Raw genomic sequence first — 245,587 nt, 5'->3', positions numbered from 1 at the left:
GAAGACCAGATTGGTTTCCTTTGAGTGCATATGGTAACACTCAATGAAGATTGGAGGAATGGAAATCAACTTGTAAGAATTTGCACTGGAGGAGAGTTCTCTCCCCTCCCAGTCTCACCAGTGGGCTCTAGCTGCACACCTTAGGCTGCTGCACGGTGCCCGAGGTGGTTGGAGTGCCCAGCCCTAGCCTCCTCACTGGCTTATTTCAGAATGGACATGACTGTCATGAAAAACATAGGGAAGCCCTGCATTATGGAAATCATTTCACAAATAATCTCAGTTTACAATAGGTTTTCCCTTCATTTTTTCCTGCATTTCTTTTTACATTCCCTAGCATATTTATACTACAATTAAATTGCAAGACTGTCAACATGAGTCCATTACACATCTACTGTGCAAAGTAAGACCCTCAGGTGTGAGGTATGAGTGTCTTCAAGAGAATTAAATTCACATTAATTATGTACATGTTTTTTCATTGCATTAGAAAATTTCTGAGAACACTTTGCTTATTCAGTCATCTTTGTAAACACCCTACTGCTCCTTGAAAGTGTAGGTTCCTTACTCTACGTATCAGCAGGTGACCCAGAGAACATCAAGACAGAGAATCAAAGGGATTTAAATTTTTTTCCTCTCACGATAAACACAATTCTCGAAGACTTGCCCTTCCTCATCAACATTGCTGTACCTCTCACCGCACCTCCCTAACATTCCTCCATCTTTTCTGCTGGTGCCTAAAAGTCATTAAACAATAGCTAAAGCCTTTCCACAAAATATAGAGAAGTGCTGAAATGAAATATATATCCAACTTTTAAGAATAAGCAAATTTTATAGAGAACATACAACATAATTACTTGCACCAAGAATTTTTTCTAAAAGACCTCTTTCTTCAACAGATCTCTTAAATGTTTTTGATAACTGAAGACCTGGTACATCATGAGCATGCAAATGCTTGAAAGGCCTGCCTCTGAACTTGTATAAAGAGACACTAGAGACCAACAAATATAAGGTTTTTTTCTGTAGAGTTACTGCCTGAGTTATGCTTATAACTCTTCAAATAGATGACCATCCCAGCAATGTTTGCATTCCAGAGGAGCCAGCAAATAGAAGAATCCATCCAATAGAGAGTAGGGCAATTACCCCATAACAAAATTATTTTTGTTTAAATTTATATGACCCCCCCAAACCATTTAACTACATACAAGTACTCATTTGTAATGTATGCTGACATAATTCACAAAGGTCTTCAAATAAACATCTGTACTAAAATTATTATCCAAAAGGCATACTCATTTTTTTTTTAAACCTCTGGATTGTTTTATTCACATGGCTTGACCAAGACACAGGCACTGGTGTGATGAGATGGGCGCGAAGCCTCTGGCTGGCCCTGGCCCATCGCCCCCTCTGGGCCCTCCTGGGCTTAGTGCTAGTTATCTGTCTCACTCCCCACACGGGGAAGGCAGGGACAGGAAGGCAGCCCGGGAGGCTCCCTCAGCCCTGGGAGCTTCAGACTGAGGCAGCCGAGTCCCATCCTCCCTAGTGGAGCCTGAAGGCCCTGTCTCGGAAAAACCCACTCTGGGCAGCCGGACCCTGAACCCCAGCTCCTCCTGGTCCCCGCCCCTACTCCTGGCCTTGGGGCTCCGGGGCTCTCTGGGAAAGCGCAACTTGGGCGACCTCTCCTCCAGGGCATCCTGAGTTTTCTGGCTCTTGGTCTCCCTCGATCCCCTCCCTGGCCACAGGCCGGGGCAGCATTTGCGCCCAGCGTCCCCCTCGCCCTCGGCCACGTGGTTCTCGGCGTGGCTGCCCGCGGCGGGCAGCAAGAACCCCTTATCGGGCAGTGACAGGCAAAGTCCCGCTCAGCTGGGTGAAGCTGGATCTCGGCCCCCCTCCCCCGGCCCCAGGGTGCGCATCTTCAGCCTCCGCCCACCTCGTCGGTGGCTGTTGTCGGTGCCTGGCGGCTCAGCCTCACGTCCAGCTCATGCTGGGGCACCGTCCCGGCGGGGGTCATGAGGGAACCCTCGCCCACCAATAGCCCGCCCCCTGCCCCCTGGACTCCCGGTAGAGACTAGGTTACCTGAAGCAACGGGACCTGAAAGCCTGCTGTGTCCTCTGCTGAAGGGGCTGCCCTCGGGTTTGCTGCCGCAGACTGGCACCCTGCCCCACCTCCCCAAAGCCAGTCAGCTCTATCTGGGGCAGGGAGATGGCCCAAGGGGTCATCCCTGGCACCTCCTCCTGGCCCTTAGTGCCCACCTGCCAGTGGGGGAGGGGGGTGGCTGCAGGCGGGACAGCTGCACCCCACTGAAGGCCACCAACCCCTCTGCCTGCCCTTCCTCAGGGGAGCCCAGTGTGACCAGCATCTCAAGGATCTTGAACTGGCCGTCCACCTACTCTGGCTTTTCCCCTAAGCTAATGTGCCGGCTCTGGACTCTAATTCTTATTCATATATCAAACTTCTAATCAGTTTTAGAGGAAATATCTTCATAAGATATTTCATAAGAAGATATTTCTTCAAAAGAAAAATGACTTCTGAGCTGTTACACAGGGGCAAGTCTAACTGTTCTAAAAGATTTGTTCATGTAGGTTTAAAGCAACTGTGGTCATGATCTCATGACTTACTCATCATAAAGTTATGCACTGATTTAATTTCCATGAAACAGGCCTGCTGGGCATTCCTAATGTATTTAGATAAGCTTATTTCATGCAGACAGGATTTGCTATCAGTCAAAGAGGCAGATATCATTGACCTTACAAATTAGAAGGAAGGGTGAAGGAAGGAATGTGCTTAGAGTTGGCTTAAAAATCAGTCCAGTCCCCCTTAAGGGATTTTAGCCTTACAAAATAACTGAATTATTGGCAAAGAACAACCATTTTGATAGCTGTGGCAATTTCCGCAAGATAATTCTGCAATATGAAACACTAAATAAAATGCCTATCAAATCCTGTTTTAAAAATATTTAAATTTGAATCTACATAAATTAACAAAGCAATTTTGCCATTTTCAAAAAAAAGGGAAAAGGTATTTTCTGTAATTTAGATTTGGCAAATTTGGCATGCACTTGAGAAAATAATTCTGAAACAGAAGGTTAAAAAGAAATCGACAATTCCAAAGAGGAAATATAGATGGCTAAAAAGTAATGAAAATATGCTCCACTCACTAGCTGTTAGGGAAATGCAAATCAAAACCACAATGAGATATCATCTCACACCTACTAGAATGAGTTCTAAACAAACAGGAAACTACAAGTGTTGAAGAGGATGTGGAGAAATTGGAATGCTTATTCACTGCTGGTGGGAATGTGAAATGGTAGAGCCTCTGTGGAAGATGGTTTGGAGGTTCCTCAGGAAGCTAAGTATAGAGCTGCCTTACGCTCCTGCAATCCCACTACTTGGGATTTACCCAGAAGATCTGAAACAGGGATGCGAATAGATATTTGCACCCCAATGTTCATAGAAGCATTATTCACAATTGCCAAAAAATAGAAATAAGCCAAGTGTATATCCGCAGAAGAATGGATTAACAAAATGTGATATATACATACAGTGGAACATTACTCAGGAGAAAGCAGCAAAGTCTGGAAGCACAGGACAATATGGATGACCCTTGAGGATATTATGTTAAGGGAAATAAATGAGACACAAAAGGATATATACTGTAAGATCCTCTGATATGAACTAATTATGATATGGAAACTCTTAGACACAAAATCTAGATTCCCAGGATATAGAATGAGGCAAAAGAAAGGGGAGCGGTGGCTTAATACGTGCAGAATGTTTACCTAGGCTGAACTTAAAAGTTTGGAAAGGGACAGAGGTGACAGTAGCACATTATTGTGAGACAAATTAACAGTGCTGAATAGTGTGTGTGGGTGGTGGAAATGGGAAGTTTAGCATCATATATGTCACCAGAAGGAAAGCTGGAGGTTAAAACCTGGGAATGTATAGCACAGTGAATCTCGTGGTGGACAATGTAACTGTACAAATATAAAAAAAAGTTCTTTCATGAACTAGAACAAATGTATGGCATTATTATAAGGAGATAATAATAAGGAGTAGATGGGGAAAATGTACCTATTGCACACAATGGACTCTAGTTAACAGTAATATTTTAATATACTTTCATCTAACAGTAACAAATATACTTCACCAATACAATGGGTCAATGAGGAGGGGATAAGGGGTATGGGATGATTTGGGTTTCCATTTTTATCTTTATTTCTTTTCAGGAGTAATGAAAATGTTCTAAAATTGATCATGATGCATGCACAATTATGTGATGACATGGGGACCAGTGACGTACTTCGGATGGTTTGTATGGTGTGTGACTTCATCTCAATAAAATTGTATTTTTAGTTCGATTTCCAGAGCCTGCACATGCAAAGAAAAGAAATTGTATTTTTAAAAAGTGATAAGCAATTTGAAAAAGCAGAATGAGATCTAAAGAAAATTGTTCATTTACTTGCAACACCTAAAATTTTCTGTAAAGGATAATAATTTCTAGAACTCCAGTTAATAGCATGAATTATCTGTTCACATGGGCCTGTTCTTATTTAAATAAATGCAGAATTTGGTCAAATTCGTTTCTCCTTGCCTTCAAAGAATTCATCTATATTGGTTTGATAAGCTGCTTAATACAGACACTGCAATATACAAAAAAGATAAAACAACCTTGAGCTGAAGTTTTTCAACTTTGCTTTCCAGAACCAAATGCATTAATTTGAACAGAGTAGGCACTCAATAAATACTTGTTAGTTTGATTTATAGCAAATACTTCTTCAGACATGGAGTTTCTAAAAGCAACACACAAAAAATATAAATTGACAAGGTAAATATTAGGAGCTCTTCCAGGTTCACCAGTAACCAACCTACAAGTCCCTAAACACTACATGGACCAAACAAAAATATTTATACCATCAGTTTGCAAATCCTAAAGTAGGCCATCTGATAACTTTAAAAGTTGAAGAATGTGAGGCACCTTTAGTTTTTCTCTTATTTTGAGGGTATATAGTAGTTATAAATCAGTGATTTGAAACCTAAGTCCAAAAGGTTATTTATCTATATCCTTGGCATCTACTATAAACTGGTTATAAAACTGCTAAACCTTCACCAGACAACATGATTCAACCACAGACCTTACATTGTGAGCCAAAAGGCCTGCGTTTCCCCTCTTGGCTGTTTGATTTTGGAAAAATATCATGGGAATGCTCAGACCTCATTTTAATCATACATATAATGGGGTGATATCATCCAGTGGGTTTTTAAGCATTATTCTGTGCTTCTCTTAATGACAGAAGTTACACACCCTGAGATTGGCCCTTTGAGAGCCTGATGGGTAGAGATTATTAAATGAACTTGATGTACTAAACTATCAAAGCATCAACTGAGAGACTGTGCAGCATCAAAGCAGAACAAATGTCAATTTCTTATTTTAAAAGGCAGGTTATTAGCTTAGCCATTATTCCAGGTCAGTCATGTCTTTTATCATTGCCTGAGAGCCTAACGATCTGGGAAAAATGGGGAAAAAAAATAAAAACGTATGAAGTTCCATTGCTTTTTGGGCTTACTTGTATATGCCCTTATCCCTGTGTCCCTCAAATGGGAGTGGGGGGTAGGGGACAACCACTGGACACATACTTCCTAGTAACTTGGATGCAAAGCAACTGCTTTCTCTATTCTTTGCAAGGATTATCCACAAGGAATACCAAGGCTGGTCAGAAAAATATTCCTTATTGGTTAATTTAGCTTGATTGACACTGTGATCTTGAATTAAGTCATGACCAAACTGGCCCTGATTTCATCATTTGCAAAAGCCCTATTTATTTACTTATTTATTTAGCTTAACAATGGGGATTTATTGGCTCATAGTTTCAGAGGCCAGAAGTCTACATCAAGGCACTGACTGGAAGGTAGCCTTAGATTGCTAAGGTCTCTGATGCCTTTACAAAGTCTAAGATTTGTCTCCACCAAAGCTGAGGAGACCTATCTCACACTACGTACAAAAATTAACTCAAAGTTGACCAATCACCTAAATATAAGAGCTAAAACTATAAAACCCTTCACAGAAAACATAGAGGAATATCTTCAGGGCCTTGGATTAGGCAGTGGATTCTTAGACTTCACACCAAAAGGACAGACAACAAAAGAAAAAAAAATAGATAAATTGAACCATATCAAACTTTAAAACTTGTTCATCAGTGGACACAATCAAGAAAGTGAAAAGATAACCAAGAAAATGGGAGAAAATATTTGGAAACCATATGTCTGATAAGGGCTTCATATCCAGAATACAAAAAGACAACTAAACAACCCAATATAAAAATAAGCAGGAACTTGAATAGACATTTCTCCAAAGATATGCCTAAGGCCAATAAGCACCAGAAAATAAACTCAATTAGCCATTAGGGAAATACAAATAAAAAACACAATGAAATGCAAACTTGCCCCCACTAGAATGCCTAATACTTAAAAAAAAAAAAACAAAAAAAAAACAGAAAATCCCAAGGACTAGCAAGGATGTGGAGAATTAAAAAACTTGGCATGTTGTTGGCAGGAAAGTAAAACAGTGCAGCTGCTATGGAAAATAGTTTGGCAATTCCTCAAAGAGTTAAACATGGAACCAACATATACCAGCAATACCACTCAGCTGCAGAAAGGATTGTAATTTTGATACCTGCCATTACATGGATGAATTTTGAAGACATCAGGTTGAGTGAAATAAGTCAGACACAAAGGGACAGATGCTGCATGATTCTGTTTATATGAAATAACTGGAGTATGTGAATGCATAGAGACAGAAAGTTGAGTACAGGTTACAAGCAGCGAGGGGCAGGGGGAATGGGAAATTAATGCATAATGAGGAGAGGGTTTCTCTGGGGTGCCAGGACATTTTTAGGAATGGATGGTGTTGAGGGTGGCACAAAATTGTAAATTGATTAATTCCACTGAATGGAGTGTTTGGGAATAGAGGAGATGGGACTATCTGTGTTGTATATGTGTTTTCACAGTTGAAGAAAGAGAAGCTAAAGAGACAATAACAATTAAATGCAATATATGATCCTGGACAGAATCTAATACTGGAGGAAAGGCTCCAAAGGAAATTATTGGGACATATGAAACAAATTGGAATATAGAATATAATTTTGATATCAATGTTAAATTTCTTGACTGACAACTATACTTAGGGTAGTTACTATGGGAATACCCATTTTGTAGGCAATGTACATGGAAGTATGTGTTCAAGGAGCATGATGTCTACACCCTACTCTCAAGTGTTTAGAAAATAGGCAGATGAATGGATGGATAGATAGAATGATATGGCAAATGTGGCAAAATGTTAAAATTGGTGGCTCTGGGTATCGGGTGAGGAGAATGTTGAAGTTCTTTCTCTGTATGGCTACCCTGTAAGTATGAAATTATTTCGAAAGTAAAAGTTTAAAGGAAAATACAAACAAAGAAAGGAACTAATACAAGAACATAACACAGACTTGAACCATACCCGTATTTTTATGAGGAATGATTCCCACACCCCTTTGTTTCACTGGATTTTTTTTTTTTTTCACTTTTCAAACAATCCCATACTGTCTTAACTCTGGGCCTTTGGATATGCTGTTTGCCATTTCCCAAATCTTTACCTTTCTAACTGTCACTTATTCTTTGAGCCCCACCTTCATCACCATTTCCTCATAGACGTCTTCTCTGAAAACACAGACTTGATTCATTCTCCCTGCTGTGCATTCCCTTTATCCTATCACTCATCACATTTATAATCACTTATTTTCTCTATTTCTGGACTGTCTATAGCTCCATGATGGCAGGACACAGGCATGTCTTGTTTACTGTTCTCTCTCTGGCACATAGGGGGCCTAGCTCTTAATAGGTTAACAATTGATTAGTGAAAGTGAATCAAAGATTGATCACTAAGAATGTTACATTAGGAACTTCATATTTCAAGATAAACCTAAATTTCAGTGCAGCCACTCTGAGACAGAAGATCAGTAAAGTCTCAAAGCAGCATCAAACCTCATTTTCCCATATTCCTTTATTCTTCTTTCCAAACCAGAACTGTTAAATGTAGCGAATAGAGATCAATGGCTTCTTTCTCCCGATCTGCTCTCAGGGTTAATTAGCAGTGAAATGGTCAAAAGGCAGCAGAAACAAAGAAGAAATTAGTAAAGCTTTGACACAATCTGTTAGCCACTTATTCCTAACTCAGGGTAGACTAAGGAGAAAATATTCAAAAGATAACAAGAGCTTACATTATATTATTTCTGCTCTGAAATTTCCTTTGACTAATCATGTTAAATAAAGTAAAATAAAATAAAAGGCTCTTTAAAGCATGTTGGCCCACATTCTACCTTAAAAATAAAAAGTGGTAAGAATTTATATTTTAGGAAGAGTAAAGGTTTTGCATTTTATCTCTGCCTCTGTGTGTACTTCCAAGGGGTTGTGTGGATATGAATTTTGCCTTCACTCATGCATGTAACTGCATGTATGTTTAGTCAACAGTAAATCTCAGGACTGTAAACAAGGGCATGGGGTACAGAAGAAATGACAAATGCTTACAAGTAGTTAGTCTCCTCTGGTGCTGATGATCTTCCTGGGGGAAATATTTCTGACCTGTACAGAGTGTGGACAAGAATGCAGAAGGTCAGAACATTGCAGCTACATTCATAATTGGACAGGTTGACTTGCAAATCCTACTGTGCTAATATTTATGATTTTAATGCATTCTTGTATTCTCTTATCAAAAAGGGAGAGAGATTTAATGAATATGAATTAGGCTGTGGAGAAGAAATGTGGAGGTCTATAGTTATTACCTTTTGGTAATTTAGCTAAGAAATCCACTCACCAGTTGATAAGACAGAATGCCATTTAGCTTTCTAGGAAAAAATGAACGGACATCTCAAAATCCTGCCTGCATTCTCCATTAGAAAACTTAGCACCTATAACCGTCAGTATAGTAATTTCCTTGTCAAGCATTTAATTGTTTACAAAGCAGTATCTTGCATCTAACCTCTGTACAGATCTGCAGAACTTTGGCTTGCTCATCCAGACTCAGCTCAAATGGTGCTTTTCAAAAAAGCTTTCCTGCATTCCCTCGGTTATTAGGAATTGATCCCTCTTCCCCCTTCCAGCCCTTTTGGAGGTTTTCAGCTTTGTCTCTCTGGGAACAGGTTCTGCATATACAGTGGGGATTTCATATGGGATCAGTCCTTCCAATTCTGTTTCTTTATCAGGAGGTTCATCTACCTAATGGTATAAGCCACATTCTCTAATATGACCTTTATCAGAAATAAATTAAACACTTTTTCTGTCATTTGTTTTACTCCCTTGTCTTATTTCCCACTGCTTCAGAGAAGAAGAGGGTGATTTAACCAGCCTCTTACAGGCCCCGACAGTTTTTCAACCCGCCTCTTACAGGCCCCGACAGTTTTTCAACCCGTCCCTGCCTGTACCTTCAGTGTCACTCACTCTCCCTCATGGCCTCTGGACAGCCGCCAGAGGCAACGACCACGATCAGAACTCGAAGCACCCTCCTCCTTCAAATCCTTGTCTGAGGTTCCCTCTGCCTTGTAGGTGCTTATCCACAATTCTGAATTTATGTTCTCCCCTCAAATAAGGCCTGAGACAAGGACTTGGGTGTATGTAGTTTCTTAGGGAGGTGATCCCCTGGAGGGAGAGTGAGGGACTTGGGAGAGAAGAAGAGAGGAAGAACCAATAGAAGGGTATGTTGTCAAGTTCAAACCAAAGGCAACAAGGCTCCCTCCTGTCCCCAACATATCTGAGGATCCTATAAAACTGTCCACTGGAGGACTGGCCAGAGAAGTATTTACTGGTGTATTCCTATTGTTTAGGGTTGCATGAACTTCTGGGATGCTCATCCATGCTTGAAGAATGAGCTTCCTGGGGTCTGTGGAATTGGAGCCTCTCCAGGGTGGAAAGTTACAGACCAGCAGCGCAGGCCTGAGGGAAGACCTTTCCAGCCCGAGATGAGTTGGATCCTACGTGGAACTGTGCATAGTTTGATTAAGTCACCAGAGGCATATGATAAACATTGCTTTCACAATTCATATTGCCTAGATTCCCAGCCTCATCCTACTACTTCTCTTTCCCACATGATAGGTAACTTGTATTAAAGTGTGTGCAGGTCCCCAAATGCAAGATTCCATTTCATACAGCATGCTTTTACACATGCCCATCTCATACTCACTCCTGCTCATCTTTGAAAGCGCTGCTCAAATGTCACTATATAAGTTCATCTCTCCTCCTCTGTATTATTTCACTATACTGTACTTATACCTGCTATTTAGCACATAATATTATCTTGCCCATCATAATGGCATACCCCTCCTCAAATTAGCCACTGTCTTGATTCGTATCACTGTAGGTTATTTTTGCTTTTTTTTTTTCAAATTTTATATTAACAGAATTATGCAATTTGCATTCATTTCTGTCTGACTTTTTTCATTCAGTACTTTATTTGTGATATTTATCTACGTACCCATTTATAGATTTCTCCCACTCAATTCTGTAGAGTATGCCATCATAATAATATATCACAATTTGTTTTTGTTTTCCTTTCTCTTTTGATAGACTTTGGGATTATTTTCAGCTTTGGGATATCAAGCTTTATGATTATTATCACAGATAATGGCAATAACATTGTGATAAATAATGGCTTTTGATGCACAGATGTATCCATTTCTATTGGATATATACTTAGGAATTCTTGCTTTAAAGTTTATTTGGTTTGAAATTAGCATAACTAAGCTAGGCTTCTTTTGTTTAGTGTTCTCATGGTGAATCTTTTCACATCCTTTACTTTCAATCTTTCTCATCCATATATTTTAAGCAACATTTGGTAGCAACATTTACTTGGGCTTATATTTCTGTTTCTCCAGGAACAGACTCTTGAATAATCAAGGGGGAAGCCTTCCAGGGCGGGTGCTGCTTTTGGATCAATATATCTAATTCTAAGTTTGAATGCTTAGAATTCAAATGCCAAGTCAATATGCCAAGTCACATTCTCCAGTGTGACTGATAGCTTTATCGGTAATAAGGGTGCATTTAGGGTTGCCAGATAAAACACAGAGCGTTTGGTAACACTTGAATTTCAGTTAAATAATGAATTTACAGAGGAAATACACGAAAATATTATGGTTTATCAGAAATTAAAATTTGAGTATCCTGTAATTTTTTCCCTAAATCTGGCAACCTTAAGTGTATTCAGTCTGACAATCAAAATTTAAGTATTTTGTCCATTAACATAATACTATTTGGTTTTTTATTTGCTCCACTCACTATACTGTTTATTTCTCCTTTCTTGACTTGTTTTGGATTAATCAATTATTATTTTTATGATTTCTTAATAAAATGACCAGTCTATTAGCTTCTTAGTTACAAATTATTTTACAACTTTTAGTGTTTATGACATGTTATGATATGTATCCTTGACTTATAAGATTCTAGAGAAATAAGTACTTATACCACATTTCAGGCAATGCCAGGACCATAGAATATTTTAATTCTGAACTTCTGTGATTTTGCTTTAATTCTACATATATGTAAAACTCCGTAAGAGACTGTAATTAAGTTTTTGCAGTAAATACTAATTTTTATTTACCTACATATTTACATTTTTCGTTATTCTTCATTCCCTCCTGGACTTGTTTCCATCTGGGATGATTTTCTTTAGCCTTAAGATCTTTATTTTTTTTTCTCTTAGTGAGAGTCTGCTGGTACCAAATTCTCTGCTTTTGTTCGTCTGGAAATTCTTTAGTTTGCATTTGTAGAGGATATTTTCTCCATGCAAAAAAATCATACATTTACTTGAATTTTTTGTTCTACACCTTTTGTCATATCACTGTCTTCTTTCACTTTTAAAAAAGTAACGATTTATTTTTTTATCCATAAAATTAATGTACCTCTCTCTTCCCACTAGCTGCTTTTAATTCTTTTTGTCTTTTGTGTTCATCAATTTTAATCTAATTTACCAAGGTTTTCTTTGTATTTATTTAATTATGAGTCCACAGAGCTTTTCCAAATTGTAGACTATTTTTTTTTATCCATCTTGAAAAATTCTCACCCTTTATTATTTTAAATGTTACTTCTGCACCATCCTCTCTGTTTTTCTCCTTTGGAACTTCATTTACTTACATGCCCCATAAATTCTTATACTATTTTTTAGTATTCCACATCCATTTTTCTCTATAAGGTTCAGCTAGATACTTTCTGCTGATCTATTTTTCATGTCATGACTCTCCTCAAGTCCAATCTCCTGTCAAAGCTATCTGTCAAAATCCCAATTTTGAATATTTTCTTTCTTATAATTTCCATTTTATTAGATTTTATAAATTCTGGTTCCCTAAGTGAAATTGCCCATCATACTATCCATTTTTTGAAGGATATAAATCACAGTAAATAAAAGTTTATGTCTGATAACTTCAATAATTTGGGACACTGATGGATCTGTTTCCGTTTTTTATTTAGTTTCTCATGCCGTTTCTCGGTTTGCCTGGTGATTTTTTTATTTAATGACTGAAAAACTGTAGAGTCTCTGAAAAATACTGTTCATTTGGTTTTTTTGTCTGTTTCTCCACAGAGAATTTGCCTTACTTTCTGACAAACTATCTGTCTATATTGGACGGATCTCCTTAATCTTGTCAGGGATGGAAATGATTTAGAGCACGGTGCACTAATTTGTGTTTAGGTTAGTCTTATCTATACACACTTAGGGTGCAGCTTTTCAGGGCCTCCAGATAGGACCATGAAACATTTATTACGTTCCCTTCTCTACTCAATGAGCTTGCTAATATCTTGACTGGATTCTTTGTTTCTAAGCAGCTATTCTTTGTCTTCTGTCTTATACTCTCCCAGCCCCCAAGCCAAGAATCATCAAATGCCCCAAATCAAAAAAATCGGAACAGAACTATAGAGTTTGTCTCAATGACCATTGCTTCTCTGCAAAACTTGGCCCTCTTCAGTTCTCAGCTTTAGGTGTCATTTCCCCTAGGACCCTTTCCCTGATCCTCCAAGATAGTGTGACTGATTGTATGTTCCCACGTTTTCCTGGACTGAACATTCCTATCAAATTGCCTTTGAACAAGTTTCTTCTCCTTCTCCTCTTCCTCTTTTTTCTCCTGGTTAACTCCCCTCATTCTTCATGTCTCACGTCAGACATCATCTCCTCCAGGACACTTTCCTTAATCCTCCAAAGCTGGGACATGTGTCCTTTGTGTGTTCTCCTCGAGAGTCCTGAGCTGAGTACTCTTATCCGTGCTGTGCTTGGGACACTCACGGTTTTCCATTTTCATGTTTGTTTCCCTCATCAGACAGGGAGCTTCCTGAGGACAGGGGCTACAACTCTGTGTTGATTATCCCCAGCCATCACAAGGCCTGGAACACATTCAGTGCTCAATAAATGCATCTTCAGCAAAATTGAGTCTTGAGTGGGCAGAAACTATAGAAACAGTCCAGAGCCATATGCATAAAATTAACTCCAAGGAAATTAAAAAAAAAAACTTCATCCTTTCTTACTAATTTTTTCAAGATTCAGCAGAAATTTCACACTGTTCTGATCCCTTCTAGATACAATTAGTGTTGTAGATAGTTTCAGAGAGGTTTTTATATATTTTTTCTCTCTCTCATATTGTTTTAGTTTGCTTGGCTGCTCAAGCAAATACCATGCAATGGGTTGGTTTAAACAGTGGGAATTTATTAGCTTACAGTTTTAAGTCTAAGAGAAAGTCCAACATCAAGGTATCAAGGTGATGCTTTCTTCCTGAAGACTGGTGTCCTGGGGCTGGCTGCCTGTGATCCTTGGTTCCTGGCTCCTTTGTCACATGGTAATTCACATGACAGCCTTTCCTGGCCTCACCCCTCTCTTCTGGGTTCCACTGAATTTCACCTTCTTGCTTCCCATGGCTTTCTCTCTTCTGTGTGACTGAATTTCATTCTGCATATAAAGGACTCCAGTATTAGGATTAAGACCCAACCTGATTGTGGTGGGCCAGACTTTAACTGAAGTAACCTCATCAAAAGGTCCTACTTAAAATAAGTTCACACCTACAGGAATGTATTAAGTTTAAGAACATTTTTTGAGGGAGGTGATTACAGTTCCAAACCACCACACATATGATGGAAAGCATTCCTTCAATCTTGACGTAAAGCAGTAAGTCAGTAAAAAGATACTATTTTGGAGCAACATAGCATTATAGGTTAAAGAAAAATAGCTCTGAAAGCCTCAAGCTCCTTTCAGTGGCTAATGTTTCCTCTGCCCTCTCGTTAAAATAAAGTACAGGGTAAAGACCTTAGTCTATCAGCTACTAGCCAATACCCACTTTGATAACACTGTTATCTGCTCTGCTTTATACATTATTTCCTTTTTTTTTTCCATGTCCATGGCTGCAATATGAAGGACCATTTTAGCGACTTAAGCAAATTTGTGTTCACTGTCTTATAATGTCATTGCTTTGGTTACTAGAGATTTATAATCTCTCAAGAAACCATCTTCTCAGAACATTACAATATTTTTCCTCCTATTAAATATTGCATCTACAATACCCTATATTCTGTCAAATATTGGGAAAAAAACCAATGTGTAAGTATGGTATATAGGTTTATTCTATTCAGCCTTGAAAGGAGAAAGCAGGGTTGTAATGAAGTTACAAGAAAACATATTTCATACCAGTTTAAGGAATATGTTTTAAAATTTGGAATAGAAGAAAAAATGTGAAAATACAGAGAAGCTTAACCTAGGAGATAGTGAGTCATCTCTTCTGGGACCCTTTTAACAGCAAAGGTGGTTGACCCTGGAGGATGTCCTAGGATTTTGGATTGGTGTTTTTATAAGATAACATTAAAGTTTTATCCCAAAGTTGTTTTTAATCGTTCCATCAAGCTATGTGTCTAACATAATGTTTTTAAAATATAAAAATAAATATGTAAGATACTATCAGGTACTAATAAGTATCATGAAGAAGAAAATAAACAATGTCACAACAGAAAGCTTTGAGTGCTTCCTTTAGACATGGCAGTCAAGAATTCAGCTGAAATCTGAAGACAAAAGGTCAACTTAAAAGATCTAGGAGAACATTGCCTGAAGAGGAAACAGCTAAAAAGTAAAAAAGAACCTGAGCCAGGAAACTTTGTCTTGATAGAAGATCAGACAACCCTGGTGAGCAAAGGCAGGAGAGGTGGAGAAAGAAGGCAGGTTCTCTTACTACCTACACTTTTGTGAAATTCATCAAAGGTAGCAGGCCTGTTGATCTGTTCAGGAAAATATGAGGCGGCACTCTTCATTTCTCCCATTTTCTCCTTCACCAAACCGCCTCTCCCGGGTTTGATTGTGTGCATGGGTTCTGCCAGCTCTCTGAAGTTGCTTAGTTTAGTTTCTCACTGCAGCCAATTCATGAAACTACCAGATGCTATAGCCATACAGTGCCCTACGGCAGTGTGGAGGAAAATGTCCCTCCCTTACTGTGATGCATTCTATTAAGGTGTGCTACATTCCTGTTATCTCTAAGTGTTATAGGAATCAATAAGTATTTATTTAGTGCCTAATATAAAAGGTGAAAAGCCAGAACACACAAATACAACATGGGAGCCGAACAAGAGGCAAATCTCAAGGAACACGCACCCGGTTGCCATCAGAATCACGGATGCTTCTGCTGATTGTTATACAATTAAAATGGTTATTTCTGCCTAATTCTTCCTTCGGAATGATTTTCCTTGGATTGCTACTAAACTACCCCTTGCAACTAGGCTCTGGTGGCTCAATCCATCTGCTGACCAGGTATACTCAGATTGTTCGAGCTCAGTGGGCATATTATGGCATTCCCTTACCTTATTCTGTTTCTTAGGTCTCGGACATGCTGTTTGCCAAATATTAAACTTAACAAAAACATGACAATGTTCTAAAACCGATTAGGGCGATAGTTGCACAATTCTATAAATTACTAAAATCAATGAATTACACTTACAAATGGGTGGATTTTATCTATAGACAAATCATACCTCAATAAAACTATTCAAAAAATCTGGAACGAACAACTGCAACAAAACACTTAGCATGACTCATAAGGACCAATATTTTAAGATAGAGTAAGCTAATGGCATTCCTTTATTTTTGTACCTGAATTCTCAATTACTTTAGATGATATAAACCACCACTAGGTTTATAAATTATGCTTACTGCTTAGTGCTCCCTAACCACTTCCATAGTACTTTCTACAAAGGACTTTTGGTTAACAAATTTCTGAAAGATACAGTGGCTCCCCAAAGCCCCCTCTTTAGACCATTACCCTTATAATTGGATACCTGTAGAATGAATTCACTGGAAGTCTGCACAAGGAAGCACTGGCCAAGGTTTTCAGGCAGAATCCTGGCAAAGAGAGCCATATTCTGGGCCACTTTCAGAAGCAGAAGGGATCAGATAGGAAATAAAGCAACGTTCACAGGGAAATTGACAAACATTTATTAAGCTCAGAAAATATGGTAAAAAAAAGAAATGTCTGTGGAAATAATAAGTTGGTTGGATTGCCGATTGTTCCATGGTGGACATCCCTGGTGATTATTTTTCCTGTGTTGATAAACATATCAAGCTACCCCAAGGGATTTCACAATTCTTTGTAATTCTTTAGTACTTTTCCATGTTTCTAAACAATTTAGAGAAATGCATATATATTTTGAAAATAAGGCAATAAAAGAAATAAAGTTAAAATAATAAAATGAAATAATAAAAATATCAGAGATTTAAATTTTTTCATATATTTTCCTATATGTTCAAATGAACTTTCAATCAGTTTTGCCTGCTATTCCTTTTTGGCAAATGTTTTCATAAAATTTTTAATCTGATAACTTGCTTGAATAAATGAATGGAAGCATGAAAGAACATTACTTTAATAGGCATATGGCCTGTTTTTAAGGCAATTAGACTCATTTCAATATATTAGTTCTTCCATGACTATTAAAAGTCTCATTAACATGCTGTTCAATATTATATGAAACTACATCCCCACTGTTCTAGATATTTGTGTTGCAAGGTAGCTACAGTAGAAAATAACCATGTCTGGAAGTGTTCCACATTAAATGTGAATGGCCCACTGAAATCCCAATACAAAAAAGAATTTAGATTCTTTTTTATTTTTTCCCTCAGATTCTGAGATTAATAACAAGCCTACAGGGTATTTACTGGAGATTAAAATCTAATAGGAATTTCTGGCCAAATCAGCTTCAGATCATTTACTTCACCCTAGGATGTAGTCCAAAAACTGTTTTCCATATTTTTTGTAGACATTTTGTCTTTCCATTGCCAAGACTTCTTTTTTTAAGCATAGATCTGATCAAACTGTCGGAATGATTCCTACTGATGTTTTGTTTACTCTTCACTTTAGTTAACATTTGTCATTCATCAAATGTGACCTCCACATGTTATTATATTTGGTGGGTTTTTGTGAGCACAATTCTCCACCTCCTCAAAACAAACTACTGCCAGTTCGTGTCTGGCCTGCCAACTTTCTGTAGTATAATGCCAATTGGATTATGTCATTTCTCTGCTAAAAATCCTTCAATAATTCCTCATAGCTTTAAGGAAAAAAAAAGTCCTTTGCTTGGCATACAGGTCTGTTAACTTGCTTCATTCTTGCCTGCTACTTCAGGCTCATTTCCCCCACACACCCTTTTTTCTTCATTTGGAAATTTCCATAGTTCCCTGGGACATCAGGTCTTCAGGCTGCACTTTGCTCACTGTAGAATTTTCATCCTTCACCCTTCCTTATCTAATCAGCTCTTACTCATTAGAAAGGCTGTTTTCCTGTATATTCTTAATCATAGTATTTATGAGTATTGTCATTGTTGAGATAGTGGTTGTTCCCTTCTGATAAAACGTCTGCTTCTTGAGAGAAAATACCAACTATTATTTGTCCTTAAACCCCAGACTTAGCGTATTTGCTCATAATTGAACACTGAATGGATGTTTATCAAATAAATGAAAAAGGAATATTTGTTGTGCCTGACTCAATTAGTCAAACAACTACAGTCTATCAACTCCTTCATTGGATGAAAATTCTAGCAATCAACCTAGAGTCTTAGAAAATTATTCTAATGGCATCGATTAAATCTGCATTTTTCCATATGCCTTATTGCTGTGGCCATTCTCACCCCAGTAAAACATAACAAATCCCCTTCCTCTCACTTCTCCCTTTTTTATGAAGCTCCCATCTTGGTTTCTAGACTCAATGTTCAAATCATAGAATCCTTGAGTCAGTTATAACTTGCTAGGGAGTCATGTATTAACCCAATATTTAATTGTATTATTTATTGAATACTAAGAATATTTTGATGCATCATCTTACAATGCCAGGTCAGTTTTATCTGTGCTTCAATATCTGATTGATCTAAACTTCTTTCATTTAAAAAGGCAAATTTTAGTTTGAAATACTAAACATATTCAGTATGAAAAAACATGATTGAATGGGAAGCCACTCATAAAAACAATCTCCCCAGAATTTGCCTTGCTAGTCTTGACTTTTAATTGCCTTAGTCAACTCCGCTTTCTCATACATTTTGATTGGAGGTTGATTTGTTGAAAATCCAGATGATTTATTTGCCTCACCCTAGCAATGCTCCAGGAACGATGACTTAAAATAGAGTTCAGGTATTTTCTAAGGCTTCCCTCTGGAGAGAGGTTTTCTGGAAACTTCAGGTTAGAACAAGGTCGGTTCTTGCCTTTGTCCAACTCAAGGAAATAATCACTTGCTCTGTGAACTGTAACTACGTGCTTGATCTAGAAACCCAGAAATCATTCTTTCTCTCCTCCCACATCCTGCCATTCAATCTGTCCTGTCTGTTCTCTCATTTAAGTACCACTCTAATCTACCAATTCAATTTCAGCTGCCACTATCCTACATGAATCTATTACTATCCGTGACTTAAATTACTATAGCAGCCACCTAATTTGCTTCACTTCTTTAGTCTCAATTGCTGCAAACCATTCTCTAAACCAGGGGCAAGGATCTTCAATCCGATGATTTTGCTCTCTCTCTCCCCATTGCCCTCCGGACAAAATCTGCATTTGTTATCATGGTCTACACAAACACATCTCCAGCTTTCAAACACACACATACACACCCCGCTCTGTCTGCTAGGATCCACTTAATTTTTCAGTTCCTTAAATGTGCCAAATTCGTGTCTCTTGCCCCTTTGCCTGGCCACTTGTTTTTCAAATATCATTTGCTCTAGGGAATCTCCCTAGCCCCACCCACCTTCCGTGTTAGGTCCTTTAGAAACACCCTGTCACACTGTATTGGAATAGCCTCTTTTTTTTTTTAAAGCACTGTGTCACAGAGTCCTTTCAGGGGCTGATTCTGACCAGTTGTTCAATAACCATTTAGGGAAGAAGCAAACGAACAATTCCATGAATAAAATGAGATTCCAAACAGATGGCAACAAGGTTCAGAATCCATATTGGCTGGTTGATTTGTCATAATGAGGCATACTTTCCCTTTTAGTGCCCTGAGTTTATTTGGAACGGTTAAATGTATCTCCTCTCTAGGCATGCGGCACTGGCTTCTCCTCTGCACATGCAGGGGACCCACTCATAAATAACTATGGAGGAAGTGCTCAACAGGAGCCTTCTGCTAACATTTGGCATCCATCCTTCTGAAAAGAATTCTGCTTTGAACAGTTTTAGTTTATAATTTCATTTACTGAGAGCTTCACATTTATCATGAGGTCTCCGCTCTGGAAGGGTTCCAAACATGATAATCTATCTAATAATGCCCTGATCCAGAAGTCAGTGCTATACGGATTTCTGGGTTAAATTCACTAAGTCCTGGACCATCTCAATATACTAACAATAAATGAAATAAAAGAAAAGTAACTGACATTTTCAATGTAACAGAGAAAGTCGATTCAACAAAGGTGAACAAGTTACTCCCCTGAAAGGACTGAAAGAAGAAAATGTTTTATGTTCTCTCCTGTACCACCAAGGACTCTGCCTCATGTGTGGTAGTTACTCAACAATGTCTTACTGAATCATGAATATTTTTCCTCAGAACCCCTGTGTGCTGGTCTGAATCTGTGGTGGACCCCAGAAAAGCCATGCCCTTTGATCCTCGTTCAATATTGCTGGGTGGGAGCATTTTTTTTTTATTTTTTTTATTTTTTTTTTATTTTTTATTAATTAAAAAAAGAATTAACAAAACAATTAGAAATCATTCCAATCTACATGTACAATCAGTAATTCTTAATAACATCACACAGTTGCATATTCATCATTTCTTAGTACATTTGCATCGATTTAGAAAAAGAAATAAAAAGACAACAGAATAAGAATTAAAACAATAATAGAAAGAAAAAAAAAAACAAAAAAAACAAAAACAAAAAACCTATACCTCACATGCAGCTTCATTCAGTGTTTTAACATAATTGCATTACAATTGGGTAGTATTGTGCTGTCCATTTCTGAGTTTTTATATCCAGTCCCGTTGTACAGTCTGTATCCCTTCATCTCCAATTATCCCTTCTCTTTTTTTTTTTTTTTTAATTAACGGAAAAAAAGAAATTAACCCAACATTTAGAGATCATACCATTCTACACATGCAATCATTAATTCTTAACATCATCACATAGATGCATGATCATCATTTCTTAGTACATTTGCATTGGTTTAGAAGAACTAGCAACATAACCGAAAAAGATATAGAATGTTAATATAGAGAAAAAAATAAAAGTAATAATAGTAAAATCAAAACAAAACAAAACAAAACAAAACAAAAACCTATAGCTCAGATGCAGCTTCATTCAGTGTTTTAACATGATTACTTTACAATTAGGTATTATTGTGCTGTCCATTTTTTAGTTTTTGTATCTAGTCCTGTTGCACAGTCTGTATCCCTTCAGCTTCAATTACCCATTGTCTTACCCTGTTTCTAACTCCTGCTGAACTCTGTTACCAATGACATATTTCAAGTTTATTCTCGAATGTCCGTTCACATCAGTGGGACCATACAGTATTTGTCCTTTAGTTTTTGGCTGGATTCACTCAGCATAATATTCTCTAGGTCCATCCATGTTATTACATGGTTCATAAGTTTATCTTGTCTTAAAGCTGCATAATATTCCATCGTATGTATATACCACAGTTTGTTTAGCCACTCTTCTGTTGATGGAGATTTTGGCTGTTTCCATCTCTTTGCAATTGTAAATAACGCTGCTATAAACATTGGTGTGCAAATGTCCGTTTGTGTCTTTGCCCTTAAGTCCTTTGAGTAGATACCTAGCAATGGTATTGCTGGGTCGTATGGCAATTCTATATTCAGCTTTTTGAGGAACCGCCAAACTGCCTTCCACAGTGGTTGCACCCTTTGACATTCCCACCAACAGTGGATAAGTGTGCCTCTTTCTCCGCATCCTCTCCAGCACTTGTCATTTTCTGTTTTGTTGATAATGGCCATTCTGGTGGGTGTGAGATGATATCTCATTGTGGTTTTGATTTGCATTTCTCTAATGGCCAGGGACATTGAGCATCTCTTCATGTGCCTCCTGCCATCCGTATTCCTCTTCTGAGAGGTGTCTGTTCAAGTCTTTTTCCCATTTTGTAATTGGGTTGGCTGTCTTTTTGTTGTTGAGATGAACAATCTCTTTATAAATTCTGGATACTAGACCTTTATCTGATATATCATTTCCAAATATTGTCTCCCATTGTGAAGGCTGTCTTTCTACTTTCTTGATGAAGTTCTTTGATGCACAAAAGTGTTTAATTTTGAGGAGTTCCCATTTTTTTATTTCCTTCTTCAGTGCTCTTGCTTTAGGTTTAAGGTCCATAAAACCGCCTCCAGTTGTAAGATCCATAAGATATCTCCCAACATTTTCCTCTAACTGTTTTATGGTCTTAGACCTAATGTTTAGATCTTTGATCCATTTTGAGTTCACTTTTGTATAGGGTGTGAGAGATGGGTCTTCTTTCATTCTTTTGCATATGGATATCCAGTTCTCTAGGCACCATTTATTGAAGAACTGCTCTGTCCCATTTTTTGATAAATATATATTTCCCAGACACTTATGCTTAATGTTCCTAAAAGCATTGCAATGGAATCCCATTCTTTTAACCTTGTCTTGCATAATCCAGTTAGAAAGAAGAGATAAATAATCTAAAACCACAACTATGCAGGTATCAGTGTCAACAGCACTGTGTGTGTTCTGTTGGCTCCACTATTTATTTAATCCTATTGGGTCAGTTAGATAGGTAATGGGGCATTTCCTATTTAACCCTATGGAAAGGATCACTTCTTGCCCTCCTAACTTCCAAGACTTTTGTCCCAAAGGATGCCATCCATTCACTTAAAAAAAGTTAATGACAACCTACTATATGAATGAAACTGTACAAGGCAATGCAGATTAAGCAGTTAATAGGAAGTAAAAAACAAACCCAAACAAAGCATGTTTCTCTCCTAATGGAATTTACTTCCTAATGAGAATGCCCGAGAACAAGAATTAAATTCATAAAACTGGCCCCAGCCTCATCCAGTTTCAAAATATCAATGCACATAGTCATTATTATTTGGATAATGAGAATTTCATAAATGATGGAATTAGATAATTCATAGGGGGTGGGGTAAGAGCAACCTCTGACTAATTTACTTCCCTTAACATCTTTTATTTGAGTCTACAGATTCTAAACATAAAAGGGGGTTATTATTTTTGGCAGGATTATAGAATATTATAGCTGTATTAGCATTTTAACAAAAGTTTTTGCAGTTTCTTTTCCCTTTAAGTCGATTAATGGTTTATAGTTCATTTTCCTAACTATAGGAAGATTTATATACATGAAGAGAAATGGCCCTTTTCAACCAGTCCCCAACACCCAGCAAGGCTTAGGTAATTGATATTAAGGCACTCTTGCCCTACCAAATCTCTTGGGTGAATAAAACTAGGACACATCTAACTCAGGTGAATGAGAAAAATCTTTAAAGATCTAGGTATTGATATTTTTATGTTTGGGAGTGTTATGTGCACAGGCAGTGAATAAACATACGCTCAACTAAATACTATTTTATTGCTAAACAAATGTTTTTTTTCCTTCCTTCATCACTGCAATAGGAGATAGTATCTATCTTGCACTCTGTATATTTATGAGAACTACTGAAAAATCAGCAGCTCGCTGGGACACCCACGTGGATAATTAGGATCACTCGATTCCCTGTGCTTTGTGTTATGAATGCACGCAATAGCTCCCAGGCTGTATTGTAATGGATATAAAACTGCCCCCCCCCCCAGGCTGTACTGTAATGGATATAGAACTGCACTCTTCCTCTGAGCTGACCTCCTTGTAGAATCTGAAAATATGCAGCTTTTAAGGGACTGGTATAGTGAAAAAGATACATAACATTCCTAATAAAATTCATCTCTTGCCATTTACTCATTTATGCCTGCATGCATGCAATACATATTTCTTGAGTGCCCATGTAGGGAAACAAGTGACAATATAAGGAAATCTCCCAGATTCCCTAAAATAATCAAACCCAGGTCTTCCCTTTCCTTTAGGAATGGATCTTTAACTAGTTGTCACTTTCCACACTGATCTTAGGATTTCCTTACAGACAAATTGCAAGGCACTGAGAATGCATCAGACTCTACAAAGATAAGCCATGTATAATGCATCAGAGACTACAAAGATAACATGTATACATGTATACACACGTATAACCCTGCCCTCAGGGATTTACATTCCAGAGGGAGACAGAGAGGAGAGAACGGATACTTTTCAGGAAAGTATGGCATGTGTTATAAATGGATATTCACATGAGGATTATTAGAGCACAGACAGGCAGGTCAAGGAAGGCTTCTGAGAAATAGAGGGACACTAAAGCTATTTCTTAAAACACATAGGAAGAAGTTAAACAAATGAGGAAGGTACAAAAGGAGGAGGATGTGGACATTTTAGACAAAGAAAATAGGGGTGCAAAGGCACGGAGACATGAAACCCTGCTGCATTCAGGGAAATATAAGAATTTAGGAATGAATAGAATAAAGGCGTAAATAAGTATATTAAAGGAAACGGGAGTAAGTCTAGAGAGGAAAAGAGCAGAAAGATCATGAAAAACCCTTCATATTAAATTGAGAAAATAAAATTTGTCCTTGAACCATTGTGGGAGGACTAGTAAGGATTTTGAGCAGGTGAGTACAAGGATCAACTGTGTACATGAGATATTTTCTTTTACTAACTGTAGACAGTGCAGAGTCAAGTGGGATGAGCCTAGAGGCTGAGAGAGAGTTTTGTGGGGGGGTGTGGGGCGAGTGTGGAAGGTGATTGCAATCATCTAAGCAAGAGGTGATGAGAGCCTGAAGATGTGACGAGATTAATGATTGTTGGAAGGGGGAAGACAGAATAGTTTTGAAAGCAATCAGGAGGGACTTTGTGACTGATTGGATTGGAAGATGGGTTAGGAGGAAGCATATAAAATGCACCCCAGGTTTTGGTTGGGGGACCGGGTAGATTCTGATGCTTGGCAAAAGAACAGAGAACAAACAGAGTGAGTCTCTTATTGCCACATTTGAAATGCCTATGGTACCTCAATGTACAGTGTTCAGTGAGCCATTCAGATAAAAGATCTTTATCCAAAGAGGAAGTTCTGGACTAGAGCAGACTATAACAATATGTAAGGCTTTCCAGGGTATCGTTAGCAGCCTTCACTGTCTGAAGAGGCTTATAAATGTACAATTTTAAAAAGTGAGCAAATGTGGTGTCCTATCAACATTATCGTACAGTAGCTCCAGACTTACTGAATCAAATTAAATTTAAAGTATTGATATAACTTTTTGAATTCTGAAATGTGAATATCTTTAAAACTTTTACACAGGACAACACTTTAATACCCCAAGCTCACATTCTAAAACAGGCTGTACTAGAGTACAACACACCAGGGTAAACCAAGCTGCCATTTTTCCTTCTTTATAATTTTATCAAGTAACAGGTGGGGAGGAGCCACAGTTTTAGAATTATCAATGGTTCTTTCAGAACACAAATGGCACAAGTGTCATGCTAGGGACTTTATATTTTAGGCAGGTGATAGAGAACCATTGAAAGAATGCATAAGGGAAATAACATTACCAGATCTAAAATTTTATAAGATTAATGCTAGCAAAGGTGGGAATGAAGACAAGTAATAAGGAAAGATTACAGTCAGAAGAGAAAGTTGGGAACTTATTTCAATAATTCTGATGAGAGTTTGGATCAGGCACTCATAATAGAAGAGCAAATAACAAAAAATTCCAGGAGCTGGCAATAATAATAATAGAGTGGTGTAGTGAAGAGCTAGTTTTTAATGAGCACTTACCATGTGAAAGGTACTTTTCTCACCCTTGCATGTATTAATTCATTTAATTCTCACAACCATCATATGAAATAGGTATTACTATTGTTTTTCCCATTTTACACATGAAGAAACCGAAGTATGAAATGACTGACACACTAAGTTTACAACCATTAGCAAGTTACGGAGCTGGGATTCAAAATTAGATACTGTGATTCTAGAGTTTGCTTTTAACCATTGTGTCTCAAGTTCATCCTGGCTAAAAAGATTCCATATTTATACACCATTCTGAAGGAACAGCACTTCTGCTGTTTTCAGGGGAAACAGAAACTATTCATTTAGTGTGTCAATAAAGATAATGAAAAAGAAGAGTCAAAATAGTTGTCTGTCTTCACATTTGAAATTTTACTAGACTATCAACACCATTGTATCCAGGACAATAGCACTGGACAAGAAGATAGGAGACATCTCAGCTTCAGCTCTGCCCTCCTCTAGCTGAAAGACCAGGCTGTTGCTTGGTCTTGCACTCCTAATATATCAAATGAAAGGGTCAGACTAAATAACCTTCAATGTCTCTTCCAAGTCTAGCATTTTATAGTTCTCAATGTCAGCCAAGTGGGTGCTACAAAACAGATATTGGTTTGGCCGTGGGCACAGAAGTCCTTGAATAATACATTCCTCTGCAGCTCATGCGAAGCCTTGGCAGTGATAACGTGCTTGGCAAATGGTAGCTTGTACCGAACGCTCGGGGTGAATGCCTCTGCTCTTGCTAAGATTTAATTGCTTCACTCTGTGGCCACCTTCCTCTCAAGCTATTGGACTAGTTTGCTTGGGCTGCAGCTTCTAATGAAGAAATGAAATTTGAAAGGTCAGGATTAGTCTCTACCAAAATATGCCTCACTGAGGCAACTCATAAGCCATTCCAAGGCCAAAGAGAATGGAGAGCTAGAGGTCAGGATCTAAGTGAGCTATCTGGAAGCAAACACTGGAAAGTGGCAGAAGCACTGTTTATTTTCTCTTTGAAGTTTTTGAATTCCTTTTTTATTTGAATAAATCAGATGATTTGTTTGATCCGGATAATTTTCAAGTGAACAGTAAATTTGTACTTCCTGTCTCCAATTCCTCAAGTCCCACTCCTCAGGGATAACCACTATTTATAATTTCTTTCATATCATTCCACAAATTTTTATTATTCTACAAGCATTTATGATAGTCTTGCCTTCTACAGAAACACATAAAATTATATTATACATGTTTTTCTAAAGCTTTTTCTCATATTTTTCCTTATCTGCACATATAAATAAGCTTTATTAATTTGTTTGTTTTCCTATTGGCTGCTGATGAATCATAATTCATTTGCCTGTACCATATTTTCAGGGCTATTTGGCTATAAAATAATTTAATAAACAGTCTCCTATTTGTTTCAGTTTTTTTACCATTACAAATAATGCTTTAATGAAGCTAATTTCCACAACTGGGTTTCCAAACCCAGGATAAATTTTTAGAAATTTATGGAGGTATTGTTAATTTGAAGAGCTCTTTGCACATGAAGAAAATTAGTACTTTGTCTACAAGTATAGCACAATTTTCATAAATATTTAATTTCATCCTATTTTTTTAATTTGGGGTTCGTCTATTTAGGACTTTAAACTGTAAATGCAGTAAAAGTTATTATTCCTTTATGGATTTCATTTCTTTATTTCACATAAAAGGCCTTTATCTACTCAAAGATTTGTGCCTTTGTTTTTTTTCCAGTACTTTCATTTTATTTTTTAACATTTAAATATTTGGTCCATGTATAATTTATTTTGATGTAATAGATGACAAGGGAAACCAGGTTTATTATTCCTTTGTAGCTAGCTCTTTATCCCAACAATGTTTGTTGAAAACTTCATCTTTTATCACAGACATATATATGCTAAATTCCATATATATTTGGGTATGTTTCTTTTTATTTAATCTCTGTGTTCTCCTATATTAATACCATCTTCTTTAATTGAAGTGGCATTTAAATATGCTCAAAGATCCTGCAGGATTTCACGCTCCCCTTATTTCGTATTCTCTTTTGAGGCTGAGCCAACAGGGGAAAGATAAACTGGTTTTTCACTTGTTTGAGACTACTGATTGGCAGGTTGAACCTACAGGCAAATCCAGACATATCTCTATACATGTCAGCAAAATAGCAAATTTGACCCTTTTTCAATGCCTGTATATAATCCCAGGTTGCATTTAGTCTCTAGTGTTTTTATATTATATAGTAGATGGAAGTGGCCAATATGTGGCCTATGGATCACTCTGTGATTTTTCATGTTTTTGTAATCCCTAGAGTTTATATCAAAGCTCTTTTTAACTTTAGTCTCCTACACTCTTGAATGAATTCAGTGAGTGAAATACAGGAAGACCTGCATCGTCCTTGGTCAGACCTCATACTGATACAAACCTCAGGTCCTACATACTCCTGTATACAGAATCTGCTTCCATGGGAACAATACATACATGTAAAAGTTCAGATAATTCAGTTTTGTTTTTTAATAAGTCCTGGTAAATCTTTTAACTAAGATTAACTTGTAAGAGTTTGTTATCTACATTTTGTGTCACATCTACCATACCCACTAGTTTGCATTTGGAATGTCATTCATTGGGATGTTTTCTTTTTGTATTTGGTTAGCCCTACAAAATATTCAAATTTCTTTTTAAATTTGCTTTGGGGACTCTGACCTTGGTGGCAAGCAAGACGGGAGATACAAAACTGAATATTTTAATCTTTCAAAAACAACACTATCAATCATTCTGTTTTATTAATTTAGCTCCTAATAATAGGATTTTCTTTATGCTATAAAATGTAGGCACATACGCAGAGAGAACTATTAGGTTGTCAATACCAAGGGATTAAAAGTTTTATTAGCATAGTAGATGAATCCAAACCTAGCATAGACTCTGCTACACCTCTACAATTACCTGGTACACTTTGGAAATAAAGAAATGGGAATGCAATCAATGTGATTATATTGCCAAGCTCTGGAGGAGATATTTCAGAGTTAATGTAGAACATATTTGGAAAAGATTAAATATAAAATGTCCAGGTTCTATAAAGAAAGGTTATTTTGAAAAATTACTTGAAATAAGTAGTTAACAAATTCCAAATACTTCTAGAAAATAGATGTTATCATAGGGTCACTTGAGCCCATATCAGAGACTATCTGATAAAGAGATGCTTCTGAGTGCTAACCAGGGAACTAGAGAGTGTATCTACAGTCCTGCCCTACCGCCTCTGGCATTCTCCTAATGAGCTCTACATGCACTACACTACTTAATTGAGAAATGGAATTTAGAGCTGACTCTTGTCAAAGTATAGAGACCTGCCATCTAGGTAAAATGAAAAAAATGTTTAAGGGGAATGGGAACCATAAACTGGAAGCAATGGGGAATCAAAAATTTTTTAAAGTTGTACAGAGAGAAAATTAGACTATGAAGAGTTGGAGACTCGATCTATAGTTTGGACCTTATTAGATGAATTTTGGTTTCTTAAATTTCTTCCTATGTATTCCATTTTACTGTACATGTTGGATGTATGTGATGGAGGAGAGATAATTGTAGTATCACAGAATTCAGGTTGGTGCAGAGATTAGTAATATTTGGACAAGGACTGAAGTGTGGGGAATTGAGGCAGAAACTGGCGGAGAAATCAAATAGAAGTCTGGGTGACTCCTCTATGCAAATGCCCCCAAATGAGGGAGAATCTCTATATAAACCATCAGAATGGAAAGCAAGGAAACTAAACAAGATGAAAAATGGAAGTGGAGTATTGGTGACAGAATATGCATACATTCTTAAACCCATGAGTGGCTGTCATGGCTTTTTATAAAGGAAATGCTAAATACATGGATACTTTCCTGGTACTTAAATGTCAGATTTCTACTCTTCCACTCTGCTATCTACCAACACACATTCTATCTATCCTTTATGGTTTGATTTTAATTATGTCTCCTCAATGAAGTCTTCCTTAACAATATGTCAGTAATTTTCAATGATGGCTGCACACAGAATCAGTGGGGGATGTTGATTGTTTTTATTTTGTTTTGACACCAATGTCCATACCTGACCCCAGACAAATTATTATTCGGGCTCTCAGAAAGTGGTATCTGGGCATCTAGGCTGTTGGGGAGTGAAGTCAGACCTCTCTGATCTCATAGTTCTTCAAATTCCTCCAGACCGAGATTATACACTATATCCTAATGTACACATTTTCTTGATGTTTACTTTAATAATTATGTAGTTTTCTCATACTATTAAATTGTAATTTCATCTGCTCTGAGTCAGGTTTTTCCTCTTTTCATTTTCTTTAAAATAATAGGGTGTAAGATTGGGAACAATTAACACTAATTAACTGTCTGAAGGACTATGTGGTCCAAGAAACTATCAGCCCATATTTGAAGATCTTGGTTAGAGTGCATTTTTGAATCATACACCCTTAGAGTTTAAATAGTCTTAAATATGTGACAGAGATGCCTATTTGGATCCTAGCAGTCTTTCTCTCATTTTGCTATGGTAATAGAACCTCTGATTTTCAGCTGAGAACTCAGTTCCCCCTAGAAAAAGATTACATTTTCCTTGCTTTCATTGGAGCCGTGTATAAGCACGTGAGCAAGATCTGGTAAAAGGTATAAAGGCAGAAATGTTATGACATGTGTCCTTAAAAGACTGTAAGCATTGTTATCTCTGCCTCTTTTTTTTTAAATCCTCCTATATTTTTCTGTCTGGAATAAAGAGACACGAGTAAGAAGCTAAACTTAGAAGTACAATTTTATAGTAAAATGTCCCTAACATTGTAAAGAACTAAACCAACAGTAGACTGATTTCCAGGTCTTTTATTGAAGAGAGAAACAGATTTATCTCCTATTTAATTCTTTGTTATTTTAAAAAAATTTTATTTGTGATTCATAACATCTTAATTCTAAATAAAACAAATGTATGTCAAAGTGGGGTACTGTACACTACAGAACCTAAAATATTTGTCAGATATGAAGTGGTAAATGCATACAACATCACAGTCTGGAAAGCTAGTGATCTTTATGTTATGGCAAAGTAAAAATACAGTTAAACATTCCCATTGATGTCTTGAGATGACAGTATTATGAGAAATAATAGGAAAAATTCAATATTTCATCTGTGTTAGATGCTTCTTTCTACTTTCAACTTAACAAAGAAGAAATTATCACTGCTACAAACACATACTTCATATCTATGACACGCATTTAAGTTAATGGGGAATATGTAATTTGGGACTTTGTACAATTAAAAAATCCAATTGCCGTGTATTGCCAAAGTGAAGCAGTTGCAAGTGATGCCAGCAAATGCCTTGCTAAGTGATAGACTGTGACTGTTTTTTAAAGTAACTTACTTTAAGAATATTCTGCCCAAAATAGAAGAAACAAAAGGCAGATTAAAAATTTTGCCTTCCCTCCTAAACCTATTGTTTTAGATGGTCTTAAGATAGCCTTAAATATGGTCATTTACTTCCCTCTTCCCCAGTCTCACCTAGCTAATGTCCCTCCTAGGCCTGCTCATTTCTGTCCTCCTCTTGCTATTGATCAGCCTTTGCATTTAACTTCTTACCAAGTTGCATCTTCCAGATTAGAAACCTTTCACAATAAACTTTTCCTTACCAGAGGCTATACTCCTGTTCCCTGAGCTCGACCAGCCACCATCAATAGCATCACAGAGACTTCTGTATGCCCACAAGTAGGGCCTGCCACCCACAGACAGCTTGAAGCAACTACAGAAGATGGACCATTGGCCAAAAGCCCCTAAAATAAAGGGGCATTAGAAGTCTCTGAGGAAGAAACGATGCAGGGTTAGAATAGAGCGGTGGCTGACTAAGCAAATGCAAACTCCAAAGTGTTCGGGCCTCACGGAGAAAGACATCTCTGAGAAGAGCAACAAACAGCACCTAGGGGCCAAATGACCCCCACCTGAGTGAGTCATCTATGAGACGGGTGCAGCCAAATGACCCCCCCAAATGCACTATCTACCACCAGGCACCACCCTGGAAAAAAGGCAGGAGAGGAGGAAGAGCCCCGAACAAAGAAGGGGTAGGAAGAGTAAATTAAGTTAATCTATAAAAGCAAATGGCCTCACACTGCCTCTCGCCTCTTACCTTTCTCACCTCTGTCTTTGCAAGAGTGTCTGTGTGTCATCTCACATGTGTACCTCTTAAATTTTCTATTTGATTCCTCTAAATAAAGAAAAAAGTTGCCTTAATTTAACTGAGACAGAAGGGAATGGGTAGTTGCCAAGGGTCAATAAGCAGAAGGCCAGAGTTTTAAGCCTAAAGAAATGATGTCTAATCAGATGTAGAGACACTTGGGTTTGGTGATAAACACATGAAATTTACCAGAAGACACTTACTATGATTTTGATGTAATTATTTTGCTAACGAAACCAAAGTTTGGACTGGAATAGCCTGCCTAATCGCTAAAGTAATCCCTTAATTCTCAAACTTCTAAGGGCACTGGATCCCAAAAAGTGTGCAATTCCCAAGAAAGGCATCCACAAAGGACAATGGACAAAGAAGAAAATTCCAGAAGTAGAACCAGGGACAGTGGAGGTCAATGAACAAGGGATTTCTTCCCACAGCACAGAACCAGAAGCTACCAGATGGACTTTCTAAGAAATTTACTTGATTATCAAAGAAGGGATCCTTTATGATGCCTGCCCCTAGAAAGCTGATGATATCGATTAAGGACTGATGACTCTGTACTTTTCCTACTCTCCTCTTTTCTATATGGGAATTTTTATTGCACATTTTTGTTCTAAATGTGCCTTTATACAGTAGATTAAATGAGGTCATTTGAAATAACTTTTAATTGTGGGATATCAGACCAGAAACAGGTCCTGATTTAAACTGTATTTTGAATAAAGATTACATTTCTTAGTCTCTCTTGTGGCTCTATGCTGCCATGGTGCAGAAATGTTATAGGGAAACTTTTGGGAACCTTCCTTAATAAACAAAGCACATCTTCACTTAATCTATTTTTCTTTATTCATTTCTCCATCCTGCTTTCTGGATTACTGAAGTTGCTATCTTGGGCTATAAATCAAGTCGCAAGTCTATGCACAGAACTTTAAAGAGATTAAGTATAACGGGTCCTTGAGACCATAATCTTCTTTGGATTGACTTTGGGATGTTTATGCAAGATTAAAAAAAAAAAAAACTTTACTCTTGCTTAAACTGCTGTTATGTGGATGTGCTGTCAACAACAGTGGGATCAAATGCTAATTAGTAGATGAGGCATCCAGTTCAATCCTACACAGACCACTAGAAGTTTAACTTCATAAGGGAAAGGACTTTGACTCATGAATGCATTTATCCCCCACACTTATCCAGCACTCAATACACTTGATTGAATGTATAAATGAATGCATAAATTCATAAGAAGACTTCATACCTAATGCAGGAATCCCTTCTATGCTATCTATAACAAGGAGTAGCCCAGAAAGTCATACATTGCCCATCATCATAAGCCTGATATAATTTAGTAGTCTCCACACTGCTGCCAAGGTGATTCCCCTTAAAAGGCAGTGCCTAGTCATGAACTCAGCACTCCAGGTGTGGTTAAACTAAGGAAGTTTACAGTGACTCTACCACATTGCTGTTGACCTGGATTCCACATTCATAGTAGCACATTTTAATAGAATGTGAGGTTTTCCAGATAGTGACCAAGCCTTTCTTTCATCCTAGACAGGAGAAGCTTTCAAATTTTAGAAAGAATTAAGTTGCATAATATGTTTATTCAAAATGCAGATTTTTTAGCCTCCAGTCTCAGATACTCTGATTCAGCTGATTTGGTATGCCCTCCAGTATTTAGCTTTTTAACTGCAAGCCAAATAACATCCATCTGATGGATGTTATTTGGGGATGACTCTTAAAATTCTATATAGAGTAATTCAATGGAGAATGAACGTTTAAAATACAGAATATTCTAAATCTTTTGGTAGGCTAAAAAGTAAGGAGTTGTGCTTTCTGAGCTTCTTCAATCTTGCATGATTTGCTTCTAGCTGTGGGGTTACATGATGTTCTTCTGGAAAATTTAACATTTCTTTATAGCAACGCCTATTCTTTTTTATCTCTTGGTCATTAAAATAGAAGGAGCAGAATTCAATGGTTATAACTATTTAAACAAGATTCTCTAGTTTAAAACCTGGCCTTGCCCATACCTATCTCTGTCATGCTGGCCATGTTTTTAACTTTTCTGTGCTTTAGTTTTTTTTATGTAGAATATGGTAATGATTGTAGTACCTATTTCATAGCACTGTAATGGAAAGCAAATGTGCTTGTATCTATAAAACACTCATAGTGATGTGTGTTATATGGAACATGTAGGTAATAAATAAGTACATAAATAAAGGCATAAAAGAAAAGTTCTTCAAATTCTTTTGCATCAAACCCAAACTTTTAGGCAATCAGAAAGGACTTACTTAATAGGTAATATTTCACATAGTTCTATTAACTCAGTTGCATAAAACTTTGATGAATTTGGGCCTTTACTCCCATACTTGTAGTGTACTAATTTTAAACCCACTATCTGATTTTTCGGGGCCATAGCATGTATCAACTGGCTTAGCAATAGCTCACAGAATTGGATATCCAATGATATAAGAACTCTGTAATCAATACATACAAAGAAAGCCTTGAGCATCATTGGAGAAGATATCCCTTTGCTACTGACTGGTACTGCTATCAAGCAATTAGAGTAATCAATCGTATCTATTTTTTCTCCCAACTAAAACATTCAGTAGGACTATTCTTAAGTGCTCAGCTTGGCAAATTTCAATTCTATCTCCTTGTTAGTTCTGGATTTATTCTCCAATGAAGAAGTTAATACACAGTGGGGTAGACCCCACTGAAAGCCAGGAAAAATAGAAGGATAATGATATGAGAGAAAAAGAAGAGGGGAAGAAGAAAGAGAAGTACAATAAAAGGCAGCTATTTGTAATATCACAGATTCACATAATCAGATCTTGAATTACCCTTAGTTGTTTAACTGTAGATTATTCGGCTGTGAATAATTGGATAAGTCAATAAGACATGACTACACAGATATGTAATTTTATGTGTAGATAACACAAAGCAATCTACAAAGCAAATACAGATACTCGACTTTATATGTATAATTGTGAGAAAGCATTGAGTTAAGGAAGCACCCTGGAATGGAGGCACAGAATAGAATGTCCTGTATTCTTAAATTTGTTCAATCTAGCTACTTCATTCCTACAGGAGAAATGTCCTGAAATGTAGTGAGTTAATGGATGATCCATAAAACCCTGTAAAATAGATTCTTAACCCAAACCCACATTCATGAAATGGGCTTTATAGAGTGAGTATATGTATACAAACGTGGTGAATGTGTTCATAGATGCATTGCACAAATTGAGAGGTTGCTAGACCCTCATCAGGCTCTCAAAGTGGTCTATAATGCAAAAAGTATTTAAGAACCACTGCAAGATTGCTGCCAACCATCTCCATCAGCCTCCCCAGCAACATACACACATGGTCCTGCTGTCCCATTAAAAAGGACCATCAAAAGTTCTGCTTAAACACAAATGATGGGAAATAACAGACCCATCAGATTACTCCTCTCGGGAATTTCAAGGCAGAAGAAATAATTACAAACTCCTGCTGCTGACATCCCCAAATGCTGTCCTTGATCTAGAAAAAGCTGTCAATCGGGACTTGGGAGGCTTGACCAGGGGACACAGTTGGCATCCTTAGATATTCTCTAGATTTCTATCTACCTTGCCAATGTTGCTTGCTATGATAACCCCTGCTACATAGTATTTGTGCCTTGGAACCAGGAGAGTCCAATGCCTCAGCTTTCCTGACAATCCTGGGGAGGTTCCTCCTATGTAAAATTTATGCAAGCCTGAAAACCTAAGGGAGCAAACAGATACAATTCTTTTTCATTCAACTTAGCAAATTGTTCCCACTATTATGACTTTCACTGCCCTTTGTTTCTAACTGTTCTCACAACCCCTCAGCTTCAATCTTTATTAAGAAAGTCTAGCATTTGATGATTGTTATTTCTGGATTCTCAGATACAAAGATTTCATAAGAGTGTTTTGGGAAAAGGAAAACCACTACATTAAATATACATTGATTCTTAGATTCAGGCGAATTTCAGGCATGTTTTTAAAAGTTTATGTCTTAGAATGAAGAAAATAAGTTGGTGTTATTTACAATGTAGGGAGAAAAGGTGGGATTTAAGCAGAAATGGCCAAATCTGGCTGGCAGCAGAGTCCTAGGAAATGTCATATAGGGCATTTGGCAGCTATAGCAAGGTAAAAAGCAGAACAAGTGGGGGAAAAAAAAACACTACAAGAAAGAGACCGGAAAGATGTACACAATGTGTGGTATCATTTTCTCATGAAGACTGTGATTGAAAGACACATTTAAGCTGCTATAGGCCTCAGACATTGCTGCAATGACAAGGTGTTAGCTTTCTCATTTGTTGTTATTCACAAATGGCAGCTTATTCACCTGATGGTAAAACTTTAGAAGTTTTAAATAATACTCTCTTAGTTTTCTGTGGTAGATGTAATAATTGTCCCCCACTGATGCCCATATCCCAATACCCAAAAACCATAAGAATATTAAATATTACCTTATTCAAAATGGCCTTTTAATAGGAAATTGCAGAAGTGATTAATTTAAAGTTCTTGAGATGGGAAGAGTAAACTAAATTATCCAGCTGGGACCAATGTAATCACAAGGGCCTTTAGAAGGAGAGAGAGCAGAGGGGTCAGAGAGAGAAGGCAATGTGATGACTGAAGAAGAGGTCAAAGAGAGACTTGAAAATAATATGGTACTAGATTTTTAAATGCTGGAAGGGTCCACGAGCCAAGGAATGCAGGTGGCCTTGAGAAGCTGGTAAAAGCTAGGAAGTATATTCTCCCTTATAGCCTGTAGAAGGAACACAGCTTTGCTGACACAATGGTTTTAGCCTCTTAAGACCCATTTTGGACTTCTGTCCTTCAGAACTGTAAGATTAATAAATGTGTTACTTCAAGTCAGTAAGTTTGTGATAATTTACTACAGCAACAATAGGAAACAATGCATCTTCCTATATAGTTCCAATAATACTTAAACTTTTCCATCATATTTCCTCCAAATATTTCAGCTGAGGAGCTCTGTTTAATATTTAATACCCAAAATATTTCTATAAAAGTTAAAATTAAAAGACTTTCTTGAAGTGTACACACATTCTACAGGGGAGAAGACTGATCTTGAGTCCCCTATTCAGGTAAAAGTGCTTATTTTATTTTCCCTGCTTATTATACCTTTAAAACCAATTTCTGATTTTGAAGAGATAATACATTTTACATTTTCTTTTTAGGATGGTCTGCTTTCCCTTTAAATTATCTTCTTCTAGCATATCAAATTTGATTTCTCTCCACACGGTCCCCCCTGGATATCTGGGCATATCTGAATAACTGTTTTCTGATCATGGCTGTATATCCCTAAGCAACTTATTTAACCTGTCTAAACTCGGTTGACCACATCAAAAATTGCAAGACACATCTCTTTGATCTTATTTGTGCCAGGGGTCAATGTTGCATTTTGTATAACACTATAGGGATATAATTAAAACTTGTGGTAATCAGGAAGACTATTTTGTGGGATTGACAATAAAGTTAGGTAACTAATTGCCAGCTGAAGGAACTTTAGCATTCTATTGTCCATATGAGCAAAAATAGGAAGTTCAAATAGAAAATAGAAGTTACATTATCTTCAATCTAAAATGCATTAGAAAATCTGATCTTCTTAGACCACAAGTGAGCAACAGGAAATGTTTTTTTTTTTGTTTTTTTTTTTTAACTTTGAGTCTACTGTCAGTTTAGGTAGAATATCTTGATTGTCAAAATAATTGAATTTGTTTCCACTGAATGTCATTGACCTCTTCCTGTAAAATTAATGCTAGAAATTAAACTATTCCTGTCCATTGTCTTTTTCAGCAATTTCTGTCTAGAACATTGCATATTATCCTATGGATTTTGTGCTGATTTCTTCCTTAGTTTGCTTTTGTTTTGTTTATTTTGCTTTGTTTTGCTTTGCTTCTTCTGGAAAATTTTACCTATATCTTTATGTTTACTAGGTTTAATAAATAGGCTGCCTCTAAGAAGAGAGTTCTGGAAAGCTTTAAGGAGTGCTTTTAGCTAGACTGCCTCAGCTTCAATAAGCAACTATAGCCTTCAGTGGTGTTAAGACCATTTAGGAGGAATAGTTCCAAAAAGTTTATAATACTTTCAAATGAGATATGCTAATGACAATTGCTACCCCTTTCCAAGACTGATAAAGTGATTCTTTGCAGGATTCTAAATGCTAGCATCGAATAAGCACTTCATAATAAAAAGAATATAGCATGAGATAAATAAAAGCTACATCTGCTATAGTCACATTAATGTTTTGAAAGCATGACAGGTTTCATTCTGAGATGAATTGTCATCAAAGGAAGTTGGCTCTGGTTTATTACAATATTCTTTCATTTTCTAGACCACTCATTGCTATAAAAAACAAACCAACTATGAGGGACCCCATGATCAACCATGTGCTTTCTGGACAAAAGTTATGCTTCCACACAAGGAAATTGGCAGCTGAAGAGAGGCATGGTTGGACAGGTTAGAAAGTGCAGGAAAAAAAGGGGGACATTTTAGAGTCATCTCAGATACTCTCCTAGGGCCCACTGGATCCAGTACCTGCGTGGATACCTGGTCCTATGTTGGCTAGGAAACACTGACAACCCAAATATCAATGAAGAGCCTTAATATATAAACCCAATCAACAACAAAATCATACATGAGAGAGAAACTGACCTTCAGAATAGACCCATCTAGATAATCAGATGACCAGATATCAACAAAAAATCACAAGATATACTAACATTCAGGAAAATATGGTCCAGTCAAAGGGACAAATTAAAAAGTTACAGGAGACAAAGAATTTGGAACAACTAACCAAAGACATTCAAACCAATCTCCTAAACAAATTCAATGAGATGGCTAAAGAGATTAAGGATAGTAAGAAGACAATGGGCGAGCATAGAGAAGAATTTGAAAGAATACACAGAAAAACAAAATTATATGAAAAAGACACTATAGACTAAAGTAAAACATACTTAGAGAAACAACTGCACATTTGAAGAGGCAAAAGAAGGGGTCAGTGAGCTACAAGACAGCATATACAAATTCAAATAGACAAAAGAACCCAGAGAAAATAATGGAAAAATTTGAGCAATGTGTCAGGGAAATGATTGACAAAAAGTGCACAAACATATGCATCATGGATATCCCAGAAAGAGAAGAGAAGGTAAAGGGCCAGGAAGAATATTGGAGGAAATAATGGCTGAAAATTTACCAATCTTGTAAGTCATAAATATGCAAATCCAAGAAGCCCAATGTTCAAAACAGAATAAATCTGAACAGACCCACTCCAAGACACATACTAATAAGACTGTCAAATGCAAAAGAGAAAGAATATTCTGAAAGCAGTGAAAGAAAGCAATTCACCAAATACAAGGAAAGCCAAATAAGACAAAGTGCTGATTTCTCAAAAGAAACCATGGAGATGAAAAGGCAGTAGTACAAGATATTTAAGATATGGAAAGAGAAAATTTTCCAGCCATGAATTCTTTACCCAGCAAAACTATTTTTCAAAAATGAGGGAAAGTTTAAGGTATTCTCAGATAAACAGAAATTGAGAGACTTTGTTAGCAAGAGACCTGTTCTATAAGAAATACTAAAAGGTGTTCTAAAGGCTGAAAGGAAAAGACAGGAAAGAGAGGCTTGGAGGAGAGTGTAGAAATGAAGATTATCAGAAAGGGTAACTAAAGGGTAAAAAGAAAGATTAAAAATATGTACAACCTATAAAAGCTTTACAGCAACAACACTGAATGTTAATGAATTAAACTTCTCAATTAAAAGACAGATATGTAGAATGGATAAAGAAATATGATCCATCTCTATGCTGTTTACAAGAAACTTATTTTAGACCTAAAGATACAAGAAGTTTGAAAGTGAAAGGATAGAAAAAGGTATTGCACAGAAGCAATAACAACAACAAAATCAAATTAGTCCACTAATCACAAAAAATATCAAAGTAGACTTTAAATGCAAAATGTTATAAGAGACAAAGAAAACACTATATATTAATAAAAAGGGCACTTCACCAAGAAGAAATAACAATATAAATATCTATGAACCTAATCAATGTGCCCCAAAGTATAAGAGGGAAACGCCACAAAACTGAAGGGAGTAATAGACCTCTTTATAAAATAGTGGAGATCAATGAGACCAACACATTACACTCTTCAATGACAGAATGTCCTCAAACAGAGGATCAATAAGGAAACAAAAAAACCTAAGTAATATGATAAATGAACTAGACCTAACATACATACAACACTGCACTCCAAAACAGCAGTATGTCAATTATTCTTAAGTGGTCATGGAACATTATCCAGGATAGAGCACATGCTGGGGCACAAAATAAGCCTTAATAAATTTAAAAAGATTGAAATTATTCAAAGCACTTTCTCTGATCATAATGGAGTGAAGCTGGAAATCAATAACAGCTGGAGAACTGAAGTATTCACACTTATGGAGGTTAAACAGTACAATCTTAAACAATCAGTAGATCAAAGAAGAAATTTCAAGAGAGCAAGACAAATGAACACAAAAACACAACATACCTAAACCTATGGATGCAGTGAAAGCAGGGTTGATATTAAAATGTATAGTCCTAAATGTTTCCACTAAAAAGGAAGAAAGAGCTAAAATCAACACCCTAACTGAACACCTTATGAAACTTGACAAATAACAGAAAACTAATCCCAAAACAAGCAGAGGGAAAGAAATAGCAAAGATAAGAGCATAAATAAAATGAAATTAGGAACAAAAAGACAATAATTATAACAATAAAATCACAAGTTGGCACTTAAGAAGATAAATAAAATTGACAAACCCTTAGCTAGACTAAGACAAAAGAGAGAAGATACAAAAAATAGAAAATCAGAAGTCTGTGTGTGTGTATGTGGGGGGGGGGGGGGGGGTGGAGAGGCATATTGCCACAGATCCTGGTAGAAAGTTTTTAAAAATCATAGGAGGATTCCATGAACAGTGTACACCAACAAAGTAGACAACTAAAATGAGATGGACAGATTTCTAGAAACACACAAACAACCTATACTGACTTGAAAAGAAATAAAAGACTTCAACAAACAAATCACAAATAAATAGAATGAATCAGTCATCAAAAACCTCCCAAGAAAGAAAAGCTCAGGACCAGATGGCTTCACAGGATAATTCTACCAATAATTCCAAGAAGACTTAATACCAATCCTGCTCAAACTCTTCCAAAACATTGAAGATGAGGGAAAGCTATTAAACCAACATCATCCTAATAACAAAGGCTGATAAAGATACTATAAGAAAAGAAAATTACAACCCAATCTAATTAAAATATATGTAAAATCCTCAAAAAAAAATACTTGCAAATCGAATCCCAAAACACCATGATCAAGTGGGTTTTATTCCAGATATGCAAGGGTGATTCAGCACAAGAAAATAAATTAATATAATAGGCCATATTAACAAATCAAAAGGGAAAAGCCATATGATCATCTCAATTGACATAGAAAAGGTGTTTAATGAAATTTAATATCCTTTCTTGATAACTAGATTTCAAAAGATAGGAATAGAAGGAAACTTCCTCAACACATAAGGGGAATATATGAAAGAACCCACAGCTAACATCATACCCAATGGTGAAAAACTGAAAGTTTTCCCTCTAAAATCAGGAAGATGCCCACTGTCACCACTGCTGTTCAACATTGTGCTAGAAGTTTTAGCAGGAGCAATTAGGCAAGAAAAAGAAATAAAAGGCATCCAAATTGGAAAGCAAGAAGTAAAACTTTCACTATTTGCAAATGACATGGTCCTACATTTAGAATGCCCTTAAAAATGATGAAAGCTACAGAAGTTAAGTTCCACAAAGTGGCATGATTTAGTTCAACCCACAAAAACTCAGCAGTGTTTCTAAACATTAATAGAACACTCTCTGAGGAGAAAATCAAGAAAAAAATTCCATTTATAATACCAACTAAAAGAATCATATATCTAGGAATAAATTTAACCAAGAATATAAAGGACCTATATTCAGTAACCTATAAAACCTTGCTAAAAGATATAAAAGAAGACCTAAATAAATGGAATGACAGAATGAAAACATTCATGGATTGGAAGGCTAGATGTCATTAATACGTCAATTCTACCTAAGTTGATCTGCAGATTCAATGCAATAACAACAAAAATTCCAAAAGTCTCCTTTGCAGAAATGGAAAAGCTAATTATTAAATTTCTTTGGAAGGGAAGGGGACTCAAGTAGCCAAAAACATCTTGAAAAATAAGAATGAAATTGGAGGACTCATAATTCCAAACTTTAAAGCATATTATAAAGCTTCAATGATCAAAACAGCATGGTATTGTCATAAAGATTGATATATTAATTAATGTACTTGAATTGAGAGTTCAGAAATAGACCCTAAGATCTATGGTCAATTGATTTTTATTTTATTTTGTATTTTACTTGGGGGGGGGTTGCTTGGGCCAGGAATTGAACCTGGGTCTCCCACATGGCAGGTGAGCATTTACCACTGAACCACCCATGTACCTCTACAATGGTGAGTTGATTTTAGACAAGGCTCCTAAGCCCACTCAACTGGGATGGAGCAATCTCTTCTATAAATGGGGCTGTGAGAACTGGATATCCAGATTAAAAGAATGAAAGGGGACTCCGATCTGATACCTTATACAAAAATTAATTCAAAATAGATAAAAAAAAAATCTGAATATAAGAGTCAGTACCATAAAACTAGAAGAAAATACAGGGAAAAATCTTGGAGATCTAGTCATAGGAGGTAGTTTCCTAGATTTTACAAGGAATCATAAGCAATTAAAGAAAAACAATAGATAAATGTGACCTCTTTAAAATAGAATATTTCTGTACTTTCAAGGACTTTATCAAAAGGGTGAAAAGGCATCTGGCATGATTGGAGAAAATATTTGGAAACCATATATCTGATAAGGATTTGATATCCAGAATAAGCAAATTCTATGACTCAACACTAACAAGACAAACAACCCAATTAAGAATTGGGCAAAGACTGGATGTTTTCCCAATGAGGAATACAAATACTAAAAGATGCTCATCTTCAGTAGCTATTAGGCAAATGCAAATCAAAATCACAATGAGATATCAGTTCACACCTAGTAGAATGGCTGATATTAAACAAACAGGAAACTATAAGGGTTGGTGAGGATGGAACCCTTACTCACTACTGGTGGGAATGTAAAATAGTACATGTGCTGTGGAAGTACTTTGGTGGTTCCTCAGAAAGCTAAGAACAGAGCTACCATGTGATCTGACAATCCTGCTGTTAGGTATATATCCAGGAGAACTGAAAGCAGGGACGTGAACAGACATTTGCACACTGATGTTCATAGTGGCATTATTCACAATTGCCAAAAGATGGAACCAACCCAAGTGTCCATCAACTGATGAATGGATAAACAAAATGTGGTATGTACAAATGATGGAATATTATTCATCACTAAGAAGGAATGAAGTCCCGAAGCACATGAGACTATAGATGAACCTGAAGACATTATGTTGAGTGAAATAAGTCAGACACAAAAGGACAAACATGGTGTGATCTCACTAATATGAACTTACTATAATATGTAAACCTATAAAATCTAGAATATAAGTTACTAGGAGATTGAAAGAGGCTAGAGAACGTGGAGTGGATGCTTAATATGCACAAAATTTTAAATTAAGTTGCATTTAAATCATTGGAAATGGACAGAGGTGATGGTAGAACATTACAATGAGGGTAATTAATAGCACTGAATTATGTGTGTGATTGCAGTTGAAATGGGAAATTTAGAGTCATGTATATTACTAGAAGGAATGCTAGACACTAAAACATGGGTCTGTAAGACACAGTGAATCTCATGGAGGATGATGACTGTGACTGACAATACAAATATAAATAAGCTCTTTCATTAATGAGAACACATGTGTGTCACTATTAAGGAGTTGACATTCAGGTTGTACATTGGGAAACATACCTATTTCAGGCTATAGGCTATAGTTAACAGTAATATTCTAATGGTCGTTTATCAACAGTAACAAGTGTACCACACACCAGGCTAGAGGTCAGTAATACAGAGGCATAAGGAGTATGAAATGTTTTGGGGTTTTATTTTTATTTTTGGAGGATGACAATGTTCTAAAATTGATTGTGGAGATGAATACACAACTATGTGATGACATTGTGAGCTACTGATTATATACTTTGGATGGATTTTATGGTGTGTGAATATATGTCAATAAATTGCATTGAGGGTGCTGGGGTGGTTCAGTGGTAGAATGAATGCTCACCTTCCATGCAGGAGACCCGGGTTCGACTCCTGGGTCATGCACTGCACTGCCCCCAAAAAACTGCATTGAAAAAAATGTTGAACCAGATTATGCCAATCTATTTTAGTTCATAGGAATATACAAGATAAAATAAGTGAATTCTTGGCTAAAAAAACAAAAAAAATTAACCTATTAAAAATAAGAAAGTCCTTTAATATAGCTGAAACATTGCCCCTGGATAATAGTGGTACTTACATATTTGTTTACTTTCCTTGACTATTGTTACTTACTACATAGAACATTATATTCTTTTTTCTTTGTTTTTATTTTATATATATCCTTTGATTTTTTCCTACTACGTTTGAAAAATTAGCTATATCATGCAGTATTCTTTATCTATCTCAGTTTATGAGAAAGACTGGAAACAACCGAAATGACAATAGGGAGTTGGTTGGATAACTTTGGACACAGAAATATAATAAATAGCCTTAACCCCCTAAAGTAATAGATTAATAACATAGAAATGTCTATGTTAATTATTTAGTGGGCAGAGGAGGTTAAATATGTTAAACGGTTACCATTCTTTTCCTGCATTGTACTGCTATAAAAATTCCTCCTACAGATGTCAAAATATTCTATACTCCTACAGAAAAAATGCTGAATTCTAAAAATAAAATGCATTAGGAAAATACACTGTCAAACTCAGTAGAAAGAAAAGAGATTTTCTAGCTGTTATAAATGCAGGGGGAACATAAAGAGAACTTTCTGCTGATGCTGAAGTAGCCCAGAGGTATGGGGGCTGGGTGAGGTTGATGGATTGGGGTGTTATTTCTCATGATGGAACAGGGACTGAGGTTTTCACCGTACATGATGTGGTTAGTTGGAAAAGGGCCCTCTGCAAAGAAAAAAAAAGGATATACTATTGGCTATAATTTATATGGAAATTGGGCTAGAAAACCACAAATCTAGGGAAACATCAAGAAACATGCCAACTACCCAGAGCCATTCATGGAAAAAAAGTATCATGTTGGGGAAATGAAAACCCCAATCCCATATTAGTCCGTGGGGTCTGAATGTTCACCACCATGAGGTAAGAAATCCAACGTTAATAAATTAACATTGATGTCAGCAGGAGCTAAAGGCCACAAGACGTGAGACTTCCACAAAGAAAGCCTTGTTGAAAATAAGAAAATTTAACATTTTCATATTATTCATGAGAATTAATCACAATGTAAAAGTCAACATATACACATATACAACAAATGTGAAAATTAATAGCTGAATAAATAGAGATAAACCATATAAACACTGGTGTAAACTATTAAAGTTCAAAATTATGAAATATATAAAGAATGAAAAACCAAAATGAGGACATGGGAAAGTTTTTTCAAAGTACCATACATTTGGAAGAGAGCGAAATCTAATTTACTAGAATGACAAATATATCTATTAAAATTCAGAACACAATGGAAAGGTTAAATGGAAGATTAAATCCAACTAAAGAGGGAGAGCAAACTGGGCAAAGAGATACAGCGATTTACACAAAATGAAGTCTAGAGACAGGGTAGCATCAGGTACTTTCAGAACCATGTGAGGAGAGGATTCTAAAATGCAGGGTTTTTTCTAAACAACTCATTACTACTGATTTATAATTTAATTCTATTATAGCCAGACAACATATCATGCATGATTATTGGCTTTTAGCTATACCTCTATATGTTTAATATTACTGGCTGCTCCATTGGTAACAATATTCTGGCCTCATTTTTTTTTTCTTTTTCTGATGAGAAGTAACCTGTCACTCATATTTATGATGTGTGGATTTTTTTCTGGCTACTCTCAGTATGTCCTATCTTTGATTTCGATAACCTCATGATGATGGGCTTAGTTTATTATTTTTTGTTTTGCTTTTGCTTTTAGACTGCTTGGGCTTTGCTGAGCTTCTTTAATATTTGTTTAGATTTTTCATGCAATTATTTCTTCTAGTATTACCTTCTGACAGTTCTCTTTTACGTCTGACCCCCAGTTATTTGACTATTTGATATTATCCTATAGGTCACTGAAATCCTGTTAATTTCCCTTCAAATTTTTCCTCAATCCTGAAGATGTAATATTTTCAATTCTCTATTATCAAATTCACTGATACTTCTAGTTTCTCCAATGACTGTTCAGCCATACAGCTAATTTTATCTCAGTTATATTAAACATTTCAGTTCTAGAATTTCATTTAATTGAGTATTTTTTTCAACTCTTTTACTTTCAACTTATTTGTATTTGTGGATCAAGATGAGTCTCTATGGAAATAGCATATAGTTGAGTCATAGTTTATTTATTCTGTCAATCTCTTATTCATTTTACCTTTTGATTGGAGCATTTAATCCATTTACATTTAAGGTCATTACTGATGAAGCAAGACTGATTTCTGCCATTGTTAGTTATTTGTAAGCTCTACCTTTTTTTGTCCCTCGTTTCCTCCATTACTGCCTTCCTTTTTGCTTAGATGGTTTTTTTTTTAAAGAATCATTCTGTATCACATTGCATTTCATATTATGTACTTTAAGATATTTTCTTTATGGAGTCCATGGGAATTACATTTAACATTGTAAATCAATCATAATTTAGTTTATATTGCTAGCAACCTAACTTCAGTAGCCTATATATGTATTCTGTTCCTACATCCTCCTATCCTTCTTCATGTGATTCTCATGACAAGTTAAATCTTTATTCACTGCATTCTCAGAAAGAAGAATTGTGCTTGTTTTTAATGCATTGAAATTTTAAGCCTATGAAGTAAAAGACAGCATTAAAAAATGAAAAAAATCAATAATATTGGCATTTATATTTACTCAATAAAATGGAGGCTTTATATCTTCATATAGCTTTGAATTATCATCTGGTGTCCTTTCCATTCAATGTGAAGGACTACCTTTAGTATTTCTTGGAAGGCATGCCTAGTGATAATGAACTCTCTGGGCTTTTCTTTATCCAGAAATATCTTAATTTCTTCTTTACTTTTGAAGGACATCCTTGCTAGGTACATTATTTTTGGATATTTTTTCTTTCCACATTTGACAGATGTCCTCTCACTGCTTTCTGGCCTCCAGGGATTCTAATAAGAAAGTGGATGCTAGTCTGAGGATCTCCTGCACGTGATGTGTCGCCTCTCTCTTGCTCTCTTCAAGATTATGTCTTTGTCCTTGGCCTATAGTTTGACTATAACGTGTCTTGGTATAGCTCCCCTTAGGTTTATTCTGCTTCCTGTTCATTGACCTTCTTGGATTTATGTATTCATATCTTCATCAGACTTGAAAAGTCATTTACTATTTCTTTTTTGATTTTTAAAATTCTGTTACCATATAGGCCATCAAATATTTTCTTTTTTAATCACACACATACACACATATATATATTTGTGTTGTTAATTGTTTTCACAATGTTGAGCTACCATCACCACCATCCATTACTTAAACATTTTGATCATTATGAAAAGGAACACTTTATATTTTAAGTTAATTACTTCCCATTCCCTATCCCCATCCTGTCCCTTGGGAACCTATATTGTAGACTCTGACTCTCTGAGTTTGCTTATTCTAATTGTTTCAAATAAGTGAGATCATACAACACATGTTCTTTTTTGTCTGGCTTATTTTACTCAACATGACATCTATAAGGCTCATCCAAATTGTTGCATTATCAGGACTTCATTTTTATGTCTAAGTAATATTCCACTGCAGGTAAATACCACATTTTATTTATCCATTTATCATTTGCTGGACACTAGGGTTGCTTCCATCTTTTGGGAATTGTGAATAATTCCCGAATACTGAATATTGGTGTGCAAATACTTTTTGAGTCCCTGCTTTCAAGTCTTTGGGATATATACTGAGAAGTGGGATTGCCTGGTCATATGCTAGTTCTATTCTTAGCTTTCCAAAGAGCCAGCAAACTATCTTGCACAGTGGCTGCACCATTGCACACTGTCATCAGAAATGAGTATTCTTATTTTTCTGCAACCTCGTCAAAACTTACTTTCTATTTTTAAAAAAGCAGTCATTCTTATAAGTGGGAAATATGATCTCATTGTGTTTATTTTTTATTTTTGGTGGGTGCATGGTCTGGGAATCAAACCCGGGTCTCCAGCATGGAAGCTGAACATTCTACTACTGAACCACTCGTGGATCCTCATTGTGGTTGTGATTTGCATTTCCCCAATGGCTAATGATATTGAGCAGCTTTTCATGTACTTTCTAGCAGCGTGTATATCTTCTTTGGAGAGATGTCTATTCAAGTATTTTGCCCATTTTTAAATTGGGTTGTTTTTATGTTAAGTTGAAGGATTTCTTTATATACTCTGGGTTAAATCTTTAACAGATATGTGGTTTCCAAATATTTTCTCCCACTGTATAAGTTGTCTTTTTGCCTTTAAGATAAACCTTGGTCAATTTTTGACAGCTTATTTTTTGAGTCCTAGTCATAATCTCCTGTTTATTCATCATCCAGTAATTTTTATTGTATTGTGAGTATATGTCATAGAGGCTGAATTAAATTAATTTCCTTTGAAGACCTTTGTTTTAATTATAGCTGGAAGTTAATGTGGCTAGACTTAAATTCTTCCCTGTGTTTTTCTTTCTATTGTTTGGACAGCATTTGAAATCTCTACTGGATTCTTTCAGCATCCCACTTTTGTTTTCACTGGGCCTCCAGGAGCCTCTTCTGTGCATGCATAGGTCAGTGGCCATCCTAGTATTCGGCTAGTGTTTATACATATGTTTGGCAATTCATTTACTCTCTTTCTGCCTTTTATTCTGGAATTTCTCCCTGAATTTTCAAGCTACTTTGCTATCCCAAAACTTTGCCTTCTGATGCTTCATTTAAGGCAGATTCTGGATTCCTGCCTTCTGTGCTATGCCTTAGAAACACATATCTCACTGGTACCTTCAAAACTACTTGGTTATCTCTTAAACTCAGATGTCTAGATTTCATAATTCTTGTCTGCAGTAGAGATCATCTGACCAAGTTAATCCTTTGTTATTTGAAGTTGGCACCTCTACCTTGATAATCTGGTCCATTTCACAGGACTATTGTTTTTGACAGGATGATTTGCTATTATGATACTATAGTAGCAACTATAAATTTGCAAAAAAAAACCAAGGTGTTATTATGGTTAAATGATAGTAGCACATTTCAAATTTTTATATCCTAAAAAATTCTTTTAGGGAAGTAATTTCAGGTACATTACATCAGGTTTTGTAAATAGTGGGGTGAGTTGAGTCATAGCATTACCTTCAGAATTTGGCTAGGTCTTATTCATCATGTGCCCCAACCAAAGAGCTGAGCTCCAGAATTTTATTGATTCCCAAGTTAGGACTGTCAGTTTGATCAAATGCTTTCAGGAATTCAAGGCTCAGTTGTATTCTGAGTGAGCAAGGGCATAGGAGGAAACGTCCTGAAATGAGGATTCTAAACACGTTTTCTGTAGACACTTGAAACCCCTGGTGGTTTGTTTACCAAGCTGACATCAATTTGTAAACCAGGCAAGATCTACAATAAATCATAGGTCATCTCACCTCAAACATTCCTCTGCCCTTTTACTCAGACTTGGTTGGATACCCAAACCAATCAACCATTGAAAGCCAGAGTGAGCACAATAAAAAGTCAAACTTTTTGTAACCTGAGGCATTTATTTTTAGTGATTATTTGCACCTAGCATAACACACACCTCTGTGAAAGAAATAAATCCTGCTGCTGCTGCAACCAGTTAGCTATGATACTTGTCAAAGGTCACAGCAGCATGCAGAGAGATTTCTTTATTTCTTACTGTATTATGAAGGAATGTAGACCTCACATTCCTCAAAAGATGTTACTTTAAAGATTAAGAAGCTGCATTTTTCATCCTCAAACTTTAATATAATGCAGGAAAATATATTTAGAAAATTTTTCTGTTTATAGAATCCAACACACATACACATAATCAAAGCATAAAGTCAATGGCATTTCCTCTAATGTGACAACTCTATGTTGCATAAATTACTTGAGGGAAAAATTCCAAGTCTATGAATAGCAAAATAGACTTGCATCTCCCTTTTTTCTTAGTCAGAATCTTTTGAACAAAGGAGCAGCAAATGGTAAGCCCTGTGAAAATAAGGAACCTTATACTCTCTCTAAATTCATTTACAATTGGAAGAATTGCATGATATGTAGAGGGAAAGGAAATTATTAAACTCCAAAGAAAGTATTTTCTGAATACATTCCATGAAACTCAAAATTGCTTAATTATAAATTATGAAAATAACTATAATACTAAACACATAACCATATTCCTCTGTAGTATTCTTCTATATCTAACAACGTAATAGAGCTAATGGTCATGTACTTTAAATTGAAACAAAGCTTTATTGATTGGTATTGTTGAAAACAGCTACCTGTTATAGAGCTCAGCACTAATTTATCTACATTCTCTCTAATCATCACAACCTTGTAAGCAACACACCATCATTACCATTTTACAGAGAGGAAAGTGAGGCTTCTTCAATGTCATTAGTTAATGTCATAATATATCAAGAACTGTCACATACAGGAAGCAGAAAACATAACTGTTTCAGGAAAGTTCAACAGAATAAGGTGCATGGAAAATTGTTGGAAGGGTAGAGAAATGCAAGTCTGGGTTTTTCCAAGGACACTAGTAGCTGTAAATGTGATTTACAGGTGAGGAAGCTATGCTTCGTCCTTCTACTACTACTGCTGATGACATCATAACTGCCTCACATCCAGCCAGAGACGGATGTAGTCACATATACACGTGCATATATGCTATCAGAATATTCTTGTTAGCTGTTACAGCCACAATAAAATGATCGTCATCTCCTTTCCATTTTCCAAATTTTGAGTGAGTAAATCTCATTAGAAAAATCAAAAGCACCTCCAGAATTCTAGCTCTAAAGGAAAAATACTTTGTATCCTATCAGTCCCTGTAATACAGAAGAGAACATAGTAAAGAGTAAGACTAGATGTCAAGTAATACAATCAGCCCTGTTGTTTGCTCAGCATTCACACAAGTGCTTACCAATATAGCTCCTGAAACTAACAATGACAAAAGATAGATGAATCTTATTTAACATATTTTAACTCTCCCAGTATTTCACACTGTCCCCACAAGGGAGAAACAAAAATTCTGTCACTTTATCAGTCTTGTAGTGATGTTCATTCTTATTCAAGCTCGGTCGTAACTGCACTTTGATGTCTTATAATCTTAGGACTAAAATTAAAATTTACCATTACTTTGCATAAAATAGTAAGAAACATGGAGAGGAGAGAAAGAGGGATTATGTACATAAAACAAAAAAAAAATTGTAAGTAGTTCTTATAATTGTTCTGCCAATGGGCACTGAAGGAAACCAAACTACCCAAAACAGAGAACATAATGTGGTTTAGATAAAGAGCTCTTAATATCTGCAATTCTTGACCTTGGAAACACCCAAGTTAGCTGTCTTATATCTTTGGAAGCCAAATATTAGAGAAAGAGAGGGAGATAGAGCCCAGATCTACTCTGGAAGACAGTCCAGGCCGTAACCTCAGGGTACTTATCATATAGCAACAGGAATTGGGCCAATGCACCCTTATTCAGCTGGCAGGTCCAAAAGGACAGGAGGCCAAAACTCTATATCCTCAATTCTTCTCGAATCCAAAGGCTCCCTTCCTTTAGGGAGGAATGAATTGGAAAGGATGTTGTAAACTCTTCCTACTGAGTCCAAGGGTGGAAGTTCCTACTTTGGAAGACAAAAAAAAAAAAAGGAATGAGTGCCAAATGAGGAAAGATATTTCTTGTACATCAAGTGTGAAAGCAAAAATTCTCATATACAAAGTTTTAGGACACATTATCTGTTAATATCAGGAATATTATTAATAATAAGCTAAAGGAATAAAAGTAAGACTTTATGAAATAGCTTTCCTAACTAATAAAGGAAAGTCAAATAATTATTTACCTAGTGTCAAAACCATAGCTTGAATGCTATATCATTAATCAAATTTAGCCAGGTAAGACTGAAAGACTGATAATGGTATTTCATAGGAAATGGTGCATTTTTATGGCCCAGATTTCTATAAGATTTTGTTTTATAAATAACTTTGCTAAACATGTGTATGGCTTTAAAATACACTGTTGGAATAGGACTCTTTTCCCTTACACTTCTTTTTAAATTCTTTGTATCTCTGAACTAATGTTTTAAAAATCATTCTCAGTGTTCAGTTTTATCATATAAGCCTCTAAATTGGTATACTAGTTGGAATCCTACCTTTCACAATGCCTGGGTAAATAACCTTTTATTTTTGTTTTTATTTTTCTTTTGGTTTTGTTTGGTAAAGCAACTAGGTGGAGGACTCTGTCTCTAGTTTCAGCCAAGATGTTATTAGCCGGCATTAAAGCTCATGTGTACATATGAAACTAATAGAAACAAAAAGATAAGAAAGAGAGACCATAAGGATTATCATTTCTGCCTTATGAAAATGGGAATTATAATTTTTTGCCTTTGTTTATTATTTAACAGAAGATACTGTTTGTTGTCTTTTCCATTGACTTCACTAATGTTTTGTTAAAGTTCTGCTAAAAGTTGCACATGCTCCCAGCTTTGTCATAGGGCATTGAGGTGAGTGAGCAGTGTCCACTTCCCCTTTGCCTGTACCCGCTGCCCCCAGAAGCCAGGCACCCACCTGAGCAACGTCTGAAGTCCTGTGGCTGCCAGAGGCAACCAGGGGTAGAGGACATCATGTAGTGATTTTATAAAATGTGGTTTAGGGAGTAAAACATAGATAAGCTTGTTCTTATATACACTCATAAAACACTTGTTGAGTTATTTCTTATTACAGGTACTATTATTGCATCTGAAGATATGTGGGAAACAGAATAGAAAAAATTTCCTGCCCTCATAAGGCTAATATGTTCCAGTTGAACGAGTGGGGCAGAGAATAAACAATAGTATTTCAGTATTTCAGGTGGCAGCTGTGGGGAAGGCGAGCAGACAAGGGGATAAGAAGTGCGGAGGAGTCCAGGTGTGACATGCGGACACAGTGGACTCATCTTTCAGAGAAGGAACAACGGGAGCTCGCTGTGCCACAGACCCTGAGAGAATACGCCTGGAGTGAGAAACAGCAAGGAGTGCAGTGCGACGAGAATAGAGAAAGTAAGACAGTATGAGAGGTCAAATAGGGAACAGGGGGTCAGATCTGGTTGGGTCTTACAGCCACTGTGAGGACTTTGGCTTTTCCCTGAGATGCAGGACCATTAGAAGCTTGAGAGCCAAAGAGCCGCAAAGGCCACATCTGATGTCTCTTTCTGTTTGCTGTGCTGTAGGAGGGTGAAGACAAAAGTAGCGAGTGAAGGCAGTAGTATAATAACAGGTAAGAATTGATGGTGGTTTGAACCATGATGATAGCTGTACCAGAAAAGAAAGATTCGGAAGTGTGAACTGGCTGTGGGGTGCAGAGAACATGTTGGGCCCCGCACAGAGGCCTGTGGTTCAGGCTGTAAGGAGGCTCCAGCCCGCCTGTGCTCCCCTGTCCTCGCTCTAGGCCATGCCTGGGGCTCTGGAAGCTCAGAGGAAGGGTCTGCTTTTAAAATATGAACCCCAGAAGAAGTGCCATTTCTAAACTGGACAAAGGTGTACTGCCTACTAGCAGTGTCCCTGTGAGAGGAAGGGAATTCAAGATAAAGATGTGAGGATAGAGTTGCCTTTAACTGAGAGGGGAGAAGCCTCGAGAAGAAACAGGCTATCCTGATAGAGCTGGCATCAGGATCAAGATGTAATTTTGCAATTTTTACAGTCAGACAAAGCCATCAAAGTGAATCCCTGTGGGGCGATCCAAGTTACCTATTTCATCTTGAGTGAGCTTTTGACAGTTTGTGTCCATCAAGATATTTGTCCTTTAAATCTAGGTTTTCAAACTTAATGCTATAAAATTACTCATAATATTTTCTTTTAAACCCCTAAAGAATCTGTAGCAATGTGACCTCTGTTATTCCTAATATTTGTAGTCTGTATCCTCTTTTTCTGTATCTCTTAAGTAAGAAATTTATCAATTTTATCACTCAAGTTTAAATGAACTAGCATTTAGTATACATGATTTTTCTCTACTGTTTTCTGTATTTCATGATTTATGCTCTGATTTTTATTATTTTTCCATTTTCTGCTTAGGTTTAATTTGCTTTTGTTGGTCTAGTTTTTTAAAGTGGAATTTGCAGTCATTGATTGGAGACTATTCTCATCAAATATAGTCATTTAGTGCTTTAAATTGATCTCTAAAGACTCCTTCAGGAGCATTCCACAAATTTTGATATATTGTGTTTTTATTTTCATTCAATTAAAAATACTTTCTAATTCCCTTCTTAATCTCTTCTCTGGCCTATACATTATACCGAAGTGTGCTATTAAGTTTCTAAATAACCTGAGGGATTTTTTCAGGTATCCTATGTTCTTGAACTCTAATTTAATGATTGCAATCAAAGATCATGCTTTGTATGGCTTAAATTTCTTTAAATTTATTAAGACTTGTTTTGTGGCCCAGAATAGAATCTACCCTGATAAATGTCTCATGTGCACTTGAATGTCTATTTGATCTTGGTTGTATGGAGGGTTTAATAAATGTCACTTAGGGAGAGTTCCAGGAAGATGGCCGAATAGGGTAGATTGAGTTTAGCCCTGTTCCAAGGAAAAGCTAGAGAAGGGACAGGAGGGCTACTGAGATGGCAATTCAAGAGGCAACTGACCTGGGAGATCCTTCTGCATTACATAGGGTGGCCCTGGTTGCAGAGGCTGTGGAGCTGAGAAGTAGAAAACTGGAGCCTAATGCGGAAGAAGCACAGAGCCCACAGGAGTGCATGGACCGGACAGGGATTTGGAATTAAGCCAAGCCACGTTCCTTGAACACTCTACCCTCACCAGCGCAGTCACATGACTTGCAACTCACACCACACCCCACGTACCTGAACCCCATCACCTTCCCCCAACTCCCCCTGCTCCAAGTGCCCCCGCCCCAATAAAAGCCCTGCGTGAGTAGCTGCCACACACCCCTACTCCAAGTACAGCCCAACCCATCATTTCTGCACCCCTCCTGAGCACTAACTCTACCTCCCTGCTCCCTGCATAAAGGCTGCAGGTGTTTATCTCCATACACAGGCTACACCTGCCCCTCGCCCATAGTGTCACACAGCCTTACCCCGCCCCCCCCCCCCCCCCCCCCGAGCTCTGTTTATCAGTTTATGACACTCTTAGACCTGCATATCTGCTCAGTCCCAGTCACACCCCTCAGTTCTGGGAACATCAGTTTATGGCACCTAGACCCACACATGTGCATAGCTCTTAGTTATGCTTCCCAGCTCTGAGAAAGCTCTGATCTGCACAACCAGGTCACATCCACCCCCAGCCCAGGAAGGTATGATGACAACCTGCTGCCATAGCTCTGTGCATGCACACAAAGGGCCCTGTGCCCTAGACCAGTGCACAACAGGGTTATGCCCCCCAGACCTGAGCACCTGCACAGCTACATCCTCCCTGGCCACTGGGCACCCATGTTCACAAACACCAGTGCAACATCACCAACCTACACCTATCCCTTCCCCCACAATGCATCACCACACTGTTGTGCATCCTGCTACACACCCACCCTGCAAGCACAAGGATTTAGACTACTGAAGGAAATCAATTCCCAAAGTAAATCAATCAAGATACTTACATGCAACAGGAACAAGAAAAGATTACTAAGCATATCATGATGCAGACAGATATAGCCCAGCCTAACAACCAAAATAAAACACCAGAGACACAGATGCTGGAACAACTAATCAAAGATGTTTATATAACTCTATTTAATAAAATAAATGAGATGGCACATGACATAAAGGAGATCAAGAAGACAGCAGAAGATCATAAAGATGAATTTGAAAGGATACATAGGAAAATAGCAGATATCACAGAGATTAAAGACTCTATTGACCAGGCAGTGTGACGGTAGCTGTTCTAGTTTGCTAGCTACTGGAATGTAATATACCATAAATGGAATGGCTTTTAAAAAGGCAAATTTAATAAGTTGCTAGTTTACAGTTCTAAGGCCAAGAAAATGTCCCAATTAAAACAAGTCTATAGAAATGTCCAGTCAAAGGCATCCAGGGAAAGATACCTTGGTTCAAGAAGGCCGATGAAGTTCAGGGTTCTCTCTCATCTGGAAAGGCACATGGTGAACACGGTCAGGGTTCCTCTCTCATCTGGAAGGGCACATGGCAAACACGGCATCATCTGCTAGCGTCTTCTCCTGGCTTCCTGTTTCCTGAAACTCCCCGGGAGGCATTTTCCTTCTTCATCTCCAAAGGTCACTGGCTGGTGGACTCTGCTTCTTCTCGTGGCTATGTTGTTTTGCTCTCTCTGAATCTGTCATTCTCCAAAATATTTCCTTTTTTATAGGACTCCAATAAACCAATCAAGACCCACCCAAATGGGTGGAGACATGTCATCCCTTAATCCAGTTTAACAACCACTCTTGACTAAATCACATCATCCAGGGAGATGATCTGATTACAGTTTCAAACATATGAAATGATATTTTGTAAAACATGGCTTTTCTTAGGGGGCATACTTCCTTTCACACCAGCACAGTGGCTCAGGGGCAGAATTCTCACTTGCCACACAGGAGACCCAGGTTTGATTCCTGGTACCTGCCCATGCAATAAATAAATAAATAAATACTGAAAAGACCCTATTGACCAAATAAAAAAACATACTTGAGGCAAACAAAAGCATATTTGAAAAGACAGAAGAAAGAATAAGTGATACAGAGGACAGGATAACTGATTTCGAATACTCAAAACAGCAAATGGCAAAAAAAGATGGAAAAATTTGAATTGGATCTCAGGGAAATGATAGACAAAACAAAGTGTACAAAAATAAGAATCACTGGTGTCCCAGGAGAACAGAGGAGTAAAGGGCTAGGAAGAGTAGTTGAGGATATAATAGGGGAAAATTCCAAGCCCTTATAAAGGACATAAAAATATAAGTCAAAGAAGTCCAACAAACTCCAACCAGAATAAATCCAAATAGGCCTTCCCTAAGACACATACTATTCAATCTGTCAAATGTTGAAGAGAAGCAGACAATTCTGAAAGTGGCAGGAGAAAAAAAAAAACTACTACATACAAGGGAAACCACATAAGACTGAGTTCAGACTGCTCAACTGGCACCATGGAGGTGAGAAGGCAGTGGTATGACATATTTAAGATTCCGAAAGAGAAAGACTTCCAGCCAAGAATTCTGTACCCAGCCAAATTGTCCTTCAAAACTGAAGGAGAGATTAAAATTTTTACAGACAAACAAATCCTCAAAGAATTTGTTAACAAGAGACCAGCCCTATAAGGAATACTAAAGAGAGCTCTGCCGCTTGAGGGAAAAAAAAAGGTAGTAGAGGGAGGTCTGGAGGAGGACACAGAATAGAAGAGTACCAGTAAGGGTAACTTAAAGGGTAAAAACATAAAGAGGGAAAAGAATATATAGATCTGACAAATAAAATAAAAAAGATAAAATGGTGGATTCAAGAAATGCCTTTTCAGTAATAACTTTGAAAGTTAATGGACTAAACTTACCAATTAAAAGATACATATTGGCAGAATAAATTAAGAAATATAATCCAGCAATATGCTGCTTATAAGAGACTCATCTTAGACTCAAGAATACAAATACATTGAAAGTGGAAGGATGGAAAAAGATTTTCCACGCAAGTACTAATCAAAAGAAAGGAGTAGCTATACCAATATTGAACAAAATCAACATTAAATGTAAAGACATCATAAGAGGCAAAGAAGGATACTATATATTAATTAAAGGGGAAATTCAACAAGAAGATATAACAATCATAAATGTGTATGCTCCCAATCAAGGAGCTCCAAGATACATGAGACAGACATTGGTAAAACTGAAGGGAGCAATAGCTGTTTCAACAATAATAGTAGGAGACTTCAATACAACACTCTCTTCTATAGATAGGACAACCAGACAGAAGATCAATAAGAAAAGAGGAAAGGTAAACACCTTGATAAAAGAATTTGATCTAACAGACATATATAGGCCATTGCACCCCAAAGCACAAGGATATACATTCTTCTCTAGTGCTCATGGAACATTCTCCAGGATAGATCACATGCTGGGGCACAAAACAGGTCTTTATAAATTTATAACATTGAAATTATTCAAAGCACTTTCTCTGATCCCAATGGAATGAAGCTGGATCTCAGTAATGACCAAAGAATGAGAACATTCACAAATATATGGAGATTAAATAATCCTTAAACAACCAATGGGTCAAAGAAGAAATTGCTAGAGAAATCAGTAGTTACCTGGAGATGAATGAAAATGAGAATACAACTTCTCAGAACTTATGGGATGTGGCAAAGGCTGTGCTAAGAGGAAAATTTACTGCCCTAAATGCTTACATTAAAAAACAAGAAAGGGTGAAAATTGAGGACTTAACTGCTCACCTGGAGGAACTTGAGAAAGAACACCAAACTAACCCAAATAGAAGAAAAGAAATAACAAAAATTAAAGCAGAGTTAAATGAATGGGAGAATAAAAGAATAGAAAGAATCAATAAAACCAAAAATTGGCTCTTTGAGAAAACTCAATAAAATTGATGGGCAACTAGCAAGACTGACAAAGAAAAAAGAGAGAGGAAGCAAATAAACAAAATCAGAGATGAGATGGGGTATGTTATAACAGACCTTGAAGAAATAAAAGAAATTGTAAGAGAATACTATGAACAACTATATGTCAACAATTTAGATAACTTAGATGAAATGGACAAATTCCTGGAAACACACAAACAAGCCACACTGACTCAGGAAGAAATAGAAGATCTCAACAAACCAGTCACAAGTAAAGAGATTCAATCAGTCATCAAAAATCTTCCTATAAAGAAAAGCCTAGGACCAGATGGCTTCACAGGGGAATTTTATCAAACATTCCAAAAAGAACTAATATCAACCCTGCTCAAACTTTTTCCAAAAAATTGAGGAAAAAGGAACTCTACTTAACTATTTTACATAGCTAATATCATTTTAATACTAGAACCATGTAAAGATGCTATTCAAAAAGGAGAACTACAGGCCAATCTCCCTAATGAAAACAAATGCAAAAATTCTCAACAAAATACTAGCATATCGAATCCAACAACACATTAAAAGAATTATACACCATGACCAAGTGGGGTTTATACCAGGAATGCAAGGATGGTTCAACACAAGAAAATCAATTAATATAATACAGCACATTAACAAATTGAAAGAGAAAAATCACATAATTATCTTGATCGGTGCTGAAAAAGTATTTGACAAAATTCAACATCCTTTTCTGACAAAAACACTCAAAAAGAAAGCAATCAAAGGTAACTACCTCAATATGATAAAGGGAATATATGAAAAACTGATAGCCAGCATTGTACTCAATGGAGAAAGACCGAAAGCCTTCCCCCCAAGATCAGGTACAAGACAAGAATGCCCACTGTCACCTATATTATTCAACATTGTGCTAGAAGTTTACGCTAGAGCAATCAGGCAGGGCAAAGAAATCAAAGGCATCCAAATTGGAAAGGAAGGAGTAAAACTTTCATTATTTGCAGATGACATGATACAATACTTGGAAGATCTTGAGAAATCTACACCAAAGTTGCTTGAGCTAATAAATTCAGCACAGTGGCAGGATAAAAAAATTAATGTGCAAAAATCAGAAACATTTCTACACATAAGCAATCACCTAACTGAGGATTTAGTTAAGGAAAGAATTCCATTCAAAATGGCAACTAAAAGAATCAAGTACTTAGTAATGAACTTAACTAGGGATGTAAAGGACTTGTACACAGAAAACTACATAACATTGCTAAAAGAAATCAAAGAAGATCTAAATAGATGGAAAAACATTCCCTGCTCATGGATAGGAAGGCTAAATATAGTTAAGACAGCAATTCTACCCAAATTGATCTACAGATTCAACACAGTACCAATCAAGATTCTAACAACCTACTTTGAAGAAGTGGAAAAGCTAGTTACCAAATTCATGTGGAAGGGAAAGAGACCCCAAATACCTAGAAGCATCCTAAAAAAGAAGAACGAAGTGGGAGGATTAACACTCCCTGACTAAAACTTACTATAAAGCCACAGTGGTCAAAACAGCATGGTACTGGCACAAAGATAGAAGCATTGCCCAATGGAATCAAATTGAGAGTGCAGAAATAGACCAACAAATCTATGGTCAACTGATTTTTGACAAGGCCCCCCATTCTAGTTTGGTAGCTGCTGGAATGCAATATACCAGAAATGGAATGGTTTTTAAAAAGGAGAATTTAATAAGTTGCTAGTTTACAGTTCTAAGGCCAAGAAAACATCCCAATTAAAGCAAGTCTATAGAAATGTCCAGTCTAAGGCATCCAGGAAAAGATACCTTGGTTCAAGAAGGCCAGTGAAGTTCAGGGTTTCTCTCTCAAGTGAGAAGGCACATGGTGAACACAGTTATGATTTCACTCTTGGCTGGAAGGGCACATGGCAAGCATGGCATCATCTGTTAGCTTTCTCTCCTGGCTTCCTATTTCATGAAGTTCCCCAGGAGGGATTTTCCTTCTTCATCTCCAAAGGTTGCTGGATGGTTCTCTCTGCTTCTCATGGCTATGTTGTTCTTCTCTGCCTTTTCTGAATCTCCTTCATTCTCCAAAATGTTTCCTGTTTTATAGGACTCCAGAAACTTGTTAAGACCCACCCAAATGGGTGGAGACATGTCATCACCTAATCCAGTTTTTACAATCACTCTTGATTAAATCACATCTCCAGGGAGATTATCTGATTACAGTTTCAAACATACAATTGAAGAGGGATTATTCTGCCTTTATGAAATGGCATTTTGATTAAAGCATGGCTTTTCTAGGGTCCACAGATCCTTTCAAACCAGCACACCCCAAATCCTCTGAACTGGGACAAAATAGTCTTTTCAATAAATGGACATGGAAGAACTGGCTCTCAATAGCCAAAAGAATGAAAGAGGACCCCTATCTTAGACCTTATACAAAAATTAACTCAAAGTGGATCAAACACCTAAATATAAGAACTAGCACCATAAAGCTTCTAGAAGAAAATATAGGGAAACATCTTCAAGACCTAGTAATAAGAGGTAGCTTCTAAACTTTACACCCAAAGCACAAGCAAAAAAAGAAAAACTATTTAAATGGGAACAGCTCAAAAGACTTTGTTAAAAAGGTGAAGAGGAAGCCAATTCAATGGGAGAAAATATTTGGATATCGCATATTGGACAAAGGTTTGATATCTTGAATATAGAAAGAAATCATACAACTCAACAAGAAAAGAACGAACAACCCAATTATAAAATGGTCTAAGGATATGAATAGGCATTTTTTTAAAGAGCAAATACAGATGGCTCAAAAGGACATGAAGAGATGCTCATTTTCATTAGCCATAGGGGAAATGAAGATCAAGACTACAATGAGATATCACCTCCCACCTATGAGAATGGCTTCTGTCAAACAAACAGGAAAGTATAAATGTTGGAGAGGATGTTGGGAAATTGGGACACTTATGCATTGCTGCTGGGAATGTATAATAGTGCAGCCATTATGGAAGTCTGTTTGGTGGTTCCTTAGGAAACTAAATATTGAGATGCCCTATGACCCAGCAATAGCACTACTTGGTATATACCCAGAAGAGCTGAAAGCAATGATGCAAGTAGACATCTGCACACTGATGTTCATAGCAGCATTATTCACACACACCAAAAGATGGAAACAAACCAAATGCCCATCAGCAGATGAGTGGATTAGTAAAATGTGGTACATACATATGAGAAAATATTATGTAGCAGTAAGACAAAATGACATCCTGAAGCACATGACAAGATGGATGAGCCTTGAGGACATAATACTGAGTGAAATAAGCCAGACACCGAAGGATAGATACTGTATGATTCCACTTTTATGACCATGGAAAAGGTAAAATCAGAAGCTCATAACACAGAATATATGGGATTTAGAGATGTATAGAAACTAGAGATGGGTGAACAGTTAGCTTATGAGATTGAACTCTAGTGTAACAGAATAGATAGGAGTGAAGGCAACTCTCTAGTGGATATAGAAGTAATATTACCATATTGAAGATGAACAAGCTTGAAAGGGGTTGTATAGACCTATGTGTCCCATTGATTAACACTAGAAATATAAATTAATTCTTGCAAGAATTACTTCAAAGGTATGTTTCATATAAAAAGAGTGTTTAAGTCCAGGGTCTGGGGGAAAATTGCATGCCATGGGCTATGCTTAAGAAGAAAACATCGACAGTACCACAGCAACAACAGAGGTGAATAATGGTGGGGGTGGGGGATAAGGATTAAGAGGAAGTTTAGACTTCCTATTTGGCGAGGGTGTGTTTACTGATTTTCTTTCTCTTGGGAACAATGAAATTATCTAAAATTGAGAGTGTTGATGGACTGCGGACTTTGTGCACCATACATGATTCCTGATGAATGCAGGTGGCTGCATGAAGCACTGATGGAGGATTAGTGAGCAATGATATATACTCATGAACAAATGTTGTGCTGCTACAAAAAAGGAAAGAAGTTGTGAGGCATGCAACATGTGAATGAATGTGTGGAACATTTGGTGAGGTAAAAGAAGCCAGAAACAAAAGAACAATTATGGTATGGTCTCCTTTAGAAAATGCTTACAAGAAAACAGGTGCCTAGATTGTAAGCTTTTATAGCAGACACATTTAGTCCAGAGTGGTAATTATTATTTCTGGATTTAATGAGGCTGGTGTGTATATACAACCTGATATTTAGAGATAAGAACAAAGCTGATCAGGTTGGGGTTAAAGTAATTCAGAACACAGGGTTAAGTTAGACAATGTCTATATTTTAGAACCACATATATTCTTTGAGACCAAGGAAGAAATGTTTATTTGGTCTGGAACTGAAAGTTTCTGTAGCACATAATCTAACTCAACCTATCTATACACCTCTTTTGAACACTTGAAACACAAGAAGCCCAGAATAAGAAAGAGGTTCTTTAATCCTGTATAGCTTAATGTAATGCCTGGATACATCCTAGAGTATATTAAGCAGATAATCAAAAAGTATTGGCAAAGTCCCTTGAGGGACAGTAGAAAAAATATGGTGCTACTAAACTTTGCCATCAGGAAATCCCCTGACACTAAGTCAAAATTTGGGGACACCCAAATCAATAGGCCATACCCTTGATCTTGAGGCTTACTCTTGTGAGGCTTATGTGGGTAGTGGAGAAGCTTAGCCTACCTATAGGTATGCCTAAGAGTTACTTCTGGAGGACCTCTTCTGTTGCTCAGATGTGTCCTTGCTCTCTCTAAGCCCAACTCTGCAAGTGAAATCATTGCCCTCCCCCCTATATCGGACATAACATTCAAGGGTGAAAGTCTCCCTGGTGACTTGGGAGATGACTCCCAGGGATGAATCTGGCTTCTGGCACCATGGGATGAAAATCCATTCTGACCAAAAGGGGGAAAAGAGGTATAACTAATAAAGAATCCGCGGCAGAGAGAGCTTAAATAGAGTTGAGAGGCTACTCTGGAAGTTGCTCTTACACAAGCTCCAGTCAGACATTGCTACCTATCATAACCTGCCAACCCCCAACCAGGACAATTCCAGCCAATCCTAAAGAACACCTAGGGCAATATATAAGATTCCATGAACTAGAGTAACTTTTCAGAAACCTACAACCTCAGATGGGTCCCTGGACCAGATAAGTCCTGAAACCTAGAGGGCCCAGCCCCTCCAGAATATCAGATAGTTCCATCTCCCTTCCCCATATTAGTAATAGACCCTTTCAACATGAAAAAGTTAGAATGGCCATAGCCCAAACACCCCTAAAGAGAAGGATAGAAAGATGAAAGGTGATGGTGGAATTATACAGAGAACATAGGATTTAACAAATGAATATGATTGCTTTATCATTAAATTGATATCTTTTAGTTTCCAGTATTTTAGACAGCTAAAAGTAAAAACCTAAAATTGTGGCATTGTAATCCATGTCAAACTCCGAAATATGTTCTAGAACTAATTTTGGTGCTGTGTTTTGAAATTTATTGCTTTTTTGTATATATGTTATTTTTCACAAAAAAGAAAAAAAGTTGATTGTGGTGATAAAAAAATATTTAAGCCTTCTAGCCTCCTATATTCTGGAACAGCTAGAAGGAAAAATCTGAGAGGATCATATGTTAGCCCATGACAAACTCTGGGATCTGTCCTGTAACTACTTGCTGAAGAGAGCTTTGAAAACTATGGCTCTTTTATTTCCTTGCTTTGTATATATGTTATATTATGCAATAAAAAAGTTAAAAAAAAAAGGTGTACAGACGTACAAAAATGTTAATTAGGGCTAACTGCTTAAGGCTGTTTTTCAAATCTATAGGCTCACTTATTTTCTTTCTACTTGCTTAATTTCTGAGACAGGAGGTTCTCAACTCTCCACCTATAATTGTAGATTTATTTTTTAATTTTATCAGTTTTACTTCATGCATGTTGAAGCTCTATTATTAGATACATAATTGATTATGAATGGGTTACCCTTTCATTATGAAATGAACTTTATTCCTAGTAATATTCTTTGCTCTGAAATCTACTTTATTAATACAGCAACATCAGCTTTTTAATTAGTATTTGCATCTTTTTTCCATTCTTTTAATTTTAACTTGTTTCATTATGATTATATTAGTTTTCTTCTAAGCAGCAGTTTTTTGATCTTTCCTTTTAATCTGTTTTGATCTTCTTTGACTTTTAATTGAAGTGCTCAGTTCGTTTACAATTTAAGTGATTATTGACATGGTTAGGTTTAAGTTTACCATTACTTTGTTTTCAGTTTGTTCTATCTTATTCTACCTTCTTTGGGATTAAGTTTTTAAATAATTACATTGGAATATTTGCTACGATTCTATTCTATTTCTTTTATGTACTTTACGTATCTCTTTTGTAGGCTTTTTAGTTATAAATCTTTATAATTTTGGTGATTGTTTTAGGTTTAAGATACACTTTTATTACAGTCTACATTTCAGCAATATTATTCCACTTTACATGGAGTGTAACAGTATATTTTCATTTCTCTACTTTCTTGACTTTTTTCTATTTTCACACACAGTTTCTATATATGCTATAAACATCACTCTTCAATGTTACTTTTGAATTGTCAATTATCTTTTGAGGGGTTGTAAAGAAGTATCGCATTTTTCTTCATGTAGCTATCATTTCCAGTGCTGTATATACCTTCATGTATACACATATTTCCATCCAGTTCTATTTTCCTCTGCCCAAAATATATCTTTTAACATTTCTTGTAGCGCACTTTTGCTGGTGATGAATTCTTTCACCTTTCATACGTTTGAAAATGTCTTTATTTTATCTTTATTGTTGAAAGGTTTTTTGTTGAGCATAGACTTCTAAAATTGCTGGGTTTCTTTTTTTTCTTCAAGTACTTTAAAGATGCTGCCCCACTGTCTTCTCACATGAATTCTTTCTGTCAAGAAACTTGTCATTGTTATTTTTCTTTTTCTGTATATAAGAAGTCTTTTTGCCCTGGCTTCTTTTAGTATTTCTCTTTATCACTGCTAATAGACAATTTGATTATGACATGCCTCAATGAAGGTTTTTTATTTTTTTTAATGCTGTATGGTGGGGTCACATTTCATTCTCTTTCCATGTGAGTATCCCGTTATTAAAGCCCTATTTGTTGAATTTTTGCTTGTTTGTTTGATTTTTGGGAGGTGTATAGGCTGGGAATTGAACCTGGGTCTCCTGCATGGCAGGCGAGAATTCTACCACTGAACTACCCTCGCACCCCTCAGTGAAGTTTTATTCGTGTTTCTTGTTCTTAAAATTTGTTGGCATACCTTAAATTGAGTTTATAGTGCTCATCAATTTGAAAAAACTTTCATCATTGCATCTCTGAATAATTCACCTGTCCCCATCCCTCACTCATTCTGGGATGTAGGAACATGTACATTAGAATGAAGTTGTAATAGTTTGCCAAAGACCTGTATATTTTAATATGTATATTTTCTTCCCTTGCTTCATTTTGGCGAGTTTCTATTGCTATGACTTTAAATTTCCTAGTCTTTTCTTAATGTTCAAGCTATCCTTAACCCAATACAGTGTAATCTTTTTTTGTCTCAAACACTGTAATTTTCACCTCTAGAAATTCAATTTGTGTCTTTTTAAAAAAATATCTAGTATGTCTGTTCTTAGCGTGTACAAGTCTCTTGCTTTCTGAAAATACGTAACACATTTATAACAACAGTTTTATAGTCTTATATTTCCTAACCTTTGGACCCAGTCTATTTAAAGAAACAACCTATATTGCTGAATACTGAAAGACCATGTGGGAGAGGGAAAGCAGCAGGTCAGCCACCAGCTGTCATATCACTGAATTTGAGACAGGAGACAGGGGAGTGAAAGTTGGATGTTCTCCCGCCCCACCTAAGCACACAGCTGAAAGTATCTTCAGTTGTAATTAGCAGAATTGACTGGCTAAGCACATAGAAATATGAGAAATAGCAGTTCTTGATTTTTGGTGTTTTGGGGGGTTTTAATTAAAAAAAAAATTACATAAGTTATAACCTTACAAAAAGATCATGCAGAAAATATAGAGTTTCCATACATATGCCCCATTTTTAATACTTTGCATTAGTATGGTACTTTTGTTATAATTAATGAGTGAACATTATTATTTGCCATGTTACCAATTTCTTGTTTTAAGACACTACTTTTTGGAATAGTTTGTTTTGCATCAGTGACTAACTGAAATATTGCTGTTAGCATAATTTATTTTATGTCTTAGGCTTATATGATGAAAATGTTCACAGTTATCTTCCTATGCAATCATATAAATATGCACCTACCCAATCAATATTTTTGATACAATATTACACATCTAATTTTCACTTCTTCACTGTGAGAAAGCAAAGAGATTTGTTCTCGTAGCAAAATGTTATGCTTCTTTTCTATTTAGATGCACTTGCACGATATAATTATTTCTGAAATAGAACTCTAAGTCAAAAGACTGATCTAGGGTAGGAATTTTTAGATCTTGGTTAAATTTAACTGCCTAGAATTTTTACTCAATGCTGTGCTTGGGAAAGAAACCTATTTCTTCTCAATTGTTTATAGCAATTTTAATGTCTAAAATATATTGGAAATGCTTAGTGTAGTTTTAAAAAACCACATAATTCTCTACTTCTAAAACAGTTTTGAAACCCTTAAACCATTACTTCTTTTACCAGGCCTGAAATGAAGAAAGAAGCTGACCAAGTCTCAATTACAATGTATTCATTCACCAGTGAACATTTATGGAAGTGCCTCTTATGTGCCAGGAATTGGTTTTTCTCTGAGTATAGAGGAGCAAATAAAACATAAAAACAACATATAATATCTGTCCTCATAAAACTTAATATCTGAGGGAGCAACAAATACGAAATTAAAATGAATTTTGGTAAATGTGGCAACACGATGAAAATTCAGGGTATTACAATATTTAATGGTAGGGGAAATCCAATTCTGTCTAGAGGTGTCAAAGAAATTTTTCCTGGAGTTAATATATGACACTAGTCTGTATTTTTGCAAACAAAGAAAAGATACCTCCTCGGGCAATGAATTAGGAGAAGGTATCCCTGACAATGCATCCAAAGATGTGGGTACCTACGTTGGAGATTGGACACTACTTTGTGTTGAGAAGTAGTTGTTCTTCTTCTAGGGCACTGAATTTGGCTATTTCAGGTTGCATTTGCTGCAATCTTGGTGGAAGTAATAAAATCTAAGGTGAGACTTCAAAGTTACATAAGATTATGCCTTGCAAATGAGGGGTTATGTGAGAAGTGTATGTATTTCAAAGTCCCTGAGACAGTAAAAACAAACAAGATCAAGAACACAGTGATAGAAATCAACTTTACAAAGGAGGAGGGACTCTTCTTCCTTTATAACAGGAAGAGAGTGAGAAATGATGGGTCCTTGTAGATGATATGCTAGAGGTTTGGACATAGGAAGTTGTGATGGTTCTCCTTGGCTAACATTTATTTTCTCTATAAAGTAGGAAATTAGGGGGTCCAGATTTGAAGGAAATCTGAGTTGAGTACAGTAGCTCTGAAATCGTTACCATAGAGTATAGGAAGGAAAACTGGTAATAATGGTCAAAGAATTGCTCAGCAGTAGTGAGGTTCCTGAATGATGATGGAAACATGTATTTATAGAGTTACATTCAAATTGACCCTATAAATTGCACAATTGCAGTCATGCAATTCTTCTATAGCTACGGTCAGTAATCTGCATGTGAGCATGTTCAATTTAATTAAAACCTGTTATTCTACAAATGAATCTACACCCCCAAATATTCTCACAAAAATATGCTATTCTTACTCCCTTCTCCCTTTCCCCAGGAGTACAAGCTGATGCACTCTTGGGTACTCTGACTTTTTCACTTCTTTCTTGTGACATCCCATCTGCATCTTTCATGATATCTTTCTTAGAAACCAATCCCACTTCTTACCATCAGCTTCAGCACCTTTCATATCTACATTGACAATATCTCTAACACCTGGCCTCACTAAGATTAATCATCTCTACTCTTCAGTATTCATTTGGAAGCTTTATGGCCTGGAATTGTGGCATTTGGGTGTAACAGTGGATTTCTTATTTATTTTAAATGGGCTATATATGAGCAGAGGATGGTAGAGAAAAGATGCTTTCAGTACTTGCTTGTTATTTCAGGAAAAAAAAATTATATTCTGAAGCCATGTACTTCGCACCCAGTTATTCACATTTTGTTACAAATAAAAAGAAATATGAATTTTAGAGATAATGGAGATCAATTTCTTTACACAGTTCAAAATATGAAATATTGTAAATTGATGCCTCTCATCAAGAAACTGTTCTTGTACTGATGAGACATTCTTATATTCCCCGTCAATTTCTTCATGTACTGCTTTAGCTTTATCAAATCTTTTATCTGACTAGTACCAAACACATTCTGCAGCAACAGAGGGGCTGTGGCTGTCCCCACACAATTTCAAAGCTTATTTCAATGAAATAAACCCCACATGCCAAGCAACTACAACACCCCTCAAACAGTTCCAGTGTTTCTACAGCTTTACCTTCATTCTAAGCAACTTTCCAAGCTATTGACCAGAAGTGAGGTGGCACAGAGAAAGCAGGAAGTGAGGTGGCACAGAGAAAGCAGGAAGCAACAATAGAGTTTCAAACAAAACAAAATAAAATGAAACAAAACACAGAGATGGTTGGCTAGCTTAATAGCTAAATGGATGGATGGGTAGGTTGATTGGCAAATTAGAGAGAAAGATAGACAGTTAGATAGACAGAAACATGACAGGTAGAGAAATTGAGACAGACTGGAGAAAATTTTACTCACATCTCTCCTTGGAGAGAGGTCATTGAATATTTTTGAATGAAAAAGTTATTATGCCTTTTGGTCAGAGTGAGTTACTTATCCCCAAATATCCATTTTCCCTTTTATTGCTAATAGAACTCTCAGATTTTAACTGGCCTCATGGCTATCCAGAATAATAATGATATTTTCTAGGTTCCCTTGAAACTATTTTATGCCAAGTGAGAAATATGACAAACAAATTAAGCAGAACTAGTATTTGTAATATTTTGGAAACAACCTCAAAGAGAGTTAGGTCATCCCTTTATTTTGACTTTTTTTTTCATTCTGCTAACAGAATGTGATACAGATGTGATATCTGGAGCCTGTGCAGCCATATTGACATATAAGATGGGAGCCATGTGCTAGGGATGGCAGAGGAATATGTTTTGGAAGTCAGGGTTCCTGTCACTATGGAGTACCATATTAATCTGGACAGAAATAAGAGAGTCTTCTTATGTGGGAATGACAATAAATTTATATCTTGTTTATGATTCTGCTGCTGTCAGTGGGTTCTCTATTACTGGCATCATAATAAAAGCCTAACTAATATTGTGAGTCATTAAGAATATGCTCAAATATAAAATATGATCAGTAAACTGACTTAGAGTATGGGTTTCTGATTCCTGGAATACTATTCTTAAAAGTACATGGTGGCCACAGTGAGGTGCCATTTGCACCCACTAGAAAGGCTACTGTTAAAAAAAAACAAACATAAAATAACAAGTGTTGGAGAGGAATGTAGACAAATAGTAAACCTTTTTCACTGTTGATGTAAAGAATGTAGAATGGTGCAGCTGCTGTGGAAAACAATTTGGCAGTTTCTCATAAAGCCAAGGATAGAATTACCATATGGCCCAGCAATCCCACTACTAGGCATATACCCCAAAGAACTGAAAGCAGGTACTCAAACAGATATTTGCACTCTGTTGTTTGTGGCAGCATTATTTACAACTGCTAAAAGTTGCAGACAATCCAATGACCCACTGACAAAGGAAAAGATAAACAAAATGTGCTGTGCTAGTCTGATAGTGTTGTGTACCCCAGAAAAGCCTTTATTGAATTGAATTCTTTAATTCTGATTCGAGATTGTAGGGTGGAAAACTTTGATTAGATTGTTTCCAGGGAGACAGACCCACTCAATTGTGGGTGTGACCTCTTGATTAGATTATTCCCATGGAGACATGACACACTCAATTGTGGGGGGGGGGTCTTGAGTAGCTTATTGGAGTTCTTTAAAGGGGGACATTTTGGAGAAAACACAGTTGCTTCAGAGCCAACAGAGACAGTGACATTTGAAGATGCTTGGCATGCCCACAGAGAGAGCAGATACCCAGACACAGATGTTTGGAGATGCAGAGCCCAGCAGACATTGCCATGTGCCTTCCCATGAGATGCTAAGCAAACCAGAACCCAGAGTTGTGTTCCAGAGGAGCTAACTTAAGGCCCACAGATACTTAGAGAGGAAACCACTGGCATCAGAAGCTGGAAGCAATGGATCTGGGAATAAGGACCAGCAGATGCCAGCCATGTGCTTTCCCATATGACAGACATCAGCCTTCCTTGACTCAGGGTGCTTTTCTCTGGGTGCCATAGTTTGGATATTTTTTTATGTACTTAGAACTGCAAACTATAACCTAATAAATTTCCTTTTAAAAAGCCATTCCTTTTCTGGTATATTACATTCCAGCAGCATTTAACAAACCAATACATGTGGTACATACGTACAGTGGAATATTATTCAGCTATAAAAAGGAATGAACTTCTGATGCATGCAACAGCACAGATGGACCTTGAAGACATTGTGTTGAGTGAAATAAGCCAGATAGAAAAGGGTAAATATCATATGGTCTCACTGATATGAAATAATTAGGATAAACAAATTTGTAGAACTAGAAACTAGAATACATGTTTACAGGGGCCTGGGTGAGGATGGTGAATGGGGAGTTAATGGTTAATTGGTCTGAATTTCTTCTGTTTGTGGTGACAAAAAAGTTTTGGTAAAGTGGTATGAATATAATTAACACCACTGAATTATGTATCAGAAAGTGGATACAATGGGAAATTTTAGGTTGTACATACTATGATAAAAAAAATAACTATTCAACACAAAGGGTGAATGCTAATGTAAACTATGGACTATAGTTAATAGTATAACTATAATATTGTTTAATCAAGTGCAACAAAAGTACCACAATAATGCAAAATATTAATAATAGGGAAAACTGTATGGGAGGGCAGTATATGGGGAGAACTACTTTCTGCATGATTTATTTTGACCTTCAATCTACAACTGCTCTAATAAAAAAAAACTCAATTTTTTTTTAAAAGTACATGGAGATGTGTCTGTAAGTTTTGGGGGCAGAAGCAAAGCTTTGGGAGATTTGGATTTCTTTGCCTAGTAGAGGAGAGATACACTATTTCTTGGAGCAAATCAGGAAAAGTGAAAAAGTGAATGAAGGAATGGAATAACAAATGGGAGGGAGAGAGAGGAAAAACACACACAAATCCAAAGAAATTCCCATATATCTGGGCAAATTAAACAAATTTGGGAAATAGAATTGTATAATAAAGAATTTTAATATGTTTTTTTGGCTTTCCTTTAAATCTTGCTCAGTATTTCTCTTAATCTGGAAAGTGTAAACAGCTTACTAAAATACTACAAGTGTGTATGTACATAAGTTTTTTTTTGCTGTTATTGAAACCGTGGTGATTCAGGGCAAAAAGGAATTTATATGTAAAGATATAGGAAACAAGGATTTAGTTGAGTCACTAATACCTGAGATACTCTTCATTTTCTTCTCCTTCTTATGCTACTTATCTATGAAGTCCTTGAGTGGAGGACATAGAACTTCTTTAATCTATTTACATACCACATATAAAACAATGAATATAGCTAGAGAAGTCCAAAGACTAGTATGCAATGGGGAAAGACATGAGGAAAATCCACAAAGGAGACAGAGCAGGTATGGTCAGTCTGGTATAAGGAGAACCAAGAGAAACTGGTGTTCCAGAAGCAAAGTAAAAAAAGCATTTTACAGGAAAAAGTGGCTATTTGGAAGAAATGTTAGTAATATGGCAAGTAAGATAAACTGACTATAATTTGGCAAGTTGGAGGTCATTGGTGACCCTCACAAGCACAGTTTCAATGAAATGGTAAATAGTTTGGCTGGATGGCAAGAAAAATGAGAAAACAGGAATGAACAATGATGAAGAAAGACACTGTCTCTTAGCCACTAATTGTAATTATATTAAAAATCTTTATTAGACAATTCTATTTTCCAAAGGGGCTTTGCTTTAAATGGGAGCATAGGAATTGTACTATAGCATTGTAGCAAAATATGATATCAGTGGCTAAGAGATTTCAAATAGAGTTGAGAGGCTATCCTGGAAGCTACCCTTATGCACGTTTCAGCTAGATATTGCTATTTACCATGTTTGCTAAACCCCACCCAAAACCATTCCTGCCAACCCTAAAGAACACCTAGAGCTCTATCTGAGATTCTACGAAAGTTCCATGTACTATGATTACTTTCCAGAAATCCACAACCTTCAGATGGGTTCCTAGGCCAGATAAATCCTGAAATCCTGAGAGCCAGCCTCTCTAAAACATCAACTAGTTCCATCCCCCATCCTGTATTATTGATAGCCATTTCCAACACAAAATTAGAATGGGCATAGTCCAAATACCACTAAAGATTGGGAGAAGGATCAAAGGAGAAGGAAGAGTTGTAATAGAGAAAATAAGATGTAACGAATGAGTATGATTGCTGAATCATTATACTGATAGTTCTTTTAGTCTCCGGTATCTTAAAGTAGCTAGAAGGAAAAACCCAAAATTGTAGAACTGTAACCCATACCAAACTCTGAAATTTGTTCTATAACTACTTGTTACAATGTATTTTGAAATTTATTCCATTTTTGTATATATGTTATATTTCACAATAAAAAATAAAAAAAAGAAATTGGATTATAGCTAGAAGGGAATGTGAGATCAAGAGACTATTTGAATTTTGAGAAGGAAGAATATAGAGTCTTTAATGTTAATATGAATAATCGAATGGAGAGGGAGAAATTGATGAGTAGGAGAAAAATAGAGACTTGCATTAGCAAATCTTGAGTTTGGAGTGTGATCCAGTACACAAGTTGAGAACTCGGTTGTAATAGAGGTATGGGTCATTTTTCCATAGTAACAGGAGGAAATAAAGAGTTTAAGGTTTATTTGACAGTAATAGCAAGAAAGTAGCACTCATTATACTTAAAATTATTTGCTTGATGTTTCAGTTAAGGACTGTCTCCTTCAGTAGATTGCAAGCTTTCTTTAGGTTAGAGAAACGTAAGCCTAATTCATCACCATTGCTATCAGCATAAAGAGCAATAACCAATCTCAATAAATGCTAATGATGGATAACTGGTTGAGTTGTCTTTTGTACACATGTACCTATACACACACACACGCACACCATTTCATATTGTATTGTGCTTCTACCCAATTAGGATGTGAACAATAAGTATTATGGATCATCATTCTAGGGATGCTGTAATTCTAGGCTATCATAATTCTAAATATTCCATGGAATAGTCATTATATATGAGCAAGATAAGACTTTCTGATTCCATGTCATACTCCAAACCCCTTTTGGAAAAATAAGCCACAAATACCTACTTCCAAATTTGTGCCACCTGAATTCACTTCCTTGCTACAGTAGATTAAACCTACAGGAAGATAGCTGAGGTCATTAAAATGGTCCACTATGAGAGCTCTTTCCAAAAGAAAGCATCTGTACTGAACAGAAGCATTTGGAGGTTGTTCTCTGAAGCATGAGTGAAAGATATAGACAGAGTAAGGCAAAGGCTCAAGTACAGAGTAGGCATCAAGAAAAACCTATGAGGCAGATAGTGGTGTAGGATAAAATAGAGGGGACTAGAAGCAAAGACAGAGAACACCTGAATTCTCATTTATGTTGGTGGCAAAAGAGTAAGGAGCCAGAGAAATCTGAGTTTGAGTTTACTAGGTTTGGAATGTTGCTGCATTCACTACTATAATCTGAGTGATGTTTCAATGTTTCATGATGCCTGGATGTGTAGCCCCTGTGCCTATTCCTTGTTCTTCCTTCCACAATAATACCCTCAGAATTAAGTTAATAAGAGAATGGCTGTGTTTGTGGAATCTCCAAAGTGCTAGTATACTTACTTACACCAAGTTTTGCTCGTTATGCTATCATATCTCTGGTTATATTAAGCTTTATGTTTTTCCTATGAATGTCCATACTAATGTCAAATGAATCAAACTGCAAACTTTGTGACGACAGAGCCAATATCTGGTTGATCTGAAACATATGATATATAATGATACAGCTATATGGTTATCAGTTTATTCAATACTGTGGTATTTTAATTATTTGAAATAATTTGTTTTGCTTCTGGGATAGCCATTACTCAATGGACAGATCCATTTGAATAACATACTTCAATTTTAAAAGTAGCAATTATTTCAATTAGATATTAAATAATTTTTAACTAAAATTTTCTTTACTTATGAAATCGTATTTCTACTCCTGACTGCTTACAAGAGCCCAAGAGATTAATTACTCCCCAACATGCCCCTTTTTTCTTTGCAGCTTCTTGATCTATGTCTATCTACTTTAATTTTATCCAGCTGAGATCAGACAGAGCTTGCTGCTTTGAGCTCTCACCCCCTGCAGGATAACTATATCCTGACTCTCCCAGAGAGCTCCCTTTATGCCTGCATTACTACTTGCTTTTAAGCGTCTTTCTCAAATTTGGGATTTTATTTCAATTTAGTTATAAAGGCCTTGTTAGTCCTCTGTGGGTTCTTTCCAGAAACCAGGCTTCTCTTCTTCCTCTTTTGATCTTTTTTAAGGTCAAATGGGTACAGAAGAGTAGGGTTTAAAACAAAAATTAATAATGGCTTCAATGCAAACAACTTTTTGATATTGATGATCTTAACACTTCTCTGCCAAGCAGATGGGAAGCACAACTGTGATGGCTTGTGTCCTATGGAGCACTAGAATCATCCTGCATGTCTGTTTCTAGATCATTTAAGGCAACAAGGAAAATCTTTCTACAATATCTTGTGGATTTACTTAAAACATATTATGTACTTCCTTTCGGGGGTATGTATTTTAAGAAGGGGTGACAAGTGAAAGGTAATAATTGTCTGATGGGACATTCAACTTTTGTGTCAAATAAGAAGGAATGAAATGTGATGCCTGTTTCACTTTCATTTAATTCTGCAGACTCTGGCTAGAAGGGAATGGCCTAACATCGTTAGCTACCTTGACTCAACCTCCTACAAGGCATATATTTCTATGGGTGAGCCCAAACAAGTTTCCACAATCAGGCATGGTAGGCAGAATGATGATCCCCTCAAAGATGTCTGCATCCTAAACCTTGGAAACTGTAAACATGTTAGATTAAATGGCAAGGGGGAATTGAGGTTGCAGATGGATTAAGTTTGCTAATTACCTGATCTTAAAATAAGAAGGTTATCATGCATCATCCAGGTGGGCCCAGTGGACCTAATGTTATCACAAAGGTCCTTAAAAGTGGAAGAGAGAAGCAGAAGAGAGGGTCAGACAAAAAAAAGAATTTAATGAACAAAGCAGGATCAGAGAAATGCTACATTTCTGGCTTTGAAGATGGAAGGCAAGCCACTAGATGAGGAACATGGGGGCTTTACAAACTGAGAAAGTTAGCAAACAGATTCTCCCCCTGAGCCTCCAGAAGGAGTACAGCCCTGATAAAACTTAGGGCGTGACCCGGTGAGACCTGTGTTGAACTTCTAACCTATAGAACTGTAAGATAATGCATTTGTGTTAAGCCACTTAGTTTATGATAATTTGCTATATCTGTAAATAGGAAACTAATAAACCAACTATAACAGTAAGGTAATAATGCTTTGTTGCTAGAGATTTTCTATGCTGTGTTGACTTGCTATCTTCCTCTTAGTGGTCATTTAAATACTTTAGTTCAAAAAATTCAAGACTAGCCATCAGCAAAGGGTGGTTTTTGGCTGTAAGTACAAAGGCACAAAGAAATGTGAAAGATTCGATACACCACTGCAATGTAAAAAGAACATGCTGCCATGTACAATTACTAAGTGAATACTGAGCCCTCCAACTACACCAACTTATCAGGTTTATGTCAACTTAGTCTTCACACAGTTTTTTGACTGCATAAAACTATTTTCATTTTTTTACAAAAGAAACCCCACTATTTAGAGAGAAATATTTATGATTTGAAGGTTTTCACTGTCTATGAAGCATTCTTCTCATTGAATTCTAGTCTTGAACTGATCTCAAGTTCATTTCCCTTGAGCAGTGATTCTGCCTGCCTGAGCATCTTCTCATTCAGTCTCTTTGTGATTTCTTTGGATGCAAGGCCCCTTTCTTTTAATTCATTCCTAGACTTTGTTTCAAAATTATTCTACTTACAAAAGAAAATATATCTATTTTAAACTGTTAAATAATGAAACAAACACTTATTGACAACCCCCTGTCAGATGCTGTATTAAGTTGTGAAGAACCCAGAAGAAATACGGCATGCGAAATACCGTCAAGGAGCTCACAAAAAAAATTGTGTGTGTGCTAACTGGATCTTGCACAAAGTGTTCTAAAAGAATAGAGATCAAATTGGAAGGAGAGTAAGAGTTAGTTCTTTAGGTGGACAAAGGGAAAGGGCATTCAAAAGCTGAATAAAGCATATATTCAAAGGTATAGAGGCTTGAGAGATAACAGAAGGTTTGAGGATACATATGTAGCAGTAGGAAATGCGGTGGAAGGGGAGAGGAAAACACTGAAAAGGATTCTGCAAACCTTTAAGCTCTTTGTTAGCTTAAAAATCCTGTGAAGTATTTCTCCCTTTGAAATTCTACCGACCACAGATTTTCCACCCTTATGTTCAAAATCTAGGTTAACTGGAGACATTTACAGATCTGGCACTAATTTCTAAAATCAATGAAATGAACCATTACGTTGAAACCATTCTATTTGTGCATCTTACTTGAAGATCTACTACTTTTTCAGAGAAATCACCCTGCAAGATGATTCGGGTTATTTAAAATGCAGGCACTCATTACTGTGTCCCTAGAAATTAAGCAAGGTACTGAACATCTAGACATTAAATAGGTTAGTGAATGTCTAATAACCTTTTATGAGGACCCATAGTAGAAAATAATTCCCTTTCAATTCTTCTATGAAAAGATAGTTTTTACCTCAGCAGAGAAAGTGGAATCTATTAGTAACAAGTTTATTAAGAATAATCTCTGCCTCCAAATGATCTCAGAGATCAGGGAGGGGGGGAGCTGGACTTGGACATTTGTTAAGATCTTTTTGCACTCTGAATCTGTGCTATGTTTAAAAGAATTTTCTTAATTGACTCAGCCTTCTCTGAAAAGGATAGGGCTCCAAAGTGTTAAGAAAATTCAGAGATGAAAATTTAAGTTGCTATTGAAAATTTTTGATAACGCGCCGCTATTGGTTGACCATGTGCTAGGTATCAGATAGTGTTTGGTGGTTTGCCATACATCCCATCATCTAAACCTCACTACAACTTAATCAATGAGCTGTTATTCTTCCAATTTTTAGATGAATAAACCTAGACAAAATACATATATGGTTATAAAAAGAATCAACGTTGACCTTTTGTGCAATTTCAAAGTTCTTCCTACCACAACACAGTGACTTATTTTGATTAGTTTTACAAATACTGTTTTTCATCAACTAATAGTAATTTAGCAAGGAAAAATGATTGCCCTAAGGGTACTATGTTATAAGAACTCTTTAGAAATCCAGGAAGATGAAAGCGTCACTAGAGAGAAATAATGATACTGCTGCAATGAAGACCCAGTGTAACACTGCATACAAGTGTGAGCCAACGTACATTCCATCATTTTGTTGCATTGATTCTACTAGGCTTTTAAAAGATAGTGATTGACAAATATTAGACACCTATTAGACAATGATACGAATGATACTGAGAAACATGTGCTGTCCTGTGACTCAGACTAAATGAGGATCCAACAAGTACTTAGGAAGAGCCTATGTGTTCAGCACTATTTACCATGTATAGTAAATTAAAGAAATTAAAACATGCATATTCCAAAGTTAATAGAGTAGAAATGATTGTGGATTGATTTGGGGATGGAGTGAAATGTACCTGGTAAAAGCAGAGGATACATGCTGAAGAGATTGATTTTAGGTTATGAAGCATTTTGAAAGCCAGGTGTGATAGACCATAGACATATATGACATAAATTATTGATCAAAGCAGTGACATGATGAATCTGGTAGCAGCATTTAGGATAATCCATACCAGGGAGAGACTAGCATCAGACCCTACAGCAAGGAGGCTCTAATCTCTAGACCCTAGCCCTCTCTGTTCTGTGTCATCTCATCCCAAAGATCTCAACCTTAGTTTTAATCTCTCTTACTTTTCTTATTCTTAATATTTTTTCTTATTCTTAAATACAACACAATTTGACTTTGTATTTGCCATTCAGCAGTTTACAATGTATTTCACATTCTTTTTCTCTCTTGAGGCCCCAAACAAGTCTGTAAGTAGAGAAAGAAATTATTCTCATATCCATTGTAAACATTAGGTAATAGAGACTCCAAGATATCAAGGGGTGAATTCAGGATAAGAATACTCTCTTTTGCCTTTTCATTTATCACCTGACAGAATCTTCAGGATAGCAATCACTTTGGAAATGAAGATAAGTCAGTCACATCTCTTGGCTGTAAAGGGAGCTCCCTGCTCTTTGTAAGTTATCTAGCTGTAGGACTTGCAGTTTCAAATGTATTTTTATCAAGAATAACATACATTTCCATTGGTTTGAAAAATCTACTTGTTCTATTTCTTGCATTCAAGGACTGATGGGGTTTAAAATTTTTAAAATAGTTTTTAATGATTTTTAAAATTATAGTTAACTAACGTTCAATAATGCATCCTTAGGAAATCTGAATTCTATTTTCCTCATTTACAATTGAAGACACAAAACAAAAGCCATTCTGTGAGCTCACACATAGATGGTTTCCTTGGTAACATGTATGTGAAAGACTGTAAGATCTCCCCATTTTCCATTCCAGCTTTCACAACGGCTGTTCAAATTGCTAATATGGGTGTGCCTGGATGACAGCAAGCCATTTGTGTGTAAGTGCTTAAAAGAGACAGGGTGAGAGTGGGGGCAACAGTGTTTTGCCAAAAGCAAGTTTATAAAAGAAATAATCTTTTAACACTGAGTATGAAGGGGAAAAACATGAAGCCAAGGGATTTATTCTGAGTTCTTGTGACTATCACTCAAGGAACACTTAAATGAATCTAACAATATATAAGAGAAAATTATAGTTTCTAAAGTGAAGATCACAACCCAAATCTATGCATTCATGTTCTATAATTTGTCATAGTAAAGAATAAATGTGTTCTGGGGCTGTCCCAGAAGTGAAAATATTCTTCAGAAGTTTATGAAACTATTTTTTTTCCAATTGTGGGTTTAAAAACTCACACTGTATTAATAATAGCTCATACTCACTGTATCTTTACTATATTTCACCAGAGCTTTAAGTGCATTATTTTAATTAATACCACATGAGATGGCACACTAATCTCCCCAGGAAGATGGCCCATTTGTCATTTAGAATAACTGAGAGGATAAGGAAATAGTCCAAGGTCACCCAGCCAGGGTGCGGGGGTGGCAGGATTTGAACCCGGTGTTCTCACTCCACAGCCACTATTAGCTAGGAAGCAATTGTGCCGCCCCAAAGCAAATCAGCCACAGCTGTGACTACGGTGGTGCCGGCTGAGGAGGAATGCAGTGACCTTCAGCCCCTTGAGATCTTTGTCTGGTTCACTGGTGATGGGCATTCTCTAAGCTCTTACCAAATATTTGAACAAATGGAACCAAAGCTGTAACATGACTGTGGAATCACAGCATCATAATTAAACATGCTCTTAGTGGTAAGCTAGAGAAGACAGCAGACAAATGCAGATTATCAAGGCAAGAATAAAACAAATTTGTTGAGGCTTTTCAAAGGACAATTGGGCAAGAGAGAGTAGAACATATTTTTTTTGACAGAGGGGAAAAAAAAGGTTCAGGGAAATTAGACGGGACAGAGAACACAAGCTGGAAGTTTCTAGATATGAGCAGGGAACCCACTACTTTAGTCCGGTTTTGAGAACAGGGATAAAGATGCTACCAAACCTAATTAGTTCCCCTTTTCAAATGTATATATGGGTATTTCTCAGCTAACATACTTGAGCATTCCTAAGAAAAACAATTCACAGACACATATTGTGTAAAATCACGCACTACATAACAGGCCACTCAAAACATACGCAACTGTAACCAATGAACTAACCAGAATATTAACTATCCCAGTGTAAATATGAGACCAGTTAAGAGGATGCTTAATAAGGCCACTTTTTAAATTCTTAACACATACAAAAATACTATAGCAAATACAGGACTTTGAGGAGAACAGCTCCTGGCCAAAATCCTACGTGTAATTTTCCAGGCCTGACCAACAGGCAGTTACAAAGACTTTACCTGACAGACCGCAGGAAGGAAGCTGCCATTTCCACACCAGATCCGGGGCACTGCCGGTGCATTGCAGTCTCTGAAGACAGTTGCTGTCAAGAATTCAAGACGCTGGTTAGCCATGCTCTTAGCCACATGGGTGTACCTAACCCCAGGTCTTGGTCACGGGGGCGGTGGAAGGAGGGGGAGGGATCTTCTCCACCCAGCACTTTTCCACTCCTAGCCACGCCCACACCCCGTGCTGGCCCGTAAATACAGGAGCATTTTGTTCAGGGCTCGCTCACTCAGCAGTGTTGCCCTAATGCATCTCACCGTCGTCCCGTGACACCGTTCTATGGCGGAAAACAGTACAGGGCCAGGCCAGGGCTTTTCAGTGTGTTAACTTCTCGCTTTTTCCACGGCAGTGAGTAATTAAAGGCTTCACAGTTAACTTCCATTTGGGCTACCTTGGACATCTAGCAGCTGAGCTCTCTCTCCTCTGGTCAGCTCAACCCAACTCAGCTCTTGACAAGCTTCACCTGGAAAAACTAAGTGAACTTTTATTTTATTTCCCCTTCCATCAAGAAGACAGTGGAAGTTTACATGAGTCAGGATTGCTGCTGGTGAGTTGTAAAACTAAGGGCAGAAAGCACAAAGATTGGGGATGGAACAATTTGCCAAACTGAGCCAGGAGGAAGGATGTGGAGGGAACGAATTTTGCCACCGGCACCTTTCAACTGTGTTAATGTACTTTGCGTTCAGCTGCTATTACTTAGTGCAAAGCATTAACACACTCGTGAAAATCACACGTGAACCAGCAGTTGTCTGTGAAAAACTGATATATCCCTTTTACTAAGTGCATATGTGCCATTTCGTGCGGATAATAGACATATGCTTAACTATTTCTGTAATGTTTGTATTTATTTTAAAAATCTGCACAAAGTGTTCAGTAAAGCAAACCTGGTGGTAGTTACACATTTCTTCTTCATTTTTTCTGTAATTTGGAATATTTCATAAGATTTTAAAAGTAAATATAAATTTAAAAGTAGATATAAATGAAGACAGTATCATTCTATTGGAAAGATACATATAAGTCAATATATATCCCTTTCTGACTTAAGTCAGAGCATCCTTGCCACCATCATTATAAAGATGTTGCAGATTTAGTCAAACAATAGCTACATATTTAAAAAAATGTAGCTCTTTTGCTTCTTTAAAATTTCCCTGACCTTCCTATGAGCCCCTCCCACCTACTGGGTAGAGGCAAATACAGACACGCACACACATACATCATTTCACACGTGTACACAGACAACTAAACTTAGTCAAATCGGATTTATAATTAAATGCAATCGAATGATTTATATAAACTATAAACTCCTTGATTTAACTGAATCTTTTTTGAAACAAAAAAGTTCTCTCTGATAGAGAACTCCTCTTCTCCCCCTGTTCCTCTTCAAAATGGCAGTGGGCTGCGGAGGGGAGAGAAACGGCTGATTCCAAGGCCCTTGGAAGATGCTTTGGTCTTGGGCTGAAATTTGGCTGAGGTCTTATTGGCATCTTCCAAGCTATAATTGGCTTGATCAAACATGGAGGTGCTCTCTTTGCATGCCTGTGGCTGGCAAAACTATGACACATTTTTTTTTTTTTTCCGTCTCAGCCAGGACTCAAGAGATGACCCTCCTGACTCCCTGGTCTCTCTTTCTGCCGCCCTACAGATCACTCTGAGTGCCTTCCACATAACTGATCCAGCCCCTGGTCTGAAGTATCAGTGCCGTAACCTCAATGTTATAATCCTGTGTCTCCCTGTACTGCGAACTCCATGGCAGGCAGGCTGGTCCTCAGCTCAATACGCAGGCTTGCTGGAAATGGAGAAAGTCTCCATAGTGAGAGAGACACTCCCCCTGCTTCAACCCTCCTGAAGTTGCCTCACGCTGACTGAGGACTATTCTGTACAGAGGTTTCCCCCACAGTCCTGTGTTGGAATCCAGGAAAGGCAACCCTCCCTGGTCATCTCCCTAACCGGCTGAGCACACCACCACCTCTGCAACAGAAATCTGCAGAGAGGTAATGGGACCCTGGTTTATCTACCTCTTTTCTCATCTTCTCACAAATCACTAAACCAGGAATTATGATGCATTTTTTCTTTTACTTTCTGTTTGGCCAGGACCTTTCTCCACATTATATACCTTGTTGAGATTATCGTAATTCCCTCCTCCCTCCCTTGAAATTTTGATGAGAGAGGAGCTCAAAACCTGCTCATGGACAAGGGAATATAATATTGCATATATATATTTAAAATATCTTATAGTTTTCACCTTCTTTGTATCCATCTATGTTTTTGTTTGAAGAAAGGTTGGTTCTGCAGTTAGAAAATTTAATACGTAGAAGTGGATGGAATTAGGGAGTTTTAAGATAGAGCTAAAAAATGTGGACCAAAATGATTTTTAGCAACACAAGCTCTAATTCATTGTAGCCTTGTGGAGATACAGATGAACAATTCAGACATGGGTTGTCTGGAGCTACAATTTAAATTCTGCAAAGAGAAACATAAATTTGCTAATATCATGAAATATTGTCTGAGGTACTGATGTCCAAAAAGATTCTCAGGGTGATATGTTTGAGACCTGATGGCAGTGGAAGGTGTGACAAAGAGAACAAATGGTAAATATTGTGTAATTAAAGGCTTAGGGCAAGGATTTTGAGATAGAGAAATTCATTTAGCTCTGCTAAACAGTAAATCATCATATTCATTCTAGCATCTATAAATAATGAATACTCGCTTAGGGAGGACAGCCAATTCCAAGCTGTATATTTCACTTTGTGAGCACCTAGAAAACAAGGTATGAATGCCTTTAAAAAAAAAAAAGAAAAAAAGCCAGAAATCCTGTTTTATAACCAGGGCTTTTCCCTCTTCATAGACAGGGAGCGTGTGCTGCATGGGGGTGATAACATTGTTAAAGGACAACAAAGCAACAGCAGAACCTCTCTATTTTTATTTTGTTTCTACTTTTTTTTTTCTAGCAAAGAGGTTAGAATAGAATGGAAAGAATGTAACAGAATTTAAAGAATAGAACAATACGAAAGAACAGAAATGAATGTCCAAGTTAGCTATGGAGTCAAGAGAGAATCTGCTTTAAATAAATTAAAATGTCTGGGTGGTAATAGACAATAACCTAAGGTGCCGAACGAATTCACGAAACGGATAGTTCAGAATTATGCAGCAAGTTGGGAAATCATAAGGAATGAAAAGGGTACCAGAAAACAGTAAATTAGGAGGCAAATTAATTGTCAAAGCCAAGAAAATGCTTGATGTCTAGCACAAAGTAATTGCAGAATGGATGATAAAAGTCATGACTTGGACTTCCAGTTTGAATATGGTGACAAAAAGCCAGCCTTTTATCCTTCTCTTCCTGGAACTTATCCATAAGTAACAAGGAGAAAGGAAACAAAAATACAAAATATACTTTTTGACAAAACTAGGAGTCACCTAAAACTCAAGATTCTCAAATAACTCTGAAGATGCTTCATAGAGTGGAGATGGAACAGATGGGAACATGAGAGAAAGTGGAGGAAAAAAGACCCCACTGGGAAACTTGATAGTGGCTATAGATTTCAGAAACATACTATTGTTAGTGGAGGAAAAGAGGACTAAATGTATTATATGTGTTTTAGTTACAAAGGTAAACATAGAACAAAAATTAAAATCTTCTTAAGATAGAACAACCACGAAAGTAAATTGAGACTTCTTGGAAGATGGCAGAATAGGAGAGGCAGCACTCACTTCTCCACCATGGAATAAGTAGAGAAAAGGCAAAAAAAAAAAAAAAAAAAGACTTGGGCAGCAGTTCCAAGGTATGAGCAGCCAGAGAGGACATCAACATTATATAGGGAGGACCTGGATGAAAAAGTAGAGAAATTGTGACTGAAAGGATGGGGTGAGTTTATTTGATTGTGACCACTTCTGGGGACAGCTGCTCTGTGCTGACTGGAGTAGGTGAGGGAGGCATTGCGTTCTCCTTCATTCCCATCTCCGCCACCATCTCAGTCCCACAGCCTGCGGTTATTCCACTTGGAAGCCTAGGAATCACCAGACGTAGCCTGCCCTCAAGCGGATTCCCCACCAAGGTGTTCAGTGCTCACACTTCACCCCTGGGTGCATGGAGACCTGCTGAACTGACTGGATTTTCACCTGGTTTGGACCCTGCCCAGTGGGCAGCCTCAGTTGGGGAAAAGCAGGATTGAGGGAAGAGATGGCCCAAGAGCACCATCTGCTGGAAAGACAGGGAACGTGCACTCTAGCAAATGCTGTTCATCTACAGATGTCCAAATCGAACTGCAGCTCCTCCAGGAGGCCTTGGCTTTCGTCTGGCTGGGAATTACTGATAAAGCATGTGCCACAGATGATTGTCAATGCAAACCCAAGCAACTATTAAAATCTTAGGTGAGCAAGGGAAATCAACTTTCAAAATAATTTTATCAAGGTATTCAAATGCCAAGAAATCAACAGAAAATTAAAAAGCACTAAAGGTGCAAGAAGATATGGCCTACCCAAGTGACAAAATTAAAAAGCCAGAGGAGACACAGAATTTGGAAAGTGACAAAATTAAAAAGCCAGAGGAGACACAGAATTTGGAACAACTAATCAAAGAAGTACAAACAGATCTCTGAAATATCTTCAATGAGTTGGCTAAAGACATAAAGGATATCAAAAAGACACTAGAACAGCCTAAAGAAGAATTTGAGAGAGTAAATAGAAAAATAGCAGATTTTATGGAAATGAAAGACACTGTTATCAAATTTAAAATATACCAGAGACACACAACAACAGATTGAGGAGGCAGAAGAAAGAAAAAGTGAATTAGAGGGTGGGGCAATTGAAGGAGAATGAGAAAAGAACAAATGGTGAAAAGATGGAAAACTTTGAACTGGATCTCAGGGAAATGATGGACAACATGAAATACACAAATATAAGAATCATTAGTGTCCCAGAAGGAGAAGAGTAAAGGGCTAAGAATAGTATTGGAAGAGATAACTGGGGAAAACTTCCCAACCCTTATAAAAGACATAAATAGTCAAATCAAAGAAGCCCAGTGAACTCCAAATAGAATAAATCCAAATAGCCCTACTCCAAGATATATACTAATTAGATTTTAAATGCTGAAGAGAAGGGAAAAGTCCTGAAAGCAGCAAGAGAAAAGTGATTCATCACATACAAGGGTAGCCACATAAGACTAAGCATTGATTACTCAATGGCACCATGGAGGCAAGAAGGCAGTGGTATGACACGTTACACATTTAATATCTGAAAGAGAAAAATTATCAGTCAAGAATTCTTTATCCAACGAAGCTGTCCTTCAAAAGTGAGGAAGAGTTTAAAATTTTCAATGACAAACAAGTCCTGAGAGAACTTATCAACAAGAGACCTGTACTGCAAGAAAGAATAAATGCAGTTCTGTTGGCTGAAAAAAAAGGAAAGAGAAGCCTGGAGAAGGGCACAGAATTGAAGAGTATTATAAGGGTAACTTAAAGGATAAAGAGAGAGAGAGAAAAAATAGATCTGAAATATAAAAACTAAAGGATAAGATGGATGGTTCATATATTGCCCTTATAGCAGTAACTTTGAATGTGAATGAATTAAGCTCCTCAATTAAAAGATACAGACTGGCAGAATGGATTAAAAAGTATGATCCATCTATATGGTGTTTACAAGAGACTCATCTTAGACCCAAGGATAAAACAGATTGAAAGTGACAGGATGGAAAACAATATTTCAGACAAGCTGTAAAAAGAAAGAAGGTATAGCTATACTAACATTAGACAAAATAGACTTTAAATGCAAAGATGTCATAAGAGACAAGGAAAGACCCTATATATTAATAAATGGGTCAATTCACCAGGAAGAAATAACAATCATAAATATATAAGTACCCAATCAAGGAGCTCCAAAGTACATGAGGCAAACATTAGCAAATCTGAATGGAGAAACAGATGTTTCTACAATAATAGTGGGACACTTCAATACCCCATTCCCTTCTATAGCTAGAACAACCAGACAGGAGATCAATAAGGAAAAAGAGAACGTAAACAATGTGATCAACAAATTAGACCTAACAGACAAATATAGATCATTGCATCCCAAAACACCAGAATATATATTCTCTCTAGTGCTCATGGAACATTCTCCAGGATAGACCATAGGCTGTGGCACAAAACAGGTCTCAATAACTTTTAAAAGATTGAAATTATTCTAAGCACTTTCTCTGACCATAATGGAATGTAGCTGGAAATCAATAACCACCAGAGAAACAGAACTTACACAAACGTATGGAGGTTAAACCGCACACTCTCTCTTTTTTTTTCACATGGGCAGGCACCAGGAATCGAACCTGGGTCCTCTGGCATTGCAGGCAAGATTCCTGCCTGCTCAGCCACCGTGGCCCACCCAAACCACACACCCTTAAACGACCAGTAGGTCAAAGAATAAATTGCAAGAGAAGCGAGTAAATACCTACAGACAAATAATAATGAGAATAAAACATATAAATACATATGGGATGCAGCGAAAGTGTTGTTGGGATGGAAATTGACACTCTAAATGCATACGTTAAAAAGGAATAAACAGCTAAAACCTACTGAACAAATGAAGAACCTAGAGAGAGACCAGAAAGCTAATCCTAAAGCAAGCAGAAGAAAAGAAACAACAAAAATTAAAGCAGAAATAAATGAATTGAAGAAAAAACAATAGACAGTATCAATAAAACCAAGGGCTGGATCTTTGAGAAGATCAACAAGATTGACAGACCCTTAGCTAGACTGACAAATTAAAAAAGAGAGAAGATGCAAATAAACAAAATCAGAAACGAGAGGGGGGTCATTACCATGGGTCCTGAAGAAATAATAATAATAAAAATTATTATTATACTATGAATAACTCTATGCCAACAAACAAGACAACTTAGAGAAAATGGACAATTTCCTAAAACACATGAACAACCTGTAATGACTTGAAAAGAAATAGAAAACCTCACCAAACCAATCACAAGTAATGAGATTTGATCAGTCATCAAAAATCTTCCTACAAAGAAAAGCCCAGGACCGGATGGCTTCACAGGGGAATCTTACCAAACATTCCAAAAAAAAAAAAAAAAAAAAAAAAAAACACTATTCCTGCTAAAACTCTTTCAAAACAATGAAGAAAATGGAACACTACCTAACTCATTTTATGAAGCTAACATCACTCTAATACCAAAACTAGATGAAGATACTACAAGAAAGAAAGACTACAGACCAATCTTCCTTATGAATATAGATGCAAAAATTTTCAATAAAATACTTGCAAATAGAATCCAAAGGCATGCCAAAGAATTATACAACATGACCAGGTGGGGTGGTTCAACATCAGAAAATCAATCACTGTATTACAACACATTAAAAAATTGAAAGGGGAAAAAAAATCACATGGTTATCTTGTTTGAGGCTGAAAAAACAATCAACAAAATTCAGTATCCTTTTCTGATAAAAACACTTCAAAAGGTGGGAATCAAAGGAAATTTCTTTAATATGATAAAGGGCATATATTAAGAGCCCACAGCTAACATCATACGCAGTGATGAGAGACTGAAATCTTTCCCCCTAAGATCAGGAATGAGATAAGGATGCCCACTGTCATCACTGTTATTCAAAATTGTGCGAGAAGTTCTAGGTACAGCAATTAGACAAGAAAAAGAAATAAAAGGCATTCAAATTAGAAAGGAAGAAGTAAAACTTCATTATTTGTAGATGACCTGATTCTATATTTGGAAAATCCTGAGAAATCCATGACAAAGTTACTTGAGCTGGTAAACAAATTCAGTAAGCAGTGGAATACAAGATTACTATACAGAAATAAGTAATGCTTCCATACACAAGTAATGACCTAATGGAAGAGGTAATTAAGAAAAAAATTCTATTCATGATAGCAAGTAAAAGAATTAAATATCTAGGAATAAACTTAAGCAAGGATGTAATGGATATACTATACAGAAAACTATGGAACTTTGCTATAAGAAATTAAAGAAGACCTAAATAGGTGGAAAGAGATTATATATTTATGGATAGGAAGGTTAAATATTATTAAGATAACCAAATTTATCTACACATTTGTGCTGGTTTGAAGAATTATGGGACCTAGAAAAAGCCATGTTTTATCCCTAACCATCACGTGGAGGCAGTCTTTTCTTTTAATCCCTATTTAGCACTTTAGGTTGGAGAGTTGCTTAGATTCTCTCCATGGAGATGTGACTCACCCAGTTGTGGGTATTAATTAGAGGGAGTTGTGACTTCACCCATGCCATGTGGATCTTGATTAGTTTACTGGAATCCTTTAAAAGAGGAAGCATTTTGGAGAGTCCCTTTTTAGAATGATGAGAGAGCCACAAGAGCTATAGAGTTCACCAGCCAGCAACCTTTGGAGATGAAGAAAGAAAATGCCTCCCAAGGAGCTTCATGAAACAAGAAGCCTGGAGAGAAAGCTAGCAGATGTCTCCATGGTCACCATGTGCCCCTCCAGTTGAGAGCGCAACCCTGAACTTGATCGGCCTTTCTTGAGTGAAGGAAACCTCTTGTTGGTGCCTTAATTTGGACATTTTTATAGGCTTGCTTTAGTTTGGACATTTTCATAGCCATAGAAGTGTAAACTTGCAACTTAATAAATTTCCCCTTTTAAAAGCCAATATACCATTTCTGGTATATTGCATTCTGGCAGCTAGCAAACTGGAACAACATTCAACACAACAGCAATAAAAATTCCAACAGTCTACTTTGCAGACTTGGAAAAGCTAGTTATCAAATTTATTTGGAAGGTAAAAGGCATCAAGTTGCCAAAACATCCTAATAAAGAAGAATGAAGTGGAAGGACTTTCATATCCTTACTTTAAAGCTTACTATAAAGGCAAAATTTTCAAAACAGCATGGTGTTGGTACAATGATAAACATTGATCAATGGAATCAAATTGAGAGTTCAGTAGATCCCCAGATCTATGGTCAATTGATTTGTGTCAAGGTTCCCAAATCCACTGAACTGGAACAAGATAGTCTTTCCAATAAATGGGGCTGGGAGAACTGAATATCCAAAGCGAATGGAATGAAGGAGGACCCCTCCTTCATACTCTATACAAAAATTACCTCAAATGGATCAAAGACCTAAATATAAAGAGCAAGTACTATAAAACTGCTAGAAGAAAATATAGGGAAACATCTTCAAAACCTAGTAATAGGAGGTAGTTTCTTAGGCCTTACACCCAAAGCATAAGCAATGAAAGAAAAAACAAATGGGAATTCCTCAAAATCAAATGCTTCTCTGCCTCAAAGGACTTTGTCAAAAAAGTGAAGAGGAAGCCAACTCAATAGGGGAGAAATATTTGGAAACCATATATCTGATATATATTTGATATTGTTTATATAAATGAATCCTACAATTCATCTACAAAAGAACAAACGAACAACCCAATTATAAAATGGGCAAAAGATATGAATACACAATTTTCTGAACAGGAAATACAAATGGCTGAAAAAGCACATGAAAAGATGTTCATTTTCATTAGCTATTAAGGGAAATGCAAATCAAAACCACAACGGATATCACCTCACACCTGTTAGAATGGTTCCCATTAAATAAACAGAAAACTACAAAGGTTGGAGAGAATCTAGAGACATTGAAACACTTACTCACTGCTGGTGGAAGCAGCCACCAGTTTCTGTATAATGGTGGCTTTATTTATGTATATAATGGTACAGCCACTGTGGAAGACTATTTGGTAGTTCCTTAGAAAACTAAATATCAAATTGTCCTATGACCCAGCAATACCATCGTCGGTGTATACTCAGAAGAGCTGAAAGCAGTGACAGACATTTGCACACTGATGTTCATCGTGGCATTATTCACAATTGCTAAAAGATGGAAACAGTTCAAATACCCATCAACTGTGGACGGTAGTGGATAAACAGAATGTAGCATATATATATGGTGGAATATTATGCAGCAGTAAGTAGGAATGAGATCCTGAAGCATGCACAACATGAATACATCTTTAGGACATAATGCTGAGTGAAATAAGCCTGACATGAAAGGATAGATACTGTATCATTTCACTAATATGAATCACCTAGAAAATGTAAACTGAGAGTCTTAAAATGTAGAATATAGGGGACCTAGAGATAGATAGAAGCTAGGAAAGGGGGAGTGGCTACCTAGCATGTACAGACTTATTAATGAGGTTGAACTTAAATGTATGGGAATGGATACAGGTGATGGTAGTTAGTGGAATTATAGTAATGGTGCGTATTGAAGGTGAATATGATCGAAAGGGGTTGTTTAAAGTCATATATCTCACTGATCAGCAATACAAATATAAATATGTTCTTGGATAACACTTGTACAAAGAGTTAATAATAGAGTGGTATATTGGAAAAGCTACTATTGCATGTTATGGACTATATTTAACAGGAATATCTCACTAGTACCACAACAATACTAGGCATAAATAATTGTGGGGGCATAAGAGTTAGATGGTCTTTTGGGTTCTCTTTTTGGTGAGGGTGTGTCTATCTGTCATTTTTCTCTTTGGAGTAATGAAAATTGTCTAAAATTGAGAGAAAGATGATTGAACAACTAAGTGAGGATACTATGAGACATTCATTATTTATTTTGGTTAGAATATATGCTATGTTGAATATATCTCAGCAAAATCTTCAGATTCAAAATAAATAAATAAACAAAGATTCAAGTGCTAGAGAAAATGTGGAGAGAGAGGTATACTTTTCAATGTTGGTAGGGTAGCAGGATAGTGCAGCCCCTCTGGAGAGTAATGTTGTAGATTCACAGGAGGCTAGATATAGGGTCACCATATGATTAGGAAATCCCATTACTAAGAATATGCTTGGAAGAACTGAAAGCAAAGGCTTGAATAGACAATTGCACACTGATGTTTATGGCAGCATTATTCACGATAGCCAATGGATGGAGGTAGCTGAAGCATACATTAGCTGAAGAGCAGAAGGGCAAACTATGGTATATACATATGATGGGGTATTGCATGGCTACAGAAAGGAATGAAGTCATGAGGTGGGCAAGGAAGTGAATGAACCCTGAGGACATTATGTTGAGCAAAATAAGCCAGAAACAAAAGGATAAATATTCTATGATCTCATTTAGAAAATACTTATAAAAAACTTAGGGCCTAGGTTGTAAGCCCTGACAGCAGTTACATTTATTCCGGAGTTTTAAGTGTTATTTATAAATTATAACTTGGTGTTTCCCTGGAACTTTATGCAGTATTTCCCTGGAATTTTGCATACTTGCATGACACCTAAGACTCCGAGTTAGAGTTCTGCAGTGTGAAAGTCAGCATTACCCCATATAGTAACTATTAAAGAAGCCAAAAAAGAGATTAGGCTTCAATTAGAGATAAGAATGAGGCCAATCTTATTGGGACTAAGGTAGATCAGAATACAGGCTAAAGGATGATTTTGTCTGTATTTTAAACTTCACCTTCTGTGTGAGATCCGAGGAAGAGATGTTTATTTTGTTCAAAATTTAAATTTTCGGTAGTGCACAATCTAACTTAACCTGTCTGGGCAGTTCATTTAAACAACCTAATTACATGGAACCTAGAATAGGGAATGAGATCTTGTAATTCTGTATATTGTAGTGTAATACCATGATACAATCGAGAGTATGTTGGGCAGATAATAAAAAAGAATTTGCAAAATCCTTTTGTGGCATATTTCTCAGGGACTGGAGCCTAGCCATGCTTAAAATTTTTTAATCCTTCTCTCCCTCTCTACATTCACTCTCTGCCCTCCGTACCTGTAACCCCCCTCTCTGTTCCCCCCTTCCCCCTCTTGTTGTAAACCGCCCATTTCCGTAGCTCACCACTAAACTGCAAGCCTTCCTGTTATTCTCTTCACTCCTCTATACCTAACCTAAGCCCTCAACCTAGCAACTGCCTCCTGCCTTGTGTGATTGGCTGTCCCTTCCTGACGTGTGCGCCCAAGACTCCACCCCTCCCCGAGAGTACTTAAGCCCCACGCTTACCCCGCTCTGGGTCGTCCGAGCCCCGGGGTCTTCGGACCCCAGACGTCTCACTCCTCAGGTTCCCGGGTGGCCCATCCCAGAGTGTAACAATAAAAGCTTAAAACCCGCATCTGGCCTGAGTGACGACTTCTCGCGACCGCCGGCTGGGGAAAGCGCCGGCTTCAGCTTACCCAGGTTAATTCCCTGCGAGCTCGCCCCAAACCCACCCAGTGTACCGGTCGCGCGGCCCGGCTGAAGCTATCAGCGGCACCTTTGAGGGACTAGAGAAAAAATATGGAACTATTAAACTTCCACACCTGCAGAATTTCTGATATTCTCTTAAGCATTAGGGACTCTAAAATTCATAAACCCAAGTTCTCAATTTTGAGGCTTGTTCTTATGAATCTTATTTCTATAACAGGCAACCAAGCCTACTTATAATTCTGCCTGAGTCACTTACAGAAAGCCTCTTTTGTTGCTTAGATGTGGCTCCTCTCTCTCTCTCTCTCTGAGCCCAACTTTACAAATAAGCTCAGTATCTCTCCCCCTCACCCCCCAATACATGGGATATGACTTCTAGGGGTATAAATCTCCCTGGCAATGTGGTATGTGATTCCCAGTGATAAGCCTGGCCTTGGTATAGTGGGATTGGCAATGGCCTCTTGACCAAATGGGGAAAAGAAATGTAGCAAAATAAGGTTTCAGTGGCTGGGAGATTTCAGATAGTGCTGAGAGGCTATTCTGGACGTTACTCTTATGCAAACTTCTGCTAAGTATTACAAATTCCCATGGTATGCCAAGCCCGAACCAACAGACTCCTGAAAACTGTGAATAATACCCAGAACTTTATCTGAGATACTATAAAAGTTTCACTTACTTTCCCAGAGCTGGCCCATGCCAAAAAAAAAGTTTCATTTACAAATAAAGTTTCACTTAAAAATGAAGAATTTACTTTTAGAAATTTAAAACCTTCAGATTTTTCCTATGCCAGATAATCCCTGAAAACCAGGGTACCAGTCTCTCCAAGAACATCATGCACCACCTCCCAACCCATATATCAACACCGCTTTTCAATGTGAAGAAGTTAGAATGGTCATTACCCAAAGATACCTAAAGACTGGGAGAAGGATCAAATGAGAGGGAGGAGTTATAACAAGGAAGATAGGATTTAACAAATGATTCTGACTACTGAATCATTATATTGATATTTCTTTTTGGTCTGTAGTGTACTAGAACAGCTAGAAGGAAATACCTGAAATTGTGGAACTGTAACCCATACCATAGTAAGAAATTTGCTCTATAAACTGCTTATTAAACTGAACTATGCAACTCATCACTTTTCTACATATGTTATATTTCACAATAAAAAATGTTAAAAGTAAGGTGAACACAGTAAAGGATTATATTTAGTCCATAGAACATACTTTTTTATTGTGACATATATATACAAAAAAGCAATAAATTTCCAAGTATATTTTAACAAGTGATTATAGAACAGATTTTAAAGTTTGGTATGGGTCACAATTCTGTGATTTTTTTTTTTTTGTTTTTCTTCTAGCTGCTCCAAGACACTGGAGAACCACATAAATATCAATATAATGATTCAGCAGTCATACTCATTTGTTAAATCCTATCTTCTCTGTCCTGTTATACTTCTCCTCTTTAAATAAATGTATACATAAAAGCAATGAATTTCAAAGTACAGCACAACAATTTGTTGTAGAATAGATTTCAGAGTTTGGCATGGGTCACAATTCCACCGTTTCAGGTTTTTATTTCTAGCTGCTCTAAGGTATTGGAGGTTAAAAGAAATATCAGTTCAATGATTCAGCACTCATAATCATTTGTTAAACCCAACCTTCTTTGCGTAACTCCACCATCACCTTTGATCTTTCTTCCACTCTTTAGGGATATTTGGGCTACGCCCATTCTAACTTTTTCACATTGGAAGGGACTGTCAATGATATGGGATAAGGGGATGGAACTAGTTGATGTTCTGGAGAGGCAGACCCCTCTGCATTTCAGGACTTCTCTGGTCCAGGGACTCATCTGGAAGTTGTAGGTCTGGGGGAGTTACCCTAGTGCATGGGACCATTGTAAAATCTTATATAATGCCCTAGGTATTCTTTGGGATTGGTAGGAATGGCTTTGGTTGGGGTTTGGCAAGTTATGATAGGTAGCATGCATAAGAGTAACCATCAGAGTAGCCTCTTGACTCTATTTGAACTCTCTCAGCCACTGATACCTTATTTGTTACATTTCTTTCCCCACTTTTGGTTAGGATGGAATTGTTGATCCCACGGTGCCAGGACCAGGCTCATCACTGGGGGTCATCTCCCATGCCACCAGGGAGACTTTCATTCCTGGATATCAATATACAGCACATTTTTAAATGTCGCAATGGCATATTTAAAAGCACAACAATGTTGACAAACATTAGGAATGTACTAATTGTCACTGAATTATTCAATTTAAAATGGTTAATTTTATGTTATGTGAAATTCACCTCAATTAAAAAAAATACAAAACAAAATGAAGATCAAACATTTGTGTCATATTATTTATAAATAGGCTGAGCTTGCCTATTAAAAGAAAAACAAAGCTGAATAGATAACAAAACAAACTCAATCTAATGAATAAAAAGATATTCCAAATCTCAGAAATATTAAAGTTGAAAAGGATTGACATTAGAAAGTAATACTAGAAAAGTAAAACCAAAAAAAGCAAGAATTATGTACTTCATGTCAAAAAAAAGTCTAATTTAGATCAAAATGCATTAAAGAGACCAAGTAGAGAACTTTATAATGTAAAAAGGAAAGATATGAAAGTTATTACATACTTTCCCCAAATAGCATGCTGTCAATGTTCATAAAGGTAAAACCTCCTAAGAGCAAGGATAAACAGACAAAAGTACATTAGTAACAGGAATTCTGGCTCATCTCTCTTCATAACAGTCTGGGTGGAAAAAATTTGAATACACATACACATGATTTAAGTTGCATAAATAAAAGAGTAAATACAATCGATGTACATTGAAACTGGAATTCTGAAAAGAGAGAATACATCTTCTTTTCAAGCATCTGTATAATATTTGCTAAAATGACTATGCATAGAAAACTTTAGTAAATGCTAAAAAGTATTAGTATAGATTATATTCTCTTCTCATAGTACAATTTGCAATTAATTTTAAATGTAGAAAACAAATCTGAAAGTATTTTTAAAAAATTTCTGTAAGCAAATATTTATTCAAAGAGGAAATCTAACCCGACAATTTAGAAAACTATAATAGTGAAAATATCACATATCTAACACAAAAGAATCTACCTATAAAGGGTGTGCTCAAAGGAAAATATGTAGCTTTAAATATTTCATTTAAATGACGCTTTAGGGCAGTGCAACTGTGGCTCAGTGGCAGAATTCTCACCTACCATGCTGGAGACCCAGATTCAGATTCCTGGTGCCTGCCCATGTGAAAAAAAAAATAAAAATAATAATAATAATAAATGAAGCTTTAAATAATTACAAGAAAGAAAGAGTAAATAAGTGAATTATGTGTTCAACTTAAGAAAGGGGAAAATGATTAAAGGAAACAAAGAAAAACCATAAAATTAAAGCATAAATTGATAAATAACAAAAGAGAAAATTAAATCAATGAATAAATCCAAAAGTCTCTTAACACAACAGAAATGAAGTGAAACAATAAATAAATTAATCCACTTATTAAATGAAAAAATAAAAATTCACAAAAGAAATATAAGCAATTTAATAACCATAGGAAATTGAAAGAGTCAAAAGAGCCTCATATGCTCACTGTATACAAGTGAATTTTTTTTTTTAAATTTTTTTTATTAATCAAAAAAAAGAAAAGAAATTAACGCAACATTTAGAAATCATTCCATTCTACAAATGCACTCAGTAATTCTTAGTATCATCACATAGATGTATGATCATCATTTCTTAGTACATTTGCATCGCTTTAGGAAAAGAACTAGCAAAACAGCAGAAAAAGATATAGAATGTTAATATAGAGAAGAGAATTAAAATAATAATACTAATAAAATACATATATATATATATATAAAAAGGAAAAAGAAAAAAACAAAAACAAAAGATACCAACACACAAACAAACAAAAAACCATATTTCAGGTGCAGCTTCATTCAGTGTTCCAACCTAGTTACATTACACCTAGGTATTATTGTGCTGTCCATTTTTGAGTTTTTGTATCTAGTCCTGTTGCACAGTCTGTATCCCTTCAGCTCCAATTACCCATTATCTTACCCTGTTTCTAACTCCTGCTGGTCTCTGTTACCAATGATATATTCCAAGCTGATTCTCGAATGTCGGTTCACATCAGTGGGACCTTACAGTATTTGTCCTTTAGTTTTGGGCTAGACTCACTCAGCATAATGTTCTCTAGGTCCATCCATGTTACTACATGCTTCATAAGTTTAGTCTGTCTTAAAGCTGCATAATATTCCATCGTAGGTATACGCCACAGTTTGTTTAGCCACTCGTCTGTTGATGAACATTTTGGCTGTTTCCATCTCTTTGCAATTGTAGATAATGCTGCTATAAACACTGGTGTGCAAATGTCCGTCTGTGTCTTTGCCCTTAAGTCCTTTGAGTAGATACCTAGCAGTGGTATTGCTGGGTCGTAATCCATTCTGCCATTCTACGTCTTTTGATTGGGAAATTCAGTCCATTAACTTTTAGTATTATTACTGTTTGGATAATATTTTCCTCTACCATTTTGCCTTTTGTATTATATATATCATATCTGATTTTCCTTCTTTCTACACTTTACTCCACACCTCTCTTTTCTGTCTTTTCGTATCTGACTTTAGTGCTCCCTTTAGTATTTCTTGCAGAGCTGGTCTCTTGGTCACAAATTCTCTCAGTGACTTTTTGTCTATAAATGTTTTAATTTCTCCTTCATTTTTGAAGGACAATTTTGCTGGATATAGGAGTCTTGGTTGGCAGTTTTTCTCTTTTAGTAATTTAAATATATCATCCCACTGTCTTCTAGCTTCCATGGTTTCTGCTGAGAAATCTACACATAGTCTTATTGGGTTTCCCTTGTATGTGACAGATTGTTTTTCTCTTGCTGCTTTCAAGATCCTCTCTTTCTCTTTGACCTCTAACATTCTAACTAGTAAGTGTCTTGGAGAACGCCTATTTGGGTCTATTCTCTTTGGGGTGCGCTGCACTTCTTGGATCTGCAAATTTAGGTCTTTCATAAGAGTTGGGAAATTTTCAGTGATAATTTCTTCCATTAGTTTTTCTCCTCCTTTTCCCTTCTCTTCTCCTTCTGGGACACCCACAACACGTATATTTGTGCGCTTCATATTGTCATTCAGTTCCCTGATCCCCTGCTCAATTTTTCCATTCTTTTCCCTATACTTTCAGTTTCTTTTTGGAATTCAGATGTTCCATCCTCCAGTTCACTAATTGTAGCTTCTGTCTCTTTAGATCTACCATTGTAGGTAGCCATTGTTTTTTCCATTTTTTCTTCTTTGTCCTTCACTCCCATAAGTTATGTGATTTGTTTTTTCAGATTTTCTATTCCTTCTTTTTGTTCAGCCCATGTCTTCTTCATGTCCTCCCTCAATTTATTGATTTGGTTTTTGAAGACTTCTTCCATTTCTGTTCGTATATTCAGCATTAGTTGTCTCAGCTCCTGTATCTCACTTGAACTATTGGTTTGTTCCTTTGACTGGGCCATATCTTCAATTTTCCGAGCGTCATCCATTATTTTCTGCTGGTGTCTGGGCATTTGGTCAGATTTCCCTGGGTGTGGGACCCAGCTGGTTGAAAGGTTTTTCTGTGAAATCTCTGGGCTGTTTTTCTTTTCCTGCCCAGTAGGTGGCGCTCGTGGCGCTCGTCTGTCTGCACGGCAGTCTGCCCGGGAAACCGCGCGTGAAGGCGGGGGTCGCTGGCCGCCGGGGCTTGGGAGAGTGCCGGTCCTAATTGCCCAGCTGGCCCGAAACGCCAAGCGTGACGGGAGGGCCCCGCTATCCAACGTTCCCAGTCAGACCAGGGAGCCACGTGCATGGAGGGGACCCCTGTCGCCAGCCGCCCCGGCCGGGAAAACGCGCGCCCCTCGAGTATCTCACCGCAGCAGATTTTCCCTGCCCGTTCAGCCGTTCCAGAATGGGGTACGCTGTCTTTTTGGTCTCTGTCGTGACTCCAGGAGCTGTTTCGTATTGTTTCTGTTTCTTTAGTTGCTTTTCTGGAGGAGGAACTAAGACCCGCGCGTCTTACTAAGCCGCCATCTTCTCCGGAAGTTCGCAAGTGAATTTTAAAGACAGGAAGAGGTGGCAAAATTCAAATGAAAAACAAAGTCCAAAGATGATTATATTACTATAAATGGAGAAATTTGCCAAAATGCCACATCCTGTGCCCTTACAAAAAGCACCAGGCCCACATTGTTTCACAGCAATACCAAACTGTTGAAAACAAATAATGTCAAAGCCATTTAGAATCAACTCAAACATAGGAAGAAAAAATACTCCAAATTATTTTCACAAAGCCAAATAACTTGGATATCAAAGCCTAAAAGAAATTGAACAAAAAGAAAAACTAATAATCCCACTTGTAAATACAAGTACTAAAATCTTAAATAAAATATCAGTGAACTAAACCCATGTTCTATAGATGCTGAAAATGCATTAAAATCAACATACATTTAAAAAATTTAATAAAAGAGTAATAAGGTTACTTAACATGATAAAATATAGTTAGATCAAAAGCTAGCATCATTCTTAATGGGGAAATATTAAAAGCATTCCAAATATCAGGGACAGCGACAGGACATTTTTTTATCACCAGTGCTACTTATTGTTCTTGAGATACTAATCAAAGTAATTAGAAAATAAAAGTAAATTACTGGTATAATATTTAGACTAAAGAATATAATATTACTAATCTGCAACTGATATATTTATATTATAGGAAACCCACAAGGGAATAAAAACAGTTGCAATTATTTTGCCAAAACACAAAAGAATTACAAAACTGTATAAGACTTAAGTAGAGTGAAGAATAAAATATGAATGAATGAATCATTAGTTCACATATTTGCAAATAATAGTTAGAAGACAAGAGTTCACATACAATAGCAACTAATCATAAAACACTAGGAAATAAACAGAAAAGGAATATGAGTGATTTACATATGCAAATTAACTTCCTGTGTAACCCAACAGAAGACTTGAACAAATGGGGAAAAGCATCCACTTTTTTGGATAGGCAGATGCACATTCTAAACTTTCTAAAGTGCATAATTTCTAAATTTAATTCTATAGTGTACTTTAGTTTAAAGTGTACAATTTTCATTTTACAAAAGGTTGCTACTGGAACCTTCTGAATTTCCAACTTAGCAGATCAAACAGAACCCAAATCATAATGGGCAGTTCTGAATCCATGGTCATTTGGCGACTCATAGTGAAGTATTCCATCATTGCCAAGGCTCAATACCAAGTCAGGAGGTATTTTTCAAATGGTATATAATTCTCTTTTGCAAATGGCATGACCTTGCTGTAAGATTCCAGGAGCCAGCATTGTCATTTTCCCATTAGGGCCTTTCCATAAACAGATCACAACATTTTTTCTCACCACTCCAACATGAGAGAGTCTACCAGACTGTATGGCCCAAGTGGCAGAACTGCATGTACCATGGTCTGGACTTGCAGAATGCTTTCCTATTCTGGATCTCACTAAAACTGTCAGTCCTCCATGACAAGAGATATTTGGGCCAGGTATTCTTAGGTACCTTCCTAGGTGTAGATATGTTGCTTCCAGAACCCCGAAAGGTCCACCACTAGTGTGTGTTCATTTTTATGGTAGAGAAAGCAAGATGTATTAATTTTTATCTTACTTTGGAGGGGATAATCTCGTATGCTCCTGACTACAGGAACCCTAAAAATCTTTACTGAACTGGTAATTCCCAGAATCTTTGTAGGGTTTATGTCCCATCTGTTGGAGTGCATGTATTTTACCAGGACCAAAATCATACTAGCCGTCTCTTGCTTGCCCTGTTTAATCAGTGTGATATCATCAATGTAATGTATTAAAGGATATTCAATGGGATGTCCAGATAGCTATATCTACAGCCATAACATCCATCTTGTTTCTGTAGGGTCCAGACAGATTAATTCAACAGAGATATAACATGGGTCACAACTTACGTATCTTTATGTTCTTAATGGTGGCACTAATATTTACCACCCCTACCCCCATGCAATGTGATAAATTGTTTTTAATTTACTATTTAGGCTGGAGGGAGTGAGGAGAATTGTAAGAACATCTGCTTGGTCTTCCCCACTATGATGTCTCTTTTAACTCTGGTCCAGGACCCAATGTAGAAGTTACTCCAAATCTCTAATAAATCAATCCCAATTTTAGATTCAGAAACTGGAAAGATGACCACTGTGTGGACTTACTATGAACTGATTATATATGACCATAAATTTGCCTTGGAACTCCAGATACCATTGCCAATTCAGGCCTCCAGATACCATTGCCAATCCAATAGTCCTCTAAATGTCTGGATATTCCCCTTTCTCCACTGTATAGTTACCCAAGTAAATGGCTGTGGTCCCTTTGAACCAGGGTAATAATCATGACCATATATACTTGCCAAAGTGTTGCAGGTTCCTTCCTCATAAAGACCTAGATATCTCTTCAGTTAACAAGTTCTGGATCTGAAAATGGAGTTCATGTCCTGGAACTGGGCAAATTAATGTGACTTTTTTTCACGGCAAACATCCTCAGCTACCTTTTTCTGTTGGTAGATGCTAATCAGTGTCTTATGGGCTGCTTTTGCTTTGTTTACCAACTTCATGACTCCTTGGCTACCACTCCTACTTTTCTGGCCATTAAGGTAATTGTGGAATACTGTCTTCTGGAGGATGAGTGTTGCTACCTGGCCTCGGTTAACCTGGGGTCCTATTATGTCCGTGAATATTAATGAGCGCTGTCACACCTCCTCCCTGGCTTGCAGAGGACAGCCACCACTGAACTTCTGAGTGATGCTGTTGTTGGTTAAAACAGTGCATTCCTGACGTCCTTGGAGGATGGCATGGGCCCTCTCATGGAGCATAATCCTCTGAAGGTCTTCTGGTTTCCCATAATATATTCATGTCAGCATGCTCACTGCTTTCAGCTTCTTTATTCCTTCTTGTATCAACAAAAGCAATGCAGGAATTTCCATTTTACTCAGCTTAGGCCATGTTTTTCTTTGGGCTTCAGAGTCACCTTGTCAGGGTCCTGAATCCTATGCACTGAGTAAGTGACCCCAAGTCAATGAATTATTGTTTATCTGGACTAGTGATGATCGAGTACCCTCAAAATCCAAACCTAGCATTTTTGAACACCCCTGGATCCTGCCGTTAATGCTAGCTAAAGCTTGCATATCTTTTGATGCATAATCTTTTTCCTTCCTAATTAGGTCCAGCACACACTCATCTGGGTTATGCTGAGAATTATCCTTATAGCCCTGAAAGTCAGGGAACAAGGAGGCTTAAATTTTTGGAGGAGGTTTGGCAACTTTTACCTTATGAAGGACAAACTCTGTAGCATCTTCCAGTATGGAGAAAGGCTCGCTTTCACTAAGGGGGTTGATCATCTCTGCAAATCCAGTGAGTTTTGCACAACCAACATCAGAGGCCTTCATCAATATTCCCAAATCCCTATTTTAGGACCTCAGATCAGGACTCTAACAGATCTGTCTTGGCTGAGATGTCTCTGGAGCCCTATGTCTCTATCAAATCTCAAGGTTGCTCCTCAGCTCTATTTCCTCATTCATATTTGTAGTGTTCCCCTCCACTGGGTTATTATCCCAGGTCACTTTCTATGAAATATTCAGCAGTTGGGCTGCTATCCTGTGTCAGGGACCAGCCATGCCCCATATACCTCTCAGTTTGGCTTTGTCTTTGCTCACTGGATATGAGTGAGTCAATCTTCAAACCTCACCTTGGTGCCTGATTTCTTTTCTTTTTTTTTTTTAGCATGGGCAAGCTCCAGGAATCTATTTTAACTTTTTATTTTAAAATACTGCTAAACTTAAAGTTGTATGAATAGTATGAAAACTTTTGTATATGTTTTACACAGATTTGTCAATTTTTAGCATTTTTGCTATGATTGCTTTAGCTATCTAGCTGTCTATCTATATCTATCCATCCATCCTATACTATAGAACAGATAAGCTTCTTAATATCGAGATACATTTCTGAACCCTTTGAAAATCAATTGATTCCATCATGCTTCTAACTCTGTAATATTTCACTGTGTATTTGCTAAGAGCAAGAATAGTTACTAATTTCAGAAAATTTATCATTGGTTATAATACTATTGTCAAATCTGTAGTCCATATTCCAATTTTGTCAGATGTCCCGATAATGTTCTTCTAGGCAAGCTTTTTGTCTTGAATGTATTCAAGACAAATGTATTGACATTTTTGAAGAATACAGGCCAGTTATTTCATAGAATGGCCCTCGATTTGGGTTTCTCATGACTAGACTTACGTTATGCAGTTAGGGCTAGAATAATGCATAAATGATGCTGTACCTTTCTCAGGATACATACCTTGAGACACAGGGTATCTGTTAGCTGTAATTTATTTTGTTAATTTTGATCACTTATAAATGATGTTTTCTAATTTCCCCACTGTATGGTTATAGTTTTGCATTTAATAATAAATAATTTGTGGGGAGATACTTTGGGACTAGCCAGATAACCCATTTCTGGTCAAACTTCCCCCATTCCCTAAATTTAGCTTTCATTGATGATTCTTGCCCGGATCAATTTTCTAACTCTATCATTCCTTCTATATTTTTTAATAAGCATTCTGTTGTATAAGGAAGAGCTTTCTCTTCTCCCTATTTATATATCTATTTATTACCATTCAAAATTGCTTGTTATTCAACTGGTTATAATGTTTATAGTTCCTATTTATTTTCATGCTCAAATTGTCCCAGATTTGGCTGGCAAGAGTCCTTTCAAACAGACTTCAATATCCTTTAAATGTTCATGCCTTTTATTTTTTTTTACCAGTTTCTTAGATTCTGGCACAAGATATTCCAGGCTTATCTTATATTTTCTCAACCTCTGCCTTGGAATTGGCTGATTTTCCAACAAGTCCTGATTCCTTTTAGTGGGATACAGCATTTAAAAATAATATCTGGAATGTTATTGCTTCTAGACCCTGTCAGCAGACAGAGTTAGAAATCTCTCTCTCTCTCTCTCTCTGTGTGTGTGTGTATGTATTAGAAATCATGAGTTAACACTGTGCCTCCAATTCCAGTCCAGCCCTTAAGGGTACTTGCCTGCCTTTGTCTGTTCTATATATATATATATCTTTTTTTCTTTTTAAATATTTTTACTGAGAAATCTCCACACACATAAATTCCAACCATATTATATAATCAGTGGTTCACAATATAATCAAATAGTTGTGTATTGTTCACCATGATCATTTTGAGAACATTTGCATCACTCCAGAAAAAGAAATTAAAGGAAAAAAAAAAGAACTCATACATCACATACCCCTTACCCATCCCTCTCACTGACACACAGTATTTCAATCTATGTAATTTTTACCCTTTATCTCCCTTTATTATGTATTTATTTTTTGCATGGGCAGGCACTGAGAATCGAACCCAGATCTCTGGCATGCTAGGCGAGACCTCTACCTGTTGAGCCACCATGGCCTGCCCTATTATTTATTTTTTATCTCTCTCTCTTTTTTTTTTTACTCATCTGTCCATACCCTGGATAAAAGGATCATCAGACACAAGGTTTTCACAATCACATAGTCACATAATCACATTGTAAAAGCTATATAGTTATACAGTCCTCTTCAAGAATCAAGGCTACTGGAACACAGTTCAACAGATTCAGGTACTTCCCTCTAGCCACTCCAATACACCATAACCTAAAAAGGGATATCTATATAATGGATAAGAATAACCTCCAGAATAACCTCTGTACTCGGTTTGGAATCACTCAGCCACTTAGACTTTATTTTGTCTCCTTTTTCTCTTCCACCATTTGGTCAAGAAGGCTTTCTCATTCTCATGATGCTGGGTCCCAGCTCATCCCCTGGAGTCCTGTCCCACATTGCCAGGGAGGTTTACACCCTGGAAGTCATGTCACACATAGAGGGTAGGGCTGTGAGTTCACCTGCCAAGTGGGCTTAGAGAGAGAGAGAGGCCACATCTGAGCAACAAAAGGGTTCTCTGAGGGTGACTCTTAGACATAATTATCAGTAGGCTTAGCTCCTTCTTTGCAGGAATAAGCTTCATAGGGATGAGCCCCAAGATTGAAGATTCAGCCTATTGAATTGGTCGTCTCCACTAATGCCTAATTTCTTGGCATACAAATTGTACCACCTGGGTTAATTCAGACATTCTGTAAAACAGATGCCAAGACTGAATTAGGGTACAATAATAATAATTAAGGGGAGGAATCAGGCATAGGCAGAAAGAGCATTTAGACTGTAAAATAGGCCTGGCCCCTATAAAAGGAGAGTGAGAGGTAAGGAGTCTTGGGAAGGAAGTATCTCAGATCTCAGCGTGTTTAAGAACGTTTTAGCCAGAGCTGTGGGGAATCCTTAAGGTAAAGTTTGCCTGTCCTAGTATCTCCACTGTGTTCACGTATTGGCTGGGAGGAGTCCAGGGAAAACATCCCCTCTGAGCAAATATGCTAGTGGATCCAGAGCAGCAGTGGTTGGAGCTGACAACGAACTACAAACTGGAGCTTGCACAGTAGGGTATCTCTGAGTGTCTTCCGTAAGACTAAGTGCAATCATGTGATATGTACCTGAGGTAAACATATAGTCTTTAAAAAAGTCAAATCTATTATTAATAAGGTGACAGACATAGAAATGATAGAAATTTATATTGTAAAAATGTGAGGATTCTAACGTCCCACATCTTGAATAGTGAATAGGGTGTAGCTCCCTTATATGTGATTGGCATCTTACACTGCACTTGCAAAAATATTGAATCCAAGTCACAAGGGGTGATAGCCCTGTTTTTCCTCATGAGGGTGAGATACTGTTATTGGTTTGTTACAAGTCCTATGTGACAAATTTTACTACAAGCAGAAGAGGGAAACCTGATAATCTGGTCAAAGGAGGAAGAGTTGAAGGATGTGAAATGTTTGGTCTGCATTAAAAACAAGGCCTTCAAATATTTGAACATGGTCTTGTAGAAGAGAGAGAAGACTTATGTTCTTGTGCGCCAAGGATCAGAATTAATAACAGTGTGCAGTAATTGCAGGAAGACAGGTTACAGCTCAGTAAGAAAAATCTCTATAACAATTACAGATATTCAACAGTTGAATAGGTACTTCAATTAAATACCAAGTTCGCTGTCACTGGCTGGATAACCATCTCTCAGGAATGCTCTAAAATTGATTCTGGCATTTGGAATAGATTGTGTCTGATGTTTAAGTTCCCTTCTGTGCCAGTTTGGAGCTGTTAAGTACCTCAGAAAAGGCCGCATTCTTTTAATCCATCCATGTGGGTGCAGACCTATTGTGGGTGGTCCCTTTTATTTGTTTCAATTAAGATGTGACCCACCCAATTCAAGGGGATTTTAATCCTTTACTGGAGTCCTTCATAAGAGGGAAACACCCAGAGAGAGGGCACAGAGAGAGAAATACGCAGAGAGCTTAGAGAGAAAAGCACCAGGAGAAACAAGCAAAGACACACAAAAAGTGAAAGAGCCAGAACCTGAAAGCAATGAAACCTGGAAGTAAAGGTCCAGCAGACGCTTGTCATGTGCCTTCCCAGGTGACAGCAAACCCAGATGCCACCAGCCTTTCCTCAGAGAAGGTATCATTCTACTGATGCCTTAGTTGAGACATTTTCATGGCCTTAGAACTGTAACTTTGTAAACCAATAAATCCCCATTGTAAAAGCCAACCCATTTCTGGCATATTGCATCCCAGTAGCTTTAGCAAACTGAAATACCTTGTACCCAAAGATTTCATGATTCAACAATTTAAATGTACAGGAATCATCAAGCATAACCTGAATGTTTCTATTTGGTCTACTATAATCTCAGGAAATTTTCAAAATAGGAGAGGAACCTTAAAAATCTAGGAAACTAGCTTCAATTATTTGGAAGAAATATGGGATTAAACATTACTTGATGTTTGAACAGCCCAATACACTAATTACTACTGGAATATTAGCTTTTTGTAGCTTTAATAGCATTTGTTTATGGCATAACTTAGAAAAAATCACTTAGTCCATTTGTAGATGTGAAAACAGACTCAGAGAAGTTATATGACTTGATCATATTCACACAACAATTTAGTGACAGAGCTGGGGCTATATCCGGACATCTGATTTCAAACCTAGGTGAGCATGTCATACCACAACATGTATGCTATTACTTTCATTTTTCTAAAGATCAAACTTCTTATTTAGATAGACTGTAAATGAGCCAAAATAATTCATTGTAAAGTAATGAATAATTAATTTCTTATTAATTTTAACTTAATTCAATATGGATTAATTCAGCCTCAGTTTTGTGACCTAATGTTATTCTCATCACACTGGGAGATGCACTGTTATTTTTTTCCTTGACCTTCAAGAGCACATAGTTTCTTGTTAGAGAGATGAAACTTAAATGCAGCAGAAAGAAATCACTGCATTCTTTAATTTTATAAAACATATTAAATAAATCAAATCAGTAGGTATTATGAAATATTTTAAAAAATCCTTTTCTGGTATAGCTTAAAAACAAGCATATGTGTTCCAGGCCTATTTTTCTTTAGTTTAAATCCTTATCTTTTTGGGAACTGCCATCCCCCCCTCCTTTGCATCCCTAATTTACACAGTTTCATGGGAGTAGTCATTTTTAAAGGCGGTGTTTTCTCTAACCAAAGTGATTCATCTAGCAATCATCATTTAATCCACACTTATTGAGGAGATTTCTTTCCTGGAATGTTGACCTTGAGATTGAGAGGATTAAATGAGTCCAGTCTCTCTCACATTGGTTGAAGTCAGAATCTGGGACCCCAAAGCTGGGCCAGGCCATGTTTCCCACCATATAGAAGAAGTAAGAGCAAAGAGAAAAATTAAAAAGATACACATAAAGGAGTAAACACCAGAGCAATAAAAGCCCTCATCACTTAAGGTCCCAAGTTTCAGTTATCCCAGAGGCCCTGCTGCAACAGGTCCCTCTACTTGACTGTTCACCTCATTCATGGATTCTGTGAGAGATTCAACAATAAATTCTCCTTTCTTGGCTAATGCTAGTTTTAGTTGGGTTTCTGATAGCAAATATGGCCCCAAATATGAGAATCCAAGTGACAAACACACTTGAAGAGACAATGCATTTTGGTGTATATCATTTGTCTGGAAGTTAAAAGGTCTAAGTTACAGCTCTGGCTTGGCTCTGACTGGGCAACTTTTGATTGAGCATTAATCTCCTCAGCTGCCTTATAAGTAAAATCAGAGGGTTGGAGAAGAGTTTAAAATTTTATTACTGGGAAGCTCTTCAAATAAAATCACACAGAATAAACCAATGTTTTAGACAAATAATGGCACAACTATTGTCATTCAATTGGATGTGTGGTGGTGGGGGAAAGAATGTATATGGGGGCAGAGAGTCCAAGTTCCCTCACATATCCATCCTCCTAGGGGCCCCATTAAACAATAACCACAAGGCACTAAATAATGTCTAAGCAAGAATGAAAAACACAGAGGGGCTTTAAGTAATGACAGTAAATTATTGGGCAAATTCAAAAGAAGAAAATCAAAAGAAAAATTCTGGGGTGGAACATGGAATTATTAGCTAATTATGCTCCAAAGTTGCTTTTGAGAAGGGAAAGGCTCCAGCCAAATGAAACATCAACGGGGAAGGAACTCTAGTTTCCCGTAAATAGTTTATCAGTCTTCCCTTTATAGGTTAGCTGAATATTTTTCCCATTGACCACCTGTGAAGAGAAAAGCTATGGACCCTACGGAAGTGGAACTCTATCCATAAAAATAGAATGATTATTATTATGTCAATTCCCAGATCAAAACTGGGAAGAAATTCTAAAGATGCAAAGGAGTTTAAATGATAAAGAATATTATCACAAAAACTGAAAATCAGCCTTTGGATCACTGAAGAAAAGCCAATTGGTATTTTCCTGCTGATATTCACTAATTGAATTTTTCTGACCTTAAGTATATATTGATTTTCTCTCACTGATATGAAAAACACCACATATGTTATTTCGAAAATTATATGCTGAAAGTGATTGCAGTTTTCAGTTTGTAAAAGCAAATGTCTCTCAGAGTAAATAGTTCTGCAGTGTTCTCCCATTCTGACAGATTAATTTCTTTTCATAAGTGATGCTGTATCTAGTTTTATTCTATATGATAGGTAATTAATTCTTGCTTTTCAGTCAATTCTACAAGTGCCTGAACATATTTTAGTTCTATTCAGCAGCCTGGAGATCTGAATAGAATAATCTCTTTCATGAGCTTTCAAGTCATCTGTATCTCATTGTTGAGTTGGACTAGTAACACCTTGTGTTGTCAATTTTTCTAATCAACTTTACCAGTTTATTGATTTATTGTCTGGCACCCAAGACATAGGGAAAAGTTTTAATGACCTTTTCTAGGCAACACCATAAGTCTGTAGTAGTTCTTCTTCAACAGATATTTAAAAAACTGCTGCAAAAAAGAGGTTGGGTACAATGCCTAAAGTTAAGCAGCAAACTCTGGACAGGGTTTAGACTTTTATTATTTGCTTTTGAATTTCTACCTGCTTGTACTATATGCTTCGATTAAATCTCAGAAAGACAATGAAAGGAAAAAAAAAAAGAAAGACATTGAAAGATCCAAGAAAACTTAAATTATGTTAGAATTTTGACACTCAAGACTTATATTTGTCCATATTTTATACAATGGTCTATGCTATAATCAGAGTTTATTAGTCAGTCAATGTTTTTAATGCTGTTGAAAATCCTGAGCTTGGTGTACAGTGCCATAAAAATGAACTTATAGAGAGTGATCTATACTTCATTTTATTTTGCATTCTAAATGTTAATTATTTACATAGAGTAAATATATAAGATATGATCCCCCCCCCCCCAAAAATGAACTTACTATGTAAGTTGTTAGGATATATACACATATAAATGCATTTCTTCAATTCTAAGATGCACAATTTTTGATGTTTCTTTATACCAAAATTGGAATGTTCCTAAAATTGATGCTGTCATAGAGTTGCTATTAGCCAGGGAGCAGTTTGGATGCAACACTGAGTCTAGACGGAAAGTAAATATGTGTGCTCATTGTACTTATTCTCTCAACTTTTTTGTATGTTTAAAATTTTTCAATAAATACTTGGGAGAAAACACATTTAATTTTAAAAAGCTTATATATTCTATACTCTTTGGCACAGAGCAAATGCTTTGTTGAGAAAATGGACCTCAACAGGTCTGGGTCAGAGTATTTTAGATTGGACTCTAAATGTGCAGAAACTATTGGAGTACTTTAACCAATTTTTTTATTTGTATGATACATATGAGTGATATATAATAAAAAGTTCTTTGAAAAAGAATAAGATTATTCTCAGTGATAAGAACGCTCTATCAAAGTTTAACTGGCAGTGATTGTTTTCTTTTTTAGTGGTACTGAAATAATGGTGAATTGAGCAATGAAATATGCCTTAAATTTGATAAAATATACTTAATACTATTTCTGAGGTTATATGCCAGGAAAGATTTTAAAGCCTTAAGTTTTGAATATGCATGAAAAAAACATATATTAGGTATTAATTAATAAATACCTATGAGGTAAGTGTTACTAACTTCATTTTATAAATAAGTCAACTCAGTCTCAGAGAGACTGGTGGCTTGCTAGTTATTCTAGTGGTAAGGAAGGTGCAGAGTCATTATTCAAACCTAAGTTTGGTTTGAAGCAATATTCCATGCAAATTTAAAGAGAATTTCCTGCAGTGAGTGGGACAGGAAAAATAAAAACTGTAAAAATAAAAGCAATAAAAATGTTTTAAAACCCTAAAACAATTAAATTCATGCTGTGGATAGAAGTATGAACCATCTTCAGGAAACATCATGTGGTTAAATAAAACTTTAAACTTTAGAAGTACCACGAGAGCAGTAGGTATTTTATATACAAATCTAGCCACACGTTAGAATTATCTTGTGTGCTCTTTTAAAAATATAGGTCCCTGAGTTTGACCCATGAAGACTCTGACTCCGTAACTTTGCAAAGGGGTGCAGGGAATCTGTCCTTCTGAAAATTTCCAAGGTAAATGTGACAATGTCAGGTTTGGGATCATCTGCTTTGGAGAGGAGGTATTACCTGAATGTTAAGACAATCTGGGTTCATGTTTCAGCTCTATAATATTCTAGCTGATAAGGCCTTTTTACAAGTTACCTTATCACTTTGCGTTTTGGTTTACTCATCCATAAAATAGGATTAATAACTGTACCTTATAAGGTTTCTGTGAGAATAAAATAAGTTAAGCATATGTGATGTTCTTAGAGTTGCCCTGACATAGAATAAAACTCAATATTTGTTAGCTAGGATTAGGTGTTGGGCATTGTTTTTGTTTTATATGTACTAACAATCTACTGGAAAGAAAGACATATAAAACAACAAAATAAAGTAAATACGTTGGGGGACTTCCAAGATGGAGTAGAGAGGACTGTGTTTACTCTCCCACCTGAAACAATTGATAAATGGACAAAATAAATGAAATAATGGTTTAAAAACACTAGGAAACAGAAAATAATCCCTGAGATACCATGCAAAACAAGGTAGGCATATGATGGCCCTTGGCAACTGAAAGGGTTTTCTGGTTAGGGTGCAAGGAGAGGAGCCCAAGTGGAGCTTGATGGATTCTCTGAGCTGAGAGTCTGGAGAGATCAGGGAGGCTAGAGTTAGTAAGATGGAATACCAGAGAGGAGAGAGCTGTTCAGGGAGAGGACCACAGAGCTCAGTGGAGAATATTCCTCAGGCCTTCACTGGAGTAAAGTACTGACCTATTGACCCAAATATGAAAGGAAATAATCTGAGGATGAGGAAGGAACCACCTCAAGAATTAGAGGTAACAGTACCTAGTACTGAGATGTAACCTAACAACTATGTCTTTTCTGAATTGGTTTCATCTGGTTAAATTTTTTCCTCAATATAGGTCTCACCACCCAGATAGGAAAAAAACACCTCATTCATGGGGTATTCATTGAGTACATAGAAGAATCTGGTCTCAGTGTTAAGGAATGAATAAACCTAGTGTGAGTTCCAATCCAATTGTGTCAAACAAGTCTTAAAACAATACCATAAATGATCGATCTTTTCCAAGTAACTTATCTGCATTCTAGAAAAATGCACATGAGTATTTATTTATAGGGATACAAAAACACAAAACCTCCAGTACTCAACAAGGTCAAATTAACAATATCTGGTATGCAAGGAAACTTATCAGGCATTCACAGTATCAGGAAAATATGACCTATCTTGAGGAGGAAATTTATTAAAATGAAACCAATCAGAAAAGACACAGATGAAAGAATTAGCATAAAAGGACATTAAAACAATGATTACAACTCTACTCCATATATTCAAAAGTCACCTAGAGATGTGGAAGAGAGATAAAAGATCCAAATCAAACTTCTAAATGTTTGACATGAAAAATGTATTGCAATTAATAGGAGATTAGACAACACAGAAGAAAAGATTAGTGAAATTGAATGCATTGCAATAGTAGCTGTCCAAAATGAAACAAATAGAAGAATGATTGAAAAAAAAATGAACAGAGCATCAGTGATTTGGAGAACAACTTGGGTAGTTTAAAATACATGTACTTTGGGTTACTGAAGTAGAAAGAGAAGTGGAAACAGAAAAACATTTCAAGGAATGTGTTAAAACATTTTCCACATTTTATGAAAACTATAAATTCCCACATCTAAAAATTGCAAAGAAAACCAAGCACAGGAAACATGAAAGAAACACACGGCATATCATAATTAAATTGCTCAAAATCAATGTTAGGAAAAGATCTTAAAAGCAGTCGGCAGTGCAGAGGGAGGGATGGACATTACATACAAGGAAACAAAGACTGGCAAGGAGTAGGTTTCTCATAAAAACAATGCAAGTGAGAAGACAGTAGAACAACCTCTTAAAAGCACTAAAAGTAAAAATACTTTCATCCTAGAATTCTATCTCCAGTGAATATCTCAGTAAAGTAAGAATAGAAGAAAATTTCCTCAATCTGAAAAAAGGCAGCTATGAAAAGCCTAAAGTGAGTTTCATACTTAATGGTGAAAGACTGCACGCTTTCTCCCTAAAATCAGGAATGCTCACAAAAATGAAACTCAACAAGAACACGTTATATATCATAAGTCTCACATGAACCTGGACCATTTCTATCCAATATTGTTCTGGAGGTTCCTAATGAATGTCGAAATGCAAGAAAAAGAAATAAAAGGCATCTTTTATTATTTTATTCCAATTTTATTATAAATTGGAAAGGAAGAAATAAAACTGCCCTTATTCATGGACGACATGATTGACTACAGAAAACTTGATAAAATCTACAAGTAAGCTTCTAAAACTACTAAATGGATTTAGCAAATTGCGGGATAGACGATCGATATGCAAAAATTAATTGTAGATCTATATGCAATGAAACAAAAATACTCAAAATTGAATTAAAAAGCAGTATAATTAAATGGCAGTAAAGATATGAAATGTTAAGAGCGAAATCTGGCAAAAGATTTATAAAATGAAAGTCACAAAATATTCCTGAGAGAAATTTAAAATGCTTTAAATAAATACAGAGGTATATACAGTGTTTATGGGTAGGAGGACAATATAATTAAGATCTTGATTTTCCCTAAGTGATCTATAGATTAAATACAATCTCTGTAAAAATAATAGTGCAGTTTTGTAGGAATTGGTAAACTTATTCCAAATCTCATTTGGAAATGAAAGTGATTAAGAATTACTAAACATACTTTGAAAAAGAAAAACAAAGCTAGACTAACACTTATTAACCTCAAATCTTATCATAAAGCTATAGTAACCAAGCAAAGGTATTTTGGTATCAAGATAGAAAGCTAGATCCATAGAACATATAAAGATTTCAGAAATACACCCAAAATGTACATATGTCTAATTTTTGACAAGGGTGAAGAAGCAACTCAGTGGATAAAAGGTTGTCTTTCTAACAAATAAATTTGAAAAAATACCTGAGTACCAATTAAAAAAAAACCAAAATTTGTTTTGTGACGTATGTAAAATTAATTCAAAATGGGTCATAGTCCTAAATCAATAAGCTAAAAGCAATACAACTTCTATAGAAAATAGAAAAATCTTTTAGACTTCAGTTTAGACAATTTTTTTTTTAGTTTTGACACCAAAAGCATGATCCAAAGGGGAAAAATGATAAATTGATCTTCAACAAAAGTATTTATTCTCTTTTTTGCAAGGCATTGCTGAAAGAATGAAAAAAAAAAACCCACAGACTAGGAGAAAATATTTTCAAATCATACATCTGAAAAGGAAATTGAATCCAGAATATATAAAGAACTCTCAAAGTTTGCAAAATAGGGGGGCAAACAACCCAATAAAAAGTGAGCAACTGATTTGAAAAAACAATTCACCAATGAAGACGTACAAATGAAAAATAAGCAAAGACAAGACAAAGAAAAGATCCTCAATATCATGAGTCTCCAAGGAAATTAAAGCTGTAAAATTAATGCTGCAACATTACACACATATTAGAATATCTCGCATTAAAGAGATTGACTATAGTAAGTGTTGGGAAAGATGTAGAGGAGCTGGAACTCTCATACATTTCTGGTGAGGATGTAAATTTGTACAGCCACTTTGGAAAATAGTATGTCAGTTTCTTAAAAAGTTAAATATACCTCCATGTGATCTACCTATTCCATTCCTAAATATTTACACAAAATATCTGAAGCCCTATATCCAAACAAAGACTTCCACATGGATGATGACAGCAGTTTTATTTGTAATAACCCCAAACTGGAAACAACTCAAATGTCCATCCCTGGGTGAACAGATGAACAAATTGCATACTCTGAATATGCACAGTTTATTAAATGTCTATTAAACCTCAATAAAACTGTTAAAAATATAATGAATACCAAAAGAAACTTCTGTTTAAACATGCAATATTGATCCATATGCTTTTCTCTGCATCCTCTCTAAAAACAATATAATGGCCAAATTAATAAATAAAGCCACATGAACAAAATGAAGGAAACAAGAGAGAATTTTTGAAGATGAAAACACTAGCAGGAAATCTAAAGTTTAAATGACTCCAGGGGATGGGAGAAGGTAGGGTGGGACTCTAATAAGATTCAAACTGATCTATGCCACAGAACTCACCAAAACCTCTGAGGATACAGTAACCTTAGAAACTGAGTGTGAATGGTGGAACTAGAAAAAGATGGAAGTATCCATTGAAAGTCTATATTTAAAGTCATAGTGTAAATATATGTAAAGTCATTTTCAGATGTACAAGATTATAAAAACATTACTTCTTATAAAACTTTCTTCAGGAAGCACTATTGATATGCTCCTGTAAAATGAGGAAAAGAGAAAGACACCACACACAGGAGAGTCAACACAAAGAGATGGCAAAGGTGAATAATCAAGGAAATGGTGAAATTCTGAGGTGATAGTTATACGTCTAGCTCAAAGAACAATCATTTAAGATTATGGCTGGACTATGGTTTTATTCAAAAGAGCTAGCCCTGAGAAAACAATGGAACTGATATAATTACCTCATCTCTACTTTATTGAAAGCCATGAATTGATAGCTAGGGATTATGAAACATTTGAGAAAAGTTCAAAAATACAGACACCAAAACTAACATATAGGAAGAAATTCTCATAATGTTAATGTATCCAGAAAACAAGAACATAATTTTATGTTTAAAATAGTAGGAGGAAGAACAGATGATAAAACCAGGTGTTATTCCCGGTTCATGCACTTCCCAAAAACAAACAAGCAAAGCAAACAAACAAAAAATTCAACAACTGGTGCTGCAATAACAGGATACTCACATGGAAAAATAATTCAATAATACAAAAACAAAACAAAGTTAAAAATTAAAAAGAGGAGAGCTAAAATTTTTAACAAATCAAAAGGATTTGATAACATTGCTGAAGAATTTTCTGAGAGTAAATCAATAAGGACCAAGACATTTACTATAGAAAAATAAACAAAATTAGAGAATAATTCCAAGACATCAAAAATCAAAATAGTGGAAGGAAGAAAAATTATCAAAGAAATAAGACAAGAAAAATTTCTGTAACTGAAAGACATGTGTCCAGATTAGAGAGTGACAACAGAATAAACAAAATATACAATACACTCTCTACTCATAACTACAGGAGTAAATTGAAGATCCTTAAAACGTTTCAGAAAGAATAACAAAACAAACCAAAAAACCAAAGACAGGAATCAGAATGACCTCAGACTTCTCAACAGACAGAACAGCAAACCAATTGCATTAGCTGTGAATAATACACTCGTACCCACACATTCACGCATTATAAATAGCTAAGTATTATATGGTTATAAGAGTAAGCCAACTTATCTGGGTCAGTTATGAAATATATTTACATAGAAATAATGTTTTGAACACTGGTTATTGACATAGCAAGCCTTTGTGAAGTAATTCTATGTGGAGGGTGAAAAGAGAAAAAAAGTATGGATTGTGGTGAAAGAGTGCTAAATTCTTCTCTTCTCTGGTAAAAAAATGAAAAAAAAAATGAATGTCAACAACAGAAGGAAAGCTAAGAGTTAAAATCTGTTTTGTTTGGAGAGTAGTAATCAAGAATAGAAAAGATATTTATTAGACACTTTGTAGTAATATTAATAAAACAAATTTAGTTCAAAAATAATTACAATAAGAATTATTTAAAATAGCCAAATTGGAAATGACCCAAATATCCATTAACTGCTGAATGGAGAAACAAAATGTTGTCTATCCGTATAATGGATATTATTCAGCAATAAAAAGTAATGAATACATGCACTGCTACATGGGTGAGCCTCAAAAACATTATGCTAAGTGCAAGAAGCCAAGCACAAAAGACCATAACCATATCAGGACATCAATTATATGAAATTTCCAGAAGAGGCAAATCTATAGAGATAGAAAAAGATCAGTAGGTGCCAGAGTGAAAATACAGGAAATTGGGAAGTGACTGCTAGTGGGTTTGAAGCTCCTTTCCAGGGATATGAAAGTCTTCTGGAATTAGTACTGCTGATTGCATAAGCTAAATGAATATATTGAAAAACATTGAATTATACACTTTAAAATGGTAAACTTAATAGTATGTGAATTATATCTCAAATGAAGTGCCATAAAAATGAAAGGATAAAGAATAACAACTCAAGTTAAAAAATGAATACTGGATCAGGAAAATAAAGGGAAATTTCCTAGAATGTTGGAAGGACAAAGAGCACTGCATTCAGAAGTCACATGTACAAAGGTCTGGTGTCAAGGAAAGCCTGCAAGTTCAGGTTCAGTGAAAAGCATAGTAGGTCAGGGTTTGTGGATGAAGGCAAGCAGATGAAGTTATGACAGTTGAGGTCTGAAAAATATTTGGGATATGATTGGCACAGGCTTCTAACGTCATGAGAAAAGGTTTAGGTTTTAGTTTGTCAGTCTTTAGAGCACAGTGAGAAGTTTGAGAAAATGCTGATAGAATGGCTAGAGGTTGGGACCACTTTCGAGATGAATGAAATAAAAAGAGAGCCTGAATCACTGTAGAGTTGAAGGCACAGCAGGGGTCACCATTAAAGGGAATATGTACTTATTACCTGAGAAAGAAGGAGAGCGTTAAAGATTAATTCATGAAGTTTGAGGAATAGTTAGATTTTAGAAGAAGTAGAAAGGGAGAAATAGAAAATGACCTAGGGTTCTAACTTTGAAGATTGGGAATTTTTTTTTTTTTTTTGAGATTATAGTAGACAAAGAAGGCATAGGAAGGACAGAAAAATAAGTTTATTTTGGAGGGTGTTATGTTTGAGGTGCCATGGATTTCCCAGGGGAGGTCTCACCTCCAGCACATGAAGACTAACAAGTTTCATAAAATGAGGGAGGCTTTTCTTCAAAGTAAGAATGAGTGAGTATAAATGAGAAAGAAAGAAGTGGCCTCTCATTCTATTGACGTTTCATGATAGAACTCTCAACATTTTGTTTTATAGTTATATATTATGGATTGCAGGATTTCAGCTTTCAGTCTTGTCAACTTAAAGTTCCTTTTGCTGTACATCACCATTTAAAAATGATCTTTATATCTCATCTAGTACTTTGCCATGGTACGCATTCTACCTATACAAGGAAGGTGAGGTTCAGCAAATTTAAGCGACCTTCTCAAGTAATCCAATTAGTCAGGGAGAGAACAAACGTTGACCCAAGGTTTTTTTTTTTTTTTAATTTTTCAGTTTAATCTCCCAGAATATTGATTTTCTTACTATGTTAGCCTGCCTTTCTCAAAAGGCAAAATATATTGGAAAAAGAGCCATGACTCCAAAATGTGCTTTTAAAGCCCAGCTCTGGTAACATTTGGCTCTTGGCCACTGGCGCAAACTCTCTGGGCATTGGCTTTCTTAAAACAAATTGAGGATGTTTGCCCAATCAATATTGACAAGGAACTTAGAGATTTTTGTTCATTTGCTTTCTAATTAGAGATTTCTTTTTTTCTCTGGTGGATGCCTAGCAAAACAAAACAAAACAAAATGAAACAAAATTAAAATTATCTACTCACCTCAAATATACATTTGCCAACCATGAGAAACCATGTCACCCCACTAGAATGACTGCTATTAAAAAAAATAACAAATGTTGGAGAGGATGTGGAGAAATGCCAATACTTATTCATTGCTGGTAACAATGTACAGTGGTGCAGCCACTGTGGGAGATGGTTTGTTGGTTCTTTGGAAAGCTAAGGGATAGAACTACCATATGCCCTGGCAACCCCACTACTTGGCATATACTCAAAAGAATTGAAAGCAGGGACTCAAACAGAAATTTACACACCAAGGTTCATAGTGGCATTATTTACAATTGCCAAAAGATGGAAGCCACCCAAGTGTCCATCAACCAATGAATGGATAAATAAAGTATGGTATATACATATGATGGAATATTTTTCACCTGTAAAAAGGAATGAAATCCTGATACATGTGACAACTTGGATGGATCTTGAAGATACCATGTTGAATGAAATAAGCCAGACACAAAGGGACAAATATTGTATGCATTCACTGATTTGAAATGATTAGAATAAGCAAACTTATAAAGTCAGCATGTAGAATAGAAATTATCCGAGCCTGGGGTGAGGATAACGAATGGTAAGTGAAGGCTTAAAATCTACAGGGAGCCTGTTTGGAATGATGGAAATGTTTTAGTAACGGATGGTGGTGGCAGTAGCACAACTGTGAATGCCATTAACAGCCCTGAAACATATATATTGGAATATGCTGAAATGGAGGAACTACTGAGTTTTATATATGGTAACAGAATAAATTTCTTTAAGTCCATGGAATTATGCTATACAAACAGTGAGCCCTAAATTAAACCATGGACTTTAATTAATAATACAATTATAAAAATACGCTACCGTCAATCGTAACAAATGTTCCACACCAATGCAAGGTGCTCGTGGTGGGGTGGTATATGGAAATCCTGTATTTTATGTATGATGCACAACTTCTCTAATATATATATATACATACACACACATTTGCCAGATTTTTTTGCCTGATAACCTTTTTATGGTAATACATACTTATATTATTAATGGTCAAGTCTCATTCTTTCCCATCATCTTTATTATGTGAATAACTCTTTGACATTGATCTTAAAGGTTTTCATCTTAATTCATCTTAAAGATTTCCATCTTAACCATGTTGACACTTTTTTGTTAAGATAATTTTCCTGAATTATAAGCAACAATTAGGGATTTGGGTATACTTTTCACTTTTACATGGTTATTTAACTTATGTTTCTCAATATTAAAGTACTTTTGCATTTGAAAAGATTTCTATATTCTCATTATACAGTGAAGAAAATGTTTTGAGACCACATGGTAGATCTTTTTGCCAATTGTGGAATGATATGTAAGAAATTTGGTGCTTTGTTTAATAATAACACTAACATCAATACCAGGAAAATAATTTATAGCTGGATCCTCTTCTTCAATACTTCAATACTATGACAACACAGGAAACAGAATGTCATTATGGCATCTATTTCTCAGTTCTAAGATAGAGCCTTTTTTTAATTCATGGGAGAAGTGAAACGTGAAATGGAAGTAGAACCCATATACAGATTGAAATGGAGAAATTTCCTCAAACCAAAGCAAAAACAGATGGCAATGTGCCTGAGGAATTTTATCCTGAAGGGAAAAGCAAAAAGGTACAACCTGCTATTCCCACTAACTGTTGCAAAATTGAATGCTAAACAGAATAGGCTATTTCTGCAAAAGATTTGAAAGAAAAATATCTATTTTTACAAAAATTCTTGTATGTCTTTATAATTTTATTTTTTAAATGATCACTCAATTTACTGAAATTGAAATTGCATATGAAAAGTATGCAATCTTTCAGTCTTCAGACATGTTAATAGTTATTGTCATGATTCCTACACATTTTATTTTTTACATTTGGGAGATTATATAGATATATAAAAAGCCCGATATTTCAACTGATTCCTTCTTTTTTTTTTTAAAGTTTTCATTGTAGTAACAATTAGTCAACTCAAAATATCCCACTTAGCCACTTTCAAGTACTACAATTCAGTGGTATTAATTATATTCATAGAATTGTGCTATCATCATCAACATCCAATTATCTCAGTTTTTCATCACCATAAACAGAAATTATGCACCCATTAAGCAATCATATCCTTTACCCTTACCTCCCAGCCTTTGGTAACCAGTAATATATGTATCTGTCTCTACAAATTTGCATGTCTCTAGGCATTTTACGTGAGCAAGATCATACAAACAACTGAATTTTTAAAATGGGCAAAGGACTTGAATAGAAATTTCTCCAAAGAAGAGGAACATATGGCCAATAAGCACAAGAAAAGTTACACAACACCATCAGTTATTAGGAAAATGCACATCAAAACCACAATGAGCTATCATTTCATATCCACTAGAATGGCTACTAATAAAAAAAATGGAAAAAAAGCAAGTGTTAGAGAGGATGTGCAGATAACAGGAACACTCATTCATTGTTACTGGGAATGTAAAATGGTGCAGCTACTGTGGAAAACAGTTTGGCAATTCCCCAGAAAAATAAGTATAGAATTATTATATGGCCTGGCAATCCCACTTGTAGGTACACACTCAAAAGAATTGAAAGTAAGAACTAGAACAGATATTGCATGCTGATGTTCATAATGGCATTAATCACAGTTGCCAAAAGATGGAAGCAACCCAAGTATCCATCAACAACTGAATGGATAAACAAAATGTGGTGTATACACACAGTGGAGTATTATTCAGCTGTAAAAGGAATGGAGTTTTTATGTATAACAATATGGATGAAACTTGAAGAGATCATGTTGGAGTAAAGTAAGTCAGACACAAAAGGTCAAATACTGTATTACCTCACTTACATGAAATAATTAGGATAGGCAAATTCTTAGTGCCAGAAACTGGAATACAGTTTACCAGAGGCTGGGGTAGGAGTAGGGAATGGGATGGAAAAGTTTTCTAAATAGGTGATGGTGATGGTAGCACAACATTGTGTTTATAATTTGCATCACTGAATTGTATATTTGAATGTGACTAAAAGGGAAAATTTTAGGTTGAATATACAGTAAGACCTTGTTTTATGCTAACTCAACACACATGAATTCAGGTTTATGCAATTTACAATTGAAAAAAGTAAAGGCAGAGAGAGAATTAAAAATTTTATTTTTTAAATTTTTTCTTCCATGATTAATTTTGTTTACTTATTATTAATGGAGTATTTGTCTTATTTATTTAAAAATGTGTGCTAGGTATGTTTTTATAAAAAACCCTTGTTAAATAATGGGATTCACTATTATATGTGATCTCCAACTTACACTGCGGGTTTTAGAATGTATTGGTCATATAAAACAAGGTCTGACTGTATATTATCAGAATAAAAATTAAAAAATGGAAAGTAGTAAGGAAAGTCAAATAGGAACTGGTGTCATCATCAACTTTTATGTTGGGTAGTACTTCCTTATTAAAAATGACTTATTTTATATTATTCAGTTTGTTTCAATATCTGAGGTCAGTAGGGCAAACAGATTCCTCCGATCCTTCCTTTATCCTTTCTGCACAAATTACTAAGCAGTCACATTGTGCCAGAAATTGAACTAAGTTCTTGGGATAGAGAAAAGACAGGGTCCACAGTCTCGAGGACTTCAGAGATTAGCTAAGAGAAAGAAAAGGAAAGAGATAACAAAGGTACACAGCAGCAAGGGCTGTACAGAGTGTCCAGCAGTGTGTACAAGAATATGTGGACTGGCCACTATTCCAGAGTCACTGGGGACTAAATCCTGGCTCTGCCTCTCAGGAATCATGTGCCTTTGAGCAGGTTTTTAACTTCCTTGAGTCAGTTCCTCATCCATGAAATGCATCTATGTCATATAAGTTTTATGAGGACTGAATAAGGTGAGGTAGGTTCAGTGTTGGACACATGAGTCAGTAACCAACTCATGGCATCTCAAGGAACTCACCAATGTACTTGAACTACTTCTCTCATTCTCCAGTTCCATCTCTCCTTAAGTATCTTCTCTTAGTCCTGAAAATTGCAAGATGAACAACGAGCAGTGAGCTGGAGAAAGAGAGACAGCAGACAGCAGTCGAAATAGCCCAGGGAACCATCCATCACAAAGCCATCCGACCTCAAAGTGAAAGGTGCAATTCCTGAAGATTCTAACACCCATGACTGAACATTCTGCTAATCTTAGCACAGTAATAAGTATGAACAAGCCTTATTTATTCAGTTGACTGTCTGTAGTCAAAGAGGGGTGGGGAATCATGGGATCAAGAAGAAATAAAGGCCAGGAGCTTTTCCTTTTCAATTGAAAGCATGATTAATAAACATTTGTGAAGATCCAGTTGTTATCAAAAGATTATAAATGGTATGATTCAATGCTGTCAACTTGCTAGAAAAATTGTCCTTTAAGCTGAAAAAACCAGCAATTGGTAAAGGTTGAAGGAGGCAGAGATGATGAGAGAAAGGGTCAATCTGTTCAGATAGGTATGGGGGTAAAATCTTGATGCTGCTAAAATTCCTAATAACATAGAAATTGTCACCCAAAAAGAACAGACAAAGCAAAGTGGTTTCTTAGATATTACTGAGTACTCAGATTCTTGGAGGAAAAAATGGATTTTGTTAGATTAGATTTGCAGAAATGAGTAATAGGAAAAGGGATAAAGGCTCTTTTTTTAAAATGAATGTATCTTGTTTCTTCAACTGTGCTGTAAATTTCTGGAGGACATGATCACATTTTTCCTTTTCTATTCCTTTTCTGTTGTGCCTGGAATAGGCCTGACACTGGATAGGGGTTAATAAAAAAAAAAGTACTGTTTACATGATAGTTATGAACAGAAAATAAGCAAAACTCAGAACACCGAATATTCTAATATGAATTTACACTGATTTTTTTTTCCATGGTAAAGAGATGAAGGAAAGAAACAGGAAAGAGCCAGTCTTATTACTTTATTTCTCTTAAGGAGATTGGCCTACAGTGAATGTTAAATAAATGTTTGTTAAATGAATTGGTAAGAAAAACAACAGCCTGAAGGTAAATGGACAGGAGATAATGCATTTCTGTTGCCTTGGTTAAAAGAAATATCCTCCTCTCATCCCAGCAGGTCTCCTGGCAGCAGCAGCAGTGGCAGCAGCTTAAGGTATATGCAGGTGCATTTGCTTAAAATAGGACATGGATCTACAGGTTAGACATTGTGAGATCCTGAAGGGTGGAATCATGACTTTACCTCAGTGGCTAGCACCCAGCTGTGCCCTTGGCAACACTTGTGGAATAGATTGTCATTTATTGCAGCTTTCCTTTTCCTCTCTCATTTCTAATCTGCCCAGTTTCTTCATGTTTACCTAAAAGTTACCTCATCTCCTCCAATTAAAGAAATCAAACAAAATTCCAACTCAAAATTATCTTCATAGATTTACTGTCTATACTTCCTGGTTGTAACATGATCCTTGGAAGTCTCTTGTAAGAAACATGGAGCTCCTGCCTACTTACAAAATATTGCATAGCAAAATTTCGAGTTTATGATTTGTTCACCCTGGATTTCAGACAGGTCTGAGAATACTAGGAGGACTGTTGTGGAGGTTTTACAAACAAGGACCTATTTACATGAGGAACCTAATCCCTCTGATCATAGAGTTCATTCATTCAACAAATATTTATTGAGTGTTGTGCTGGTTTGAATGTATTATGTATCCCCAGAAAAGCCATGTTTTTAATCCTGATTCAATCTTGTGAGGCAACCATTTTTTTTAATCCTGCTTCAACAGTGGAGGCTGGGAACTCTTGATTAGATTATCCGACAGAGATGCGGCATGCCTGATTGTGGATGTGACCTTTTGATTAAATGGAGATGTGTTTCCACCTATTTAAGGTGAGTCTTGATTAGTTTACTGGAGTCCTTTAAAAGGGGAAATATTTTGGAGAGTATCAGAAATGATAGAAACCTCAGAACCAACAGAGAGAGGGCTGACAGAAACTTCAGAGCAGAGGTGACAGGCAGAGAACAGAGACACAGATATTTGGAGATGCTTGGAGTCCGGCAGATGTCACCATGAGATGTGAGGCAAGCCAGAACCTGGAGAGAGCCAAGGGCAGCCAAGAGAAGAAAGCCAGCCCCAGAGAAGCACAGTGAGGAACCTGCACAGAAACAGAGGCTGAAAGCAACAGAGCCCAGGAGCAAGTGACCAGGAAACACCAGCCACATGACTTCCCAGCTGACAGAAGTGTTCTAGACCCATTGGCCTATCTTGAATTAAGGTATTTTTACCTGGATGCCTTAGTTTGGACATTTTTATCAGCTTAGAATTGCAAACTTGTAACTGATTAAATTCCTTTATAAAAGCCATTCCAATTCAGTTATATTGTATTCCAGCAGCTTGCAAATTAAAGCAAATGTCAACTATTTACTGTGTGCCAGTCTTTGTGGGAGACACGGGGAGTCACAGAGAAGACGGACAATGAGCAAATGAAGCAAGACATTCAAAGAATGATAGAGTATTATGAAAATATATTACAGGGGACCTAACCTAGTTTATGGATTGAAGTCAGGGAAAACTTTCAAAGGGAAATAATATTTATACTGAAACCTAAAGAATTATCTGAGTTGCATAAGTTTGAATCAAGGAAAGGACAATGGACCTAAGTATGTTTTTGACAGTGATTTGACATCTGTCACATAGGTTGTTCTTGGATTAGCTTGTTTGGACTGATTCCTGCAGCTTATAGTGCAGTATTAAAGAAAAGAATGTAGAGGTGGGGTACAGGAGGAGATGATGGCCAAAATCTAGAAAATTGTAGCATCTCCCCCAGAAGAGCCAATATCTATGGTTACCATTTTGAAAGAAAATTACTCTGATGGCTTTTGTAGCTAAGAGACATAATGTTATTTCCTTAGAATTCTAACATCCATGCAGATACTGGTGGGCAGAGGGCTTACTTTTGGTAAATAGCCACAGGTGTACAGTTACCACAGAAGCAAGTAAAACAAGTAAAGGCAGCGTGACAATCACAAGGGGTTGGGGGTAGGGGTGTCCATGGGGCCTCCCAGGAAAACCTGGGAGAAATTTCAGACTATCTAGAACTTTCATATGAAAGAAAGGACTAATATAAGCAAAATCATGTATTATGATTCTTATAGTAAACGTATTTGTATAATTTAGACACACAGGTTTCTGTTATTATTTCTAGACTTTGAATTTTAGTTTACCTTCAAATTATTTCATCTATAACCCCCTGAAACTTGTACATCGCTGTTGTTTTAGGGGTAAATATATGGACAGATGGCTAAAAGAACTGACATATAGATTTCTCTGTTTGCTAGTGCCTGATTCTATTTCATAGAGTATCTTAGTCCCTAAACATTGTGGAATAGCATTAGCTGATTTTTCTACTACTTCCCCTACCTGATCCCAGTATATATATAGCTCATTCATTTAGACATCTTGAATATTTTTCTCTCCTCATAAATGCAGGCTTGCAGTTATAAACAAAATATGTTCAACATGATACTTTGTTTAAAATAGGTGAGATGTTTTAGTAAGTAGGGAGTGCCATAAAACAATGCACTAAATCCATTGCACTCTAATTGGTCCAATTGCTTCCATGTCATCATAAATAATATTCTATTGAAGATTTTAGACTTGGAATATCATAGGCAAAAGTTATTTATGAGTAAAATTACAAAGTCATTGGTATTAACAGATCTCAGAGTGCTGGCAAGCATTCTGGACTACATTTGAAAGTTACATAAAATATGAAAAAGCTAAGTAACATAATTTCAGGAAGGCCTACATTATGGGTAAAATACCATTTTAGTGAATACCATCATAATGTCCAGTTCTATATGATCAAGTTATTTTTACATTTTGCTGGCAGCCCATACAAAATAGATGCACTTGAAATAGGTTCAATGACCATTTTTGGGGGGGGGGGAGGGGTGCTTGGTCTGGGAATCGAACCTGGGTCTCCTACGTGGAAGGCAAGCATTCTACCACTGAACCACCTGTGCACCCACAATGGCCATTTTTGAAATGAAAAATGTAACAGATAATTCACATATTTCTGAATATTTTGAAATCATCTCTAATAATATAATACTTGTGTTCTATAGCTGTATCAGAATACTTAGAACATGACAATGTTTAAGGCTGTTTTGGTTTTTTAGCCACGATAATGACAATAGGGAAGATTTTTTTAAAATATTTTAATTTTTTTACCTTTTAAAGAGGGTAAAAGGTGGGATTTATAAAATATTATCTGGATGTGGAGTAAAATTATGAAGTATTTTTACTTAAGTGTTTCCATTCAATGGTGATCTTTGTGGACCAGAAATTGTATCTTCTCATCTCTAAATTTCCTGCACCTCGCATAGAAAAAATATTAATGTTGGTTGAATGATTTAACTAAAAATGTATAAACCTCATTCTTCCTATTGACAGTGAATTACTTGATGGTAGGAACTTGAAGAGAACCTTGCTTTCAGAAGTACCATATAGCCAGTTTAGACATGGCATTAATAAAAAAACTGCATTTTGTCTTTACATAGAAATATCAGGAGCGTGTATACCTAAGAATGAGTTTACTTTTGAAATATGGACCATGTGGTATGTAAACTTGGAATACCAACCAAACTCGAAGGCGGACATCTTTGAACCCAGGGCTCAAATAACCACTTGCACCTTTCTGCAACACCACTCCTACTTTTTAAAGATAAACTGCATACCTAACCATTGAATTACCTTCTTCTATAAACTATAGCTATAGATGATTTTTATAAGTGAATGATATATCTATCTCCTTCCAATAGTCACCAAATCTGATTGAATCTACTTACCATTGAAATAAATATTTCATCATTTTTTGCCTAGATTACCAGAGCTCCTGACTTCAGAATGATCCTTCTCTCATTAATGCTCCATGCTGCAGCCACTGAGCTTTTAAAAGCACATCTATGATGATGTGGTCATTTACCTGCTTAACACATTTTGTTAGCCCTTTCCGCCTGTGAACTAAGAATTAAATTCAAAGTCTAAAGTGGCTTCCACGAATCTTTATGCTTAGTCCTTGAAAAAAAAATGCATATATATAATATATACATGTAAATCTCAAGATGGAGCTCATTTCTCCTCCATTCTGCCACTCTGCCAACCAACACCCCCCCACTACAACCCTCCCCTCCCCACACATAGAGATGATATTCCATCATTCATCCACTCTTAAGAATGAAAATCACTATACTCTTTGGACAGACCTTTGCATTTTTTGCTTCCTCTGCCTCGTTATTCTCTGTCCCTCCTCACTCTGACTTGATAAACAACTACTTCTTCCTTAAAATGTCCTTTGGGCATCCTTTCCTTAAATCCCTTTGATAAGATGAGGCAGTCCCCCTTCCAGCTTTCCAACACCCCTACACTTATCTTTCTCAAAATACTTACTCTATTTCCCTGTAATTGCTTGGTTCCTGTTCATATTTCTCATGAGAATGTAAGCCCCTAAAAGACAGTCTTGAATCTTGGCACATATTCAAGTGCCTATTTGTTGAATGAAACCTGATTTCAACTTCTATGGAAGTTTACTGCCATGCCCAATATCTAACTTGATCTGATTTTTATTCTTGCTTGCTGCTTGCTTGGCCATGTTGAGAGGAAATTAGAAGCTTGCTTGACAATCAGCTGGGTCTGAGTTTAGTTGTTTCTCTAACAGTAGCACCTAGTTCTTCCAAGTTAACCCAACATATCTGTTCAGTGCTTCAAAGAACATTTCTTTGTCAGGAATTAAACCTCATTCTCAACAAACATATGCTGAAATATATTCAGTATCATTTTGAATGACAATTGAGTGAAGACAACTAGAATCTCTTCTTGAGGCATTCTTCTCTTGAAAATATCTATTAAAGAAGCCTATTAGGCAGGAAAACCCTTCCCTATCCTTAAACTTCTTTCCCATAGGACACTTCTTTGCCTCTCTTTGTGCCCTTACTCATACCATCCTTGGGGACCTGGGGTGGGTTATCTGATTTGTAAATTTGGAAAGAATGATCAGGACTCTTGGTCCACCTCCAGCTACTTTCGTCTTGGCTATAAGTTGGCCACAAAGAACAAAACAATCACTGAGAGCAGGTGTTCTGTTTTTCATGGGGTCAAGCTCTGTGTCTGAGGTGGGGATTGGGCTCTTGGCTTGAGTAGGTTTGTCAAATTCAGAGATTTAGTATTAAGAAGGCCATTTGGATATCGTGGCTATACATCCTCTAACTTGGCTTTTACCAAGGTTATGCTTCACTTTGCCACATGCCACTTGGTTTATTTCTAAATTTGTTAAAAATCTGAGTAAGAACGAGATTTCCTCAGAGACCCCTATGACGTCCAATTTTTAAAAAACACTCATGGACTCTGCTGATTCTTCTCTGAAACTGTACTTTAGTTAAATCAATGTCTCTTCTTCTTAAAAAAAATGGCACATGAGCAGAACCTAGGCTTACTATATCAAGATATTGGTTCCAGCTTCTGTAAAAGGCATCAATTTGGCTATGGTAGAGCCAAAAGATGGTACAATTTCACCAATTCAAACTTCTGCTGGCATAACTTGAAATTCAATATTTGTGTGTACACTGTCTTGCCTGTATTGCCAACCCCCTGGCATTTCCCAAGTCTTGAACACTTCCATGTTTGCTGCAAATATTTGTTCTGAGGGTTATCCTGGTCCTCCTGAGAAAGACTTTCCATATATCTGCTTTTCATCACTCTCACACACCTGGCGTAGTACAGTTGGAGACATTACCTATTATGTTGATTTTTAAAAAGATAGCATGGCCTACAGTGAAATGTCAGAGATTTTACTGCCATAAAAGTCATTTGGACTATATTCCAATGTTTACTCATACATGAACTTAAACAGTACTAATGGCAGAAACAAATTACAGAGTGCCTATACTATAATGAAGAGCTGCTAAAAAATGCTACTTCTAATATCTGTCACTATCCTTGTGTGGTAAGTATATAATCACCATTTAAAAATAAGGAGGGCAAAAGAGGATTGTGGGAAGATGGCAGAGTAGGATGTTCCAGGAATCAGCCCCTTCCTCAGAATAATTATTAAATAGGCAAAAACTGTCTGAAACAACTATTTTAAGAGTTCTCATCTAGTAGAACACTATACAGCATCCAGGGAAGAGCCAGAGGGAGAGGCTGGCAAATACCAGTCAACTGCTCTCTGCAAGGCATTAGTGTCACCTGTCCCCCACTATCCTGGCAGGCAGCAGTGGGTCTGGCCCCTAGCAGAGCTTGTTTGGGGATTGACTGGGGAACTCCTCTCTAGTATATACACAGGATTTGCCCTCCAAGCAAAAGCAACTTGAGACAATGAAAGCAGTGTAACAAACACCTGAGGCAGACGGACTGGGGCAAAGGCTTACCTGCTTTAGGCCCTACAGTGGAACACTGGAGAGAAGGAGAAGATCTATTTCCTGGGGAGTAGATGGGGAATTCGTACTTCTGTAACAGGGGAACGCTTAAGGCCAGTAACAAGGACAAGCCCAGGAAAAGACACAGTCATAGAAAGAAAAGGAAGAACCCTGCGCTTTGCATATACATAGGTTTAACTTCTCGATAGGAAGCTGGAACTCTGATGATCATCAGCCAACAAAAAGCCAATTTGTAAAGATGATGAAAGGTATTTGTTTCTTAGGTTTGCTTGATTCTATTAGTGCCTGACTCTCAAGAAAAACTTTGTCATATCACCAGGTGGTTATAAAATGTAGGTACAGACATTTCAGAGTATAAATCCCAGAGTTAACATTTTAAAATATTAAAATGGACTGTGTGCAACAAAGTAGTACAAGACAAATAAACAAGAAATGAGGGCCCAACCAAGACGATACAAATGACAAAACATCAATTAAGAAGACCAGACTATGGACATAAAAGATGAAGACTATAAAAAATGATTTTCAATATACTCAAGAAGATGAAGGAAAATACAAAGAAAGAATTTAAAAACATCAGGGAAACAATCAATGTATAACATGTGATCTCAATAGACAGAAATTTTAAAAAGGAAACAAACAAAAATACTGGAGTTGAAGTCCAAAATAATTTAAAAGAAAAATTCTCAGGAGGGTTTCAGCAGATGATTGGAGGTGGCAAAAGAAAGCATTAGTGCAATCAAAGACAAATCAATTGAAATGAGTCAGGTTGATGAACAGAAAGAAAAAAAAGAACTATAACATATTAAAATAGGAACACATGTTCACTGTTGGTGGGAATGAAAAATGTTGCAGCCACTGGGAATGCAAATTTTGGCAGTTTCTCAGGAAACTAAGTATAGAATTGCCATATGATCCAGCAATCCCACTAGTAGGACCCAGAAGAAATGAAAGCAAAGACTTGGAAAGATATTTGCACACTGATATTCATGGCAGCATTATTCAAAATTGCCAAAAGATGGAAGCAACCCAAATGTCCATCCACAAGTGAATGGATAAGCAAAATGTGGCATATGCATATGATAGAATTATTCATCTGTAAGAAGGATGAAATCCTGATGCATGTGACAATGTGGATGAACCTTGAGAACAGTACGTTGAGTGAAACAAGCCAGACACCAAATGATAATAGCATGATTTTACTGTTTTGTATGAATTATAACTGGCCACGATGCATACAACAATGTGGATGAAACTTGAGGATCTTATGTTATGAGAAATTAGCCAGAAACAAAAGGACAAATAATGTATGGTCTCACTTATATGAACTAACATTAAGGAATGAACTTTGAGAGTTAAAGCTGAGAACAGAGGTTATTAGATGATAGAAAAAGGGTTAAATTTGGGCATTTAATGCAGAAGGAAGACAGACTATTAAACAGGATTTATTGTAAAGATCTAGGAATGGATAGCACAGTACTATTTGATGGTAGCTCAATATTCTAAGTCCACTGAACAAAACTAGGTATGAGTATGGTTGAAATAGGATGGCTAGGGTCTGTATGATACAGAGAAAAAGATAGAGTATACAGACTGGGAATGTATAATTTAGCAAAACCTAGAGAGGAAAATGATGGTGATTAAATGTACAAAAATAAGAATGTTAATACACAAGGGAGAACAAATAAATATCAACATTGAAAGGTGTTGAAAATGGGATGGTATATGGCAAAAATACAATCAACGCAAACTTGGGTCTATAGTTAACAGTTACTTTGCAATATGCTTCCAATAAATGTTACAAAGGCAAAAAAATCTTATTACAAACCACACTTATCAAAACAGTGTGGCACTAGCACAAGGACAGAATTACTGACCAATAGAATCGAATTGAGAGCTTAGAAATCAACCCTCACTTTTATGGCCAATTATTTTTGACAAAAGGCTAGAGATCATTCAATTTGGAAATAATAGTCTCTAACAAATGGTGCTATGGAAACTGGATATCCTTATGCAGAAAAAGGAAGGAGGACCCTTACATCATACCATATATAAAAATTAACTCAAAATGGATAAAAAATATAATTACAAGAACCAGAATTCTAAAACTTCTAGAAAAAAACACAGGGAAGCATCTTCAGGACCTTGCGTTAGATGGTGGTTTCTTAGAATTTATACTCAAAGCACAAGTAACAATAGAAAAAATAAACAGAACCTCATCACAATTTTTTTAAAAACTGCACAGCAAAGGACCTTATCATGAAGTAAAATGGCATCCCACACAATGGGAGAAAATACTTGACAAATACATATCTAATAAAGGTTTGATATCCAGAATATAAAAAAAATCAATTCAACAACAGAAAGATAAATGACTCAATTAAAAAATGGGCAAAGTACTTGAATAGACATTTCTCCAAAAAAGATAATATGGCCAAAAGACATGAAAAAAATGCTCAATATCACTAGTCATTAGGGCTATGCAAATTAAAACCTCAATGGCATACCATTTCTGACTAGAATGGTTGTTCTTTTTTTTTTAAATGTAAAATTACAAGTGTTAGAGAGAATGTGGAAAAATAGGATTACTCATTGTTTGCCAGTTGGAATGTAAAATGGTGTCTCTGCTGTCGAATTCCATTTGGCAGTTCTTTGGAAATTTAGGTACAAATTACCATATGATGCGGAAATCCTATTACTTGGTATATACCCAAAAAAATTGAAACAGATATTTGCATACCAATGCTCATAGCAAAATTATGCACAATTGTCAAAATATGGAAGCAATTCAAGTGTCCATCACCAATGATTGGATAATCAAAATGTGGTATATACATACAATGGAATATTATTCCACCCTAACAAGGAATGAAGTTCTGATACATGCAACAACATGCATGGATCTTGAAGACATCATGCTGTGTGAAATAACCAAACACAAAATGAGAAATAGTTTTGTATGATCTTATCGTTATGAAATAATTAGAATACTCAAACTCGTAGACTCAGAATCTAATATATATTGCCAGAGGATGGGGAAGGGTTAAGGTATAAGGAGGCAAGTCTTAAAATGTACACAGTTCCTATTTGGGATGATGGATATGTTTTGGTAATGGATGGTTGTGATGCCAGCACAACATTGTGAACATAATAGCACACAATTATATATGCTAATGTAGCTAAACGGTAAAATGTTACGTTGTACATATGTTGCTAGACTAAAAATTTTAAAAACTATACAAGGAATTGCACAACACGGTAAACTGTAAGTTAAACTATGGATCACAGTTAATAGTACAATTATAAAAATGTGCTTTCATCAGTTGTAACAAATGTACCACACCAATGCAAGGTATTATTAATAAGTGGTATGTGGGAACCCTATATTTTATGGATGATTTTTCTCCAAACCCACAGCTTCTCTAATTAAAAAAAAATGAGGAATCTAAGGTGGTTATGAATTATGCATATAAACTATTTTAGCATAGTGGGATGGCACAAAGTAAGTATTTTAAAAAATTGCTTGTTTTTCCTTCCTGCTTTAATTTTATTTTTTATAATAAGCTCACATTTAAATGGTTTAAAAATCATAATGATAAAAAATATATTTCCTAAGGAGTCTTGGTCTCTTCCTTTACCATCTACTCTGTCCCTCTCCTTTTTCAGCATATAATCATTTTTATATTTTTTGTTTTTCCTTAAACTATTTTTATGCAGATAAAAGCACATGTAAATATATATATCTTTCTCATCTTTTTACAGAAAATATTGTATATGTTCTCTGTATAAAAATAACTATCTTGAGCGATGCCAGCGGCAACTCACCTGAGTGGGAGCGAGCTGCCCTCCGACGGGAGTACACGCTTCACGGAGATTGTTGCCGGGCCCGGAATTCGCACCTGAAGAAACTTTTCAGTTTGCGAAGCAGCCCAAAAGAGGTGGACGGGGGCCGCTCGGGGACAAAGCGCCACGGGTCGCGCAAAGCTCCTTCTCATGCAGGGCTGGCAACAAGGTGCCAGCAGGACAAGGGCTTCCACGTGCAGGAGGAGCCAAAGAGGACGTCCCCGGAGCACCTGGGAGCTGTCAACAACCCTTCTTACCATACTGACCTGCGAATTCTTTCTCCAGGAGAGTCACATTTTACATAAATTTTTTTTTTTAATTCTGTAAAGAACTTTGGGGTCTTGACCAAAACCTTGCTTTGAAGAAGTTCCAAGCTTTTGTCTTCCAAGGATCCTGGAATAGCCTACAAGAATTTTCTCTGCTCCTCTTCCAAGGGAAGATGAAAAGGCGATCCATCCAAGCATGAGTGTTAGTGCCAGGGTCCACAAAAGGAGGAGGATCCATGCAAGAAATGTCTTTCAAACCTGAGTGTCAAAAAAAAAAATCTTTTTCCCTTGGAAAACTGACATGCCTTTTCCGTATGAAGAAAGCAAGTCATGAAATTGATCACATTTTCTTTTACACCTTGACTTTCAGGAAGATAGGAACAAAATCTGCAGCTCAGCCCTTCTGCTCCGGCGGCGCTCCATCCGCCATCTTATCCTTCCCTTTCTCCTCCTGCTTCGGCGGTTCTCCAACCACCACGGTGCCCTCTTTCGCCTTCAGCGGCTCCTCTGCCACCACCGGCTCCTCCGCCACCGTCCTCGACAGCCTTGCCACCCTCACTTTTCCTCCTCCAGAATAGCTACTGGGGGAGTGGAGACGATACAGAGCAGCTCCCGGAGCCACGACAGAGATCAAAGGGACGGCATACCCCATCCTGGAACAGCTGACTGTCTGGGAGAACCAGCTCCGGTGAGATCGCCGAGGGGCGCGGGCTTTCCTGGGCGGGACGGCAAGCGGCCGGAGTCCCTCCCTTCCGCCTTCCCAGGCCAGCTGGCAGAATTGGGCAGGCGGGCCCCTCGGGCCATGGCGGCTGGCGCACCCACCACGCGAGGCCCCCCAGACCAACTGAGAGACTTGGGTCGGAAATCCCCAGACCGCGGAGAACGGTGACCGGGGGGTCCCTTCCAAACACGTGACTCCCCGGTCCGGCTGGGAACGGTGCACTCTCCCGGGATGTGGCGGCTGGCACCCTCCCGCCACGCTTGGCGCCCTGGGCCGACTAGGAAATTTGGTCGGGCGCTCTCCCAGGCAGCGGCGGCCGGCGACCGTCCCCGCGTTTGGACCCCCGGGCCGGCTGGCACTCTTCCAAGCCGTTTCGGCTGGTGAACCTCCCCCACGGCGAGAGTTTTCCAAAGTTAAAGGACCCACAGCATCTTTTATTGGTGGAACCTGCAGACAAACGTGTGCCATGAGCGCCACCTACTGGGCAGGATAAGAAAAACAGAACCCAGAGATTTCACAGAAAAATCTTTCAACCTGTTGGGTCCGACACCGAGGGAAATCTGACTAAATGCCCAGACGCCAGCAGAAGATAACGGATCATGCTCAGAAAATTGAAAATATGGCCCAGTCAAAGGAACAAATGAGATACAGGAGCTGAAACAACTAATGCTGAATATACGAACAGAAATGGAAAACCTCTTCAAAATGAAATCGATAAATTGAGGGAGGACATGAAGAAGACATGGGCTGAACAAAAAGAAGAAATAGAAAAACTGAAAAAACAAATCACAGAGCTTATGGAAGTGAAGGATAAAGTAGAAAAGATGGAAAAAACAATGGATACCTACAATGATAGATTTAAAGAGACAGAAGATAGAATTAGTGATTTGGAGGATGGAACATCTGAATTCCAAAAAGAAACAGAAACTATTGGGAAAAGAATGGAAAAATTTGAACAGGGTATCAGGGAACTCAAGGACAATATGGACCGCACAAATATACGTGTTGTGGGTGTCCCAGAAGGAGAAGAGAAGGGAAAAGGAGGAGAAAAACTAATGGAAGAAATTATCACTGAAAATTTCCCAACTCTTATGAAAGACCTAAAATTACAGATCCAAGAAGCGCAGCACACCCCAAAGAGATTAGACCCAAATAGGCGTTCTCCAAGACACTTACTAGTTAGAATGTCAGAGGTCAAAGAGAAAGAGAAGATCTTGAAAGCAGCAAGAGAAAAACAATCCATCACATACAAGGGAAACCCAATAAGACTATGTGGAGATTTCTCAGCAGAAACCATGGAAGCTAGAAGACAGAGAGATGATATATTTAAATTACTAAAAGAGAAAAACTGCCAACCAAGACTCCTATATCCAGCAAAATTGTCCTTCTAAAATGAGGGAGAAATTAAAACATTCTCAGACAAAAAGTCACTGAGAGAATTTGTGACCAAGAGACCAGCTCTGCAAGAAATACTAAAGGGAGCACTAGAGTCAGATATGAAAAGACAGAAGAGAGAGGTATGGAGAAGACTGTAGAAAGAAGGAAATCAGATATGATATATATAATACAAAAGGCAAAATGTTAGAGGAAAATATTATCCAAACAGTAATAACACTAAATGTCAATGGACTGAATTCCCCAATCAAAAGACATAGAGTGGCAGAATGGATTAAAAAACAGGATCCTTCTATATGCTGTCTACAGGAAACACATCTTAGACCCAAAGATAAACATAGGTTGAAAGTGAAAGGTTGGGAAAAGATATTTCATGCAAAAAACAACCAGAAAAGAGCAGGAGTGGCTATACTAATATCCAACAAATTAGACTTCAAATGTAAAGCAGTTAAAAGAGACAAAGAAGGACACTATATACTAATAAAAGGAACAATTGAACAAGAAGACATAACAATCATAAATATTTACGCACCGAACCAGAATGCCTCAAAATACGTGAGGAATACACTGCAAACACTGAAAAGGGAAATAGACACATATACCATAATAGTTGGAGACTTCAATTCACCACTCTCATCAATGGACAGAACATCTAGACAGAGGATCAATAAAGAAATAGAGAATCTGAATATTACTATCAATGAGCTAGACTTAACAGACATTTATAGGACATTACATCCCACAACAGCAGGATACACCTTTTTCTCAAGTGCTCATGGATCATTCTCAAAGATAGACCATTGCTGGGTCACAAAGCAAGTCTTAACAAATTTAAAAAGATTGAAATCATACACAACACTTTCTTGGATGATAAAGGAATGAAGTTGGAAATCAATAATAGGCAGAGGGCCAGAAAATTCACAATTACATGGAGGCTCAACAACACACTCTTAAACAACAAGTGGGTCAAAGAAGAAATTGCAAGAGAAATTAGTAAATATCTCGAGGCGAATGAAAATGAAAACACAACATATCAAAACTTATGGGATGCAGCAAAGGCAGTGCTAAGAGGGAAATTTATTGCCCTAAATGCCTATATCAGAAAAGAAGAAAAGGCAAAAATGCAGGAATTAACTGTCCACTTGGAAGAACTGGAGAAAGAACAGCAAACTAATCCCAAAGCAAGCAAAAGGAAAGAAATAACAAAGATCAGAGCAGAAATAAATGAAATTGAAAACATGAAAACAATAGAGAAAATCAATAAGACCAGAAGTTGGTTCTATGAGAAAATCAATAAGATTGATGGGCCCTTATCAAGATTGACAAAAAGAAGAAGAGAGAGGATGCAAATAAATAAGATCAGAAATGGAAGAGGAGACAAAACTACTGACCTCACAGAAATAAAGGAGGTAATAATAGGATACTATGAACAACTTTACGCTAATAAATACAACAATTTAGATGAAATGGAAGGGTTCCTGGAAAGACATGAACAACCAACTTTGATTCAAGAAGAAATAGATGACCTCAACAAACCAATCACAAGTAAAGAAATTGAATTAGTCATTCAAAAGCTTGCTAAAAAGAAAAGTCCAGGACCAGACGGCTTCACATGTGAATTCTATCAAACATTCCAGAAAGAATTAGTACCAACTCTTCTCAAACTCTTCAAAAAAACCGAAGTGGAGGGAAAACTACCTAATTCATTCTATGAAGCCAACATCACCCTCATACCAAAACCAGGCAAAGATATTACAAAAAAAGAAAACTACAGACCAATCTCTCTAATGAATATAGATGCAAAAATCCTCAATAAAATTCTAGCAAATCGTATCCAACAACACATTAAAAGAATTATACATCATGACCAAGTAGGATTCATCCCAGGTATGCAAGGATGGTTCAACATAAGAAAATCAATTAATGTAATACACCATATCAACAAATCAAAGCAGGAAAATCACATGATCATCTCAATTGATGCAGAGAAGGCATTTGAAAAGATTCAACATCCATTCCTGTTGAAAACACTTCAAAAGATAGGAATACAAGGGAACTTCCTTAAAATGATAGAGGGAATATATGAAAAACCCACAGCTAATATCATTCTCAATGGGGAAAAATTGAAAACTTTCCCCCTAAGATCAGGAACAAGACAAAGATGTCCACTATCACCACTATTATTCAACATTGTGTTGGAGGTTCTAGCCAGAGCAATTAGACAAGAAAAAGAAATACAAGGCATCAAAATTGGAAAGGAAGAAGTAAAACTATCACTGTTTGCAGACGATATGATACTATACATCAAAAACCCGGAAAAATCCACAGCAAAACTACTAGAGCTAATAAATGAGTACAGCAAAGTAGCAGGTTACAAGATCAACATTCAAACATCTGTAGTGTTCCTATACACTAGTAATGAACAAGCTGATGGGGAAATCAAGAAATGAATTCCATTTACAATCGCAACTAAAAGAATAAAATACCTAGGAATAAATTTAACTAAAGAGACAAAAAACCTATATAAAGAAAACTACAAAAACTGTTAAAAGAAATCACAGAAGACCGAAATAGATGGAAGGGCATACCGTGTTCATGGGTTGGAAGACTAAATATAGTTAAGATGTCAATCCTACCTAAATTGATTTACAGATTCAATGCAATACCAATCAAAATCCCAACAACTTATTTTTCAGAAATAGAAAAGCCAATAAGCAAATTTACCTGGAAGGGCAGGGTGCCCCGAATTGCTAAAAACATCTTGAGGGAAAAAAACGAAGCTGGAGGTCTCGCACTGCCTGACTTTAAGGCATATTATGAAGCCACAGTGGTCAAAACAGCATGGTATTGGCATAAAGATAGATATATCGACCAATGGAATCGAATAGAGTGCTCAGATATAGACCCTCTCATCTATGGACATTTGATCTTTGATAAGGCAGTCAAGCCAACTCACCTGGGACAGAACAGTCTCTTCAATAAAAGGTGCCTAGAGAACTGGATATCCATATGCAAAAGAATGAAAGAAGACCCATATCTCACACCTTATACAAAAGTTAACTCAAAATGGATCAAAGATCTAAACATTAGGTCTAAGACCATAAAACAGTTAGAGGAAAATGTAGGGAGATATCTTATGAAACTTACAATTGGAGGCGGTTTTATGGACCTTAAACCTAAAGCAAGAGCACTGAAGAAGGAAATAAATAAATGGGAACTCCTCAAAATTAAACACTTTTGTGCATCAAAGAACTTCATCAAGAAAGTAGAAAGACAGCCTACACAATGGGAGATAATATTTGGAAATGACATATCAGATAAAGGTCTAGTATCCAGAATTTATAAAGAGATTGTTGAACTCAACAACAAAAAGACAGCCAAGGGCGGGCCGCGGTGGCTCAGCGGGCAAAGTGCTTGCCTGCTATGCCGGAGGACCTCGGTTCGATTCCCGGCCCCAGCCCATGTAACAAAAACAAAGAAACAAATTACAATAAAACAAGAAAATGTTTAAAGATGTTTCCCTTTCTTCCTTCCTTCCTTCCTTCTATCCTTCCTTCCTTCTCTCTGTCTTTCCTTAAAAAAAAAAAAAAAAAAAAAAAGACAGCCAACCCAATTACAACATGGGAAAAAGACTTGAACAGACACCCACCAGAAGAGGAAATACGGATGGCCAAGAGGCACATAAAGAGATGCTCAATGTCCCTGGCCATTAGAGAAATGCAAATCAAAACCACAATGAGATATCATCTCACGCCCACCAGAATGTCCACTATCAACAAAACAGAAAATGACAAGTGCTGGAGAGGATGCGGAGAAAGAGGCACACTTATCCACTGTTGGTGGGAATGTCAAATGGTGCAACCACTGTGGAAGGCAGTTTGGCGGTTCCTCAAAAAGCTGAATATAGAATTGCCATACGACCCAGCAATACCATTGCTAGGTATCTACCCAAAGGACTTGAGGGCAAAGACACAAATGGACATTTGCACACCAATGTTTATAGCAGCGTTATTTACAATTGCAAAGAGATGGAAACAGCCAAAATGTCCATCAACAGAAGAATGGCTAAACAAACTGTGGTATATAACATACGATGGAATATTATGCAGCTTTAAGACAAGATAAACTTATGAAGCATGTAATAACATGGATGGACCTAGAGAACATTATGCTGAGTGAGTCTAGCCAAAAACCAAAGGACAAATACTGTATGGTCCCACTGATGTGAACGGACATTAGAGAATAAACTTGGAATATGTCATTGGTAACAGAGTCCAGCAGGAGCTAGAAACAGGGTATGATAATGGGTAATTGGAGCTGAAGGGATACAGACTGTGCAACAGGACTAGATACAAAAACTCAAAAATGGACAGCACAATAATACCTAAGTGTAAAGTAATCATGTTAAAACACAAAAAAATTTCAACAAATGCTGCTGCAATAATGGGATAGTCAGGTGGAAAAAAGAATGAAATGTAACCCCCACCATACAGCATACGTAAAAATAAAGTAAAATAAAAGGAAATAGCCAATCTGTCTCTGGTGTGTTGCATTTCGGCAGCTAGCAAACTGGAACAACATATATACAGAGAAAAGAAAGAAAAAGCAATGATTTTTCAAAGTACACTTCAACAAGTAGTTACAGAACAGATTTCAGAGTTTGTTATGGGTTACCATCCACTATTTTTCCTTTTAGCTGCTCCAAAACACCAGAGGCAGAAGCAATACATATTTTTTTTTTCTTTTTTTGTGTGAAAAATAACATATATACAAAAAAAAGCAATAAATTTCAAAGCACATCACAACAATTAGTTGTAGAACCGGTTTCAGTGTTTGATATGGGTTACAACGTCACAATTTTAGGTTTTTACTTCTAGCTTGTCACATCTTCTCTAGAGATCGTTTTTTTTCCCTTCATAATGACACCTGCAGGTGGCCCTTTGGGTGTTCAGGTATGGTTTACAGACTAAATGTATAACCCTATCAAACAACAGCTCCACTGCTGCTTCACATTCCTGAACGTGCTGAGCAAGGCCTAGTGCTTTCTAAACATTTCGGCAGATCTTGGAGAGGCAACGCTGGAACTCCTCAGCACGGTTTTTCTTGTCTTTGCCACACTCTCATTGCACCTTACATGCTGGTTGCAGCACTTTGTCAGGGAGTGGATGCCACTGTTGAGGTGAATACCAAACAGCGAGATCCACATACATTAGGTGTGAAGGGTTTATAACCAGAACGTAGGAAAAGGCTTAGATCCGTCAATGCCCTTGTACTGGCAGAGCCCAACCTCGCGTCAAGGAGGTCCAAGGCGGCATTCAGTTACCTGTCTATCTTGTGGACGTCGTTTCAGGTAGTCTGAAGGGTTGCCGTCCAGTGAGTGGTCTGGGCCTCCTCCTGGCAAATGAGAGCTGCCGCCAGGAGGAGGAGCAGGAGAGAGACCAGCTGCTAATCTACAGCCACGCAGAGCGCTGGCCTTGCCGGGCACCCCAAAGGGCCCCACCGGTGCCCGGAACCTCGGCGCACGTGTCCCCACCTAGCCCCCTGGGTGCCCTGGGGGGCCTCACATTTATTTTTAAATAACTAAATATGCTTTAATTTATTTTGAAAAAAAACATGTTTTGATTCTCATAGTAAATATGGGACAATAAACAAGCATATTCCTGATCTCCTTCTCCTATTATTAATATTTATATTATGCCTAATTATTAGCATTTTGAAAAGATTGATGAACACCTAGAAAATCTAATCCAGAATGAAAATAACCTAATTAAAAAAAAACACTCAACAAATCAGAGAGAGAAGGAAATGCAAACCGTAATTAGAAATGACATAGGAGTCATCATTACAGATTGATTTTATGGCAAACATAAATAAGGAGCATAGAATATTGAAAGAAAGATACAAGCTGTAATTACCTGCAGATGCCATGGTTGTGTATAAAGAATGTACAGAATAATCTATTAGAATTAAGAAATGAAGTGAATTTCATAAGGTCATTAGACATAAGATGAATATACAAAATCAGTTATATCTTATATCGTGGTAACAAGCAATTTTTTTTTTTTTTTTTTTTTTTTTTAAGGAAAGACAGAGAGAAGGAAGGAAGGAAGGAAGGAAGAAAGGGAAACATTTTTAAACATTTTCTTGTTTTATTGTATTTTGTTTTTCCGTTTTTTGTTACATGGGCTGGGGCCGGGAATCGAACCGAGGTCCTCCGGCATAGCAGGCAAGCACTTTGCCCGCTGAGCCACCGCGGCCCGCCCGTAACAAGCAATTTTAAAGTGAATTATAAAAGCAATACCAACCACAAGAGTACCAAGACATTTAAAATATTTAGGAATAAATTTAACAAAAGATGCACAAGCAAAATAATAATGAGAGAAATTAGAAAAAATATAAATGAATAAGAACTATTATATTATTATGGTCAAGGATTAGAATTGTTCATATTGGTAAGATACCATTTTTTTCCCAAATTTATCTACAGATTCATAATCATAATCCTGACAATTTTTTATGTGTGGAAATTTGTAAGCTAATTATAAAGTTATATGCAAATGGACCAAGAAATTCTGGAGGTATCAAGACTTATAATAAAGCCACAATAATTAAGGCAGTATAGTGTTGCACAAGAATATAGAGCTTAGAAACATATCTACACATATATGATGACCTGAATTATGACAAAGTTGCCACTTTGATTCAGTGGAAAAAGGAAGTTATCATTAAAAAAATGGTTTTGTGTCACTTGTTCATATGGGAAAATAAACCTTGACCTCTTTGTCACACTATCCACCAAAATTAGTTTGAGATAAATCATAGACCTATACATGAAATGTAAAACATAGAACTTCTAGAAGAACTAAAAAGAGGGGAATATTTTTATGACCTTCATGTATATAATCACTTATTCAGCACAGACTGGGAGAAAATGTTTGTAATACATATATTCAACAAAAGGACTTGTATAAAGAATATATAAAGAACTCCCATTTATCAATAAGAAAAAGATAACACAATTTAAAATAGATAGGCAAAAAACTTATAATTAGCTAAATAACAACTTCCCTTAAATGTCAGCTTCTAATTCCTGCGACATGCAAATGCTACTTTGCTTGGAAAAAGTGCTTTTGCAGATGTGATTCACTTAAGGATCGTGACATGAGAGAGATTATCTTTGGATGAAATGAATGGGGCTTAAGTGCAAGCATAAGTATTCTCATGAGAGAGAGGCAGGGAAAGATTTGACACACACATGCAGAACAGAAGGTATAGTTACCATGATCTTTCTGATGGATAATACAGCCACCGGCCGAGGAATGCCAGCAGACACCAGGAACTGGAAGATGCAAGGAACTCATTATCCCCTAGAGCCTTCCCAGGAGCCTCTGCTGACACCTTAGTTTTGCACATTAATACTTATTTAGGACTTCTGGCCTCTAGAACTGAAAGAATAAAAATCTCTTGTTTTAAACGTTGAGTTTATAGTAACTTATTACAGCACAGGAAACTAATTTATTACAGTCACAAGAAACCAATAAAACACTTGAATAGGTACATAACAAAAGAAAATATCTAAATGGCAATAAACATATGAAAACTTTCATACCATTAGTTATCAATAAAATGCAAGTTGATACTGCATTGGGATTCACTATACCCCATCAGAATGGCTACATGAAAAGAATTGGCAATGACAACTTTAGTAAGGAGGTAGAACAGGAATCTTCATTTACTAAGGATGGGTGGATGTAATACCAATGGAATAAGTACCATGTTCACCAAAAAACATACATGAGAACATTTATAGCAGCATTATTCATAACAGATCCAAAATGGGGAAATAAACAAATTGTTGTATATTTTTCAGTGGAATATAATGTAGCGATGAAAAAGAAAAATCTTTTCCTACACTCTACACCTTGGATGAAAGATACTCGATACAAGAGTGGTTGCTGAATGATCCCACTTAAAGTTCAAAAACAGGCAAAACTAATCTAAGACACTATAAGTCACAATAGAGATTACTTTGGGGGGAATATTCACTGAGAGTGAATCCAAGGGATCCTCTGGGTTACTACGCCCTCCTACTGTTGGCTGCCCTAGTTTGCTTCATCATTTCTGATTGGTTTCCCTTCATTCCACTCCCACCTTGGTAATTAGGCTCCTTGCTCAAGTCTCATCAATCACCGTTTTGAAGGAGCCAACTATATCTGCCGGGACACCTACTGATGGAATGCCACTCTCCCCTCCCTACACTGACAATAAACTTCTCCCAGGTGCCACTACAGTCTCCCGCCTCCCCCAGGTCCCACCTTGCTAGATGCTTTGGTCTATGCGTGAGCTCTGCAATGGCTTAGAGTGGGGGTGTCTCCTCTCTGGTGTCCAGCAGGTGAGACAAGAGGGGTCACTTCCGGCTGTAGGCATTTTTATATCAGAGCGATGTGCTTAGAAGAAACCTGAACACACCTTTTTTTTTCTATAGAAACTTTTTCCAAAGGCAGGCTATTAGAAATCTCAAATCATTTTAATTTTTATGGGCATTTGCTTTTCTTATATTTATTGGAGGGTTTATGAAAAAACTGCATAAATTATAGACTGATGTTGAATAGAGATCTTTGCTTTACAACATTACAAGTACATTCCTTTTTTCTCCTTCATATTAAGCATTTCCATATGCAATGTTAAGATAATCGTGTTTTCATTTTGCTGCATTGGCTTTTCCTCTTTACTTAATCTCTTCTTCCCTTTTCGTTACAATGTTTTTTTCTTCTTGTTTTCTAAATTTGCTCCGAACTTTTTACTTCCATGCTTCCGGTCTGTACTGCTATAACCAAAAATATGCTTATAGATTTCATTACTTTTTTGGAACAATCTAGGAACTATTTGGGAAAGATTTTGGCCTTCCAATTGCCAGCATCTCCCCCGCCTAGGTTATCTGTTCTATTTCTCTTTTCTGCAGGGGGTAATAGCAAGGTGCCATCCACCTCCCTTTCTCTTATGGAAAATTAATTTCCTTAATGAGTTTCACCTCAAAGGGATATTTGCATTTCAATTAAAAACTCCCATAGATGGCATGTCTTTGCTAAAAGGAATTAATTCTATAAATGGAGATAACAGGTTTTATGCAAACCAGGTGGGATGTTTTTTGACAAGAGATCTTTACTCTAATACTCCTCAAATCTAACAGGTTGCTGATCCCTAGTCCAGTGTACAAGGATGATGCTAGCCTTTGCTTTTCTCAGTGCCTGAGTCATGTCTATAGATATGACTATAGACACCAAACAAGTTTTTATAGGAATATAATCTAGGGCATATTGGCATGATTTATCTCATGATTTGCTATATATATATGAGATGTGGGTTAAGTATAATTTACCTACTACTAGTTGAAGACTTGGACCTGATTTTGAACCCTCTGCCTGTAATACCTCACAATGTGGAAAAACATTGTACCTGGTTCCTATTATTAAAAAAAAATTTGTATACTTTTACAGGTATTTTTCACTACCAAAAACTTTCCAATTAACTGTCAGATAGTCAATGTCATGTACACTTTAAATATGCAATTCTTAGTCAACAATTTAAAGAAAGAATTACAAAGACATGGGGGGTAATATATCTGAAAATACATGTACATACCTAAGTGAAATTATTTCATTTGCTCTAATGTTTTTCACTACACATACTCATAAATAAATATTTTTCATTTGTGATGTTCTTTTTATAAATGCAGGAAACTGAAATCAAATAGTCTTTGGGAAAGGATGTTCTTTCTATTCATATCAGAGAAGGCGGCAATATTTTCTCTACTGGGAAAGAAAATAATAGAATATTCTATTAAAAGAAAATATACGCATTTCTGAATACATCATAAATGCATGCGATTCTGGATAAGCCAAGGAACTGATGTATATTAATTGTGTAAATGACATTGTCAAAGCCACTGCATGGTATACCATAGAATTAGAGGAACAAAGAGCATGGTTGAGGCCAGGGGTGATTTTGAAGGACACGCAAGGCCCTGAGCATTTTATCAGAGTGAATTCTACCTGGAAGAGAGAGTGCACTCTTGCAAAAAGCACACGTGAAAAGACTAATTAATTCACTCCAAGATTAAAAAGAGTACTGATGATATGTTTGCTCAAATTGATTGAACTTAATATAGCTAAGACATTTTAAAGCCCTAGGAAGCTAGTTTCATCTCTAAAAATTATTGTACATGGTAGTTTCTTTTTTCTTCTTTAATGACTCAAAGCAAGGGGGATTAGATTAGAGAGATTTAGAAAAATAAGTTGATATCAAACTGAGAGGCACCATTTTTTTTTCTGAACTGTACTAACAGGTTTATGGGAAATTAACTACAGCAATTTACTGAAGCCATAAGCACAGTAGGAGTTTTCACAAGAGCAACAATAAAGAAGTACCTTAAGGAAGAATGGAATTACCAGGGCAGACAATTGAAAACCTCATTTTATGCGGAAGATTTCCCTTTGTGAATAAAAGTGTTTTGATTAGCTGTATATATTAAACTAAGAAGAGAATTGGATGTAGAGATAACAGGTCAGAACAAATCTACAAACATCACACAAACCATATACCTCATAATCACACATACCTAGCACATGAGTTCAAACAGAATTGTTAATTACATGTTTATTAATATTACTACAAAATGGTTTCTTTTCAGTGTTGTAAAGGAAACATTTTATGGGCACATTTTAAGAGGCAACTACTGTCAGATCTGGGATTTCTTAACATAAGATTCTGTTCTATTCTTGTTTTGTTTTTTTAAATTGAAAGGAAAATGTTCAATACAAAACTCGATGAGACACATAAAATATAACAAACAAAAAAGACAGTGCACCCATTTAGTAAATGTCACAGAAATACATATAACATTGGAATTTGTTACCAGTAATTGCAATCTAAGATGCCTACTTAGTGAATTAGGTATATAAAGCATTTGAAGGAAATTAAGGTGTAGGAAAATGAAACCAAAAGAAGGTAAAAAATGGGCTGTTGAATTGAGTATTTGCAAATTATTAAAGTCAAATTTACTCTAGCCGCTCAAGATAACTTTTTATATTACCTAAATAATTTGCTGCAAAGATAGAGCCTTTTTACCCTCTGCAACATCCTGATTACAGAAATATATAAAACACCAAGGCAGAGCAGATAATCCAATTGAGCCATTAAGGTGTCCTATGGATGGAAAAACACACATAGAGAATTTTGTCCATTGTAACTTAAGGTTTTGGAGTTGCACAATTAATGGCAGCCAATATTTTGAGTCAATGAATTTACTTCTGAAAGGATAATAACATTTTCATTTTAGCAATAGGGAATCAAAGATTGTAAACTACATTTCTTACTCAGCAATTAATGTCTATTGCTAATCCAGTGATAAATTCTCCCAGTCCCACACTACTGAACAGCAGTCTAGGGACTCACAAAGGTGGCCATGTTTCTGAGCTAAAAAGGCACAAACACTCTAATAGCAGCTATCATTTATTGAGCACTTACCATGTGACAGATATAGAAAGTACAAAGCTCTCCCTATATATATATATAAAATGCATAAAATGCCATATAAAAGATTGATTACCTTTCATTTATAGATGATGAAATTGAAGTTCAAAAACTTTAAATGACTAGTACGAATCATATTGACTGTAGGTGATTTCTCCAGGACTCCAAATGCTGGCTTTTAGGATTCCAATGTCAATTCTATTAATCAGAACATTTTGTGGAATTAATGAATAAGAAAAAGCAAGATGTTCAAAACAGTCCAGGCAGTCACTAAGCTGGTATTAGCTTTATGTATTAACCTACTCTTATCTCACAAGTTATTTGAAACTTTTCCCCAGTTTACTTTTGAGTTTTACTACCTATTCCTGTTCTTACATCCTCTTACATCCTGTCAGTCCCATTTTCCAAGCTCCACAACCCTTACTAGGACAAATGGGAAAAGTTATTTTGGTGTGGGACTGAGAGGAATCTGCTTTGCTAACATCACAGCATATAAATTTGGATACAGAATAAGGATAAATAGAACAAAAAAAAAAGTTCACACTAGTGAAAGTTTGAATATGTTCCTACCACATTGACAAACAGAGTTTCCAAATCAGTTTTTTTTTTAAGTTTATATGAGTGTTTATGCACTATTAACACTTGGAATTTGCCGCTCTCTTTTTAGGCTCTTCTTATAATTCAAAAGAAGATAAAGCTGTTCTTCAACATTTTTGGTTGGTCCTTTAATTTTCCAACTCATAAAAAATAATTATGTTGAGTCTTTCATTATTTTGGAAAGTTCATATTGTTGATTTCAAGATGTAGGAGAATATAAAAAGCATCTTCTGTTATCTGGGAATGGATTTGTCAACCTCCCCACACAATCAGACGAATGACTGCATAAACAGATGGGTGTTGGATTTTGTCAAAATAAAGTGGGAGGCTAATTCCGGAGATAGAAACCCTCCCTAGGGAAATACTACTCCACTGACAGTACTGTGGAATCCAAATCTGGGTGTAATAGCAGCGTGTTTGACTGGCTGTGACTCCTTAGGGGGCATAGCAATATGATTTAACAAGTTACCAGCCTTGACCCCAAGTAGGTGAAAAATTTAATGATGAATATGTGTATCTTACATTGAGATCAAGAAGTCAGTCTCAAAGAGGGAAAAAAGTGATATAAATAGCTTTTATTTAAACACTCTGGTGGCTAGGTAAGACAATTTCATGCAAACTTGCTTTTCCGCAGTTTGAAGAACAAGCAAATTCAAGTGCATATGATTAACTAAAGGGCACAAAGCATTTTCAACATAGTGACTTGTAGAGAAAGAGAGCCCTGAGTAAGCTCTTCCTCTAACAAGATGGCACTTTTCTCCTACATCCATTCAAATCCCTAGCAACACTGACTCTGAGTTCTTCTAACCTAAAATTCCTATTTCATACATCTTCTCTTAATCAAGTTTCTCCCACCTTCTGATTTCCAATAAAAATTTCAACCACTCCTAAGGCATATCATTCTAGCTCAGAGTGATTTCTCCCTCCTTAGAAAATCCCCTATCAGTGTATCTAAAAAAGCACTTAGCACAGAATAGGCATTCTGTAAATATTTCCTAAATAAAGGAATAAACATGCATAGTACTTCACAAACTGATTTTATGCACAACTGTATTTTTGAAACTGAGAGCAATCTCACATAATGGGTAAGGCAGATATTATTCTTTCCCTTTCATATTGGCTAAATGAGGCTTATAGAGCTCATATCTTATCCAGGTCATATTAGGAGGGGCAAAGACAGGTTTGGAATGTAGATTTTGCAAGCCTAGGATAGTTCTCTCTCCCTTCCTTTTATTTGTCTTTCCAACTGGGATATCTAAAGGTTGTATGAAATGGTGCTATTCTCTTAAAAATTAGGTTTTCTTAGAGTCAGTTTTACTGTAGGAATTTCAGGGAGAAATTAAATAATTTAAAGTAATTTATATGAAAGCAAGCAACTGATATGCAATTTTGCAATTTTCATGATTCCAAAAAATGATACTTGGAAGAATGGCTCAGGACAAAGACACACATACACACACACACACACACACACACACACACACACACACACACACACACATACACACACAGAGGTAAAGACAGCATTTGGCACAGAAGAGAACTCAGGAATTGCATAGAAAAATTGTAAGTACAAGAACAAGAAACAAATAAACAAAAAAATGGAAATGAAAAACAATTAAACCTAACTGCCTGTCAGGGAATGATTTCTATTTGGGTATAAGGTATTCTGAGAAAGATACGGAACACAGCAGAGGGAATCTTTAGGTAATTCCGATTTCCACAAAAGAAAATAAAGGCTAATAAAGAACAAATTAATGGAAATAGTTTTATTCAAAAGGAAATTACCATAATAAAGTCTTCCTTATGCTAGCAATAAGACAGAGGGATGTCTCTCTTTTGTTTGTCCACTCCAGTCCCATGTATACAAGGGAAGCTTGTCCTTTTGTATGGAATCCCCAGTCAGTTCTCATTTAAAAGGGAGGCCTGTTTAGTTAAATTTATAGGAAACCTTTCCAAACTGTGTTTAGTCATCAACTTGCTCTTCTATTTGTTAACATAAACACATACTAAGCATTCCGGACTTGGGGAAAGCAAAATCATGAAAGAGCAGGGCTAAAATCGACAGTTAAGGCAGGCTTGAGTAGGGACCTGAGAGAGGAGAGAAAATATCATGAATAAGCCCTTGCATAAGGAAGGTCAATCAAGGTCAGGACATCCTGTCCTACAGACAACCTGCCTGGGGCTACCCATCTATGCAAAATACAAGGTGGCAGCCAACCTGTCCAAATGCACTAACACCAGGCACCACCCTGGAGAGAAGGGAGAGTAGGAAAAAGAGCCTGAATGAGAACTGGGCACAGAGAGTAAGTAAAACAAGCAAAAAAGCAAATTGCCACAATGTTGTGCCTGTTGCCTTCCTCCTCTTGCGAGAATGCCCGCATGCCCTTCTTGCATACACATACAAGACAACTTTTCCACCTGCTTGCAAGAATTCTTTCTTGCTCTGTGGCTAAGAACCTAGGAATTCATCCCTGACAACAGAATGAATGACAAAAAATTATTAAAAATGATGGGTGCAAAATTAACAATGAGTCAAAAGACCAGGATGAATGTAGTTCAAATTTAAATGAGACCTTGGAAGATAAAGATAAGGAGATCTCTCAAAATATGGAGCAACAAGAAAAAAAGAGAAAATATAAGAAAATGTTAAGAGGCATGGAGGATTAAATCAGGAGGGAGGTCCAAAGGAGGGTTTTCAAAGGTAGAAGGAAGATTAGACAAGTTGTTTGTGGTTGGTGGATTATTTGGGCTACACTAATTGTCCTTCAGGTAAGGTAATTAACTGAGTTCTTTATCTTGTAGTTTTTTTTATGGTCTGGATGTCTTTGGAGTTTTGAGGAACTTGATCACTTGAGGCTTTGCATACTTTGGACAACTTATTGATTTAAGTATTAAATAATATAACCAATTAAAGGACAACACAGTAGTTGTGTTAAAAGAAATAAAACAAAATCGAGTTTCTATGGCGAAGAGATTTAAATGGAGTCAGGAGGTTACTCTTCAATCTGGACCTTACTCTTAAGCAGGTCTCAGCCAGATATCACAAATGTTCACAGATGCAATCAACTGGCTGATGATTTAATTCACCAGCCTTCTGGTTTATCAGCCAGGTGAAAATTCTGCCACTGAGAGATGCTTACAATTTTAATTAAATGAATGAATAAAAGAGCACACAGTATTGGAAAGAGTAGGGGAATGGGAACTATCATACATATTTGGTGGACGTTTATGTTGTAAATTGTTACAGCCTTTCAAAACACGATTTGATATTATCAAGTAAAATTTATTTTTTCATACTCTTTTATCAAGAGTTTTTAGTTTCTTTTCTATTCCTAGAAAATACACATTAAGAGAAAGACTAGTGCAATGGATTTCACTTCAACATTTTTTTGTGATTGCTAAAAATGAAAATAATCCACATGTTCATTATAGGGAAATGGTTAGGGTATAGCTACTCATGGACTATTCTATAGGATTTTTACCAATGAAAGATTTATATTAAAACAAAGCTATATATTTGAAGATGTATATATAGTTAAATGTAAGTGGGTGAAAATCTGGAAGGATACAGACAAAATTGTTAAATGGTCATTTGAAAGGATAGCAGAAGGTTAGAGAAAGATGAAGAAAAGTGTAGAAGGACTTCATAATTTATTACATATTTTTCTGTATTGTTTGAATATTTACAATGAAACTTGCTCAAATTTTATTGTGTCATGCTTTTATGATTAAACTACAAGTTGAAGCAAATTTTCCACCATAAGAATGTTTATAGTGAATAACAATGATGTTCATGGTAATATTAGTAATAATTTGCTATTAGTAAAATTATTATAAATAATTATGATAATATTAATGCCAGCATTTGTTAAGTTTTTGTACTAGGACACTATGCAAATGAATGTGCATAACTATTTTATTTAATCTTCATAACCACTTTGGCACTATTATCATCCCCCTTTTTTAAAATGAGACTGGAGTTTAGAGAAATTAAATAGCTTGCCCCAAATCTCACAGCAAATATGTGATAGAGTAGGGCATGAGTCAACGTTTGCAAAATTTTCATTTTGCAGCAGGAGTTAGAAACAGGGTAAGATAATGGGTAACTGGAGCTGAAGGGATACAGACTGTGCAACAGGACTAGATACAAAAACTCAAAAATGGACAGCACAATACTAACTAATTATAAAGTAATCATGTTAAAACACTGAATGAAGCTGCATCTGAGCTATAGGTTTTTTTTTTGTCTGTCTGTTTGTTTGTTTGTCTTTTTTTTCTTTTTCCTTTTCTTTTTTTTTCTATATTATTATTTTTATTTTTTTCTCTATATTAACATTCTATATCTTTTTCTGTTGTTTTGCTAGTTCTTTCCCTAAATCGATGCAAATGTACTAAGAAATGATGATCATGCATCTATGTGATGATGTTAAGAATTACTGATTGCATATGTAGAATGGAATGATTTCTAAATGTTGGGTTAATTTCTTTTTTTTTCTTTAATTAATTAAAAAAATAATAATAGCTATGTCTTCACAGGACTAAAATGCAGTAGGCTTTTTCCATGAGAGTTTATATTTTTGGCCTATGGTTTCAACAATGAACTAAATGTACATTCTTTAGAATTACACTGGACTTTTCTGATTTTCCTAGATAAATAATGAGACTTGGTATCAGTGCTTTAATTTGTTTAAGCTATTTAGTTTAAGTGTGTTCTTTCTCATATAATCATGCCTTAGTAAAAATCAGGTTACAAACTGTTTATCTTACCTATAGTCAGTTATGATGTGTGAGATTTGTTTTTTTTTCCACTTTAAATTTGGGAATTGCTTTAGAAAAGCAATAAAGAAATATTAAAAACATAAATTAAAACAAACACAAGACTCTGAGGCATTTTCCAATATTAGATTTGAACACATTTTAAATGAAGAACATGTTTCAAGCTACGAACTGCTTAGAGCCAAATGATGGAAAAGGAAAAGCCAATATATATTCACACAGTGACCCCAAGATCAGGTTCATGTATTTGTGAAGACATTGTGAATACTGAATCATGAATGAGGATTCTGAATACTGAATGCTTTTACTCTGATGAATTTTTCCAATAGAGCCAGTGATTATTTCATAAGGACTAATTGGATGTGTTTCCCTTTCCAATACGCTGAGTTTACAGAACTGCTATGAGTGTATATGTGTACATCTACCACATTGTTTTCTTGGTATTGATGATTGGTCTCTACTCTTCTGTGGGTTTCCTGTTGGGCTCCATGATGAGTCTGCAGGTTGGTGGGATTTGGGGTTGAGCCTGTGGTCGTGGACTAAAGCAAATTTGAGTAGTTCCCAGAGGTCTTCATGGATGATCAGGGTCTCATTAGCTAAAAGTTAGCTAATCAAAAACTAATCTTTGGTGCACGGGTGGTTCAGTGGTAGAATGTTCACTTTTCATGTGGGAGACCTGTTTTGATTCCCGGACCATGCATACCTACCAAAAAACAAACAAACAAACAAACAAAAAACTAATCTAACTAGTTTAGTTTCCCAAAGTGTGACTTTTTTTTACTAAGATAATTTCCTCCTTCAAAGGAGGGATGCTTTTTGTCTTTTCCCTTTGAATTTTTCTTATACTTGTCTATCTCATCTGGGTGAACAGAAAATATTTTAAATGTAGTGCTGCCTCTGTTCTTCTCTAGATCCTGAACTTGTAAGATCTTGAAAAGAAAATTATAGCAAAATTGAGTTTGATGAATGAAACAAATGACCACAGTTCAGTGCTGGAGGGCTGAGAAAGACAGAGAATTTTATTCTCTTTCTTCTCTCCTCTCTCACTTCCCCACTTGTCTTGGAATAAAAGATTAAAAAATTAACTTAAATGTCAAACTTTATATTAAAGAAGGTTAAGATATAGGCTAAAGATGCTTAAGGTAGGTAGTACCAGAGAGGAGTAACTGAAGGGATAATTTCATAAATGAAATATACTTTTTCCTAATGAGTACTGGACAAAGACAGAGAGTTTTAAATAATGGGCATCTTACTTTATTCTCCCTGTATTTGTTATCAAGGGCCAAATATTGCGTTTAGGTGCCATAGAATAAATATATTGCACAAAGTGAAAGAAATAAAAGGAAGGGGCCAAGATGGCGGCTTAGTAAGGAGCGCACATTTTAGTTCGTCCCCCAGAACAACTACTAAATAACCAGAAGCAGTACAGAACAGCTCCCGGGGCCATGACAGAGACCGGACACACAGCGTACCCCAGTCTGGACCAGCTGCACCAGCTGTGAGACTCCGCAACAGTGAGTTTCCCGAGCCGCCCACACTCTCCCAAGCCACGGAGACCACCGGCCGGTGCCCCTCCCCCACAGGCGGCTTCCCATAGGGAAAGGAAAGAGTCTCCAACAGTGGCAGGGACTGGGTCCAACCAAACACCAATAGTGGCATTAACAAACAAATTCTGACTGCTAGAAGTGGGCCCCCAGCTCAGGCGAAACTGATCAAGGCAGAAGTCGCCTATTGGGCTGACTGAAAGGGAGGAAAGGGGATGAAGTGGAGCCTTCTGTGGCTGTTTCTGTGGAGGCTTGGTCCCATCTGGACTCAGCGCTGGGATTGCACAGGCTGCAACTGCCCCGGGCACAGAAACAGGCTGCTTTCAGGGCTGTCTACCACCTGAAACTTCCGCACGGGAGGGGTGAAACGCAACTCAGGCGGAATCCCACTCTCAAGGAATTCAGATCCCAGGTCTTCACAATTTGAAGCCATTAAAACCAGCCTACAACCTTTCCTCTGTCTCCACCATGCCCCCAGCAGGGAGAGCCTTCCAAAGTTAAAGGAGCCACAACATATTTTGCTGGTGGGATCCACAGACAGACAAGTGCCACATACTGGGCAGGATAAGAGAGCAATCTCCAGAATAAACTAATTAAGGTAATTAAATGTCCAGATGCCAGCAAAAAATAACAAATCACACCAGCAAATTGAAGATATGGCCCAGTCAAAGGAACAAACCAATAGTTCAAATGAGATACAGGAGCTGAGACAACTAATTCTGAATATATGAACAGAAATGGAAAATCTTTTTAAAAAACAAATCAATAAATTGAAGGAGGACATGAAGAAGGCAAGGAATGAGCAAAAAGAAGAAATGGAAAGTCTGAAAAAACAAATCACAGAACTGATGGGAATGAAAGATACAGTAGAAAAGAGATGAAAAAAAAACAATGGAAACCTACAATGGTAGATTTCAAGAGACAGAGGTTAGAATTAGTGAAATGGACAATGGAACATCTGAAATCCAAAAAGAAACAGAAACTATAGGGAAAAGAATGGAAAAATTTGAGCAGGGGATCAGGGAATTGAATGATAATATGAAGCACACAAATATACATGTTGTGGGTGTCCCAGAAGGAGAAGAGAAGGGAAAAGGAGGAGAAAAAATAATAGAAGAAATTATCACTGAAAATTTCCCAACTCCTATGAAAGACCTAAAACTACAGATCCAAGAAGTGCAGCACACCCCAAAGAGAATAGACCCAAATAGGCATTCTCCAAGACACTTACTAGTTAGAAGGTCAGAGGTCAAAGAGAAAGAGAAGATCTTGAAATCAGCAAGAGAAAAGCAATCCATCACATACAAGGGAAACCCAATAAGACTATGTGGAGATTTCTCAGCAGAAACCATGGAGGCAAGAAGACAGTGGGATGATATATTTAAATTACTAAAAGAGAAAAACTGCCAACCAAGACTCCTATATCCAGCAAAATTGTCCTTCAAAAATGAGGGAGAAATTAAAATATTTTCAGACAAAAAGTCACTGAGAGAATTTGTGACCAAGAGACCAGCTCTGCAAGAAATACTAAAGGGAGCACTAGAGACAGATATGAAAAGACAAAAGAGAGAGGTATGGAGAAGAGTGTAGAAAGAAGAAAAATTGGATATGATATATATAATACAAAAGGCAAAATGGTAGAGGAAAGTATTACCCAAACAGTAATAACACTAAATGTCAATGGACTGAATTCCCCAATCAAAAGACATAGACTGGCAGAATGGATTAAAAAACAGGATCCTTCTATATGCTATCTACAGGAAACACATCTTAGACCCAAAGATAAACATAGGTTGAAAGTGAAAGGTTGGGAAAAGATATTTCATGCAAATAACAACCAGAAAAGAGCAGGAGTGGCTATACTAATATCCAACAAATTAGACTTCAAATGTAAAACAGTTAAAAGAGACAAGGATACTATCTACTAATAAAAGGAACAATTCAACAGGAAGACATAACAATCATAAATATTTACGCACCGAACCAGAATGCCCCAAAATACGTGAGGAATACACTGCAATTACTGAAAAGGGAAATAGACACATCTACCATAATAGTTGGAGACTTCAATTCCCCACTCTCATCAATGGACAGAACATCTAGACAGAGGATCAATAAAGAAACAGAGAATTTGAATATTACAATAAATGAGCTAGACTTCACAGACATTTATAGGACATTACACCCCACAACAGCAGGATACATGTTTTTCTCAAGTGCTCATGGATCATTCTCAAAGATAGACCATATGCTGGGTCACAAAGCAAGTCTCAACAAATTTAAAAAGATTGCAATCATACACAACACTTTCTCAGATCATAAAGGAATGAAGTTGGAAATCAATAATAGGCAGAGTGCCAGAAAATTCACAAATAATTTTTGGAAGCTCAACAGCACACTCTTAAACAACCAGTGGGTCAAGGAAGAAATTACAAGAGAAATTAGTAAATACCTCAAGGCGAATGAAAATGAAAACACAACATATCAAAACCTATGGGATGCAGGAAAGGCAGTGCTAAAAGGGAAATTTATTGCCTAAATGCCTATATCAAAAAAGAAGAAAGGGCAAAAATTTGGGAATTAACTGTCCACTTGGAAGAACTGGAGAAAGAACAGCAAACTAACCCCAAAGCAAGCAAAAGGAAAGAAATAACAAAGATTAGAGCAGAAATAAATGAAATTGAGAACATGAAAACAATAGAGAAAATCAATAAGACCAGAAGTTGGTTCTATGAGAAAATCAGCAAGATTGATGGGCCCTTAGCAAGACTAGCAAAAAGAAGAAGGGAGAGGACACAGATAAATAGGATCAGAAATGGAAGAGGAGATATAACCACTGACCTCACATAAATAAAGGAGGTAATAACAGGATACTATGAACAACTCTATGCTAATAAATACAACAATGTAGATGAAATGGACGGGTTCCTAGAAAGGCATGAACAACCAACTTTGACTCAAGAAGAAATAGATGACCTTAACAAACCAATCACAAGTAAAAAATTGAATCAGTCATTCAAAAACTTCCCAAAAAGAAAAGTCCAGGACCAGATGGCTTCACAAGTGAATTCCACCAAACATTCCAGAAAGAATTAGTACCAACCCTGCTCAAACTCTTCAAAAAAATTGAAGTGGAGGGAAAGCTACCTAATTCATTCTATGAAGCCAACATCACCCTCATACCAAAACCAGGCAAAGATATTACAAAAAAAGAAAACTACAGACCAATCTCTCTAATGAATATAGATGCAAAAATCCTCAACAAAATTCTAGCAAATCGAATCTAGCAACACATTAAAAGAATTATACATCATGACCAAGTAGGATTCATCCCAGGTATGCAAGGATGGTTCAACATAAGAAAATCAATTAATGTAATACACCATATCAACAAATCAAAGCAGAAAAATCACATGATCATCTCAATTGATGCAGAGAAGGCATTTGACAAGATTCAACATCCTTTCCTGTTGAAAACACTTCAAAGGATAGGAATACAAGGGAACTTCCTTAAAATGATAGAGGGAATATATGAAAAACCCACAGCTAATATCATCCTCAATGGGGAAAAATTGAAAACATTCCCCCTAAGATCAGGAACAAGACAAGGATGTCCACTATCACCACTGTTATTCAAAATCATGTTGGAGGTTCTAGCCAGAGCAATTAGACAAGAAAAAGAAATACAAGGCATCAAAATTGGAAAGGAAGAAGTAAAACTATCACTGTTTGCAGATGGTATGATACTATACGTCGAAAACCCTGAAAAATCCACAGCAAAACTACTAGAGCTAATAAACGAGTACAGCAAAGTAGCAGGTTACAAGATCAACATTCAAAAATCTGTAGTGTTCCTATACACTAGCAATGAACAAGCTGAGGGGGAAATCAAGAAACGAATTCCATTTACAATTGCAACTAAAAGAATAAAATTCTTAGGAATAAATTTAACTAAAGAGACAAAAGACCTATACAAAGAAAACTACAAAAAACTGTTAAAAGAAATCACAGAAGACCTAAATAGATGGAAGGGCATACCGTGTTCATGGATTGGAAGACTAAATATAGTTAAGATGTTAATTCTACCTAAATTGATTTACAGATTCAACGCAATACCAATCAAAATCCCAACAACTTATTTTTCAGAAATAGAAAAACCAATAAGCAAATTTTCTGGAAGGGCAGGGTGCCCTGAATTGCTAAAAGTATCTTGAGGAAAAAAAAAACGAAGCTGGAGGTCTCACGCTGCCTGACTTTAAGGCATATTATGAAGCCACAGTGGTCAAAACAGCATGGTATTGGCATAAAGATAGATATTGACCAATGGAATCGAATAGAGTGCTCAGATATAGACCCTCTCATCTATGGACATTTGATCTTTGATAAGGCAGTCAAGCCAACTCACCTGGGACAGAACAGTCTCTTCAATAAATGGTGCCTAGGGAACTGGATATTCATATGCAAAAGAATGAAAGAGGACCTGTATCTCACACCCTATACAAAAGTTAACTCAAAATGGATCAAAGATCTAAACATTAGGTCTAAGACCATAAAACAGTTAGAGGAAAATGTAGGGAGATATCTTATGAAACTTACAATTGGAGGCGGTTTTATGGACCTTAAACCTAAAGCAAGAGCACTGAAGAAAGAAACAAATAAATGGGAGCTCCTCAAAATTAAACACTTTTGTGCATCAAAGAACTTCATCAAGAAAGTAGAAAGACAGCCTACACAATGGGAGACAATATTTGGAAACGACATATCAGATAAAGGTCTAGTATCTAGAATTTATAAAGAGATTGTTCAACTCAACAACAAAAAGACAGCCAACCCAAGTACAAAATGGGAAAAAGACTTGAACAGACACCTATCAGAAGAGGAAATACAAATGGCCAAAAGGCACATGAAGAGATGCTCAATGTCCCTGGCCATTAGAGAAATGCAAATCAAAACCACAATGAGATATCATCTCACACCCACCAGAATGGCCATTATCAACAAAGCAGAAAATGACAAGTGCTGGAGAGGATGTGGAGAAAGAGGCACACTTATCCACTGTTGGTGGGAATGTCAAATGGTGCAACCATTGTGGAAGGCAGTTTGGCAGTTCCTCAAAAAGCTGAATATAGAATTGCCATATGACCCAGCAATACCATTGCTAGGTATCTACTCAGAGGACTTAAGGGCAAAGACACAAACAGACATTTGCACACCAATGTTTATAGCAGCATTATTAACAATTGCAAAGAGATGGAAACAGCCAAAATGTCCATCAACAGACGAGTGGCTAAACAAACTGTGGTATATACATACAATGGAATATTATGCAGCTTTAAGACAAGATAAACTTATGAAGCATGTAATAACATGGATGGACCTAGAGAACATTATGCTGAGTGAGACTAGCCAAAAACTAAAGGACAAATACTGTATGGTCTCACTGATGTGAACCGACATTAGAGAATAAACTTGGAATATGTCATTGGTAACAGAGACCATCAGGAGATAGAAATAGGGTAAGATAAGGGGTAATTGGAGCTGAAGGGATACAGACTGTGCAACAGGACTGGATACAAAAACTCAGAAATGGACAGCACAATACTACCTAATTGTAATGTAATTATGTTAAAACATTGAATGAAGCTGCATGTTAGGTATAAGTTTTTTTTTCTATAATCGTTTTATTTCTTATTCTGTTGTCTTTTTATTTCTTTTTCTAAATCAATGCAAATGTACTAAGAAATGATGAATATGCAACTATGTGATGATATTAAGAATTACTGATTGTATATGTAGAATGGAATGATTTCTAAATGTTTTGTTAGTTAATTTTTTTTAATTAATAAAAAAAAAGAAATAAAAGGAAAACTAAAAGAAAATAAGGGAAAAAAAAGATTGAGAGTACACTTAGCCGCCCTTCACTCAAGCAAAATTTTCTGATTCTTGTTTATACGTGCTATTTCTCATCTTGTTGCCTCCCCAAGATGAATTCAGTAATCTCTTCCTAGGCTTGCTGTACTCAGGAATTCTTGTTATCATCCTCATTCACTTCCCATCAGCCTTGTTTCTGACAAGTTCAACCTGTTGCTGTCTCATAAATAGCCAACAGATATCCGATTGCCTCTGCCCAAATTCTATGGTGTATCAGGGACCATAACCTCATTCTCTCCTGTGACTTCAATCACCTCTATAGTTCTATGACTCTTGTAGCTGTATCTCCCCTCTGATATCTTCCCTGGACCTTGCACCCCTATGCTTTCTAGTTACTGGACATATCTGTCGCTGTAGACAGCAGGAAACTCAAAACTAAAATATCCAAAATGGTGTATTTTAGGATTTTCAAAGGAATTCTAGATTTAGGATTTCCAGAAAAGACATTTATTATTTGCTAAAGGGCATTAATGATATTGAGATTAAGTGACAAGTCTGACGCACCAAGAAGAGAGCTCTCAGTTCTTGTAGTAAATATTTTCAGGAGTACCTGAAACAGTGCTGCTTATGATTTTTTATTGCATTTCCTTGTGTAAGAACATTTGTCTATGTGCCAAAATCTATCTAGCCATTAGTCATATTAACTACCAACTGCATATTGCTAATTCAATACTAAGTCAGAGATAGAAGAAAAGCAGCTTTATATAGGAACAAAAACATGAACATTAAAAAAAAATCAATTAAAAAAAATGCTAGATATAAAGTTGCTGTCTCGTTTTTTAGATTCTGTATATAAATGTGACCAAACGAATAATGCATTAAGTGTGTGTGCCTAGGAGGGGTGACTAAATTGTGCCTTTAAATCTGTGATCAGCCTATGCAAAGAGAAATGCAATGAGGTCAGAATGTGTTAGTGTCTCTCCCTCTTGCACATGTCACTAAGTTTTCATTATAGGTTGTGATTTGAGGAATTCAAAGGCACTAAAATATCCCTTTAAATCAAACGGCCTCTGGAATTATTTGTAATTAGAGAAAAATGCTTTTAAAAAATTAAAATATTTTGCCTTCAGAAAGCTTCGGATAAAATTTTATATCTTCTATCTTTCCTTACCCTTTTTATCCTTCCTTTATTTCCATCCATAAAACATTTATTAAACATTTGCTCTATGACAGACATTTACTTGGAATTGATTATAGGGAAATATAAGAGATTAGATCCCTGCACTAAACTACAGAATGGAGAGTGGGTCAGATGTGTAAATAAATAAGTTCAATAAAATTATACCAATGATCAGATGGATATACATGGGACATATTTAAAAGGAAAATAATTTTAAAATATTCTGTTTGAAAATTACTGTGTTATGCCATTATTAGTGAATAGCAGATTAGCTTTCATCACAAAGCTAAACTTTAATGAATCTTGGCGGGAGCTACAAATATTCTTTAGGAAATAAGGTAAGGAAGCAGGTTTGGGTAGGTCAAGATTAGGGACAATTCACAAAACATACATGTGATTAAAGCAATAAAAAGGCTCAGAAATGTACCACAGTTCCAGCTAGGAAATTAGAAAACCTGCAAGAGATAGGCTCTTAGAGACTAGAAATCATGACGATATGGGAAACTGAGAAGGAGGACTTCCAGACAGTGGGGATATTACTAGCAAAATGTACAAAGCTATAATTTGCTGTATATGCAACAAGAAAAAAACAAAATAGTTATCTGTCTGAATAAAAGATATAGAGAGTAGCATAGTAGGGGATATATACTTGGAAAAGTTAGAGTGAAATTGAATGGTTTCTGATTACTTGCTCTCTACCGTGGCAATTTTTGTATTTTGATTTTAGCATTCATAGTATTTAATGAAATTTATTTATTTCCTCTCTAAACTAGGATGTTCCTCAAGTTTAGGGAGTGACTCTCCATCATTAAAATGACAGAACTCAGCTTAATCTCACAAAAATTACTGACCACTTACTATGAACAAGACAGTGTTAAAACCACTGGAAAGACTGAAGTGCAAAAAAAAAATCCCTATTGGGGAAATATAGACAATGATAATAAATAATTAAAGTGCATTTCAGGGGTGGCAAAATTATACTTTTAAGTAGGAAATAACTCACTTTTAAGATGGCATCTGGGCAAGGACATGAAAGAGAGGGAGAGATCCATGTGGATATTTTAGTAGGCGCAAACCCAGGCAGTGGGAATAGCAGGGTCAGAGCCTCTGGTGCTGAAGCCTGGCTAACATATTTAAAGTACAGCAACAAGGTAAGTGGTGCTGAAACAAAGAGGGTGATGTAAAATGAAATTAGAGAGAATACAGGGGGCAATGGAAGGGAAATAGGTAAATCATATATGTCAATCATCGTAAGGACTTTGGCTTTTATTCTGAAGGAAATGAGAAGCGATCAGAAAAGTTTCAGCAAAGGAAATGACACGGTTTAATTTTCCAAAACTGGAAATTGAGTTTACCAATTCATGGATGAGGGCTAGTCTGAATGAAGGTGGAGTTATCTGGACCTTGAGAATTCTCAACCCTAACCAGTTAAATCTCCTTTCCAGTGTAATACCTTGCACTGAGGCGAAAATACAGAGCACCTACCACTGAGGCTGACAGGAGCAAAAAGAGCCAGATAAAAGTGGGGGAAAGGAGGTAGTTTGAAAGCACTTCTGTACCCTAGAAAAGCCATGTTTTAATCCTAACCAATCTTGTGGTAACAACCATTTCTTCTAATCCCTATTCAGTACTATAAATTGGAAACTTTAGGTTATGTCCATAGAAATGTGACTCACCCAATTGTGGGTATTAAGTTTTGACTAGAGGGAAATGTGACTCCACCCATTCCAGGGGGGTCTTGATTACTTTACTGGAATCCTTTAAAAGAGGAAGCATTTTGGAAAAGCCTTGAGATTCTGAGAGAGCAGAGAATGACACAAGAGCAGCAGAGACACGAGAAGTACAGAGTCCACCAGTCAGCGACTTTTGGAGAAGAAGGAAAATGCCCCTAGAAGAGCTTCATGAAGCAAGAGGCCTGGAGAGGAAGCTAGCAGACATCACCATGTTCGCCATGTGCCTTTCCCTTTGAGAGAGAAACCCTGAACTTCATCAGCCTTTCTCAAGTGAAGGTAACCTGTTGTTGGTGCCTTAATTTGAACATTTTTATAGACTTACTTTAATTGGGACATTTTCTCAGCCTTAGAACTATAACAAACAACTTATTAAATTCCCTTTTTAAAAAGCCATTCCTGGGAGGGCCACAGTGGCTCAGTGGCAGAGTTCTCCCCTGCCATGCCAGAGACCTGGGCTCAATTCCCGGTGCCTGTCCATGCCAAAAAAAAAAAAGTCATTCTATTCCTGGTATGTTGCATTCCGGCTGTTGGCAAACTAGAACAGACAGTAGGATAGGTGCTGAGATAGAGCAACTTACAGGTGCTATGGAAGAACACCTGCATCCTGTATTAAAAAAAAAAAATCTTAGTCTAAGCAGAAAGTAAGTACTCCATGGCTTTGTCAAATGGTGGTTACGTGGAAGTGCATTACATAATGTGAGCAAAAAGGTAAAAAAAAAAAACACTTCTTTCATGTTAAGCCACTGAGTTTTGTAAAATGTTTGTACCACAGCATAAGCTAGCTTATCATGATTCCTATACTTCAGTGCATTTTCCACCAACCAGCCAGATATAAAAGCAAAAGTGTGATACTACAAGGTGTTGGGAAGGCTGTGGCCTTCTGGTGTACATGTCTTGTGTAGTCCCTCCCCTTGAGTGTGAGCAGGGCCTGGGGTCATAGCCAGTAGAATATAACCAATAAAACGAAGATCCCAAGTCAGAAATTCTGAGTGCGTCATAAGGGAGTCCGTCCTGTTTCTGCCTGACTTAGTCTGGTGAAGCCCTTAAAAGAGGAGCTGAGTCTTCCCTGAAAGGACACAACCCAGCTGACACCTTGATTGTACCCCCTGGAACTCTGACCAGAGAGCTCGCTAAGCCAATCCCCACAGAGTCTACCCACAGGAACTGAGATGATAGGTATGTTCGTAAGGTTATTAAATTTGTGAAAACTAATCATTAAAAAAAGTGGGGGAAAGGATAGGAATGGAAGACCTTAGAAACTTCCACAATAGTTTTAAAGCACTCTGAGATAATAACTGAAGAGGAATCTCTAGAACATGAGGCTGAAAAGCTCTTCTTTCCACCCTTTCCTTTGAAGATAGAAAGACAAACATAGACAACAAAGATGCAGAATTCCATACAGTATTTTTTGCATAGAGAGAGAATAAGTAGAATAACATCCCTTCAGACTATGAATTCACATCACAACTTAGTTGTGTCCACTTAGAAGTACTTAGAAACATTACCATACCTGGTAGCAGAGAACATTGCTAGTGCTCAGATTACGATTTCCATAACACATTCCTCACTATTAAGAAGCAGGGCTCTTTGAGAAATGACTGATCCCGGGTCCAGAGCAGGAAATATACAAGATGAACCTGGAAACTCCATTAGCCCATAAAATGAGGAAATTAAAATCTACTAGTATTATGTCAAAATAGTATAGGTGGCAACTTAAATAAAGAGCCTACTGACTGACGATGGGACAATTTGAGCATGAAGAAGAATTTCAATGAACTGAAACACAGCAATATGTTATAATTCATGAGCTATATTGATTTAAAAGTCATTGGTCACTTAGAGATTCTTAGGAATTGAGCTCATTTTTCCTGAAAATTTGTAAATAAAAGAATAAATATTTTAATCTAACTTTGCTCCATGTTTTTATACCTCAGATTACCCAAATGAGAGAAAGTTTTTATTTACAGAAGCATCCCACCTGATAAATGGAAAAGGAATAATAAGTTAGAATATGACCATTTTAAAGATCCTTAATAAAATAAGGATCTAGGGTATAATTATCATCGGCTTCTAACACCATAGCAAGAACAAGGTAAGTGGATATTTTTTTGCCTCCAGATGGAAGTACACAGCGTTGCCTATGAAAGATGCTTACCAAAATTCCAAACCTTTATCATTCATTTTAAGCTTCTAGATAAAATACTAATTTAAGGGGAATGCTGAGAAGAGTAGCATGTAGCAAATGGTAAAATCCAGACTTAACTAGAATACAACCAATCTAGTTTCTTCAAGAAAAATTAAAAAAACTAAATGCAATACATAGACATTATTTGGATCTTGATTTGAACAAACCATACATATTTGTGTATATAAGAGCATATGTATATAAGCACATGTGTATATATATGTGTGTGTGTGTGTGTGTATATATATATATATATACATAAAAGTTAAGGAAGCTTGACTATTGTCTGGATATTTAATGATATTAAGAAGTTATTACTATTTTAAGTGTGATCATATATTGTGGTTATGCTTCTAAAAAATGGCTCCTCAAGCTTCAAAGAGATATTCTGAAATATTTGCAGATGATATGACAACTTTGCTATAAAATAAGCAAGGGTTTCAGGAAGTGACAAAGAGGGTAGGGACAGGTATAAGACAATAGTGGACATAATCTATGATCACTGTAGCTGGTGTTGAGCATGTGGCATCTCATGAAACTATTCTCTCTACTTTTGCATAGGTTTGAAATTTTGAAATAGAATGTCTATCCTGAAAAAAAAAAAAGAATTAATCTGGCCACACTGGTTGTTCAAATGAGACGAAATGGAAGAAAAATGGGAAAAGTCCAGCAAATGAGCAGCGGTGGTCCATATCTCCCCTTGGGGCAGTTCTCAAGCAAATTCATTGACACTCAGCAGTTTGGGAATATTTGCCTCAAGGTATTTGAACCACAATAGCAGGTTTTAGAACTGGAAAAAGCATCATGGAAAAAGCATCAGAAAAGCAGCAGAATGTTGATTGAGTTGCAAAATTCATATTTATTTCAAAATGTCCTAAAATGCATCTTTCTCTTTGGCATAACTAGACATGCTTATTTTTTCAAAACTGTTTATGCAAGTGCTCCATTTTGACCTTTAAAACAGAATTTACCAATAAATTTAAATGGAATATTTGCTGATTAGTTTATGACTCACTTTGAGAATATTTGACAATCAAAAATCCAAATTTATTAAAAAGCTTAATTAAGAAGGCTTAACCTAAAATCTGATCAAATGCCCAGACACCAGCAGAAAATAATGGATGACGCTCGGAAAATTGAAGATATGGCCCAGTCAAAGGAACAAACCAATAGTTCAAATGAGATACAGGAGCTGAGACAACTAATGCTGAATATACGAACAGAAATGGAAAAACTCTTCAAAAACCAAATCAATAAATTGAGGGAGGACATGAAGAAGACATGGGCTGAACAAAAAGAAGAAATAGAAAATCTGAAAAAACAAATCACAGAACTTATGGGAGTGAAGGACAAAGAAGAAAAAATGGAAAAAACAATGGATACCTACAATGGTAGATCTAAAGAGACAGAAGCTACAATTAGTGAACTGGAGGATGGAACATCTGAATTCCAAAAAGAAACAGAAACTATAGGGAAAAGAATGGAAAAACTTGAGCAGGGGATCAGGGAACTGAATGACAATATGAAGCGCACAAATATACGTGTTGTGGGTGTCCCAGAAGGAGAAGAGAAGGGAAAAGGAGGAGAAAAACTAATGGAAGAAATTATCACTGAAAATTTCCCAACTCTTATGAAAGACCTAAACTTGCAGATCCAAGAAGTGCAGCGCACCCCAAAGAGAATAGACCCAAATAGGCGTTCTCCAAGACACTTACTAGTTAGAATGTCAGAGGTCAAAGAGAAAGAGAGGATCTTGAAAGCAGCAAGAGAAAAACAATCTGTCACATACAAGGGAAACCCAATAAGACTATGTGTAGATTTCTCAGCAGAAACCATGGAAGCTAGAAGACAGTGGGATGATATATTTAAATTACTAAAAGAGAAAAACTGCCACCCAAGACTCCTATATCCAGCAAAATTGTCCTTCAAAAATAAAGGAGAAATTAAAACATTTATAGACAAAAAGTCATTGAGAGAATTTGTGACCAAGAGACCAGCTCTGCAAGAAATACTAAAGGGAGCACTAGAGTCAGATACGAAAAGACAGAAGAGAGAGGTATGGAGTAAAGTGTAGAAAGAAGGAAAATCAGATATGATATATATAATACAAAAGCCAAAATGGTAGAGGAAAATATTATCCAAACAGTAATAATACTAAAAGTTAATGGACTGAATTTCCCAATCAAAAGACATAGAATCGCAGAATGGATTACGACCCAGCAATACCACTGCTAGGTATCTACTCAAAGGACTTAAGGGCAAAGACACAGACGGACATTTGCACACCAGTGTTTATAGCAGCATTATCTATAATTGCAAAGAGATGGAAGCAGCCAAAATGTTCATCAACAGACGAGTGGCTAAACAATCTGTGGCATATACCTACGATGGAATATTATGCAGCTTTAAGACAGACTAAACTTATGAAGCATGTGGTAACATGGATGGACCTAGAGAACATTATGCTGAGTGAGTCTAGCCCAAAACTAAAGGACAAATACTGTAAGGTCCCACTGATGTGAACCAACATTCGAGAATCAGCTTGGAATATACCATTGGTAACAGAGACCAGTAGGAGTTAGAAACAGGGTAAGATAATGGGTAATTGGAGCTGAAGGGATACAGACTGTGCAACAGGACTAGATACAAAAACTCAAAAATGGACAGCACAATAATACCTAAGTGTAATGTAACTAGGTTGGAACACTGAATGAAGCTGCACCTGAAATATGGTTTTTTGTTTGTTTGTTTGTGCGTTTGTATCTTTTGTTTTTGTTTCTTTCTTTTTCCTTTTTATATATATATATTATTAGTATTATTATTTTAATTCTCTTCTCTATATTAACATTCTATATCTTTTTCTGCTGTTTTGCTAGTTCTTTTCCTAAATCGATGCAAATGTACTAAGAAATGATGATCATACATCTATGTGATGATACTAAGAATTACTGAGTGCATTTGTAGAATGGAATGATTTCTAAATGTTGTGTTAATTTCTTTTCTTTTTTTGATTAATAAAAAAATTAAAAAAAAAAAAAGAAGGCTTAACCTACTTTCTACATTCATTTATTTTTATTGCTTTAAAAGTTAAAAAAACCAAAGAAATATAAAAGTAACACTACAGAATGTTTGAAAAATACAACTTCCTAATGGAGTAATTTCCTTATGGGATTCAATTCTCAGTCTTTTCGTAATCATGCATATTTTTTTTCTTACTTTCAATCATGGCATAATACAATTTTGTAATCCATCTTCTCCTGTAATAAAATAAATATGCTTCTTAGATGTCATATAATCTCCTTAATCTTTGTTTTTAAGAAATATAACCTTGTTATCAAGTAGATGTCATATTAATAGTCTTTCTATTAGATATTTATGTTGACTGTCATTTTTGTCCAATATTCAAAACAGTGTTATATACACACACATTCATCAGGTTTGTTTTTATCTTTTTGAATGATTTTCTTTGACTTGTATTTTCCACATTTCAATGCAATTATTTAGAAGTTATAAAAGTGATCATGATCAAATTATTTTCTAAAGGCATGCCAATTTACTTCCTTGCAGCAATATGTGTACCAATTTGCCTACACACTTGCCAATGTTGGGAATATCATTAAAATATGCTTTAGTAATTTTAGTTAACTCATTCTTTTATTTGCATTTGTTTGTTTAAATAGTGAGAGACAACTGTTCCCCATTTATTTATGTTTGTTTATTTATTTATGTTACCATCATGATTCCTCTTGTAAACACTATGCAATCACTCCAAGATTATCTGATGGAGTCAATGTCATTTTTTAACTCTCATACTCCTCTTATATTAATCTTTGTTGTGTTTACCACAATATTTTTCTAATTTATAATATTTAATTTTAACAGAATTATTACTTTAACAAAGGAGTCATATTTAGGTTTCTTAATCATGTTAAACATGATCCTACTTAAAACAATAACTATACATATGATTTTCTGAATATCCCAATACTGTAAACATGAAATGCATAATCTACTATATTGCTTATTGAGTGATTTTTAGATCAACGACAATCACAATTATTACTTATTCCACAAAATTTATGACATACTTATCACATGGATCCTTTTCATGAACTAAAACACTTGATTCTCACAACAACCCTTTGAGCTGGGTTTTACTTTGATAAATAGGTTATGATTCCACTTAGTAATTGAAAGTAGGTCATTAGACTGGATATATAAGCACGTGAAGAATACACAGACAATTCGACAGTTATTTCCTCTGGAGGAAAATATTAAAAGGATTTTACCAGTCTTTTGTACATAAAGAAAGGAAGCAGGAACTGAACCACAAGAATCCTGTCCTTTCATATCAGGATGATCCATGTGATAAGTATTTCATAAGTTTTGTGGAATAAGTAATAATTGTGATTGTTGTTGAGCTATCTTTTGAATAAGAACCACCCCTCACCCCTATTTCAGTGTTTCACTCACTAATAGCTGTTTCTCCAGTGTTTTCATTTACTGATGATTTACTCTGTACTGCTGGTGCGCAGTTGCCAGAGAAGTTAGGTGTACTCTTTGTCAGGCTCTTGGAAAGATTTTGAGGTCACTTATTTTGCTATTTAAACTATTCTCCTTGGGATTCTTTATTTTCTGTTTATAAATAAAGTTCCCATGCAGAAATTGCTCTCACTTAACAATTCTCTTTCTCTGGCTTATCTGGAATGGAAAGTACTGACCTCAGAAATGACTGCAACTGAGCACCAAAAGAAAAAGATTTGAATCTCTTGATATCAGTGGGAGTGGATGTGTGAAATGCATGTTAAACTACAATTTTGGCAAAGTTCTCAGTTAAGCAAATCCCTCTAAAAATAAAACCTCTAAAGCACAAACTATTTTACTTAGATAAGATTGCTTAATACCTCTTTTCCTTTTTAGTAGCACATTGTAATACAAAATCAGATATTTATAAAATATATTTTTTTGAGATTGAGATTCACGCTAGTTTGCTTCTTTCCTTTGACTGAGAAAACGCCCGATACTTTTGCAGTGAATGGAATTAATTATTATTGATCAAGTACTGCTGGCATATTCTGTGCTCTATATACTTTAATAGAGGAGACACAATTCTTGCCCTGGATATCTTTCATTCTGTGTTGTACAAAATGACAATGCTGTCTGTACCCGGCCCCGACAGTATTTTTATCCTACAGTGAGATGTAAGATTATCTTTTCATTTCGTTCACACCCATAGTTTCCTTTGCTGGACAATTTGCTAGGTGGTGTTCTGGGGACTTACATTGTGAGGAGAGTTCTCAATAATAAAAAGAGTCAGAGGTTCATAAAAGAAGATACTGGGTCACAGATGATGTAAGCAAGAGTTGGGGGAAAAAACATTAGTCAAAAAGGAAAAGGAAGCATTAAAGAGTATTTGGAGCAAAGATGAATAGTTTTCTTATAGGAGGATGAAGGAAAGAGGGAGAAGTTGATTCAGATGCTATTTAGTTTTGAGCACACTAAATGGCAATATATATGAGTATAAGAGTTTTCAAAGTGTTTGACTCTGGTAGATTTCAATGAAATTGGTTAAGCATTGTATCCTGATATATTTATTCATTTGTCTAAAAAACACTGAATGTTCATGCTCCTGACTTCCTTGGGTTCATTTACCTGCCTCACTCTCTGCTCCTTTAATTACTTTTGTCCATATGTCTTTATTTAAGAGTATTGAGCATTTTACCACAATCCTCTATCATTTTTAATATTTTAATTTCTATGATGGATATTGAAAAACTATTTTAAAAATTAATACATTTCAGATGCATGGGTCGTTCAGTGGTAGAATGTTTGCCTTTCATGCGGGAAACTCAGGTTCGATTCCCTCCCTTCCCCCCAAAAAAAGATTAATACATTTCTAAATATTTATTTAAATAAGATTACATTCATTTAAAAATATTTAAAATATTTTATAGAATTAATTATTATTTTTATCAAAGTGATGTGTTATTAGAAGGTCAAACAATACCACAAGATCTATAATAAAAATCAGAAATCTTATGCCTCATTCCTACCCATCTGTAATTGCAATTCCCCAGAGGTGATAAAGAATAATTTTCAAAAGTGGGAAATTAATGACTCACATCCAGATATAAAATGAATGTATGTCAAATATTTAACTTATTAACAAGGAAACCAGATCAGATGAGGATCCCCAAACCAGACAAATACATGTCCATTATGAATTATTTGCATTTTCAGTTTTCTACAAGTTACTTCTAACTCTGCAGAGTTGTAAATAGTTCAAAGGCAAGTCCAAATTCCACAGAATCTTACAGTTTGGAAAAGCATTGCTCTAAATAAGGCACATTTCTCCAAAGATATCACCTAGTGATTTTTTCAATCCATTTAAAATTCTTTTACAATGTTCCCTTACATGGGGCCACCACTTCTTAACTTCTTATTTTGTAGCTATTCTAGTATTTACCCCCATATTTTAAAATAGCATTTTCAAACTGTTCTGTCATAATTGTTTAAATTTAGACACAAGTTATTGACTTCTTTCCATAGAAATTGAGACTTTGACTGTCATTCATCACTACACATACATACCTTTATTTGCCTGCTCCAATCATCACTCTGGACATTTATCATATTCTTTGCTAAATTTATATTCATGGGGATTATGCAAGTGCTTTCATTGTGTTAAAGTAGTGGATTAAAATTGCATCCTCTTGTCCTTTTTTTGTTGTTGTTAGTTTTTGTTTTCCTGTAGTTTATTATTGCTGTTGCTACTTTTTCCATTTACTTTCCTCCTCTTTTTTTCCACCTTCTCTTCATCCTCTTCTGTTTACTTTCTTCTTCTTTTTTCCATTTGCTTCACTTTCTGTTAATATCTGGTCAAATCTTCTCAACCTTCCAATAGCTCATTGCTTACTTTTTCTTCCTAATTTTCTACCTGTTGAAATTTGCCAGATAACCTCAGCACCCTATTTATATATTTCTCCTCCTCCTCCTCCTCTTCTTCTTCCTTCTCCAGTTCCTTGCCATTCTTCTTTTATGAATCTTTATTTGTTCTGAAGATCTGCTTCGTGGAAGCCTCCATCTTCCTGCTGAATTTGTGTAGATGGCTCTCTAGGCTGCTACAAAGCTGTCATTCTAGGATTTTTGTCGAATACTTAGAAATTCCCTTTATTTATCTCCTCTATTAGGCCCCCAAATTCTGGGATCCCATGTCTTCTATTTTATTGATTTACATCTTTGATTTGTTGCAGCCCATTCTCCATTAACTTTCCAAGAGACGGGGATTGTGAGGTAAAATTTTGGGACCTTGTACCTCTCCTTGAAGGGAAGAAAGCAAAGTAACAAGACGAAAAGTCAAGGCCACTTGGGCTAAGGTAACCATTATAGTTTCTTTTTGGTTAGAAGAGAAGAGCACTTTAAAACAAAGGGAAAATGGACTAACATAAGATTTTAAATGGAGCCCTGTCAGCTCTGAATTCTGAAGATCGTGCATACTTTACAGGAAATTATAAAGCAAACCAAATGTTTCTGGCATTCCTAGACTTCCTTCTGTGCAGTTCCTCACTGCACGTGTTGAGCCACGCTCAGCTGCGAGCTGCTCCTACCCCTTTCCCTTTTTCTGAAGATTTTACTTCATGGCAGAAAGAAGTGAATCCTTTAGGCTTTTGTACTTTAATTTGTTCACCAATCTTATCAGATTAGTTACAATTTAAAATTTAATGCTTCTTGTGGAACTCAAGACTTAGCTCTTATCTGAAGTATTTAAGACTTTTAGGGAAATGGTGAAACTAGCATTTGGAGGAATATGTGGTTTTCCCAGGACCCTGAACTCATCCCATGAAATACCATATCTACTTTGTTTTTGTGGGACACTTGATGATACATGAAGACTTTCCATGGAGCTCTCCAGGACAGATAGGTGCCATGCCTGCCCATGCTGATAATGCACCTGAGAAATCCATTACACAGTGTATTTTTACTGTTTCCCTTTCAATAATATATATGCATAAACTTCTTCCTTGTGAGAGGATCATCACAGGAAATGAATTTAATAAAATTATCCCATAACAAAGTAGACATAAGTTGATCCTTTAGCCCTTTTCATAGAAATAAAAGTACCGAGCAGAAGGAGTCCTTGGAAAAGGAAGATGGTAAGGTGCTTCAACTATTTGTAAGAGGACCAGGGAAAATAAGAATAATTAGGTATAAGCTAACAGGGGGATATTTAGGAGAGAGGAGAGGAAAGAAGACTGAACAGAGTATATATGGTCTGAAGATATCAAACTTTTTTTTTCAGGGAAGCAGTAGAACATCATATATCAAAAAAAAGTAAAATTATTCTGAAGAATGTACTGAAAATTATACAATAAGAGGCAATATTGCCTTGAGAAGAAAATGAAACACAGTTTATTCACTCTTTCTCCTGTTATATTTGTGATTTGATGTTAGAATTTGAAAGCATATGAAAGCTCAAGTACAAAATTTTCCACAGTAGCCGCTCCCATCTCAGCTTCTTTCCCTCACTGTGCCACCAGACCTTTTCTTTAATATTCCATTTCCGCCACATGAAGGATGAGAAGAGAGAGGGTGGTGGGAAAGAAGGGTGATAACGGAACAAAGGAATATCCCAAACCCATTTGGTAGTAACAATTAACCACAGCTAATTAAAAGTGGGAGAGATATGTCCGCTGCGAAATTGATTTCACTGTCCTTGCCTTCCGTCTTATAATGGGATTGTTAATGTGCAATTCCAAACAAATATTTAGAGATGATTCAGCTGTGGTTTAGAACTATTGAAAGTATTAATTTGATTGTCAGAAAGGAGTGTTGTGGAAGAGGTGTTAACAAAAGTTCTCAAGGAGAAATCACCTCAGTAGAATAGCTATTAAATTGTTATCTTTCAAAGACAAAAGTCTCATGTCACTGTTCCCCTAGAACTTGATATTTGATCTCAATTTGTGGCCTCTTTACCAGTCTTTATGCTGGCTTTACAGATGCTTAAATTTCATTCAGAAAACAAGCCCTATTAGGGAAAATGTACTTTTGCTTTATGTAATCTCTCCTGAATGAGCAGAAGCTCATCTGGGTTTCCAGAGGGATGCTCTTATCTTGTGTTTCAAGATGTTTTACACATATCCCTTAGTTATATTGTTCATTCATCATTTTAGCTTGGGGCAGGGCATGCAGCAATGATAGCAGAGATAGAGAGAAAGACTGCAAATAGGTTTAGTATTAAGTACAAGTTCAACTGCATTTTGTTAGAGATTGGTGTAGGTCCCTGATCAAATATTTTACAGAGAATCTACTGTAGAAAGCCTCTACAGGGAACTTAGCTCAGGCTCCTGTAATAGGTAGATCATCCAGGGTAGGCTCCCCTGGGCTGAGATAATCTTTCTGCTTATTATGGCTTTTACATCTGGAGCAAGTATTTTCTCTATGTTTGATAAGGACACAAACACCATTACAAAAGCCAGGAGGCTCCTAGCCATGCAGATTAAGCCCAAATGCTGGGAAAGATGATCTCACCTTTATAAATACTATTCCAGGATGTCTGCAATGTCTTATGTCACAGACACATTTACCAATGGGGAAAGAGGGAAGAATAACCAGGGGACTCTGGAAAGTATTCCTTGAGGAGATGGCAAAAGGATGAGATATTTTTCAGTGATAAAACATAGATGAGGCTATTCTGGGAAGGAAAGAAGTTGAGGGAGATGCAGAATAGCATGTTGAGGGAAATGGAAGTAGGTTGATGGCGTCCAAAGCAGAGTGGATGAGGTATTTAAAGAAGTTAATTAACTAAATGCAAGGCAGATCATGAAGTTCTTCATAAGCTAGGCTACTGGTATGTTAAAAATCTGCAATACTTCCAGTTATCAAGTAGGACATGGTAAGGATCATATCTGCAGTGGACATGTCTCTCCTACTTATGCACACACACATAAATATGTATATATATATACATACACACATACATATATGTATATGTATGCGAGATTTAAAAAATATTTTTAATATCTTTTGTGCTTAGCTACACCAGAAGTAGAGGGACTGAGCCTCTATCATATCTTCTTTTATTTCTTTTAACCACAGTAATATTTGCCCATGGATAACTACCCAAACACCTTTTAGAAGGGCTTATAAAGAAAGCCATACTCTCCCAGAGAACCTCCCCTAGCTTCCACGCTCCCTTCTCAGGCCCAGATCTGCTTCTTTGGGGCAACTGAATCGAACTCTTAGTTAGACTGTTCTTAGTTGAGAGAACTAACAGCCAGAAAGAACAATTTTTGCACAGTTAATAAATTAAATATATAATTGTTTCATAACTGTATCTGAATGTTTATCCTCACTATACAGGCTTCATAAAAATTACAGCACAGAGGTATATGCACAGAAAAACCTATTTTAGATAAATATGCATATATTGATCAAATTTGGGGGCTAATGGAAATCAATAGAACTTTAATTTCAGAGCAAACTAACATTTAAAGGTCTATTGTGTGCCAGGAACTATGGAACTATATAATACATTGTACATTTGATATCTTATTTAATGCTTATAATTATCACATAAGCTAGACTTTATGAGGTACCTAAAGGTCACAAATGCTGTTTGGTGAGTCATTTATGGGTTGTGAGTCCATCACCTAATTTCTTAGAATTGCTCTGTCTTCCACCCTCAGCCACATGGTCAGAAAACATGTCCACAGTGGGTTGATTTAATTCCTCTCCCCGATATCCTAATTCATCTCTATGCCAGGAGCTCTGCACTGTCTGGCTCCTGCCAACCTTCCTTTGTCAGAACTGCGCCCCATCTACATCTCCCTCATGACTGGCAGGAACCTGCTAAGTCCTGGAGACTTCCTAATATTATTATCTCTTCTCTTGAATTAGGAAGAGAATCTGCTCCCAGGATATGTCTCTGATGATACCTGTTCACCAGATCGGACATCTTTCTACTTATGTTGGTAGAAAGCTCACCTGAGGATCTTGGAGCTTTGTTTTTACCCAGTTGACTTTTCTAAATCCAACCTCTGTAGTGAGTTTCTTTCTTTTAATCTTTTCCATATCCTACAGAATGGGTCTCTACTCCATGGTAGCTTCTCCCAAGGCCCATCAGCCAGAGGCTGAACTAGAAACCTATCTACATCTTAGCAGAAACTGCTGGTTCTCAAATGCTGAAGGTATTGTCTTTTCTTTTCTCATAATTAATGATAGTTTTCATTGCTAGTAAACTTCTTTCAAAAGTTGTTGACTTCGCTTTTATTTTTGAATGGCCCTTTCTTCTTTTATTACATGTGGTTTTGATGAACACATTCCCACTAGAGTTTGTTAATCTGGAAGAGGATGGGGTCCTCTTATGGTGATTGTTTTAGGATGTGTGTGTGTGTACTTGTGCACTGTGCTCTCCTTCTTGATTTCAGCTTCTAGAAGACAGGAATTTTATATTCTTACCCTGGCTCGACCATTAACCTCCTATGTATCTGTTAGCCTGTCCCTTAACGTCTTTTGACATCAGTTTCCTAGTAAGTAAAATAAGGTTTTTTTTTTTTTTTTTTTTTTTTTTTTACTAATTTCCTTCCAGCATTAAAGTCCAATATTTTATTAAAAGATTGGTTCCCCAAAATATCCTTATGAGCATCATCAAACTGGAAGACTTAAATGCTGGCTCACAATAATGATAGTTAAACATTAGGAGTTTCTATTGTTTATATTTTTCTTACATTTTTAAGAGCACCTCATTTTCTAGAGCACTGACTGAGTACCTCCTGTGCACCTGTGGATAAAGAGAATTATTTTTAGTTTTGCTGAGCCACTAAGCAGTAACCCAAAGGGTTTGGCCTAACTGATAATCACAAAGGGAAGTTGCTTGCATGAAAAAAAAAAGTTTCTCGAGTCCCTGCCATAATCCTACTAAGAAAAATTTCAATCTCCAGACAGGCTAGTTTAAAGAAAGAGCTTTTGTCAAGACAAATACAGCTGCCCTGAAAACAGCTGAACAGATTGTGCAGTTCTACTCCATGACAGCTGTGAGAAAGAGGCTTGAAAACTGCTAATTCAACCAAGAACTGTTTAATGCAATTTGACAGATTTCCAATATAAATCAGGCTATGTGGCTATTTGAGAGAAAAAAAAAAAATCCCCAGCACAGAGATTCATAGCTTAAGGAAAAGCAGCAGCAGAATGAAAATCTTGCTGGGCTCCTGACAAAACTGAGATTTAATAGATCTGGTTTCCATCCAGAGCAAATCTATAATGAAGTGGAAGAAAGTAATTAGAAAAGTATTTGATGGTAAGAGCCAGGAATTTTCACAGAGAAACAACACATTAGATAAGCTGAAAGTTCCATTGATTTCCAGGCTCCAAACTGAACAGCAAATTTCTTTGGTTTAGGTTATATAAGATAATAAACCACTGGAGAAGTCAGTGAGTGACCCAGTACCTGGAATTGAGAAGGAAGAGTCATCATGAAATATTAGACTCCTTCAAGGCATAATTATTTCTAATTATAATATATTTTTAAGAGGATAATCATGAAATATAACAAAACGAATGATGGAACTTTAAAATCTCCAATCTTTCCAAATTTTATGTAAATGAAATCATTTTATATTAGTTTGTTACCTGCTTTGTTCCAGGATGAACAACTTTATTCAAATATACTAAGGTACAAAAAGATTGTAGTTTTTGGTTTAACTAGTTTCTTTTCGTGGACATTAAGCTTACTTGCATTATTTCACTGTTAAAAACCACTCTACAATAAACATCCATACACTATACATATTAAATCACTTGATAAATATCCCTTTGGAATTATCTCCTGAGTCATGGTGATACATAATTAAATTTTGATAAACAATGCCAAATCGCTCTACAAAAATCTGTGTTAATTTATATTCATCAATAGGGCAGAATATGGTTGCCATTTTTTAGTTTTGGATATCTTTTTATTTTTTTATCAAGCTGATAGCTGGGAAGTGAATAATCAATTTTGTATTTATTTACTTTTCTCCATTAATGAAACTGCATCTTCTTTTGCATTTTCTGTGACTGTCTGCATGTTTCTTGTTCTTTATTTCTATTGATTTATAAGGGCTTTTTGCATATTAGAGTTATCAATCTTTTATCTGCCAAAGCAGCTGCAACTACTTTCCCCCCAATTTAGGATTTGCTTTACAGTTTTGCTAAAGGTATATTTTTTGCAATTTAGAGACATTGAGAGAGTTTAGTTCTTATTTAATTATTTTGCAATTTACTAATGTTCCTTTATCTGGCTTTAAAAATAAAATAAAAAGACCTTCCTCATCTAAATTCTATTTTGAAAGCCCTTCATGATATTCTCTGACAATTTTGGTTTAAATTTTTGCATTTAAATCTGTATCCAGGGCAGAGCAATGTTGGCTGAGTGGCATAATTCTTGCCTGCCATGCTGAAGACCCGGGTTTGTTTCCCAGTTCCTGCCCAGGAAAACAAACAAACAAACAAGAATAAATCTGTATCCATTGTTTTTATATTTAAATACTGTGCTCCACCGATTATCCCAACCATGTATCTCCATGTTCACATCATTTTAGTTACTGAAATTTCACAATATATTTTATAAATGAGGAGAGAAAATTACTAAAATTCTCCCAGTTTTCCAGAGTTTGTTGGCTTCTCACAAATATGTACTTTTGAATGAACTAAAGAAACACTTTGTCTAGTCAGGAAAATATTACATTGATATTTTCACTGAAATGTCATTGTAGTTAGAGATTAATTTAGGGAGTCATATTTTTACAGTATTGATTCTCCCTTGCTGAAAACAGCTTATTTTCCTACAGTTATAGAAATGGAGCACCCCCTAATAGATTTTATTACTTTTCTTCATAGGGCATGCATATTCATTGGCATATATTTGCTGAGTTGTTTTATTGTATTAAATGATATTATTTACTATCTCTATTAAATTCTAACTGCCTATTTTTAATTAATAAGAAAGTTTTCTCTTTTCAAATATTAATTATTATATTCAATACCTTATTAAACTATCCTAGGTTTTCCAGGTATTCAATAATATTATGCCATATGTATATAGTGATAATTGTGTACCCTTCTAATAATTTCATTTCCTTTTTAGATTTTATGCTTGCTGTTTTTAGAAGAGAACTTGTAAAGCATCTTTATGCTTTTCATGAATAAATGAAATGAATATTCATTTAAAATCATTCTTACAAATTAAAGGGTTTCTCATATATTTAATTATTTATACTAATTTAGATAACAGATTATATAGTTGGTATAATCCTACAAACAACTTCCAAATATATGGAAAATGATCTTAATCATGACAGCTTATATTAAAAATTCTTTAAAATTAATTATATTTATAACTTGACCTACTGATTTGTCATATTAATTTAGCAAAATAGGTGGAACACACAACATGTATAAATACACACACAGCCCTCTTGGATACTCAGATTCTTAACAAGTATCATTCAAATTGCTTTTCTCAGTGGTGTAATGGCAAAACGATGAAAGTTTCTTTGCTTAAAAAGAGGAATGATACAGCTGCCTCCCCTCCTCCCTCTTTAGATTTAATTTCCTTGTAAACATAATAGGAATGAACATTTGATTTTAGACTGCAAGGTCTTGGGCCATCTAGATCATGGAACAATAAACACATACTACTGAAATAAATCAGAGCACCTCACTAAGTGTCTTAGTTTGCTAGGGCTGCTATAATAAATGCCACATATGGTTTGGTTTAAACAACAGAAATGTATTGCCTCACTATTTTGAAGGCTAGAAACCCAAGATCAAGGTCCCACATGCCATGCTTTCTCCCAGAGTCTGTAAAGCTCTGGTGCTGGCTTGCCAGCAATCCTTGGGGTTCATTGGTGTGTAGATGCACCATTGCATTCATCACATGGAAAGCTCTCTCTTTTCTCCTCTGGTTTCCAATTTCCTTTCCTTATGAGGAGTTGACTCCAATTGGAGCAAGGCACAAACTTATTCAGTTTGGCCTCACCTTAACTAATAACACATTCAAATTACCTATTTACAAATGGGTTTGCAGCCACAGTACCTGGGGATGGGACTTAAACATGTCTTTTTGGGGGACGTGATTCAATTCCCAATACAATCACAAGGTGCATTCAGTTATCTCTCAAGGAGATAAGAGAAGCTTTCACTGTTCTTTCTTCTGCTTTACTCTGTAAATTTATGCAAAATTCTGTTCAGACATAGTAGTCACTGGTATGCGGCTCAACATGCATGTAAACTTGATAATTCTTACCAGTAAAAAATTGTTTTCTTTCTCTCTTCTGTATTGGTATGGAAGGTTTTTGGTAGACAGACCATTTTATTTACCTAGCCTTAGAAAAGAAAATATAGAGTGCACTGCCTTTAAAACAAACCACACACATATGAGTTAACTTATGGAATCAGAATATCAGATCCAATGAACATTATTTCAAATGGTTCTATTACAAATGTAATCAATTTTACTTTAAGGTATTTACTTTTGTTTTATAATAGTAATAAATCCTTTTAATTTTATTAGTATTACATATGTGCATATCTTTATTTCATATTCATCTTTATAAAAGTAAACTTGATCTATCAGATTCTCTGCTCCAGAAAATACTATTAAAAGGTAATGATGTGTTTTCCTGCAACACTAATTCAGTACTTAGATAAGTCAAGGCAATATCATTGTTGCTAAAATCTCGTATCTTCTCAACAGAATTCCTCTTGGACCAGGAAAATGACCGAAAACTTACAAAGAAGTGCCAAATTCAGATGAGCCCTGTGGATCACATAATGAAATTTTAATTGTATTGGGTAAGATAAATGCTTCAGAGCACTCCAAAGAAAAACAAACATGTTTGGGTGGGATTAAAGTAAATGAGGAGAAAAATAGAATTAAAGAAAGAATGATTAATGATTAAAAGAAACTGATTGTCTTTTTAATCACTCTGAGTCTCTGAGCTGTCATCTTGAGATCTCAGATCCCTGGAAAATGACTCCCACAGTGAATCTTATGGGTTCAAGAGTGACGCCTCCAAATACTGTTGAACTAGCAGAGTTTCTGAATCACATCTCACAAAGTAATATCAAGCAGAACACATTTCTTTCCTGGAGAACACATTTTTCTTATTTTTGTTTTCTCTGCTTTCTTTCCCAGTTAATGAAAGTAAGAAGTCTCAGAATATAGTACTCTCATATACAAGCATTAGATATGCACAATTGGGGAAAAAAAACTACCTAAAATGGAACTAACTAGAATTCATTCATGCATGAGATTGATTACCTGATCACAGATATCTTTCCAGAAATAATACAGTTTAAAATATGATTTATGTCTGCATTGCTAATGAGATGAATGTACCACTCTCAATATTACTAGGAAATCAGGAAACTGTCAATTGAAATATGATGAGTATATCTGGTATAAAACAAGTTGATGTCCTGGAAATGCACTGAAGGCACATTGAAATGGTGAAGGAGATATGGTAATTAATGAAAATATATACACTGTCATACACCAGAAATATTAAAAATTAGATTCTTGAAAAAATGTTCATTATGTATGTTCCCATTTCTGTTAAAAAATGGCCTGTGTTTTCAGGCTGATACTAGGATTTTTGTTTTTGTTTTTTTTTTGTTCTAGTAGCTCCACAGGGAAAATGGTGACATCAAATTACCACAACTTTACGAAAGCATTTCTTAAAGCCATCCAACTATCTTTTACTTTTCTGGTAGCAATTTTTTTTCTCCATTGTTGCAGGAATGTTCTGGAGGAGAGTTTGATACTTGCTGACGTATATTCAGTCCCTTTGGAAATATCAATTTCAGAGAAAATAACTGAGATGCTCTTTCGGCTTATAAAAAAAATTCATGTGGTTTTGTTGAATCAGTCCTACGGGGTTTGATCACCTACATGTTAATAAGTAGGAATTTTAAAAACTCACTAGTCAATGGAAGTATAAAATCATCAACTCAGAACACAGCAACCCCCTCTGGTCTTACAACTAAAATAATATCTAGATATATAATGCCAATTACCAAGTACTGCTCTAAGCTCTTTCTCATAATAATTCATCTAATCTCTAGGACAACCTCGTGAATTCAGTCTTCCTGAATTCAGCTAATTTTCATAATTGAAATGAACTTAAATCCATAAATTAATAACATAATTTCATAACATAACAATTAATATATTAACAATCCCCACTTTACACCTGAATAACCTAGTAAGCAGCAGAGCAAAAGTTCAACACCTCAACTATCTCAGTTATGTAACTCTCATTTTTTCTTGAGTTTGTATCTATTTTCTGGCACTGTGGTAAGTGATAAATCAATTTGCTGAACGAATGAATAATGCTAATACTAAAAGTAGTAATAGTTAATCAAGTGCTTATTTGTTCCTGGAATAGGTCTAAGTTTTTTCATTATTAGTTCATTTAATCCTCACAGCAAATCTAGTAAGTAAGTGTTAGTATTACTTGCAGTTCACAGATAATACAACTGAGGCCCAGAGAGGCACATAGGCCTACCAATCAATTATGAAAACTAACTAAATTTCTGTCTTGTGTGTTGTAGCTGTTACAAAGGAAGAAAAGTAAAGAGAAAATTACCATCCAAGAAGACTATTAAACAATCTACTTTGACTGGATGGAATACATGGATACTTTTTAAATACTGAAAGTGAAAACTTACTATTTGTGTTCGAAAGAACAGCTTTATTCTCACAATAGATCTTCCATAGACTTGGCCAAGGACTGCTCTAGCTCCTTCTGCTAGCTGGCATGAAGACACACAGTATAAGATAAAAAGAAGACTTCGTGCCATTTTGAAAATGCAAATATGCCTTTAGATGTTTAGCAGATGTAATTCAATCTTTAATCTGATTTGTCAGTAGAAGTAAGGAGCTAAGGAGTATAGAAATAATAAAATAATAATAATAAAATGGTACTATTATTTAAAAAGCATTTTTCAGTTTTCCAAGAACCTTCACATGTATTATCTAATTTTGTCATCACGTAACTTTGTGAGAAAGGTATAAACATTATCAGTCCCTTTCTGCAGATAAGAAAACAACAGGTTCAAAAGCTTAAGTTGCTTTTCTGAGACCATATGATTGGCAGAGGCAGGATTACAATCAGTGTTCTTTTCACCAAACCAAGCTCACATTATTGGAAAACGTTCTGAAATACATCATTTTATTTACTGCTAAAAGTTATAGGTAGAATATCTTGAAATGGATATGCTTTCAAATCTCAAAAGCACACCTTTTAATAAACAGTAATTGAAAGAATGAAGCCAAGAAGTAAAGACATATACGTAGAGGGAAGACCTGGGCAACTTAGATATTTTCTCAGTGGTGGTGGAAGTGACAGTGATGGAGCGTGTGTACGTGGGAGATAGAGGTGAAGATTTAATTGTGTATGTCAGGGTGTTTGGCTCTGTCTAAGGAATTTACTGACTATAAACATTTCCAATCTGTCATCCTGACTATTTTCCATGTCTAAGTGCAATTTAAGGAAGGGAAATTCTATTTCTTATTTGTATTCATAAACAGCACAATACACAGGAGAAACAGATTTCTGTTACTGCATCACACAAAAAATATTACTTGTGCAGCATCAACGTTGTTCTTGCTGAAGTTATTTTCAGCAAATTTTCATGTATGAGCACCATCAGTGTATTGCACCTCTCGCCCTATGCTTGCACAGCAGCAATATGAAATAAACTCTCTCATTCCCAAAGGAAGAATAATATCTCAGTGATCAAGAGACATGGGACCTAATTATCCATTTATGTACTATGCATTTTTTAGTCCATCAGAGTGTTCCTTTGGTATGACAAAAGTGTCGTACCATTTTGTGTGTGTTTGCTTTTTAACATCTAACATAATGAAGGAGGTTACTCAGGGACTTTTCTATGCTTTTATTTTAATTAAAGTACCAGTAAAAGAGTCTTCAATTTAAATTGTGTATTTTATGGATTGCTTCATTATATTCCAACTAAGATGATTAAAAGTCAGAGTTTATAAGGTTAGTTTAAAAACAAAGTAAAAAAAAAAAATATATATATATATATATATATATATATATATATATATATCGGCTCCCTCTTTTCATCCACTTTGGAGTTAGTGAGAAAGACATATCAGAGGAAGGAAGCCTGAATTCTGGCTTGGTTATGTCCATGGAAATGAGAAACAGTGAAGTCCTCCTGTCAGAATCTGAGGTAGTCCTTTCAGCAATCAAGTTCCAGTGGCAGCTTGTAAATACAGGAATGAAGGGAGTCCCTTTCATCACTCCTCACCCCTTTCTTCGGTAAGGATAACATGGTGTACATCAGAACGTATAAGCTGTTTTTCAGGAGCTCTGATATCCCCTAAGACCCTCTGTCTCTACTGCTCCAAGTATAGGTCACCATGATGAGCCATTAAATGTGGATTCTGTGATCAGGCCTGGAATCATTCTCGTCATGATTTTAAAGCATCACAGGCAACCTACTTTGCTGATTCTGTCAGGAAAGCAGTGGGCTGTTTTAGGGAGCTTACAGAATTCTTAGTTTACTGTGTAGTACAAATTTTCCAGCGTGAGAGGCTCACATTTCCTTATTTCAGAACTCTGATAAGAAGTGTTGGCGTGGAAAACTTGGAATGTTATTTTGGAATTATGTGACCCCAAACATCTCTTTTTCTCAAGTCTTTAGAGAAAGAGCAGGAAATATCCATGTACTATGACGAATAGATTTGTATCGTCTAAGATCTCCCAGGGAAGATAGCCGAGTAGGGTTCTGCAGTGTTCACTTCTCCAAAATCAGCTCATGGAAAGGCAGAAACTGTCTGAAACAACTTTTCTGGGCTCCAGAGGCCAGGGGAGCACTGCACAGCATTCAAGGATGAGCAGGATGAAGAGGCTTAGACACTGCAGTAAAAAACTGTGAGTAAACTGCTTGGCAGTGATTGCTAGTGCCCACTCTCAAGGCCAGCACCTGGGGTCTGGTTCTGAGCTGGCTCCTGATGGGTGGTGAAGGGCATGGAAGCCCTCTTCCTCAGGAGCAAGGGGGTGAGTGGGCAATGCTGAGTGTTGAAAATGTGTCTTGATTGACAAATTTAGATTGCTGGATTCTGGTACTGAACTGCTGTTTCAGCCTGGCCTGCACAGCAATGACTGGGCCATTGCTTCAACCCTACCCCCAACCAATGAGTGCATAAACAAATGTGGAATATACATATGATGGAATATTATTCAGCTGTAAGAAGGAATGAAGTCCTGAACCTGCGACCAGATGGATGAACCTTGAGGATGTTATGTTTAGTGAAATAAGTCAGATGCACAAGGACAAATATTGTAGGATGTCACTGATATGAACTAATTATACTAAGCAAACTCATAGAAACAGAATCCAGATTATAGGTCAATAGGGGACAGAATGGGGGTAGAGAAAGAGGAGCCAATGCTTAATTTGAGCAGAATTTCTATTTTTTTCAATTGAAAGTGTTTGGAAATGGATAGTGGTGATACTAGTATACTATTGTGAATGTAATTAACAGCCCTGAATTATGTTGGTGAGTATGGCTGAAAAGGAAGTTTGGGGTCATGGATTTCGTTAGAAGGAAAATTAGAAGATAAATATAGGATTGTATAATGCAACAGTAACCCTTTTGTGGATGATGGACTACAGTTAACACTACAAATATGAGAATGTTCTTTCATAGGTTATAGCAAATATATGCCATTATAACAAGGTGTTAATAATAAGGCAGTATATGGGAAAATATACATCTAATATAAACTGTAGACTATAGCTAACAGTTTTATATATATATATATATTTTTTTTTTAACATGGGCAGGCACCGGGAAGTGAACCCGGGTCCTCTGGCATGGCAGGCAAACATTCTTGCACTCTGAGCCACCCTAACAGTAATATTTTAAGTTCTTTAGCAATTGTAGCAAGGTTACAATATTACCGCAAAATGTCAATAATAGGGAGTTTATGGGAACATTGTACTTTTTACATGACTTTTTTGTAAACCTACAAATTCTCTAAGTAATAAAAGGAAAAGTAATAACAGTAGCTAAAAAAAAGTCCAGTATGTCAAATGAAAGAAGCCAGCCACAAAGTATTATATATTGCATGATTACATTTATCTAAAATATAAATGTAAATAAATTATAGAGACAGATTAGTGTGTTTATGTTGGGCTGGGGAAGGATAGAGGGATTGAGAAGTAACTGCTTAAAGTTATGAGGTTTTTCTTTTTGGAGTAATGAAAATGTTGTAAAACTGATAGTGGTGATGAATGCACAACTACTCTTTGATAATATGAAAAGCCACTGATTACACACATTAGATGCATAGTATGGTATGTGAATATGTCTCCATAAAACTGTTTTAAAAAATAGTTACATTCCCTGGACTTGACGTGCTTCACCTAGGATTGAAGGACACAGAGGAGAGTACTTGAATGCATTTCATGAGGTCCATGAATAGCTGAAATTATAACAAAACATTTCATGTATTTTCCCATGTACATTTTTCTGATAAAATCTAAAGCTTTAATTTGGAATTTCCAAGAGGAGTGTGTTTTAGTTTGTAAGCTGTCAGAATGCAATATACCAGAAATGGGATGGCTTTTCAAAAGATAAGTTACAAGTTCACAGTTCTAGTGCTGAGAAAATCTGAGAAAATGTCCAAACTAAGGCACCCAGAAAAAGACACCTTAATTCAAGGAAAGCTGATGAGTCTGGAGCATCTCTGTCAGCGGAGAAGTCACATGGCTGGCATCAGCTGGTCCCCTACTCCTGGGCTCTGTTGCTTTCAGCCTCGGTTCCTGTGGGGGTTCCTCACTTTGCTTCTCTGGGGCTGGCTTTCATCCCTTGGCTTCCCTTGGCTCTCTCCAGGTTCTGGCTTGCTTAACATCTCATGGGAAAGCACCTGGCTATGTCTGCTGGGCTCTAAGCATCTCCAGTCATCTGTGTCTCTATTCTGAAGCAACTGTTCTACAAGAGTCTACATCTGCTCTCTCTGTTGGCCCTGAGGTTTCTTCAAAATGTTTCCCCTTTTAAAGGATTCCAGTAAACTAATCAAGATCCATCTGAATGGGCATAGTTACATCTCCATCTAATCAAAAGACCATACCCATAATCAGACATGTCACATCTTTGGGGAGATAATCTAATGAAAGGTTTCTGCCTGTCGGTATTGAATTAGGACTGAAAGAAATGGCTGTCCCCACAAGATTGAATCAGGATTAAAACATGGCTTTTCTGGGCTACATAGTATTTCAAACCAGCACAGAGTGTAACTTCAAAAAAGTTAAAATAACTGCCCAAATTCTAGTTTTTGAGCAATATACATTTGTTACTTCTATAGACAATTAAGGATCAGAGAAATAGCTAAATATTAGTGAAGAGAAAGAACAGAAGTTCTCAGACTGCCTGAGATATTTCTACTTGTTTTTTCAGAGTTAAAAATGGAAAGGGGTACAATATCAAATTTGCCAAGAGAAGAAAAAGGAAAAGGGAAAAAAGGAAAGAAACTTCAATTCATTTAAAAGAAAATGGCACAGTCAAGAAACACAAATGCTTACCATATGCATAGTACTTTCTAAATAATATGAGCTTAAGTAAGTGAACAAGAAGAATACATCACAGTTTCTGATCCCTGAAATTAACTCTTCAGCAAAAGAAACAAGTTAAATTGTGAAACATTGAACTGTGAATAAAACATATGAAACAAACAAAGTAAACTATAATGGCTAGAGAAAACTGCATGGAAGTGATGATATTTGAATTGGTCATTAACAATAAGTTTATTTCAAAATATTATCCTTACTTTGAATTTATGCTTTTCCTTCCAGAAGCTTTAAATATGTTCAAAAAGCTTTCTTTCAAAAGAAAAATATATTTAAAGAGATAAGGTGCCTCACTTGTTAGACACACACATTAAAAGATTCAAATGTCAGATAATCTGATTCAGTGGAGGAGGTGAGATATTTTAGGGGTAAGATCCCCAAACTTTGAAAATCAAAGCAGTAAAAGTATGAGTGAACTTCCTGACTTTAAAACAAGGTGGTCAAAGCTACAGTGGTCAAAACAGCATGGTACTGGCACAGGGTAGATGTACAGACCAGTGGAATCAAATTGAAGGTTCAGATATAAACCCTCATATCAAGAGCCAATTGATTTTTGACAAAGCTGCCAAGTCCAGTCAATTGGGAAAGAATAGTCTCTTCATCAAATAGTTCTAGGAAAACTAGAAATCCATTTGCAAAAGAATGAAGGAGGACCTCTATCACACACTATATATAACAATTAATGCAAAATGGATCAAAGATCTAAACATAAGAGTAAGGATTATGAAACTCCTAGAATAAAATGCAGGGGAGCATTTTCAGGATCTTGTGTTAGGCAATGGTTCTTATATTTTACACCCAAAACAATAAGCGACAAAAGAAAAAGTAAATAAATGGGACCTCATCAAAATTAAAAAATTTTTGCAAAGGTCTTTATCATTAAAGTGAAAAGACAACCTAGTCAATGGGAGAAAATATTTGGAAATTATATGTCCAATATGGGTTAACATCCAGAATATATAAATAAAGCCTTCAACTCAATAATAAAAAGACAAATGACACATATTAAAAATATGCAAAAAACCCCCAAAAACAAAAAACAAAACAAAAAAATAGGCAAAAGACTTGAGTAAATATTTCTCCAAAGAGGAAATATAACTAGCCAAAAAGCACATGAAAATATGTTCAACATCATTAGCTATTAAGGGAATGCAATTCAAAGCCATAATGAATTAACATTTCATACACACTAGAATGGCTACTATTTAACAAAAAATTATAAAAAAAATTATAAGCATTAGAGAGGATGTGGAAAAATAGGAATATTCATTAACTGTTGGTAGTAATGTAAAATGGTGCAGCCACTATGGAAGACAATTTGGTGGTTCCTCAGAAAGTAAAGTTTAGAATTACCATATGTCCTGCCAATCCCATTTCTTGGCATATATGCAAAAGATTTGAAAGCAGGGACTGGAACAGAGATTTGCACACCAACGTTCGTGGCAGTCTTATTCACAGTTGCCAAAAGGTGGAAACAACCCAAGAGTCTATCAACTATTGAATGGATAGATTGAATGTGGTATGTACATATAATGGAATATTATTCATTTGTAAAAAGGAATGCCATTCTGATACTTTTGACAATAGGAATGAACCTTGAAGACAGACTATTGAGTGAAATAAGCCAGTCATGAAAAGACAAGTATTTTATGATCTCATTGATATGAAATGATTAAAACAAGCAAACTCATACTGTCAGAATCTAGAATATAAGTTACTAGAGGTAGGTTTTGGGAATGGGGAGTTATTGCTTAAATTGTACAGTGTCTAATTGGATTGACTGTAAAGTTTTGGTAATGGATTGTGACGTTAGTAGCTCAACATTATGAATGTAACTAACATCACTGAATTATGCATGTGAATGTGATTAAAAGGGAGAAATTTTAGGTTGTATAACTATTATTAGAATAAAAACTTAAAAAAAATAGGACTGACTTCTGGGAAGATGGCAGAGTTGGGTGGATTGAATTCACCCCCGCAGCAGGGGACAAGATAGGGGATGGAGACAGAATGACCAGGACTGTGCTCTCACGGGGTGAGTGGTTGAAGAGGATCTCTAGGTTTTCTTGGGGAGGGGAGAGATAGAGGGACAGGGAAAGGTGAGCAGGGTGGGTCTCATCATTTGTGATCCCCACTGGGGGTGGGTAGCAGCATGTGGGAAAGTGTTGATCCAAGGGAGCTGACTATCAGTTCACTCTAGCCTGTCCCAGCTGCTGGCTGGGGTGGCCTTCCTAAGCGGCTCACAGCCAGCAGCACCCGTGGGAACCCCAGAGGCATGCTGGGTCATCCACTGCAAAAACCTTCACCCCCAGGTGCTGGGTACAGTCACCTGGTCAGGAACTAAAAATAGCCATTCTATCAGGCATGGTGGATGAAAGAGTCACTGGATGCCCAGGACTGCAAATCAGCTGCTTCCACTGCTCCCATGGGTGTTGCTGTTGGCTGCCCTGTCCCAGGCCATGGAACAGACACAGTACCACCCTCCCCAACCCTGTGCATATATGAAAAACCCACACCAGCATCATACTTAATAAGACTGGTGTGATGTTTATATTGTGATGTCAACTTGCCAAATGATAATGCCCCATTGTCTGATCAGGCTAGCACTGGCCTGACTGTTGCTACAAGGATATTTTATGGCTGATTGATAAACTGGAAAGCTGGCATGTTAAATCATCAGTCAGATGATTACATCTGTGGCTGACTATATCTGTGATCAACTAAGGCATTTCTTCCACCAATGAGATAATCCAATCAGTTGAAGACTTACAAGGAAGAAAAGAGATTTTTTTGCTGCTTCTTCAGCCAGCAAGCCTGTCCTGTGGAAGAAGTGCTCAAAAAGAAAAGTCCAGGACCAGATGGCTTCACATGTGAATTCTACCAAGCATTCAAGAAAGAATTGGTACCAATACTGCTCAATTTCAAAAAAAATTGAAAAGGAGGAAAGGCTACCTAACTCATTTTATGAAGCCGACATCACCCTCATTCCAAAGCCAGACAAATATACTATGAGAAAGAAAATTACAGACCAATCTTGCTAATGAATATAGATGCAAAAATCCTCAACAACATTCTTGCAAATCAAATCTAGTAGCACATTAAAAGAATTATACACCATGACCAAATAGGATTCATCCCAGGTATGCAAGAACGGTTCAACATAAGAAAATCAATCAATGTAATACACTATATCAACAAATCAAAGCAGAAAAACCACATGATCATCTTGATTGATGCACAAAAGGCATTTGACAAAATTCAACATCCATTCTTGTCAAAAACACTCCAAAGGATAGGAATAGAAGAGAACTTCCTCAACATGATAAAGAGAATATATGAAAAATCCACAGCTAATATCATCCTCAATGGGGAAAAACTTGTCCTCTAAGATCAGGAACAAGACAAGGATATTCACTGTCATCATTGTTATTCAAGATTGCATTGGAAGTTCTAACCAGAGCAATTAGACAAGAAAAAGAAATACAAGACATCAAAATTGGAAAGGAAGAAATAAAACTCTCACTGTTTGCAGATGATATGATATTATATGTCAAAAAACCTGAAAAATCCACATCAAGACTACTAGAGCTAATAAATGAGTACAGTAAAGTGGCAGGGTACAAGACCAACACTCAAAAACCTGTAGTGTTTCTATACACTAGTATTGAGTAAGCTGAGGGGGGAATCAAGAAAAACATTCCATTTACAATTGCAATCAAAAGAATAAAATATTTAGCAATAAATTTAACTAAGATACAAAAGACCTATACAAAGAAAACTATAAGAAATTGCTAAAAGAACTTACAGAAGACCTAAATAAATGGAAGGGCATACCATGTTCATGGATTGGAAGACTGAATATAGTTAAAATGTCAGTTCTACCTAAATTGATTTATAGATTCAATGCAATACCAATTAAAATCCCCAAAACTTATTTTGCAGAAATAGAACAACCAATAACCAAATTTATCTGGAAAGGTAAGATGTCCCAAATAATTAAAAATATCCTGAGAAAGAAAAATTAAGTTAGAGGTCTCATACTACCTGACTTTAAGGCATATTATGAAGCTACAGTGGTCAAAACAGCATAGTTCTGGCATAAACATAGATATACTGACCAATAGAATCGAATAGAGTGTTCAGTGACCCTCTCATCTAGAAACAATTGATCTTTTATAAGACAGTCAAGTCAACTCACCTGGGACAGAACAGTCTCTTCAATATATGGTGCTTGGAGAACTGGATATTCACATGCAAAATAATGAAAAATGAGCCATATCTCACACTCTATATAAAAATTAACTCAAAATCAAAGACCTGAACATTAGATCTAAGACCATAAAACTTTTAGAAGAAAATGTAGGGAAATATCTTACAAAACTTGTAATAGGAGGCGGTTTCCTAGATCTTACACCCAAAGCATGAGCATTGAAAAAATAGATAAATGGGAATTCCTCAAAATTAAACACTTTCATGCATCAAAGAACCTTGTCAAGAAAGTAAAAAGACAGTCTACACAATAGGAGACAATATTTAGAAACGACATATCAGATAAGGCTCTAGTATCCAGAATATATAAAGACATTGTTCAACTCAACAACAAAAAAAGACAAACAACCCAATTACAAAATGGGCAAAAGACATAAACAGACACTTCTCAAAAGAGGAAATACAAATGGCCAAAAGGCACATGAAAAGATGCTCAACTTCCCTGGCTATTAGGGAAATGCAAATCAAAACACAATGAGATATCATCTCACACCCACCCATTTATTGAATGGCCATTATCAATAAAATAGAAAACAACTAATGCTGGAGAAAATATGGAGGAAGAGACACACTTATACACTGTTGAGGGGAATATAAAATGGCACAAACGTTGTGGAAGGCAGTTTGGTGGTTCCTTAGGAAGCTAAGTATAGAATTGCCATATGATCCAGCAATATCATTGCTAGGTATCTATTCAGAGGACAGGAGGGCATGAACACAGATGGACATTTGTACACCAATGTTTATAGCAGCATTATTTACAATTGTCAAGAGATGAAAACAGACCAAATGTCCATCAACAGATGAGTGGCTAGACAAGCTGTGGTATATACATACAATGGAATATTATGCAGCTGTAAGACAGAATAAAGTCATGAAGGATGTAACAACATGGGTGGACCTTAAGGGCATTATTCTGAGTGAGATTAGCCAGAAACAAAAAACATCAGAGGCCATCAAGAGATATAAATAGGGTATTTGGAGCTAAAGGGATACAGATTGTGCAACAGGATTTATTGTAAAAATTAAGAAATGGATAGCACAATAATGTAAGTACACCAAATGAAGCTGAATGTGAGAATGATAGATGGAAGAGGGCTGGGGGCACAAATGAAACCAGAAGGAAAGAAAGATGATAAAGACTGAGATGGTATAGTCTAGGACTGCCTAGAGTATACAATGATAGTGACTAAATATACAAATTAAAAGATGTTTTTGCATGAGGAAGAACAAAGGAATGTTAATATTGCAGGGTGTTAAAAATAGATGGTCATTTATATTTTAAAACTTCGACTTCTGTGTGAGACTAAAGCAAAAAAATGCTTATTAGGTACAAAACTTATATTTTGACTAGTGCATTTCCTAATATAACTTATATGAGCAGGTTAATTGAACACTATAAGTACACAGAACCTTGAATAAGGCATGTGATTTTGCTGGTTTGTCCAGTGTGATGCTCTGATAAATCCCACAGTGATTTGAACAGTGAATAAAGAAGTATTTGCAAAGTTCCCTTGGGGGAATGGGGAGAAGGGGGGAAAATTCAACGTCCCCATTTGGAGAATTCCTGATATTCTCACAAGCAGTGGGAACATCCAAATCAATAGGTCAAGCCCTCAATCTTGGGGTTTGTTCATAGGAAACTTACCCCCACAAAGGGTAAGCTGAGCCTACATAAAATTAGGCCTAAGAGTCACCCCCAGAGAACCTCTTTTGTTGCTCAGATGTGGTCTATCTCTCTCTCTCAACCAACATGGCAAGCAAACTCATTGCCCTCCCCCTCTCTACATGGGACATGACTCCTAGGGGTGTAAACCTCCCTGGCAACATGGGACAGAAATCATAGAATGACCTGGGACTCAGCATCAAGGGCTTGAGAAAATCTTCTCAACCAAAAGGGGAAGAGAGAAATGAGACAAAACGAAGTGTCAATGGCTAAGAGATTTCAAACAGAGTTGAGAGGTTATCCTGGTGGTTATTCTTATGCATTATATAGATATCCCCTTTATAGTTTAAAGTATATTAGAAAGGCTAGAAGGAAGTGCCTGAAACTGTAGAGCTGTGTTCCAGTAGCCATGTTTCTTGAAGATGAAAGTACAATGATATAGCTTTTGCAATGTGACTATGTGATTGTGAAAACCTTGTGTCTGATGCTCCTTTTATCTACAGTATGGACAGATGAGTAAAATATATGGATTAAAAATAAATAAATAATAGAGTGAACAAATGTTGAAACAAATTGAGTAGATTGAAATACTAGTGATCAATGAAAGGGAGTGGTGAGGGGATTAGGAAAAAAATAGGAGGAACAAAGGTTAAAATCTATTGGGTAGATGGAAATACTAGTGGTTAATGAAAGGGAGGGGTAAGGGGTATAGCATGTATGAGGATTTTTTTTCTTTTTATTTCTTTTTCTGGAGTGATGCAAGTGTTCTAAAAAATGATCATGGTGATGAATTACTATGTGATGATTAATTGTGAGGCATTGATTGTACACCATGTGTGGAATGTTTGTATGTTAGGAATGTTCATGTTTGTATGTTGTTTCAGCTTGTCAATTAAAAAGAAAAAAAAGGAGAGTGAAGTGAGAGGACTAATACTTCCTGACTTTAAAGCTTACTATAAAGCCACAGTGGTCAAAACAGCATGGTACTAGTACAAAGACAGAAGTATTAACCAATGGATTCAAATCAAGAGTGTAGAGATAGACTCTATAAATCTCTCTCTATATATAATTTGTCTTCCATAAGACCCCCAAATCCACTGAACTAGGACAGAATAGTCATTTCAATAAATTTGCATGGGATAACCATATATAAATAGCCAAAAGAATGAAAGAGGACCCCTAGCTTAAACCCTATCCAAAACCGAATTCAAAATGAAGACCTAAATGTAAGCACTAGTACCATAAGGTTTTTGGAAGAAAATGCATGGAAACATCTTCAAGAGCTAATAATAAGAGGTATATTCTTAAACTTTACATCTAAAGCACAAGCAGTGAAAGAAAAAATAGATAAATGAGAACTCTTTAAGATTAGGAGCTTCAGTACCTCAAAGGACTTTGTCAAAAAGGTGTAGAAGCAGCCAACTCAATGGGAGAAAATATTTGGAAACCATACATTGGATAAAGACTTGATATTCTTGTACATAAAGAAATTATGCATCTCAACAACAAAAGAACAACTAAATTATAAAATGGGCAGAGGATATGAATAGATGCTTTTCTGAAGAGCAAATACAAATGGCTAAAAAGCTCATAAAGAGATCCTCATTTTCATTAGCTATAAGGGAAATGCAAATCAAGATGGCAATGACTTACCACCTCACACCTGTAAGAATGGCTGCTATGAAACAAACAAAACTACAAATTTTGGAAAGGATGTGGAGAAACTGGAACAGTTATTCACTTTTGATAGGAATTCATAATAGTACAGCTTCTGTGGAAAACAGTTTGGTGATTTGATATTAGGAGAGCCTATGTTTGTTGGCTCTTTGTCACTATGGACTGATGACAATTGTCTAAAATTGACAATGCTGCTGATTGTACAACCAAGTGAGGGTACTGTAAGACATGGTTTGTTTATTTTGGACATTATCCATGATGTCCAATGGAGGAAGGGATCCAAAGGGTACAACGACTGAGAAGCAGAATGGTGAACTGTGATAAATTTATATGATGAGACATGGTGTGGCTACAAAAAGAAAGGATGTTGAGAGGCATCCAATGAACTGAACAAACCTTGGGGACAATGTTATGGAAAATAAGCCAGAAATGAAAGAACAAATATGCCATGGTCTCTTTCAGAAATACTTATAATTGGAGCCGAGACTGTGAGCCCTTATAGCAGCCACACTTAGTCTGAAGTTTTAAGTGAATTTCTAGATTCTGATACACCAAGCTATATGTGGATCAACTGGTATTTCCCTGGAACATTGAGTAACTCTGTGACACCTGAAACCCAGAAATGAAGTGCTGCCACTCTGAAAAATAGCATAGCTGTATAAAATAACAGTTAAAGTAACTGAAAAACAGATCAGGCCTTGATTAGAGATAAAAATGGAGCCAGTTTGGCTGGGACTAAGGTAAATCAGAATGCAGGATAAAAGATGATAGTGCATGTACCCTAGAACTTCACCTACTGTATGAGACCAAAGGCAGAGAGGTCTATTCTATCTAGAAACTGAATTTTCTGTAACACACAATCTAAATCACCCTGTCTGGATAGCTCATTTAAACAACCCGAGTTCCTGGAAGCCAGAATGGGAATAAGGCCTTATAATTCTGTATATTTAAGGTAATACCAGGGTACATCTCAGACTATGGTGGGCTGATGATTAAGAAGTGTTAGTAGAGTCCCTTGAGGGTCCAAAGGGGGAAATATATAAATATATATATATAGATTGTTAGGCTTCCCCATTTGAGAAACCCTGGGTACCCTCTCAACCGTTGAGGACTCACAGGAAAATGGGCCAGGTCCTTGATTTTGAGGCTTGTCCTTATGGGGCTTTTTCTGTAGTGGAGAAGCCAAGACTACCTATAAGTAGGTCCAGGAGCGTTTCTGGGAAACCTCTTTTCTTGTTCAGGTGTGGCTGATCTTTCTTTCTAAGCCCAACTCTGCAAGGAAAATCATTGCCCAACCTCCTACATGAGACATGGCATTTGGGGTGAGGTCTTCCTGACAATGTGGGGTATGGCTCCTGGAGATGGGTTTGGCCCTGGCACCATGGGATCAACAAAGCTTTCCTGACCAAAAGGGGGAAAGAGGTGTAATAAAATAGGGCATCAGTGGCTAAGAGAGATCACATAGAGTCAAGAGGCTTTTCAGGAGGCTACTCTTATGCAAGCTTCAGTTAGATAGAGCTGATTGCCATGGTTTGCGAAACCCCAACCAATATCAATCCTATTGGCTTTTGAGAACACCCAAGGCTTGAACCGAGACTCTATAGAGGTTTCATGCACTAAGTTTGCTTTTCTGGAACTTATAATTTACAGAGGGTTCCTGGGAAAGATAGGTCCTGAAACCCAGAGGGATCAGCTTCTCCAAGATTATCAACTAATTACACCCCCCTATCCTGTAGTGTCACACCCCTTCTCATCATGAAAAAGTCAGAATGTGCTCTGCCTAAAGATCCCTATAGATTGAGAGAAGTATCAAAGGAGAAGGAGGAGTTATAATAAAGAAAATAGGATTTAACGAATGGGTAGGACTGCTGAATCACTATACTGATATTTCTTCTAGCCTCCAGTGTTTTGAAACAGAAGGTAAAATCTGAAAAAGTGGGATGGCAAACTCTGAAATCTGTTCTGTAACTACCTGTTGAAGAGTGCTTTGAAAATTATTCTTTTTTCTTTCCTTTCTTTGTAATAATGTTATATTTTACAGTAAAAACATTAAAAACATAGGACTGTACAATACAAACAGTGAAACGTATTACAAATGATAGGCTATAGTTAATAGTACAATAATTAAAATGTCCTTTCATGAATTGTAACAAATGTACCCCACTTATGCAAGGTGTTAATAACAGGTAGCTTATGAGAACTCTCTATTTTATGCATGATTTTTCTGTAAGCCTACAACTTCTCTAAAATAACATGCACACACATGCACACATATACACAGACATACATATGCCATTTCATTTATATTGTCTTTTGGAAGACAGAAATATTATTATGTGTAAAATTTTAATTTGTGCCCAGAACACTTGTGAAAACAAATTGTTTGTTTTAGTTTGAAAAACTATTGTTCAAACTAGTATTTATTGAACACCTCTTATATCAGAAATATAGAATATAATTATGCAAATAGGTGAAATATCATATAACTCAGTGAATAAAAGTTGAAGCATGAATATTGTGCAGAGAAGATAGAGAAAGTAGAGCAACATTTAGTAAGTTTGTGGAAATCCCAATAGAGGAAATAACACTTGGGCTGAATCTGGTGGGGGGGTGGGAAGGAGGAGGGAGAGTACATTACAAATAGAGGAACACCCTACATGAAGTCACAGTCATGCAAGTCAGTCCTGGTTCAGGCTGTACACATCTCCCAGTTGTACTGAGCTGCAAATTGTATGTGGATGTCTCTAATTGCAAAACAAATAAAAAGGGCTAAGATTTTGACTCTTCTCATGCTTCCAGTATGGAAGTGAAGTGGACAGTCTACAGCCCAAACTGCTTTGGTCCAAATCATTGCCTTGATATTTAACCTTTGTGTCTGTTTTCAATCCCCAGTTAAAATAATGATTTTTTAAAAATGGAACACATTTTGCCTCATTAAGAAAGTGAGATTTGAGTAAGAACCTAAAAGAGGTAGGTTGGTAGATAGTTCAGGAGCGGATATCTGAAGGAAGAGTACCCCAGAAGGAGGGAGCTCTGGAGTGAAAGCTGTGTCTGATGTACCATAGTATAGGGCTAATGTGCTGGGGGGCTGAGCAGGGAATAGCAGTGGGAGATGAGTTCACAGAGGTAACCTCGTAACCAGAGGGTTAACTATGGTCTTGAAGGGCATCATAAGGTCTTTGGTCTTTACTCTGAATGAAATGGGAACCATTGCAGGGTATGGAGCACAAGGGAGACAAGATTTGACCTTTTAAAGGGTCACTGCATTGAAAAGAGATGGCAGTGAAAATGAGGGAATGTGCAGAGTAGAAAAAGGAGAACCATTACAAGACTGCTACAGTGGTCCAGGCAAGATGGCTGGTGGCCTGGAGCAGGGTGGTGGAAGTGGAGATAGTGAAAAAGGGATAGGTTCTAGATGTTTGTTGAAGGGTAGCTTCCTTAGCATTTCCTTATGAATTTGAAGAGAAAGAAAGAAATTGAGGATGACTCTAAGTTTTTAGCCTAAGAATTTGGAAGGTTGAAGTGCTATAAAATCATATAATCTACTCAAAGGGTTATTATTGATAGCTGGATAGTTGGAAAAATGTCCCTTTAGCTGAAAAATGTCCAGCATAGCCTTTGGTAGCTAGAAAATGATTATTATAATCTCTTTACTCAAGCAGCTTTGATTCATCTAAAGCCCTTTGCTGGAATAGCTTGCTGTTGATCTAATCTCAAAAGTTTACCCTCTCTTCCTAGTTACATTAACCAGGCCTTCTCAGCTTTACTTGCAGGAATGAGATAACATCCTAAAGCAGGATAGAATGGCGCTAGAAACACCATACAGACTAATAAATCAGCACCTTCCTGCTTTAAAGATCTGAGATGCCTGAAAAGTCAGCAAAGAGAGGAGAATCTATAAAATAACAGGATGTGCTGCCCAAACATGAACAAGGCGGGCGACCATTATTCAGTTTTAATGAATCCTGTGACTGTTACTCAGTTTCTTTCTTTCTTATTTTCAGTCTTCCTTTGGACTCTTGCTATTTCTTTGTCTCCTTGGGCTATAAAATTAAAGCCTAAGTCCCCTTTTTCACTTTGAACTGATCTTGGGAAGATTTCTTCCATTTCCTTACATGTGCACCTGTAATAAAACTCACCTTCAACCAAAGAAACTCATTTTTCTGTTTAGCTCCTGATAGGGCAGACCCAACTATTGAAAGCCATGATTTTATAGTATCGTTATGACAACTAAATGTTTAGCATATATAAAGTACTAGGATAGTGCTTGGCATAGAGCAACAACCTAGTAACTCTTAGCTGTTTTGATTCATGTCTCTCCTTACAATAGGTGTCTCTTTAGGGCCAAGTCAGGTGTTTTCTTGTGGGACTTTGGCTCATTAATAGCTGCTGAGGCAGAACAAAGCTACCATGTGACCTAGAAATTCAGCCTGCTGAGTGGAGAAGTGCTTTCTGTCATGGCAAACCTCCTGAAAAGAACAAAAGAATCACCTTCAATGAGGAAGTGCAGCTGCTGATAGATTAAAATAGCTCATAGCCTGCTTGATCTCAAGCTTGGTCACACTGTTCAGAAGGAAGCACTCACATGAACTACAAGATTAAGTTGATGCTGGGGGAAGTTTTGTCACTGCTCACCTGGATAGGAAATTGAGGGAGTGACATAACATTAAGTAAAAAAAATCAAAGTTTGGAGATCCAAATAACCTGATATGAAGGCCAACTTCTAATCATAACCATTAACATGGCCATTTTGGACCTCACTCTTCTTTGGAAAGTCCATTTTATATTTAATCCATAATTGTATTATTTATGTAAATGATGCTGTGTCTTTCTTCCTACACCTAGACAGAGACAACTTGTAAAAAAATCCTGCATGGGGATACTGTAAAAATTTGACAAGAGACATCATGCTTGGAAATTTCACACATGGTTTCAGCGAGGTAACACTACCTTGAAACTTGCAGAAAAAATCGGGGGCAGACCAGAATGTTTGCATGAGGAAAACTGTATCAAAGCTAGTGTATGCTCTGTATTTTATGCATAATTTTTCTAAAAACCTACAACTTCTCTAATAAAAAAGAAACCATGAAAAGAGACAAAATAAAAAGCTGTTGGGTGCTTTCTTTAAATTATTATTAAAGCAGAAAAATTGAGCCTATTTGAGCAATATGAGAAGGAAGCTACAACTCAATACCCAGCTAAACTTCAGCTTGCAACAGAAATGAAACATTATTAGATCACACAAGAAACCAAACACTCTCTAGTTGTCTTATGATAGATCTATTAGCAGATCGCCTTCCTAGGCAGGTTCTCTAGATTGTATATTATAATCTGAATCACGTTTTTTTTCTTGACACTTCAGTGTCATAACAGGGGGCAAATTAAAACGTGAACTACCTGCATAACAGATTTTTTTCAGTAATTTAAAAAAAACAGTGGGAGTTTTGACTTCTATTGACATGTTTAGGTAGAGAAAGAAAAATGACTCTTGACCAACATGCTGGAATTCCAGTGGGATAAAGTAGTTTTCCACAGGTGTAACGATTACTCCGAGCTCTTTTGAGCTCTTAATACTCTTAATCTCTGTTGATGATAATTTTGCGCTTCAAAGTACTCAGCTCTGACAGAGTTTACAAATAACATGGCCTTGTAATAAGTATGTTCTTCAGAATTTATAAAAAAAATTCCTATGTTCAAAGGATTCAGAATACAGACAAAAATAATAAACCCGGATAATCCTAAGCATGTCAGTTCTGTTCATTGCTCTCACAACAGACACGTGAATTCATCTTTTTCTGTGGTTGTTGGAAAGAAAAGAAACACAATGTTAAGATTTTTTTTTGTCTTTCCTTGCTCTTCCACCAGCCCTTCTTGACATCTAGACTTCAGTTTTTTTTGTATGGCTAGTCAGGTGGTAAAGAAAGTCGGAACATCGCTCTAATTAATTCAAATGTATGGATGGAATAATGACACTCCGTGTAAGCTCAGCCTTTTGTTTCATCACACAAAAAAGGTTGATTTGCCCTGCTGTAATCAAAAGCAGCCTATAGGCCACTTCATTTTAATTACAGCTCTTTGGGACTACTTTGGTGTCAGGGAAAATCCTGAGCTTGCTTTGTGAGGAGCCTGATTAAATTTGTCAGTTCTTAACTGTCAAAGTGCATGAAAGCAGAAAAGAATTTGTTGCTTTAGGTTTCTCTTTAATTGCGGCATTAAAAGGATGAAATATAGATGAAACATATAACATTTTTGATTTGTAAAATGCTAGGGAGTCTTTGAGATGAAAAGATTTTATAAATGTAAGCCATTACCATCGATTTCTCTAAACAAATGGTGAGAAATGTTTGGGGAAGAAACAGAGGCAATGAAAAGCAGTGAATGCTTATGTACTCATGGGTGAACATTTCTCTGACTTTCTGATGCTTCACAGAAATTCACCAATTCCTGCACAAAAGTTAATATTCCCATATTAACGTGCTTATAATTAATGAGATTATTTATATTACTTTTTGCTACCATTGCAATTTTCCTGCTTATAAAATCAACTTTAATCATTGGAAGTTTGCATGCTTTAGAGTGAAAAGCATGAAAGTGAAAGCTTCTGGATTGCACAGTAGAGATATATTTTGAAAAATTTTCTGCATGTTTATTTTAAAGAGCACAAAGAAATTTAAATGTCCCTGTATAAGAGAAAAATAATGGAAATTTTTAAATCGTGGTCTCTAGGATTATCAGTATTCAAATAAAACTAAAAAGTACTGTTATTCATTAATTATAAATTGAGCATTTACTAAATGATATTCAGTTTTAGATGCTGCAGACACAACTATGGGTTAAACAAGGCTCCTATCCTTAAGAATATTACTCTTTCAAAGAGAATACAGAGATTACACATGTAATTATAATCCAATGTTATGGGTACTATAAAAGGTGGAAAACATTAAATCCAAGGGTAACTTGATTTTAAGGTTATTTGTTGTTTTGAATAATATAAAGCCTATGAGTTTGTATTTGCAATTGCTGCTTTTCCAACAGAAGAGATGAAGACATAGAGAGTACATTTAAGAAAAAATCACTCTTGATCTGGCAGAGCCAGAATAAAAACACCTAGCATAAAGAATTTCTTTTAAGCATAGAATTTGGTATTTTATGTTAAATAAGTCAAGGGCTGTTGATTAACAATCTCCGGGTCTTAATAAAATACTTCCCCCATTCCACAAACTTTAAACCCATTGACTTGCTTTCATTGTTTGGTCCTGAAAATAATAATGCTTGTTTCTGATTGAATAAAGATATGTGGCAAAGATTTAAACTCATACACTAATTATTGGTTCTCTCAGTAGCATAACAAAGAGAGAAAATGACACTGATGAATAGGTTAGGGCCAGTAAAAATTGCAGGCTAGAAAATATTTTTGAGGCTATGCAGTTTTAGAAACTTGATCTTAACAAGGTCGTTAGTCTTCACTGTGTCCTTGAGAAAGATATGACCTGCAAGTACCATGTTCCCCATTTGACTAAATTCTTAAAATTCAAAAGGAAGTCAGATTTAAGTGTATGATTTGATTTTCTATACTATTTCATTTGCTGAAGAATTCAGCTATGGTTTTCAATCCCCAAATAGTCATCCAAGTTAGGATTTGAACACTTAATATATTTACCTGCTTAGTGGCTTTTAAAAACCCAGAGCAAGAAGACTGTCAATCTCAGTTTCCTTCTTGCTTCCAGCTGGCATTAAAACCAGTGAGTCATAGATGTTTCACGCTTTTGGTGTAGATCATGCTCTCTGAGAACTTGGTTGATTGGCTAAAATGAATAAACAGATCCTTACATATATGCATAAATACACTTCCTTTATCACGTCACTCAAAAATAGAGCTCCACTGGGCAGTGTGATGGTTAATTCCATGTATCAACTTGGCTGGGTTATGGTGTCTAGTTGTTTGGTCATATAAGCACTGGCCTGATTGTTACTGTGAAGGTATTTCCTAGATGGATTTAAAGCATTACTCAGTGATGGCATCTGCAAATGATCACATCTACAATCAACAAAAGAGATTTCTTTCAGCAATGAAAAGCGTCTCTTCATCCAATTAGTTGGAAGCTTGAAGTGAGAAATGAGGATTTTGGCAGTCAGGAAAAGAATTTCTATCTCTACTTCAACCATCCAGCTTCCTCTGGGGTCACTTCAAGTGGGGGTCACTTTCATCAAGTTCTAACTTGTGGTCTGCCCTATAGAATTCAGAGTTGCCAATCCCCATGGTCATGTGAGACAATCCCGATAATAAATCTCTGAATATTTACATATATACATATATTTATATATCCTCTCATTTCTGTTTCTCTGGAGAAGCCTGACCACTCTGGGCTGTTTAACACATGCAATAATTAGATGGAAGAGTAGAGTGCCTGCATTGTCTAAGGCAGTCAGGAAATGCTGCAGTCACATGATAAGTAATCTTATCTTATTTGTTGTGATAAGATTAAAAGTAACAATGCAGTTTCCATGAACTAGGTAAGTAGTTTGCAGACCGATTAGTGTTTCTGGCACTGTTGAGGAGGAAGATAACTAAAAAGGACATGAAGGAAAAGTACTAATCCTATTATTACTACTACTAATAAAAATACTAATAAAAAAAGTAATTGAGTGCTTCCCATCTTCTGTACTTAATCTGTAATCAAGGATGTTATACATATATCACCCTATTTAATCCTTACCAATAACCCATAAAGTAGATATTATTATTTCCACTTTAGAGATGTGGCAAATAAGGCACAGAGAGATTAATTAATTTGCCCCAGATTAACAAAGCCACTAAATAATTGAAATAGGATTTCAGATGTAGGAAATCTGGCTCCATTTTTTTTTTCTCCATTCTTAACATTATTTTGCCTAAATCACTTGTAATCTAGTTTATTGGAACACAAAATATGAACAAATATAAGAGCCAGGAAAAAAAGAGAGCAAACAAATTTTCTTCATATTTTCTCCAGGACTAACCTGCGTCCCGTAGGGGAGGACATATGTCAGGTAGGCAGTGCAGATTGCTCATTTCTGGGCTCCGAGGATATTGCCCAGAGCAAAGGCAAGTCAGTGTGTGGGCTCCTTTTCTGCTGACAGAATCAAGGCAGGGAAGATTCACTCTTTCATCACTTCCCTTTAAACAATATGTGCAGTTCTCTTCAAAGCACATGAAATTGGGCAAGCTGATCATTAACAGTAATTGTTGGGGCCTCCTTTGTTTCTGGGGTTGGGACGTAAGATGCCAGATGGTGAATCTGTGAGAGTAAGATATTTTAGGCAAAGGAATTACTACATTCCAAGTTTTACACTCCAATTTCCAAAGTCAGTGAAGCCAAGGAATAGTTTTTACATTCTTCAGACTCTGGAAACGGGGTCTAGATTGAGGGATCCGCCTAAACTCTCCCAGTTACTTGACGTCAAACCTTCATTAGGCTCAGAATGGAACAATTCTAATTCATTGCTCTTTCAAAAGACAGTTACAAACACATATCTGTTTAAATCCATCTAGGTGCTTGGGATTCAATATGGAGTATATGCAAGAAAAGTGACTATTTAGTAAGGAAATGATTCAACAAGAAAACCTTCGTGGAGGAAATGGGTTTTGAACTTTGGAATGTAGAATAATCATGAACTTGTAAAATGAGAAGGAAGAAAATTATGTATAGGATGTTACAAATACATAGGATTAATATATATGTACAAAAAGAACAGTACTGATGATATATCTTCAATTGTCAATCAAAGGCTACAGCAGGCTAGGGTGGAAATGTTATTCTAGGTAAAATGGGAGAGAAAGCCAAACAGATATCAAAAGAGTTAGTGGGGGAAATTCTTAAAATGCCTATTCTGTGCCAGGCTCCACCAATTATTTTTTGCTTTCTTAGGACATACATTACTTCATTTAATACTCCCAACCGTCCAATGAGGTAAGCAGATTATAATCTTTTTGTAAGGAGGAAAACTATGACAAGCATGTGGGGGATCTAAAATTCAAACCTAGAATAATTTTCCTTAATTATTATAGCATGTTGACTACAATGCCAAATAATTTGATAGGAAAAAGAGCATTGCGTTTCAGCAAGCTCCTTTATACTCAATACAAGTGTCTCAAAGAACATTTGAAATCTTCACCATAAACATGTGGGCTACTTGAGACTGCTTTACTTTACACTAATGCAAGGATTGGAAGCGTTTAATTCTCACTGAAGAAGTTATAGAAAACCTTTGAAGTTCAGCCCTGCACCTTTTCAGATCACTTTAAAAGTCCTAGCTTACTTAGCTGCAGGGGAATTGCATCATAAATTGATGAGAACTAGCTCCAAGGAAACAAGATCATAAATGTTTAAACAACAGTAAATCACACATTAATAATCTAGCCTTCCGCATCTCTCTAATGGGAGATTGCCAGTCAAATAGCACCTTGAAACCTGTTGAAATTGGTCACATTAAATCCAGAGAATTTAGTCAAATACACCTTTTTTTTTTTTGCTTGGGCAGGCACCAGGAATCGAACCCGGGTCTCCAGCATGGCAGGCGAGAAATCTGCCTGCTGAGCCACCTTGGCCGGTCCCCAAATACATTTTTGAAACATAAGTTTGTGGGAAAATTGCAAGATCTTTTTAGAAGCAAAATGGAGGAGCAATTAGGAGTTAATGCTTTAGCTGAGACATACAGCGCCTCTGTAGGGCAGTGTCGTGGTTCCACAGGAGGCTAGGGGTGGGGTTACCATATGATCCTGCAACCCTGTTGCTAGGTATATGCCTGGAGGACTGAGAGTGGGACATGAATGGACATTTGCCCACTGGTGCTTATAATAGTAGTGTTCCTGATTCAGAATGGATGGAGGTGGTCTAAGGGTACAACAACAGAGAAACAGAAGGGGGAACAGTACTAGATACCATGGATTACTGAATGGCTGTAAGAAGGAATGAAGTTATGAGGCATGCAACTAGATGTATGAACCTTGAGGACAGTATGTTGAATGAAATGTCAGAAACAAAAAGACAAACATTATCACGCCTTACTCATATAAACTAATTATAATATACAAATTCAGAGAATTGAAGTCAAGAGCATGGGTAATCAAGGTTGGGGCCCATTGTAAAGGGTCCTAGATTGTAAGCTCTTATAGCAGTCACATACCTTTAGGAGTTATTTCTAAATTCTGAGATATTGAGCTATTTGCTTATAACTTGGTCATTCCTTGAAACTTCAGGTATATAAAGTTTGGCTGAGAGAGAGAGGCCACATCTGAGTATCAAAAGAGGTTTTCTGGGGGTGACTCTTAGGCATAATTATAAATAGACTTAACTTCTCCTTTGCAGGACTAAGTTTCATAGGGTCAAACTCCAAGATCAAGTGCTCAGCCTTGATCTAACTCTTAATCGCTGAGATTAAGAGTTAGATCACTGAAGCTGTGAAAGTCAGCACTACCCCATACAACAACTATCTAAAAAGTTGAAAAAGTGATCAGACGTTGACTAGAGATATGATCTGGAAAGAACTAAGGTAAATCAGAATACAAGGTAAAGGATGATATGGTCCATATATTTAAACTTCAATTTGTATGTGAGACCAAGTAAGAGGTGTCTATTTGGTGTAAAATTTACATTTTGGGTAGTGCATTATCTAATTTAACTTGTATGGTCAGTTTACTTGAGCAGCGTAATCACATGGACTCTTGAATAGGGGTGAGATTTTGTTGGCTTGTACAGGTTAGTGTGATGCCCTGATATATCCCAGAGTAATTTGGGCAGAGAATAAAAAAGTATTTTCAATATCTCCTTGGGATACTGGGGAGCAAGGGAGAAATATTCAACTTTCCCATCTGGGGAATTCCTCATGTTCTCACATGCAGTGGGGACAACCAATTCAATAGGCTGAGCACTTGATCTTGGAGTTTGACCCTATGAAACTTAGTCCTGCAAAGGAGAAGTTAAGCCTATTTATAATTATGCCTAAGAGTCACCCCCAGAAAACCTCTTTTGATACTCAGATGTGGCCTCTCTCTCTCAGCCAGCTCGGCAGGTGAACTCACTGCCTGACCACCCCCAACCCCCCACACACGGGACATGACTCCCAGGGGTGCAAATTTCCCCGGCAACATGGGATGGGACTCCTGGGGATGAGCTGGCACCCAGCATTATAGGATTGAGAAAGACATCTTCACCAAAAGGGGGAAAATGGAAATGAGGCAAAATAAATATTCAGTGGCTGAGAGATTTCAAACAGAGTCAAGAGGTTATCTTGGAGGTTATTCTTATGCATTATGTAGATATCCCTTTTTAGCTTATGGTGTATTGGAGTGGCTAGAAGGAAGTACCTGAAACTGCTGAACTGTATTCCAGTAGCCTTGATTCTTGAAGATAATTGGATAAATGTATAGCTTATACAGTATGATTGTGTGATTGTGAAAACCTTGCATCTGGTGCTCCTTTTATGCAGGGTGTGGGTACATGAGTAAAAAAATAAGGATAAAAAGTAAATAAATAATAGAGGGGGCAGATAAGGGGTAAAAAAATTGTGTAGGTTACAAGATTAGTGGTCAATGGGAGGGAAGGGTAAGGTGTATGGGTGTATGAGTTTTTTCTTTTTTTTAAATTTCATTTTCTGGAGTGATGCAAATGTTCTAAAAATGATCATGGTGATGACACACAACTATGTGATGATATTGTGAGACATTGATTGTATAATTGGACAGACTGTATGTGTGTGAAGATATCCCAATTAAAAAAATAGTAACATCAAAAAAAAAAAAGAGTTCATGCTTCAGAAACCATCAAAACTGAGTTTGAATCTTGACTTTGACCCTGATAGCTATATAATATTAGACAGGTCTCATGGCTTTGTGCTTTTACCCAACTTAATAAATAGGAATTTCAATGTTTTCAATATTCCAATATTCCTGAGAAATTCCAGATGGATTTATATATGCAAAAAAGTTTTCTATTCTCCATTGGTTTAAGAGTCTCAGATAATGAAATTTACTCTTGAGAAATCACTGGAGGCAGGTGTTGGAAGTGGGGACAGGGTGAGTGGGTGTGGTAGTTTCACGCCTCATGAGTTGTAGCCACTCTGCTGCTGCTGTCCTTGTCTTCTGCTGTCTTCATTTGCTCTGCCGTTCACCCACTGCCCATTTCCCTGAATGACCCATCACTGTGTTTTTCATTGCTCTCTTTCTCTCTATTTTTCAGTGTCTCTATGTTCTTCTCCAGTTTGGGATTTCCTACTAGCAAGTTTTGATGGAGTTTCCCAGGAGAGCTCTGTGGCTCCAGCCAATAGTGACCCCATCAATTGCTCAATACCAGGGTTTCATCACTCCCTAAATCCCAGAGGCCTCCTAGCAGTCTGGCTGGAAAAAGTCAAGAGCAGAGCTCACCTGTTGATGAAGAACAAGCAGACAACATACTTGACGGCTTTCCTGTCATATGGCGATGTCCTCTCCTGTCTTTCCTGGGTTCCCACTGACTTCCTCCTTCTCCATGTGACCCTCTCCTTATGAGGTCCTCATCCAGATGACTTTACTATAAATAACATCTTCAAGAGATCCTATCTTCAATGGGTCCAATGGGTCCATATCCACCAGGAGATGGATTAAGATTAAGAAGATGTCTAAATTGAGGTATTTAATTCAGTCTGCTATAACAGGCAGTGAATGTAGTTTCTAAATTGAAAAGGTGAATGTAGGAGGAAGGAAATCATTCTTAGAAGAAGGAAGAACTTAAATGTTCCCTTATCAGTACTAACCTAAAGTTCATCCCTATCACTCTATCACTCTAATTCACATGTCCATATTTTATTGTCTTCCAAATCCTTAGACTATTCAAAATGATAATGTTTGTTTATTTAATAGTCTCTCTCTCTGCTCACTAGAAAATGTGATTCTTAGGTGCTATGGACTTTTAATTTTTTCACCTTTATTTTCCAGTTGATAATACCTACAGTAGAGTCTCAATAAAAACATACTGAATGAATGAATGCTTTGAATGAATAATAAATGAATGTTTAATGTGTTCAAGAGGAAAATTGTCACAAATGAAGCCAATAGCTACATGTAGCCTCAGTCCTAAGTAAAAAAATAATAATAATAAATAATGTTTTAAAAACCTAGCCTCAAAAGATTTCTTTCAATCTAATAACTTGGCTTATGACTCATTGACCAATTGAAGACTGGTCAATATTGAAAGGTAATTTCCATTCAAATACAGTTAAATTTTACAGTATCAATTTAATAACATGTTATGTTTCTTTTAAAAAATGTTGAGAAAAAGCTTCAGGCAGCTACATGGGAGGGAGCATGTACATACTATATTGTTAAATGAAATATCCATAGTAAAAATTTTTCCTATACTGTAATAACAGAATTACAGGAATGGAAATGAATAAAATTAAACTAAAAATCATTTTAGCCAAGATAACAATGCTCAAGATGACTTCCTGTTTTCATCCTTTTATTTTTGTTATTTTTACAATAATATTATTTTTATTTTTAAAATGACACTCAATAATATTATTTTTATTTTTAAAAGGGCACTAGAAAACTCTCAAGACCTGTCCCAGGCTTATTCAGCTTTGAATTGGCCATATATTTGTGATTCTCTAAAGTTTTCTTAAGCAACATATCTGCTGCCTCCTATTTTGGTTGACTAACAATTGACATTTACTTAACACTCTTGGTGTATTTATCACATAGTGATTAACTCCATAACTGCCTCTTTCCACTGCTAACTCCCTCCCCATTCTTTCTTGTTTCTATCCCAAGAATAGCTAGCACAAACATTATTTCCTTAAAGTCAGCACAGAAATTACTTATGTTGGAGGTTTATGTGTGTGACTATTGGATAACAATGGAAAATGTGAAAAACCTGCTCAAAACATTTGCTCAAAGCAATAGAGCAGCTTATATAATTCCTTCTCTAAGAGCTGTTATGTTTTCAAAAGTAAACATTCTTTTAAACATCAAAAATCCATTAAAGTGCAAGATATTTTATAGTAATAACAAAAAATGCTGTAAATACTATACATTTGACATTATATTATCAAACACAAACATTTTTCATGCTTTAACTCCTTTCACACAATAGCCTTTGGAGATTAGCCTAGCAAGCATTAATTAGTTTTAAAAAATGATTTTAGTAAATATGTCCATAGATTCTTTAGAGTTCCTGTTCTTTCTATAATGCTATTGGATTTCTTTCTCCTGTAGACATTATATAAATATAACCTCTCATACAGACATCTTATTTGTTCTTTAAAGCAAGATCAGTTAGAGCAGGCTGCATTGCCATGCAATTATGCATTGTGTAGATTTTTAAATTAGTGAACATGAGTGATTTTATGAAGCATTTGATTTGTCCTCTTTAAAAATCTTGTTATAATTAATATCACCATGGATAATTTATCTTCAAGATGCTCTCGATAGAAATATTAAAATTGCTGACTGAAAAATCAGGGATTAATCATTTTGGCTGTAAGGACTGCTGGCTGAAAGGATGCCTGGACCTTTGAGGTACTTCCATAAAGGAGACCTTCAAGGGAAGGGGGTAGGAATTGGAGCTCACAGGGCTTCCCACCAGTTTAATTGAGTACAGTTTTCTAAGAGGAAAATGATTAACATTCATAATAATCAAGAAGAATATTTTGTCACAAAGGAATAAACTTCAGATAAGATCACATTTTGAGTAAATCATGGCATTCTGAGATTCTGTCTCTTAGGCTCCCATGTCAGCTTACTTACTGCTTAATTTATAGTACTCCCTACATGGCTGTGCATACCCTGGATTCCCAATAAACAGCCACCTATATTCAGGGTGATGCTTCCTTCATAGAACTATGCTCCCTAACCAGTTTTGTCATACTCTCCTTAAATTCCCTCAGTCTCCTTTCCTTTCCTGTATACCACTATCAGAAGCGCCTTAAGAATTTCCAGTCATTATACCATGCATTGGGTTAAGGGATGGCCCTCCAAAAGATATATCCATGTCCTGATACTTGGACCGGTGAATGTTACCTTATTAGGAAAAAGGATCATTGCAGATGTTAATTACATCTTGAAATGAGATCATCCCAGTATGTGTGTGGGCCCTAAATCCTATGACAAGTGTCCTTATAATAAAAGAGGAGAAACACCGACACAGAGAAGGCCATGTGAAAATGGAGGCAGAAACTGTAGTTAGGCAGCCACAAACCAACGAATGCCTGATGCCATCAGAACAGCAGCGAGGAGGAATTCTCCATTAGAGTCTTCAGTGGGAGCATGGCTCTGCAGACACCTTGATTTTAGGCTTATAGCCTCGAGAATTATGAGAAAATACATTTCTGTTGTTGTAAACCACCCAGTTGATGGTAACTCATTATGGCAGTCAAAACTAAAGCATACAGCAATACTAAGTGGTGGAGAAATGATTCTGAATAGGTAAAGTAAGAAGTTCTTTAAATTTTATCTTTCAATTTAGGCAATGCTCCTGGAAAAGAACAGCAGATATATGTAACAATGTAGAAAAGAACCACATTCTGATAAACCAATGTTTACCCCGGAATATATTTGCTATAGATGTTCAGACCACTTACTCGTTTTAGTGTCTTTAACAGCTGCAAGTTTGCACTGGGAAATCGAAAGAAATAAAACTCCTCTATTCCTCTAAATAAAATACTAAGGGTATATTTCATACCTTCAAATAATGTCCCTTCCTGTCTCAGAATCCTGACTCTATGTATATAAGACATAGCTGTGACTATAGTGACCAGAAGTTCTCTTTTTTTCTCAGGAGATAAACTGAAACTTACTTTGCAGTGAGAAGGTACAAGATTGGCTTTGAATAGAAGACTTTGTAGCCAAGAACTGGATTTCTGTAAGGTAAAAGGTTTTATTGTTTAAGGCTACAATCACTTCATGTTATGCCTAGGAAAGGGAATAGAGATATCCGTATATTTTAGAACATAAAATTAAAAATATTTCTGAAAGTAAAGTGATTATTTTCTCATCTCTAGGGGGCATTTTTCATTGTAATCATTGCCTACATTGAATTCCAAAGTAATAAGCCCTTAACTATCCACTCCAACTGAGGGAATTAGTATACAGAGAACTCAAGCAATGACTGATCAAAAAAAAAGGTATTGGCAATTTCTTTTGGCAAGAGTAAGGGGAATAGTGGTTGTGTCTCTGAGACACAAGAGAGCCCAGCTGTGCCTGCTTAAGCTTGATTAGATTCTCTCCATCAACCACTAATTGTGTAAGTGGAGTCCAGAGGCATTTCCCAAAGGTTTTGAGTCTATGGTTCTCTTACTGTGGTCGTTTGATCAGGAAACTCAATTTCCAACACTTTGAGCCTCCCCCACAGTGATCCCCACTTCTAAGGATACAGCTGTGCATGGCACCTGCTAATCATTTGCTTTTACATCAATCCCTGGGACTTGCTTACCGTCATCTTATAGTCTTTACTTTTATACTCCTTTAATTGATTGGTTTTTATTTATTTTACTATGTTCTTATAACTCACTTAAAAAAATATATTGCCTTTTCCTTTTGACTTAAAAATGGCAAACAGGAAACTCAGAACAAGTGAGACATGTAATAAGACAGCCCATTCCTTAAGTCCTGGGAGTTGCCTGAATTTTCCCCACACTGTAGTGATGCACCCAGGTCCCTATGGAAGATTTCCCTATTCTATTCCTCATGATGCCCTTGACACATAAACCAGCCCTTAAGGAAAAACTGTCAACATTATTGAAAAAAAAACAAAAAACAGGTGAACCAGATAATTCAGAAGAACCAAATGCCAAATTTCCCCTCAGGATAACAAGTCCAGATCCAGTGACAGTTCATCTGAATTTCTGGAAGAAAAGAACTTCCCTGTGGCTCAGATAATAAGGTTTCTTCATGAAGAAATGAGTGATCTGGAATGTGTGATTTCTAAAGTATGCAATCACTTCTCATATCATAATGTGTGTGACAGAAACACAGAGATTCCTCAGACCTAAATTTAGGGCTTAATTATAAATATTTCAGGACCTACAAGAAGAGAGATTCTTCAATTTGTTGAAATCCCTCTTACACTTGACTGCAATTCTCTTCTACCTAAGCAAAATCAGAAGGCTTTTTCTTAAGGTCTAGTTTGTCTCAGTCCATTTTTCTTAATAAGAGTAAAAGGAAGGTTTCTGGGACTGAGATTGACCTATACAGGTTTTAGAGAATAGAAGTACAGCTGTATTGGTTAGTTACCTTAACATTCAAAGGAGAGGAATAACATTATGCAATGAGGCTTGAGGCTCTTCCACCAAAAGAGTAACTTCCTCATTTCCTGATAATTAAACTTCAGTTTCTCAAAGAAGGAAATAATGTGCTTGTATAAATCCATTTTTAGGCAAAGTTTTACATGTCTTTTCTCAAATCAGAGGTGATTAGATTTCTATGAGGAGCTTGAATCCTTGTAAAGCAAAATGGCCAACATATAGGACTTGGCTATTATTAGGTTGAACCAAATAAAAATTCCTAATTTAGGTAAAAAATAGTAAAATATTGGAGGTGTCACCTCCTTCATTCTATCAAGCTTCAATCCTCCTCCTTTATACAACGGCCTAAAGTATTGTGTTCTCTGCTTATTTATGGAATCTGGATAGGTCACAATTCTTTTAACAAGTTGTTTCCTTTTCAGACATTTACTCTACAAAAGTCTTTCAATTCTGCACTTTCTAGTTACAATTTACAGTGAACTCTAAATTGATATGCTATGTAGAACCCAATATCTTGACATACTGAATCAGAAACTCAGGGTTAGAAGTTCAGCAGTCTGTTTTAACAAGCCCTCCAGGTGATTCTGATGCACCCTAGAGTTTGTTTCCTTTTCAGTAGGTCTGCAATGGGGACCCAAAATGTGAATTTCTAGCAAGTTCTCAGATGAAGCTGATGCTTCTAGTTTGTAACCATACTTTGAGAACCAGCGCACTAGGGCTCTCACAGTGCCTGTTCTGTTTTCTGGCACTTCCCTACCTCATCCCCACTCCACTAGCAGATCTTCCTTAATGAGATGGACGGAGATTATACTCTGTTTTTCAGAAGTTATTGGTTTAACTCTTTTTCCTTTTGTACATCCTCAGAATTCAGTAGACTTCTCAGGGAGAAAATCAGCCATGTGTTTGAAGGTCTTCACTCTCCAATTTTCTCATTCTACTCATGTCCAATTGCTTGAAGTTTTGTTCATTTGTCTTTTTTCCACAAGTTTCTGTCAGCCAAGGTCATGTCCAAGCCCACTCCAAGAATCGACAAAAAGTCCTCATGAAATAAAAGGTCTGCCTTGAATCTTCAGTTTATCCCTCACTGATTTCCCCGCTCTGGGATTTTAGCTGGTCAAGTCTATATTGATTCCATAGCTCTTCAGCGCCTTTAAAAAACATGAATTTTATAATTCAAATTTTCTAGCTGCTATCAGCAGGAGCATTGACTTGTAATGACCCACTACATACTTCCCAGATGAGGAGTCAATACTGTTTTTTAAAACTTCAAATTTGTTCTTGAGTAGAATAATGTGTTAAATGTATGTGATATAAAATCAAAAGATATTAAAGATATGCATTAGAAAGAAAATCTTCCAAATCTCACAAGCAAGTTCCTTTTCCATGAAACAATATTTTTATTGATTTCTTATGAATTCTAGAGATACTTTAATGATATTAAAGTTGCAGGTAAGCATGTATGGATATGTCTGTGTGTATACATTCTTCTTCTACATTGTTTATAGCATGTTCTGCATTCTGCTTTCCTGACAAACAATATACCTTGTAAAACTTAACATTCCAATGCCTCATTCTTTTTAATAGTTACATAGGAACTATTAGCTGTAATTAAATCACAGGAAATTTAATTTAACAATATTCACTGATGAATATTTAGGTGACTTCAAGTATTTTTTCTATTAAAGACAATGCAGAAATTAAATAGCCTTCTAAATATGTCATTTTGCACTTGTGTAAAAATAGATAGAATTCCTGTGTCTGGGCATATAAAATTTTTTACAGCTTTATTGAGTTGCAGTATTCCTACCATAAAAATCACCAGTTGTATGTGGTTTTTAGCCATTTTAAAGAATTGTGCCACGATCATTACAAAACAGTTTTAGGACTTTTCAATACCCTTGAAACTGTTTGTAGTCAGTATCTACCACCATCCTCACAACGCTAACAAATTCTGATCCACTTTAAACCTCTACAAATTTACCTTTTCTGGGAATTTCAGAAAAATGGAATTGCACACTATTTTCTCTTTCTGACTTCTTTCATTTAGCAAAATGTGTCTAAGGTGCATTCATGTTGTAGCTATGTATCAGTTATTTGTGATGTTTTATGGCTAAATCATATTGCATTCTATGGATATAATACTTTTTGTTTATCCATTCATCAGTTATGCACTTGGATTGTGATAAATGTTGACACACAAGTGTTTGTGTGAGTATATATTTTCATTTCTCAACTCGGCCATCTCTTTTTTTTGCTTTGTTGTTGTTTTGTCAAAATTGTAATGGTATGTCTTTTTGTTTTGTTTTGTTTTTATTTTACTTTTTTTTAAAATGTATTTTGTATTATCAAACCAAAACAACATACAGACATGAACATTCTTAACATACAAACATTCCATATATGGTGTACAATCAATGACTCACAGTATCATCACATAGTAGTATATTCATCACCATGATCATTGTTTAGAACATTTGCATCACTCCAGAAAAAGAAAAAAAAGAAAAAACTCACACATACCTTACCCCTTACCCCTCCCTCTCATTGACCACTGGTATTTCCATCTACTCAATAGATTTTAACCTTTGTTTCCCCTATTTTTTTTCTATACATCTTACCACTCCTTTTCATTGTTCACTAGTATTTCAACGTACCCAATTTAACATTTGTTCCCATTATTTATTTATTTTTAATCCACTTTTACTCATCTGTCATTATTGTAGATAAAAGGAGCATCAGACACAAGGTTTTCACAATCACACAGTCACATTGTGAAAGTTGTATCATTATACATTCATTTTCAAGAAACATGGCTACTGGAACACAGCTCTACAGTGTTCAGGCACTTCCCTCTAGCCTCTTAAACTTAGAAAGGGATATCTATAAAATGCATAAGAATAACCTCCAGGATAGCCTCTTGACTCTATTTGAAATCTCTCAACCATTGACATTTTATTTCATTTCTCCCTTCCCCTTTTTGGTCAAGAAGGTTTTCTCAATCCCTTGATGCTGAGCCCCAGCTCATTCTAGGATTTCTGTCCCATGTTGCCAGGGAGGTTTACATCCCTAGGAGTCATGTCCCACATAGAGAGGGGGAGGGCGGGAGTTTGTGTGCCATATTGTCAGCATCTCTTTTGGTTTAGTTGTGGTCTTTATCCAGCTCCCCAGTCTCCAATTCAAAAAAGAAGTGTTTTAATGTTGGCTCAGAGATACTATCCATGAGGACTCGGGCGGCAAGGCAGAAACTTTCCCAGTATCAATAGGTTGCATACTTAGGCTCAGGATTGTTGTGAAGATGAATTTACACATCTGTAAGTATGGTGAATTCAAATTTTGATATACATAGTCAAGGAAGGACTTATAGATGTGACGGACAAAGAAACGGATGATTGATGCAAGCAGTTGTTCTTATTTATGCTTTAGATTCAGGACCTTATCCAAAGTCACAGCAATCCCATGATATAAGTTAACACTTTTAAAAAATTATAAAACCAAGGATCATAATTGCTAATATTTTGCTGAAGACCCAAATAAAAAAATGAGAGGACCAGGATCTAATACCAGCTCTGTGTCATGCCAAATTTTTCTCAGGACTTTTTGTGAAAGAAGCAAATTAATAAATTATAGCAAATATTTAGCTGTAATCTTTCTGTTGCTCAAGAAATAATTGTTTAATTAATAAATATCCCAATTGCCTAAACAATAGCAGAAAGGTTATGGTTAGGCAGGACCCTACGTAGAACTGTATTAAAGTTATGTTATATGTTATGATATAACATACAAGGTGTGTCCAATTAAATATTCCAACTTAGAACACAGAATGCTAGAGTACTATGGAGTCTTCTCACTTTACAAATGAGGAAACTGAGGTCCATGAATGACAAAATCAGTGCAGGATCACACATTACCTAATAGTAGAGCTAAAACTAGAACTCTCTGTGTTTTAGAAACCCAGTCAAGTGCTGCTTTGATTGCAAAGTTTTTTATGGAGCTTACCATGAATTCCAACTGTATTAGAAAAATAATTTGACACAAGAAAGATCTAGTGTAACAAAGATGTTGAAAGACTTTTTAGCATTTAGCTTATTTAGCCAGAAATCCTGAGTACCTTAAGCATTTTATTTCCCTAGTAAGTCTTTTTAAAACAACACACAAAGGAACTCATTTTGTGTAAATCAAGGCAGGAAAGCTCTGCTCTAATGTAGGCTAGTCCACCAAATCATCTGGGCTCTGGAAAAGTAGGGATGGAGCTCAAACCGCAATGCTGAAGACTTAATGAAGAGTGTCAAGTTATCCCATACATAGTCCAGTGTTTTGAACTGAGAAAGGTGCTACGAAAAATTATGTTGGTCTTTAAGTACGGATCATGACTTTCTGTTTTTGTCTTTAATTTTATTTTGAACGAGGAATGTCCAGAGAGTCATCTCCCAAGGTACTCAAACAATCACCTGAAACTGAAAGCACTGGTGTTTTCCTTTTACAAATGACCAACCAGGGACATTTTCTTTATCCCCGTATTGAAATGAGCAGTGATTTAGGGACAGCTGAGGAGGCCAGAATCCAGAAGTTTGCTTAATGGGTCATTTATTCCAGTTTTTGGAGCACTGAGACAATCACTATGATTGCAGCTCTCACGGCACAGACATTTTTGTTCTTGTGCAATACTAATGTGGGCATGTATTAGTCATCTTCACCAGCTGATATCTTATTTGGCATTCTTGCTTTGCTATCATTTTAATTAACAGGGCAGCCATTAACAGCTCCCCTTCCTCATGACAAGCTCAAAATGTAGAGGCCAAGACAATCTGAAACTCTTACGGATATCAACAACAAAAATGAACAAGGTAGGGGTGAGGGTAGGCATTAGAGGAAACTAAAGAAAAAGGGCCGAGAACATTTCCAATTAGATACCTTCAAGTGAGAGGTGTTTGCTGAGAGGAAAAATAGAGTTAATTTCAATAAGATTCTTCCCTGGGGGAAACAAAACAGAATTGTAGTTTTTTTTTTTTTTAATGTTTTTGATTTCCTTTGCACTAGGAGATAAATATTCGCAATTTCAACGCAATTGAGCCTTAGGAAGTATCCTTTGAGAAAGCATCTTCTCTTTTATTAATAAATATTCCCTGAGTTTAAAGCCCCCCAAAATGAGAGGGAGTATATACATTTTACAGTAATTAAGAAATCTGAAAAAAAAAAACAACAGAAAAACATCTTTACATTTTCAGAATCTCAGATAAGAAGTCAATGTTGAATTTCTTCAAATTTTACTTTCAGAATTTTAAATTGAAGCCAAATCAGTTAAATTTCTTTTTTCTACCTTTCCTTTTAGTGATAGGTTTGGACTAGATTATCAGCACTTCCCTTTTTATTTTTTCTTTTGCGAGTGGCATAAATTGGTGATCCATAAATAAATTGATCATCAAATATTCATTGAGAAGCACTGATGACAGGGGGAAAATATGGGCTTTGGAACAAAAAAGAACTGGGTTGAAGTCATACCTCTATACTTGCCAATATTTGCTTGTATGATTTCAGGCACTGGGTCTCTAATTAAGCTCCTTGTTTGTGAAATGATGAAGAAGAGAAAGAAATTCTGCTTTTCCCTGATTATTGTGAACACTATATAAAGCATAATCAGATGTTTTAAATGTAAAATTAAATAATTAAGATCTATGATACATATTATACATTACGAGGGACTTTCAACAATTAGCACAATTTATTTGCTTTATTTTAGGCACTAAATTCATGCTACTTTATTTTTAATCTTTAAAACAATCCTGCATGGCAGCTACCAAACAACAAAACAGCTAATTTTTCTTTTAATATGTAAGTGGTGAATACTCCAGAATTAACTGCCCAAGAGACTCTAAATCTATTCCCTTAAAACTTACCAAAAAACTATCAGAACCAGCCCCATGGCCATCAACCACTGCTTCTCTCCAGCAAGGCAGAGAGACATTGGGGCTTCAGAAGAATTAAGTGAAGACCTTGGAGATGGATGTAAGCAAGAAAGACTGGAGGATTTTTTAAATTCAGCCTAACGCTAGTACTGCCTTGTTTATGAAGATTTTGAGGGGGAGTGTAACAGGGGCCTGTGGAAGAGTGTGTGTGTGCGTGCTGGCGTGAGGGTGGGGGGCTTAAACATAGAGACTGATGCTTGCTTCTCATGTGGAGATTCCCAAGATAGGCATCTTGCTGTTTTAGCCCACATAGCCAGGATGACAAGGACTGCTGTGCAGAATATTAGGGGGTTGGGGAAGCATAGGACTCCTCCATTCCAGTTCTCCATGGCCCTTGGAGAGGGTGCAGGATAACTCCTGTGTTTTGACATGCAAGGGAAAGATCATTGGAAGAAGAAAATAATCCATAGGGATGCCACGCTGGATGCCAGATCAAGTGAGGAGATGTCATACCTGGTGACAGGGAGAGGCTTCAATGTTGTTGTCAAAGCTTAAGGAAGCTCAGCTGTACTTTCTCTGGGACCCTCTTCATCAGGAGTGTCAGGTGGAATGGAACACTGCCCTAACTGGACCATCCACATCACCACAAAGCTCACCAGCCCCACACAGGGCCAGAATGAACGAGCTAAGACCAGAGACAACTCCTATCAGCAACACAAGACTAGCTCATATCAGAAGGTCTCACTCTGTCTCTCTCCTAGTCGCATCCTGACTCCATCTGTTAAAAAGCTAAATTCTGAAAAGACGGTGGGGTGGAGGTAATGCTGTGCCCTCATCTTCGGATCCACTCCAAGCAGCCTGCATCATAGCTGAAACTAGACCTTGGAGAGGAATTATAGTCGGTTTTCGATAACAGAATGGGAAAGGACTGGGAAGTCAGGGCTTCACCCAAGATGTTCCACTCTCAAAAAAACAGAGTTAAAATCAAGGATTGGACAAAACTAAACCAATGTCATGTTTACAGTTGTAGTCTAAAATTCTTAAACTAATTATTCAAAGTAAAAGATAAGATACGCAAGCAAATAGTAACTCATGCATATATGCTGCTTTCCAGTTTACTTAGTGTCTTTACATATGTCAGCTCATTTAATTCTTATAACAATCCCATGAAATGCCTGTTTAGAGCCCTGATTTTTAAAGGTGAGGAAATTGAGTGTCAGAATAATTAAGTGAATTTGCCTAAGGTCCCAGAGTTGCAGAGCTAGGATCAAATCTGCTCTGAAGACTTTAAATCAGAAGCTTTTTTATCCTGACCGCCACAGATTTTATGGGTTAATCATCCCACAGCAATCCTTTGAAATAATGGAGTTTATTTTCTAACTTTTGGAAAAAACTAGTCCTACATTCTCCAGTGTTTCTGTAAGAAACCCAGAATAACCTGGGAGCTCAGATGATGACATTACTTTTTGCCACTAGGGGGCTATAGCTTCTTCTTAAACCGTTGTTTTGAATGCATTATCTCATCTAACCTTGTTAATATACTAATGCAAAATTGCCGCATAGGTGAGTTTTTCTTTGCCCTCACCTTCCTGCCTTTTCCCTTTCATCTACAATCAAACACCTCAGTACATAATAGGAGATAAATATATGTGTTTTGAATATATTCATGAAGGGTCATGAAAACAAAACTGACAAGCAGCATATATTAACTTTCACCCTACCATTTAATACAAGTTAGCTTCCACTCAGTATCCAGCATAATTTTAAGTACACAGATAATATTTGTTGAAAGAATTTGTAAATGAGTTATGAATTAAAAAGAGAAGTGGATCCTATTTTGAGGATTTCCCCAGGGGAAATTCATGTCATTTGTATTTTCAATATCAGAAGATCATATTTTAAAAGTTGATGTCATCCCTTCAGAAACTAAGATTTCAAGCAACATAATTTGCAAAGGCTCCACAAATTATCCTATGATTCCACATTTTTCCTCTGGGAGAGTGCACATATAATTTACTGAAAAGTAAAATATTATTATTCTCCATGGGTGACAATTTCATGTATTCTTCTACTAGCATTTACTCATTAAAAAGTTCTCCCCTATAGCTTACATAATCTTCCATCACGTGAATTAAATCATTTCATTTTGTTGCTCTTTGGCAAAAAAATGAAGGGAAAGCCTGTTGGTCAGATTTTTACTTCTTTAATTCAGACTAAATAATTCTCTACTTAGGGCACGCTCAGCTGCAAATAGAGACTCAACTCTGGTTTAACAATAGGAGACATTTATTTCATGAAACTTGTAAACCAGAGGGAAGGCAGACTTCAGGCTTGGTTGATTCAGCAACTCGGTGCTGTGATTAAGGACTTGTTTTTCTGTTCTGTCTCTCTGCTCTGATGACCACAGCCCCAACTTAATTCCAAATTGTGATTTCCTCATGGCAATCAAAATTAAAGCCACGGACTTTACAATGGATACAGACCATTTAGATACTATACCGCCCCCTTGCCTCTTACTCTTTCTCCCTCTATTTTCTCCTCCCCTTCACTCATTCTACTCCAGGTTCCCTGATCTTTATGTTATGCTTATGCCAATGCTTGGGGCCTTAGCTCTAGCCATTTCCTCTGCTTAGAATGCTCTTTTCCCAAATATCCACTTGGCTAATTTCATCAAATCCTTTAAGTCTTTGCACAAATTTCACAGAATTCTTCTGACCACTTTATTTAATTAGGCAACCTACTTCAATACTGGGTTCTCTCAGTCTCTGCTTTCCTCTCCTTTTGTTTTACATGATACCCATCGCCTTCTAACTTATATGGTTTATCTATTACATTTATCTTGATTATTGTCTGTCTCATCTGATAGAATATAAACCCCACAAGGGCAAAACTTTTTCTTTTATTCATTAGCATATCCCATGTACCTAGAACAGTCCTTAGGAAATTGTAGGTACCCAATTAAATATTAGTTGTATATTAAATGAATGCTGTGCTGGTTTGAAGCTATTATGTACCCCAGAAAAAAAAATCATTCACTATTGCTGGGCGGGATCTTTTTATTGTTTCCATGGAGAGATGTGACCCACCCAATTGTGGGTGGTAAATTTTGATTGGTTGGTTTCCATGGAGATGTGTCTCCATCCATTCAAGGTGAAGTTTCTTACTGTGACCCTTTAAGAGGAAACCATTTTGAAAAACCTTCAGAACCAACAAAGCCCACATAGCCAGAGAACTTCAGAGGTGCAGAAGGTAAGGTACCCCTAGGGAAGCCTTATGAAATGAGGAGAGAAAGCTCGCAGACAACTCTATGTGCCCTCCCAGCTGAGAGAGGTGTTCAGAAGCTGGCGACCCCAGCAGATGCCAGCCAGTTGACTTTCCAGGGTTCTGGATAGCATCAGCCTTTCTTGAATGAAGGTAGCCTCTTGTTGGTGCCTTAATTTGGACATTTTCATAACCTTAGATCTGGAAACTTGCAACTTAATAAATTCTCTTTTTAAAAGTCATTATGTTTATGGTATATTACATTCTAGCAACTTACAAACTAAAACTAATGTTTATAAAATGGCTGCTAGTAGTAAGTTTATAAGTTTTAACTTGTTTGTTCATTTACAGAAGACTGAGAACTGCTTCTCTTGTAGTGACGAGAATAAGAGACTGTAGAACAAGTCTTTTTAGAACAAGGAAGTTTTTATCACAGAAAGCCCCAACAAAGCTCTGCTAATATCACACTGGCTACAAATTAAATCACATGCACTTTCTTGAACCACTCTAAGGCAAGGAAAATGAGATTATGAAGACTGATTTAAACTAATCAGAATCTTCTCCTGGAGTTGGGGATAATTTGAACTTATCATATGGACTTTGAGAGGGATAAAGGAACACTTGTACAAAATTAAGGTTTTCTTAAAAAGAGAATTGATACCAGTTGGATAACCATTCGTGCAAACTATGGTTTCATAAAGGATTCTTAATAATTCTTTCTCTCATATTCCTTACTTCTGTTATAATTCCTCAGACTGTACACCTTAGAATTATTTATTGTTCCAGTAATTCTCAGCCTTGGCAGCATGTTAAAACCACCTGTGGAATTTTCTAAACTCCCAATGCCCAGGCTGTACCCTGGGTGTTGGTTTTCAGATGAAGAGTAAAAGGAACTTATGATGCACAGCTCTCTCAGGCCCCTCCTCAGCATCCTTGGCAGGTCCCAGGACCCAGATATGAACCAAATGCCATACCAGTTAGCATTGTATCCTCCAGACGGTACTGCTGATAACACTCTCCCCTGCCAGAGTCTCACCCTGCCTGATCCATGCCCCAGCACCTCAAAGGAGAATACCTCAGCAGTAAGTCAATGAGCCCCCATCTCATCAAGGGACAACATACCACCTGTGGGCACCCTCCCCTCCCAGCATCACTGTCCCTTTAAACCACAGCTCCCAGAACAAAGAACCAGAGCCATTTTCTTTTACTTCCTGCTGGCTCCCAAGGCAGGAGCCAATTTCAGGCTCCTATCTGCTTTCTTCTTTTCACTCCCCCACCTGACTCCTCCATACTTTATTCCTTCAATAAATCTGCTAATCTCTGACTACTGTCTTATGTAGAATCTTTAACAACCCTGTGCCTAACATCCGGCCAATTAGGATTGGGATAGTGGGGCAGGGATGGCAGAAAATTTTAAAGGCGCTCAAGTGATTACAGTGTATAGCTATTTAAAAATCACTGAGCTTCTCCTTTCTTTTCCTGAACAGCCATATCCAGTCAGATATTAAGCCATCTTCGTATTATCCTCTATGGTATTGGAGTGGTGGTGAAGGATGGCAGTGGAGTTACTAGGGTTACAAAGAAACACTTACAGTCACATAGGGGAAGTTGGTAGCTTGTCAGTACTATGGAACAATGGGTACCAAAAGCCCAGCATTCAGAACTAATGAGATATACACGAATTATACAAATTTGGAACCTACACCCAGGCCAACATCCTGCACGTGCGGTTAACTGCATCCGGCTTCTCTGGTCAAGCAGAAAGGCTGGGTTCAACAGCTTACAACTTCAGGCACAGGAGCCCCCAAGTTGTCCTTAAAGTGACCCCTGCCTTATTAACATAGTAAAAGACACAGAGGTGGAAACTTAACCACCATTTTTGAACATGTAGTGAATGAAATAGTATGTAGTCATTGAGGGACATGCTCCATAATTAGAGATGCAAATGATACTAGCTTGCTGTAAAACATCTGGCCCCAAGCTACACAAAACTATATAAACCAAGGACAGGAAAGTTTAGGGATTCTGACTTCTGGATGACGGTCAGATCCTTGTCTCTGCAGATGTAATCAAACTCTTTGAATCACCTACTTACATTGCGGTTGTTCTAACTTAAAGTAGTTGCTGTTGGTTTTTCTAAAAGGTTGGTTGTTTCCCAACCTAAAGACAGGATAGTGACATGATCCTCAATATCCTGAGGATATTGTCAGACCCTCCCAAAATGGCCTCTTCCTGCCGTGGTTTCTCCTTACCATTTCAGACACTCCTGTGGCCATTCTTATTTCTCTCACCTGCACTTCAACTCCTTTGTATTAATGGACTTTGAGCTGCTTAAATAAGCCTTGCTCACTCGTAACTTCAGATTTTTTCACATGCATTTCTCTTTACCTTAAATACCCCCCCCGTTTTACCTATTTTTCCTTTTTCAGGCTGTACCTTGGAATTTACTTCCTCCAAAAGGCCTTCTCTCCACCTTACATCCCTTTCCTAGGTGCTTTCACAGTACCTTGCACTTCCCCTACTAGCACCTTACAACATTTTTACTTGTCAATATCCCTATACTAGGCCTTTAGCATCATGAGGGCAGGAAGTAAGGCCCCCTTGTAAACAGGGTCATGCCTGATGTAACAGAGTGTGTCACACGTCAGTACATTTTAGTAGACATTTATTGACTGTTTAGAAAAATATATTTAAGAAGCAAGATTTGCCCTCTTGTTTTGTTTTTCTTTTCTAAAAGGTATTGTAAAGCCAATATTCCTTTAGTGTATATCTTATTCCATCTTCTTTATGAAGTCTTTCCAGACCGTTTTCGGGTCCCTATAACATGTGTCATTATCACGGCAATAATCATCTGCCTTACATCGGATTTTCTGTGTAATTGTTTTATTCTTTGCTCAGTTGTAAGCCCCTTGCAAGGTAGACGTGCCTGTTCAACACATCCCTTCCCCCTTTTTAAAATCTCTGCACTTCCTTGCCTCCAAGGCCAGTAAATGTTTGTTAAAATGAGTAAGATGCAATTTTGACGCTGCACTATATCCCATACAAGTTTAGTAAGTGGTAGAGGAGGAATTTGAACCCAAGAGGGCTGCCTCCAGAAAATGTAATTGTAGCCAACAATCTGTAGGAGTTCAGGAGGGAAGATACAGAACAAAGCCTAGGGGTGACATGTGATGATATGATGTGAACAACAAATTAACTTTGTTGTTGGGGCCATTCGTTACTAGCATAACTTAGCATAAAATCATTAATACAACTTCATTTAGTTTTTTTTGATTATTTTAGTTTTATAGTGGTTTTGCTTTTGTTTAAGTGGTAAATTCTTAGAACACAGTTATACAATTGAACACACTTCATTAATGTATTTATTTTAAACAAGATTTTCCTATGAAGTACTTTTTGTTGTACTTAGAATTAAAAATACAAGAAAGCAACAAATCAGGGTAGAGTTCTGAAAATATATATATTTTTAACCTGGGGACAAGGACTTTTCACTTATAAGGGTTTTTTTGGTGCAGACTACTTACCAATTGTCTGACTCCAATGCTTTATAACTAGCTAATGCACTCACAACTATAAATTGTTCAGTGGGGGGAAAGCAGTTTTATATATGTGAGAATTTTAAAGTTATGTCAGGAAATTGCACCTTTACTCATGGATTGACATTGAACTTGAAATTTTGCCTTCTTCTAACTCAAAGGAAAGCTGACCTGAGTCAAAAACGTAATTGTCATAGAATGTGCTAAGAGCCTCTTGAGCTTTTATCTGAATTCACTGGTGCTAATTCTATTCTGCTAATTGCTGTCAAAAAAGAAATGCCCTACTCATCTGCCAAACTGGGGAGGACTGAAATATTTCTTGTCTCAGGCTCACAATAACCCTTAGAACAAAACTTATTGATCTCTCTTGAAATGAATCTGACATAGAAATATAGGGTCTGCAATTAGTGCTTTATATTCCTATAGATACAGTTCTCAAGTACCATCAGCTCATTGTAGCTAATCTATAGAAAAAGTTCTAACGCTTACAGACAGGTGAAAGTACCTATGGTTTTCTGCTTATTTACTTTGTTGACATCATTCGAGGTCTTTGACAATGAACACCTACATGGCTTAATTATTCCTTTTGTGAGAATCTGGCTCTTTACTATCTATTTAAATTTATGTATTTACAGCAGAATTTTGCTTTGAAATGAAAACCTGCAATCTTTGTATATGCTGAAGAAAAAATTGTTTGCTAGGTTTTAATTAGTCATTTATTATCATGTATGTTTCAAGAACTAGGAATACAATTATAAAGAAGTCATGGTTTATGCACATTGATAATATTTAATTAATGCCACAAAACATCTCCTTTTCACTTTATGGGATCTAATCAATTTAATGTATCAGGCTAATTACAAAAAAATTGAAACCCAGATTAAATTTTCATCATAATTCTCTTTTCTTGGCTAGAACAAGTCAATGGTCCCTCCAAACCACCAGGAGACCAGGAAGTGAAATCCCACTTTGGGTCCAGAAGGCAGAAAGCAACACTAAGAATACCAGAGTTTGTCCTGACCAAATGCGTTGCTACTCCTTCTTCCTTAGGCAAATTCTATTCACCTAGTCCCAAAGGAAGACAATGTAAATGTCCCATCCAGTCTTAGCAACAAACTCAATATCTGAGATCTGAATGATGCACTTTTGTCTCTACATCAGATCCCAATATGTAATGGCAGCATAGGGGCAGAATAACCACAATACACACCCTCTTTTGGAAAGGGGAAGAATGAGCAACACGTAGCAGTATAGATCCCTAGTAATTTTGAAATCTTGCTGCCAAGTGATGTAAAGATCCCTACCCTGGGGGAAATTTTTGTTTCAATCATATGTTGGCTCAGTTTCTTAGGAGTAACTCCTTACCCATAGTTCTTCATGGCCTTTGGAGTTTCCTTTTTGAGATTTCTTTTCCATTATTCTTCTTAGTCACATCTGAAATGGGCATTGGGGAAAAAGTATCCTTCTTGAATAAGTAGCTTCCTCAGCCCAACTCCCTGATCATATACGGGTATGTTAAGGGCCAGTTTAAGATAGTCATGCATGGTTTTGGTTCAGGTTATTTGTATTTTTGGCAGCGCAACTATGTCTTAATATAGATAGATTCTTGTCTATTTTAATTCAATTAGTCTACATCCTTAACCCTACTACTTGGATTCCCTAGCTTTCTTTGCTTTCCTGGTCCCACACATCCTTCTCTCTCAACTTAACTATAGGTACTATGAGCCTATCAGGCTTCAATTGGAGAGCCATACCATTAGTTTTTTCTCCCTATTTTTTTCTGCAATTGAAAACATTTACTGGGCCCCACAATTTTAAAACCATATTTACTTTGAAATACCTTAATCCATTCAAGGTTTTGAAAATTGATGTAACAACCATATTCTCACTATGACATCTTCTATAAGTATGGTTTTTAAGTGGTCCTTGTCAATCATGCCCTTATTTATTTTATCATTTACCATATAAAAAAAAGTTTTGCCTCTTTCAATATTACAAGTTCCAAAATGTCTGGACTCCATTCCCTTTCATTTTTGTATGCAAACCGGCAAATTAATTCTGAGCTCACCTTCCTCATAAGTACAGCAAATAGTAACAAAGACAAGCTAGCCATACTGTTTCCTGGCCTGTTTTCCTAGTATTACAGGCTCTTTGGGTACATTATCTGCCTTCCATTTTAAGATCAACATCGTTTTTCCCAAGTGTTTTCCCACTGCATAGCATTAATTGTCTTTCTGCTTCCAAATCAGTTTCCCTATGGCTAATCCTAAATCAATGCCATGTACTTTTCTTTCCATGGAAGCACCCCATTTCTAGGGATTAATACTTATATAAGTCAGAAAAGGGTAGGGGTATGATGTAGTAACAAACTGATAAAATTTTTTACATTTAGCTGTAAAAGTTTGTTTCTTGCTCAAGCAACATATACATCAAAGGTTTGATAAAAAGCTCTGCTTAGTTTCCTCACTCCAAAACCTAACTTAATAGAGAAAACACATCTTTAATATTGCTGAATGCTATATTAGAGGGAAAGAGAGCTTTAAGGGTCTTACATCAGCAATTAAGTATTATCCATATGGAAGTGAAACAGGTCACTTCCACTTAATTTATTGGTCAGAAATTATCATATGACTCAACACGACCACAAGGGGCTAGCAAGTCCAACTACGCCATGCATCTGAAAGACAGAAAGCAAGAAATTTGGGGACAATAGCACTAATAATTATTATAGATTCTTAACTTAGAATTTTTATGTGATTATGCAAATTTAGGGTGGGAGAAAGCAAAGAAAAAAATGCTAGCTCTATGAAACTGTATGAGTTATGTTGAAAATATCAACCAAGTAAAGGAAAAAAAAAAATGAATGTAAAGCATACCTCATGAAATTTCAGACACCAAAATAAACAATTGGAAAGAATGAACTCTTAAATATATGCAGTAATACTTACAAAGTTCCAAGGGACAACTGTTTTGAACCTGTTGCTCTATTCCCGAACAGTCTGTAATTCAAGTATGAGAGGGAAATACAGATATTTTCAGATGTGCAAGGGATCAAAACATTTCTTCCCATTAAATCCTTGTGAAAATATTTCAGGAGGGTTTTACCAGTAAATGATTAGAGGGACCAATCAATACATCTAGAATTGTGATGAACTTTCTTTCTTGGGGCAAAATTTGACCAAACGAAAACAGGATAAAGGAAGAGGCCTACAGATAAAATTAATTTCCTTCCTTCCTTCCTTCCTCCTCTTCTTCTCTCTCTCTTTCTTAATCTTTCTCTCTTTCTCAATCCTTTTCTCTCTCAATCTCTCTTCCTCTCCCCACCCCCTCCCTCCATCTCTCTTTCTACCATTGCTACATTTTGCTTTTAAGCAAACTTCATTTGTGACTAAGCAACTAGCCGTGTTTTCTTTGGTGGCTCGCTCAGGAAGGCACCTCATTGCATTTCCTTTCCCCTCTTTTCTACCTCACTTCCTGCCCCCTTACCACCCTCCCCCTTGCTATCATTAATCTGGATTGTCATTCTGAACAAAGGGTTAACATGTAAACTTTCCCTTAGACTTTTTCTAAGGAAACATAACTGGTTTCAAGAGTGGTCTGAGAAAGCCCATCACTGGGATGGGATTTTAGAAATGGATTGCTTCTTTGCCTGAGGGCAACAGGATATACTGCGCTGATGGTAAATAGGTGATAATTACACTGTATATAACAGGATCACAATAACTGAGACTTTTGCATATGGTATATGTGGCGGATAAGACTGAGAAATCAAGCGCTGCTACACCCGATCAGTATGGGGGTCACTGGTAACTAAAAACACTGATGTAGTGTAACTGCTCTTAAAATATCTGAAACCATGCAGAAAGTAAATAATAGGTTTATAAAAGCAAATTGACAATTTAAGACAGGCTCTGAAAAGCAAAGGGCCTATATGGCAACTTCAGAGGAGACATCATTTCCTATTGTCAGAGGACAAACAGTATTGAAAACCAGACCCAGGGTCTGGTTATGAGAGTGTCAGACCTGATAAAAGAGACTAAATGTGAAACCCAGACAGATCTTTTAATGTCAGTTACCAGGGAGCTGGTAGAAAAGGAGAAGGATCCTATAACCTAGATTGGGACCTCTTTTGAAGCAGTTATTTGTAAGGCAATGACTATTCTCTTCAACATCTGTCCACACCACAAATTCATTGTCTTCAGGCCAATAGCCAGATTTAAGTTACATCATGCTTTGAAGGGGAATAAAAAGCCCTGTTCCAGGAAGAAACCAACAAAAGAATTACAGAATCGGGCCAAATTTAGTGAACTTGTGTGAGAGTGGGTTTTGTGGCCAGATAGAGGTGAATTCATTGATACAGTAGAACTCATCCATGTCTCAGGACTCAGTGTTTTGCCAGGACATCTGCAACTGGCCCTGAGAATATTGGAATTGCATTTACTTTAAAAATTGATTAGAGGAAAATGGATATATTTTTAAAACTGAATCTTTCAACCTATAAAAAAAAAAACTCTATTAATCAGTTCTGCCTGTATACTTTCAATAAAGTTTTATCATTCTCTCTACAAACTTATTGGATATTTCTGGTTCATTTAAAAGGTTATAATCTGAATAAATGTTGTCCATAATATTTTCTAATTAGTTATTGCCAGGGATTAGGATATTCATTTTTGTATATCCATCTTCTTTCTAGTCACCTTTTAAAATTTTTTGTTAACTTTTTTAAGCTATCAGTACATGCTCTTTGTTTGGCGGTAAATTGCCATATTGTCTGTAAATAATACTTTATTATTATTTTCTTTATATGTTCTTTCCTGTTATCTATTAGGTGATTTTCTTGCTTTATAATGTATTATAGGTCCTCCAGCATAATCTGCTATGATCGCATATATCATTGCTCAATTACTCGTTTTTTTCAATATGGCTACTGTTTCACCATACATATTTTGATTTTCTGGTATTCTTTAAAATTAATGAATTGTTTTATGGGAGTTTCATATAAATAATAAGTTGTTAGCTTTCATCAACTTATTTTAGTTACATATTTGAGATGACATACATTTTTCCTTTAATCTGTAAATGTTATATATTACATTGACGGATTTTTTTTCATCATCGAACCATCCCTGCATGGCTAGAATAAATGCATTATTTTACATTTTTATCTATGTGCATTAAGATTTTTCTCTACATTTCTGGTAAATCATTATCTGGATTTAGTATGGTAATTACATTAGGCCTGAAAAATAACTTTTTCTGTACTCTGGACCAATAATTATAATATGAAAAGATGTGTTCTTTAAAGTATTGATGAAGTTGCTCAAAAAACCCTATGAACCTGGGGCATTTTTGAGAGAGTAGATATTTGACAATTATTTTTTTCTCCAGTTTTGGTACATTCAGGATTTCTTTTTCTTCTTAAGTCCATTTGAAGAATATATGCTTTGCTATAATGTTGTTAATGGTATTTGGGATTTCAAAGAGTGTAGGATGAAGTTATACATTGCATTGCATCATAATCTTGATCCTTTCTGATCTGTATTCCTGATCCTCTGTGAGCTATAGTTTTTTTTTTTCACTCCTGGTGATATTTATTGTATCTCCTCATTCACAATTTTTTTATATTAGCAGTCAAGGATTTTTCTATTTTATTAGTTTTCCAAGGAAATTAATTTTTAGTTCTTTTGAGCAGCAATACATTTTTTGCTATTTTTAATATTTTATTAATTTCTGCTTCTATCTTTCTTTATGCCATTCATCTACTTTCTTAGGGTTGTCCAGATTTTTTATAGAGCCATAAATTAAACACAGTTCATGAATTTTTAATTTGCTTAAATTTCAAAGAAATACAATTATAGTTATAAATTTCCTAGTGATTATTTCTTTGGCCCAATCCCATAGGTTTTTAAATAAAATGCTTTTTTGTGGTCAATTCCTGCTTCATTGTAATTTCTGATTTGGTTTCTTTTTTAACCTGAATTATTTAAAATTATATTTTCTTTTTAAGTTATTCCCAAATGAATCTGGGTTTTTTTTTTCTTCACTTCTGTGTTGATTTCTAAATATCACACATTATAATAAGTGAATATGGCCTGAACTATCAATCTCTCTCTGCCTCTTCTATTTTTTCTCAAATTTAATTAGAACTTCCTCTGTAGCCTAATATACAGGCTATTTTTTTTATAAAAGCTTTTTGTTTTAATAGACTGTGCAGTTTATTTTTTAATTTTAGTCCTCTTTCTTCAACATATATATTCAGTCAGGCTTATTAATTTTGTTATTTTTGAAATTTTGCTTTTTAATTTCATCTGTTATTTTCTGAAAGAGATTTGCTCATCTTCCATAATCAATGTGCATTTTTAAATTTCTTTTTATAATGCTATCAGTATTTGCTTTATATATTTGAAAATTATGTTGTATGGTAAAATACTCGTGATATTTATTTCTCCTTTATAGCATTTTTTTCAATGTTTAATTAAGGTTAATAATACATTTAACTAAGTTCTTAGCTCACTATTGCTTCTTATACTCCACAACCTCCTAATTCATTTTTCTTTTTGCTAGAGCCTGTCCAGAGAGATTACCTATTGGTGGCACAATTTATGAGCTCTTATATGTCTAAATAAATCTTTAATTATCCCAACATATTTGAATTTACTCATAGTTTAACTGAATATAGAATTCTATCAAATTTGAGATTCAAAGTCATTGAATACATTGTTCCATAGCCTTTTTTGCTTCCTATGTGGCTGATGAGAAGAAATCTAATGCAGTCTGATTCTTGTCTTTATGCCCCCTGTTGTTTTGATTTGTTTTTTTGTTTTTGCTTTTCATTTATCCCCTTAGCACTTAATAGGTGATTTAAATATAAGTGCTCTTACCTTTCTTTACTACAGGGAAATTATTTACCATCTGTCTTTAAGTAATGATTCCCTTTAATTGGCTCTATTTTCTCTAAATGGAATACCAATTAGATGAATTTTGTAATTTCCATATCTGTGTTACATGTATCTTACCTTTTTTATAAATTTTTCTTACATTTCAATAATTGCTATTTAGTTGCATCAATTCTGCTATTCAACCCATCAAAATTTGTCTCCAATCTCTAATTGGTTCTTTTTATACCTACCAGTTTTTCATTAATAACATGTTCTTCCTATTTTTAAATAAATTATACAGGTTAAAAATCCTATATTTATTGTTTAATTAATCCTTTAGCATCTGGTATAAGTTCTTATGTTGTTGAGTTTGAAGTCTTTATTATTTAATATTTTAGTTAATATTTTATTATCCTATTAATATTTTAATTAATAATATTAATCCTATTGATATTTTAGTTCATGTGGTTGATGATGTGCTCATCATTTGAATTGATATCACACTATCTGTTGCATATTTGTGCAGCTTGCTTTGTAGAAGGGCAAGAGCTCTTACCCAGCTTGTACTTCACACTGTTTCAGGAATAGCAAAAAATTGATATAAAATGCTGCTGGGATTTGCTTCGATGGCTCATCTTCTGATTGTTGGTGCTTTATGTTTTTCCTGGCCAGCATCAACCACCTGGTCCCAGCCCTAGGATTCATCCCTCAACTCCCATATTTATTTCTCCTGTGGGTAAACAGCTAACTCCTTACTACTCGGTTCACCTGGAGTTGGAGGATAGCATGGGCTGAGAAGGGATGCGTAGCACTGGAAAGCCTCAGGTATGTCCACTGAAAATTCCAAATAACTCCTCTTTGATTTCTTTAGGGCTTTCTACCTCTCCTTACTTCCATCACTTCTGTAGCAACGGATTTTGTTATTTCTTCTGCACATTCTGAAATTTCCCTCTTTGACTGGATAATGTATACTTTCAGTATTTCAGGAATTCTACAGGTTCAGTTTCTACCAAAATCTTCTTCTTCTTGTTTTGAAACTGTTATGAGCTTTATTAAAGAAGGAGAGATTATGTGTGCTTATTACACCATACTATGCATTTTTTCAGATTGTCAACAAAGTGGAAAAAGTTCTAGTTTAGAACTTTTCGACTCCTGAGGTCATGTTCTCAGATCTAAATTTTAAAACCCTGCATTTCATCATATGACCTCTGGGTTGAAACAGAACATTACTGCTCTGCCATTAGATTCATTTTGATATTGTTTTGACAAATATCTCAAAGCTATCTGGAAAATACTCTTCCAGCTTTTAAGAAATCTGCCTTGCCTGCACATTAACTTCAGAAGCAAAGCAGGTGTGAAAAGCATGAAGTAGACCAATTTGCACAGATGTTATGGAGGTCAAGTGGAAAAAATACTACATTCCTCTAGGTTGACAGTTGTAGGTAGTGTTAAAACACCAGTTATAATTTCTTGCTAATAATTAGTTTTGTATCAGTTATGTGCACTTGGTAGCTCTCCAATAATACTGTCCTTTAGAAATTTAATAGCTGGAAATGCTGCATTACACAACATTGGAACTTCCTGATAAAAATATAGGGAATATCTATAACGCCAGGGATAGAAGCCCTAAGCAGACTATTTTAAAATGGTGAAAACAGTAAACGTAATTCAGTAAGTTCTGTGAAGGCATAAGTTTTCATTACCAGAAAAATAGCATCATTAATTATTAATCTGAATTCTTAAGACAGCTGCCAAATTGATGTATTGAGTTGCCAATACAAAAATGGGCCATTTATAATTAATTGCCCCTAAAGAAATCCTTTCAAAAATGAACACATTTTCTTGGATTTATTAACTGAGTTTATACAATACCCAATCAATATTTTCATTTGCTAGCAATCTATAAGAACTGGACACAAAACACATTTTGCTAGAAATGTGACTCAAAAGTCACGTGGTATAAAATTACTAAATTTTTAAATGTTTAATTCTTGTTCAAAAAATTCCATTTGAGCTTCCCCAAATCATCTACAATTAGTATTCTTGCATCTAATTATTTCTAGTTTGCTTTATGAACTTTTGGGCCAAGTGCTCTGGAGAGCACTTGCCTTTTTGCCGAAACTTCTTCAGTTTCAGGGTTATATTAAGCTCTCGAACCTTTTGGAAACCATTTATGTATATTCTTGTTGGAACATGAATTATTCTAACAATAATTCATGGTCTTTGCCATGAATTATTCATTGTGGGGGAGGGCATAAGGGAAAATATAAAATTTAAGAGGAACATAAATTAGTTAAAATCATTTACAGCCTGAACTTAAACTTGGAATTCTATATGATATGGTAAGGGAGAGTCAAATCTCACTGTCTAGGAACTAGAATTCACAGAAAAGCCTAAAGTTCAAAATGCTTTACCCATTAAGCAAGGGTATATCCTACCATTTGATATTGGTCTTATATTGACTAGTTCATTCTTCCACTCATCCCTTAAAGAAAATTTGTACTTACCACACCATAATCACTATTCATCCAACCACATTACACCATGAGATTTTGCAGCATGTTCACCAATCCTGATTAGAAAATAAAATGCATTTGACTCTAAAGCCTTACACGGTGGAATTTCTGCTTTCTGCTACTGCTTATTTAGCCTTTCCCAGAGAGGTCCATTGAGGGTCTAAGGCTGGAATAAAGGATAAGTACTTTGCCTTTTTTTATGAGAAGCTTGCTAAATTTGTTCATCTGCTCAATTTATAACCAGTCATTAGTTTAGTAAGTACATGTTCTGCTTATTCATAAGTGCTTTATAACCAGTTTCCTGAGAGAGAAAGAGGCATTGCTAGCACCCCCAGGCATTTATTTTTACTTCTTAGAAGACTTAGAAAAGTTTCCCAATCCTACACAGATTAAAGTTCAAAATAATACTCAAAGTCAGGGTGAATGTAAAAGTTCTTGAATGGTTCATTCAGGACAGCTTCTGAGACCATAATTGAATGGAATGAGGAAGGATATTGTTACTAAACAGACTTAGGTTTCTATCTACATTTGACAACATACTAGCTGTGTGATCTTGAATAAATTCTTGTCTCTTTGGGACAGTTACCTAGTCTGAAAAGATAAATCAATACAAACTTTTCAGATTTATATAGATGTGGGGGTGTGTTTGGAAATAGTAATAGCTACAAGGATTGTGAGCATTCTATACAAAATCTTATTTAATACTAACGTCCCTGGACAAAGCTACATACTGTTATATCTCATTTTTTTGGAGGAAAAAAATACAAGCTCAAAAGGATAAAAATTTCCCATGATTAAAGAGCAAGTAATTATCAAAATTGGATCTCTCTCCAACGCCTTCACAATTTACCACCATTCTATGGTCTATGTTTGGGCTTCGTATCTCCTAATGCCAAAAAATGTAAATGATCTCTGCTTTGAACTACATAAGAGAAAGATTAAGCCTACTAGACCTTAGTTTCAAAGCTAACAATCCCTGGAGCTAAGTAATGGGACTATATTTCCACCAAGTAAAACTTTGTAGTGATATAGGGGACCTAAGGGAATGGGAATTTCTTTTGTCAGGGCATGCCAATTATGTAAGCTTGTCATTAATAAGCAAAGAATGAAAGGGCTAAATGAGGTGGTGCAGACAAATGCAGGGGTTACTGGTAAGAAACTAGTGCTATCATTGTCTCTGAACTTTCTCCATTATGGTTCTTTCCACAAATTCTTATCTTTAAAAGAACCTTATGACTTAAACAAAATTATTTCATTTTATAGTTGAGGAGACCTAGACTCAAAAGGTAACCTTTTAAAGTCAGAAAGTTACCAATGATGGGACCAGGCTGTATTATGACACTCAGGTTCTGGATAAGAACTATAATTTGTTCCAGCCAGTACTAAGTACAGCCTTCGTTGGTAGCATCAGGGGCCAGTCCTTGGAAGAAAGCATGGCAACTGTCCTGCATTTCCTGAAGCTGTTTTCCTTATTCTGCAGGAAAATCTCACCCACTTTGAACTCATCTTCAATCACCTTTACAATTCTGGCCATTGATTTATCTACCTACTCTTGATTCTAGTCTTATATATATTCTAAATAGTAGCACATTCCAGAGTTTTTACTGTCGCCATGGAATGAAACGCTTTTCTTTGGTTCCAGAAATTATTTCAAGATGCTGATCTGGAGGTAGGGGTAGCAACTAGGCCTAGGGGAAAAAATAACAAAATTCAAGGATATAGGCTCTATTGATAGGAAAATATAATCCAACTAGACCATTCTTAAATTGAGAGTTGTTCTAGTTAGCTAGCAGCTGGAATGCAATATACCAGAAACAGAATGGCTTTTAAAAAGGGGAATTTAATAAATTGCTAGTTTACAATTCTAAGGCCAAGAAAATGTCCCAGTTACAACAAGTCTACAGAAATGCCCAATCAAAGGCATCCAGGGAAAGACACCTTGGTTCAACAAGGCCGATGAAGTTCAGGGTTTCTCTATCAAGTGAGAAGGCACATGGTGAACACAGTCACAGTTTCTCTCTCATCTCAGAAAGGCACATGGTGAACACGGTCAGGGTTCCTCTCTCATCTGGAACGGCACATGGCAAACATGGCATCATCTGCTAGCTTATTCTCCTGGCTTGTTTCATGAAACTCCCCAGGAGGTGTTTTCCTTCTTCATCTCCAAAGGTTGCTGGTTATGACTCTCTGCTTCGTGGTGCTGCAGCATTCTCTGCTATCTCTGAATCTCCTTCATTCTCCAAAATGTTTCCTCTTTTATAGGACTCCAGAAGCTTATCAAGACCCACCCAAATGGGCGGAGACATTTCATCACCTAGTCCAGTTTAACCACTACTTTGGTTAAATCACGTCTCCAGGGAGATGATCTGATTACAGTTCCAAACATACAGCATTGAATAGGGATTATTCTACCTTTACAAAATGGGACTTAGATTAAAACATGGCTTTTCTAGGGGACATACATCCTTTCAAACCAGCACAGGAGTCCATGGAGCTCTGTTTGTCTATGGATGGACTCTAGGTGGTCTGTGATCCCACTGATATTGTAGGGAAAATTATGTGTGCATTTATATATCTTTAGGTTTTTTTTGGGAGGAGGTAACTGATCTTAATCAGATTCTTAAAAAGACACCGAATCATCACATGTGTATTAGATTCCAAATATCAGCCAAGCTTGTGCTTATGTCTAGGTTTATAGTAATGACTTTTAAGAACCTTTAAGAACTGAGATTTTACTATACTTGCAAGGTAGCAGCTTAGCCTGCCACACATTCATGGGTGCTGTCAGAAGGCATGGGACTCCTGGGTCAGAGGCAAACAATAATATTAGCTAAGGTATCAGCATTGGGTCATTTTCCAAATCCTCAACGTCCGCAGGATGCTGTGAAGAGGGCCAAGTGGCACTTTTATACACAGTAGGGTGAGTTACAGGAGAGGAACCCTGAGCTTAGGGAACTCCAATTTTTTATAATGGGCAGTAAACATGCTTGACCTTAGTACTAGAGGAAGATGTCTATATTATACCATAAGAATGTCTGCTGAGAGACATTATCTCTACCTTCCAAGGCTTTTCACCATACAAACTTATTGGAAAAATAGTCAAGAAAAAGACAGTGCCTTTGCTATCAAGAGATGCTGAAACTTGACTCATAGAAACTTGTCTCTAAAAAGTGACCGAAAAAGATATGATCTCTCTACTCGTGAGTTCTTCTGTCTGGAATTATGAACAAATGCAAAGTTAAATATATAATTATAAATTATGATGAGACTTGGGAAAGAAAAGAACAGTGGAGAAGGCTGAGTTAGATGGTGGGAACTCAGAGAAGGCCTATCTGAGAAAGCCTGAGTTAGGAAACAGAAATTAGGCAGAAAAAGTTGAGAGAGCATTTTGAAAAGTGAATGGTATATGCTTGAAGGTACAGACTTCAGAGAATTCAGGGATTGTTAAAACAGCCAGTATGGTTAAAACAGGTGAGAGAGGGGTGAAGGTAGGAAAGGTGGTTGAATACTGGGGCAGGGGCAGTGTCAGATTACCAAATTCAAAGAGCAATAAGAAAGCCAATGAAGGGTTAAAGTAAGGAGTAAAACCATCCAATTTACAATTTAAAAGATGGCTGTGCTATATGTGGTATGCATAAGAAGAGAAAATAGTGGAAAGAAGAAGCCAAGTAGACAACTACTTGGCAAGGGTGGTGGCAGTAGAGATGGAGATAAGTGATGTATAGCAGTCTTCTTGCTTTAACCTCCTAGTTTCACGGTTTTTTGTTTGTTTACTTACTTTTTGCTGAGACTATTTTCACTTTTCCAATTCTTCTCAGTTATACTACTGCATAGCAGCAGTAAACCAAGAGGGAGGCTAAATCAGGTGGGATCTGTAATGGCATGGTTGCTAGAATTTTATTGTGAACCTCATTGTTACCAAATACCCTTGGGTTTAGGTCCAATTTGGATAGGTTTTTGGCTTCTTGGTGGCCAAAACTAATGCTTTTCACTCTTGTTGTCCCTATTTCCTTCAGTAGTATTTGTTCAGAGACTCTCAGGGTTTATCAAATGAATTAATACGTGAATAAATGGATAAACAAATGAGACATGAAGGATCACAACGACAAGCAGGATCCATTTTTTTGGTTGTGGTTCTGACACCAAGACTGCCAGCAATACACTCATACCACAAGCATTTGAAAAGGTTTATTACTCATATAATGAAGGTTTCCTGGAAAGAGCAGGGCCAGCCTCTCAAGTTGGTCCAAAAATGGCTGCGAGAGCAGGGAAATGACTGCCGGCACCAAAGCAGAAAGGACTGGGGCTTTATCATCAGCTTGTTCAGATGTGAGGCTGCAGGAGAAGATGGGTGGAGGAGGCGTAAGAGCCATCAGCAGTCAAACATCCAAAACTGGAATCAGACTTAATACACTTGCTTACTAGAATGAATCTTGAGAAAAAACAAGGAAAGTGATGCATCGTACTGGGGGACAGAACAGTTCACTAAGTATAATTATAAACTCCCAGTTACAAAATTATATTGATATAAAATATTTTTTAGCACATTCACAATAACTACCTATCCTACATAACAAAGTTTATCTTGCTAGTCAGAATTAGATTATTAATAACAAAACTGTGCTCATTAATTCCTACAACAAAATTATATTTGTGTTCAGTAAGGGGACCTTATTATAGGTTGCTTTCTTATTACAGGACTTTCAATATGAACACCAGTATTTTTTGCTCAAGGAATTTGGCCAGGGTGAAAAAGAAGCTCTATTGACATCTCTTCCCCAAAGCTTTATAATCAGAACAGGCACATTTAAATAGTTCACCTTTTCCTGGGCAGTAATCAGGTTTGGCAGGACTGGAACAAATTGGATGTGCCCATCATAATCAACTTAATAAAAGGAAAGAAAAGGAGAAAAATGCTCAAAAAAAGGACAGTGTATAAAATCTGGGAGAAAAATTTAAAAACATTTAGAAACAGAACAGATGCTCAATTATAGCCTGAAAATGGGAAAAAAAATAATTGGATGGGACATTTCCTTCAGCACATTTACATATTTGAAAAGCAAGATGTCCATTTCTTCCAGTATGAAGATGCAATTGTTATTTTAGTTCTTATAGCAATCGGACCTTCAAAACCTGTGATTAATTAGAAACTGATTACCTAGATTGGGAGATATCCATTCCCATTGTTTTTCTGTCTATTCTGTTTTTCTGCCTCCTTTTTGGCTGCTTCCCTGGCTCATTTAGTATTTATTCATTAGCAAATGTCTGGGAATTGAATAATAAAGGAGACGAAATTCAAAGGTGATCTGCTGGCCACCTTCCACCCTCTCCCCTAATAGGATTAATGAGAGTAGAAGTGATTATACATATCCACTAAATGAATTCATTTATCTACTCTATTGCCCCTCGTTTTAATTTGTCAATGCTGCCAGAATGCAATATATCAGAAATGGAGTGGCTTCTAAAAAGGGAATTTTTTAAGTTGCAAGTTTATAGTTCTAAGGCTATAAAATGTCCACAGTAAGGTATCCAGGAAAAGATAGCTTGATACAAAAAAAGGCTGATGGGTCTAGAACACTTCAGTCAGCTGGGAAGGCATCTGGCTAGCCTCTGCTGGGGTCTTTGGCTTCTTGTTCACACAGCTTCCCCAGGGACATTTTCTTCCTTCATCTCAAAAGGTCTTTGGCTTTGTGGGTTCTGCTGCTTTTTCCAAAATGGTTCCCTCTTCAAGGACTCCAGTAAGTGACCTCACCTTGAATGGGTGGAGACACATCTCCATGGAAACCACATAATCCAAAGGTCCCACCTACAAATGGGTGGTTCACATCTCCATGGAAACAACTTAATATAAAAGATCCCACTCAGCAATTTTGAAACAGGATTAAAGAACATGGCTTTTCTGGGTGTACAACAGTTTCAAACTGGCACACTGTTAATCACAGTGGATGATCAAGAGCTGGCTGAATGTAACTGAACAACAATCCTCCTCTCTGTATGACTGCACAAGTATTTCTACTGAGTCCTAGATATTAATTTCCATGATTGCATGATTTTGGAGGAAACAAAATACCTATGTGTATAATTATGAAACCTTTCAGATATTAGATATAGATGCACATCAAATAGATACAATTATCATAGTAATTTGGTGATTTGGTAGTTTTGCTATTAGTATGAATAATCAAGAGTACTTCTAAATAAATATTTATTTGGAAAATACTTTGGTAAGAAGAAATAATATCTCCCTATAGATATTTTATGCAAGACAACCAACACTTGATGGTAAGAGTAGGTGTCTATCACTTGACTTCTGAATATTTAGCTTAATGGAATTTAACACTATACAGATGCTTTGAGAAATAAATTTTAAAGAAGACTAGGAAAGTGTGTCCTAAAGAGAATGGGTTAATGTTATTCAATATTGTCTTTAATAAAGCTTTTGTATTTTAATTTTAATTTTTTTAAAACTTAATAATTGACTTTTTAAAAAAGAGGCATAAAGGGAAATAGAAACTACAAACATAATCGTTCTTTTATTATTATGGTCTCTGCTCTCCTCAACTTCATCTACCTACTTGAAAGATGACATTCTCCAGCTTTCTCTGAGCCTTCAGTATATGGCTCATTGTTCTTGTCTTTACCCCACTATGATTATTTGTTAGTAACTTGACATTTAAGCTACCAACCTGGAAATTGCAGGACTCAAGATAACTTGATTTTTACAATTTCAGCAACTTTCTCTTTATGCCATATCATATTTTCTCAAGGATTGCTGTACTCTGAAATCAGCCACATGCCATCTCTAGGACCTCAGACCCCGAGATCTCCTTTTCGACCATATACTTCCTGTCATCCAGATTCCTAGGGTCCTGTCTATCTCCATTGTGACTCTCAGCTGCTAAGAGACAGCAATGACGAATTACTTGAGAAACAGAAAAATGAAGTTAAAAATGATCTTCAAACCCACCGCAAAATCTATTTACCTATTTATAGGAAGTGAAACACCACCCCACTTTCACTCCTCCAATCCTGCCTGTAATAGCAAAATCATTTTATTAAAGGTTTGAGACACATCCTTCTTGAATTTGAGTTAAATAGATTTAATAATTTATGTATAATATATAAAATATTCAGATTTTTTAAATTATTACTCCCGGTTTGACTTCCCTACCCCAGCTGGGGCACAGCACATCAGGTTGGCAGCTGGTGGGGGGAAGATCCTGTTAGCCAGTGAACCACACGTATGCCAAGCTGTGGGACAATGTGCCTGGGAGCTTATGCAGGTCTGCATGCACACCTTCTTAATGTCCCACCGATTCTTAATCTTATTTTATTTTTAATTCCTTTTGGGGGTTAATTACCCCCCTTTAAAAATTCATTAGTCTCTCCTAATCAATTTGGAACATACAGTTTGGCATTAATTCCCTAGACCAGCAGCATAAGAGTAACCTGGGGGTTTGTTAGAAAAGCAGAATTGTAAGTCCTATAACAGATGTCTTAAAGCAGAATCCACATTTTTACAAAACCCTCAGGGGATTCGTGTGCATAATAAAGTTTGAGAAGCATTATTTATGCTATGGTTTGCTATGCTCCCAAGAAATATAAATGGTGGTGCCAAGCACAAGATTTAAATCTAAATTCACAGAATCCAAATTCTGATTTTACCACATATTTACTCCAGGACCCTGGGAAAGTTATTCAATCATTCCATGGCTCATCTTATACATCTTTAAAATGGATAAATAATTATGGCTGATGTAAATGCTTCCAAAAAATTAAAGAGGAGGGAACACTCCCTAATTCATTCTATGAGGCCAACATCACCATCATACCAAAGTCAAATATGGATACTAAAAGGAAAGAAAAATTCTCTTACGAATATAGATGCAAAAATCCTCCGCAAAATACTAGCAAACTGAATCAAACAGCATATTAAAAGAATTATACACCATGATCATGTGAGATCATGAAAGATATAGTCTTTTTAACAAATGGTACTAGGAAAAACTGGATCTCTGTTTATAAGAAAAAAATAAAATAAAGGGAGGGCCTCTACCTCAACCCTTATAGAAAAAAGCAATTCGAAATGGCTCAAATATCTAAATATAAGAACCAGAACTATCAAACTTCTAGAAGAAGGCATAGATAAGCATTTTCAGGACCCTGTATTAGGCAATGGTTTCTTAGACTTTATCAAAAGCATAAGCAACAAACAAAAATGGATAAGTGGAACTTCATCAAAATTAAAAACTTTTGCATCTCAAAGGACTTTATCATGAAAGTAAAATGACATCCTGCACATTAGGAGAAAATATTTCAAACCACATATCCAATATCTAAAATATATTAAGAAATCCTTCAATTTAACAACAAAAAGACAAACAACTTAAAAATGGACAAAAGCTTTGAATAGACGTCTCTACCAAGAAGACACAGAAATGGTCAGAAAGCATATGAAAGGTTGTTCATCATCAGCCATCAGGAAAAAGCAAATCAAAACCACAACGACATAACATTTCACACCTATTAAAATGGCTGCTATTAAAAAGAAAGACAGAAAATAACAAGCATCAGAGAGGATAAGGGGAAATAAGAACACTCATTCATTTCTAGTGGCAATATAAAATGGTATAGGTGCTGTGAAAAAAGGTTTGGTGGTTCCTTGGAAAGCTAAGTAGAACTACCATATGACCCAGCAAACCCACTACTCAGTGTATACTCAAATGAATTGAAAGCAAGGACTTGAACAGAAATTTGCACACCAATGTTCATAATGGCATTATTCACAATAGCCAAAAGATGGAAGCCACTCAAGTGTCCATCGACCAATGAATGGATAATTAAAACGTGGTATACACATATGATGGAATATTATTCAGCCATAAAAAGGAATGAGTCCTGATACATGCAGTAACTTGGATGAACCTTGAAGGTAAGTTGAGTAAAATATGCTAGTTACAAAAGGACAAATATTGTATGTTCCCACTGATTTGGAACAATTAGAATAAGCCAACTCATAGAGTCAGAATCTAGAATATAAGTTACCACGTAACAGGGTGGGACTAGGTAATGGGCAGTTAAGGCCCAAAATCTACCGGGTGCCTCTTTGAAATTATTAAAATGCTTTGGTGATGGATGGCGGTGATTGTAGCACAACATTGTGAATACAATTAACAGCATGGAAATATATATCTGAACATGATTAAAAGGATGGAATGTCATATTATATATATGGTAACAGAATTAAAATTTTTAAGAAAATCCATGAAACTACACT

At 36.4% G+C, this 245,587-nt stretch overlaps 3 long non-coding RNA genes and 1 pseudogene across 15 annotated transcripts; 2 read left to right on the top strand and 2 right to left on the bottom strand.

Annotated features, from left to right (window-relative positions):
• Positions 1 to 3,930: 3,930 nt before the first annotated feature.
• On the bottom strand, positions 3,931 to 81,021 carry LOC143691675 (uncharacterized). Its single transcript, XR_013179646.1, has 3 exons — positions 80,828 to 81,021; positions 8,557 to 8,610; positions 3,931 to 4,362 (listed from the first exon to the last, which is right to left on the bottom strand). It is a non-coding gene; the product is annotated as an uncharacterized LOC143691675 (long non-coding RNA).
• Positions 79,329 to 181,596, top strand: LOC143691674 (uncharacterized). Of its 13 annotated transcripts, XR_013179636.1 has the most exons (10): positions 79,329 to 79,434; positions 80,796 to 80,959; positions 81,223 to 81,349; positions 82,516 to 82,864; positions 111,052 to 111,135; positions 122,634 to 122,845; positions 123,742 to 123,790; positions 172,956 to 173,078; positions 176,782 to 176,888; positions 181,436 to 181,596. It is a non-coding gene; the product is annotated as an uncharacterized LOC143691674 (long non-coding RNA). The 13 variants fall into 13 exon arrangements; XR_013179641.1 differs by lacking the exon at positions 122,634 to 122,845; XR_013179638.1 differs by lacking the exons at positions 172,956 to 173,078; positions 176,782 to 176,888; positions 181,436 to 181,596 and having other exon boundaries at positions 122,634 to 122,781; positions 123,745 to 124,027.
• LOC143689955 (group XIIA secretory phospholipase A2 pseudogene) lies at positions 141,174 to 145,091 on the bottom strand (annotated as a pseudogene).
• Positions 181,597 to 185,388: 3,792 nt separating the features above from the next.
• Positions 185,389 to 212,834, top strand: LOC143689887 (uncharacterized). The gene is made up of 3 exons (XR_013178954.1): positions 185,389 to 185,648; positions 209,179 to 209,606; positions 212,752 to 212,834. It is a non-coding gene; the product is annotated as an uncharacterized LOC143689887 (long non-coding RNA).
• Positions 212,835 to 245,587: the final 32,753 nt, after the last annotated feature.

The sequence above is a fragment of the Tamandua tetradactyla genome, chromosome 7 (genome assembly GCF_023851605.1).
Source record: "Tamandua tetradactyla isolate mTamTet1 chromosome 7, mTamTet1.pri, whole genome shotgun sequence".
NCBI classification, from domain to species: domain Eukaryota; kingdom Metazoa; phylum Chordata; class Mammalia; order Pilosa; family Myrmecophagidae; genus Tamandua; species Tamandua tetradactyla.
This window is presented reverse-complemented; position numbering and strand designations above follow the sequence as displayed.